Source organism: Typopeltis vanoorti, chromosome 12, assembly GCF_054136105.1.
Source record: "Typopeltis vanoorti isolate ZY-2024b chromosome 12, IOZ_Tvanoo_1.0, whole genome shotgun sequence".
Taxonomy (NCBI): Eukaryota; Metazoa; Arthropoda; class Arachnida; order Uropygi; family Thelyphonidae; genus Typopeltis; species Typopeltis vanoorti.
The window spans coordinates 59,518,978-59,743,337 of NC_143560.1; the positions used below are offsets into that span (position 1 = coordinate 59,518,978).

The 224,360-nt window shown below is 35.8% G+C and overlaps 2 protein-coding genes across 3 annotated transcripts; one reads left to right on the plus strand and one right to left on the minus strand.

Moving 5' to 3' along the window:
- Positions 1 to 28,882: 28,882 nt before the first annotated feature.
- On the minus strand, positions 28,883 to 67,883 carry MED11 (mediator complex subunit 11). Of its 2 annotated transcripts, XM_090401201.1 has the most exons (4): positions 67,715 to 67,883; positions 44,176 to 44,316; positions 36,359 to 36,425; positions 29,193 to 29,329 (listed from the first exon to the last, which is right to left on the minus strand). In XM_090401201.1, the coding sequence occupies exons 1-3, from the start codon at positions 67,788 to 67,790 to the stop codon at positions 36,373 to 36,375; spliced, it is 270 nt and encodes an 89-aa protein (XP_090257327.1). In that variant the 5' UTR covers positions 67,791 to 67,883; the 3' UTR covers positions 29,193 to 29,329; positions 36,359 to 36,372. The 2 variants fall into 2 exon arrangements, with proteins under 2 accessions (XP_090257326.1, XP_090257327.1); XM_090401200.1 differs by lacking the exon at positions 36,359 to 36,425 and having other exon boundaries at positions 28,883 to 29,329.
- Positions 67,884 to 67,940: 57 nt separating this feature from the next.
- On the plus strand, positions 67,941 to 211,395 carry CSN6 (COP9 signalosome subunit 6). Its single transcript, XM_090401653.1, has 9 exons — positions 67,941 to 68,254; positions 79,122 to 79,253; positions 91,756 to 91,844; positions 111,496 to 111,558; positions 135,332 to 135,379; positions 150,061 to 150,175; positions 170,461 to 170,654; positions 191,407 to 191,475; positions 211,130 to 211,395. Exons 1-9 carry the CDS (start codon positions 68,095 to 68,097, stop codon positions 211,199 to 211,201), a joined length of 942 nt encoding a protein of 313 aa, XP_090257779.1. The 5' UTR covers positions 67,941 to 68,094; the 3' UTR covers positions 211,202 to 211,395.
- The last annotated feature ends 12,965 nt before the right edge of the window (positions 211,396 to 224,360 follow it).

Here is a 224,360-nt window from a genome sequence, read left to right on the forward strand (position 1 = left end):
TTAATGGAATAATTTACAGAACAAAGAGAAATAATTAAACAATAGGTTTAATCGATTTCAATATTTCATCTGAGTCACAGAGACACCAGAATACAATGTGAAAATTGTAGTAATACACACAACATACAATCATAACTGGAAAAAGTCCCATGCGGGGGTACCCTCTATGGGTGTTGTTTGCTAGCCTTAGATGTCGAAATCGATAAACTTGTTTAATTTCTCTTTGTGCTTTAAATTATCCATTAAAATGCAGGATGAATGTAAACCAGCATCTAAGCCTAAATACTCGTTTACTGATATCATTAGTGTTACCAGATGATCCACATAGCCTTGTTTAGTACTTTAGTACTACAGATGGACTAAGATAATCTAGAAACACTGTTCTAGAGATGGAACTTTTTCAAGCTATTTCAGGTCTGCAACAAACATAAGAGGTATTATCGCCTCAAATAATGAAATTTGCCTATCACCTGCTGTATTATAGTAGCACATGATTTCACAACCACTTTTTTAGAAAGTGAAGATATAATTCCACTTATTCAATGAAGCCAGCATCCCCCCCCCCCTTTAGAATACAGTAGATATTCCTTAACAACAATTAAATTAACTGATCAGGATATTTGAGAAGATTTAGAGTTTATCAGCAACATTAGTACTATTAAATTATTTAAAGAATTCACAATGTATACTAGAATATTAATTAAAAGAAACTTTAATAAATACTTCCTATATTTCGGCAACGTCACATTGGCATCTTCATGGGAACATACAAATATGACATGTGCACACAGGCACTACAGAAAGCAAATGAGGCAGAAGATAAGAAACTATTGTTGTTGCTGAAGTCCTAATGGTGCCCCCTAGCAGACTATATTGGGTTGTCCTGGCCATTGGGCTGATGTTCTCATGAAGTAAGTCTCCCAAATTTGGGGCAGTGTCATGCACCCAAATTTGTTGAGGCTTGGAAAGTTTTTTTAGAGCTGAGGCAGATTCTATGAATAATCTTTCGTATTTAAACTTCCTGCGGTGTATTACTTTGGCTTTCTTCCAACGTATTCTGTGGCGGGTATCCAGAGCATGGTCTGCAAGACCAGAGTGGTTGTACTGGTGAAACTGGATGTAGTCTTTGTGTTTTGAAATCCTGATATTCGCTGTCCTGCCTGTTTGACCAAAGTAGGACAATTTACAGCTGCAAGGGACCTGGTATACTCCAGGTAGGTCTAGGGGAAGTGGTTAGTCTTTGGTAGAGCAGATAAGGGATGCCAATTTTTTATATGGTTTGTAACAAGAAGTCAAGTCATATTTTTTAAGGATTTTGGTTATTTTTTCAGAGGTGCCCTGGATGTAGGGAATGGTGATAGATTTAGTGTAATCTTTATTGTGAAGGCAAGGAGGGGAGTTGTGGTTTACTGATTTTAATATTTTTGGGGGGTTGTAGCCATTACCTAAGAAAGTTTTAAGGATGTGGTTTAGTTCCGTGGTTAGGGCATTGTCATCTGAACAGATTAATTTTGCCTTGTTACATAGTGTTTTAATAACACCATATTGTTGTGAGGGGTGGGGGAATTGCTGGTGAATGTATCTGCCTGTATGGGTGGGTTTTCTATAAACAGAGAAAACCAAGGATCCATCAGGCTGGTGCGTGATTAGAGTGTCTAGGAAAGGGAGGCAGTTGTTTTCCTCTTTTTCCAAGGTGAACAGGATTCTGGGGTGTTGATTGTTTAAGTGTGTTAAGAAGGAGTGGAGTGTATCTGGGCCATGTGGCCAAATAGTGAACACATCATCCACGTAGCAAAGCCAAACTGGGGGTTTTTGTGGGGCAGAGTTTAAGGCTTTCTCTTCAAAAGTCTCCATAAAGAAGTTGACCAAGGGTGGTGAGAGGGGTGAACCCATGGCTGTCCCCTCTATCTGTTTGTAGAATTTTCCTTGCCAAACGAAATAGCCTGAGTTCATTGTGAACTGAAATAGGGCTGAGATATTGGGAGGAAAACATCATTATTTCAGTGCCAGCACCATATATTGAGTTGTAGAATTTTAATAATACATTTAATATTACTTATGAGGAGCAGTGTACTTAAACACAGTAGTGCAACTAAGCTGATTGTCAACCAATACCTTTTCTTTTAATGATTACTAAAACCTTTGCATGTATTTATTAAATATTTTGTGTTGTGAAGATTATTGTATGTGAAAGCATATTTAAGATCCAGAGTTAGTTTGCAGTACTGAATCAAAAATATATATACATATATTAAAATAATAAGTAATTAAAAGTCAAAATAGGCCAAACACTAATTTGAAAATGATGATAGTTAAAAGCAATTTGCAGCACTGAAAATCATATTGTTATACATAAGATAATCCAAGCATACTGTGTGTGTATGTATGTATGTGTGTATATATATTTTTTTTTAAATTTATTACTGAAATATATATATATATATTTCAGTAATAAGTAATAGATTCGCTTATTGTATGTTGTAATCTTCAGGATTTTCCTAGAAATAATGCTGAATGTATATACACTATCTACCAATAATTGTCCGGACATCCCTGTTATTTGAAGCTATGGAACATTCTAGGTTTGTTAATAACATAAAAACGGGTGTACAGATAGTAGGGAGCAGTATTTCATTGTAGCAGTTGAATACAGGTGGTATAGTAATGAGACATGAACTCTGTGAATTCAAATGAGGTGTCATCATGGGCTGTCACATTTGTGGCATGTATCCAAAATCAACGTTTGGTGATGTGATCAACAAATGGAGACGTTCTGGCATTCCTAGTGTAGGAAAACACCCAGGGCGGCCATTGAAAATGACTGACAGGGACAGGAGGGTGGCATGCAAAAACCAGCTAAAATTGGTACAGATCATCCGTAATGATTTCCAGAATGCCAGTAACACCATGGTAGCACTAGTATTGTACGAAAAGAACTTCATTTACTGGATTTCAATGGAAGAGCAGCAGCACACAAGCCGGACATCACAACAACGAACAAGGTAGCTCATCTGGTGCAAAGAACGTGTCAACTGGACAATTGACTAGTGGAAAATGGTACTTTGGAGTAATGAATCAAGGTTCCTCTGTTTCCAATCTGATGACAGGATGTTGGTGTGGAGGATGCTTGTTATCACAGTAAAGTTTGGTGGTGGTGTAGTAATGATGTGGGATGCATTCAGCTGGTTTGGAGTAGGACCACTGGTCATTGTTCGTGGTTCCATGAAGGCAGCTCAGTACCTTGATATTCTGGATCATCAGGTGCTGCCCACACCATAGAGTTTTTATGGAATTGGCTGGTGTTACTATTGACGAGATTGCCTCATACCACAAAGCTGCAGCTATTATGGAATGGTATGAAATGACTGTCCTGGCCCATGCAGAGTCTTGACCTCAACCCCATCGAATACCTGTGGAATGAATTGGAGTGGCAATGAGGTCCAGAGCAGCACATCCTCAATCATTCATTGAACTCAGTGCTGCTTTGGTGGAGGAATGGAGACAAATTCCACCTGATGTCTGTCGCACATCGGTTTGAAAGCCTCTCTCAAAGGGTGCAGGAGGTTATCAAAGCCAGAGATGGACATACCTGATATTAGGTTTCGCTTTCTGGTAATAATTGTAAATTGCTAAAGTGTCCGGACAATTATTGGTAGATAATGTATGTTTGCTTATAATAGTGTTCTTATGCCATGCACTGTTACAATATGCAAGTGCTGTAGTAATGGCAGCCATGTTGTCACTAGAGTTTTGCTTTGAATCTCATTAATGGACATGCTTGTTAGTTGTGAGTTTTTAAAACAGCTGTAATTAAGCAATGAAATGTTAGCAGGTAAGAAAGGATAGTTAAAAAGGAAGAAAAGTAACTACTAAGTTAAGTTCCATGATCTCATCTCAGGAAAAGTTTTATATGCATCTTTAACTACTCTGCAAGGAGGAATTATGAAGTCAGTAATTGAAGGACAGTATAATGTATCAAGCCTTTGTATATTAGTGAGAATGTTGTGTGCATGAAAAGCAACTTGATAAATGTTCCAAGGTGCAAGATGGAATCTGCACTAAAGTTCTTTTTATTGGAAGTGCCTTTGGAACTGCTCAGTAAAATGTATTCTTATTGCCAGAGCAATTATATTCATGCCTACTATAGCAAAACGAACAGAAGATGTTTAAGGAAACTTGATTACTAGAAGGAAACATATCAAGTATATTAGTTAAGTGAGATCTTTATCTTCTTTTTTTTATTGTGATAGCAGGAATTTCACAGGTAAGACAGACTGTATGACTGCAAGAAAAAAAAAATTAAGAGGACAGGAAGTTCCTGTATAGTCAAACTACAGATCTTAGCTGAATGCTATGCTCTTGTTTCTGTGTTTTGATGTTATCTCCAAGAACTGAATTTAACTATGGTTTGGGAATGAACGATTTTCTTTGGGCTCATATTATGTAATTCTAGAATGGCCATATAGTTGTTCTCTGTATTTAATTAGAATTTAAGAGGTATATAGAATATTAGAATTTACTAATTGTAATTCTATAGATAATATTAATGTTAATCTCCTTAGAGAAACAGAGAATTACTTAATACACAGAATTGAATCTGTTGTATATATTTATGTTCACAGTAAATATTTTAATTTTTTATAAACTTGAGATTCCTTCTTTAGAAATTGCAATATTTTGAAGTCAATATACCATCTCAGGTACAAATCTAAAGCATTCTAACCAACAAAAAAAAAAAAAAAAAAAAAAAAAAAAAATTATATAAAAAGTGTTATCTTACTCGCCACAACTGACTATAACTAAAAGGTTGGATATAGACCAAGGTGCCATAAATGGCAGTCAATTTACAGGATTAGTTTTGACTTCAATATCTATATGTTATATTGAGATTTATAGTTGTCCTTTCTGATAAACAGGTAATGGATTTTGAAAATAAGAATGAAGCTGTTGATTTAAATGTAATCGAGGATAGGGAATTCTTTAAAGCAGTTAATCCTAATCTTGTTGTTCCTGCATATGCTGGAGATAAATGAAAATATTGAATCATATTTTAAATATGCAAAAAAAACTTAAAGAAATAGGAAAGTGGTTAGAATTTCATTTGTTAATAATTATTAGAAATAAGGTCTAAACTAATTAAAAAGGAGAGAAAGGTTGAAAAAAATTAAGGATTCCAATCCAACCATGGATGAAAAGGTTAGAAAACAGTTCTCATGGATTCCCATAACATTTTTATTAAAGAGGAAATAGACAACAGAAACCTATATTAAAAGTCAAGAAAAGTTACTTAAATTTTTGCTTCTCTGATCTTAAGATAGTTAATATGATAACTAATATTTAAGGAATTGACAGCGTATACTAGAAATATAAATTAAATAAACTTTAATATAATATACTTTCCGATATTTCAGCAAACGTCACGTTGCCATCTTCTTGGGAACTTAATACAAAGACACGTGCACACAAGTACTAATAACAGCAAATGAGACTGAAGCTAGGAAGCTAACGTTTTCCTAAAGTCCTGATGGTGCCCCCTGCCGGGCTATATTGGTTGTTCTTGGCCTTTGGGCTGAAGTTCTTCTGATAAAAGTTTCCCAAATTTGGGACAGTCTCATGCATCCAAATTTGTTGAGGTTTGGCATGTTCCTAAGGGCCGAGGCTGATTCCATGAATAGTCTTTCATACTTGAACTTGCTGCGGTGTATTACTGTGGCTTTCTTCCATCTTATTCTGTGGCGAGTATCCAGAGCGTGGTCTGCAAGCCCAGAGTGGCTGTACTGGTGAAATCGGATGTAATCCTCGTGTTCTGAGATTCTGATATTTGCTGTCCTGCCTGTTTGGCCAAAGTAGGACAATTTACAGGTGCAAGGGACCTGGTATACACCAGGTAGGTCTAGGGGAAGTGGTTGGTCTTTAGTGGAGCCGATAAGGGATGCCAATTTTCTATGTGGTCTGTAACAAGTGGTCGTCATGTTTTTTAAGATTTTATTGATTTTTTCCGAGGTGCCTCGGATGTAGGGAATGGTGATGGATTTAGAGTAATCTTTTTTGTGAAGGGGAGGGGTGGTGGGTTGTGGATAACTGGGTTAAGTATTTTTTGGAGGGGGGTAACCATTGGCTGAGAAAGTGTCACGAATGTGATTTAGTTCAGTGGTTAGGGCTTGATCATTTGAACAGATTATTTTTGCCCTGTTGAATAATGTCTTAATAACTCCATATTGTTGTGAGGGGGGGTGATGGGATTGTTGGTGAATGTATCTGCCTGTATGGGTGGATTTTCTATAAACTGAGAAAACCAAGGTTCCATCAGGTTGGCGGGTGACTAGTATGTCAAGGAAGGGGAGGTTATTGTTTTCCTCTTTTTCCAGGGTGAACTTGATTCTAGGGTGTTGGTTGTTTAAGTGTGTTAGGAAGGAGAGGAGTGAATCCGGGCCATGTGGCCAAATAGCAAAAACATCATCAACGTAGTGAAGCCACATGGTAGGTTTTTGTGGGGCTGAGTTTAAGGCTTTCTCTTCAAACGTCTCCATGAAGAAGTTGGCCAAGGGTGGGGAAAGTGGTGAACCCATGGCTGTCCACTTTATCTGTATGTAGAATTTTTCCTGCCAAATGAAATAGCCTGAGTTCATTGTAAACTGAAATAGGGCTGAGATATCGGGAGGAAATTTAGCTTGGATTATCTCTAAGGTTTCTTTGAGGTGGACATTCGTGAATAGGGAGGAGACATCAAAACTGACCATTATGTCATTATGTTGGTCTCATTTGCTGTTATTAGTATTTGTGTGCACGTGTCTTTGTATTAAGTTCCCAAGAAGATGGTAACGTGACGTTTGCCGAAATATCGGAAAGTATATATTAAAGTTTATTTAATTTATATTTCTAGTATACGCTGTCAATTCCTTAAATATTAGTTATCATGTTTAACTAATATTTAACGTATGAGCCTCTCAACAAGAATAAGATAGTTAATAATTCTTCTAGTAAATCAGACTTTCATATATGTTCTAATAATACTGACTCTGATTCTAATGTTAATGTATTGCAAGAAAGGTTTGACAACAAAAAACTAGGTGTTATTACTGTAATTAGTTAGGGCATTTATCTAAAAACTGTTTTAGTAGAACTCTGTTTAACCATAGAAGGAATAAATCTAAGGGTAAGATAAATTCAAATACTAATGAAATATAATTCATATATAGTATTAGTAAAAATAAACTTACCTACAGACATTTCATCCCAAAGTAATGCTAAGTTAGTTTATAGTTCATGTGAACAAATTGACATTGCCACAATGCTTTATACTAGTGATGGTCAATCTTTGACAGTATTACAGGGTTTTATTGAAAACATACCTTGTGAAATTTTATTGATACAGGAATACAATATCTCTATTATTTCTTGGATACTATTTAATAAAATTAAAGAACAGATTCCTGATGATATAATTGAGATATCCAGTTTAGTTAACAGGTATCTTTAAAACTGAAATTTCTACTTCTAGAAAGACTAATGTATTTCTTTTCATTTCCTGTTTTCCACTGAAAATTTCTCATGAGTTGGTCTTCCAGAGCCTCCTAATCTTAAAACACAGGTTATTCTTGGTATTGATTTTCTGAAGAGATATTAGTTTGTATGTAATTTCATGAATGGCACTATTTCCTCTTTGTTGACCAGAATGCAGTCTAAATAAGCAGTCTGTTCATAAGATGCAAAATTAGATGTTATACCTTAAAGTTTCTGATGCCAAACAAGAACAAATGATTGAAATTGAAGTGATAAATGCAGATGAGAGAGAGGATTTAGAGAAAATAAGAGAAAGCCTTGTAGAAAATGCAATAAACTAGCAACTATAGTCAAAGATAAGAAGATAATTAACACATTCTTTGAGTCTTCTTTTAAATTATTCCCTAATGTTTTCACTGAAGACATTGTGTCTGTCTTGTACTAATGCAGTTGAGCATTCTATACACCTTACTACTCAGACACCTATCTAAGTAAAACAGTATCAAACTCCATTGAAATACATGGAATGTTTTCAGTTGTTGCTGCAAGAGTATGAAGGATCAGGAATTATATAGAAGTCTAACTCAAAATGAAATAGTCCTTTTATTCTTATAGAAAACCTAATGGAAATTTGACTTGTTTTAGATCTAAGAAAAATTAATAAAGTCATAAAACCCATTGATTTTCCTCTATGTAACACTGAAGAGTTATTAATTGGTTTAGAAGGAATAGAATACTTCACTAAGCTAGATCTCAACTCTGGATATTTCCAAATTCCATTAAGAAAGGATGATAGAAAGCATTTTGCCTTCACAAGAGCAGAAACACCAATTATGTCATCTTCCTCAAGGAACTAGAAAGTCTGCTATGTCTTTTCAGTCACTAATGAACTCTGTCTTGGCAGATAAAATCAGTTATTTGTTCCCAAGATTTGCTTATATATTCAAGGAAACTATCATAGAAATATCTCATTGAAAGTTCTTTTTAGAATAGATGAAGCTATTTATCACTGAAGTGTTCAAAATGTCAGTTCATTTTAAAGGAGGCTGAATATTCAGACCATAAATTCCTACTCAAACTAATATAAATGCTATACAAAAACAGTAAGACAAGTATGCAGATATTGGCATAATCAATTTTTATTGGAAGTTCATACCCAACTTCTCTGAAATACTAAGACTTTTGGTTAACTTAACAAAGAAGGGAATTAAACTTAGATGGAAAGAAGCTGAGCGAAAGGTATATGATTTTTTAAATTTGGTGGACAAAAGTTCCAGTTTTAATTTATCCAAAATTTGGAGAGATTTTTTTCTTTCTACATATACTCCTATTGATTGCATAGCTTCTGTACTAGAACCAAAGAAATATTTTAAAACCATTGCTTTTATGAATTATTCTATCCTGGAGGAAGAGGCACTAGCAGATCCTTGTGTTAATAATTGGTAGATTTTTATATAGATAAGGATATTCATAGATATTATCATAATATTATTAATCCTGCCATAGAGATGATCTCTGTTTCTAACAATTATTTTTTTTTATTCCGAGTGTACCTATATTATATGCACAAGGGTTCACTCCAATTGGTGCAATGATCGTAACTCTTTCTTTCAGAATCCAAATAATCACTGACTCAAGACCAAAATACAAAATAAACACATTTAATATAACAAAAACAATATATATACACTTCAAACAACTTTACATAACTAACTACAAATTAATTGGATCCAAGGCCTTTTAAAAATAAACTTACACTTAAGACTAGACTAAACACCTTGTTTGCACAATCACAAAAATTGTTCATATCCTGTTTCTTTCTCTGTCAAGGCCCTTTTCAATAGATATATGACTCTATTCTTCATTTTTACAGGATCCTTTCTCATCACTAATGTAACACACATTAATTCTTCCTGACTTAATTCTGTCTCTTTTTTTCAGTAGAAATAATAGTCAGATGAAACTTCCTAATCAGAGTTTTCTCGAACATTCCTTTAGAACGTAAATAGCAAATTCTTCTTTTATTCACTAAATGCTTATTGACAATCTTAACTCTTCCAATAAAAAAAAAACTTAGTTCTACGATTCCCTTTTCGGAATCTACTATAAATCTTTCAATTAGTGTTTCCTCCAATATTCCTTTTAAAACGATTTATAGTAATATTTCCCTTTTATTTATCCACATACTTATTCCACATTAAAACTTAATAGTTCCACGATTCCTTTTTCGGAATATACTATTAATTTTCCTCCGACTGTCACTTAAAAAACTTAAGTTCCTTCGAACCTCAATATCTGCCGGCCTGTGTTCTAAAATCCTTCCGAACGCTCTCTTGTTTTCAGCCGTTACCCAGATACCGAACGCTTTCTTGTCAGCTGTCAATCACTCATCAAACTTCTCCGCGAGCATGCGCACTCCACTAAAGTGACAAGCGAGAAAGTTAGGTATAAATAATGGCTGACACGCTGTCTCCGTTAGCGACAAGAGAATGTCCTCATAAAACACCACTTTTGATAATTTTAAATTACAATAAATTTCTTGTAAGTAATGCAAATATCAAATCTAGTAAGTACATCAATTTTTTAACTTCTTTACATATCACTTTGGACAAAACAATTCCATAACGGGCACATCGCAAGTGCCGACAATGCGTGCTATGAAAACAAAACTAATAAACAATACGTAAAAATATTCAGAATTTTAATTATGATTGTTTTTACACTTGGATCTGATCACCAGCTATTTTAATTTTTTATCAATGAAAGATAAAAACCAGCATATAATTAGATGGGTTCTAGAACCACAACAATAAGACATTGAGATTAATTATATCCCTGGTGAGAAAAATGTGGTGGCAGATTATCTGTCTAGACCTCCAGAGTCAAATACTAAAGAAGTTTTTTCAGTGTAATTTCAAGAATGAGGATTTTCAAATTAATAAGATAGCTGAACTGAATAAGATTAAGGGTAAATCACCCACCTATCAAAATTGGGAAAAATCTCTTATGATCGAATTGCATAAGGAAGATCTCATTTTGAAAAATGCATATTAAAAAAAACCAAAGGGGTGAATCTGTTCTTGAGGATTTTTCTTTTCTCTCTGAAATGTCCTATTTATTCAGATGAATAAATAGGACATTTCATTGAAGATGATTTGTTATTATCAAGACAGATGGATGAAGGAAAAATTAAAGTAAGACTTTTAGCTCCATTTATAATGAAACCTTTAATATTCTCTATACTTGTCATGATTCTGTTCTAGCCGGTCATCAAGGACTTGAGAGAACTTGTTATAGAATCAAGGACAGGTACTTTTGGAGAAATATGAGAAATGATATCAATTTGTATGTAAAATCCTGCTACACTGAACTACATCTACCTTTAGAGGCAAGACACCTTTACTCACACATGGCATTTGTTTGCTAAAATATAGGCTCTTCTGCCTTTCATGTGTAGAAAAAAAAAAACTTTTCCCATACCAGTTAAACCAAGCTATAGATATGGGATCCTTACCCACAACAAAGCGAGGAAATAAATGCATCCCTGTAGATATTGGTATGCTATCAAGCTTTCTTGAATCAGTGAAACATCAAACTGCTAAAATTGTAGCTAATAAGTTGCTAATAGCTGATAATTTCAAGGTATGGTACACCTCTTAACACTTATCTGATCAAGATACAAATTTTACATTAGAATGTAAGCTGTTAAATATCAAGAAGCTTTTTATTACACCATCGTCATCATCAAAATAATGGAATATACGAAAGGTTAAATAAGACTGCAAATTCTTATTTGCTACCAGCTTTATATGCTTGCAGGACAGCAGTTCATTCTGCTATTAAAGAAAAAACTGCTTTTATGATTTATGATTTCCAAATGAGTTCAGATATATCTGCACATATTAATTTGGGTTTCTCAGATCTCAGATATTGATGAATATTTCGAGGATGTAATAGAAAGAAACTCAGTTGTTCATGAACTTGTAGCAGAAACTGGCAAACAGTTCTTAGAGAACAAGAGCATTTATAAATAGATTTAGAAAATATAAGAATCTTAATCGTGATGATTTAGTACTTTAAGATAATAAGATTAATCTAAAAAAGGATGGTAAATTAGGTAAAAAGGCTTCAGGTCCATATAGGATATGAGAAAAATTGTCTCATAAATTTTAAAATACACCATATAAAGAATCCAACTAAAATATTATATGTGCACTCTGATAGGTTAAGATTATACCTATTAAAAATGGCAGCTTAATATGTTTAGGAAATCATTTACATTAGACTTACCATAAAATTTTTTTATCAAACCGGGACATTTTTGAGAGTTTGCTCAAAACAGAAAGCAAATCAGATAGCATTTTAAACAGAAATTCCTGACCTTGTACTATTGGCCTGACAAGGTCAGGCCAATAGTATTATCCTGACCTTGTACGAACTGAAAACATTTCTTCACTCAGAAATGTTTTCAGTTCCTCTAATTTTCCCAAATCATGTAATTTTACCTTGGAATCAGATTCTGGAACATTTTCTGTTAGATTTACAGAAATTTCCTTAGACTGTTTCTTAGCACCTCTTAATTTTTGAAAATTTCCTTTTCTCACTTTATCTGTAGCCACAATGCTAGGAGAATGAGTTTCATTATACTGAAAAGAGTTCACCTGTTTATTGTTTGAGGAGTGAAATATATCTCTAAGTCTCTCTTCCCTTTCCTTAACAAGTTCAAAACACTGGTCAAGATTTTTAACCTTTTTCTTGTATGCTGTTTCTTTCAAATTATCTCTAAGACCAAGCCTAAATTGATTAAACAGCAACCATTCCAAAGAGGATTTCTCTTCAGATGAAATAAGCCATTCTACCTCTTTCTTCAGACCATATGTTATTCATTATTGAGAATATCCTTTCAACAGGTGAAGATGTGCCTGGCAGGCTGAAAATGTATTCTATAATTTGGACAAGATTGGCAATGAAATGTTCTTTTCTTTGAAATGACTGAATAGTTGTATCCATTTTTCTTTGCAACTTGTATTTTTCAAAATGTTATAGTTTGCCAACCAAAAAGCTTTTGCAATCACCACTTCATCAAACAGTTCATCCATGTTTATTGCATTATTTGTAAGAGTTTCATTAATTTTTTCACCTGAAGCTTCAATTTCCGCCCAAGTTAATTCGTTGTTGTTTATCCAAGTAAAAGATTCTGCTCCACCAAAACTGTTTTCCCAAAGCTCAATGTAAGAAAGACATCGGTCATAAAATTTTGTAAACTCTTGTAGTATTGTATTAATATTAATACTTCCATTATTTTCCAGTATTTCAAAAAGCTTTTTTGCTTCTTGAGGTATAAATTTATTATCATGCTTTTCCTCAAGATTTGTTTTTAATTTTCTAAGTTCAATGACAATATCTGTTGCACTCGCTTTTGTACTTTCCATAATCAAGATAGATTTGTTAAATAATTTGAGTTGCCCGTGCACAAACCACAAATACATTTCACCACAATAATTACCAAAGAACTGTTTTATCATCACCGGATAGTGTTCTTGTGAAATAAAATATGATTTCAGTCCTTCCTAGATTTCAAGTATTCTGTCAATAACTGGAAGTAGCGAAAGAAAACTGGTGTTGCCATGTTGAAGAACCTTTTTATACTCTACAAATTCACAGAACGCTTTTAGTCGAGTGACTTGAACCGTATAAATGTGGAAATATTTATAAATTTTCACTACTAAATCTTCTATTTCAATAGGTAGAACATCAACTGCAGTTTGAAGACAGTTGTGAACGATGATCACCCCAACCAATGCCCACAATATTTCTTTCTAGTTCTTTCTTCAATCGACTGTAAATATTGTTTTCTCCTCTTTTATTTTTATTCCAAATTATAGAATACATTTTCAGCCTGCCAGGCACATCTTCACCTGTTGAAAGGATATTCTCAATAACGAATAACATGTGGTCCGAAGAAAGAGGTATAATGGCTGAATCAAATTGGTATTGCAGTTATCTCCACAAAATCCAATAATTTTTTTTTGTTATTAGTTTTCATAACTGACACTAAATGGTTTGTCAGTATTTCTGCAGTTTCACTGGGAACTGATTGAAAGTCTAAAAGTTTAACTTTTACTCCACAATCTGGTGCAAAATACCGCACAACACATGGCACAGTTTTAATTTCTTTCCTGTTGGAAAAATCAATTGATATCGTCACAAAATTTGTTTTGTTTAAATCTTCACAAAGTTGCTGAAATAACAGTGGCTCAATCACATTAACAATGGCTTCACATTTTGTTCTACCCAGTCTAAACTTTGTTTCAAAAAGCTTTGATATCAATTTAGATGAACAGTCGGCAGACTTAAAGCTGAGATTGTGAACAGCAACATGAAATGCAAAAGTTGCTTCTTTAGCAGCTATTAAAAATTCTTTGTCACTCGAATCGGCACCTCTAAAATATGACAATATCTTTGAGGAAGTTCCTACCGCTGCTAGACTAGCCTTATGTTTCGCACATTTCAAGTGATTTTTTATGTCCGAGCACCCACCATGAGCCACAGAAAATTCTGAAGAGCACTGTTCACATTTCACTTTGTCAATATGACCACAAACTTTTTTCAAAAATGGATAATCCTTTTTTAATTCCTCCGTAAACACACAGTTTCTCTTTGGCATTTTGGGGTTAAATTAATTTAATGAAGTAAAAAAAAATCACAAACAACACACCGACTCGCAATCTAAACTCAACTAAGATTGCACATGCTCAACAATGACTTGCAACGCAGCGTACAGGCCAGAGTCAAAGTGGGGTATTCGTGTTGCCTAATCGCCATTTTCCGAGGCTGCACTTTTAAATTTTTACCCATTAACCGGGACAAAATGACAAACTGGCTAGGACCATACCTTCAAATTGGGACTTATGGTAAGCCTAATTTAGATACAGTATTAAAGATACCAAGCTATTTTATATGTTTTAACGTAATTACTTTAAAACTACTTTAACGTATATTATATCCAAGGTAAAAAAAACTTTCTACATCTATCTCTCATCCTGAGATTTTTATTTAATAAGGTCAAAGCACCTTATGGTAACTTGTTTTGGTAAAATATTTATAAGCTCTGTATTACTTAAACCTTGGTATTTCTAAGCCTGGCTCCCACTGATGAGACCTCAATAAAGGTCGAAACTGGTCTGGGTAGTGGCTCCTTGCCTTTAATGCATCATACATCTCCTCAGGGAGATGTGCTTTGCATTAAGGGTAAATACTAAGAATATAATCAGCTTATTCCACCTTTACCGCTAGTTGCCTAAGACTTACGGAGTCGCCCAGACTTGCAGGCGCAAACTTGACTTACTTGTCTGTTTGCTTACTTGGGAAATGGATTAAAATCAAGTTTATATTTATATAGGGTTTGGTACTATTTATATAGGTCGGGGACTACTGTATATCTGTTTGCATTATTAATGCAATTGTACACATTGTACACTTAGTATTCTTACCAGAACTTCCTTGTGGGTTAAATTTGCTTAATGTTGTAATCTTTAGAGATTTACGTGGAAATAACTCCACATGTATATTATTGCATGTTTGTTTATAGTATTCTTATGTCATTTTACTAGAGTTTTGCTTTGAATCTCAGTAACAGAAATACATGTGACTTGTGTTTTTAAGAACAGCTGTCACTGGGTATTGAAAATGCTAGTAGGCAAGCAAGGAAGAAGAGCTAAAAAAAAAGGGAAGAAAAAACTATCAAGTTAAGGTCTGTGATCTTTGAAAATTTATATGTATCTTTAACTACTCTCCAAGGAGGAACTGCAAAGTCAATAATATATCAAGCCTTTGCATATTAGTGCGAATATTATGTGTTAATGAAAAGCAAGTGATATGTGTTTCATGGAGCAAGAAAGTTCTTTTTATTTGAAGTGCCTTTGGAACTGCTCTGTTAAATATACAGTAATACCGTGCATGGTGCAGTTTTACACTGTTTAAAACATAATGTGTTAAAGTGTAATGTATTCCAAACAGAAAATTAGTGTTGGTGAAAAAAATAATTATGTATCATTTATTTACTGGATGCTCACCAGAAATACCATTAATATGCACAGAAAAATTATAAAGGATTAAAATAAATTGAAAAAAATAGTATTTGCAATGTAGATTGTACAGGGTTTTCTTCATTTTCCTCTGCATGCACATCGTTGTAATAATGAATAGAATTTTGGAATGCTTGCTGAAATTTAATACAGGAATACCTTATATAGCGCGGTTTTGAACAACGCGGGTTTTATTATTACACTAACATTGTCAACACCGACCGGCGACTCCCGGGCGATGCAAGTGACAGTCGAGAGCCACGTTTATGCAGTAGTTATTCGATTGGCTCTGACGTAGACACGTTCTTTCCCAGCGGCATTTTATTATTTACGTTAATATTAGTATTTAATATGGTTTATTATTTAAGTATGAGTGAAAAGAGACAAAACAAACAAGACACTGTTGGGGTAACAAAAAAACGCAAGTGGCTGACATTAGAGAAGAAACTTGAAATTATAAAATGTCACGAGAATGGCGCTTCGTTTGCTAAAATAGCACGTGAGAATTCAATGAATGAGTCATCTGTACGAACAATTATTCAGAGCAAAGAAAGATTAAACAACATGGAATGACAACGCTTCTTATATGCTAAAAGTGATCACGAGAAATCGATCTTCTACAATGAAAAATATGGAACGCCTTCTAATGATCTGGACTGAAGATTGTAATCAGAAAAATATTCCTTTGAGTCAAATGATAATCCAGGCAAAAGCAACAAGTCTATATGACAAAATAAAAGAAAATGAAGGAGGTACAACCAGTGAAACTTCTATAGCAAGTCGCGGGTGGTTCTACAATTTCAAAAAGCGTATGGGACTCCATAACGTAAGAATCCAAGGTGAAAGCGAAAGTGCTGACACTAAAACTGCAGAATTATTTCCCAATGAATTGAAGAAGCCTATTGAGAAGGAAGGCTATACAGATGATCAAATTTTTAACGCTGACGAGACTGGCTTGTTCTGAAAAAGAATGCCATCGGGCACATTTCTAGCAGAGAAGGTAAAAACACAAGCTGGATATAAAGTGTCAAAAGACCGATTGACACTTTTACTAGAAGATAATGCATAAGGTGATTTAACACGTTCATTGCCAATCACGCGATGCGATTCTCACCAATCGGCCGATCACGCGTTATCGCCGTTAACTAAATGAAAAAATAAAAAAAAGTTGGCCACCACACGAAATTCCAATTTTCAGCTTGGCAATGAACGATATCGCGCAATGCGAGTTCTCACCAAACGGCCGATCACGCGTGGACGTCGCTAACTAAATAAAAAATTTGGCCACCACACGAAATTCTAATTTTCAGCTTGGCAATGAAAGTGTTAAAATTGAAGCCACTGTTAGTGTACAGAGCGGAAAACCCAAGAGCTCTTAAGGACTTTACAAAGAACAATTTACCTGTTCATTGGCATTCGAATAAAAAAGCGTGGGTGACTCGTTCAATTTTCGAAGACTGGTTTAAAACATGTTCTTGCCCTTAAGTTAAAAGCAATTGTTAAAAAAATGATATTCCTTTCAAAATTTTACTTTTATTAGACAATGCGCCAGGCCATCCAACTCTATTGACTGACTTAGAAGAAAATGTCAAGATTAATTTTTTCCCTCCAAACACATCAATTCTGCAGCCGATGGATCAAGGCGTTATCACCACTTCAAGGCTTACTATTTAAGACGAACTTTTGCTCAAACTATTAAAGCTGCAGCAGAAGATTCTTGGACTTCGAGTGAATTTTGGAAGAAATTTAACATAAAAGATGCCATTCAAAATATTTATGAATCTTGGCAAGAGGTGACTCAAAGCAACATGAGAGCCGTATGGCATAATATCTTGCCGCATTGTTCAAAGGAATTTGTTGCCTTTGCGACACAGAAAGAGGAAATCTCAACAGAAATTGTGCAGATGGGCAAAGATCCTGGTTTTACAAGTTTAGATTGTAACAATGTGAACGAATGTACTGATTCTCATTCAAATGATCTGGATGATGAAACCCTTTTGGATTTGAAACAACAACGAGCCTATGAAGCAGATGAAGACGAAGATGACCCCACTTATGTCATGGTTGAAGAATTTTCCTTTTCTGACCTTTCAACTTTTGTGAGAAAAATCGACGAAGCTTCCGACTTTCTCATAAATGCCGACCCGAATTTGGAAAGAAGCATCAAAGTGAGACAAAGTCTCAATAATGCCATCAAATGCTACAGAGATCTAGTACTTGAAGAGACAAGGATGGTTCAACGAACACTAAAAGACTACTTTAGCAAAAAGTAAAATTACTGTATGCTATAATTGAAGCAATATTTGTTTTGTTTTCTACAACTTTTATATCAATTTAAAAGGATTTTATTTGTTATTTTATTGATTAATAAAAAAAATTTTTTTTCCATTTTTAAACATTTTTATTATCCTAATAAACAAATTAAATTGAAAACCTTTATAAATAGACCTCGAACAACGCGGTTTTGCATAGCGCGGACTCTTCTTGGAACCAATTAACCGCACTATACAAGGTATTCCTGTACTTCATTCATTGTTATGCTTGGTGTCCATAAGAAAATCAGAAGCATTGTCCATTTTTCTGATAAGTTGAAAGCTCGTTTAATGAGAATTTTTTGTAGGTGCTTTTAATTGCACATAAAAGGGTAATTGCATGTAATAAAAATTTTTATAGAGCAACCACAACTTTGCTGCACCAAATCTGAAATAATACTAAAGCATGCATTGATAGAGCTGTTACTGCAGTACGCTAAATGACTAGGATACTGTTTTAGTAGTAAACATGTTAAGAATGTAATACAGTACCATACTACTGTTAATTATTTTTTTTAATTATTAAAATTATACACTGTGCTATAGCAAAGCTCACGTCATTCAAAACTGCACTATGCAAGAGCGATTATCTTCTTGTCTATATTAGAATTTATTAATTGTAATTCTATAGAGAACATGAATGTCACTTCTTAGAGAGACTGAGAATTACTTAGTGTACAGAATTGAACCTATTGTATATATTTATGTTTACAGTAAATTAAATTTTTTATAAACTTGAGCTTCTTTATTTGTATAAACACAACATACTAATTTTGAAGTCAGTGCACTATCACAGGTAAGAATCTAAAACATTCCAACTGACCACTAAAAAAAAAAATAATTTATATATAAATATTATCTTACTCAGCATGACTGACTATAACTGAAAGGTAGTAATAACATAGATGATGCAGTTGCTTGACAGAAATAACATTACTAGTGCAGTTGACATTTTAACAGTATGAAGTTTATTACTGTTTGTTTGCTGTAGCGAGATAGGGTGATCCCTATGAGTTCGCTATTATGAACTCATAGGGATCACAGAATAGTTTGTTATAATGGGTAACTTGCTACAGTTAATTCCTCTTAGAATAGCATTGTGCCTATGGGGATTTTGCTTCTTTTTAGTTTGTTATAATAGTATTTGTTGTAGTGAGTCAACTGTTATTTTGTTGTTTCACAGTTGTGTTGATCAATTTTAGTGATAAGTAATGGCAACAACTCATCCATAATTGTTTCTCCAATCTGATTGTACAAAATATCCTGGCTTCAAGGGAAAGAAGCTTCCTCATACAGTGGTGCGCTCGCAATTCGACAGTTGAATTTCACAGGCTGGCGCATGCACGTGCATGAAATTGTGCAATGTCATTTGTTATTTGTCATTTCTTGTTGGGATGCGTTGGTGTTTGCTCGTGTTTGTGCTAAAAGTTTTGTGCATCTGCAGTTATTTTTTTGAGTGAAATTTAAGAATGGTCCAAAAAGAAGTGAACAGAAGAATAATTCAGGAAAGAAGCACACTTGGTTGAACATAGAGAAGAAGAAAGAAATTGTAGATAAAGTGCAGAAAGGTAGAACAATTACAGATGTAGCTCAAGAGTATGGTGTTCCTAGGTCAACTGTGGCAACAGAGATATAAGATTATGGGTGCTACGGTGTCTGCTGGTGCAATGAAGATTTCTGACACGAATAGATCTTCAGTCAATGAAGGGATGGAAAAGCTGCTTATCACCTGGATTAGAGAAAGACAGATGAAGGGAGATCCAGTAACTCAGGCAATGATCTGTGAGAAGGCTAGGTTAATTTTTGAAGAACTGCAGAAGAAAACTCTAGGATGTGCCTCAGATCAAACTGAAGAATTCAAAGCAAGTCGAGTCTGGTTTCACAGATTCCAAGGTAGAACTGGCATCCATAGTGTTCTCAGACAGGGGAAAGCTGCTAGTGCAGATAAAGAGGCTGCAGAAAAGTTTGTGAAAAAATTTGAAGATTTAATCAGGAAGGAAGGCTACCTGCTACAGCAAATTTTTAACGGGGATGGAACTGGCCAAATCAAACTTAGATCACGCAAGAAGTGAAGCTCCCAGGACATAAGCCTATGAAAGATAGGCTTACCTTGTTATTGGCAGCAAATGCAAGTGGAGACTTTAAACTAAAGCCATTCCTCTGTGCTTTGGGAAGAAAATCATTAAGTCCAAACTGCCAGTGATGTGGAAATCCAATGCAGTAGACCAGCAAGTTTTCAAAGATTGGATTTTTGAGGTGTTTGCCCCGAGCGTGAAGAAGTTCCTCACTGACAACAATTTGCCTTTGAAAGCACTGCTGATCCCTGACAAGACACTGAAGGACTTCTGGAAGACCGAGTTCAACATTCTCCATGCCATTTCCTTTATTAAAACTGCCTGTGATGGAGTGACACAGAGAACCCTTCGTGCATCATGGAAGAAACTTGTTCCTAATTTTTCTCAGGATGACAACAGTGCAGCCATGTGAGAGATCATTTTGACGGCAGAGAATCTCCACATAGAAGAGGTTAATGAGACTGATGCAGAAGAGCTTGTGGAGGATCACGATGATGAACTGACTGTGGAAGAACTCAGCGAACAGCAAACAAAGAAGAGAGAAAGAGGAATTTCACCTGAAGATGATGATGGCAGGGAAAAAGGGACAATGCCAACAGCTGCCATTAAAGAAGTTTTATTCCATTGGGAGAAGGTGCAGCCTGTTTGTTTGGAATGGCATCCCAACACTGCTGATGCGAGCAGAATGACAGACTTGTTCAACAACACCATCTTGAAAAAGAGGGAGAGACAGTCCACCCTTGATCAGCTTCTCATCCCTATTCAAGCAAAGAAGAGAAGAGGTAGAACAGGATAAAGAAGACTCCCTTCCAACATCTAAGGCTCAATAGAGTGTATATTGTGTATATAATAGTGTATTTTGTAATTTAGTGCATTATACAATAGTAAAATATGTAAAGTAAATAATATGCCATATTTCTCTCCATAGACTTGAACTGCAGGACAATATGGGAAATACTGTCTCCACAAGCTCTCACTCAAACACATCTCTGTAATCATTTTGAGACATGCAACGGTCCTCATCTAATAGGTGGCAAACAGATTCAACAATTTCACCTGTATATGCTATCAAAATGCAGCTGCTTCTAGCATCACCTTTCAGTCTTGCACCCTTACAGAAGTGACCATATCATTAGCACCACTCAATGCGGTATGCATTTTGTATCATTTGAAGTGTTTCTACAGCACTTTTACCAGCCTTTCCACAGAACTTCGTCGCTACTTTCCGCTCCTCCATTGTGTCAGTTATAACACTCAAACATCTTCACTCACAAAATGTGCATTAACTCAACTGCCAAGCACAGTCTTACTTATACTTGGTCATGTGATAGTCAAAGATTCAACACAAATATTTCAAGTGTCAAGATGGTGCGAGTGAAGTGCTCTTGTGGTAATCTGGTCTCAAAACTTGAGCTATACCTTATATCCACATGTAACCTCTGAATGAGGCAGATATCTGATTCAGAGGTTACAACTTTTTTGCTAACTCATTCCACACTTCCTCCTGCTTATGTGTATTTCACCTACCTAAAAGTAGGTGAAATACACATACCTATCTTATATATAAATATATATATATAAGATACCCAAAAGCATACCTTCAGGATGATTTCTTTCATGTACTGTCAAATCTTATTATAGCTAACTGTTTCTTTATTCCTTAAAGCTTTGTTACAGCCAGAGCTCAATGTCATAGTAGTACATAAACAGTTCTTTTCTTCAGTTTAGACTCAGGGAAAATTGCCATGATCATAGCAGTTACCTGTTCACATCATCCTCATAATTGTAACTGTTAATAATTTATTTTCAGTTTTCTACCAAAAGATTTAAGACTAACTAGGATGGTAATAACGTGCATTGATTTTTTTACTTAATATGTGTAGCATCTGTAAAATATGTTCAAGGTCGGGGGAGGGGGGATATCTGAGCATCTTGGAGGAGGAAAAAAAAGCGGAAACTGACAAAGATATGTACTTCAGTTTTGCTGTAGATCTGGAAAAGGCATATGGCTGTGATTATATGGAAGAAATGGAACATTATACAGCGCAATACACGGTCTATATTCAAGTTGTAAATCAGCAGTTAGAATTGAAGGAAACATAGGAAGATGGTTTGATGTAAAATTAGGGATAAGACAAGGGTGCACATTATTTCCACTCTTATTTATCATTTATAGTATATGGATCACATTATGAAAGAAAGTGGCATCAGGTCTGACATTAGAATTGGGGATGTCAAACTTAGCTCTTTGCTTTATGCAGAGGATAATGTACTCGTAAACACATCTAGTGCAAGTCTCCAGGATTCGCTAAATTGAATAACAGCTATGTTATTCAATTTAGCGAAATTCGTGGCATTAAATTCAACAATAAAAAGACCAAAACTATGAAAATAGGCAGACATATTGCACACATCAATTGCATTTTGAATGGAAAGCCAATAGAACAAGTAAAATATTTCGGCTATTTAGGCACAGTTTTTTTAGTGAAGATGGCTAGTTAAATCTGGAAATAGACAACAAAGAATAAGCAAAGCTGGTATGGTGGGTAGCCAGCAGAATAAATTAATATATAAGGGGGACCGGAAAGTAATCAATTATTTTTAATAGTTCATTTTTAGCCAATTGTATTTTTTTAAATAACACATAAATTATTAATTTTGATTTTTATTTAAATATTAGAATTACTTTTTTTTTTTAATATGGCAGACTTTAAAGTTGAAGAGCAGCATTTACGTCATTGTACGGTGTTTTTGTTTCACCAAGGAAAGAATGCTACCGAGGCTACCAAAATCATTTGCTAAACTTATGGAGACATATTGAAGGTTAACAAATGTCAGCGATGGTTTAGGAGATTTGCAGAAAAAAAATTTTGATCTCTCTGATCGTCCTCGATCTGGAAGACCTCTTAGTCTAGATGACGATGCTCTTAAGACTCTTGTTGAATCAGATCCAAAACAAACCATACAAGAATTAGCAGAGAAACTTAATTCATCATGGTCAACTGTCCAAGAGCACTTACATAAGAGTGGCAAGGTTCTTAAACAGGGTGTATGGGTACCGCATGAACTGTCAGACAACAATAAAGCACAGAGACAGACAATTTGCAATTCATTGTTGACCAGATAACAAAATGATCCCTTTTTGGAATGAGTCGTAACTGGTGATGAAAAATGGGTGCTGTATAAGAATATTAAATGCAAAAAACAGTGGCTTTCTCCAAATCAAACTCCAATTCCAACACCTAAAGATGGACTTCATCCACAAAAGGTTCTGTTGTGCGTTTGGTGGGATATTCATGGAATTATTCATTACGAACTCATGGAACAAGGTAAGACTATCACAGCAGCCATCTACTGTGAACAATTAGAGCGACTACATCAAGCATTGTTAATCAAACGTCCTGCGCTTGTCAATCGAAAAGGGGTAATTTTGCAGCAAGATAATGCAAAATCACATTCTACAAGAATGACTCAAGAAAAAATTAGGCAGTTAGGATGGGAACTTCTACCACATCCTCCATATTTGCCAGATATTGCCCTAATGACTATCACTTATTCAAGTCCTTAGAACACAGCATAAGAAATAAAATCTTCCATTCGCAAGATGATGTACAAAGGAGTTTGATATCATTTTTGCCTCCAAAGAAAAAACTTTTTTCAAAAAAGAATTCTAAACTTAGTAGATCGTTGGAATAAGGTTATAATTAACGATGCCTATTATAGAATTGAATAATGTTAATTTTTTCTTTAATAAAATTTATATTAAAAATGTAGTTCAAAAAATTGCTTACTTTCCAGTCCCCCTTATAGAATAAGAGAGAAATTAGCCAAAACACAAAACTAGCAGTATAGTATACAAGGCAGTTTTAAGTTATGGATCTGATTACGTGAACAGCTGGCAGAATCATATTAAAAATGAAGATATTACAAAGAAACTTGATTGATATTGTTAGCATTCAAGAATGTGTAAGCAGAGCTAATCTAAGGTGGTGTGTTATTAGAAAAGGAAAGGTTAGCAAAAACAAGTCTTTGATGGCAGGAGAAAGAGATCCAGAGGAAAATCAAGGTCTAGGATTGATTCAGTCAGAAGTGTCTTAGAAGCACAAAATGTTAGTTATGACAATATTAGCATGCTGACAAGTAATAGACTTATTAGGAGATTAACAATAATGTAAAGTTAATCATGTGCTTTCATAGTAGCTTGAATAGCCCTTGAAGGTACATATCAGAAAATTGATTGTGATAAATCTATCAATGAAAGTGCAGTATTCATTTTCTTCCTAATGCTTCTAGTATTATTAACTTCTTGAAAAAATTCAGTATTTATATGAAAGCAGAAATGAAAGTTTCATTTTTGCTTTCTTATTCTATTCATTTAAGTTTATTTAAGCAATTACATGAACAATTTTCTGCTCTAAGTAGATTCACATCATCAGCAAATAGAATTTCCCTTTTCATATTCAGGTGCAAAGATGTTAGATTGTAGAAAGTGAAAGAAATTGTTTTTTTTGTAAATGTGAATGGAAGGTGATATGTGGTATGCAAAAAGATATGAGGGAGCTGCTGGAATGTGAAAATGAAGAGAGAGTAAAGATTATGAGTCTGCTGCAGTGGCTTGATAGAGGGGCAGCTGAGAAGAAACACCTGATTGCAAGTGAGTCACAATGCATTGACTATGTAAGAGGAACAGTGTGCATTTTGTGGATGGGTGAAAGGACTTATATATGTTGAAGGATTGCATTTGAATGAATTTGGAGTTAATCTGGAGAAATTCTTGTTCAGTGAGAGTTTGGAAGTTCCACAATCAGTGAGAGTTTTGTTTGCTTTAAGAACATGGCAGATATTTACTCACATCACCCCCTTGAAAGCTCAAAGACAATCAGAGAAGTTAGAGTGATATGGGCACATGTGTATTGTGTTACTGAAGCTGACGAGTGGGAAAATGATCAAAACATCCTGAAACTGAGTGCAAAAGATGGTGCAAGGGCAGTCATGTGCACCAAGGGATATTAATGGCAGAAATATCAGGAATAGAGATTTTGGCACTGATTATTTTAACTTCATAAGTCATTGCATCAGTAAGATATGAGTGGAGGAGGACAATGCAGGATAGCATGAAATAAAATATACAAATATATATTGCCAAAAGGGAATGAGCATAACTGCTTTAGCCCTAACCAATTTTTTTGAAGACAAGATGAGAGACAAGCAGTCTATCCTTCAAGCCTTCACTGATAGTGAATCAAAGCTTTTCAGGAGAGAAGGTGTATCTGCCATCATCTTATAGTCCTGAATCTCTTAGTGAATTAATTTTATTTGAGCTGAAGTTAAAAGCAAGCTTCCATCAGGAGAACAATCCTACTTGCCTATGAAAAAGATTAACCCAAGAACTGACTGACTCAAAAAAAAAAAAAAAGCCATAAAAATTTCTAGTTGGTGAGTAGAATCAAACCTATAATACTCTATCTTCAGGTGTGCTAGCAGTATTGATGTAAAAACCATTTTCATAGGTTACAGCGACACTTAGGGATAGAATATAAAAGATATTTCCAGATAGGACAGAATTTTTATTATTTTTTTTGGTACTGTTCATGGAAGACTTTTTTTTCTCTCCCCTAAACTATACTGCCAGTGTCATTTTTGGGTGTTTTTCATGGCTGGTGGTGTTGCAAACTTAGAGGCAGACAAATTTGCCTATTCTCCTATTCATGCATATCTTGACAAGGTTCCACATATACTGCTATACTTGGAATTCTTAGGAACTGGCTTATTTTTAATAACCTACTTCCCTAAAAGGATCACATCTTTCTTTTTGAGCTGACATTCACCTTCTAGATTTTTGACAAATTATATCCATGACGTCCTTTGTCTCAAAAAACATTATTTTCTGATCAATTGTTACTTATCACCTACTCCAGATTAACTCAAGAACTGACTAAAAAAAAAAAAAAAAGCCATAAAAAATTCTAGTTGGTTTACCAACTATCAGCTCTCTACCAAGTCCCAAATCCACCCAACTCTAGAAGACTGGATGTTTAGAATATACCAAAAATACGTCTAAAAATTCTTCATACTATTCAGAACAGAGCAATTTAGCTCAGTGATATTTTTCTCACAGGATTGCAGACTGTTTGTTTCTACTTTCTGTTCTACAGGTATATCTATAAGTATAGATAGTTCCACGACCTAGCATCAACCTGTCCAACTGCTAACTCACCAACTTCTTTTATTCCAGCTGTTTACTATTCTCTGGAACATACTTCCTCAGTCTTTTCCAGGGATAATTTAGCTATTCAAAAATAATACTCCTTCTCTGTTAATTCTTGTACATATCAAACATACTATACATAGTGTAAATAATTCTCCTGGGTGGGCATGAAAAAAAGAAACACACACACACACACACACACAACCCAAAAGAATTCTATCATTAAGCTGCAAGTAAAAGAAAGAATGAATGTGAAAGAATAACTCTCCTGAATGCAAATGGTATTTTGTTGACTGATGCAGAAGTGATTTTTCAACTAATGAGGAGCTGCTTTGCTAAAAGCTATCAACCTGGTTATATGCAATACTGAACTCACCGCTACCTCTTCACTGTATGAGGAGGAAGTACTAGAGCTGTTGCACAAACTGAATAAGAATTCTGTAATAGGAACTGATGGAATATCAGCACGGATGCTAAGAGTGTTCAGGTAAACTGACTATTCCTTTGACCAGGCTATATAATTTGATTTGCAGAACAGGGAAGATTCCACAGGAGTGGAAAGAATGTATGGTAATCCAACTGCACAAGGATGGTGCAAAGACCAATGTATTAACTATTAACCAATCAGTATCAGGAGTGGTGGTGAAGATTTTGGAAAAGTTAGTTGGGGTTTGCATTCAGAAATGGGTTGACAGAGAATCTCTATTTTACAACGAACAGCATAGGTTTAATGAGGGAAGGTAACGTTTTAGTAACTTGCACACATTCTATAACAATGTTACCATTGAGCTAGACAAAGAGAATGGATACATCGCGATGCTTTTGGATTTTGACAGAATATAGCATAAAAGACTTACATAAATTGGAGAATATGGGATTGGATTATGTACTATTGGCATGGATAAGAAGATGGCTGACATATCAAAAAGTGGTATATAGGGGGCTGTGAATCTGCGAGATTCAAGGTAACCAGTGGTGTGTCTCAAGGATCAGTTCTTCATCCATTGTTGTTCAATCTTTACATTAATGACATTGGGAAGGATTTGACATGTGACATAGAGGGATCTTGAAGTTTTAGTAGACAGCAAGTTGAAGTTCAAGGGTCATATAACAAAATTTGTAAATATAACTCAGAGAATAATTGCAATTCTGAAATGAACCTTGACATGTAAAGATAAGTCATATTGTCTCTTTACAAGGCCTTGATAAGACCTCACGCGGACTATTGTGCACAAGTCTAGCATCCTAGTGATTCTGATACAGTGGAGAGAGAGAGTGCAAAGAAGAGTGCCAAAAATAATATCAGGATTGTGGAATACTAATTATGAATTCAGACAGATTGAGAATTTATAGGCTGCAGACACCAGCAAACAGGAGAAAGAGGGGGTGATATGATTGAGAGTTACAAACTTCTGAAAGGGTTATACAGAATTTAAATAAATGAAATTTTTCATTTTATGGAGGATGGAAAAAGGATGTGAGGACATCCTTGGAAGTTGAGAATGAATGCTGTCAAGAAGGGGGGGATAAGGGCTAGATTTTTCTCTCAGAGTGGTGCGTGATTGGAATAACTGCCACTGGATGTTGTGTATGTGTGCAAGCAGTGTGAATGAATTCAAGAACAGGTATGACGGTGCAAATAGTTCCTTAATGAGTTCCTGACTCCCTGGAGGACTTTCTTAATAATAATGAATTAAGCAAGAGATAAAGTAGGCAAGCTAATTCAGAAGGATTTTTTTTTTAAAAATGTTCTTCACAACAAGATATGCAAAGTCATCATACATATTTAGTAATTATTATATTATATTAGTAATTCAAAAATTAAACTGAATAGCTTGAAAACCAAGATTTTTTACATAAAAAAATTACTTTCAAATCTTACTAGCAGGTCTTTTCTTCATAAAACCTGTTATCAAGATTTAAAATTACAGCAGGAGTGTTTACAGTAATATGAAATTTGTCCTGTTCCAAAGCATCAATTATAGCTGCATTCAAATATGGCATTTCCACAAAGGAATGCTGGTATTTTAAAACCAAATCATTGATATTATCTAACCCAGTGTTTCCCAACCTTTTTGAAGTCGCGGACCCCCTGTAGCGAATGTTAATTCACCGCGGCCCCTATAAAATCCAAAATGCAAACTTGTGTTATTTATGACAATGCAATACTGTTATAAATGGAGATATTCAGAAGAATATGAACATATCAATTAGTCCAGGTGTGAACAACAGGTGTTGTGAGCAACATGATAAGATAAAGTTTAATGAAAACAAACTATCCCACGGACCCCCTTTGAATTACTCGTGGACCCCCAGGGGTCCGCAGACCACAGGTTGGGAAACACTGATCTAACCTAAGAAAGTTTATAGCTATTCAGTAAATGGCAAGATGGTGACAGAATGACAGCAACAAAAAAAAAAGTTTCCTTTGTGACATGGTATGCAATAAGTGTTCAAATGACTATCACGTGCATGAGCCTGATAATCATTTAAAGATACTGAAATCCACCCGATTTCAGTATCTCTGTCAGAGTTTTGTTAGCTTCAAGTAACACTCTGACAAAGGTAATGAAAAATATTAATCATGTCACTTGTTGTATCATAAAAATGATACAACAATATAATTTTTATGATACTGTTCTGATCCAGGATTATGTTCTGCAAGATTAAGCAATCTTTGAATTGAATTTTCAGAAGAAAAAAAAAAATCTCTCATTTATGTACATCTTATGCACATTTTTAATACCAGAAGTCATTTGATATGTATTTCCACTGCTTATGATCTTTACCTTAAATACCATAAAACTGGAATTAATTTAGATTATATTATATCATTACATTTCTTTTCAATAAGTTTAAAACAGCCTGAGTTTTTACAAAAGGGCCAAGAGGTAGTACATTACTGAAAGCCATGTTTGTTTAACAGAAAACTTCACTATTAAGAAAAAAAAAAAGAAACAGTCTATGATGGAGTAGATAATGGCTGTTGTTGATGCCTTAGAGCTTGGTTTCTTGATACTTGCTGTAAATGCTGATTTTTCAAGCGCTCCAACTCAGTAAGCCTCGATCTTGAATGTTCTAACCTGTGCCATGCCATATGCATTACTTTTTGAGCAGCATAGCTGGATCCTTCATGAGCTTGACCTGAATTTTAAAAATAATATCACAGCAATAGTTATATCAGTGAACGTATTAATAGCTATCATATACACAAGGAAGTAAATGTCTGCACACAATCATAATAAGGAGCAATTACTACAATTAAACCAGAGCTGTTTTTGACATGTACAAAACAGTGTTTGCTCTTCTGAAATAATTTTACGAAGGTGGAAAACACAATTACTCCAGCTATTTAGTGGTGAAAGAGTAAAAGATTGTTAGATTTGATTATAGTGGCAGAGAGCATGCAGTACTCGCTCGGGAAGTGACTAAGCTTATGAATGTTCCATTCAGAAAAAGTTACATGCTGAACTACAAAGCAGAAATTATGACCAACTGAGGAGTATACTGAGTTCAGTGGAATGGGATCAGTTGCTGGATGGGAAGAATATCGACAGTGCATGGGAAGCATTTAAACAATACAGTGGTATCTCGCTAATCCGAACTAATAAAAACCTTCCTCATTTGGATTAGCGAATTCCCCCACCAAGAGAAATAACTAGTGTTTAAGTCAAAAATAATCAGATTCTAATGGTGCATCAATTTAATTTTGTAAATAAATGAAGTAACTGATAGAAAAAAAGCTACTGTACTGTAATGTAAAACAAAAAATAATACAGTACACAAGTTTATTTTAGTAAAAAATTTAGTTAGTATGTATCTGTATTGTTAAGGATTCTGATTTAATAAAATTGCAGTACCTAATTTAATTTGCACAAAAAATATCACTTTCTTGTATACAACGCAAAAAAAAAAGTTTCATAAAATAACACACACAAAAAAGTTTTTTTTTTTATTTCTTTGTAAAATTAATGATTTTCTTTTGCTTCTTGGAAGCTAAAGTTTTTTCGAATGCTTCTTCTCGGAGCTGCATTAGCAATAAAATATTGTGGAATGGCGTATCATTCTGCTTAGTCCATTCCATACACATATTAAAACTGTGAACTGCCTCTTCACATTTTACTTTTTTTCTTCTTCGAGTTCTTTATTGTCATCATCGTCTTCTTATTCATTCTTTAGCGTCATATTTATAATTTCAGCATCCGATTCGATTTCGCTTTCGGTTCTACCTGTAATCCATTCCGTAACATCTGTTAAATTTGTAAAATTTCAACATCTGGTTTTATATTTTTAGTCAAATTACGCACGTTTTGAATTTCCTATTTTTATGTATCACCGTATCTTAGTAAATTCTATAAGGCCATGATGTTTTTTAAATTCTATAAGGCCAGTTTTTTCCATGATGCTCGAATTGCTTCAGGTTCTACGACTTCCCAAGCAAATGTGAACACACAATAAATCAAAATAGGCCTACAGTATAATCATACAATCGACAGTATGAAAAAAAATACTGTACTGTAATAATAATAAAATAAATAATAATAGTTAAAATAATAATTATCAAATAAAAATAATAGTATGCAAAATAATACGTAATAAATAAAACTTTTTTTTCTTTCAAACCGCAGTTCAGATTACTGGAGGGTTGGGACTAAAGAGGTAGAGTAGGAGTCAAATGGATGTAATCTTATTAAGCAAGAGATTCATAAGAAACAGATGTGGAAGGAATACTGTGTGCATAAGGATGATGTCCGTTATGAAAATTATAAACAGCAGGCTAGAATAGTCACAACTGTTGTATGGAAAGCAAAGTCTGAGTATGAAAAGAAACTGGCTCTGTGTGCTAAAAACAACCCACAAGAATTCTATCGATATGCTGCAAGTAAAAGAAAGAAAGAAGAGTTATTCTTTCATATTCAAACTGCAGATGGCATGAGGGTAACAGATGCAGAAGAGGTTGTTCAACTAATGAGTGCCCATTTTGTTAAAAGTTATCAACCTGGTGTATGTGACATTAACTTACTGCTACCTCTTTACTGGATGAAGAAACTCAGCTGTATAAGGACGAGGTATTAGCTGTTGCACAAACTGAATAAGAATTCAGCAATAGAGACTGATGGGATATCAGCACGTGTGCTAAAAGAGTGTTCAGCTGACCTGTTCAGAGGCCATGTAGCAAAGATTACAAATACAACTCAGAGATAAGTAATTGCAATGCTGAAATGAACATTGACGTAAAAATAAGGATGTCATTTTGCCTCTTTACAAGGCCTTGATACACCTCACTTGGACTATTGTGTGCAGGTCTGGTCTCTGTTGTGATTCTGATATATTGGAGAGAATGCAAAGGAGAGTGTTAAAAATGATATTAGGTTTGTGAAATACTGATTATGAAGACAGATTGAGAATCTGTAGACTGCAGACACTAGAAAACAGGAGAAAGAGGGGTGATGTGATTGAGACTTACAAACTTCTGAAAAGGTCATACAGGATTTCAACTGATAGAATTTTTCAATTTACGAGGGTGGAGAAAGGACAAGAGGGCATCCTTGGAAGCTGAGAATGAATGCTGCTAAGAAGGGGTGAAGGCTAGATTTTTCTCTCATAGGGTGGTGCGTGACTGGAATGGATTGCCACTGGATGTTGTGAGTGCATGTATGAATGAATTCAAGAATATGTATGATATCTGGTGCATGTAGTATGTGGCCACCCTCCCTGGAGGGCTCTCTTAATAATAATAATAATAATAAACCATTATTATAACAAACTAAGAAGTTATCAACAAAGCTCAACTAAATTACAAGTCTGTATCTACTGTTTTGAATTTTTCATAGTAAGATAACAATGAAACCAGCTGTTATTTTTTAATTACTTCATTATTTGCACACATTTTTTTTAATCTCCTGTTCTATATTTCTGTTTAGAAAGAGTCACAAAGTTCATTTAATGAGACTCATTAAAATAATCTCGATTGAGTGCACTCCTTCAAAGCACATGAGTGAACTGAAGAAAGAAAAGTGGAGGACTATTAATAATAATGAAGGGAGCAATCATTGATTAAACCAAGTACAACTGGGCCTAACTAAGAGGTGTGTGTGTGGGGGAGGGGAGGGGGTTGAAACATTCTTCTCAAGATGGCCAAGATAGATTGCAGGTCTAATGCTTATGATAACAGCAACCTCTTCTCGCACCACATTTGGTGGAGCTGTTAATGGCTCTGGAGATATCATCCAGAGGCCTAACTAAGAGAGGTGTGTGTGTGTGGGGGGGGTTGAAACATTCTTCTCAAGATGGCCAAGATAGATTGCAGGTCTAATGCTTATGATAACAGCAACCTCTTCTCACTACACATTTGGTGGAGCTGTTAATGGCTCTGGAGATATCATCCAGTCATTGGGTATTAAACCAACAGGATGGAAGTCACTATCTAGGAATGAACTAATGTTAGGCAAATGTTGAAGTATGGTGTCCACAACCCTCTTCTTTTTTATATAAATTAAAAAAAAGAGAGCAAACTAGAACAAAATTAAAAAAAAAAAAGAGTAAACTAGAGCAAATAAATGCTGTCTTCTAGGGGTTGTTCAAAAATATTCTATTGATATTCTTTTTGGAATACTTCATGGAGAAATACTTCATGTAGGTTTAGAAGAAATGGAAGTGGGAGGAGGATGAATAGCATCCATGGAAGCGAGACAATGGACACTATCTGAGACAGTAACAGAAGAGAGTTTGTAAGAAAGAGAGAAAGAGGGATCATCAATCAACTGAAATGTTCTAGTTTGAACAACATCAATAATGAGATTTGTACAGAGTAAGTAGTTAGACAAATGAAAAAAAAAAAAGTCAACTTTTTTTGAAGTTTACAGAACTGTTGTAATTGTTATGATTATGCTAGGAAAGGCTAGGTGTAAGAGTCAGTTCCAGAAGGTATCTGGTCTTGACTACCTTTGTTCTTCTCACCCTACCTTCAGTAGCATTCAGGGTGAGAAGAACAAAGGTCATTTTTTTCCTTTCTTTACATGGTGATCAGTATGAATTATGAATAATTACAGACAAACTACTGTGTTAGAGAACTTCCTTTAATTAGATTAAAATAATATTTGACCTTTATAACAAGGTCATCCTTGTTGAATACATAAGTATATATACAGGATTACAAGCTAACAACTACAACTTGTTTCCCTTTTTCAACATTACTGACCAATTAGGGGTGTATATTCAGGGTGTATTGAATATTGTTCACACACCCAGAACAGCAATATCACCGAGAGTATATTTTTGCATTTATTCCTGTTAAAGACTCCCCTAATTGTTTCCTAGTTTCGCGTGATTACTAAAATTAAACAAAATATACTAATGTTTTATTAAGAGGACATTTTTCGACACATAAACATTGCATTGCATTTGCATTAATAGCTCATGTGTCTGGTCACAAATATGGATACATTTCAGCCCACTGAACAGGCATACAGATGGCACAGCAGTTCAAATTCTTAGCATTCCAGTGATGTTAAACCACCCAGAAGGCAAGACAGGGTGTGTGCTGAGACAATAGCACCCAGAAATCAGTGGCTTTGATTGGTCATTGTGTCAAGGGTCCAATTAAACATTATCATTTGTCACGAGTTACTGTTTTTGTTTTCTGAATTTCATCTGTTTTGCATGTATGAAGTGATGTGTTTAGTATACTGATATAGACAAGTAATTTTCTATTAATAATTTATAACTTTTTTACCCATATTTACAATGGGAAACAGTGTTGACGATCTACTGAGTGTCCTGTTTTCTGCCTAAACTTTCGTGGACAGTACAATTACAGTCAGAGGATAAAACTTGTGTATAAATAAGTAAAACAAGTTATTTCAGCTTTTCTTTGGTTCAATCCAGAAAAATAATAATTTCCCAAGGAATTACTTTTTCCAATTTCTGTGCATATCGTATTTAAAAATCGCATCAAAATTCAAATTATCTGTGTCTCACTCTAGTATTGCCAATGATAATCAATCTCACCACTAAGCGTAAACCCTTTATGCTTCTCACATAAACAGTGCACATGAAGCATAGCTATTGTTCATTTGACTTTATGCTTTCCATATTTAAAATTATATTAATTAATAAATTAAAGTATTTTAAGTCATCCTACAAGTAATTGCATTAAGATGAGTGCTGATGTGCTATGAACTCTTAAAACTTTCATACTGTACATCAATAAAAATGCAATCATACTCAAATTAACATAAATTTTGTAATGTGGGTTGCATAAGTCACATGACAGCATACTTAACCTAAATGGGCATGTGACACCACTACTGACCAAGCCGAACAAAATGCTTAAGTTTTATAAGCAATGACCTAATACAATTGTACATCCAGTAACCCGAATTCCTAATAATCCTCTCCACTCTCAGAATACTGTTGATCTTGTATTAACCAATTCTCCTTTCAGATATACCACAGAGGTCACCTCTCATCTCAGTAACTCAGATCATAATCTTGTTTAAAGTCTCCTCTCACACAAAATGCTTTCCTTCCAGCCACTCAAAACTTTATGTCCTTTGGCACTACAAAGGCACTGTGTATTTCTTGAATATTTATTCAAGCAAAGTATACATTACTTCAATTATTTAAAAAATAAAAATGAATAAATATACATACTGTCTGCCCACAGTTGAGAGAACTCTAGCTGGCAGAGGATCAAGAAGAGTCAATTCATGTTGAAGGGGAGAAACGAATACGAGATGTATGTCACCAACATGCAAATCACACACTTTCTTGTCTGTCGCAATAAAAGCAAAACAGTTACCACTTTAAAAACTAGAATGTTCATAAAAGAAGAAAAAATTTTCCAACGTGCAATAATAAACAAATCCATCCCACAAGATGGATTGATTACCCTATTATCGAAGGTTCTCTCATCTATGGTCGAACAGTATATGCAGTAAATTTGGAATGTATATTGTGTTGTGACACACTGATAATATGAAAGTAGCCAAGAATTAATGTAAATTATTTAGAGCATATGTGACTGATGCTATTGCTTACCATTGCTGGCATTAAGCAGAGCAATTCTGAAACCAAAACTAATTTCTTTAGTGCTTGGAGGATTTTTAGATGCATGGCACAAGAAAGTACTGAAGAAAAGCAAAGTGTAAATAATATGTTTTGGTGAAGTCATTTACCTGTAGACACAGGGACATGATGACAAAGATTTCGACAAGCACTACAAAGAACAGAACAGTTCTTTGAACAAGGCATGTACCATATGCAGATGATATATGCCTTGTTGGAGAAATGCTGACGGCATTAGAACAACATTTAGAAAACTCAAAACTGCTGCTGAAAAACTAGGATTACAAATAACCAAGATAAAAGTGATTACTTAATTTACCATTGATAACCTGAAATTTAAAAGTGCTACCTCCTTCAAATATCTTGGAACATTGATTACTCGAGATAATAAAATTAGTACAGAAATAAAAACTAGAATACATGCTGCCAACAGATCTTATCATTCACTACATCATTTATTATCTTCCAAAATTCTATCAAGCAAAGTTAAAACAAATATATATACAAGAAAATCATTAGACCTATTGTTTTATATGGAGCAGAAACTTGGAGCATAATAGACCAAGATGCAAAAGCGTTGCAGATCTTTGAAAACAAATTCCTCAGAAAAGTCTATGGACTGGTAAGAGATATCACAACAGCTGAATGGAGAAGAGATAATCAAGAACTATATGAACTCTATAGATTCCTTCTAGTTGAGGAGATTCAAGCAAACATATTGAGATGGCTTGGACATGTGGAAATAATGGGCGAGGAGAGAATGGCTAAACAATCATTCAAGATGAAGCTTGATGGAAAGTAAAAAAAGGTTAAGTGGTTCTTAACCTTTTTTTTTGACTGGCATCCCCTGCTCATTTTTGTACTAGGTTGATGACTCAATAAGATAATTATAATATATTATTAGGCAAACCTAAATTACCATCAACATATTTGAACTGATAGTTAATTAAAAATTAGTGACTTTGATACAAATTAATTTTTACTCAAAAAAGATGTACACTTATTATTTATAATAAGCCAATTATTAATGGCTACCCTGAGCCTGATGAGATCCTGATGAGATCAAGTTTATTTTTATTATATTAGTACTATTATAACGCTTACCGCCCCCTCAGCATTCACAGCGTCCCCAAGGGGGTGCTACTGCCAATGTTAAGAACCACTGAGCTAGCTGAAGAAGAAAGAAAAAAAAATGAGTTCTATAAAATTACTGTAAATAATATTTTATTAAATTATTTATTTAGATATACTTGGAGTGATTTCTGACTCAGCTAGAATAATTACAGATGAGATACGTAATAGCATTCCTTAAGGACAAACCTGGTTAGCATTTTGGCATTCAAAATAAATGAATAAATCCAAAATAGGAAAATTAACAATTCATAATTACAATGTCAGATTTACAGAACTTCTATTATTCCTTTTCATGGTTAGAATATTGCTTCTCTATTTTAACTCAAATATCTTCTCTGAGCAAGTCACAGAAATTATCCTCCCCAGCATGAAGGCCTTTATTTTCCATTCTATCTAAAATTTCCACTTTCCAAATCACGATTCAATGAAAAAGTGTACCAAACCAGCTAAAAAAATTTGGCTTACTGCAGACAGCCTGCAATAAATGCAAAACATCAGCAAATCCAAATCAGGCTTCATAAAATCCAAGGGCAATAAACTTGTTTCCTGTCCAAATTTCAGCCGTACTCTCTGGTCCCTTGCACTTCCACCTCTCCCATCCGGATGGCACTACTGTTATAGCATATTGAGTTCACTTCCTGGCATTATTCTGCTCTTTCAGTTCCTGCATAGATGCCTTCTAATACAAGTGAGCAACATATGCGTCCGGTGATGTTTCAGCAAGAAGAATACTAAACAACTTAGATACTAAAAAGTCATCCGGTCCCAATAGTATCTCCTCAACTGCATACTCAAATGTTGTGCTCCAGAACAAACACCTATCCTGTGTCATCTGTACTCAGCTGGCACTCATCTCAACAAGCATGTATCCAACCTATTTCAAAAAAGGGACAAAAAAGCCTGCCATCTCAATTCTCTAAAAAATAGAGAAAGTTATCAATCACTTTCTCCACTATATAAAGGCATACTAATTAATCACTAATCACCAGTATGGATGCTACAAATCTAAAGCCACGGCTTACCTCTTATTCTGCATCACCACTGGACATGTGCCAATGGAAAGGTTCAGAGAAACATGCTGTTGCTCTTGATTATGTCTGGCATAAAGCCTGCTCCATATATTGCCATTCTTCAGTCTACCTGCCACCCTCTGTAACTGAGTGGTCAGCTTTTCTCTGGTCATTCACTGCATGTCATGGTGGATGGCTCTATCTTTTTGAGCTTCACCATTTGCAATGCAGAATTCCCCCAGGGCACTTTTCTATCTCTTATTCTCTATCTCCTATACATAAAATACCTACTCTCAATCATCATTAATCCTATATGCTATATGCAACTCTGCTGCTGACGACAGTATACTCTAACTTACTCATTCAATGAACTATGTAGTGTTCAGACATCCCAAGTTTCAAGATCATCTGCAATTAGTGCCTTTGTTAGATTGTGATAGAGTGGATAATTAAGTATTCCTATCTTATCACAGTCTAACATGCTTTTCCAAACAAAAGAATGAGATAAATACAATAAGTTGCCTCTAAGTGTAGAATAAGTATTATGTATATATAAATCAAATGTGTTCTGTTAAGAAAAGGTTAATTAAGTATGTATTTTGTGCCATTCGTGAACGTGTTTAATTTAGTATTGAAAATGCAAAGCATTACCAGAGCTTTAGAAATTAACCCTGTGTAAAAGAATTATAAAATGTAAGCACAAATCCAACAGTTGGGGGGGGTGTCAAGTCCAAAGGTTACGGAGTCATAACAAGGGACATAACAACGCAAGGGAGGGTTCGCCCCAAGTAAACAATGACGTCATAGTATGTGCAACAAGCAGGGCAGACGATGGACGCCATGACGTAAGAGTTCGCCAAATATCGAAAGGGGCGAGAAACGCTGAGAAAAAGGAGGGAAATATAAGGGTCATGCGACCCTGAGACAAGGCCTTTTCTCCCTGGATTTCCTGGTATTCAGTTCCCGTGTGGTAGCATGGGGCGCGTGTGTCCTCGATGTCGGAGGACGGATCCGACAGGCAGCTACGGTCTTGGCGGCCGTATTCTCCGTGGAAGGAACGAAGTCTGGCAAGTCCACAGAAGGCCAGTTTCCTGTGAACCCCTAAAGAATCAAAGGCGAAGATAAGCAAACTTTATTTGTGTTTAACAGAATATGTGCCAACTTAACTTGTTATGGAAAAGGAACATTAATGATATTGGATAAGATTATATTGCTAGGACTTAAGAAGGACATTGAAATTATGTTTATTATCTGTCGTTGTGTTAATGTTCGCCTTTATATTGAATGAAATTAAGGATATGTTTAGAGTAAAGAATTGGAATAATATTAAGAGATTGTGAAAGATATGAATGTTATCTTGTGTAGTCTGACAGAGCCACGGAACCTTAGATTGATTGTGAAAATAGTAGATGAATAACGCATTAGCGAAGGTTAATATAATTCATACTTTAGGAAGCTACTGTATATTAATTTATATGTGTAACAGTAGTGTTTGAATTTTATATACCTTGTCTGAAACTCCCTTAAGATGGGATTTATTTTAGTGTTCTTATGTGTATCAACCTTTGAGTATAATAAACCTTGCTTTTGATTCTAACAAAGACTTTCTGTGATTTCTGGAATCCGATGCACCGCTTATAAAAATATTAATGCGAACTTATGTGGGATATTAAAAGCGATAGTTGAAAAGAGTAAATTTTGGTCACGTCTGCAGAGTTAATTGGTATCACTAAGTACTGTCCTGAGATTACCTCTTGATTGTTAATATTAATTAATCTAATAGCGCTAAGTGGCGCAGCGAAACAAATAAATTTCTTGGCGTTTTAAGAGAGGTTAATCCCAGGCACTCTGATATTGCCTTGATCTCAAGGAAATTCCATTGTCCCTCAGAGGTACCACATGTTACCGGATAGAGTGTATCAAGGAGATATAGTAAAAGGTTAAAGTAGTTGTATTTGAGAAGAAAGGTTACAACATAAACCGTGCACAGACAGGATAGAAAATAGACAATAAATAATAAAGAAACGTTCTCTTATTCTCTATCTCCTATACATAAAATACCTACTCTCAATCATCATTAATCCTATATGCTATATGCAACTCTGCTGCTGACGATAGTATACTCTAACTTATTCATTCAATGAACCATGTAGTGTTCAGACATTCCAAGTTTCAAGATCATCTGCAATTAGTGCCTTAAACAATGATCTCCATTCCTGGGGAAGGGATAACTTGTCACCTTCAATATCACCAAAATGCAGTCTTGACTTTTCTCTCACAAAGGGATCTCAGCTTACCTACCCATATCCTCAGTAATACACCAGACAAGATCAGATCTTTCTCTCTTTGGACTGACATTTACCTCTGACAGCAAGGACAGACTGAAGAAATTAAAATAACCAAAGGGAATAGACAAGGTGACTCATTAAGTCCCACCTTATTTAACTTAGTGATGAATGAAATAATAAAAAGTAAACAAAATGGAAAAGTGTAGAATAGAAATGAAAAATGAAGAATAACTGGATATGCTAATGATATAACCTTATTAGCAAAAAAATGAAGATGATTTACAAAGATTACTAAATGCATTCAGTACTGCAGCAGAAAAGAAATCATGAAGATATCAACAGGAAAAAACTGAAACTGTGACAGCTGCTAGAAAATCCATTACATGTAAATTAAATGTCTATGAAAAAATAATTGAACATGTTAGTAAGATAAAATATTTAAGAAGAGAACTAACAACTATGCCACCACACAAGAAACAAACAATAAAAGCTAGTAGAATATCTTAGATACCTCAATAGCCTCATTTGGAGAAGAATTATTAAAAACAGGAATAAGAATATACAAAGGAGAAGTCAGATCAGTACTAACATATGTGGTATAAAAACATTCTGCAATTTACAAAAATTAGGCAAATTAATGAAACCGCTGCAATGAAAACATTAAGAATCACAAAGAACTGAATGCCAAAGAAGAAGCAGAGGAAGACCAAGGCAGAATGGTCATGAAAATAATAGCACTAGAATCAACTAACTATAAAGCTATAGAACCACCACTATATTTTTAATTTACACTTTGAATTTATAGTAAAAATGCTGGGTGTGACATACAAAAATTCGATATAAACACTTTCCTCCATACCTTCAGGTAGTGTAATGAAGAAAAAAAAGAAGTTCAGTGTTACTGACTCACCAAAGCAGACCTGATGATGCTCTGCAACACTGGTTTCTTTCTCTTAAATTGCCTAAATTTCTGCTATCTAATACGAGGGCTGTTCAATAAGTAATAAGACTAATTTTACTGTCGCGAAACCACTCATCACAATATTAATTTCTGTGGAATAAAGAAATGTTGCTGTCTGTATTAACAAAAGAGGTGATAGATGGCGTATACGGGCTGATGTGCCAGAGTGTCACGTGACTAAACGCAAGCTTGTTTCGGCACGCCTACGAGCCGCGACCAGTCGTCGAAATGGAAGCGTCCTTGGAACAGCATTATGCGATTAAATTTTGTGTGCGTTTGCAAAAATCGGTATCGGACACTATTAACATGATACGTGAAGCTTTCCACGATGAAGCAATGTCGAGGGGAAGTGTTTTTCGCTGGCATAAAACTTTTAAGGAAGGAAGACAAAATGTGGAAGATCTTGAACGTGAGGGAAGACCTTCAACGTCCATCACAGAGACAATGATCAACACAGCAGCGATTATTATCAAGGAGGATCGCAGAATTACAGTATGCCAGCTGCATGTTGTCCTGAATATTTCTGTGGGAAGTGTTCACTCAATCATGGCTGAACATTTGGGACTGAAACGTGTTTGTGCCCGATGGATTCCCAAGCTCTTGACACCTGAGCAAATGCAGCATCGAGTGGATGCATGCACACAATGGAAAGAAAGACTGGAACAAGAAGGCGACAACTTCTTAAAACGCATCATTACAGCAGATGAAGCTTGGTTGTATCACTATGACCCTACAATGAAATAACAAAGCAGTGAATGGAAGCATCCGTCTTCGCCTACCCCCAAGAAAGCAAAAACTGTAAAATTGGCTGATAAAGTTATGACCATAATGTTTTTTTGACTACGAAGGCATTGTTTACCAACACGCTGTAGAACCCGGGGAATACTATAAACGGCTCATACTATGCGGATGTTTTACGGACAATGGTACAGCACATCAAAAGGAAGCGTCCATTGCTGAAGAATGGCTTCTTATTGCACCATGATAATGCAAGGCCACATATTGCTGGTGGTGTAGTGGACGTTTTGCAGAAGAACAACATAGATATCCTACCACACCCTACATACAGTCCTGATCTCGCACCGTGCGATTTCTGGCTGTTTCCTCAGCTCAAGAAACCACTAAGAGGCCACCATTTCGAAAGCAACAAAGCATGTGTAAAAGCTGTGGAGGCGGTTTTGAAAGAACTCAAAAAAATGGACTTTCACATGTGTTTAAGAAGTGGATGCAACGTTGGGACAAATGCATTGCGTCTCATGGTAGTTACTTCGAAAAAGACCATGTATATGATGACGATTAAAGGTAATCTGTTTTCTGTATAAATATAGTCTTATAACTTATTGAACAGCCTCCGTAGATGTGTAATTGACATCAAAAGACATATCTAATCCAGATACAATTTTTGAATGGACTTCATATATGTTTTTTTTTTTTTAACCTGTTTTGCTGGGCAGTTTCTTCACTGTATGGATATATTTATTGTAATATACTGTATGTTCAAAACTAAGTGCTTCTAATGGCTAACTCATTAGACTCATTTCATATAATATACACTAAGTGCATTCATCTAAATTCTTAACTCTCAAGGAATGCACAGGATACTATGGTATTCCAACACAATTATGATTTCATTAATAGTAGATTGCCTATTAAAATTTAAATTGGCCTCTAATTGCTACACCTTAAAATTTGATCGGCACTTATGTTGTGCCTTTACAGTGATTCTTAGCAATCTTTTACATTTCATTTCTTGGTCATGTTCACTGCAGCTAATACTGCTATAGTGAAACTCTATACCAAATTAACCAAAAAAATTCCATATTTATCAGTCATAATAAAATGAAACCCATCACAGTAAATCATCTATTTTAACAAACTATTCATTGTGTTTCTGGTCCTTACGAGTTTGTTCTATTGAGAGTTAACTACATCTTCTTTCATCTGTGGTTCTGTTTTATTAATAACGTTTATTCTTGAATCATAATAATGTCAAATTATTGTCTGCTACTTCCAGTTTTAACACAGTTCTACCACACCATGTTCATTTCCCTAATTTTCTCAGAACTTTCATATCTGCAGTCTCCAGTCACTGATCATCTTATTTATTTTAATTCTAATTTGATCCTTAAACATTAAAACCCCTTTTTTTTTCTGTATACTGCATTTGTCCTTTGCTGATATTTGTTCAGAATAAATTTATTCATCTGTCTTCCAATCACATTAGCCTTCTTATTCTATTCTATCTATTTTCATATTTAATTCTCCCTATTCACTAAAACTGACCAGCCAGAGCAGCTAAAATATAAAACAATCATTCAGCAAGTAAAATGTGTTATCTTGTAGTCAATAATGATTTTTCATTGTTTTATTGATACTTTTCACAGATCTGTAACATCTGCTCAAATTCTTGAAGACTTGAAATGGATTTATTTTAAAATGATATCTGCAAATAGTGAAGAATACCAATTATCTGTTACAGTTTTCAGTTTTAGTGTTATCTATTTTACATCAGCAGTTTATTCCCTATAAAGGAAATTAAAAATTATTTTTATTATAAGTACCTTATAATTCCCATTCTTTAGCTCACCTGACAAGAAGAAATAGATTACATTTATGCTACGTTACTATTATATAAACACAACGTCCAATTAATCACAATGAAATGCTCTCCTAAACATACAGGTTGCTAAGTTTAAAAAAGTAAACATCAGATAAATCTGTTTGCTGCTCCTACTTCTTCCCAATGATTCTCTTGATCTCTCTTTCTCAAGAGCAGCAACACAACATTTGTAAATAAACAATTTTTATTATGTAAATATTTTCAAAATAATTTCAAAACAAATTTAGAGTGATAATGATCCAAGCTAGAGGTAAAAAAACCAGCTTGAGTCCACTGAATTTTGATAACAGAAACAGAATCAATACCTTAGTATCTCAGTTGTTTATCAATGATATCTGGTTTGAAGGACCCAGATTCCAATCCTACTAACACATAGAACCTTTCCAAGGATTTCTTAACTAAAGATGAGTTAGTTTCATATGGATGTGGCAGGATTTTTCTCTCCCAGATTTTTACTCAAGCAAAACATGTCTGTACACTATCAACTGCTTAGGTTTATATGATGTCAAGTTACTTAGCTGTGACAGACTCTAGAAGCATAGCACATTAAGGGAAAGGTAATGAGAAAATTTTTTTAAACACACACACACACACACACACACACACACACACACACACACACACACACACACACACACACACACACAGTATATGTAAGAAATTCAGTGATATACATATGCATCATAGGTGAACTTTGAAAAGTTTATTAAGTTTTAGTTTTATGGTGATGATGTATGATCCTTGTTATAGTGGTTCATCTTTATAATAGGTGTCCTCCCACAATGAGTCTTCGGACTCCTTGGAGGTGTCACGAATAATAATAATAATAATTATAATAATGAATATATTAATTTTTTTACTTTGACACTCTTCAGCTACTATTTAGCTTATAAAATTAAGTAACTTACCAGTTGAAACCTGTGTAAGGTGAGCAATTTGCCTTGTCAGAACACTCTCAACATTTTCTAATGTTTTCAAAAAAGCTGCTGTATGTGTTTCCACCTGCTTATTGCTTGGTTTTTCTTTGCTCAATTCTGAAACAGCATAACCTTTAAAAAGAAATGTATGTCAAATATGCTGCCAAAATATGCACAGTGTTAACAATCTCAAAACCAAAGCACATTCTCATAAATATCAGTATTATTCATTATTACTGAGCCATAAAATCATGTCAGTTAGTGTGATTTGTGGAAGTGGCATACAGCTATTTTACATTCCTGTTATACTTTCTCTTAAATTCATTCAATATCATTGCATTTGCTAATATAAATGCAATGACAAATAACAAGTCTCTATATACACTATCTACCAATAATTGTCTGGATACCTCTGTTATTTGAAGTTATGGAACATTCTAAGTTTGTTAATATAAAAACCAGTGTACAGATAGTAGAAAGCAGTATTTCATCATAGCAGTTGAATACAGGTGGTATGGCAACACGACGTTAACTCAGTAACTTCAAGAGAGGTGTCATGTCCATATGTGCCATTGCCACTCAACTGAAGCATCCAAAATCAACGATTGGCAATGTGATCAATAAATGAAGATGTTCTGACATCACTAGTGCAGGAAAACACCCAGGGTGGCCACAGAAAATGACTGACAGGGATGGGAGGGTGTTAAAACGGATGGCACACAAAAACTGGCTACAATCAGCACAGACAATCTGTGATGAGTTCCAGAGTGCCAGTTACACCATGGTGAACACTAATACTGTACGAAAAGAATTTCGTTTACAGGGTTTCTACAGTAGAGTAGCGGCACACAAGCCAAACATCACAACAACGAACAAGGCAGCTTCTGTTCTGGTGCAAAGAGGATGTGAACTGGACAACCGATCAGTGGAAAATGGTACTCTGGAGAGATGAATCAAGGTCTACCTGTTTCCAGTCTGATGGTAGGGTGTGGGTGTGAAGGCAGCCTGGTGAATGCTTGTTACAACAGTGTTGTACCCATAGTCAAGTTTGGTGGTAGAGGAGTAATGGTGTGGGGTGCATTCAGCTGGTTTGGAGTGGGATCACTGGCTGTCCATGGTTCCATGAAGCACCTTGATATTCTGGATAATCAGGTGCTGCCTACACTGTGGAGCTTTTATGGAGTGGACCTGTGTTACTATCAAGACAATGCCCATGTCATAAAGCTGCAGCTATTATGGAATATGAAGAGATGGGTATTAAATGACTGCCCTGGCCTGCACAGAGTCCTGACCTCAACCCCCATTGAACACCTGTGGGATGAATTGGAATGGCAATGGGGTCCAGGGCAGCATGTCCTCAATCTGTTGCTGATCTCAGTGCTGCTTTGATGGAAGAATGGAGAAAAATTCTACCCTATGTCTGCTGCACATTGGTGGAAAGCCTCTCTCAAAGGGTGCAGGAGGTGATCAAAGCCAAAGGTGGACATACCCAAGTGATACTGGCAAGTGAACCATGTTAGGGTTCACTTGCCAGTATCAATTGTAAAGTGCTAAAGTGTCCAGACAATTATTGGTGCAAAGAGGTGTAAAAACTGTAGACAATGCCAGAAATTATCCTCAAGTCCCAGACTAAATTCTTTTAGTTTTGATGTCTGCTCTTTTTAAATACTATCAATGACATTGTGTTTAAGGGTCAGGAAGGCTTCAAAATCAAATTCAGCTATACCATTGATTTTCTGGCAATGGATAGTGTGGCACTCCTTTAGTCTGGAAAAAATTATGAGAGCACAGTTGAAATTCCTATGACCACCTGACCAGTTCAATGGGCCACCACAGTTGGTGTGCATATTTGCTTAATTATTTACATCTACTACATCTACAGTTAGTAGTCATTCCTTGATTTTGAGTGATTCTTAGCTTATTTTTTTTTTTAACCCTAGCTCGGACTTCTAAGTAAGGTCTGGTTCAGAGTGGTGGTGTCAAGCATAAGCACAAGTTCATAACAATACAGTATAAGATAGAACTGTTAAAACAAATTCACTTTGGTATTTCAGTGCAGAAGTTATGTGATATACATAATATTGGATTGTCAACTGTTTGATATAAAAAACCAAGAAACAAAATAGTGAAATTATAAAAAAATAAGTGTGTTAATGGGATGGTTTGAACCATTCGATCAACATTCAATCAAACTCAGAGTAACAGTGATGAAGTGGACTTGTTGGGTAGCATGTTAATAGAACAGGCTAAATTATTCCATAAAGAACTTAAATTAGAACATGAGTGTGACTATAATGATGAATGGCTTCAAAGATGCGAGTAGTATCATGGAATTTCTATTTATAAAGTATGCAAGGAAAAATGGTCCTCACACCACAAAGGATTTACTGAGCATGTGGACGAATTTACTACACTTGTAGCTGATGAGCTCCTCAATCCTGAGAAAGTGATAATGATGAAGAACATTATCAGAGGACAAAGAACAGCCCACATGATTCAGGTGATCTAAGGATAGAGTTAGTCTTAAGGTGCTCAAACATAGCAGGCACACATAAATGTAAGCCACTGCTGGTAAAAAAATTAAATGTCCTGGGCTCTGAAAGGCATTAATATTTACTTTATAATATATCATGGAGATAAAAATGATTAGATTACCACCAAAATTATGTTAGAATAGTTTGAAATGTTTTTTTAGCAATGAGCATACACATCTGTAGGCCTATTGGAAGATTGCAAAATTCCTCTCATTCTGAACAACTGTTCAGCTCACTCTAAAGCTGAACACCTATGTAAGAAAATGTTTATACAATTCATTTACCATCAAATTATATATCTGCTATCTGGCCCTAAGATGATGGAATATTATGTTCTGTGAAAGCTATGTACTGCTTACTGTTTTTGTGAAATGTTTGTTAGATATCATAAATGCTGGCAAGCCTGTATCTCTCTCCCAAATGCTGGAGAGAGCATCAACACCAAAGAAATGATTGCAAATGTGGCCTGTCATCATGTTTGATTCTCATGTTTTGTGTTTCGCATTTATCAAACACGAAGCATTATTAAACGTTTCATAATTCTTCATGTTTGATAAATTTGATAATTTGAAAATGTTGTCAATGGTTTTACAGGATTTAATGTATTAGAAGTTGTTTATGAGTTGCTTGAGTATGCATAAAAGTGTTACTGGACCTGTGCCGGGGATATAGCAGGTAGGCTTAATGAAGAAAGTCTGGCAGGGTAGATGAACATTGATGAAAAAATGTCTGCTGTCCATCACTGTACTGATTCCAAAATAATAGAGATAGTTCTGAATCCTGATAAAACAATGAAAGTAATGAAGATGACAATGATGAAAGTGAAACAGATGTCAATAAAAATTACTATTACAAGTTAATTGAGTTGATGGGTGAATTAATCAAAATGCAAGCATCTTAACAACAAAACAAGATCTAACTGAATTTCCATTTGATGTATGAATCATTAAAAGGAGAAAGATCAAAGTGATCAAAGCACATTAAAGCAACTTTGTTTCAAGTTGTTCCAAATGAAATTTGAAACAGATTGAAACACCTTGAACTTCAAAGATGATGAATCAGTTACTATGAAATAACAGTAATCAAAGCAGCTCTCATCTTCCAGACCTTTATGATTAGCTCTATAATCCCAGTGCAACAGCAAAGTTGCCAAGTAACAAAATTTTCCCATGAAATGGGAAAATTACTAATATATTTCATTTAACTTAATTCACTTCTAATATTGAAGTTTCTAGCAGTTCATGGCAGTAGTGTGTTGGTAAATTTTTAACAACCGGCTCGCTTTATGTGACCCAGGGCCGGTGCGAACTGTGGGGAGGTAGAGGGCCCCACACTAGCAAAGCAAGTACCCTAAACTAATTATTTTTTTATCTTTGAGGGACATCGCTATTCTATTTTGCACAGGGCCCCACAAAGTATAGAAAACCGGGGCTGATGTGATTAAGGAAAAAGTGTGGGAAAAAATTCTTCGAGAATATCTATCATTAGAGCCAGATCTTTAAAAAAAATTTATATTTGTTAATCTTTTTGCCATACCGGTATAAACTACAGACTGAGCAAAATGCTGATACAAAGCAGGATATGCTCGCCATACTGCTTTAGCAGATCGCTAAAGCAGAAATTGTGACTTCTCCTTTATGCATTTATTTTTGATGATAATAATAATATATGTAAGTGTTTATTATACAATTTCAAAATATTTACAAGAAAAAGTATATACTATCATTCATCCTTTTATAAAGAATTTGAATAACTGGCTCGCCCGACTTAAAAACATTAACAACCAGCTCACTAAATTTGAAAAATTTTAACAACAGGCTCGCGTGAGCTGGTCCCAACACACCAATGGTTCATGGTACTTTAGAGACATGGGAGTGATATAATTGGGAAGTTAGGGGTGTACTAATGAATTATTACTAACTGACCTCCATTAGGCTGGCAAAATAGCTCTGGAACCACGAGTGCCAGAAAATGGTGTATGTGACACCTCATTGTGGGAGGGCATTCTACTCCACTCCACTGCACACATCTAACAAACAATATTTTAGAGCACTTTATTAATGGGATATTTCCCATTGTGTTCTGGCTAAAATCCAATCAGAATTTGATGGAAAGCTTTATACCCATTTTTGAAAAATTATTTGTGTTCATGTGATAAATTAAGTTATGTTCTTATTAAAAGAATTTTCAAATATATATATATATATATTTTACAAACATAAGTACAGTACCAGTAAAAATTGAACTCTCAATACAAGTTTTTTTTGAAAATCTATTTCTTCAAAATAAGAATTGGAAAATAACTTAATTCCACTTTTGTATGGCTTTGCATGCTTCACAAAGTTTACATTTAAGCTGAAAGTTCATGTGCAATAGTGGAATTAGTAGAGGATATCTGATGGACTGAAATTCATTTGGAACCCTGAACATTCTCGCTAACAAACAATGGGACTCTGATAAAGCTGAGATACCCCCCCACCACCACCACCAGTAAGCCAGCAATGGATTTGTTTATGCTAAAAAGGCAGAGGAATCCAAACAGAATGGATATAAACTGTAAACAATCATAACTAAAAAGGAAACTGAATACAAACATTGAACATACTGACATTTACAGGTAAAGATAAGCAGTGCATGAATGTTATGATGCAGAAGAAATCAGATGTTTTGGCTGTGAGAGAGGTAAAATGTAAAAAACAGAAATCAGAATTTAAGATTATGTTTTGTTTTGGAAAGAAGCAAATGACAATCAAAAAATAGTACTTGTTTTGTCATCAGTAACGAAATATATGACAGACAACGGATGATCAAAATCAGTAATAAGATAATGAGACTTTTATTTCAATATAATGGGAAATAAGTCTCACCGATGTATACAAACACCACAAGATTTAAATATGGAGGAAAACAGATTATTTGAGGAACAGTTGGATGGTATTATTCAAAACTAAGGTATAATCATCTTAAGAGATCTTAAATACACAGGCTGAAAAAGATGGAACAGAAGTAGAAAAATTTTAAGGCATCAAATTTTTTATTTTTTTCTGATTTTTGCATCAAAAATAATCTCAATATTGGAAACCACTGTTTTGAGAAAAGGCAAAGTCACAGAAACACAATGTATAGCTGGAAGAGTTAGCAAAAACTAATAATAAATTATTTCACTTTTGATAAAGACTGGAGCAGGAAGGAGTTGGAGAGCTTTACCTTAGATGGAGATTACAGGTTTCTCATAACCATGTCTTAAGTGTGTATAGAAAATAAATGTGGAAAAAAAAAAACAGAGGCTGTGGATATTGAAACAGACTAAGGAATAGCAAGAATTTGGGCTCTGATCTTCAAGGTCCATGAGTTAATTACGGATAACATAAATGGGAATAAATAACAAAAATGGGAAAAAAGAGATTCATCTACGCCTGCAAAAATGGGAAAATTTTCAAGGTATAATAGTAGGAACAGCAAAAGAGGTGTGTGTGTGTGTGCGAAAGTAAAGTGGAAGTAGAAAATGAAAAGAAATGAAGCAATTAACATTATAATAGAATTTATAATGTTTATAATGAGATAAAGAACCAGGTAAGAAAAAAATGAAAAATAAAATAATAAAATTAATTCATAATAATTAAAGAGAAAAGGATAAAAATCTGGGTTGGATTTTCCAAAAAGTAGAATAATATATTAATGAAAACAAGAAACTGTTTGGATTAATGAAGGGCAGAAAAAGAAACAATGGAGATGGAAATCTTGTGACTAAACAGAAATATCAGGATGATGTGGCAACATTATTTTAGACATCTGTTAAACAAAGATGAAAGCCATAGTAAAATAAACTGGAATGAATATAGATATGATAGCAATAATAGAGAAATAGTTCTATCAGAAGCTGAAGAAGCATTAAGAAAGATGAAGAAGAGATGATTTGCCATTAAAAGTACCTGTGGCATGATCATAAATAATAAATTACACAATAACTACAGTATATAAATTTAATGAAAGTACAGATATTTCGTACTGAAAATAACAGTACATCATCAGTGTGTAGAAACAAGCAATCCAAAGAACCGGATTACAAAGTACATACAGCAGTCAGTGGTTTACCAATTAAAAACTATTGCTGCACGCTAGAAATTAGTATTAATAAATAATATTATTAAAAACATTATTAAAGAACTATTTACGATGGTTATATAAGATAAGAATCTCCCAGACTTTTGGGAGAGAGACAATCATTCCGATTCAGATTTGGCCGATATAAAAGGGCTTAGCAACTTTCTTTGAGAAAGTATTCATATTTAAACCTGCATCTATGAAGAAGATGAGATTTATCTCCCTGGATATTGTGTTTGGTGTCAATACTATATTGTGCCAGACCAGACTTCTGAGGTTTCATGTATTCGATATAATATTGATATTCATTAATTTTTTTTTTCAGCTGGAAAAACAAGATCTATAGACATTTCTAGTACTGCCATGGGTAGCCCTCTGTCTCCACCTTTGGCAACTATTTTTTGAACCATCTAGAACAGTGTTTCCCAACCTTTTTGATGTCGTGGACCCCCTGTAGCAAATGTTAATTCACTGCAGCCCTCATAAAATCTAAAATAGAAATTTTTTATATTTTACATATCATAAAAGTGAAGTAATAAATTACAATTTTACAATACTAAATGTGTCATTTATGACAATGCAATACTGTTATAAATGGAGATATTCAGAAGAATATGAACAAATCAATTAGGTCAGGTGTGGGCAACATGATAAGATAAAGTTTAATGAAAATAAACTATCCTGTGGACCCCGAGGGGTCCGTGGACCACAGTTTGGGAAACACTGATCTAGAAGATATGTTGTTTTCAGCCATTCATCCCCAACCCTCTCACTGTTTTGTTATGTTGATGATGTCTTTGCTATTTGGCTTCATTCTTAAAATGAACTTACCACTTTCTTATAACAGATCAATAGCCTTCACCCATGCATTCAGTTCATCATTGAAAAAGAAAAGGCTGGTAATTTACCATTCTTGGACATCCGCCTTACATGCACAGTCTCCGGTAATTTATCAACCAGTGGTTATCGAAAACCTACCTTTAGGTAGATATATCCATCAAAAGTCTGCTCATCACACCTCTCAAAAAAATTGGTGTTATCAAGTCCTTAATTAATAGAGCACATAAGATGTGCTCCTCTCTCTCAAGTTTACAACAAGAACTTCTCACTATCAAAATGTTAATAGAATATAATGGTTACAACCCTAATCAAATCCAGCAGATAACTGACTCCTATGTTCCAACACCTCAGGATTCTTCAACAGACCACAGGGTTCCAATCCCTTATATTTCTAGGAATCTCAGAACCGATTGGTAGAATTTTGAAGAAGTATCATCTCATTCCCACATATTTTCCGATCAACAAAATTTCTCATCTGTTGCCATCTACAAAAGACAAAGTAGCACCTCTATCATTAGCTGGCATTTACCAGATACAGTGTGAATGTAATCTAACATACTTTGGACAAACAGGCCGTACTGTATAAAAAATAATTAATGAACATCAATATTATATCGAATACATAAAACCTCAAAAGTCTGGTCTGGCACAACATGGTATTAACACTAAACATAATATCCAGTGGGATAAAGCTCATCTCCATAGATGCAAGTTTAAATATGAATCGTCTTTTCAAAGAGAGTTGCGAAGCCTTTTTACATTGGTCAAATCTGAATCGGAACGATTGTCTTTCTCTCTCAAAAGTCTGGGAGATTCTTATCTTATATAATCATCAAAAAATAGTTTTTTAATAATGTTTTTAATAATATTATTTATTAATACTAATTTCTAGCACACAGCAATAGTTTTTAACTGGTAATCCACCAACTACTGTATGTACTTTGCGATCCGGTTCCTTTGACTGCTTGTTTCTACACACTGATCATGTACTGTTATTTTCAATGTGAAATATCTGTACTTTCATTTCATTAAAGTTATTTACTGTGGTTATCATGTAATTTATTATTTATTGCCATTAAATTGTTGATTTAATGCAAATGGCTGATGATTGGACCAAGGAGATTGTGATTACTGTTCTAATATACAAAGGATACTCAAGACAGGAGTGTAGTAACTATAGAGGAATAACATTTTGTCACTGTTCAAAGATTTATGAAAGCATAATGGAAGAATCCTTTCTTCCATAATGTATAATGGAAGAACAACTGATAAAATAGAGAAAAGGAAATGCATATTTAGGCTTACTTGCTGGTTTATTATATTTAATAGCATCAACAGAGCACAGTGAAATAATTAAAAAACAGTAAAGAAATGCTTAGGTATTGTTCATTATTCATAATAATGCTTAACAGTATAGCCAACACCAAGAAGAAATAAATACACTTATTAAATTCACTAATATTTCATGGGTTTTCTACCCAGCATCATCAGAGCACAATGATAACTGTGACAGGGTCACACAGAACTAAACTAAGCAAATGCTCAACGGACATTCGCAACACCTTTTTAGCTTATGGCTACAGCCCATATAACATAGATAAAATATTGCATGCACATCCATCCCTCCAACACGCAACACACAGGATCACAGCAAAACCATTCCCATCCCATATGTCAAGGGTACATCAGAAAAAATAGATCCGTGTTCTCTGCAAATCTGATCTCCATACCTCCTTCAAATGTTTCGTTCAGCTAGCTATTTTCATACGTTCTAAAGATTGATTACATCTTCTTGAACATCCTGGAGTGAATAAAGTTCCTTGTGCCAGCAATTTAGCCTACTTTGGACAGACTGGTAGATCAGTTAACATCTGCCTTGAGGAACACAAAAACTTACATTCAAGATCATCAAGATCATCTGTATGGCAAGTTGGGATTAGCAAACAATACTCTGGATACTCCTATCTATATTACATATAGATGTTTTAGGGTATAGCATGGAATGAGGAGTAAGCTGGAAAAGAGATCAATGTAGCTTGGGGGATTTTCAAAAACTATCTAGTAGATGCAATGTCTAAATGTATTCCAAGGGTGAGAAGGTTAAATAAGGTAGGTGTGAGATGGATGAATAAAGAGATTAAGCATGCGATACAGAAAAAAAGGGCATTGTGGAGGCAGCATAAGAGAAGTAGAAATAACCAATTCCATGAGGTCTACAAAAGACCAGGCAAGATGGGTGACTTGGTTGGTGAGGGTAGCTAAAGAGAGGTATGAACAGCAGTTAGCTAATGAAGCCTAAAAGAATCCTAAGGAGTTTTTTCGATATGTAGCAAGCAAAAGAAAGAATGATTATGCAAGGATGACATTGATTGGACAAAATGGTATAAAGACAGCTGTTGCAGAATGTGTGGTGGATACTTAATGAGCAGTTCATAAAGGTCTTTCAATCTTGTGAATGTGACTTCATGGAGAGATTGAGAGCAGCTGATGATGGGGAGGAGAGACTGACTGTAAGTGAGCAAAAGGTGGTATGGGGAGTTCAGTAAACTAGATGTTAATAAGGCTGTGGGACTTGATAATATATCACCAAGTATTCTGAAGGAATGTGCCAGGGAGTTGACACCTGCCTTGATATATTTTTTTAATACGAGTCTTGCACTCAGTCAAGTTCCTAAGGAGTAGAAGGAGGGCAAGATTGTGCCACTTCATAAAGGAGGTGATCGAATTCAAGCATCAAACTATAGGCCTATCTGTGTGTCAGGTGTTGTGGTTAATTGTTGGAGAAGCTTGTGAGAACTAGGATCCAGATTTGGGTTGACAACAATGGTATTATCTTTGATGGGTAGCATGGATTTGCTAAAGGGAGGTCATGTTTTAGTACTGGCCAGCCTGGTTGGCAGAGTGGTTAGCATATCCGCTCCCCAGCCAAAAGGCTGCAGGTTCGAATCCCACCATGGGCATGGATGTTTGTGATTGTCTGTGGAAATACTGGTGGTGGTTTGTGATAGATGGCGTTGGTGTAGTTGTGGTCAGTTGATGGATTGCGAGTGGTGGAGACAGAGCTGTAGAGCAGATGCCCTCCCTCGATGAGTCTTTTGACTCCCTGGAGGTGACTAATAATAATAATAAAGTGACTGCTTCCTTGGACAGAGGAGAAAGATACACAGTAATATACTTGCATTTCGCAAAGCCTTTTGATAGCGTACCCGATGATAAGTTGACAGTCAAACTAGAGCAGATGGGGTTTGATATTAGACTAGTGCATTGGATTGGAGACTGGCTATCTGATAGGTATCAACAAGTTGTGTATGGGGGTGCGATATCCAGTAAAAGGAAAGTCACTAGTGGAGTGCCTCAAGGGTCTGTTTTAAGCCCATTACTGTTTAACTTGTATATTAATGATATTGGTGAAGATTTGGATGGAGATATTCAGTTGTTTGCAGAAGATGCAAAGTTGGGACAAACCATGAAGAGTAGTGAAGATGTTGTGGCCTTACAAGAAAATTTGAATAAATTGAGTGATTGGGCATGGAAATGGGGATGTGAGTTCAATTTTGCAAAATGTAAGGTTTTAAAATTTGGAAAACAAAGATGGGATGCAGAATCCATGCTTGGTGAAGATATATTGTTGGAGGTGGAGGAAATAAGAGATTTGGGGGTGATAGGGGATAAGGATCTGAAATTTAGGGAACACATAGCCCAAATTGTGAAAACAACACAAAGCCTTCTGGGAATGAGGAGGAGGACACTGACGTGTAGAAGTAGGGAGATTCTTGTTCCATTGTATAAGGCTTTGATTAAGCCACACATGGACTATTGTGCTGAGATTTGGTCACCTGGTTTTCAGAAGGATGAAGAGATGTTGGAAAAGGTTCAAAGGCAACTGACTAAGGTAGTTTCTGACCTCTGGAATGTCGAGTATGAGGAAAGATTGAGAAGATGTAATTTGCAGAGTCTGGTGGACAGGAGGCGTTCATGATGGAGAAGTTCTACATAAAATAGTGAGAGAACCAGAGGTCATCCCTGGAAACTGTATAAAGAGGGTGTGGTGTGAGAGGCAGGTTTTTTTTCGTGCAGAGTTGTGAATCATTGGAATGCCTTGCCTGAGAGTGTGGTGTCTGCAAGGAGTTTGAGTGTGTTTAAGACATGGTATGATGAGCTGTGTGTGATAAAAGGACCTCCCAGATGAGTCTTTGACTCCATGAGGTCTTGGGGTAATAATAATAATAATTATGTAAAAGTGTACATGTCTGATTGGCTATTCTTAGAATCAGCATCAACCATGAAACACTCACCCAACCTCATTAATTTACCAAAGATCTGGGAGACTATCATTTTAAGACCTAATAGCCAGATTTTTCTAAATTAACTTTGCATCCAATCCACAGAGTGCACCATGTAAGGACATCATGTGTCAGTCACAATTTAAATTGTTTCTACAATTACTAAGTATAGTGCTGTGTGCCTGTCACAGTCATCATTATACTCTGATGATGCTGGGTAATAAACCAGCAAAATATTAGTGAGCTTAATAAATGTATTTTTTCCCTAGTAGTGTTGGTTATAGTGTTACGCATTATTATGAATTAAAAAAAAAACAGGTTTTAATTGTTACAATGTTTTGTCTCTGTCACAGAGACATCTTCAGGAATACAATACTAAAATTGTAATAACACACACACACATAAGTGGAAGCCATTAGACTATTCTAACCCTCAAGTCCTATGAGGGATTAGAACTAAGAATTAGTTTCCCAACTTCTGGGGTAGTTTAACACAGCTCTGTTCATTTAAATTACACTTTTTTTTTTTTTTCTGCTGCTGATTGTAAAAATAGTCTTTGAAGTTTGTATTTGCTGTGATGAAGCATAGTTGTTTTCCCACCTGATCCTTCCCCAGAGTATTCAAGGTATGGTCAGCTAGACCTGACTAACCATAGTGTGGCAGCAGATTATTTTTGTGTCACCAAGGCAAATGTTGGCAGATCTTCCAGTTTAACCATAATATGATAAGTTGCAAGAACAAAGAACCTTCTAAACCCCTGAAACAGAGAGGGGAGAAAGTGGATCCTTAGAAAAATGGAGAAGGGAAGCTAGCTTCAGATGAGGTTTGAAAGCAGTGCAGAGATTATATTTCTTTAAAGTTCTGGCTATTTTTTCTGAGGTGCCCCAGATATAGAGAATAGTGATAGTATTAATGCAGTCTGTATGTGAAAGGGATGTCAGGAGATGGGAGGAACAGTTAATCTGTTGATCATTTGCAGTTGCAACCATTGGACAGGAAGTTCTGGGGAATAAAGAAGAATTCAGATGTAAGGAAGCCTGGGTAGAACAGAGATTGGAGACACTGCTGGAAAAAAAAAAAAAATGATAATATCTCTTTCCTCCAACACTAATGTTCTCTATTTACCAATATCTTCCTTTGCTGACACTTTAGCTTTACTGAAAAATGTTTGCCCCCCCCTCCCCTTCATCTTTTCAATTTTGATAAATACTGGCTACTTCACTTGGATGGATACTTTCATTCAAAAAACTTTCCCGTCCAATAATGGTTATAATGCCAAAAATATCAATAATTAGCTATTCCTCATATATCCTGACATCCCTCGCAAAACTAATTACAGCAGTGGTTCTCAAGCTGTGGTCCACAAGAGGTTCATTTTTGAGAACAAATATTTATGTTATGAACAGCCAGCCTTAATCTACTACTATAGGCTGTACAAACCAACAGTGCACTGTGGCACCTTGATGTACATTCAACATGTATGCTACACATTGATGTCTATTTACCGTTTACTGTTCAAATGCATTTTCTATCTTTTTTGTTGTACAAATGGAAGCATAACACGCATTGTGTGTGGTGCCACGATGTGCTGGTTTAAAATAAAACACTTGATCAACGACTGTAAACCACACATATAATAGTTCTAAGAAAGATTACTAGAATGAATGGATGGCATTAATGGGAGTATCATATTAAGAAGAAAATTAAAGAACTCGGTATTGTTTGTATTTGGGAACATGTTAGCAGAACTAATCTCAGTGGTATGGTCACTTAAACAGAATGGGAGGGGAAAGCTTAGCAAAACAAGTGCCCGTTAAGAGATGGCAGTGGCAGGAAAAAGAACCAGAGGAATACTGGGTGGATTGATATAGTAACAAGTGCCTCCAAAAACAAAACATAGGATCCCACAGTATTGAAGTCATCATCATACGTATCAAGGATTTAGGCCTAGCATGGCCTGTTCCGGCCTTAGAAGTCATCGTTGAATTGTTTAAGAGGACGTCCTGGTTTTCTTTTTCCTAATGGCTTGTACTTTAAGGCTTGTTTTGGTAATCTTTCTGTTTTCATTCTTTGAACATGTTCCATCCATTTATGTTTATATTTTTTAATTTTTTCTATTACTGGTTCTTGGTTTAATTCTTTCATAATATCTTCGTTTCTTTTGTGATCAAATAGGGTATACTTTGCAGTTTTTCTCATAAATTTCATTTCTGCTGTTGTTAATCTTTGTTTGTCTTTTTGTTTTATTGTCCAGATTTCGCTTCCATACATTAAGACCGGTAAGGCTAATGTATTGTATACTTTTAGCCTGGTTTGTTTTTGAACTAGGTTTGGTTTAAATATAGAGTTAATTACACCTGTTATTTTTAAATATTTTGCAATTTTTACGTTTATATCTTTTTCATTTTCATATGTGATCATACATCCTAGGTAGTTAAATGAATTCACCTGTTCTAAGATCTTGTTATCTATTACTATTTTTGTTCTTGCCGGATCTTGTTCTTTAAAGGCCATAGTTTTTGATTTTTCTGTTGATATTATCATACCACAATCTTTGGATATCTCATTTAGATTTAAAATAGCTTTCTGTAAGTTATCTTCAGAATTTGTAATTATTATATGGTCGTCTGCAAAGAGGAGAGTGTTTAAGTTAACTGTAGGTGAAAGTTTAATTCCTTGGTGTAAATTTTTACTCCATTTTATTATTATTTCATTTAAGTAGATATTAAAAAGTTGCTAAGAGGGGACATCCCTGTCGGACCCCTTGGTTTATCTCTCTTGTATATGATAGCTCGTGATTTAATCTTATTTGTATTTGATTATTTTCATATATACTTGTGATAGCTTTTAGGATATTATTTGATATTTGTCTTTCTTTTAATATGTTAAATAATATGTTTCTTTTAACTTTGTCAAATGCTTTTTCAAAGTCAATAAATGCAATATGTGTTTCCAAATTATATTCTCTTCTTTTCTCTACTATTAATTTTAGGCAAAAGGCTGGGTCTATACATGATCGTCCTTTTCTAAATCCATTCTGTACCTCTAGAATAAAGTTTTTGGAATATTTCATTAGTTTGTTATTTAAGATTCTGCTATATATTTTGTAACAGGAATTTAGTATACTGTCATCTCTATTACCTTTCTTAAAGATAGGAATCACAATTGCTTTTTTCCATTCTATTGGGGGGATACCAGTTGAGTAAATTTTATTTAAAAATAATAAGTCTTTTTTTGAATCTTGTTCCTGCGTATTTATATAGTTCTGAACCTAGCTTATCTTCTTCAGTTATTTCCTTTTCATTTTCATTAATTGTTTGCCAGTTGTCTTTTTTAAAATATTTGTCTGTCCACAGTTCTGTGTAGTAATTTAGAAATTCTTCTAATTTTAATTCAGTGTTTAATTTTATGTTTTCTTTGGTATCTGCATTTAGGTGTTTCAAAATCTTATATACATTGGGTCTTATTTTATATAAATCATGTTCTAAATTAGAAACAAATTTATTCCATGATTCTCTGTCTTTTTCTGACTTCTCTTTTAGCTATGGCTCTTATTCTTTTATATTCTATTTCATCTTCTAATCTTTTACTGCTTAACCATTTGTGATAGGCTTCTTTTTTCTTTTTAATTATTTCTTTGATTGTATCATCCCAGATCTTCAGTTTTTTTCTTTTATTGAATTTTTTGGTCTTTCCTAAGCTTTCATTTGCTGCTGCATTTAGTATCGTTTTTATATTAAGCCATTCTATTTCTATTTCTTCATTTTGTTTTATTTTATCTAGATATTGGTTAATTCTTTGTTCATATAGCCATTGTACATTTGTGTCATTCAATAGTCTAGTTTTATAAACAAATGTTTCAATTTTTCTTTCTGTTCTTGTTACTTGTAGCCATTTAGGTGGTAATCTTAATTTTATTTTAACAAGGAAGTGGTCACTGCTTATTTCATATCCTCTGTGAACTCTAACATCTAGTGAAAATTTTGATGTCTTTTCATTTAATATGAAGTAATCTAATATTGATTTCCATCCTCTTGCTGCCCAAGTATATTTATGTATGTCTTTATGTTTATAGAAGGAATTCATTATTTTTAGGTTATTATAAACTACAAAGTCAATCAATTTTTTACCATTTCTGTTTAGAGTGTGTTCTCAGTATTGAAGTCCTGACAGATAACAGATAAATTTAAAGGAAAGTTGTCAATAGGAAGTTAGTAATGTAAGCTTTACGTGTAGTATTATTATAATATCCTGTATATTCCTTGACGTACAAATCAAAAATTTGATGAAGAAGGGAGCGAAAGGAGTATGAATGAGGAAACAGAAGTAATGTAAAACTCGATGTAGCTTAAAAATACCAAAGCGCTTTACATCGATTTTTACAGAGATCAAGTCTCATGAGAACTGTTACAAAAATAACCTTGTTTGTATCTATGTATTTTATTAATGTAAATAACCCTATGGGAATTGATTGTATTTACAGTTTTAATAAAGTTTCTAGAATGTCAAAAACAAAGGCAATGCTTTGCCATCGGAACTTTGTATAATGTGTAACAGCTATGTATAAGAGCACAAGAAAATTGTTTAAGTTTAAGTGTGTGAGAAAGTTGTTTGTAAGCTCTGCACATGAATACCTTCAAAGCAAATGTCATCAAAGAGGTCCGCTAGTTTCACAGAAGTTTCTGCTGCCCGACAAGACAAGGAAAAAAAAGCGCACAGAGAAGAAGAAAGAACGGGCCAGCCTTAACAAAAGGATCAAGGAGGACTGCTGATTTCTTCGGGGTTTACAACTCTTGGTGCAAGGTCCTGAGAAGGCGAAAATAAAAGAGGACTGAGCCGAATATCGGTAGGCAGTCTCCGGCAGAGAACTAGGGCAGTTTTTGGCAGAAAACCAGAGGCAGTCGGCGGAGAACCAGGAGCATACTGACCCAGAGAAACAGCCTTTAAGGCTAACCCACAGCAGAGGAAAAAATTGGGAAGTCAACCAAAGCCAAAAGCAGCGGAACGATCTTCAAGCCTGTATGCTGAAACTTCTTGCCTGAGCTTTTGAGTACCAGGAAAATTGAGGTCCAAGAACCGCTAATACACCGATGAAACGCCCCCTGAAGCAAGGCCTGAGATGAAGGAAAATCCATAGAGACTTTGATGCAGGACTTTTGGAAGGTGTCATGACAAAGAGCCTCCGTAAGTGTGTCCAACCTTTAATGTACATTCTTTTTGTAATCTAGAAGATATGTCATAGATGGACTGATAAGAAATAATAAATAATAAATATCTATAAGAGAGTCTTGCCATAGGTAGCTAATCTCTTTATGAGTAAATTAGTCTCGACAATTTGGTTTTTTAAACAGAGAAGTAACAGAGTAAATATATTGTTTAGTCATTTAATATTGAAAAAGTTTGTTTCTTAATACCAAAAGGATAGGTAAAGAGAGAGGAGTAAACTCCCTATTGCTTATTTAATTGAATTATATGTCAATAGAGTGTCACCTGATTGTTTATTTTACAATGCACTGTTCCTAAAAAAATATCGGACTTGTGAGCAGGAAACCAAGTGAGATAGCCGAAGCAAATAGTTAAGTGCAAATGGACCATGACTGTTTGTGTAAAGTTTTACTGAAGGAATTTGTGTTAGAGAGAGAGAAATCAACCAGCCGTATTACTGAATTTTATGCCAATTTAAAGATATTAGTGGTGCAGTCTCAAAAAAAAATTTTTTTTTTTTCTAGTATCCATAGGCATAAGACTCGTAGTGCGAAAGGTAGATAAACACAGTACGCAATAGAATAAGCAAGAAAGGTTACGAGAGTGAAAGTGCGCACTGCTAATTAGAATAACGGTATTTCAAAGGCGCAGTAACCAAGCAGGTTTTATAAATAGCAAGAAATAATAGCATGCACAGCTTACAGTAAGGTGTGGCAGAGCGAGAGGTAGCGAGACTACAGGAGTGACAGAGAATAAAATTGTTGGAATGCAAGATTTGATGAAACAGGTATTGAAATTGAAAAATGAAACGAGAAATATGCAGTGATATTAGATTTTTGGTGGAAACTAATGAAAGTGTGCAAAATAATAGAACGAAAGAAAACAGGGTAAAAGAGGTGACAAGTGATTTGAGGATAGCAGTGTATGGAGATTCCATAGTTAGAGGATTAGTTAATGAGGGAGTAGGATAATTCAGGCATTGGACATGAGGAAGAAACGAGCAAGAGAGTTAGTGGTGATTGTGGGGACAAATGATCTCAGTGGACATAAGGAGCATGTGAGGGCAAATAACAGAAGGTTACTGAGAAGAGTGAAAGATAACAGTGTAGTGAGAAAGGTTGTCAGTGTGCTGCTAGTATGCTAGTAGCTGTGAGGAGATGAGAGTACAGTTTGTAGATGTATGTAATGTGTTTGAGGGAAGAATGGAATTATACAGGCTTGATGGGTTACATTTGAATGGCTTTGGGGTGAGTGCACTGGAGAAAGAGTTGCTAGATGGAACTGCAGTGTGTGATGCAAGCATGAGATCAGAAGTAAGAGATGAAGTGAAAGAACAGGAGTGGGATTGAAGAGGCAGAGGTGCTTGGCAGTGGAAACAGTAGTAGTGTGAGAAATGAAGAGAGAACAGAAATGCAAGATGAACAGGGAAACAGTAGTAGTGTGAGAAATGAAGAGAGAACAGGAATGCAAGATGAACAGGGAAACAGTGAAAATGGGAAAGTTGAGACTGAAAAGATATATGTGGTAAGCTGTGACAAGGGCAGGTGTGGTGAGGAAATCATAACCAACAAGTGGCTTGGATAGGACTGGAAACAGACCTAAAAATGAAATTTCATTTGTTGTGTTTGTTTACAAATGCCAGGAGTATCAGAAATAAGGGAGTTTCACTGATTGAGTTTATTTGTCTGAAAATCACTGGAATAAGTGAAACATGGTTGAATGAAGATGATATCCTAACGGGAATGGAAATAGAAGGATACAACATTTTTCATGAGGATAGAAAAAAACAAGACGGGAGGAGGAGAAGTGTTGCTGATAATAGCAGAATTATGTCCACATAAGGTTGACATGAAAGAGGGAAATAATGGCAATGGTTATGAGGCAGTGTGGTGTGGGTGGAGTTTTTTTGGATATAGGAAGACATATTTAGTTGGATATTGCTATAGGCCTAGGAATGTGGAGGGAGGTGATGAAGAAATGTATATACAACTTGGATTAGTGATCAAAGGAAGGGTAATTATTATGGGGGTATAGACTGGAATGAAGAGATAGCATCTGAGAATAAAGAAAATGAATTTCTTGATTCTTGAGAGATAACTATCTCAGACAGCATGTAAAGGAGGGCATGTGAGGATCAAGAGCTTTAGATCTGATCATAGCATCAGAGGATGTAATTGTGAGGAGTTTCACACTTTCCTCCAGTTGGCGAGAGTGATCATGAAGTGATCACCTGGGTTTTGGCTAGTCATATGCAGACTTCTGTGAGGAAAGGATATATGTGGAAGTACAAGATAGGTAATTATGACAAACTTAGGAGAGAGATTGGAGCTATAGCATGGAATGAAGTGTTGAGTAGTAAGGAAAAAGATGCTGCTTGGGAACTGACAAACAAATACATAACAGTATCAATGCATGAATGTATTCCAAAGGCCCAAAGATTGAATAAGGTAGGTGTAAAATGGATGAATGAGGGGCTTAAGCATGAAATCTAGAAGAAGATACTTTGGAGGCTGTACAAGATGAATAATGGTAATAATCGGTTACATATATAAAGAATAAGCCAGGAGAAAGACTCAGTTCATAAGGAAAATGGAAGTAGAGTATATGTAACTGATTATTACCATTATTCATCTTGATCAGCCTCCAAAGTATATTCTTCTTCTTCTTCCAGATTTCATGCTTAAGCTCCTCATTCATCCATTTTATACCTACCTTATTCAACCTTTTGGCCTCCAGAATACATTCACGCATTGATTGGCAAATCAGGCAAAGAAAAACCCTACAGAGTTGTTCAGATATGTGGCAAGTGGAAGGATGAATCATTATGGTAAGATGATGTTAATGGATGAAAATGGTAGAATGGCAACTGCTGCAGATGATGTTGAAGTATTCAGTGATCAATTTATAAGTGTGTTTCATTCTCATCAGGGTGGAATCATGAGCAACTTAAGTGCAGAGGAGATAGGAGAGGATGGCTTATTTGTGAGTGAGCAGGAGGTATTTGAGGAAATAAATAACTTTGATGTCAATAAGGTAATAGGATTTGATGACATATGACCACTTCTTATGGGAATATTCCAGGGAATTGGCGGTAGCACTGGCATGCCAGCTTAATAGGTTCCGAGTGGAAAGAAGGTAAAATTGTTCTACTGCATAAAGGTGGTGATAAAGCTGGAGCAACAAATTATAGGCCAATTTGTATATCTGAAGCTGTGCTGAAGGTACTAGAGAGAGAGAGAGATTGGTGAGAAATAGGATACAGAAATGGATTGATAACAGCAATATTCCCTGTGGTTTTCAGTGTGGGTTTGTTAAAGGGAGATCAAGTTTTACTAACTTTCTTATGTACTATAACAAGGTGACAAATCCCTTGGACAGAGGAAATGCATATACAGCGGCGTATTTGGATTTTGTAAAGGCTTTTGACAGACTGCCACATGACAAACTGTTAAATAAATTGAAACAGATGAGACTGGATAACAGACTTCTGAGTTGGATCAGTGACTGGCTGTCAGATAGGTATCAGAAAGTTGTATATGGTTGTGCAGTATCCCAAAAGAGGAAGGTCACTAGTGGTGTACCACAGGGATTCAATTTGTATATTAATGATATGGGGATGGGTTTAACTAGTGATATCAGTTTGCAGATGATGCAACATTGGGAAGAGCAATGCAGAGTCAAGCAGATATTGTGGCCTTACAGGAGGACTTGTTGAATAGTTCACATGAATGGGTGGGTAAGTGGAACTCTCAGTTCAATATTGCAAAGTATAGGTTTTGAAATTTGGTAAGCAGTGATGGGATGCAAAGTATACACTTGGTGGGGAAACTTTAAAGGAGATAGAGGAGATAAGAAATCTAGAAGTGGTGGTGGTGGAAGACAGGGACCTGAAATCCATGGGCCACATTGCACAAGTTGTGAAGATGTCACATCAGATAATGGAAATAATGCAGTGGACCCTGACATTCAGAAACAAAGAGGTTATGATGCCATTGTATAGGGCCTTGATCAGGCTTCATATAAATTATTGTGCACAGGTTTGATCTTTAAAAAAGTTTTATAAAGACCAAAACCTTTGCAAATTTGACCAGAGAAAACTCCTCAAGTGCTCTCTGGTCAAATATATTTGCCTTTTATTAGTACATTTGATAAAGGTTTCACTGTCCTGACAGCTCTTTTGAATTGGTTGGTTCTCGTCAGAAACCAGGCAGAAACTTTAAGAAAAAAAGAACTTTTATTCAACACTAAAGAAATCCAATGTCAGAGAATTCTATTTTTCATAAATGAACTCTTGCTCAGTGTGCAATAGTAATTATCAAAAGAAAGAGCCAAAAGACTTCATTTCAGCAATGTAAATCATGTAAAATTATTACATATTATCTATATTAAAAATTATATAGAAATAATGTTGAATATCAATATCCACTATTTCTATCTAATTTACATTGCCAAAATGAAACCATATGGCTCTTTCTTTTGATAAATACATGAAATGGGAACTTAATCCTTGAAAACACAAAAGAATTTTGGGCAAAAAGATTAAAAAAATGCAGTATACTAGACTAAATAAAAAAAATATTACAGAAAACAGGGAGACCTAATAATAACCGATTTACTACTGAAATAAGAGCCTTGTGGCATCAAAAGAAAAAGATAAAAGCAGTTTTTTAGAACACCTGAATTATTAGAAAACACACAAAAATTAAAAAAAAAAAAAATTTCATCTAAATGTAGAGAGGCAATCAAAAAGCAGATATATCAGAATGAAGTCATCAAACAAAATTAGCATATATATCTAGCATAATTATTATTGTTAATGGGTATCTCAATTGAGTCCAAAGACTCATCACAGGAGGCCCAGAAACATCGTGCATCATATACCTGTCATACCCACCATACTGTCACCAAATTCACCAAGGGAGTAAGAAATTAACCATTATTAACACAGTGCCTATCATACCTCTCCTTAAACTGATTCACTGACAAAGAATTGACAACTACCTCAAGCAACTTGTAGAAAAATAATCTAGATCTCACATTCTTGCTGACATTTTACTCAACTTCCAATGATGACTTATTGTCCTGTCACCACCAGCAATATACTGAAAAAGTTCCCCTACCTCCATTCTATAAAATACTTTTGGCAGCTTGAATGTTTCTATCGTATCACCTCTCTTCTTTCTATCTGCCAATTTCTGTAATCCGTAAATCTTTAATCTCTCCTCATACGTAACATTTCATAGGCCTGCAACCATCTTGGTTACTCACCTATGAATCTTCTCAACCACCTTCACATCTCCAAGAAATGCAAGGGACTAAATCGGAACACAATAATCCAGATGTGGACATATAACAGTCTTATAAAAAGGAATAATTAATTTTCTGTCCCTACTAATCAGCGTATTTCTGAGCATCTAAGTGATCTTCTAAACTGTTTCACAAATTTTTGCAATATAACTTCTGAACTTCAGTTTCCTATCAGCCATAACTTCCAGATCCCTAGCCTAATCAATTTCCAGCAATGAAACCCCATCAATAGAATACAGAGATTAAAATCTTTACATTTTTCCACATTAATAAAAGAAAAAAAATCATTATCCTTTGACCACAATGACAGCAGACTGAAATCACGCTATAGGATCACTACATTGTCTGTATGTATGCACTATAGCTCTTTCCAACTTAACAGGATCAGAAAACTAAATATCACTCTGTAAATAGTCTCCAATATCATTAATATATAAACAACAAAAGACCAAGAACAGAGCCTTGTGGAATACCACTGGTCACTTTTTTTTGATTTTGTTCCTCATACACTGCTCTCTGATGCCTGTCAGACAACCACCCTGCTTATCCATCTGTATCCATTCCCATTTGTTTTAGTTTACTCGACAGATTCGCATGCGGTATTCTATGAAATATTTTTGCGAAATCCAACAATATAACAGTACAGGCATTACCTTTATCCAACTCTATCGTTACTTTATTACAGAACTTGCAAAAACATATAAAGCTATATTACCACTAAAAATGAAAGATAAAACAGATACCCTGACTGGTAAATTAATATATATATATATATATATATATATATATATATATATATATATATATATATATATATATATATATATATATATATATTATGAAATTCGTATGGAACATTTTAAACAAACTTTCGCAAAAGTTAACATTGAAAATTATGAAATAAAAGTTGTTTCGTAAAATTTAGGAAATACCAAAAATATCGGAGGTGTCGTCGTTCAAGTTTTACCTAATGCTGAATTGTTATAAGAAGGAAAATGGACTAGTATTTAAAAAAATAAGGCTCTAACCCGATGAACGATCGCTACTGGCTATGCTCCTGTTAGGTTATCGTACTTATTGAATAACATTTTTTTGCAATGCCAATTTAATTCTTTTAATAACAAACCTCTCTTCCTGTGCATTTATAACAGTAAAGCATCAGTTAAAAAAAATAATAATAACACTTTTCCGGGTAACAGTTTATGTTGCCTAAACGGAAAGCACTCATATTGTTATAAGCTTCACAAAATACTTTACCTGCACTTTGGAGAGCATTTGCAACGTCTTTCTCAATTGACTCTAGTTGTTTCAGTCTTTCCGTTATTCCTGTCATATTTGGTGTACAAAATGAATAATTCAAAATAATTATAAAAGGCCCCACTTTGAATAAACTATCAAACTAAACACGTTTCTCAAATTCATAAAATTCGTTATTAGACGCAAGAGGGCGTATTTACAATCGAATCTGTTAACGTGAGTTAGGAGTCCAGGGAGGGATAAATGAAAAGTATTCGTCTGTGTTGTTAACGAATTAAAGAGCAAAATGTGTTATTGACCAATATAGATTGTCTCCGGAACTCAGACTATTAGGAATTTTTTTTAGCTAACTATTTATTGTACATAAATTTGCAAAATTTATGATAAATATGGCCATGGAAGTAGACGAAGTGATAAAAAATGTTATGGCAGCATCTGGAACTACCGGTAGTGTTTCAGTATCTCTGCATCCTCTTGTAATAATGAATATATCAGAGCATTGGACTAGAATTAAAGCTCAAGAAGGAAGTCCTCAACAAGGTTTGAAAACGTTTTCTTTTGTTGACATAGATTAAATCTTAAACCACATGCCAGTTTGTTTCGTAGTTGTTTTTCGAACATGTTTCTTAAATAAAATTAGTGAATTTATGATTCATTTTTTGTATTGCTTTTCCTTGAAAAGTAAATACAACTTTCACGCACGGTTTGATTGTGAACATCTGATGTAAATTTTGTGGAAGGAATATCACTAAACACTCTTCTTTGATCAATTGAGCAATGAACTGTTTTAGTGTGTATGTGGATGAGTATGGCATCATCTGTTTAGAGAGGCTGTTAATTGGTGAATGAAAGTGGATGAGAAGTCAGAGAAATAAGTTGTTTGGGTAAAAGCTAATGAGGGAGGCATTGTGTAATTAGTTGTCGCGATTGATTATTATTTACGCGATGTGTTACTATTATGTATGTTAGCCACAAAATGCTTTTCTGTCAGCAGGAATCAGACTCGGCCAGTGGGTGAGAACTAAACATGCAAGTTAGACAATGTTTGAATACAGAGATGTAGAGAGAAGTGACAATAGAAGTCAGAATGAATCCTTGGAGGGGGGGGGGACTTCTGGTACATTTGTTATCTTTTTTTTTTATCTCCTAACACTTACATGAAAAATAATAATTTTTGTTGTTGTTGTTTGTTCTGATTCACGTGACTGTTCAACATTCATTTGGCACTGGAGAGTCAGTGTATCAAACTTTATCCCTAAAAATGAATATCAGAATTCAGTTAGGAGTACTGTTTCATGTAGCAGATGCTTCCTCACCTGGCTAAGTTGTGCAGAAAAATATTATAGTTGTAAGTAAAAAATCAGAGTATTAAAAAAAAATAAAAGACACAAAAATTATGAATCATTTGTAGAATTTAAATATGAGTGCTAAAAATTATAATTTAGGATGTTGGCAGTGATTCTGGTTACTGGACAGGAGTAATCAGATTATTCATTTAACAGTGCTAATTGCAGTGGCTAGTGAAAGACACTGCCATTCATATAAAATAAATGGACTGAAAATAATCAACACTTAGATCTCATATGATAGTGTCCACCAAAACATGATTGAATACATCCTAATTATTAGTAAATGGGCAAGTTTTGTGCAGAACCCCAGGACATTGAGGTGCAGAGGGAGGATCTGACCACTACCTTGTTAACACACCATTTGAAGCTTGGAAATGCACTCCAGGGACTTATTATTATTAAGAGCCTCTGTAGCTCAGTCAGTACAGACAAAGCCCTTTGGTCAGAAAGACCCAAGTTCGATTCCCATCCAAGACATGAGGAACTTTTATCTGGACTTTTTCGACTAAAGCTGTGTTAGCTGGTCTCATACAGAGGTAGAGGGTTTTTCATTCCTCAGAACAGTGAAATTGGCCGATGAACACACATCGATCTACATTCGTAAAATACATACTTAATCCCCTCACTAGGAGGGCTCAACCATCCTAAGGGACTGGAGGAACGGGGGTGGGGACCCCATATTCTTATTATTATTAAACCAAATCATTGACCAGTGCTGATATTGCAAGAATTTACTAGGAAGAGTTACTCAGATGTTATGAAAGAGCTAGCCTACAAGATCATTATTAGAAAGTGCATGGGATGGCTTCAAGAAGTCCATGCATGAAACTAGTCAGTCTGTTTTAAGGATTAGAGAGAAGCAAAAATTCATTGCCTGACTGTGTAAATAATTTTGAGCACTGAGACAATGCAGGTAATTGCTGAAAGAAGAAGAGAATTCAGGAAAAAGCCTAGTTTTCCATATAATGAGAACAAACTGAGATATAGAGAAATTAAATAAGTTAATCAAAAGAAAAATTACTTTTGATTTAACAGCATAGCAAAGAATGAAGCTATAGAGAGAATAATCACAAAGAACTATATGAAATTTAATAGGTTATGTAGAAAGAGAGAGAGAGAGAATGAAGTGAATTGATTAAAAGATAAAATTAAAAAAGACACTTGATTGTTAGTTTGTTAGTGGTTCTGAATTTACAGCTGAAATGAACAACTCAGGCTGTGATTCCAGTGTGTTATGTCTATTAATTTCATGTTCTTATGGCCAGTGTTTATTTTGCAAAAATTAAAGGGCAAGATGCCATAATGGCAAGGTAGTTAGAGCATTTTGATAATCTTTTAAACAATATTCATTCTTGCGACTGTTGATCTTAGTGAACTAACACACACACAAATCCCCAGGATATGATGCGATTACTGCAGAATTGCTAAAAGGAGGTGGGAACAATACAGGACAAGACAGCTACAAAATATTAAGGAAATTAAATAGCGAAGAATGAGATGCAGCACAAATCGACATAATACAAGATAAACAATGGATAGAAACAATCAGGGTGTCAGAACATTATAAGAATGTGTGGTATGATCAAATTTAATAACAGAAATTAATGAAGAAATCGGTACTGAGATGGAACCAGTAAAATTGGAAGAACTAAAAGAAGTAATAAAGGTATCAAAAAATAGAAAATCAACTGGATTAGATTGCATAAATACAGATTCTTAAAATTAAAAACTGGAGGAAATGTGAGGTTCCATCAGATCGGTTAAAAGCTAAGGTTATATCTATATTTAAGAAGATGGATAGAGATAATTGTGGAAATTACAGAAGAATAAGTTTATTAAATATAAGTTACAAAATTTACAGTAAAATCCTGAATAAAAGAATTAGAAATATCGCAAACAATCTACTCTCAGAAGAACAGGCTTCAGACATGGAAGCTCATGTATAGACAATATTTGTGTTAAAACAAATTATTGAACAAAGATGAAAATTTAATTTAGAGACTCATATGGCCTTTATAGATAATGAGTAAGCTTTTGATAAAATACACAGAGATAAACTATGAGATAAATGAAAAAAAAAACAAGGATATCCATTACATTCAGTACAAGCTATATAAAGTTTATATAAAGATACAAAAATAGAGTTAGTTACAGTTAGGTAATAAATTGACAGACGAGATTGAAATAAATCAGGGTATCAGACAGGGATGTAACTTGTCTCCAACTCTATTCAATATATATATATATATATATATATATATATAGAGAGAGAGAGAGAGAGAGAGAGAGAGAGAGATCAGATTATTAAAATATGGAAAACAACAAGGTATCCAGTTAACCAGAAGAACTGTTATCAATACAATGCTGTATGCAGATGATCAGATTGTATTACAAGACAATGAAGATGACCTTCAAAAATCAGTATACAAATTAAACAAAATAAGCCAACAGTACAATTTAACAATTTAAAAATTTCACAGAAGAAAATAAAAGTCATGGCATTTAAAGGACAAGATCATGTTAGATCAAAAATAGTTATAGGAAATAAAATAACAGAACAGATGACAGAGCTTAATTATTTAGGCTGCATAATAACGTACCTAGAAGATAAAGATATAGATGAAAAAATAAAGAAATTTTAGAAAATCTGTGGAACAATTAAAAAACATTGAATTAAAAAAAAAAGACAAGAAACTCAACTAAAATTTTATAAAGTAATGGCACTCCCACTTTACTATATGGTTCATAAACATGGACCATTAAAAAGAAAGATGAATGTAAAATAAAAGCTGCAGAGATGAGATTTTTAAGAACAGTTAATGTTATTATATAACACTTCCAGGGAGTCCAAAGACTCATTGAGGGAGAGCACCTGCTCTACAACTCTCCATTTCCACCATTCCACTAACCGCAACTACCTTCATCATCTACACCAGTACCATCTACTGCCGACCACCAGCACCACTATTTTCACAGACAATCACAAACATGCATGCCCACAGCAGGATTCGAACCTGCAGCCTTATGGCTGGAGAGCAAAAAATTGGACCATATAAGAAATGAAGACATCAGAAAAGAACTATATTCTTTTTCAGGTTATCTTGAAAGTAAAGACATATACTACAGGCCATACCACTTCCGAAGGTATTGGGATATTAGTTCGCTGTTACTATGGCAATGGTCGTTGGAGACCACGTGATAGATAATTGCATTTTCCAAAAATTTCCCTGTAACAATTTAATGGCATGAAACATAATTCTAGCATCAGCAAGTAAGGAAGTAGTAAAATAATTATATACAAAGTACCACGATGTGATAACATAAAAAATTTAAGGAACTATTTTATGCAGCATAAGCCTATAGTATGAATGGTAAGAAAAGCCGGAAATGTAGCTTATTCCACTACTTCCAAGATAACCTGAAACACAATATAGATATTTATAACATAAATGAGAAGATCAAGGAACATAGAGAGAAATAGAACATGTATTTAGGATTGAAAGATATTGGCTACCAAAAGAATAAGAGGATGGGAACGATATAGTGACTTGTTTGACTGAGATCCTGAATGTTTCTATCAAAGTGTAAGGCTCCCAGAGACTTCACAAAAATATATTAATAATATTATTATTATGTAACACTTCCAGGGAGTCCAAAGACTTATTTTGAGAGGGATCCTACTCTACAACTCTCCGTCTCCACCAACTACACTGAACCATCAATACCATTTACTGCCTACCACCAGTATTTTTTGTCTGTATGCAGGATGAAAAATGTGAGCTTGGCACAAGATCTGAATTGCATTTGAAGTAAATTATACTTTATTTCTAGTTAAGTGGCTTTAAACATGAATAGAGAATCAGATTGTATTTGTTTTCAAAATTTTTAATTCCAGTTATACAAACATGTGTTTTACATTGCCTGATAGGAAAAACAAGAGAGTTTACTTTTCCTTACACTCTAGTTACAGGCTTTGCTACTAGAGTCTGCTGTAAGTGCTTGAAACAAAAAGATCCTTCAGGTGCTTGCTCAAAGAGTTAACAAAAATGGCATGTCCACCAAAGAAAGTGTTTTGTGTTATCATATTTGCAAAGTGTAATTCCATAATTACAGCTCAACATAAATTTTGCACTAAATTTAAGAAACAACATCTTCATCATAAGCAGATTTGCAAGTGTATGGATACTTGAAATGTACAAGGAACAAACTGGATATGGTACAAAATGAAAAGACTAAACATCGATATACTAGGAATCATGGAAACACATTGGAAAAACATGGGACACTTTGCATCACAGCTGGACAGTACTGTTTATTTTGCTAGACATAATTCTATAAGTAGAAACGGAGTAGCAATAATTGTCAAACAGTGTATGTGCAAATCAATGATGGGATAATTTCCTTCAGGATTGACTATAATTTAATACCGATTGCACTCTTACAAATTTATGCTTCTACAAGTGATGCAGGGAAGAAGAGAGGAGACCATCAACCTCTTCTATAGAGATCTGAATTTAGCTATAGATGCAATACCGAAAAGAGACATTTTAATCATGAAGGGTGATTCAACCCAAAGACTTATTTAGCAAAATAAGGCTGTTGAACAGAAATTCTAGCATTCAATGAAGTTCATGAACAATTTGCTGACAGAAAATACTTGAGCATCTTTTTTTTAGCTTAGAACTTAGCTCTTTTTTTTTTAGAACAGTTTGAGTTATAAACATTGAAGTTCTCAAGAAAGACTACTCACTATTTGAGTATTTTGGTTGTAAAAAAAAAATCTTGTTTCAGAGACAGTGAAAATGTTAGTGGTTATCAGAATTTAGAGTATTAGAGACAGTAAGGTACTACAACTGTATGGAACAAGGGGGGGGGGCTGGAATTCAAGATTTAACATTCTCTGACATGTCAGATCTAACAAATGCACAGATTTGGCTGTTATAACAGGAGAGATCAATCAGAATGTAGGTTGGAAACTTGAGCTGGTTGGTCATTGTTGAGACCACCGTGAGTGTTGGTTGAAGTAGATGTGGATGTTTTTTAAAAATAAGTTTTTGTTGTTTTTCTTTAATATTTTTTTTCGTATAATTTTCTGAAGATTATTTTTCTTATTTGCATGTTACACTGAAATTATTTATGATGACATACATGGTTGAGTGTTGGAAAGAAGAGTAGGGGTCATAGTGTTGGATGTGAAAGATTTGGTAATGCCTCCCATGCATAGAGGGAGTAAGTACCCAGCTCCTTGTCCATTCCACAGTCCTGACAGTGGCCCTTCTCTTCATACCGTTTATACTCAAGACTCCCTACATGCACAGTTTGGAAGAGTAAATGGTAGTTGAATTATTTGTTCGTTGGTTAGGAGGTCTTCTGATGCATTAACATCATGATCAGTTGTGTACTATCTAGTAGCAAGTCTGTGGAATCACTTTTGCTGCATTACCTATGAATAGGAGAGGTTGAAGATTCCTTGAGTGTGTAGGGATCCTCCTTGATATCTGCATTTCATAGAGCAGTAACCTCAAAACCTACTCTGCAGACCAAACAGCCACCACTGGCCTACAGTATGGATGGATTGTTATTATTATTATTACAGGTATTTCCATGGAGTCAGTAGACTCATCGCGGGAGACCCAAACTATCAAAACATATCTCTTCTTGAATTCATTTACAGATGAAGCACTCACAACTGAGTTAGGCAGTGCATTGCACTCATTCACCACCCTCCAGGTGGAAAACCTCGTTCTCACACTCTTGTTAATCACACTTTTCCTTAATTTCCAGGGATGACCTCTTGTTCTTCCATCACTATCACACAGCTGAAACATTTCCCCTGCATCAATCTTATAAAAACCTTTTAGTAATTTAAATGTTTATATCATACCCCCTCCCCCTCTTCTCTGCCTATCAACCCACCTCTGCAATCCACAAGCTCTCAATCTATCAATTTAGGGAGCATTTTTTACATCACTCACCAACTTAGTCACTTTCCTCTGAACCCTCTCCACAACCTCCTCATCTCCAAGGAATCCAGGTGACCAGACCTGAGCACAGTAATCCAAATGTGGAAGTATCAACACTTCATAAAGGGGAACAATAACCTCTTTATCTCTGGATGTTAGTGTGTTTCTCAATAACCAAGTTATCCTATGTATAATCTTGGACACTTTAGCAATGTGTCCCCTGAACTTCATCTCCCTATCCAACATCCCTAAGTCCCTAGTCTCATCAATCTCTTGGAGTACCGTTCCATCAATGTAGTACTCAGCTGGTAATCTTTTAATCCAAAAATGCATAACTTGACACTTTTCCACATTTAACTGACATTCATTACGTTTTGCCCATTTTGCCATCTTATTTAAATCATCCTGCAAACTCTCAACATCAGCTTGATTTTTTATTGTGCTACCCAACTTTGCATCATCAGCAAACAACTAAATATCTTCCTTTAAGCCATTTCCTATATCATTTATGTACAAATTAAACAACAATGGCCTAAGCACAGAGCCCTGAGTCACACCACTGGTCACCTGCCTCATCCTGGACTCTGCTCCTCCATATACACCACCTTCTGGTATCTCTCCCTGAGCCATTCTCCTATCTATATCACCAGTTTAGTATCTATCCCCATCTGCTCCAATTTGCACAACAGTATTCCATGGGGTATCCTGTTGTCAAAAGCCTTAGCAAAATCCAGAAGTACCACTGTATAGCCATTTCTTTTGTCCAACTCAGATGTCATTCTATTATAAAAAGTCAATAAATTGCTAAGGCAGGATTGACCTTTAAGAAAACCATGTTGGCCCCTATAGAGTATCATATCCTGATCCACCCATTCTTGAATTTTGTCTTTAACCAACTTTTTCAATACTTTTATCACTACTCCCGAGACGGTGATTGGTCTGTAATTAACTACCGCAGTTTTAGGGCCACCTTTATGCAAAGGAACTACATTGCCTTCCTTCCACTCCCCAGGGACCATACCAGAGTTCAAACTTTAGTTAAATAACCAAGTAAGAAGGCGTTGACAATTCCTTTGCATTCACACAACACCCGAGGTGATATTCCATCTAAACCCAGCAGTGTTTGCATTTAAATTTTGAATATACTAAGTACCTCTGATTTCTTAACTTCAATTCTCACATTACTTATTGCTACAGGTACAGATATATCCTCACTTAGGTGATAGACTTTTGAAAAGTGATCATTCAGTAACTCTTCTATTACATCTGAATTTGTCACCTCAATACCATCAGTACCCACTAAAGTTATCCTTCCAAAGTCATTCTTCCTTTTACTTGCCACATAGCAGAAGAACTCTTTGGGAAAATTGTTTGGTAGTGTTTCACTGAATGATGAAAGTCATTTACTACCTGGGGATCTAATTGGCATTTCCTTCAACTAGGAAAGATATACATGCAACCAGTACTTACTAGCATTGCCAAAGTCCTATTTGTGGAACAGTTACATTAAAAAATTGAAGAGGATAGTGGAGAAAGAGGTGTCATGTATGGCAACTTTTTTTTAAGGCAATAAAAAATACAGATTTGATGCTAAACTGTGTGTGCGCGCGTGCATGCATGTGTAGCATCGCTTATCCACCATTTCAATATTGAATGAAATGGTATATGAAAATGAATGTCAGGCTTACTAACTTTGATACCTTGAACATACATGATATAAGAGTTTGTGTATTATATACATTGTTTGTTAAATCACTTTGTTTACAGACTTTACTAAATAATTCTGATGTTCTCTAACAGATTATTCATATTACAGATAATCCATTTAGTGTTAATTTTATGCAACTGTATGTTTGTGAGTATACTATATATTTATTGTCTTAATTTATCCTGATGAAGCTGGCCATAATTCCAATGAAACTAATCAACCTAAGATCTAATGAAAGTATTGTTCTATCTGGAATATACTGTGAAGCTATATATCTATATAGACACACACACACACACATGTGTGCATGTGTGTGTTTGACTAAAGTTTATATGGCAGAATACCAGAATGAGTCGGTAACACTTATTTTAATTGACAACACAATGTTTCCTCCTAATTGCACAGGATTTCTTCAAGTGTAAATATACAAACTAATAAACTAGTTGACAAAACAGTAAAGACTAACAAAGGTGCTGATGTTATTTTTAAAATGTTTCTAATTGTGTATAGTCAAACACATTCATGTGAATGCTTAAACACGCACAATCTTCTGAACAATCAGAAAAATTTTAAAAATAACATCAATATTTTCTTTAACTGCATAACACTTGTCACCTTTGTTACAAATGAATTACAATATTCACATTTTTTGAATCTCCTGTTCCCTGCTTCTCATCATTGCACAAATGGAAGGCAGAAATCATTACAAGTAAACTCATTGCGAGTTTACTTGTAATGATTTCTACTACACTGAATAATAATAATATAAGTATGTAGACTTTGCCGGTTCAAACACTTGACTGAAGTTTATAAGGTAGAATACCAGAATAAGTATTTAACATTTATTCAAATTGACAACTAACTGCACAGGATTTCTTCAGGTATAAATATACAAACTAGTAAACAAAATAGTAAGGACTTTGTTAGTCCCTGTGCAGTCATAGGAGGCAGGGAACAGGAGATTCAAAAAATGTGAATATTGTAATTCAGTTTAATATATTATGCCTATCTATTTATATGTGTATGCTCAGTAATATGTAGGTAGGTAGATTAGTACAGTATATCTGTTTCATAATCATTTATTAGCAGCAATGCATTTTGTCATTTTGTTAATACAGTATGGCGGGGGGGGGAATCACCAGTACTGAATAACTACAACGATATATGAGGTGTGACAATTCAATTTAATTCCTGGAATGACCGTGTGGTGATTTGGTTGGAGTCACATTAGTAATCGTGTTTGTACATGTTTTAACTAATGCATGCATAAACCTCAAGCCAATAGAGCCATATAGTTAGTTGACTGTTGCAAAAAACAGAGATCTGCATGTAAACTTTGGCATAAAATGTGTGATCAAAATTTGGAGCAGCGTGTTAACATCAAATTTTATGTGAAAATCATCAAAACTGCTACTGAAATGTTGGAACTGCTACTGAACTGTTGAAAGTGGCATATGGTGTTGATGCTCTGAAAAAGTCAAATGTCTTTGAGTGGCATAAGAGATTCAAAGGTGGGCAAGAAGATATGAACAACGATCCCAGAAGTGGACAGCCAAATACAAAAATGACAGATGCAAATGTGAACAGAGTGTGAGATTTGGTATGGTCTGATAGACGATTAAATGTGTCATTAATGGCTGATGAATTGAAAATGAATCGAGAAACAGTCGAGGTAATTTTAACTGAAGAATTGGGTATGCAAAAGATTTCAAAAGAAATCGCGACGATGCTTGGTGCACTCATCGTGAGAGAGTTTCTGGCCAAAAAATTGAATATTGAATTAGGTCATCCTGCTTATTCACCTAACATAGTTCCCTGTGATTTCTAGCTGTTTCCAAAATTAAAGAGTGCTCTAAAAGGATGAAGATTTTCTGACATCGCTGATATCAAGCATAATGTGATAAAGGAACTCAAGAGTATTCCGAAAAAAGAGTTCCAAGCCTGTTTCCAAAAATGGGAACACCGTCTAAACCAGTGTATAAATGCACAAGGGGACTACTTCGAAGGTGAGACAGTAGCCACTAATGTATAGTTCCAAATGTTAGTTTTTATAGATGCATTCCGGGAATTAAATTGTCACACCTCATATATTATCAAGTAAATGGGTGTAAAAGTTCAGTACTGTACTCTTACACCATACTGTACAATTAATATACTTACTTGTTAAATGATATATAGAATTAGCCACCATATTCTCAAATCACACGTATTTAAAATAAAATAAAAAATTCCCTACATGAACTCAGATAATAAGCTGTTTTCAGGGTAGTCCATTGTCAGATATCACCAAGATTTATTGTAAATTTTATCATATAAACGCTTATTTAGAAAAGATTTGAATTGGCTGAGATATAACATTATATATTTAATATTTTCTATTATAACAGTTGTCGGTGCTTTAATAGGAAAGCAAAAAGGTCGCAACCTTGAAATAATGAATTCTTTTGAGTTGGTATTTGATCGTATAGAAGGTGATATTGTTATTGACAAAGATTATTACACAACTAAAGAACAACAATGTAAGTAATTTTTTTAAAAAATTTGTTAATATGTAAACAATAATGTTCTTTTCACAAGATTTCAAAATTTCAGATTTCCCTTGTGCATTTACTACAAAATAAGTAAATTGTTAAAATACAGGTAGTCCTCAACTTTTGAATTGGTTGCATTTTGAAGGCCATTCGTAAATTATTATTATTAGCATCTGACCTCCATGAAGTCAGAAACTCATCATGGGAGGTATACACACTATTGCACACAATTCTCATCCAACAGTGCCTTAAAATGATTCAATGCGTCTACATTCGCAGCACACTCAGGCAATGCATTCCACTTCCAACCACTCTCTATGCAAAGAAACTGCTCCTCACTCCTCTTCTCACACACTCTTTATACAGTTTCCAGTGATGGCCTCTTGTTCTACCTCCTCTGCCATTTTATGAAAAATCTCTTCCATGTCAATCTGATAACAATCCCTGACTAGCTTATATGTCTCAATCATATCCCTTGCCCCTCTTCCTCCTATTCACAAGGCTTTGCAATTTACATTCTCTCAATCTGTCCTCATACTCCACATTACAAAAACCACTGACAACCTTTGTCACTCTTCTCTGTATCCTTTTCAACATATTCTCATCACCATGAAAACCTAGTGACCAGATCAATGCATAATAATAATCCATATGAGGCCTGATCAAGGTCTTTGCAGCCTTCTTCAAGTTTTCCAGTAATTCTTTCCCACATGAAATCATCTAGATGTTGTCTTTGAGACATTATAAGACATCCAAGTTTGAAACTTTATTCTTTCACGAAAAGAGCATCCTTCAAAGACAATTCATTTAGTGAAGCCTTTTGCCATTTTTCATGATTTGAAGATTTGATTGTATACTTGCTTTCTACTCAAAAGCATGAGTTATACAAATTGCCACAATCTGCTTTTTCTGAATTCGCAGCTGTACTCTTCAAGTTTCTTTTTGCCCATCCATGGTACTAGTGTACTATGGGTTGCTAATCTGTTGTGGATGAGTTTCCCTATTTAAAAAAAAAAAATGTGGTGAGTATTTTTGGCATGAAAAGTGGCTGGGCAGGTCCAAGCTTTATGGAAAAAATGATGTGTAGAATTACAGAGCAGGGACTATAATAAATTAAGGAGACAGATCAGTGACTTGCATTGCTTGATCAGTTGAAGAGGAGAGAAATCAACAATACCCTGGATTTGTCTGACGTCAGTTACTTATGGCACTGTCAGATTGTATTCCTAAGGTTAGGAGGATAAATAAAGTAGGAATGAAATTAGTGATTCATAGAATTATGCGGGAGCTTCTAAGATAGACGATGCTAAGTAGGAGATATATAGAACCCGGTACTTCTCTGCTGACAAGTACTGAGTTTTACTTGGCTGAAGCAGCAAAGTAAAGCCCTACAGAATTCTACAGTTTATCTTTCTAGTAGAAAAAAGGATGAATATAGAGAACTGATTTTAGTTGTTGAAGATGAAATATGGGTCATGTGTAGAAGATGTGTATTTTTGGCATGAAAAGTGGCTGGGCAGGTCCAAGCTTTATGGAAAAAATGATGTGTAGAATTACAGAGCAGGGACTATAATAAATTAAGGAGACAGATCAGTGACTTGCATTGCTTGATCAGTTGAAGAGGAGAGAAATCAACAATACCCTGGATTTGTCTGACGTCAGTTACTTATGGCACTGTCAGATTGTATTCCTAAGGTTAGGAGGATAAATAAAGTAGGAATGAAATTAGTGATTCATAGAATTATGCGGGAGCTTCTAAGATAGACGATGCTAAGTAGGAGATATATAGAACCCGGTACTTCTCTGCTGACAAGTACTGAGTTTTACTTGGCTGAAGCAGCAAAGTAAAGCCCTACAGAATTCTACAGTTTATCTTTCTAGTAGAAAAAAGGATGAATATAGAGAACTGATTTTAGTTGTTGAAGATGAAATATGGGTCATGTGTAGAAGATGTGATGGAAATATTCAATAAATATTTCATGTAGAAGTAGTGTTGAATAACAGCAGGAAGAACAGAGGACTGACAGGTTAATAATGGAAAGTATTAGAATTTTATTAAGGCTGTGGGAGACTGGATGGGATATAACTGTGTATATTAAGGTAATGCACAAAAGAGTTGGCAGTGCCCTTGACGTGATTGTTCAGTAGAAGTTTGGCAGTAAGAACAGTCCCAGAATAGTGGAAAGAAGATAAAATAATATCACTGCACAATGAAGAATCCAAGTCACCAGTTTCCTTATGTAGGCCAATGTGTATATCATGTGTAGTGGTGAAGGTGTTGGAGGGGAGTTAGAATGGAAATCTTAATCGGAGGTCTAGCAACTTCAGCAACTTTCTTACATTTTATAATAGGTGACTAGCTTATTTGACAGAGGAGGTGTGTAGTGATTTTTCTGAATTTTGCTGAAGCATTTGATATTATGAACAGCTGAAAGAACCATTAAAGTTGGTCAGATGAGTGTTGATGCACTGACTATAAATAAAAACAAAACATGATTGAATCTGATGCAATATGGAAATGCAAAGGAAAGTACAACAAGCCAGCCCAGATCTCATTTATGACTTATTTTAACGATATTACAATACCAAAACCAACTAATTATAAAAATGATATTTATTAACTGGCTCATATTTTTCTGGACTTCAAACCAGTATCTTCAGAGCACATATGTTACAATTAACATGTAATAATGAGCAAGTGAAACAATTCAAATTGTAATGGACATAAGATCTAAAGTCCTAATTTAGCACCCTCTTATTGTTGTAAAAAAGAAGTATTGCAGCTATGTAGGAGTTGATCTAAAAATAACAGTCTCCCAGATTTTTGTCAAATTAATGCAACCATATTGATTGCGCAAGATACTGGAGGAACATATGACCATATTTCTACGATAAAAGCCAAGAGGCTATTTTTTTCCGGTGGCGTAAATTAAGTTAAGGGGATAAATCCCTCATTATTTTAAAACCGGATACGAAACTCGGAGATCGAAATCTAAGAGTTTCATGCCGAAGAACTATTGGCGAGTCCAAGCGTAAGTCAACATCTGGTAGTACAACACTAGGGCAACTCGGAGCAAAGGTGGAGCAAGCTCCATCACTATTCTTAATATTTTCTCATAATGTAAAACGCAGCTGGTAGGAGATGTATTACTGTTTTACATTACAAGGAGAGGTCACTACCCAGACCGGTTTCGACCTTTATTGAGGTCTCATCAGTGAGTAGGTAGACCTGGATAATACCAAGGTTTAAGTGAACCGAACTTACATACCTTTACTATACGAATTGCCAGAAAGTGAAATTTCGATCTTCGAGTTTCGTATCCGGTTTTAAAATAATGAGGGATTTATTATCCCCTTAACTTAATATGACCATATTTATTATATATAACTTATGTATAGTTTCTTTCTTCATATTATAGTTATTATTCCCTGTATAATTCACCTATCAAATTTAAGCTGTTCTTATTTATAATGCATCCTAACTTGTTGTAAATAATGTTGTACCACTTACTCACTACTGTACCACTTGTGTTTGGATACGGAATAAATAAACCATATTGTTCATGTTAGGAGAATGCTTCATAGCCATGGCTGACTCTAAAAATAATCTTTCTGACTTGTAATGAATTCTGTAAAGCACATTTGTTTTTCTTCCATCTACATTCACTACCATTCTCATGGCAGTCCAGACTTGCCATAAGAATGGTAGCGAATATATTTTTTTATGTTCTCCAAGGCAGATGTTAACAGATCTTCCTGTCTGTCCATAGCAGGTTAAGTCACAGTCATGTGGAACTTCATACATTCCAGGATATGCCAGGGGATGAAGTTTATCTTTAGGAGATCAGATTAGAGTTGCTAATTTAACATATGGTGCAAAGGTTATATTTTATTAGTACTTTGGCTATCTGTTTAGATGTACCTTGGACATAGGGAATATGAATAGTGGTGTTTTGTTCTTGTGTATTTGAGGAGGGGAGAGAAAGAGGTCCATGTAGTATTTTATCTATGTTATAGGAGCTGTGGCCATTAGCCTGGAAAGTATGGCAAAGATATTTAAGTTGCATCATTAGAACAAATCACTCAGACTGTGTGTAAGTGTTTTAAGAATGCCATACTGTTGGCTGGATGATGTGATTGCTTATGTAGATATCTTTTGTGTGTTGGTTTTCTATAAATGGAAAAAAATAGTGAACCATCTGAATGCTGGGTGATTAATGTGTCAGGAAAAGGCAAACAGTTATTAGATTCTTTTTTGTACAGTGAAGTGAATTTTGGGGTGTTAACTGTTCAGGTAGGTAGGTTACAAAAGAATCCAAGATTTCTTGTTCATGGGACCAAATTGCAAACACATCAACAAAGCATAACCATGCCAAGGACCTGTTTGTAGCCGTTATGGTAAGTATTTTGCTTTCAGAGTGTTTCATGTAAAAGTAGTTAGCTTGGGGGGGGGGCGCATAGCAGTACCATTAGGCTGTTTGTAGATTTTTCGTTGCCATGTGAAGTAAACTGCATGCATAGTAAATTTGAATGATTTGAAGATATCAGGGGAGAAATTAGACTTTATTAATTCTAGTGTCTGTTAATGGTACATTAGTAAATAATGACATTGCATTGAAATTAACCATCATGTCTGTACTTTTAAGGTTGTGATTTTTAACTAGTGATTCAAAATGGACAGAATTTTATTTTTTATAAAAGTAGAGGAGTTCTTTATCTCAAATGTGCTCTATAGAAGTCATTACAGGTCAGAAAGATTATTTTTAGAGTCAGCTATGGCTATGAAGCATTCTTCTAACATGAAACAAGTGTGGTTGCATTAATTTGCCAAAAATTTGTGAGACTGTTATGTTAAGATCAACTCCTACACAGCTGTAATACTTATTTTTTTACAACAATTAGAAGGCACCAAATTAGAACTTTAGATCTGTTACAGTTTGAATTGCTTCACTTACTCATTGTTGTGTGTTAGTATAATGTATGCTCTGAATATGTTGGTTTGAAATCCAGCAAAACATAAACCAGTTAATAAAGATCTTTTTTATAATTTAGTTGGTTTGGTGTTGTAATACCATTAAGTTATGAATAATATTCATCACCTAAGATTGTCTATTAGATTGATGATCTGACACGAAGACACTTTGTTTATCCAGGTGGTCTAGCTTGAAGACTACCTGGATAAACAAGGTCCACATACCCAACTGATTGGGATTGGATCAACAAGTTGGCTGCCAAAAGAAGTATCGTAAAATTAAAATCAGCAAGAAACATGTCAATAGGAATGCAGATATTTGTACTTTGTTTTCCTGGGAAGCTAGACTTCCTTTGAAAGAAGATGGAGCGATACTGTTGTGACATTCTTGGTCATTATGCTGGAAATATTGCCACCAAGCACAGAGAGAGAAACAGATATACTGCGGAATGAGGTTGTAAAGGCAGTAAAACATTTGAAAGCCATGAAAGTCCAGGAATGATGAGATTGTTGGAGAGATGGTGAGGTGATCATAGATGAATGGCATGGGATGAAACCAAACCACAATAAAGGACGAGCAATTCTAATACAAACATTGTTCTTTAATTTATATATCAGTGATATAGAATTTGAGAAGAGATATTCAGTTGTTTGCTGATAATTCTAAATTAGGAAGAGCAATGTTAGGAAGTTCTGATGCGATATTGTTATAAAAGGATTTGAATAGGTTGATGCTTTGGACTCAAGAATGGAAATGTCACTTCATTGTTGCTAAGTGTAAAGTTATATACCTTGTCCAGAGAAGATGGAATGAGGTTTATCATACTGGAGGAAATGAGTGATCTTGTTGGATGGCGAACTGAAGTTCAGAGGGGACACATGTTGGAAAAGTTATAAAGTTACACAGAAAATTTTATAATGTGAAGAACCTTGATAAGTAGGGACAAGGAGGCGATATACAGTAGAACTAAGGCCACAGTAGAACTCTGTTCAGGCCACATTTGAATTTCTTTGTACAGATCTGATCAACTTGTTATATGAGCAGAGTGTAGAGACAAATAATTAAGACTATATGAGGGTAGTCTGAAAAGTTCTCGGCCTAACAATGAAAAAACGAATTTATAATTTCCCAATTATTTTTATTTTTCAACATAATCTCCCTTAAGACTAATACATTTATTCCGGCAATGTTCCAGCACCATTATCCCATCCTTGCAGTGGTTCTCAGTAAGATCTGCAAAGAAGTATCATAAATTCCCCTCCACAGCTGCAGTCACCTCTTGATTCAAAGAAAAATGCTGACCAGCGAGGAAGAGTTTTAGTTTTGGGAAGAGATAGAAGTCAGAGGGAGCCATATCTGGGGAAAAGGGGTGGATGTTCCAACAATTCATAGTGTAGATCCCTTAATTTCCCATTGCCAAAACACCTTTGTGGGCAGATGCATTGTCCTGATGAAAGATGATTTTTTTCTTCTGCAAACCTGGTCTTTTCTCACAAATTTTTTAATCTAGTCTGGTTAAAAGATCGGAATAAAATTCACCAGTTATTGTTTTGCCCTTTTCAAGATAATTAATAAACAAAATGCCTTTAGCATCCCCAAAACACCAATGCCATGACCTTTCCTTCTGATGAAACTGACTTTGTCTTCTTTGGCACTGAACAACTTGCTTCTGTCCACTGTTTTGACTGCTGTTTGGATTCTGGTGTGTAATGGTGAATCCAAGTCTCATCCATAGTAATAAATCGACGCACAAAATCAGTTTCATTCTTGTTAAAATGCTCCAAGCACTGTTCAGAGATGTTAATGTGAGTGTGTTTTTGATCTGCTGTGAGCAAGCTTGGCACCCATCTTGTGCAAAGCTTTTTCATTTGCAATTCTTCATGCAAAATATTATTATTATTATTCAGGCCTGCATAGAGTCAAAAGACTCATCGTGGGAGGTTCTTCATAAGAACATAGTCTGTCAAGACTCATGAGAGTCTTGACAGAGACTTATAGGAGTCGCTTCCTCACTTCCTTCACTTATAAGAGTCTGTCAAGACTCTTATAAGCAATTCCATATATCCTACACATTCTTTTGAAATGCCTATGGTCTTAGCAATTTCATGCACTTTGACTCGCTGGTCATCCAATACCATATTGTGCACTTGATCAGTGATTTTTGGTGTTGTACGGCCACGTTTAAACTCAGCAGCCCATTTCTTAATTGTCGAAAATGAAAGAGAAGAGTGTCCATATACCTTTATGAACTTAGAATGAATTTCTTTTGGCGTTAAACTTTCTTTTACAAAGAATTTTATAACCGCACGATACTCAATTTTATCCATTTCAAGGGATACAGATTACACTTGCTTCAGAACAGCTGTATAAAACAAACTGCTTGATAGAATGACTTGCAGTTTCACTTGGATGCTTATGACAGATATACCAACTTAGAAAAAAAAATCTTGCCGATAGTGTTGCCATCTATGGTCAAGGCCGAGAACTTTTCAGACCACCCTCATATAAAGACTCTGAAATGAATATGAGGACAGATTAAGGGAATATGATCTGCAGTTCCTGGTAAATAGGATGACGAGGAGGAGAAGTAATATGATTAAGATATACAAGTAAACATATAAAACTGGGTTTAATCTGTTAGAGATATGTACAAGAGATATAGCACCAATTTTACTGTTGGCTTCGTTTGGGCACACAAAAAGCAACAAAAACAGCTTAAAAACAGAAACAAGCTAAAGTATTAGGTTAAAACATAACTGAATGCTAAATATTATCAAAATTCAAATGAAACATTACATCAGATGCATGGAGCATGTATGTTAGCAGTCATTGTTATACAGATGTGGTGGGTGATCTTATGAGTGTTTTCCAGATGTCACCAAGGACCATTCCCTGTTTCTGTTAAGACTGCCTCTTGAACGGATCACTACTGCAGCTTCTTTGACGTTACGGGTATGAAAGTCTTCTTCTAAGTACGGCATAGTACTTTTATCGCATTCAATGTTGTGATTGGTATTAGAAAAATGGAGAGCTAAACTGGAATTGTCTTCTCTGTTGTTGTTGACATCCCCAATGTGTTTTTTTCTTATCTCTGAACTTCTAGATGTTTGTTCTATGTAATTTAAACCGCAAGAGCAGGGGATGTTGTATACTCCAGGATGTTTATAGAAAGCAATCTTGTCCTTAGGTGACCGTAACAAGTTTGCGAACTGTCTTTATTGGTTTGAGGTCACTCAGATCTCGTGAGGTCTTAGCAGGTTTGCAATTTTCTGTGAAACTGTGCCAGCAAAAGGAATTGAAATGGAAGACCTGTAGTTAGTTTCTTGGGTTTGCTGTAGTGAGGGGTTGGAGAAAAGAATCTTATTTATCAATTTTTTCAGATAACTATTGTTTATTAAAGTTTTGATGATGAGATCTAATTCGTCTATTAAAACTTTGTCATCTCTTATGATACAAACTGCCCTGTTTTTTAGTATATGAATAGTACTCAACTTTTGTGAAATATGACGTGATGAAGAAAAAGTAGGTAGTGGCCAGTGTGGGTCGGCTTGTGGTAAATCTTTAAATGAATATTGCCATCTTTAAATGAAATGGTAATTTTCTTTCCCTTTCAAGTTCTAAGGTAAACTTGATTTTTTGATGAAACAAGTTTATTGTAGTTAGGAAATCAAATAGATCTGTTTCACTATGTTTCCATGTGATGAAAATGTCATCGACGTATCTCCACCATACTGATGGTTTTGGATCCATATGTGAAAAGATGTCTTTTTCAAATCTTTCCATAAATAAGTCCACACACATAGGAGATAGAGGACTACCCATCGCATGACCTGATAGTTGTTTATAAATTTTTACATTCCATTTGAAGTAATTTGAATTGAGGCAATGTCTATAAAGTTGAGCAATGTCTTGAGGAAATAGATTGTCTATGATAGTTATGACTTCATTTACTGGGACATTGGTAAACAAAGACACTACATCTAGGCTAGCAAGAATGTCTGAGAAGTGATATGATTAAGATATAATTTGGTGCAAGGAGCAGTCAGATATACAGGAAAATTATTGTACAGAGTAATAATAATAATGAGAAAGAGAGGTTGTCCCTGGAAACTCTGGGAAGATCATATGAGTAAGGAAGTGAAAAGCAACTCTTTTGCATAGTGAGTGGTGAATGAGTGGAATATATTGCTGGGTGTGTAGGGAATGCTCTAATGCCGAATGTTTTCAAGGTAAGGCACAATAGCTGTTGAGGCCTGTGAATGTTTGACTGCTCGCGATGAGTCTTTGGATTCTATGGAGTCTTGGAAGTAATATTTAAAAAATGATCTAATTACAACCTGGAAAAAAAGATATATATTATTATTATTACATGACACCTCCAAGGACTTATCACATGAGGGTACTCTACTTCATTAAATTCACTATCAGTGCTATCTACTGCCCATCATCACCAACAACAGTATTTTTTGTGTGTAAATTGTGTGTTCTGAAGGCCGATTTTCTGTACGTGGGATGAAAAACCTGAGTTTCCAGGAGTAAAAAACCCTGCTATCCCTTTATGAGATCAGCTGACTCGCCTTCAGTTGAAAAAGTCCATATATTTCCTGATATGTACCCCCAAGGGGTTTTCCTTATACAGATATACATACTGTGTGTGTATATATAATAATTTCAGATCATTTTGCACATAAAAAATCAGATTAGTAATGATATAATCAATTATAGATCTTGTTCTTGATCTCTGAAAAATTAATTTGAATAAGAAAAACATAAAAAATAACAACAAGAAAACAGTCCCTAGAATTCTTCACAAAAATGCAATAAAAAAAAATAAACTAATGCCCTAACCTTCCCCTTTATATGAGAATTATCTGAAAGAATAGACAATACACTACTAAATATAACATTAAGGCCACATTTAAACCACCAATGAAAATACAAAGTATATACTAACTCTTGTAAAGATCCTTTTTCTTCCCTTGTCCACTCAGGTGTATTCCATATCTGTTGCACCTGTAATATACCCTACATAGTCAAAACAGGCTGTACTATCCCAAAAATAGAAGAACACAAATGACACATTGAATACTTTCATCACAGAAAAGCAGGTTTTTCTGATCATGTACTTGAAGCATGCCACCAGATTGACCAGAAAGGCACGTAGACCTTAAAACATGGAAGCCTGTGAAATGTTTATCAACCAACTAAATCTCAACAAAAACAATGACATGAAAGCCCCAAGGATTTGGATGACTCACCTACAACCCATATGACACCTGGAAAAAGAAGAATATCCCTAATTGTGAATACCATAGGAAAAGAAATTTAATTGGATAACAACACAGCAATTCTCAAGTAGCAAACAGAAATTTAAAGTAACAGGACTTTAAGAAACAAATAACTGCTGATTGATGTAGTTTTACTAAGAAATTGTTTTATTGTATTTTATTATGTTTTTTTTTTCCATCAGAGGTCATGATGTGGTCAGTGGTTGACCAAGCAACTATTCTCAGCCCACTGTAGTATGTACCAAGTATCAAAATAACTTCTAATCTGTTGCATCTATATGTATTCCTGACTATCTTGATAAAAAGGTTGAGACATCAAATTTTATTTTAATTAAAGTAAGTTCTTCAACACAGTCAAGTGTCTTCATAATTATTCATAATAATTCCTTAACAATCTATTAGTTTTAAATAGATTGTTAAGGAATTATTATGAACAAAACATTTACTTTCATTGTTTTAAAATATATGAATAGTTTCCTATAATTTCCATATGTTTATTGTATAATATTTTCTCATATTTCCCTTAATCATTATCATTAATAAATTCCTGATATGTACCCTCAGGGAAAGGTACAGGATATAATGTAATAACACTACATGAAAACATTACTTCATGGGTAAATGCCTACTGACAATCTTCTTCCAAATTAATCTGTTATTTGTCAACTCCAGTATTATCAGATATTATCAGATCTTATATTTCAGTCTTCTAAGGCATTTCTTACTGTATCAGTCCATCTAGATCTTTGTCATCCTATGGATCTTTTCCCTCCTAATATCCTCGTTTTTAATTTGATGCTGCGTTTGATGCCATCTCTTCACTCCTCTAATCTTTCTCAGAATTCATATCTGTGCTTCTGGTCTTTGAGCCTCCATAGCTCAGTCAGTATAGACGAAGTTTGGAAAGACCTGGGTTTGATTCCCATCCATGACATGAGGAACCTTTATCTGGTCTCTTTTGATTAAGGGTGAGTTAGCTGGTCTCATACGGAGGTAGAGGTTTTTTCCATCCAGAAATTCGGGTTTTTAATCCCCCAGAACAGGCAAACCGACCTTGTGAACACATGCATTTACAGACATAGGACACACCGGGAGGCATAGGGCTAACCACCTTATCCTTGAGTTACAGATGAGGTTGTGAAGTCCAAGAATACTTGGAAAGGTTGTGGGCACTTAAGTGCTTGTTAGGACCACTGATAGGATAGAATAGGTCTCTGGTCTTTGAGCAGTATTTTATTTCTAATCCAGCTCTCTGATTCATAAGTTTAAACTGGTTTGAATACTGTCTTGTATTTTCCTTTAAATATAAATGATGATATAATCACTACTAGAGGTATCACCAGAAATGGTGCTATTGAATCATGTTTTTTCATTATCTAGGGAACATCTTTTCATATGTATGTGCATATGGAGGAGTGAAATTTTAGTTAATACTGCTTTCTAGATGAAATGTTGATAATTACCACTGTTAATTAAGCTAATATATATTGTCCAGGGGCGAATGCTGGTCTTGAAATTCACACTTGCTCTTGTTATCATTCAGGAAGTGAGAGGTGTGATTGAAGTCTGATTAGTGGAATAATGAATTACTGACTTTAAAACTATATATTTAGAAATTTATGTACATTTAATCATACAAATACAACATTTATTTTACAAATGATATTCTATCTTTTTCAATTTAGCTACTTGAATAAAAATTCTACCCTACGGTTCTTCTTTATGAACTGGTCAATAACATCGTCATAAAAAGTTGGTTGTAACTTAATTTTCCCAAGCAACACACACACACTTGTAAAGGCTGGCTGAAGCTCACTGGCTAGAGGTACTTTGACTGTGTATAGCCTGTGTTTAAGATGACGTGAAGGGAGCGGAAATGGCTATTTGCGCGCATGAAATCACAGTGCTGCAGTGAGGACCTGGAAGCTCACACAACCTAGCAAGCCAATGTAGCTTTGACTAGACGAGCAAGCATCAGCCTTCGATACACAACACAAAGCTCAATTATTGCCACGCAAGCTTAAGACGTCTTCTGTCTACAAAAATAAAAGCCTAAATGGAATGCTTATAAATGCATGTATTTATTAACAAATAAATATTATTTCTTTCTCAAGTAATGAGCTTGCACAGCAAGCATAGCAAGCCTGGAGAATTGGCTCCTGATATTGTCTTCTTCATTATTTATTTTCAGACCATACTGTTATTCTGGTATCATTGTTTTCTTTGCAGTTAAACAGGTTTTCAGTGAATTGGACTTCTTGGGTTGGTACACAACAGGAGATGTTCCTAGTGAATCTGATATTAAAGTTCACAAACAGGTAATACTATTTTTTTATTATTGATCACAATTTAAAAGTTTTTTTTTGCAGGATATTAACACAGAATGCACTAAAGAAGAAGGAAAATATTTACTAATAAATGATTAGCAGAAATTCAATTTATTTATTTGTTGATTAAATTCAAATTTTGCAAGTTTGTGTATGGGTCATTCCATGTGAAATCATTAAATTGAAGTTGCATAATTTTGTTGATTTTATTTGATTACACTATCCTTTGGGCGAAAGAAAATTTTTACATTTTTGCTGCATTCTCTTAATTGTGGCACCCATTCTTTATTTGTCCCCCTACCTCCATGTGAGGCATCTGTTTGTGGTGGAGGAGACCTCCCAAGATGGTACTGACACTTTTCATTCTTCCTCTTTTTCTTTGCTTTTCTTCACGTATTCTTCCTACTTCTCCTGAATCTTTTTTATTATCCTATCTTTCAGACTACCATCACTGGAATCCAACACTCTTGTTGCCATGTTTTCCATGCAGTGCGACCCGTGAACATCCAGAAAGGGGGGGGGGGATCCTGGTAGTCTTGTACTTGGGCCTCTGCTTCGGCATAATGGGGGTATCCTGGATGGCCAGGCCTGATCATTCGACTAGTGGGCTTGCCTGCAAGGGTCAAGAGCATTGCAGTAAGTCTCCTTCCCCATGGTTTGGACAGGGTCCAAGGCTTGCTGTGGTACTTGTTTGTCATCTGGGATAGCCCACTCATTTCACTCCTGAGCACAGCCATTGCTTGGGAACTCTGGTGCTGAAGCATGAATCCTTCATCCTCAATTGTTTAAGGAGCCCTAACAAAGCTCCAACCAAGTATTGATACCATTCGAAATAAAAGACATGATACCAGTATAAATGCACCAGTTTTTCTAATCATCTATGCTACAGGTGAAAAGCCGATGTCACCCATCTTCATTCAAAAGGGCTTGCAGGTTCTCCCATAATGGTGAAGAAAGTACATTATGCCGATGTCCTTGTGGAAACATCATGTCAACAACATTCTGAAAATTTACTTAGAGCAACATCAGTGGTTGGAATACCAATAAAACACTCAATTCCTGTAGAGGAGTGATTTCAGTGGGATTTCCTAGCTGTCTCTGATGAGGAGATATGTTCAGAGCTGTAAGATCAGGGGCAACAGGTATGAGGCCATCATGATCTGTAGGGATGGTCGCCTGATTCCAACCAGAAACATCATTCTTACATTTGATGCGCCTAAGTCTCTGATATCTGTTAAAGCATGATATCCCAGTTGTCCTGTTTGATTGCACATCCCTAATCTGTTAAGATGCTTCAAATGCCAGAAATATGGACATGCCCATACTGCCTATCGTCATTCTGCCACCTGTGCCCGATGTGGTAGTAAAGAGCATGATAACTACGGTGACCATATGTCCTTTATTTAAGAAGACAGTCTTTTATTTCACTACTCTGTCCTTTAGATTTTTGTTTTTTTTCTAAAATGGCCATTTTGTCCTTTTTTTTGTGAATTGAAATAGTACTGTATTTTTCGATAGATAACGTGCACGTTATCTATACAAAAAAGTCTAAATTCGTTAAAAATTAACATGCGCGATATACATTTGAAAGGTATGAGAGGTAAATCAAATGTAATAACAAAACTAAGGTAGAAGTATTACTTAATATTTATTGAACATTGCACTGTTCAGATCCAAAAAATTCTTCATCAGACTCAATATTGAAAGAATCAATTGCATTAAAAATTTCATTTGGTATTTCTTCAGCTTCATAAAAATTGTTACTGTACACCACTGCATTCCCTTGGGCTTTAATGAAACCATTTCTAACACAATTTTCACTTACAGCAACCCAACTTTCTACAATCCATGTAACTATATCTTTATATGACGTTCTTTTCATCTGCCCTGTTTTGTTATATTCATGGATGCCATTCATCATCCAGTCTTCCTACTTAGCCTGCAAATTGTCTTTGAATGGTTTATTTACTGCAAGATCAAGAGGTTGGAGTTTTTTTGTTAAAACACGTGGAATGACGGCCAATTTGGAATACTTACAATTGTTTTAACTTCTGCTGTCTTGTGTGCCCTACAGAAATCCAACGCTAACAAAGATTTTGAGTTGAAAAATGCCATTTTTCTCTTTCGCCACACATTCTCCAACCAAAATTTCATAACCTTGGAATTTATCCAACCTTTATCATTAGCAGTAACAATAATATCTTTGGAATCACAACCTTTTGGAAGTCTTTCTTTTGAAAATCACCATCGGTGGCGGTTTGGAACCATCTGCAGTTACGCAGAGAACAGTAAAGTTAGACCTTTTGTGCCCTTTTGCTACATAATAAACGTAGCAACTGAAACCTCTTTTGCTCCCTTCAGATTCACAGTCCTAGAACTAAGCATGTCAAAACTTACGGGAACCTCATCCATATTCCCAAAGTGACAGCATCAACCCCACATAAGTTTTCTTTCAGAAACAAACAAAATTTAGCTACTTTCGCTTCCCAGTCGCACTGCAGATTTTGTCCAACACTAGTGGAGGAGCGCACACTTAAATTGTTTCTCTTCATAAATCCAAAAACCAAAATGGGTAGGCCTTGAAATCCTTTATATTATTGTTTTGCGCAATTCTTTTTGATTCCTGCAACACATGGACAGTAGATATTCTCATACCTTTAGCTCTTTCACTAACAACCCAATCAAACAGTTTTTTTTCTGTGATTGGCCACAAGCCAATCATAGCCAATCTAAACCTCATAGCACATTTCCTCGTACGTAAACATTTCAGGACTGTTTCAGCCTTTCACCATTCACTAACACTACTTTCTCCAACACTGAACAATCTTCCAGCTTCACGATTCTCTTTTTCCTTTGCTACTTCTACCGCTTCAAGCTTGAACTGCACTCTGTACGATTTTCTCCGAGAAGTACTTCTGTCTTCCATGGGTAATTCAGATCTAATAACAAAATATAAACAAATAATGATTTACTTTATGAAATATTTTAAAACAGGATGTACGGAATAATCTACCACTGCTACTAGAAACACGTGCTTTTAAAGAATTCCTCTGTCCTCTGTCTGTACTTCCTAACTCTACAGCTAGTTAGCGCATGCGCTTTATCTATACATCAAAAGGAGTGATGAAAATGTTGGGGATACACTTTATACATTAGGTGCGGGTTATCTATTGAAAAATATGGTAATTTGAATATTGGCACACAGCCGATAGAAACATGAAACTGTTTTCACCGGCCTTGCTAGCGGCACGGCATATATGGTTGCGTTGTTGATGTGCGTGTGTACATATTGTACTTGACTGTATGTGTGTAGTGTAGAAGCATATTTAATGTGTGAAATTATGTGAAACAAATAAACGCAACCTGCTTTTTTTTTTATTATGAAACAATTTCTGATTTGTTCTTTATTTTCTCTAAAAACAAATATGGTCACCATAATGATAACCAATCTTGCTCTGCCAAGAAAGCTAAATGTGTAAACTGTCAGGGAGATCCACCAGTGTACTCCTATGCATGTCAGAACTGGAAAGATGAGAAAGAAATACAAAAAATAAAAACAGAACATATATCAGGAGGCAAGAAGAAAGTTAGCCACCACCACACCTGTTCTGAGATCCTCTTATTCTAAGAAGGTGATAGTAAAGAAAATGTCAACAGCAACTCACTCACGTCTATTCCATTCACCATATCTGAACTTTGATTGTGAATGTTTCTCTGTTGAGCGTATCAATCACACAATGTACAGCCCCTCTCTGAAAATGGTACCATTTGATGAGAATGCACGTGTGAAAAAGTTATGGCAAGATTATTACTTGAAGAGAAACCACCAGACCCTTCCACAGAAAAAAATGGATACTTCAGTATCCATTGAAAGCAATTTGAACTTACATCTTGATTTTGATGCATCTGATGATGCATCGGATATTTTTCCAAAGGAAGAGATGTACACTGGTTGTCCATACTTCCCAAAATCTTATGAGAAATATAAACCCGATAAGGGCAAATCCTCAACTTCCTGGAAATCAGAAAATCTGCAAAGTGTAAACAATAGGAAATTGTTTAAGCCTCATAGATTTTAGGTAAATTTTTACAATTTTAGAAATTTTCCCAAATTTTTATAAAAATTTAGGAAAATTTTTACCATGGAACTGCCATGGGTTTTACCAGAATATTGATGATATCAAGCACTTGTTGCGCCAACACAAGCCTTTTTGTTTCTGTCTACAGGAAACTCATTTAAAATCCAGTGAGGATCTTACCATTAGGAATATCACTTATGTATGCAAGGACAGAACTGGAGATGGCTCTGCACATGGTAGAGTAGCTATCTCATGGGCAGTCAGATTCCATTTCATCATGTTCAACTTAATACTGGTCTGGAAGTGGTGGTGATTTGCTTATCTGTGGGGTATCTAATCACAGTATGCTCAATATATTTACCACCAGCTTCTGAACTAAATGAAACAGAACTCGATAATCTCATAATGCAGCTGCTTCATCCCATATTCATAATGAGTGACTTTAATGGATATACTACCTGTGGGATAGTACCACAAATAGATGAAGTTGTATCATTCAGTGAATGCTTGACAACCATGGCCTTCCCTTATTAATAATGGAGCAAATACCTTTTCCACAGCCTACCTGCTTTTATTTTCAGTTGATCTTATAATATGCTCCCCTGCCTTTTTTCAACTGCTCACAAGGGATGTTGATGAAAACATATATGCAGGCGATCATTTTTCTCTTATCAGTACTATGTCTTCACAGGAACCATGTCCTCCAATCTTGGATGCCCATGTGGAAAATTGACCAGGCCGACTGGAATATATTTCCCATCTTGTGAAATTTAATACTGAAACTGTCAAAGCAGTGAAGCATGTAACAGATTGTATTGTCCACAACTGTAACAATTCCAAAAACATTATCAAGATTTTCACTCTATCCAAAGCTTTGGTGGAACCAAGAATGTCAGGCAGCCAACAAAGATAAAGACAGAGCATGGGATATATTTCATAGATACTTTAGCACAACAAAATTAATAGCATTTAAACATACTCATGCCAAAGCATGTTATGTGAGATGCCAGAATCAAAAACAATCCTGGATCCAATTTACATCATCGATTAATCAAACAACCAGTGCAGAAACTGTCTGGGATAAAATCTGGAAGATAGATATGGAACACACCAGCTGTCTACTTTGAAACATAATGGATGTATGATTGCTAATCCCAAAGCCATTGCAGACACTTTGGGCAAAACTTTGCCATCATCTGAGCAACAGTCTCATATCCTCCTGAATTTTTAATATCGAAAGAGCATCAAAAAAAACAATGAAGCTTCTATACCAAGGACATAGAGCCATACAATTAGCCATTTCTTAAAGAGGAACTCAAAAGAGCCCTTTTGCTATCCCACCCTCCCGTAGTTGGCCCTGATGACATCCATTATGAGATGATAAAACACTTATCTTCTATGGATCTTCTTCGCTTACTATACAACAGAATATTTACAGAGGAAGAGTTTCCGGACTTTTGGCATAAGTCAGTTGTCATTGCTATCCCAAAACCAGGCAAGGATCCAACCCAGGCCAACAACTATTGTTCCATTGTTCTGACTAGCTGTTTTTGTAAAGCTTGAAAAAAAATGGTAAATGCAGAGCTTCTCATGTCATTGATTTCACAATTTACTGTCACTCCTCCTCCTTTCCAACAAACAGTCTGGCTTTTGTAGACACTGGTCAACCTTGCACCATTTAGTCCATTTAGAAACATGTATAAGAGATGCTTTCTTGAAATGAGAACATGGAGAAATGTAGGACCTATTTAATCCTTGGACTGAGGGGGGGGGTACTTTCCTGTTTTTTTTTTTTTTTTAGAACTTTCTCTCCAGCCCCAGGTGGTGGCACGTTATCTCGACCCATATAATCAAGAAGAAGGGGTTCCTCAAGGCTCTGTCTTAAGTGTGAGCCTCTTTGCTGTTAAAGTGAACTCATTTACTTGAACAGCTTCCTCCCACAGTAGGCTATGGCTTATCTTTATGTCGAAGATTTCACAATTTACTGTCACTCCTGCAATATTTTTGAGTCATGGAAAAACAACTTTAAGAAACAGTCTGTCATGTCTCTTCTTGGGGTCTTTGTCATGGTTCAGTTTATCTGCTGAAAAAAAACCCATGTTGGATGTTTATTTTCCACTTTATTAGACTATAATAAATTTAGTTTAATCCTTTATCCAAGTGTAAGCAAACAAAGTTTGTGCCTGAAGTATCTTCAGGACTGAGGCAACTCGTAGTAAAGGTGGACCAAGCTCTCATCATTCCTTGTCTCAGTATCTCCCATAATGCAAAGCACATCTCTTTGCGGACACGTATAATGATATGCATTAAGGGAAGGGCCACTACCCAGACTGGTTTCGACCTTTATTGAGATCTCATCAGTGGGAGCCAGACCCAGAGGTGGTGATACTAAGGCAGAAGCAATGGAGAGGTCATATTTACCTATACGAGTTGCCAAAAGGTGTACCACCTTATTATTAAATTACCCTGGATTTAGAGAAAGATGTTGGAAGTTTATTTTCCACTTGGTTAGACTATAATAAATTTAGTTTAATCCTTTATCCAAGTGTAAGGAAACAAAGTTTTTGTGTCTGAAGTATCTTCGGGACTGAGGCAACTCGTAGTAAAGGCGGACCAAGCTCTCATCACTCCTTGTCTTGGTATCTCTCATCTGCCTCAGTTTATTGAGGTCTTGTCAGTGGGAGCCAGATCCAGAAGTGGTGATACTAAGTGACAATTGACATTAATGTCTTTAGGGGTGAAGCAAGATGCTTTTCATATTTCCCACTATCTATTGCGGCTACAGTGAGGGTAGCATTTATGAGCAGTTTGCTCGTCCCGGATGGGCATGGAGATTATGCATCACTACAGGAAGTTAAAATGGCTTTTGGTCTTTTATATTTGAATATATCTGTTGCCTCGTATGCTACAGCTTGCTGAACTAGATCATTGGGGTATATGGACGTCTTTAGGAAGAACTTAGTTGCTAAAGATTGTAGAAAAGAGAACATGTAAGGAATATTTGTATCTTGATGAAGTTGATTGTTTCTAACATACCATGGGGCATTCAGAATCATTCTGAAGCACTTTTTTTGATATTGAATGTTGGTATTAGAGGTGTGACTCCAGGCTGGAGAGGCATAGATGATTATAGGACGAATCGTCATCTGATATAACTGCAATTTGATTCTGTTGCTTAGCTTGCTCTTGAAAGTTTATTTTTCACTAGGTTAGACAATGATTAATTTAGTTTAATCCTTTATCCCAGTGAGAGCAAACAAAGTTTGCACCTGAAAATATCTTCAGGACTGAATATAGTATTGTACTATCTTACCTGGGTAAGTAGTACAACACCAGGCAACTCGTAGCAAGGTGGAGCAAGCTACCAACACTCCTATCCCAGTATCGCCCATAATGCAAAACACATCTCCTTGTGGATATATATACTGTTATGCATTAAGGGATTGGCCACTACCCGGACTAGTTTTGATATTTATTGAGGTCTCTTCAGTGGGAGCCAGGCCCACAGTTGGAGATACCAGGCAGAAGCAGTAGCAAGGTCATCTTTACTAATAGGAGTTGCCAAAAGGTTTGCCACCTTTTTTTTTTATTAAATTACTCTGGATTTAGAGAAAGATGTTGAAAGTTTCTTTTTCACTAGGTTAGACTATGATAAATTTAGTTTAATCCTTTATCCCAGTGAGAGCAAACAAAGTTTGCACCTGAAAATATCTTCAGGACTGAATATAGTGTTGTACTATCTTACTTAGGTAAGTAGTACAACATTTGCTACGAGTTGCCTGGTGTTGTACTGCTTACCCAGGTAAGATAGTACAACACTATATTCAGTCCTGAAGATATTTTCAGGCACAAACTTTGTGTGCTCTCACTGGGATAAAGGATTAAGCTAAATTTATCATAGTCTAACCTAGTGAAAAATAAACTTTCAACATCTTTCTCTAAATCCAGAGTAATTTAATAAAAAAAAAGGTGGCAAACCTTTAGGACTCCTATAGGTAAAGATGACCTTGCTACTGCTTCTGCCTGGTATCTCTAACTCTGGGCCTGGCTCCCACTGAAGAGACCTCAATAAAGGTCGAAACTAGTCCAGGTAGTAGCCAATCCCTTAATGCATAACAGTATACATATCCACAAGGAGATGTGTTTTGCATTATGGGAGATACTGGGATAGGAGTGTTGGTAGCTTGCTCCACCTTGCTACGAGTTGCCTGGTATTGTACTACTTACCCAGGTAAGATAGTACAACACTATATTCAGTCCTGAAGATATTTTCAGGCACAAACTTTGTTTGCTCTCAGTGGGATAAAGGATTAAACTAAACTTATCATTGCTTAGCTTGCTGTTTCTATTAATTAGCGGATAGATCCGAGGGATGGCTTTAGATGCCTTTGTGCACATAGACTTGATGTGGTGGTTAAAAGTTTGTTTTTTGTCGAGCATCACACCCAGTTATTTTGTTTCTGTCTGCCAGGGAATTTTAGCATTGAATAGTAATAAGTCTCCTGCAAGAGATATTGGCCTTTTCTTGAAGAGAATGGCTGAACATTTTTGGGGATTTACTTCCAAACTCCATTTGGAGAACCATCCCTCCAACTTTAGAAGGTTTTCTTGAAGCTTTCTGGTAGTGAAGTGTGGTAGGAGAGATCTGGTTAATATTGCTGTATTATCTGCATATAGGGCCATGATGGATAACATTGGATTGTGCAGGATATCTGACATGTATATAGAAAATAGCAATGGAGCCAGTAGAGATCCCTGTGGCACTCCAGCCAAGATATGGCGCTGAGATAAGGTAGAACCATTGATCTTGACTTGGATGGATCTGTTTTGTAGATATGATCTGACTAGATGTACCATTTTTAGTGAGATACCGGCTGAGATAAGTTTGTGTAGCAGTCCGAAGTGCTGTAGTTTGTAAAATGCTTTTGATAGATCTAGAAAAACAGCTCCTGTGCATTGCTGCCAGTTATAGCTGGTGGTAATGTATTCCACAATTCTGTGAATTTATAGGGTAGTGCTTTAGTGGTGCCAAAAGCCAAACTGCTCTTTGGGAAGGATGTTTAGTTCATTTACTGATGCTTGAAGTCGTAAGAGGATGACGAATTTACCCAAGTTGAAGATGAGGCTAATTGGACGATAATTGTGGGGGAGGTGTGGGTCCTTAGCTGGTTTATGAATTAGGATTACATCAGCCTGTTTCCTAGATAGAAGGAAAATAGTGAAACCTTAAGATGGCATTAGTGATTATAGTCAGGTGCACTATAGCTCTATGGGGCAGCAATTTGATCACCTTATTTGAGAAACCGTCTGGCCCAGGAGCTTTTTTGTTCTTTAATTTTTTAATAATATCATATATTTCAGCAGGTGATGTGAGTGCAATATGGTCAGCACTGGTATCAGGGAGTTTTAATGAGTGTCTGACTTGTCTGTGGATTTTATATAAGTGATTGAAATCAAAGTTGTCATATAAAGGTTTGCACTGCTTCTCCAGATTCTTTATGGCTTCTGCCTTGTCTACATCTGTATGAACAAGGCTCTGGTCAGAAAATATAGGGGAGAGAGAGAGATCTGTTTTTATTTCTGTTGTTTCTCAGTAGTCCCCAGATAGAGTGATCTTTAGGTGAGATAAAGGCTAACTTTTCATCCCAAACTTGGTCTCTATGAGTTTTGATGCATCTCTCATTGCCCCATTCAATGTATTAAGAACTATTTTGTCCTGAGGTGTGTGAGTGTTGCGAAATCTCTTCCTAGCTCTGTTTTTTTCTCTGATTAGGTCCATAATATCTTCAGGGAAACGACCAGGCTTCAGAACAGATTTGTAGGAGGTGGCTACTGTTATAGCAAACTTAATTTGTTGGGTGAGGCTTGTAACTGCAGATTCCACATCTTCTGTACATATGTGAGGAACAGGTCCAATGTGATCCATAAGTACTTTTGACAATCTATCCCATGATATGCATGAGTGAGAGGGAGGAGACAGGTATTCTTGTTCTCCCAGTTGTAGTAGAATTGGGTTGTGATCCGATGACAGCTCGTTTAGTGATTTTAGGCGTTACTGAAGTTTAATATCTTGTAGGATAGCTATATTCAGGATGTCAGCAGTGCCGTACTGAGATGAGTTGGTTTGGTAGGACCTGCCACAACAGCATAGTTTGATCCTATGTAATTGGAAAGGATGCAGTCATTCTTGTTGGTGGTTCTACAATTCCAGGCAGGGGATTTAAACTCCAAACAGGTGTTTGGAGTTTAAATCCCCAGCAATAATGATGGATTCTCTGACTCCTAAAATGGCATTTAGATCAGAGTGCAGTAGAGTTTTTAAGGGTGGGTTGTAAGCTGAGTAGATTTTCAATCTGCCAGTGGAGCTAGTGAATACTTCCACGCCTGTGATCTCAAGGTTAGTGGTTGGTGGGTTGTTTACAGAATGGTGTTTGATATAATTTTTAATGAAGATGGCAGTGCCACCGCCTCTGTAGTTTAATCTATCATTTCTGCATAAGAGAAAACCCCATATTTTAGAGTTCTCTTGAGGGACTTAGATGTGTCTCACTAATTAGTATAATATCTGGTTGATATCTGTAGGTGAAATCTTGGAGCTCCAGAATTTTGTTTCTTAGGCCATTTTCATTCCATGCAATGATCTGAAGAGATGCTGGAATAAGTTTGTTTTTATTTATTTATGTTTGCTGTGAGGATGGCCTGTGTTTCTCGTAGGAATCTTTTAGTGGAGGTTGCTGAAGGGTTAGACAGGCTGAAGTCTTGTAGCATGTTTTCTAGAGAGGCCATAATAACAGCTGTCAGATTTGTAGGGGCTGTTGGCTGATTTTGTTATGATGTTGATTTATTTGTGCAGGCCACATCAGCATAACTTATCGTTTGCCTTTGGCTTCCACTGTCTTTGAAGGTCACTGACTGTTGCCGCCGAGTCTCCGGCTGTGGAGCGGGGACCTCTGGTGTTCTTTTACTAGAGGAAGAGGATGGTTTAGCTGTCTCCATCCGTCTGTTCTTTGGATGCTGAATACATCCCTTGTAGTTAGCAGGATGAGGGCCACTGCAGTTGGCACATTTAGCCAAGGTGGTTTTCGGCTTTGTGTAGGTGTTAGCGGGGTGGTTCTTAGCACATTTCAGGCATTTATACTCTGCCTTGCAGAGTCTTTGAGCATGGCCAAATTTTTGGCACCTATGGCATTGACCAAAAGATGCCCTTTTTCGGAGTGGCTCTAAGGTGATCCGGAGTCCACAGACTGATGTTAAGTCATAAATATTTTTATAGGCTTTATGGATCTCCACTAAAACCAGAGGCATAGGGGGTTTTGTCTGCTCTAGTCATTAATAGGTGGAAGGTCCTGGTGGTGGAGGTTGGCCTCTATTTCATCTGTAGTTATATCCTCTGTGATACCCCGGAGGACCACCTTCAGATTCTTTTCTGAGCCAAGAGAGAAGGTGTGGTATTGAATATTACTTGAGTCTAGCTCTTTTGTCAATTTCCTATAGTCTGTTACAGTAGCCGGCTGGATTTTGATACCATCATCCATGTTCTTGGCCGAGAGATACTGTATCTATGAGTTTGTCATGGTGGACCTTAAGTGTGTCCATCTTTTCTTAAGAGGGTGCCACCGATTGCCCGGAGGACGATCGGTGGCACCCTCTCTTTCGGGGAGACCGAGGGATCGGAACTGGGAGTATCTTCTTCCATACCGAAATCTATGGGAGGTTCTGCATCAGCGGTTTTGTGCTTCTTGCACGCACGGACCTCTTCAAAGTCTGGGGGAGACTGCAACTGAGTAATGAGCTCCTCACTTATATCGTCCATGTTATCTTCTGTGACTGCAGAGGGTGGGAATGTGTCAAAAAGCTTAACTTTTCCCGGCCAGTTATCACTCAACAGTTTTCCCAGTCTGAGGAATTCATTATAAACCTCCTCGAAAATGGTCTCATTCAGAGGTTTTGCCATGGTAAAGATTTGTTCTAGCAAATTACAATAATTCTATGGATTTTAGGGAATCCACTTCAAATCCTGTAGACACACACACACTGGTATCTACCAGCAGAACGATAAGATATAATTTAGTATGCCCTGTAAATAGGCTTAGAGGATGGTTTCTGATGGAACTAAAGATTTTGAAAATAAAGTATTTACTCACCTAAAACTTACAAAAACTTTGCGTAGTCAAAATGCTTTATCAACACATGCTAACATAATTCTCATCACTAAAGCATAAATCGCTAAAAACATTATCAATCAAATTCGCAATTCACCATCAATAACACACAAAACTAACACGCGAGCTGCCATCTTGAATCTTCATGATACTAAGGCAGAAGCAATGGAGAGGTCATATTTACCTATATGAGTTGCCAAAAGGTGTACCACCTTATTATTAAATTACTCTGGATTTAGAGAAAGATGTTGGAAGTTTATTTTCCACTTGGTTAGCTATAATAAATTTAGTTTAATCCTTTATCCAAGTGTAAGCGAACAAAGTTTGTGCCTGAAGTATCTTCAGGACTGAGGCAACTCATAGTAAAGGTGGACCAAGCTCTCATCACTCCTTATCTCAGTATCTCCCATCTTCCTCAGTCCTGAAGTAAAACACTTGACCAAAGACTAGAGACCACAGATATGAGAGTTCTGAGAAAGATTAGAGGCGTGAACAGATGGCATCAATGGCAGTATCATATTAAAAACAAGGATATTAGGAATGAACTTGATTGTCAGCATCCAGGAATGCATTAGCAGAGCTAATCTCAGGTGGTATGGTCACTTAAACAGAATGGGCGAGGAAAGATTAGCAAAACAAGTGTTCTCTGCCAGGTTGGCAGGAAAACGACCCAGAGAAAGACCAAGATATAGGTGGATTGATACGGTACAAAGTCCTTAGACAATAGAAATATAAGATCTGATAATGTTGAAATCTTGTTGGAAGTAACAGACTGATTTGGAGGAAAATTGTAGATAGGAAGTTAGTAATGATATAAATTTTTCATGTAGTACTATCATATTCTGTACATGCTTTGAGGGTACATGTCAGGAATTTGATGATGATGATAAGCACTAGCAGTCTAGTCAGTGTAGGGACAGAAGAGAGGAAGTTGCTCTTGCTAGGCTCTGCATAGGCCACAGTCATCTCACACATTCCTATTTACTGAGGGTTGATGATCCACCTATGTGTGGAAAATGCAGTACTCATCTTAACATTAGTCATATTCTGGTGGAGTGCGAGTGCTTCACATAAGAGAGAAATTACATTTTTACTTATCTGGCTTGGCCAGATAAGTAAAAATCACTCAGCTAGATGTTATCAGGCTTAGACAGATTGCATGACATTTTTAGAATTTTAAAAAACATTAATTTATTCAAAGACATTTGATTATGGATTTGTATATATGTAGATGCTGCATTGTAAATACTAAACTTTGTACATATATTTTACACTATTCGCTATTTTATCTTCTTGTAATGATTTATTTATTTACTTGCCAACATCCTCTCTACTGCTATAACTCTCTGTCCTCCTGCTGCAGTATGACCTTTGCTGTCCTTGCGCCATAAAATCCCAAATCAATCAATCAATCTTTTTATTTGGCAGAATCATGTCTTATTTCCAGATTATCCACTTTTTAATTTTTACTGCCATTTTAATGCTCACAGTGTGTACTTTTTGATTTCTTAATTTGCATTTGCAGACAAACAAATTTTTTTTCATGATGGTGGCTATCTGTTTTTGTGGTCCCAGTGCTCTTTTACTGTGCAGACTCTAGGCTGAATCCACAAATATGATTTATCATTCATTTATCTATCTAGCAGAATATGTATGTTCAAAATCATATTCAAGTGATTTCAGGCATACATCAGAAAAATTTAAAACAGTTGACTTAAAAAAGTTATGTGACAGTTGATTTAAAAAATCAACTGTCACATAACTATAAAACATAATTATGTGGCTATAAAACAAAATTGGTCCCCTTCTGTTATTTTTGTCCCTTTGACCTAGACAGCTTTTTTTTTTCCTTTTTTTTTCTCCCGAAAATGAAGCAAAGTGCAATTTTTTTTTTTTACTGCATCATTCAGTGTATTTAGTACATTCACCTATCAAGAAGACAACTTTTTTTAGGACCATGAGTGGTGTGCCATGTTGACAATAGCAAAAAAAAAAAAAAAAAAAGCTTAAAAATGAAAAAAATTAACATTTATGTACAGATACCTAAAACATCAAACAGTTAATCAGATATAAGAACTCTCATTTCATATTTCATTATTTATAATTCAATTTTTTTTTCTCACAATTCATTCTTTCATTTTCAATAGAGAATAGCATTGTGATAACTAAAGTGATTAAAATAATATGTCATTGAAGGTTATATAGGCTTGTGTGGTTTTACAATTAGATATGGTAATTTTATCAAGGAAAAGTAAGATATAAACAGAAATTATACAAAACATTAACACTAACTAAGAATTGGGGAGGTTACAAAACTTATGGTAGTACAGACAAGTTTGAATATTCAAACAAAGTTTGCACCTGAAGTACTTTCAGGACTGGGGAAACTCATGGTAAAGGTGGTATAAGTTCTCATCACTCCTTAGTATCTCCCATAATGCAAAGCACATCTTGCAGACATGTATAATGCTATGCATTAAGGGAAGGGCCACTACCCAGATTGCTTTAGACTTTTATTGAGGTCTCATCAGTGAGAGCCAGACCCAGAGGTAGTGATACTAAGGTGGAAGTAATGGAGACGTCATATTTACCTCTACGAGTTGCCAAAGGGTGTCACACCCTATTATTAAAATTCTCTGGATTAGAGATAAGTTTATGGAAGTTTTTTCACTTGGCTATGCTACTAATTATATATCGGCACTTGATGTGCTCTGCATTATGGGACATACTAAGGCAAGTGATGAGAACTTATACTACCTTTACCATGAGTTGTCCCAGTCCTGAAAGTACTTCAGACGCAAACTTTGTTTGCTGACACTTGGATAAAGGATAAAACCCAATATATAATTAGTAGCATAGCCAAGTGAAAGAACTTCCATAAACTTATCTCTAATCCAGAGAATTTTAATAATAGGGTGTGACACCATTTGTCAACTTGTATAGGTAAATATGACTTCTCCATTACTTCCACCTTAGTATCACCACCTCTGGATCTGGTTCCCACTGATGAGACTTCAATAAAGGTCGAAACCGGTCTGGGTAGTGGCCTTTCCCTTTAACACATAGCATTATACATGTCTGCAAGGAGATGTGCTTTGCATTATGGGAGATACTAAGGCAAGTGATTTCCCCAGTCCTGAAAGTACTTAAAGTGCAAACTTTGTTTGCTAACACTTGGATAAAGGATAAAGCCCAATATATAATTAGTAGCATAACCAAGTGAAAAAACTTCCATAAAGTTTGAACACGAGCATCTGTGACTCATTGAACAGCATGCCAATGGAGGGTGACTGAGGATTCAAGATGTTATTTGCCATTTTATTTACTTCGCTCCTCACCTCAGTTTCTTCAGTCTCATGTGTAGCTGTCTTGGTATGAAGCTGTGTTTATACTCAAGTTGACTAAATGTGAAAATGAAGTCTTGTGTTGGTTTTTTGTTACAGAAGCATATCATAAACTTGTTTATTCTAGATTATCTAAATCACAAAGGACTATTGAAAATCTTATTCAATACATTGTTTTTAATGTGGTTTTTTTAACATGTTCAAGCCAGAGAACTCAACCAAGAAACTGACATGATAACTCTTGCTGATGCTAACGCACTAGCAAAAGCTAAACTAATTCCACTGAAATCAGTGATACAACATCAAATTCCTGAAATCAATGCTGACAGAAAGACCTCCACCACGATAGCAAGACTACGAACAGGACATTATAGAGGAATGAAGATCAATACAGATGATACGAGAACATATAGAAACTGCAACAAATGCCCTAATACTGAACTGACACACACTCACATATTTACCTGTCCAGCAATTACAGCAGCCTTGCAAGCAGTAGACCCAAATCCTGAACAACAGCTCTATACAAACAAAATTATCGACATAGCCAAAGCAGTTCAAGGAGCACATGGAAACATCTAAGACTCTTCAAAGGACAAGACAACAAAAACATGTTCAGTTTCTCTTCTAGCAACAGTGCTGGTATAAAATTAGTTTTTGTATCCAGTGAAGACATTAAAATGAAGACGAGCTGCTTAAAGAAATATTTAAAAAAGAAAGCAATGTTGACAACAGCTATGTCCCTGTTGAGAGAAAAATGTTGCTCACTGCCATTATTTTGCTTCATAGAGCATTGCAGTTGTAGTTCGCTTTAGCTTCAAAAGTTATTTCACCCCAACTGAGTGATTATATCTGCTGTATTTATGATGGCACCTATTAAAATTGACTTGCTCTGGAAATAATTTTGAAATTGACAAGATTTTCCCTTTGGAAAAATAAATTCCATTTAAGTGCTAACTTGAGTGTACCTGTTGTGTGCAAATTTTAGTAGTATGAAATTTCATTGCCTTGCATAGCAAAGTTACTGTTATATAAGTAAAAAAAAAAAAGTGGTGTTTTTTAATGTTTCATTCTACTTTTGCATTAATGCTGGTGACATGTAAAACCTCTTAACAAATATACTTCATACACTTAGGGAGTGCTAAAATATGTCTTGATAGGTGGATGCACTTAATTATACATGGAAAAATTAAAGATGCCAAGAAATTTTAATGATGTAATTTTTTCATGTAGTACTGTCATATCCTGTACACCCCTTGAGGGTACATGGCAGGAATTTGATGATGATGAGAAATTTTATTCTTGGTGTAATCCTTTATCCAAATGTAAGCAAATAAAAATTGAGTGTGAAGTAACATCACAACTGGGCTACTTGCATACAGAAGCTAATGACTTCACATTAATTGTCTTAGTATCCTATAATGCAGTGCATGTATCCTTATGGAACCAAGAATACAATTTCTTGGCATCTTTAATTTACAGTATAACCAAGTGAAAAAACTTTCAAACATCTTTCTCTAATCCAGAGTATTTCATTAATAAGGTGTGACAACTTTCTACTACTTGTATATGGAAATATGACTTCTGCCTTACTTCAGCCTTGGTATCACTTGTGAGTTTGGCTCCAACTGAGGAGACCTCAATAAAGGTTGAAAGCAGTCTGTGTAGTGGCCCTTCTCATAATGCCTACCATTATCCACACCCAAAAGGATGTGTGCTTTTGCATTATAGGATACTAAGATAGTTAATGTGAAGTCATTAGCCTCTATATACAAGTAGCCCAATCGTGAAATTACTTCACTCGCAAATTTTTATTTGCTTACTTGGATTAAACCAAGAATTTAATTTCTTGGCATCTTTAATTTATATTATAACCAAGTGAAAAAAAACTTTCAAACTTAATACACTGAAAGATACAGTAAAAATGCAGTTTCTTCATTTTCAAAAAGCTGTCTAGACTAAAGGGATAAATATTACAGAATAGGACCAATTTTGATTTTTTTAGCCACCTATCTAGAATATGTCTCATAAAAGTTTCAAAATTTTGTTTGGTCTCCACAACTTTTTTTTTTTTTAGACTTTAAAAGTCAGTCATTTTTTAATGAATTTGAGGCAATTTTTTTTTTCATAGAAAAAGCACTCAGAACATATAAAGCAGATAACTCCATTTTGAAAAAAAATTAGTTTGTCTTAGCTAACAAATAACAGAAGTTCAAACCTTGAGCATTAAGATGACAGTAAAAAAAAAAAAAAAAAAAATCAGAAATTGAAACAATTTGGAAATAATCTGTGATTAATTTCAAAACCTTCCAAAATTATGAAAATTCTGTGCACTCACCAAATAAAAATGGCATAATTAATAGGATTCCAGGAAAAATCTAAAAAAAAAAAAAATCTTCTGTTTAAAAGATAGGATGACAAAATAGCTTGCTTTCATTTGAGGAGGGAGAAGACACCTGACAGGACAGGACATCAAAACAAAAAATTACTCAGCCCAGCTCTGATGATTTCATTTGGAATGTCCTGTATAGAGCATACATAGTTATAGTGAAATACTATAACTACTGCTAGCCTAGTGAAATAGTTTAAACTGTTTCTGAAAGGGGAGGAGAAGCTTGTAGAGAATTTACCTACTTAGTGTTCCAAGAGATTTATGCTTTCAGCCACCAGATAATAGCTGATAGCTGGGGCATCCATTCACATCAGCAGATGTTGAGATCACTGAAACATCCACACACTTATCAACTGAAGCTGATTATTGACGAAGTTAGAAATTAACTCAAATAAAGGTCAGTTCAGAAGTGCTTTAAAGGGACTTCATTTTGTCATTAATTAAGAAGCTTGAATGTATTCACTACTGAAAATCTTTCCTGCAGAAATATTAATTTCTGTCAGAATGTATCTGCAGTGTATTTTAATAAATATCACAGATACTTTCTGACTTAAATATTACTATATATTTTCCATCCTTTGTCAAAATCAGTTTAGTTAAAAGGATTTTATAGTATACAGTCATATAGACAGTAACATCATCATCAGTTTCCTGATATGTACCATCAGGCAGTGCTCAGGCTACATGATTAGTTTATAATCTCCTATCAGTAATTTTCCTCCAAATTAGTCTGTTACTTATCAGTATTCCAATATTGTTGTATCTAGCATTTTGTTCTTCTAAGGCACTTCTGACTCAATCAATCTGTCTAGTTCTTGGTCTTCCTCTGGATCTTTTTCCTGCCATGTTTTTATCAAACCTGTTTTGCTAACTTTTCCTTTCCCATTTAAGTGACCATATCACCTTAGATTGGCCCTTTTCACACATTCTTGGATGCTAACAATGCCAAGTCAATTCCATATTAAAAATGAAGACATTTCAAAATGTCTTCATTTTTAATATGATTCTGCCATTTGTGCAATCTGTTCTTGCCCTTAAATTTTCTTGGAACTGTCATATCCATGGTCTCTAATCTTTAATCAAGTGCTTTATATTTGCTGGGTTATATGAGAGCTGGGTTATATTTAACCTAGCTCTCAAATCCATAACTTAAAATTGGTTTTGCATACTGTCTTGTATACTAGACAATAACACCATACCTAAAATCAGCCAAAAAATTAATAATAGCCATTAAATAAATGAATTTGAACCTATAAAAGCTATTACTCACATTTTAAAGTTCTATTATTTCTTGCAAACAGTGATAATTATGAGAACAAATTTTATTTTAGAAAAGATGATTTATGATAACTGAAAGTTTAGATCATTGATGATGTGTAAGTGTTGTGTAGTGATGATTTTCTGTTGATCTGAATGAAAGGAATATACAAGTGTTTCTCTTCTTAGAATTAAAATCAGAAATTTTTTGTTGTTAATACATAGTCTGTGAGAAGACAATTATGTTGATTTGATATGAATTTCAAAGTTTTTGAAGCTTACAATTTTATCTTTTCATAGTTAGCTGATTAACTTAAATTTCAAATCCATTTAACAAACTTTCAGTTAATTATATAAATGATTTAAATTTTTATATAAAACTTTGTAATGTTTTTATTTTTCTACAAGATCTGTGAAATTAATGAGAGTCCAGTGTTCCTGAAACTGAATCCTCTTGGAAGGCATACTGAGGTAATTTGCACTTCATGATGCTTGAAAAAATTGCAGTAATTTTTTTCCTTATGCTCTGGACTATGATGATTAGCTAAAGGTCTTGGTCTAGATCAAGTAAAGTCTTGGTATAGATTTTGCATACCCCTGGGGGGTATGCAAGAGGTCATTGGGAGAGCGCATGTACTGACGAGGTTGTCAGAACTTTTTTTTTTCCACCACACTGTATGACATACATTCAAATATCACTATTGCACACTCATAGGCACCATGAGAATAGTTTTTTCATTTCATTAAAGTTAATTACTGTGGTTATCGTGTAATTTATTCTTTACGAGATTAGTCATAGCAAACGATGTGCAATAGTAAAATTCTTTTAACACAGCATTGTACCTTTGATTGGAATTTTTCAGTACTTTGTTATAATAGATGAGCTTATTATAGTGGTGTTTGCTATAGTGAGAGTCATTTGTACAGGTAAAAATGGGATGAAGTGTTAGCCATTTAGTGACTTAAAGATAAAGAAGTGATTCACAAAAAACATGCAGATAATATTGACAGAATTAATTTTGATGTTAATTCTAGGGATTATCATCAACAGTCCTGGATATGTACCACAATAGTACTACATAATTATTATTACTCCTATAAATAATTTTCTTCCAAAATTATCTGCCATTTGTTAGACCTTAAATTTTAGACTTTTAAGGCAGTGTTTCTTAAATAGTGTTCCATGGATTTCTAAGGTTCTGCAACAACTTGTAGGGGGTTCCCCAGATCATATAGATATTCATAACTTGTACTAATTGTATTAGATATAACTTTTGAGAAAGAGAAAAAAAAAAAACTTCAGTTAATGGAAAAATTATTAATTTTTATTAAATTGACTTATTTCTAGAATAGTTATGTTATTTTATTATTTGTAATATCATGTATCCTAAGTTTCCTTGAATAAATGTTTTATAGGTATTCGTTCATTGTCAGAATTCATTTCCAATAATTTTTTATGAAAAATTTGCACAGGGTTCCACAAAAAAAGAAATATTTTCATGTAGATCTACAATCTCAAAAAGTTTAAGAAATGCTGTTTTGAGGCACTGTTAACTCTGTTAATCCATTTAGATCTTGGTTCTCCAGGGGTTTTTCCTGGCATCACAGCTGTCTTGCAAACTTTCTTCTTCCATTCTGTCTAAGTCACCATATTACTTTCAATTAACTATACTTACACATTCCTGAATGATGATGGTGTCTTTTCTCATATCATTTTTAACACGAATCTGCCATTAATGCCATCTGTTCACTCCTCTGATTTTTCTCAAACCTCTCATATCTGTACTCTCAATTGTTTTATTTCCAACCCAACTATCTTCTTCCAAGCATTTGTCCTGCTTTGAGGCAAGGTATGCTTGTGCACACTGCTTCCTCTATCTTGACATTTGCTATGTGCATGTTTTTAGCTAGGCGATCAAGCCAACATGTCTTTGGTTGGTCTCTTGGTTGTTGGCCGTCAACATTCAACTTCATGGCTGATTTTGCCACAGAGTTTTCATTGTTACATAGCACGTGACCATACCATTTTAGGCATGCCCCTTGCATCTTCTCTGTTATTATTGCGATTACGAGGATCTTGTGTATATCAGCGTTTGGTATTCGGTCAAGCATGGTGATGCCAAGTATCCATCTCAGCATTCTCGTTTCCATGGTATGGAGGATTTGCTCATGTTTCTTTGTTGTTGGTCGGCATTCTGCTCCGTACATGGCTACTGGTCTAATGACTGTTCTATAGATCTTTGATTTTAAGTATAGTGGGATCTTCTTATCAAAGAGAACTCTAGTTACCTGTTGCCACTTCATCAAGCCAGTGTTGGCTGGCTTTGACATCTATTATATTGCCATTTGAGCTAATGCTGGATCCTAAGCATTTGAACTGGTGCATGTGTTCAGCTCCACACCATCTGTTGTGCGTGTGCCATCGGTTTGTTCACCTCCTTGCATACGAGGTGTGACAATTTAATTCCCAGAATGCACCTGTAAAAAACCTACATTCAGAACTATATGTAGTGGCTACTGTTGCCTTTGAATTAGTCACCTTGTGCATTTATACACTGGTTTAGATAGTGTTCCCATTTTTGGAAATGGGCCTGGAACTCTTTTTCTGGAATACCCTTGATTTCCTCCGTCACATTATGCTGGATATCAGCAATGTCTGAAAAAGTTTTAAAAGAGGTATACCGTGAGTAGACATATCGATACAAAATAAATAATGGAAAAAACTCACGTAGAAAGATTATTTAATAGTATAATATTCGCCTGTGTGTCACAGGCATCTTCAATACATTAAGCTCAAAATTAAACACTAACTGACAATTCCAAAAAGCGGCACGTAAGTACCTGGTGTAAGATAACTAAAAAGGTCAATAACTTTCCTAAAAAAAAAATAAAAAAAAAAAAAATTAATACAATAAAAAGTTAGGAAAGATTAGCTGATTTGTAAAGTACTATCTCCCATAAAGGGGATAGCCGTAAGCCATCGGATCTGTTTAAGTTAGGAGTTTAATCTGTTTAATTTTTTTTTTTTTTTTTTTTTTTAGGAAAGTTATTGACCTTTTTAGTTATCTTACACCAGCTACTTAGGTGGCGCTTTTTGGAATTGTCAGTTAGTGTTTAATTTTGAGCTTAATGTACTGAAGATGCCTGTGACACACACAGGCGAAAATTATACTATTAAATAATCTTTCTACGTGAGTTTTTTCCGTTATTTATTTTGTATCGAAATGTCTGAAAAGTTCTTCCTTTTAGCACAGGTTTTAATTTTTGAAACAACCAGAAATCACAGGGAGCTAAGTTGGGTGAATAAGCAGGATGACCTAATTCAATAATCGATTTTTTGGCCAGAAACTCTCTCACGATGAGCGCATGTCGGCTTGGTACATTGTCATGGTGGATAATTCAGGCCACAATTCGGATCTTTTTCTGTTTTTCAATTCATTTGCAATTCATCTGCCATTAATCGCACTCCTAATCATTTGTCAGACAGTACCAAATCTCTCATTGTTCACATTTGCATCCGTCATTTTTGTTTTTGGCTGCCCACTTATGGGGTCATCATTTACATCTTCTCACCCATCTTTGAATCTCTTATGCTACTCAAAGACACTTGACTTTTTCAGACCATCCACACCATATGCCACTTTCAACAGCTCCAGTTTTGCTGATTTTCACACAAAATTTGATATATTTCATTTCATATTTCATAAGCTTTCATTTCATTTCATCATTATTTCATAAGCATTTTTTTTTTAGTTGATTGAAAATAAGAGTCGACATTTCCATAATAACTCATTTTAATAAAATAAAAATGACACAAAAAATCGTATACATATATTTGCATTTAAAAAAAGTATAAAAATAAATCAGTTCTTAAAAAAATTAATAATTAAAGTTTTTTTTTCTGGCTTTGGTTTTAGCAAATATATCTATAATGTCATCATAATTAATCTAGTCCATTACATCTGATTCATGAAAGTTTATTTTTCACTTGGTCAGACTATAATAAATTTAGTTTAATCCTTTATCCAAGTGTGTGCAAACAAAGTTTGCGCCTGAAAGTATCTTCAGGACTGGGGCAAAGTGGTACAACACCGGGCGACTCCTTGCAAAGGTGGAGCAAGCTACAAACCCTCCTATCTCAGTATCTCCCACAATGCAAAACACGTCTCCTTGTGGATATGTATAATGTTATGCATTAAGGGAAGGGCCACTACCCAGACTAGTTTCGACCTTTATTGAGGTCTCTTCAGTGGGAGCCAGGCGTAAGTGGAGATACCAAGGCAGAAGCATTAGCAAGGTCATCTCCTCCTATACTTTGCCCCAGTCCAGAAGATACTTTCAGGTGCAAACTTTGTTTGCATACACTTAGATAAAGGATTAAACTAAATTTATTATAGTCTGACCGAGTGAAAAATAAACTTTCAACATCTTTCTCTAAATCCAGAGTAATTTAATAAAAAGGTGGCACACCGTTTGGCAACTCCTATAGGAGGAGATGACCTTGCTAATGCTTCTGCCTTGGTATCTCCACTTAGGCCTGGCTCCCATTGAAGAGACCTCAATAAAGGTCGAAACTAGTCTGAGTGGTGGCCCTTCTCTTAATGCATAACATTATACATATCCGCAAGGAGATGTGTTTTGCATTGTGGGAGATACTGAGATAGGAGTGTTGTAGCTTGCTCCACCTTTGCAAGGAGTCGCCTGGTGTTGTACCACTTTGCCCCAGTCCTGAAGATACTTTCAGGTGCAAACTTTGTTTGCACACACTTGGATAAAGGATTAAACTTAATTTATTATATATCTGATTCAGTGCATAATAATGATGGGTCATTTGTTTTATTTTGGTTCAAGTTGCTTCTTAAATAATTTTTTATTCGTTTAACACTGAAAATGAGCGTTCAGCACTTGCATTTGAAATAGGCATCATCAAAAATATTTTTAAAATGGTTTCTACATTTGGAAATGTAGGCCTTAACCCATCATTTATAAATTTATACATATTTTTAATTGGAAACTTTTCTTCCTTTATCATTACTAAAAATTGCTTAACTTCATCATTAAATTTTTCTGAGTCAATATCAGTCCCATAAGTTTGTAAAATTTTGTTAATACTAGTCTTGTACTTGTCTTGATCCATATTTTTCTTCAAAAATATGTCAAAAATATCTAATATGTCTAGCTTTTTGCTCTTTCAGTAATTTCCAAAATTAGCTTATTACAAATGACATTAAAAGTATTAGCAATGAAATTTTCTTTTCCATGTAATATAATCTCATTGTTAGATTGTGAAACTTCATCACACATTTTTTTTCTTTTTTTCACTCTTCTCATCTTTAAATTTTGTCTCATCTGTTAATAAATTCACTTCTTCATTTAAAGCAACAAAACTATTTCTCATATCATTTTTCAGCTTATATCTAAAATAAAACCAACTAAAGACTAACAAATTATTAGCTAACAATAAATCCATATCGGATCTTGTAGAGATTTACTAGAAGCCTTTATTCGTTGTAAAATTTTGTCCCACGCAACTGTTAAAATTGCTGTTTCTGAACTGTCAAAATGTTCAGCCAATAATGAACTCTCTAATTTAGAAATAGGTTTTTCGTGAGAAGAAATGGATAGTTCAAGTAATGCCTCTTTCATTTGTTTATATCCATGTTTCAAAGGCAATATTGTGTCAGCTATGATAACACTGCTAATATGAAAGGTGCCTATACAGGTTTACAAGCTAGGCTGAAAAAACATAGTCCTTCTGCACATTATATACACAATAGTGTCAGCTATTGTGGATCACCTTGTTCCACTTAGTCTTTTAACTGTTAAAGATATTTTTTCTAAATGTTTAAGGTGTTAAAGATATTTTTTCTAAATGTTTAAGGAGTATACCCCATCTTCTTGTTGAAGATGAAAAGTAATTATATGCATTTTGAATAAGACAAAAATATTGCACTGCTTCCAGACAAGATTATGAGGCATGGTTACCAATTAAATTTAAGGAATGACAAGAGCATGGTATATAATGTGCAGAAGGACTGTTTTTTCAGCCTGGCTTGTAAAACCTGTATAGGCACCTTTCATATTAGCAGCATTATCATAGCTTTGCCCTCTGCACATAATTCTTCTAATTTTTTTTAATACTACCTCTTCTAAATATAAGGAATTATATTATGTAATACTGATGAACCCGATAAATGTTCCTCTAATGTCAGAATTTGCGGTAACGTACCTAAATATAATAATTATTTGGTCATTACGGGCAATGTCTGGCATTGAATTGAGTATTATTGCAAAATAAGCAGCTACCTTAATTTTTGATATTAATATTTCTCTTGTTTTATTAGCTTTTAACGCTATGAATTCATCACAAGTGTGGTAAGAAGGATAATTTGATCTGCCAGAACCACAGTTGACGTAAATTTTCATGTGATGTTTTAAAAAATCAAATTTAAATAATGCAAACACAATAAATAATTTCCACAAGAATAAGAAAAAAAATATCATTTGTATTGTCTCTAAATGCTAGCCCTAGTTTATTCAGCAACCTAATGGTAGTTATTATTCTTTTAAAAGCTCTCTCCAATAATTTTCTTCAAGATTGTATTTGTTTCATCAATTCAGAATCAATTTGACTATTTACAGAACTTGATTTTCTTTTGCGATATGTGCACATCGCATATATATGCTCAGTAGAATGCTCGTGATGACATAAGGTTTGTGTTATATTTCTCCAGTCATTAAAACCCTTCATTAAGCTATTTTTTCAGAAACCAGCAAAGCAATAAATTGCTTTGCTGGTTTCTGAAAAAATTAGCCACTCTCCTTTGTTCCATTCACCTTTTTACAATAAAAATGTGATCCGTTTACATTTCTGACATTTTATTGCGTTCTGCGTATTATTTTTTTTTAATTTTCAATTTTATCAACATTCTGAGGCATATTTATTAAAATATTATTATTATCAACATTTGACCTCCATGGAGTCAGAGACTCATCATGAGAGGTATACTCACTATTGCATACAATGCTCATCCAACTGTGTCTTAAACTGATTCAATGTGTCGACATCCACAACAATGAGGCAATGCATTCCACTCACCAACCACCTTCCATGCAAAGAACCTGCTTCTCACTCCTTTGCTCACATCCTCCTTATACAGTTTCCAGCAATGGCCTCTTGTTCTACTCCCCTCTCCCATTCTATGAAAAATCTCTTCCATGTCTACCTGATAACAACCCCTGACCAGCTTGTGTCTCAATCATATCTCCCCCCCCTCTTCCTCCTATTCACGAGGCTCTACAACTTACATTCTCTCAATCTGTCCTCCTACTCCACATTCCAAAGACCACTGACTACCTTTGTGAATCTTCCTATACCCTTTCCAACATATCCTCGTCACCATGAAAACCTGGTGACCAAATATGTGAACAATAATCCATATATGGCCTGATCAAGGCCTTATACAATGGAATCATAACCTATCTATTTCTGGATGTCAGGGTTCTCTGCATCATTGCCATTATTCGATGTGATGTCTTCACAACTTGTGCCATGTGGTCACTGAATTTCAGGTCCTTGTCCACCATCACTCCTAGATCTATCATCTTCTCTACTTCTGTTAAAGTTTCCCCACCAAGTGTATACTTTGCATCCCATTGTTGCTTACCAAATCTCAAAACCTTACACTTGGCAACATTGAACTGACAGTTCTACTTACCTGCCCATTCATGCAATCTATTCAAGTTCTCTTGTAAGGCATTAACATCAGCCTGACTGTGCATTGCTCTCCCCAGTTTCACATTATCCGCAAACAGCTGCATATCACTAGTTAAACCCGACCCAATATCATTAACATACAAATTGAACAACAATGGCCCCAAAACCGATCCCTCTGGCACACCCTGGTGACCTTTCTCTTTCGAGATACTGCACCCCATATACAGCTTTCTGATACCTATCTGACAGCCAGTCACTGATTCAACACAGAAGTCTGTTATCCAATCCCATCTGTTTCAATTTATTTAAGAACTTGTCATGTGACAGTTTATCAAATGCCTTTGCAAAATCCAAGTACACCACTGTATATGCATCTCCTCTGTCCAAGGTATTTGTCACCTTGTTATAGTACATAAGTAAGTTAGTGAAACATGATCTCCCCTTAACAAACCCATGCTGATAACCACAGAGAATACTGCTGTTATCAACTCATTTCCATATCCTACTTCTAACCAATCTCTCCAGGTTCTTCACCACAACTCCAGATATATATACGCTGGCCTATAATTTGAAGCTACAGCCTTATCACCGCCTTTATGCAGTGGAACAATTTTACCCTCCTTCCACTCCCTTGGAACTTTTATTAAACAGGCATGCCAATGCTACTGCCAGTTCCCTGGAACATTCCCTTAAGATGTGTGGTGATATAGCATCAAATCCTATCGCCTTATTAACATCATCAAAGTTATTTATTTCCTCAAATACCTCCTGCTCACTCACAATTAAGCTATCTTCTCCTAAGTCCTCTACACTTAAGTTCCTCATGATTCCACCCTGATCAGGATTTGTTTGGATTTGTCTGTAGTTTGCATTTGTTTGGCTCTGTCTGTAGAGAAAATTAGTACTGTTTCATCTGCAAAAGTATTTATTTTACTGTTTAGTTTAAGATTGCAGAAGTCATTGATATAAATATTAAATAAAATTGGTCATAAGACAGATCCTTGTAGTACACTGCAGTCTACTGTTTTGGAGCTGCTGAAGCTGTTGTTTATTTTTACAATTTGTGATCTGGCATTTTAGTAATTTTTAAACCAGTTTAGGGCAGTACCTCGTATTCCTTTGACTTCTATTTTAATTAAAATTTCATGTGATACAGTGTCATTGGTTTTGTGTATATCTAGAAATACTGCTAATGTTAATTTATGTTCATCAAGGGAGTTATAAACTGCATTTGTGAAGTTCAGTAAAACATGTTCTGTGCTAAACTTTTGCTTGAACCCAAATTGAGTCTTTGAAAAGAAGTTGTTTTTGTCCAAAAATTTCATGAGTCTAATTTTTACCAATTTCTCTAATATTTTCGAAAAGACCAGTAGATGGGAGATCAGTCTGTAATTTTTCAACTTATTTTTGCTTCCCTTTTTGTAAATAGATACAACTACAGCCTTTTTAAAATCCAAAGGAAACATACCTGTCATCAGTGATAAGTTAAAAATGTACATTAGAGGTTCCATAATTTACATTTGGCATTCTTTCACAATGCTAGTGTTAATACCAACATATCCTGAGGTTTTGGTTGTTTTTAGGCTAGCTATAACACTTTTGATTTCGTTTTCACAAGTGGGGAAAAGATATATGGAGTTATTACCGTAGGCAGGCTTATACGTTGGTTATGCATTATTAAAACACTTAAGGAATTGAATAACGTAGTTAAGGATATAAATTAAATTATACTTTAATAAATATTTTCCGATATTTCGGCAACGTCACGTTGCCATCTTCTAAAGGAACTTACAAAAAAAAGGCACGTGCACGTAGGCACTACAAACACAGTAACTGGGAATGAAGAGATGAAGCTATTGTTCTTCTAAAAGTCCTGATGGTGCCCTCTAGCGGGCTAAGTAGGTGTTCTTGGCCGTTGGGCTGAAGGTCTGTTGATGTAAGCCTCCCAAATTTGGGGCAGTCGCATACAACCAAATTTGTTGAGGTTTGGAGAATTTCTTAGGGCCGAAGCTGATTCCATAAATAGTCTTTCGAATTTATATTTGCTACAGTGTATTACTGTAGCTTTCTTCCACCGTATTCTGTGGCATGTATCCAGAGCATGGTCTGCAAGACCAGAATGGCTGTACTTGTGAAACCGGATGTAGTCCTTGTGTTCAGAAATTCTGATATTCGCTGTTCTGCCTGTTTGGCCAAAGTAAGACAGTTTACAACTGCAAGGGACCTGGTATACACCAGGTAGGTCTAGGGGAAGGTGGTTGGTCTTTAGTGGAGCAGATAAGGGATGCCCCTCTTTATTCACAAATGTCCCACTCAAGGAAACTTTAGAGCTGATCCAAGCTAAATTTTCTCCCGATATCTCAGCCCTATTTCAGTTCACAATGAACTCAGGCTATTTCGTTTGGCAGGGAAAATTCTACAAACAAATAGGGGGGACAGTCATGGGTTCACCACTCTCCCCACCCTTGGCCAATTTCTTTATGGAGACCTTTGAAGAAAAAGCCTTAGCCTCTGCCCCACAAAAACCAACCATATGGCTTCGCTATGTTGATGATGTGTTCGCTATTTGGCCACATAGCTCTGAAACACTTCTCTCCTTCTTAACACACTTAAACAACCAACACCCCAGAATCAAATTCACCCTGGAAAAAGAGGAAAAAAACAACCTCCCTTTCCTAGACACACTAGTCACCTGCCAGCCTAATGGAACCTTGGTTTTCCCAGTTTACAGAAAACCCACCCATACAGACAGATACATTCACCAACACCCCCCCCCCCCCTCACAACAATATGGAGTAGTGAAAACACTATACAACAGGGCTAAACTAATCTGTTCAAACGACTTGGTCCTAAACACTGAACTAAATCACATCCTCAACACTTTCTCAGCCAATGGCTACCCCCTCCCCAAAAAAGTCCAAAAAATATTAGAACCTACAAACCACAGATCCCCTCCCCCCTCCACAACAAGGATTACTCCAAATCCATCACCATTCCCTACATCCGAGGAACCTCGGAAAAGATTACCAAAATCTTAAAAAAGCATGACCTGACCTCCTGTTACAAACCTTACAGAAAATTGGCATCCCTTATCCGCTCCACTAAAGACCAACCACTTCCCCTAGACCTACCTGGTGTATACCAGGTCCCTTGCAGTTGTAAACTGTCTTACTTTGGCCAAACAGGCAGGACAGCGAATATCAAAATTTCTGAACACAAGGACTACATCCGGTTTCACAAGTACAGCCATTCTGGTCTTGCAGACCATGACGGTGGAAGAAAGCTACAGTAATACACTGTAGCAAATATAAATTCGAAAGACTATTTATGGAATCAGCCTCGGCCCTAAGAAATTCTCCAAACCTCAACAAATTTGGTTGTATGCGACTGCCCCAAATTTGGGAGGCCTACATCAGTAGACCTTCAGCCCAACGGCCAAGAACACCTACTTAGCCCGCTAGAGGGCACCATCAGGACTTTTAGAAGAACAATAGCTTCATCTCTTCATTCCCAGTTACTGTGTTTGTAGTGCCTACGTGCACGTGCCTTTTTTTTGTAAGTTCCTTTAGAAGATGGCAACGTGACGTTGCCGGAATATCGGAAAATATATATTAAAGTATAATTTAATTTATATCCTTAACTATGTTGCTCAATTCCTTAAGTGTTTTAATATGGAGTTATTAATTCTCTTGGGAGTTCAATTCTGAGGGGAGGTTTTAGCATTTTTCAGAATGCTTTCACTGACCATGGCAAAGTGATTATTGAATTCTTCAGCTAATGCTCTGTCTCCATTTTCTCTATTCCTATCGATATCTTTAAGTATGGGGAGGGTTTGTTTGTGTATATCTTTGCCGATTAATTTATTCACAAACTTCCATTGTTTTCTGGGGCTTCCTTGGCATTTTAGAAATTCATTTCTGTAGTATCATGTTTTTTTTTTTTTTTTACTTTCTTTTAATTTATGGTGTATTAGATTTCTATAGTACTTGAAACTGTGTTCATAATATTGATTGTGCGGGTATTTTTTAAACTTTTTATACACTTTATCTCTAATTTTTATGTAGTGTCTGATTTCCTGTGCAATCCAGGGCTTTGTTTCTTTCATTTTGTCTATTATTTTAACTTTGAGTCTTGTATTTTATTGTTTAATATTGCAATAAATTTATGATATGAGGTATCAAAATTTGTTTCCGTTGTTATCTCTTCCCAAGAGACAATGCTCAAGTTATGCTTCAATACTCTGGAGTCAGTTGTTGTGTAGAGAATGTTTTCAGTAAATAAATAAATTCAGTGTGATGATACAGCATTCCCCCTTTATACGGGAGTTCACGGTGCCATCTAGTCTCCCCAAATTTTATCCGGGCTCTGGAACCAGCATAGACTGACAAATCAGACCTATGGCTGAGTCAGTATTCCTGACTGTAGTCCGTATGTGTCCTTGGACCAGTTTGCCTGCTTGCAGGATGAAAAACACCAGATAAACTGGCGGAAAAAACCCTGCTGGCCATGCCCAAGACTGGCTAACTTGGCTATAGTTGAGGAAGATCCTTGAGCTCCTCACATTGTTGACGGGAATCAAACCTAGGACACTCCTTCCCCAGGCATATGGTTGCAAAGCGCAAAGCCACTAGGCTAACCTTGCAGACATTTTGTCAGTTGTACTATATCTGTGCTGTACTTGCAAATACACTATAATACTGATTGGAAAGTGATCTGCGAGAGGTTGGCATTGGCGCAGAACTGCTGCTTGAATTTTGTTTCCACTTTCTCCCCACTTTCTCTGGTGGTAGAACATGAGCTAGGCATGTTCTACCACCATTGAATTCTCTCGTCGTGGACATATATTGTTCGAGTCCATGCATGGGAAGTAATCTAGATAATCTTGAGAGGAACCGCTATTCCTGAGCAAGTCAATATTCGTATCCCCAATTATGGGAACATTGTCACTTGATCTCATCTAGACTACACTCGAGTTCTTGTATAAAGTTGGACTCTGCGTAGCAATAGGACCTATATACAGCCATTATATATATATTATGATATTCTAAATATAAGTTGACATTTTGAGCTGTTTTCATTTTTATGTTAGTAATGTTATTAACAGATGGAATTTCAAATAAAGATAATTACACCTCCAGATTTGTTGTAATTTCTACATTGATAATAATTTTTAATCCGCTTAAATGGTACAAATCAATTTTTTTGTCTTTAAACCAGATTTCTGTTAATATCAGAACATCTAGCTGATAGTTTAAATTGTCTAGTAGTAATTCAATGTGTTCTAATTTATCTTGAATACTTCTTACATTTATATGCAAAATATTCAAGGTATACAGTGTCTGAAGATAAAAAGTTTTTCATAATTCTACTGAATCATGACAAATTACACATTTATGAAAAGTGACATCACAGTTATTATTCTCATCTGCCATTGTTGTTTGTAATTAGTTATTACTCTCACTGTTTTCTTGGAGTTTAGACAAGTCTTCTTTGCATCTGATTCGCCATATTTTAGATGTATCTTCTATTCTCATGAAAAGTTTGTCCTGTTTGACCCAGAGATATTTGTAGTGGACTTCTTTACATTTCTTGGCAATAAACAGTAGGTGTTTTAGGTTTCCAGTCAAGTGCTCATTTAAATATATTTTATTATCCTTAAAATTGTCACATATATCAGTTGTATTTAGTCTATATTTGATACTTTTGTTTCCGTCCAGCCATTTGTCTCTGATGCTTTACTTTTAAATTTTATAATGATAGGCATTGCTGTTTCTGCCCTTTAGGAACATGATGTATAGCCTCAATATCATCTTCATTATAGTTGATCTTGATTTTTGCATGCACTTTTCTTCCTATTTCATGCACATTTTCACATGACCATGAGGAACACCAACAATTTCCGGGTTTGAGCTAATTGCCTGTTGATTCAAGTCATCCACTGTTTCATGAATTTTCTAGTTCAAAGTTCTTTGTTTTAAGTTCCTTAACTTCTTGTGTTAGGCCAGGATTGATAGTCAGAAAGTCATCTATTTTGTTCGAGATATATTCAGTCGAACTTCTTAAGTCGTTGACTTCTTTTTTTAATTCTTTTATTAATTCCATTAAATCTGTTATACATATATTGTCTGTGTTACTAATCTCTGGAATGCATGAGTCATCACCCCTGGGAGAAGTTGCTGGCAGGCATTGGCTAGCACTAGAATGCTGTCCGTCATCGAACAAAGAGTTGCAACACCGAGCAGATCTTTGTTGTTTGCCGAATTTGCACGAAGCACATTTTCAGTTTTGTTTCCTGTCTTTGGAGAGCTTTTTAAATTGGCTTTCACTGAGACCAGCACAATAATAAAAATTATAACTATGTTTGCATTTATCTACACACTTCATGACAGATGTAACGTCAATACATGTCTCTTCACAAACTTTGCAGTGGGCTCCTATTATGTTAGATAGAGTTTAGTGCTAAAAGTTAATCCTATTCTTTGTTTTAGGTACCTTGTATACAAGCCCAATGACGACCGTTGAATAGGCAATTTTTTTAAAACTGCTTTCAGAGATTAACTTTCATAGAGCTGAGCATTACAGTACCTGGTAGAGTGAGTTACAGGCTACACTTCAGGAATTACAATAACACATTTTTTAAATAGAATACCAATTAAAACGTTGTTTACTGCTGAGCTTTTTTCAGTATAATATTCAATTTTTTATCCTGCTCGAAAGTAAATGGTCCATCACTTTCTATTTTAATTTCCCCAGTGTATACTTATAATGTTGTACCATTATTTTGCTTTGTGCAAAGCCAATAAGAATTCAGTTTGGTCAGCTAAATCCTAAATATCCAGCCCTTCCTCATTTGTTCAGTATCCTGATATCTACTGTGGGATGTATCATGAGAAATTGTGAAGATTGGATCATTGGACATTAATAGTCAGAAGCCCTGGATATGCTCCATTATTCCTTAAAAAGCTATATGGAGGTCTTCTCCCAGTTATATAGGTTTGATCCTCCAAGCTCCAACACACACACATGCAAGCACCAAGATGCATGCATGTGTATGTGTGTGTGGAAATCTTTAAGCAAATTAGAAGAAAAGGATGATCATTATGGTTGATTTTAATTATGATAATACATATGAGCAGAGAGGGCAGGAATAAGGAGTAGGATTTTTGCATGGAGAGTGGTGACTGATTGGAATGAACTGACTGAGAGTGATGAGTAATGAATGAATGAATGCAGAGGTAATGAATGTGTTTAAGGCAAATATGATGCATTTGTGTATGCTAGTGAAATTTTCTGATGATAATATACATTAAATCTTCCTAGTTATGTAAAACTGAGCATAGAAGTTTCTTTATTAATTTTTCATTGAGCATTCATTTGCTTTCATTATTTGGCAATTCAGAACACATGCAATTCCATGTAGAATTCTCAGAAAAATGTAACCTCTTAAATTATGCATTTCCTTATTACTCATCAAACAAAACTGAAATTGTATACTATCACATACCACTGGTATACAGTCTTCAATAAAGGCTATTTTTTTTTTGGAGACCTTTAATTTCATAAATGCACAATATACTGAAAAAATAATCACCTTGCTTGCTGTTTTTAATTTTTCTGCAGTTAAGTTTAGGAGGGGAAAGGGGGGGGAGAGAGAGAAACAAGTCTTGTTTCAAGATTCCAATGTTATTATGCATACATATAGCTATAGTATATTTCTATTGTCATGTTCTGCTTAGTTTTAAATTCAAGAAGTGTGTGTGTGTAGAAAGGCTTATGTGTTCATCATACATGTTGTTTAATTTTGATAGTATATATCAGAACACAGAATTATAAGTAAATAATTATTTATTGACTTATTGCTGATATTTCGCTGGTGTTATAACCAGCATCTTCAGAGCACAAAAACACAGTTTGTCACAGTGTGCGAGAATATAACAACATGGTGTAACAAAGGGACTAGTTTAACAAAATTGTAGCAACAGCACAAAGACTAAAGTCCTAAAAAAAAAAAAAAAACAGACAGAGAAAGCAGGTACTAGTTATGTCTTAAGATGACTGTCTCCCAAATCTTAGGCAAATTTATACAGCCATATTTGTTGCGATTCGGAGTATCTTAAAGTTTCTGTTGCTTCTAAGAACAATCTCTCTGACTTGTAAAAGCTTCTGTGCAGTACTTTTGTTTTATTCCAGTTGATCCTGTGTGCAGGGGTATCCAAAGCATGGTCTGCTAGTCCTGACTTGCCATAGTGATAGTGCTGGATGTATCTTTTATGTTCACTGATGCAGATGTTCACAGTTGTTCCTGTTTGACCGTAGTAGGCTTGATCACATGAGCAGGGTACTTCGTAGACTCCTGGATGTGTTAAAGGAGGGATGTTGTCCTTGGGTGAATGGATGAGAGTTGCTAATTTGACACATGGTCTGAATACAGTGCGTAGTTGATGTTTATTGAGAATTCTAGGTATCTTTTCCTGAATTCTAGATATCTTAGCCTTTGATGTGTGGGATGGTGACTGTTTTGTTGTTAAAGCACTAATGGCTTCTTTGGTTAAGATGAGCGAAGATAAATTCACAACAATGCAATCTTGTTATAATTGCGGTCGTTGTGTAGCACTGCGTTGTTGGAGATTTTCAAACTTATTTTTGAGCCGGTTTTTGACTATGATGAATTCTTTTCTAGCCGTGGTGGATAGTGGGAGGAGTTTCTTAGGATCATTTACCATTGGCCAAGAAGTGGGACTGTTTATACCATCTACAATAGGGCGTAAGGGTGTACCTTGTTTGTGAATTTTTGGTGCTCTATGTATCCTGGGTGTTTTAACGTGGAAGGGCTTGAGTTTGTTTACTGCAAACTTTTTTCTTTATTCTTTATTCTTTTGTGTGTTGGAGGGATTGCGATCTATAATTTTGTAAGTTGACTGGTCTTGTAAAAATGTGTGTATTTTGTGTCCATCACCATGGTTGAGTTCCCTTTGTCTAATTTTGTTATGATAATCTGGATATTATGTAATTCTTTTAGAGCAATGATTTCCTTATGAGGGATATTATTTCTGGGAGGCTTAGACTTGAATAGTATGTTGGCCACATCTAAATGTATGTTATTGGTTATTGCTGGAGGCAGGTCTTATATTCCCCATTTGACGGATGCCATTATTTCAGCTTTTGGAACTTGTTTGGGAGTAATGGCAAAATTGTGCCCCCGACTTAAAGCACTAATGGCTTCTTTGGTTAAGATGAGCGAAGATAAATTCACAACAATGCAATCTTGTTATAATTGCGGTCGTTGTGTAGCACTGCGTTGTTGGAGATTTTCAAACTTATTTTTGAGCCGGTTTTTGACTATGATGAATTCTTTTCTAGCCGTTGCGTCGGTGATGTTGTCTAGGATCCCCCATAGATTGTTCTTAGAAGCAACAGAAGCCTTAAAACATACTCCAAATCTCAACAAATATGGCTGTTGTTAGATCCTGAATGAAGAACTTTTATAAAGAAACTGTTCATTCAGGATTTAACAAGTTTAATATAACAGCTGAAAGAGAAACTTGTACTCCAGCAGAGGATAAAGAAATTATTTACTGTATGTAAGAATAAATGTATCTCTTTATGTAGATTTATAAAATTCAATGTTGTCTATCCAAAAATCATGTAGAGGATTTGTGTGTTAATTATAGTTATATTAAGGCATTCTGTATACAGTGAATGGCTAAGTAAGGTTGTAAACAATAGTCCAAAGGTTGCGTGCAAGCCATCCTGCTTGAATGTAAGGCTTGAAACAAGGGCTTACGCGGAAGGCGACTCTAGCTCGCTTTCCTGGAATAGAGCACTCGAAGAGGAGAAGGAGCATAATGGATCAGCCAAGGGGCAATGAGGACAAGTGCCATGTGAAAAAGGACAGTGGAAAAAAGGCTGCAAGGAAGAGAGAATAAAAGGGTATTCGCGCCGTTTCTCGAGGTTTTTTTTTTGTCTCCTTTGAACCTGCTGGTTCCTGATTGATTCAAGGTGGTATGACGATGTTGGACGGTGAGCCCTTTCCTTTGGATGCTTGATAGATTCCGAACAGTGCCAAACATGAGATGTCGGCATCTATAGTTTGGAGCTTTCGCTAAGTGTCCCATTGGAAGGAAGCAGTGGAGTGTTTCCTTGCAACTGGCAGAACAGACAAGAATGATCGGCAGCAGATCCAGATAGACGGAGACACGATGTCGGGTGCAGAGTAAAGCATAATCAGATGACTACCGTGACCCTCCACGTGGACATGATCTGATGGAAGTACAGAGCCGAGTTCAACAAAGGTGAACGGATCTAATGGACCAGGTATCCTAACGAAGAAATGGTAAAGTACAGAACTTTGTTATCTACTTCCCAATTATGTTAGAGGAAAGAAAATCGTTATGTATTGGTCTAATTGGACTGATTATTAGAGAACTTTAAGTCATCATCTAAATCTTATATAGGCAGATTTCCATTAAAAAAGTTGTCTGGAAATGTTTATAGATGAATGTCACAAATTTCAATGTGTGAGACTAACATTGTAGACAGAATTGATTAGAAATTCAGAGTATTTATATTATGTGTATTTATGTTTAACTTAAAGGAAAGTGTTATTACTCATATGCCATAGGGTTTACTTGTTTCTCCTAGTTTGATTTAGTATGATATTGAATTAATTGAGTGTGTGATATTTTATATTTGTAAATGTTTAAGGTCCCAATAAACATGTTTTGTTTCTTATACCTGAGCCTTGCCTGAATATAAAACCAAACTACCACTCATAAACTCGAACCTAAGCAGGAGGGAATAGAAAGTATATTGTGTTAGATTAGAGGTCAAGACTGTAAGCTGAGATTTACATAGCCGTAGTTGAGTGTGTTTAATGAGTATGAGCATAAAGTTCTGGGAAGGTCTCTCTGTATAAGAATCCCTTCTATCCTAGGATATTGGCTTGCGCAGCTTTAAAAAATAAATTCGTCAATATCTGAAAAGGAGGCTGCCCCAGAAATTTCAAAGGATACGTTCTTAATTAAGGAATAACCTTTAGTAGTTAGAATGAAAATGTGACAAAGTTTTAGAAATCGACTTGTGACACAGATTACCTTTCCCTATGAGTGTGTGCACAAGAAGTGAGTTGAGGAGGGGCTAGCTCTTGTTGAAAAGAAAAATTTATATTAAGGATAACAACTAAAATATATAGGAAAAAATGACATAACACTGTATAAATTTGCCTAAGATTTGGGAGACTCATCTTAAGACATAACTAGTACCTGCTTTTTCTCTGTATTTTTTAGGACTTAAGTCTTTGTGTTGTTACTACAATATATATATATATTTGTAGATAGAGGGGCACCTAATTAGGACTTTAGTCTTTGTGTTGTTGCTACAATTTTGTTAAACTAGTTCCTTTGTTACACCATGTTGTTATAGTCTCGCATACTGTGACAAACTGTGTTTTTGTGCTCTGAAGATGCTGGTTATAACACCAGTGAAATATCAGCAATAAGTCAATAAATAATTATTTACTTATAATTCTGTGTTCTGATATGCTTACTAAATAGCTTAAGGAAATTACAACATACAATAGAATATACATTAAAATAAATTTTAATACACTTCCAATATTTCGGCAATGTCACGTTGCCATTTTCACAGGAACTTATAAACAAGACACATGCACACAAGCACAATAAATGAGGATGAAGCAGGAAGCTATTCTTTCTCCTAAAAGTCCTGATAGTACCCCCAATGTAGGTATTCTTGGCCGTTTGGGCTGAAGGTCTTCTGATGGAGGTTTCCCAAATTTGGGGCAGTCTCATGCAACCAAATTTGTTGAGGTTTGGATTGTTTCTTAGGGCCGAGGCTGATTCCATGAATAGCCTTTGGTATTTGAATTTACTACGGTGTATTATCATGGCTTTCTTCCACCGTATTCTATGGCAGGTATCCAGAGCATGGTCTGCAAGACCAGAGCGGCTATATTGGTGAAACCGGATGTAGTCCTTGTGTTCTGAAATTCTGATATTACCTGTCCTGCCTGTTTGGCCAAAGTAGGACAGCTTACAGCTGCAAGGGACCTGGTATACACCAGGTAGGTCTAGGGGAGGAGGTTGGTCATTAGTGGAGCAGATAACAGATGCCAATTTTCTATATGTCTGTAACAAGAAGTCATGTTTTTTTAGGATTTTTGTAATTTTTTCTGAGGTGCCTCGAATATAGGGAATGGTGATGGATTTAGAGTAATCCTTGTTGTGAAGGGGGGGGGAGGAGGGTTGTGGTTTATTGGTTTCAATATTTTTTGGATTTTTGGGGGGGGGGTAGCCATTGGCTGAGAAAGTGTTGAGAATGTGGTTTAGTTCTGTGGTTAGGGCATTGTCATTTGAACAGATAAGTTTAGCCCTGTTGTGTAGTGTCTTAATGACACTACACAACAGGGCTAAACATCTGTGGGATTGTTGGTGGATGTATCTGCCTGTGTGGGTGGGTTTTCTATAAACTGAGAAAATCAAGGTTCCATCAGGCTGGCGGGTGATAGTGTGTCTAAGAAGGGAAGGCAATTGTTTTTATTCTTCTTCCAGGGTGAACTTGATTCTGGGGTGTTGGTTGTTTAATTGTGTTAGGAAGGAGAGGAGTGCATCAGAGCCATGTGGCCAAATAGCGAACACATCATCAACATAGCAAAAGTTGGCCATGGGTGGGAAGAGTGGTGAACCCATGGCTGTCTCCTCTGTTTGTATGTAGAATTTTCCTTGCTAAACAAAATAGCCTGAGTTCATTGTGAACTGAAATAGGGCTGCGATATCGGGAGGAAATTTAGCTTGGATTAGCTCTAAGGATTCTTTGAGTGGGACATTTGTGAATAAGGAGACATCAAAACTGACCATTAAGTCAGTGAGTTGGAGTGTAAGGTTTTCTATGCTGGCTTTGAAGTGAGCTGAGTTTTTTATGTGTGAAGGTGTGTTGCCAGTATAGTGTGTGAGAGTTTTGGCCAAATATTTAGCTAGTTTGTATCTGGGGGAATCAATGCCATCCACTATGGGATGTAATGGCACATTTTCTTTGTGTATTTTTAGGAGTCCATATATACGGGGGTGGGGGGGGTATGGAGTTAAACAGTTTTAATTTGTTAGTGACTTCTACAGGCCAAGAAGTGACCTTAAGGAGCCTGTGGAGTTTTCTAATTTGTGAGTTGGTGGGATTGTACTCAATAGGGAGGTAAGTAGCCCGATCTAACAATAGAGCATTAAGCTTACCTGTGTAATCTGTTTGGTTAAGCAATACTGTGGTGTCCCCTTTATCTGCTTTGGTGATTATTATTTCCTTGTTTTTCTTTAATTCTTGCAGAGCTTTGAATTCCTTATTGGGCATGTTGGTTTTTGGTGGTTTTGCTTTAATTAAAGAAAAACAAGGAAATAATAATAACCAAAGTGGATAAAGGGAACACCACAGTATTGTTTAACCAAATGGATTACAAAGATAAGCTTAATGCTCTATTGTTAGATCGGGGCTACTTACCTCCCTATCAAGTACAATCCCACCAACTCACAAATTAGAAAACTGCACAGGCTCCTTAAGAAGGTCACTTCTTGGCCTGTAGAAGTCACTAACAAATTAAAACCATTTAACTCCATACCCCCCCCCCCCCATATATACGGACTCCCAAAAATACATAAAAAAAAATGTGCCATTACGTACCATAATGGATGGCATTGATTCCCCCACATACAAACTCCGGTTTCACCAATATAGCCACTCTGGTCTTGCAGACCATGCTATGGATACCCGCCATAGAATATGGTGGAAGAAAGCCACGATAATACACCATAGTAAATTCAAATACCAAAGGCTATTCATGGAATCAGCCTCAGCCCTAAGAAACAATCCAAACCTCAACAAATTTGGTTGCATGAGACTGCCCCAAATTTGGGAAACCTACATCAGAAGATCTTCAGCCCAAACAGCCAAGAATACCTACATTGCCAACTAGGGGGCACCATCAGGACTTTTAGGAGAAAGAATAGCTTCCTGCTTCGTCCTCATTTACTGTGTATTGTGCTTGCGTGCACGTGTCTTGTTTATAAGTTCCTGTGAAAATGGCAACGTGACGTTGCCGAAATATTGGAAGTGTATTAAAATTTATTTTAATGTATATTCTATTGTACGTTGTAATTTCCTTAAGCTATTTAGTAAGCATGTATAACCGTGTTCTGATATATACCGTCAAAATTAAACAACATGAATTCAAGAAGTTTATAGCCTAGTTGAGATGATAAAATGGAAGGTGACAAAAAGCTTATTTTAATTTGCTACCTTCTTTTCAGGGTTCAGCTGCTTCAAATTAAGCATTCACATGGTAATATAAATCAAGATAAGCAACGTTCTAATTGTGTGAGACTTCTGGCATAGATGTTTTCTATATCCCTGCCTATCTTCATAGTTTTTGTCCTTTTTATTACTGATTTTCATGTCAAATTTATTACAGCTGCTATTCAGTTAAGTTAGAGAATCCTGCAGACTTGCACTGGATGTATTTAGGAGTTCAACATCTGCATAAAGCAATGAGCTAAATTTGATGTTTACAATTCTAATATTAGATTTAATACCACTTTCTTTTTCAATAATGCGATCCATATAGATAACAAATAAGATTAGAGATAATGTGCATCCTTGTCTTATACCTGATTTTACATCAATCCATTTTCCTGTATTTACATCAATTTTAACTGCTGACTTACAACTTAAATATGAACTATATGTTGCTCTGTATAATGTTCCATTTACCCCATATAATTATAATGTTCTGAAAATATATTCTCTGGGCACCTTGTCTTATGCATTTTCCAGATCTACAAAACTTGAATACCTGTCCTTACTAAATTAACGTGATTTCTCGACTATGTTTCTTGAAGTCAAAATCTGATCTTGACAACCTCTGGCCTGAAACCCATCTTGTTCTTCTTCAAGTTTCTGTTCTACTATTTTTCTTAGCCTCTTTTCAAGTATGCTTGCATCTTATCTGGAACACTTGATGTATAATATTCATCATTAAGTGTTGGTGGCGCACTTGATAATCATGATGATATTCAGCCTGTATCTTACCCACTTCAGGGCTTCGCATTGTAGGAGGTTTTGGACTGCTTCTCCCATGGTGAATCACTGCATATTGAGAGAGAGAGAGAGTGTGTATATATATTTGTATGAATGAATGTATGTAGGCGAAAGACGATCTCAAACATCCATGCCCTAGTATCTACCATATTTACCACTGTTTTTTGGATTTCTTCCTCTAATAAGCATAACCTTTAAGAAGTATGCTTACTAGAGGAAGAAAAAACAGATGCCAAAACAGTTTGCTGTAGTCCTGTTATATATCTTTCAATGACTGAAAAAAAAAAATCTCTTATAGGAGTAAGTGAAGCCATTTTAGCCCTATTTAACTTTTGGAGACTGGGAGCATTTTAAATACCAGTAGCCAATCAAAGATTGCCTGGCTCAAGACTATCACTAATTCTGTGGCAACCAATGAAGAGACTGACAAACAAGTGCTGTCATCTCTTGGTACCTAACTCTAAGAGGATATGTTATTGTCTGAAATAGTGTGGGTTATATTGTCGATTTTCTTGAGTTTGGGATGAAAAATCCCAGAGTCCAGGAGAAAAATCCACTTGCCCATGCCAGAGATTGACTAACTTGGGAACCAGTTGAAAAAAAATAAAGACATAGAAAAAGTTCCTCAAGTCAGCAACTAGACTTGAACTTAAGTCTATCTTTGGGGGGGCTTAGCACAGAAGATGCAAATGCCCCTTTCACTGAGCTACATAAGCCTATATATATATAAACACACACACATGTATATTTTTTAAAAATTTATTTTTTATTGTAGCATACAGATAGAATAAAATCATATATTTAAAATTATTCACTCTCAGAACTATGTCCACTATTTTAGCTTCAGTAGCATTGTGGTAATAAAATGAATTAATTTCAAATGCAAATTATAGCTCTTCCAGTGATATAAAATGTATACTTTAAATATCTTTTTCCAGAAGTAAAAAAAGCTCTCATTAAAAGAAGTGGTAAAACAGTTGAACATTAAACAATTATTAAACAATATTGTATTGTTGAAAAATTGGCAAAGGCTTGATGAAAATATACTGCCAGAAGTTTATTGAGCCAAATTATTTTTATTGTTAACATTTTTTGACAATCCCACTACAAAAAAATTTGTTAAACCATCTCACGTTATTATTATGGTCACGCTATGTATTAGATAATCCAGAAATTCTGCTTTGAGGTCATATGTATAACCTTACTTTTTTCCAGGTCTCAATTAATGGTGTGGTTTTACACTGGATCTATCACCTAGAGATGTTTGGAAGCACTCATGGTGAAAAGTCTGTATAGTGTTCAGCTGCTATTTATTGTTTTTTTTTTGTATACATGTTATAATTTAACAGTATATCTCTAGTATATTATTCATCCTCATTTTATATTTTAATATATCATGTGTATTTATAATCATGTTATTAATTCTAGCTACCAGTAAGCATGTATGAATCTGTTATTGATCTTGTGAGTGGCGAGGTAAGTTTACATACATATATATCTATATCTATATATATATATATATTTGATGCAACAGATTTACTCGGCTGTATAACATGATTAAATAAATTTAATGACTAGAAGCCGGGCAGAGTGCTTGTTTTGTAGGGTGGGAAAGAGATGAAAGAGGGGGCTGAAAATAGAAACTGTTTTTTTGAGGAAGGGAAAGGGTTTATGGGAAAAGGAGGCCGGGGAGAGGGTTAACAGGGTGTGAGCCATTTCAACCGTGTATGTTGTCATCTGAACTCATGGAGGAGGTGGATGCTATGACATGTCAGCTTGGTGTTTCTGCCTTTGAAGTACTTGTGTTCTCGCCTATCGGTCGGAGTTGTGACCTCATTTTTATGTTATAGAGCTTCCAACACTTGGAGATTATGTAGGGTCGGTGGACCTTGAGTTCTCGTCACATTTTATGGCTATCGTTTCCAATATTCTAAGCATTGTTTCGTTGTTTTGTCTCTCTATTATGATGGCCTTGTAGATTTGAAGGGTATGTTTCTGTTTTAAGGGAATGAACTGCTATTTCTGTTTTCCCTGTACTTTGTGTTCTATTTTTCTTTTTGATGTTGCGTTTTTTAGTGTTTAAATGTTCTGGAATAGGGATGTTACAGTCACGGAAGTGTTCTTGTAGTCTTGCCCATAAAGACCAAATTTCCTTTTGACAAGGAAATTTGTAGACTACGTTGTGGTGGTCTAATATTTCTTTGTATGTGTGAGATTTAGTGGGTTTTAGAAGTGTTGCCAATTTTTGGTTTGCTATTAAGTTTGATGTGGTAGGGTATCTACAAAATACACCCCACACTGTGTGTGTTGATCTTTTTGGCTGCCTGGCATTCTGAGTTTGTCCAAGGCTTTGGATAGAGTGGAAATCGAGATGATGTTTTCAGAATTGAATCTATTGCTGCCTGGACAATGTAGTCTGTTATATAGATATGTATTATATATTTAATGCTAATGCAGTCTGTATTAGCATTAAATTTTGCAAGACGAGAAAAAGTATTCCAGTCAGCTGATCCATTTTCCATATGGTCATCTGTGTAGCTGAACATGGTTCATGTGAAGACATTGTGCAAATAACAGAAAAATGGTCACTTTTGTGGATGTTGTCTTCGACATCTTACTTGAACAGCAAAAAATGGCAGGAGAGCAGATTACAAGATCAATTACAGAATATGAGCAGGTAGGTATATGGAAGAAAGTATTATATCTATTATGTAAAAGAGAGAGTTCGTTATTGTCAAGGATTTGTTCATTGGTGTTCCCATTAAAGTCACCTAGAAGAAGAAGTATGGGTTTGGGCAGTTGCAAAATAAGGTTATCAAGATGATTTCATTTAACTTGGTACTCGGTGATAAACAAATTAAACATACTGTAATAAGAAGTATCATGGATAAGCATATTACTGCTGCTTCCAAAGCAGTGTTAAGCTGGACATGATGGAAAGGAATATGAGTGGCCATTAGGATAGCTACTCCTCCATGAGTAGGACCATCTCCAGTTCTATCTTTGAGTACAATAGTGAAATTCCTTAAGCTAGGGTCCTGATTGTATCTTAAATATGTTTCCTGCAGATGGAAAGAGAAAAGGTTTGTGTTTCTGCAGTAAAATCTTGATGTCATTGATATTCTGGCAAAACTCATGACAGTTCTATTGTAAAAATTATCCTATTGTTTTGCCTTTGTGGACTTGTCCAGTTTTCGGGAAGTTGAAGACTCACCTTTCTCAGGTTTATATTTATTTATCAGCTGATGTTGAGAAATATGGACAGTCAGTGTCCATCTCTTCTTCTTCTGGTAAAATACAGGTAGCTCCTGCTTTTACGAATTAATTGTTCCTAGGGACCATTCGTGAAGCAGTAGTTTATTTGCCTTAGAAATAATGTTATAAGCAAGAGTTGCATTCGTAAGAAGGAATTTATAAAATATAAAACTAATATTGAATGATAAGAAAAGATTTTACTGGCCGAACATTTACATATTTAAAAAATAACATAAGAAAAATTTTTAATTAAAAAAAATTCTTTGAAAAAAAAAAAAAAAAGCTCATTTTTCTATATCGCCGGGTGAATTGGCAGCCGTCGATGTAGTAGGAAATGTATTAGCAAGCTTTGGTGCATCTGTTTTTTTTTTTCAAAGAAGACCTTAAGTGTCATCTGCTTTGTTGACTTTCACTTCTTTTCATTCATTTAAAATAGCACGATAGTAAGCAGAAGCATTATTCATTTTGTGGGAAAATTTACTAAATCGTTCTAAGTCTGAATCCTGTGATTCAAAGATTGCTTGCGCTTTTTTTGAGAAGTTTAAATGCTTCTTCTAGGCCTTTTAAAGTGAAAAACCGAGTTAGAGCTTCATGTTCGTTATCTTCTTTGTCTGTTTTTTCTTCGTTTCTTTCTTGTTCCTCTAATTCAAGGAGATCATTGGGTGAGAGTTCCATAGTGTGAGATTGAAGCAGCTCATTAACATCACCTTCCAAAACTTCCATTTTCAACTGGTTAGGCATACCTAAGATCCCTTGAGTTTCAGAATTCACAATCTTTTTTGGGTCTTCAAAGCCTTCAAAATTATCACTAAACTAGGACAAAGTTTATGCCATACTCCTTTCGTAGTTTTTTTTTTTTTTTTACTTCTTTTAAATATTTTTCTTTATCTTTTAAAATAGTGCAACTGTAGAAGATGCGAGAGAAAATTTCTCAGAAAGAGCTTTAACAGTGCTACCTGCTTGATCGCTGGTAATAATTTCATATTTTTTCTCTAACGTAATTGCTTTTCTTTATTTCTTTTGCTCATTTTCTGGTTTTGCACTGTTGCTTCTTTTTGACATTGTTGGAAAATTGAGTGGGTTATAGGGAAAAAGAAAACAAAATAAAAAAATCAGGTGTAATTGAAGAAAACTACGAATACACTTGCATTGTGAAGATTGGTGAGGGACTTAGGCTCATTCTAACTGATCATTATGTCATTATATACGTGTAATCTCCTTCACCATGCACAATTTAAAATAAAAATTCCAACCGAAAAATTCATAAAGCGGGAATTCGTAAAGTGAAAACTACCTGTATTCAGTAGATCTGATGTGTCAGAGTCAGTTGGCAAGTTTAATTTACTTTCAGTGGATACCAAAGTATCCATTTTTTTCTGTGGGAGTGTCTTGTGGTTTATCTTTAGTTGATATCCTTGATATAATTTTTTTGACAAGTAAGTTCTCTTTTGAATGGAACCATTTTTGGAGTTGCTTCTGGAGTTGGACTGTAGGTCATGAGATTGATGCACTCAGCAGAGAAGCACTCACGATCATAAAGTTGGTATGGTGGAATAGACATACATATTTGTGATGCTGTTGAATTTTTCTTTGCCTGCCACCTTCTCAGCATAAGAGGATCTGAGAACAGGTGTGGTGGCAGCTAACTTCCTTTTTGCATCCTGATATATTTTGTTCTGTTTTAATTTTTTATATTTCTTTTTCATTTTTCACTTCTGACATGCATGTGAGTAAGCTGAGTGATCTCCCTAACAGCTAACACGTTTGACTTTCTTTACTATCACAACACGCACAGGTGATAGAGCCACAACAAGCAGTTTGGGCATGTCCACATTTCTAACATTGAAATCATCTTAGTGGATTAGAGATGTACAATCTCATTGGACAGTTGAGATACTGTGCTTTTATAGCTGTTGGAGGCTTAGATGTATCAAAAGTAGGGATGATGTTCTTGGTTGGAAACAGGTGATCATCCCTATGTATCAGGTTTCACCTCACACCTGCCACTCTCTGATCTTTAAGCTCTTAACATATCCCGAGTGCAGTCATTGCTTGCCAGTCAGTGGGCATTGGAAAGGAGATTTACTGCAATACCCTTAACCCTTGCAGGCAAGCCTAATAGCTGATTGATACCAGCCAGACAATCCAGGACTGCCTATCTTGCTGAAGTAGAGGCCAAAGTAGTGCAAGATTCCCAGGCCGCCCCTCTTTCTGGATCTCCGTGGATCGCATAGCAAATACGGTGGCAAGGTGTTGGATCCCAGTGATGGTAGTCTGGAAGAAAGAATAGAAAAAAAAAAAAAAACTCAGATTAGTAGAACGAAGAATACAGGAAGAAAAAGAAGGAGAATAAAAGGACCAGTATCATCACTGGGAAGTCCCCTCCACCACAAAGAGGTGTCTCACAGAGAGGGGAATAAGTAGGAGAATCAACAGTCACTGATTGATCTAAGACGAGTCCTCTTCTTTCTGGGTTTTTTGGCAGACCATAGAAACAAGGGGTTCTACCAAAATGAATATTCAATTATTCAATAGAATGTTGTCTTAGCTGACAACTTCATCCTGTAAACAATTTAGTCTGTTGATCTGGCTATTAGTGGGATTGTGATCAATCTCTTGGAAGGTGGTTTGATTGCATAAAAGAAGGGATATTTATGTGCTGTAAGCAAATGTATCCATAACTACAACAACTGCTCATTTGCTGGCTTATGTAACAGTTAAATGGCTGTCTAAAGGGAGTTTAGCCTTGAGCAATACCGAAAAAAAAAAAATTAAGATGTAGATTGTTGGCATCATTTGTTGAGTAGACAAGTTATGCTTAATATTGTGGAGGAAATTTAGCTAAGGTTGCCAGCTTGGTTATCCAAGTGGTTAGTGTATCTTCTCTCTGACCATAGTCCGACTGCAGGTTCAAATCCCACTGTGGGCATTGATGTTCATGAATCTTTTAGGTGAGTGATAAATTTCATTGCCTGGTACGAGACTATGTTTGATGTTTTGGCTAATATTATCTCTTATTTAATATAAATTTATTCAGCTAGCTACCCACCATACCAGTTTTACTTATTCTCTCGTCTATTTCCAGATTTAACCTGCCATCTTCATTAAAACTGTGCCTAATAGCTGATATATTTTGCTTGTTCTGTAGGATCTCCATTTAGAATGCAGCTGAAGTTTTTCTATTCTCCTGCCTATTTTCATAGGTTTGGTCTTTTTATACTGATTTTCATGCCAAATTTGTTACAGCTGTTATTCAATTTAGTTAGTGAATCCTGGAGACTTGGACTAGTTGTGTTTAGGAGTACAACATCATCTGCATAAAGCAAAGAGTAAGTTTGACATCTCCAATTCTAATATCAGGATTGATGCTACTTTTTTTCATAATGCAGTTTCATAATCCTTCAATTCAAACTGTTGACTGACAACTTACATATAGATCATGTATTGCTCTGTATAATATTCGTTTCAACCTATATAATTATAGTGTTTTGAAAAGCTTTTCCCAAGACACCTTGTTGTATGCCTTTTCCAGATCTACAAAACTTAAGTACAGATCTATAATAGATTTAGTTTAATCCTTTATCCCAGTGAGAGCAAACAAAGTTTGCGCCTGAAAATATCTTCAGGACTAAATATAGTGTTGTACTATCTTATCCAGTAAGTAGTTCAACACCAAGGCAACTCGTGGCAAAGGTGGAGCAAGCTACCAGGCACTTCCAACCCAGTATCTCCCATAATGCAAAACACATTTCCTATGTGGATATGTATACTGTTATGCATTAAAGGGATTGGCCATCTACCCAGACTAGTTTCGACCTTTATTGAGGTCTCTTCAGTGGGAGCCAGGCCCAGAGCTGGAGATACCAGGCAGAAGCAGTAGCAAGTCATCTGTGCCTATGGGAGTTGCCAAAAGGTTTATCACCTTTTTTAAAAATTACTCTGGATTTAGAGAAAGATGTTGAAAATTTGTTTATCACTAGGTTAGACTATAATAATAGATTTAGTTTAATCCTTTATCCCAGTGCGAGCAAACAAAGTTTGCGCCTGAAAATATCTTCAGGACTAAATATATAGTGTTGTACTATCTTATCCAGTAAGTAGTTCAACACCAAGGCAACTCGTGGCAAAGGTGGAGCAAGCTACCAGGCACTTCTAACCCAGTATCTCCCATAATGCAAAACACATTTCCTATGTGGATATGTATACTGTTATGCATTAAAGGGATTGGCCATCTACCCAGACTAGTTTCGACCTTTATTGAGGTCTCCCCCCCCCCCCCCACCCCCCCCCCCCCCCACCCCCCCCCCCCCCCACCCCCCCCCCCCCCCACCCCCCCCCCCCCCCACCCCCCCCCCCCCCCACCCCCCCCCCCCCCCACCCCCCCCCCCCCCCACCCCCCCCCCCCCCCACCCCCCCCCCCCCCCACCCCCCCCCCCCCCCACCCCCCCCCCCCCCCACCCCCCCCCCCCCCCACCCCCCCCCCCCCCCACCCCCCCCCCCCCCCACCCCCCCCCCCCCCCACCCCCCCCCCCCCCCACCCCCCCCCCCCCCCACCCCCCCCCCCCCCCACCCCCCCCCCCCCCCACCCCCCCCCCCCCCCACCCCCCCCCCCCCCCACCCCCCCCCCCCCCCACCCCCCCCCCCCCCCACCCCCCCCCCCCCCCACCCCCCCCCCCCCCCACCCCCCCCCCCCCCCACCCCCCCCCCCCCCCACCCCCCCCCCCCCCCACCCCCCCCCCCCCCCACCCCCCCCCCCCCCCACCCCAAATTATATTAGTCTTGCCATCCAGATGCAAAAAGAACTGTCTTGGTTGGCACTAATGATCTGAGAGGTATTCTATGAGGGAGAACATGCAAGAGTTGTTGGATGAAATAAAAATGAAGAGCAAGAAGGTAAAAATGTAAGTCTTTTGCTATGCTATGATAAAAGCAAACAAATTGAGGGGGGGGGGGCTTTGATAGCAAATGAATCAATACATAGGTTGTGCAGAAAGAATGATGTACAGTTTGTGGACCTATGGTCTGTGTTTTACAGAAAGCTGATGAACTGCATCTAAATGGTTTTGGTGTTAAGGTGTCTAGATAGAGTTTTGTTTACTGAGCATGGTGAAGTGAAAATTCACGAAAACTTAAGCAATTAGGGTGGATGCAGATGACTGTGTGTGTGAAGACTTAGGTGAGTGATTATGAGAATGAACAACAAGTGCAAGATCTAGTCTCTCAAGCCCAAATATTGAATAGGATGGGCAATTCAGGAAGTGAGACTTGGCTTAAAGCAGATGATGTAATTACAGGGATAGAATCTGAAGGATTTAGTATTTTCCGTGGAGATAGAGAAGATAGGATGGGGGGGGGGGATACTGCTGATGATAGCGGATGAATTGCAGCCAAAGAGAATAAAAGATAGGTGGAAGGATGGCTGTTCATTTGAAGCAGTCTGGTGTGAGATCAAGGCCAGTAAGATAAAATATACGATTGGTTGTAGTTATAGGTCGGGGGTGGGGGGGGGTTCAAGGAATGATTTGGAAGACATGCATTGGCAAATTAGTACAGTGAGTGCAGGATGAGTGATTATTATGGAGACTGCAACTGTAGTGATATAGATTGGAAGGAAGAGAGATCAATGTCAGGAACAAATGGAATTTATATACTTACCGAGAGATAATTACTTGTGGCAACATGTGATGGAGGGTACTTGAAGTGCAAGAGCATTGGATTTGGTCATAGGATTAGAAGAGCTATCTGTAATTAAGGTGGCCACAATGCCTTTGATTGAGCAAAGTGACTATGCAGTCTTGACTTGAGAGATTATAAAAAATAAAAATTTTCTGTCGAGAAGCAGTAGGGAATTACAAGGTAGGTGATTTTGACAAGCTTAGGAGGAGGAAGCTTGGAGCTGTACCTTGGCATAAAACATTCAAGGAGATGTTAGTAGTGCATGGGAGAGAGTTAAGGGATATCTAGAGGATGCTATATTAAATTGTATACCTATGATAGGGAAGGTTAATCAGGTAGGAGTTAGATGGATGAGTAATATCATTAAGCATGAACTTCAGAAAAAGAAAATGCTGTGGATAGTATATAAGGAAAAGTGTCCAGCAAACTCATGAACAGTACAAAGGTCAAGCAAAAAGGGTGACCAGTACGGTAAGGAAGGCACAATCAGATTACAAGAAGAAACTAGCCAAGTAGGCCAAGGGAAATCCCAAAAATTTCTTTCGTTATGTGGCAAGTAAGAGGAAGAATGATTATGGAAGAATAACCATAATGAGTGCTGATGTTCACAAAGTGAGAGAAGCAGATAAAATAGTTAAGTTATTGAGTGACCACTTTGCAAGGATATATCATCAAGTGAAACTAATGCTGTGACGTGTGGCAGAATCTTCTTGTGTGGTAACAGTATGAAATCGAGGTTTTTAAGATATTACAGAATCTCATTGTGAATACAGCTTGGAATTAGATGGGATATCAGCTCACATTTTATAGGAATGTGCAAGGGAACTGACAATACCTTTGATTAGGTTCTTTAATTTAAATCTCGGCTCTGATAGAATTCCAAGGCAGTGGAAAGAGGGCAAAATAATTCCCTAGAATAAGGGAGGTGCTAAGACTGCAGTAGCAAATTATAGACCAATCAATATCTCAGGAGTGGTGGTAAAGGTACTGGAAAAATGTGTCAAAAGGAGAATTCAGAAATGGGTAGATAAGAATATGATACTCTATGAGAGACAACATGGCTTTGGGAAGGGTTGTTCATGCCTTGATAATTTATTTTATATAACGGAGTGACAGCTGAGTTGGATAAAGTAGTGGCATGCTGCAAGGTTTGGTGTTAGGACCATTACTGTTTAATTTTTACATAAACGATACAGGAATTAACCTGAAAGGAAATATTCAGTATGAGCAAAAGAGAGCCTCTGTAACTCAGTCGGTATAGACGAAGCTTTTTGGTCGGAAAGACTTGGGTTCGATTCCCATCCAAGACATGAGGAAGTTTCATCTGTTGTCTATTGACTAAAGGTCAGTTAGCCAGTCCCATATGGAGGTAGGGGTTTTTTCACTCGGAAATTCGTTTTTCTTCCCCCTAACAGGCAAACCGGTCCTGTGAACACACACACGGATTAGTCAGAAGCACTGCCCTTAGAGGATGCAGCAAGGAGCGATGACCTGGCTGTACAAATCAGCTGTAAACCTCCTCGGTAGAGGGGGGGTGCTCAACCTGTCCTAGGATGGATGAGGAGAGATGATGATGGGCAAAAGATAATGGGTGTTGGTTTAATGTGGAGAAATGTAAAGTTATACATTTTGGGATAGATAGATTGCAAGCTGTACTACATTGATGACACTGTACTCCAGGAAATAGATGAAGCTAGGGATTTAGGAGTGGTCGTAGACTAGGAGTTGAAGTTTGGTGGACATATTGCTAAGTTTGTTAAGGTAGCTCATAAGATTACTTGGCTCTTGAAGAACACACTAACAAGTAGAACTAAGAAAGTTATTCTTCTTTATGACCTTGATACATCCGCATCTCTATTACTGTGCTCAGGTTGAGTAGGATTTGACATTGATTGTCTGGTCTCCTGGGTTTCTTGGGGATGGGAAATGTTAAAGAGGATTCTGTGGCAAGCAACCAAGATGGTGAGTGGTCTGTGAAATGTTCTACTACATACATATGATTTACTAATTTAACTCTGACTGCTGTAGTGCAGTATGACCTTTGCTGTCTTTGCGCCAATAAACCATCAACCAACCAATCCTGCTTATTGCTTTGCAAAATCTTAGCTCTTAAACTCTCTCATTGGCTGTTCTTGCTCTTTTGTTAAAAAAAAAAACTTCAAGTTCTTCACCACAATAAAAAATTTATCTTTATAGCTGACTGACATCCCCTGTCAGTTTTGACACTCATTGCTTGTTTATGAATGTACCTATTGCTGAAACTCTTAAGTTATTACAGGCATTTCCTCCAGACATAGTTAATTTGTTTAATTTTGTCATTCATATTGGTGAGTTTATCTACACAAATAAACTTTATAAGCAGATCAAAGGTACTGCCATGAGTATAGCTCTCTCTCTCTCTCTCTCTCTCTCTCTCTCTCTCTCTCTCTCTCTCCCACCTTAGCTGATTTCTACGAGCATCTAGAAAATGGCTTATTCTTCTCCATACAATCTCGGCAATCATTTTGGTTATTATTAGAAGTTTCACCTGAATATGCTCTATCTTCATTCCTAACTAAAATCAGCTGGCCTACTCGCCTATATTCAACTATATTCAACTATACACTCCTATATTCAACTTCACTGTGAAGATAGAAAATTTCCCTTCTCAGAAATCCTTGTGTTTTATGCTCGTGTACAGCAAGTTTTTGGCACATCATTTGTCTCAAAAAAAAAAAAAAATGATGCTGAAGGAGCTTATTTCATTTGCTTCAACCCTTATGATCTCTGACTAGAACATTCAATGTATTTCAGTAGAATGGCTTCTTCCCATGCAATATTCACTACATCTTTGACTATTACAAGTCTATTCCTAAGAACTCTGAACTACGTTTGAAGTTCCTGAAGTGGTATAATTTAATGCTCACTTTTTTTTCTGTTTTTCAACAAGCTTTCTTTTTTATCTCCTTCCACCCAGGATAAAACAGTCTTCTCTGTCCCTCCTAGTTGTTTATCAAGTTCCTTGTGATCACCATCTCAATCGCTTTCTCTTACTTTGACCAACCAGGACATTCTCGTTGAGAAAACACTACAGGGATATTAATTTTTGTATCATCTATAAAAAAAAGTCTGAGGAGACTGGTCTAGCCAATATATAGTTGATACCATCACAAAATCTTTTGGTCCAGCCTTGTATACAGCACTGTTGCCATTTTAAATTTGATATTTTTATTCTACCTTGTTGAAGTTGTCTGTTTATCAATGATGATTTGTTATGTTCAGATTGAAGTATTTGACTAATAAAGTGTTGTTAAACCTCTTGTTTCCACATTTCATTGCTTACTATGTCAGCAGTGCTTTTAAAAACTCGTTAACAGCATCCCTTGCATTCTATCCCTGGACACAGTCTTTCTGTGAACCAAGTCTTGCTAATCCTTATAATTTTTAGCCAGCTTAGGCTAACTGGTGCATCAAACTTCATCCTTGTTCCTGATACTTCTGGATTAGTATACATGCATTGCAATGTCCTCTTGGGTCCATAAGTAACCTTGAATTTTTAAAATCAGTTTTTCATTCATATTTCAGATCAGAGAAACTGCAATTACTATTTTATGATGTTTCTAATTATCACATACATACACTTTAAATGAGTATACACATATACCTGCATCTCTCTAGTATTCTTAGTTTCCTGATTCTGCATGTTCATTCTCTTACTGAAAAATCCTTTTCCAACACCTAACTTCAAATTCATTTAATTGGAGTGCTTCAGGCATGTACATGTCCTTTCCTTTTGACCATAAAATTCATTTCTCCAATCTACAAAGTTTACTTCATTCCTCCAACACATTGACTCATTTGCAATCATGGTTCTTCTTTTCATTTCATTAATTTCATACTTTGGCAAGATACTTAACATCTTTACTTACTATCTTCTTTTTTACTTCTTCCAGCTCTTTCATAATCTTTAACCTTTTAAGTTATTGTTCTAGTCAAATTTGTCGACTCTTTTATTACTTTCCCTTGCTGAAATTGACAGCATCATTACATTTTTAATCTTCACATATGAAAGCACAATTTCATCAGGCACACTCCTAATCATGGAATCTCAATATAATATCTCTTTACTTTACTTTCATCATTCTGTAAATACTGCATATCAGCAGCACTCTTGATTACCTTACCTATCTTTGTGTCATTGGCAAACAGCTGTATGTCACCTGTCAAATCCTTCCCAATGTCATTAATGTATCGATTGAATAACAATGGACCAAGGACTGAACCTTGAGACACACCACTAGGTACCTCGAATCATGCAGATTCACATCCCCCTTATACCACTTTTTGATATCTGTCAGTCAGCCATCCTCTTATCCACATGGTAATATATAATCCAAACCCATATTCCCCAATTTCGGGAACAGTCTTCCATGCTGTATTCGGTTAGAATCTTTAGCAAATTCCAAAAGTATCATGGTGTGTCCATTTCCCTTGTCTAGCTCTATGGTAACATTATTATAGAATGTGAGCAAGTTGCTAAAACATGATCTTCCCTATCAAATTCTGTTGACATCATTAACATTTTTAATCTTCACATATGAAAGCACAATTTCATCAGGCACACTCCTAATCATGGTAAATGATTAGGAGTGCCTGAATAAATCCATGCTATTCAATGCAAAGTAGAGATTCTCTGGCAATCCATTTCTGAATGCGAGCGCTAACCAACTTTTCCAAAATCTTTACCGCCACTCCAGAGATACTGATTGGTCAATAGCTGGATATGTCAGTCTTTGGACTGATGTATCCAACCCTTCCTTGTGCAATGGGATTAGCATACATTCTTTCCACTCCTGTAGAATCTTCCCTGTTCTGAGACTCAAATTATATAGCCAGTTCAGCTGAACAAACTTTTAGCATCCATGCCGATATCCCATTAGTTTGCTGAATTCTTATTCGTTTGTGCAATGGCTCTAATACTTCCTCCTCATATGCACGTGAGTTTCCTCTTACAGTGAAGAGGTAGTGGCAAGTTCAATGTTGCATGTGCCAGGTTGATAGCTTTTAGCAAAATGGCTACTCATTAATTGAACAATCACTTCTGCGTCAGTCGCCGCATACCATCTTCATTCAGTGTCCACGCGGTTAGCCTAGTGGCTGTGCGCTTCGCAACCCTATGACTGGGGAAGGAGTGTCCCAGGTTCGATTCCCGTCGAAGATGTGAAGAATTTGAGGATCTTCCTCAGCCATAGCCAAGTTAGCCAGTCAAATTGTCAAATTGGGCACGGTCAGTAGCGTTTTTTCTGCCCGCAAGCAGGCAAACCGGCCCCATGAACACACATGGATCTACAGCCATAAATACTTACCCCCCCCCATGAGGGAGCTCAACTTGCCCAAAAGGGATGGGGGAGAAAAATGAGGAAACTCCATATGAATAAATAAATCTTCATTCAGTAGAGAATTCTTTTGGGTTGTCTTTAACTTGCAGAGGCAGTTTCTTTTCATACTCAGACTTAACTTTCTGTACAACACTTGTGATTGTTCTGGCCTGCTGCTTTCTTATATAGTGAAACCTATGGAGTATTTATAACTAAAAAATCACATGTATGTCACAGTAATTAACTTTTTAATATATAAATATTTCATCTTAAGTGTCATAAGACATCATCAGTACAGTTATTAACACTTTCATTGCCAAGCTGAAAATTGGAATTTCATGTGGTGGCCAAATTTTTTTAATTTTTTTATTTAGTTAACGACGTCCACGTGATCGACCGTTTGGTGAGAACTCGCATCGCGCGATAGGCAATGAACGTGTTAAATGACAATAGGAATTACATTAAAAAAACATTAGTGTGCATGCACAATATACTTATTATTAATTACATATTGTTTATTTGAGTTAAGCTGATTTCTGAAGATTCAAAAACAGTCTTTCTCTTTGAAACTTGCTTTTGTAGAGTATGGTGTTGTTCTTTTTTTCAAATGAGTCTATGAGTAGCATCAGTTGACCAGAGTCATGATTGCAGATGTAATTTTGTGTTCTTCTATGCAGATAGTGACTGTCTCTGTCAGTCCATAGTAGGCCAACCTCCAGGAGGGGAACTCTATATACACCAGGAACTGAGAAAGGAGGGAGTTGGTCATTAGTGGAATGGATAAGGGTCGTTAGTTTCAAGTGGGGCTTGAAAACTATGTAGATGTTGTATTTCTTTAGAATTCTGACTCTTTTTTCCTGAGTGCCTCAAATATAGAGGATGGTGATAGCATTAGTGAAATCTTTCTGAAAAGGTCATGGATGGGGAAGAAGAATTCATTTTTTGATTCTGTGGGAATTTTCATTATATAGGAAGATATGGTGTATGTGGTTGAGCTTTTCTGCAAGAGAAGCCTCATTGGAACAAAGAATGTAGGCTCTATTGGAATTAATGGCTATTGATGATTTGTACAGTTATGAGTGATAGAGTATTGTCGACAACTGCTTCCATTTTTTTTTTTGTGTGTGTGTGTGTGCATTCTGTTACTTCTTAGTTTGTATTACTGTTTGAAATACTGTCATTTCTATGGTCAGTGTTTCTTAGTTTTGAGTAAAAAAATCTGACTTGCCAAGATTAAAAGTCCTACTTACTTGTGCCAAAGAGCAATTGACTTGCGAAAGTACTGAAGGGGAAAAAAAAGAAGTAGAAAAAGTTCCTCTAGTCAGTAACTAGAACCAAACCTACGGTGTTCTTTTTTCTGCTGGTTTAGCATCAGCAGCATTATCTGTTAATAAGTAACATAAATATTTGTTATTGCAGGGCTGAACAAGCAACTTTTTATATAGGCAGTGATATTAAATTATGGTATATTTATTTATGTGTATTATAATGGAATCCTCTCAATAAAATAAGTTGTAATCATCATAATGGCTTTTAATATTGATGTTTTAATAAATGGCTGCTAGCAGGTCATCCATTTTAACAGGTTTGATCATAAGAACTTCAACAGTGATCACTCATTTCATGTATAATTGGATGAATACGGATAAAAATTCGTATTCGTCCAATTAGTATATCATTAAATAAAAGAATTATTTAATGGTTAATATAAATTCAGTATAGTTTGATCAAAAGAAGCAGAAAGAGTAACCACTCATTTCATTCATGATTGGCTGAATAAGAATAAAAATAAAAGAATTATTTAATGATTTGCTAATAGATTGAGTTAGTATATAATTTGAAATAGTTCATAATAATGTTGTTTTCTAGGCTACAATGTTATTTGTGGAGCTGTCATATACCCTTGCAACAGAAGAAGCAGAGAGGATAGGTTTAGATCACATGGCACGCATGTCAGGAAATGAAGCTGGAGAGAGTTCTTTAGGTTAGTATATTAAAAAAATATCTCTTTTTCATATTATTAAAGATAATTGCAGAACATTGTTTAGGTATCATTTATAAAATTTAGACTATAAGGACACAGACATAAAAAAAAGTTTACTAATATAACCAATATAATAACTAATATAACAATAACCAAATATTTTAATCTGAAACTAACAGATCACTTTCAGCGTTAATTGACAATTCAAAAAACTAGAATAATAGCAACAAACTTCATAAATGAGGAATGCATTCAGTGCTAGCATTATTAGTAAATATGAACTCAATACATCATTCCACACAATTACAACAGTAATGATAACCTTTCTAAATTTTGATGGGAAAATAGTCACTCATTGAATAAGAGCTTGGATTTGAAATTACATCTATGCAAGAGATGCATCCATTGTTGATAATTTTACTCTCTTTTTTTTTTTTTGATTATTAATTACTGTGACAGTTCAAAAAAAGGTAGAATTCAGAAAATGATTTGCAAGTTTCAGATCTAAATATTTTCTTTAAATTGGTAATAATCCATCACATATGTTTGTTTTCTTAATGCCGATAAGTATGCCTCAAGTTCCACTTAAAACTTGTAAAAATCATTAAAAAACATTCATAAAATGTCATGTTTTTATAACTATATTCATATTCATAATATATGCTTCCCCCATCCCCAGTATAACCAACATACACTGAGCATTTTCTTGTTTTCACCATATAAAGTTTAATTTTTTTTCATTATCTATAATGTTTGCTCAGTTTAATGGCCTGCTACAGTTTGTAATGTTCCTGCATATTGAAAGCTTTGAAAATCTCTTACTAAAATCATTAGAGCCTTCATAGCTCAGTCAGTATAGACGAGGCCCTTTGGTTGGAAACACCTGGGTTTAATTCCCATCCAACACATGAGGAACTTTATCTGGTCTCTTTCGACTAAAGGTGAGCCAGTCTCATATGGAGGTAGAGGGTTTTTCACCGGGAAACTCGGGTTTTTCATCCCTCAGAACAGGCAAACTGGCCCCATGAACACAGACACACAGATCTACAGGGTGTTCGGGATAAATTTGACATATTTATAATTAATTATATTTTTCCGTAAGTTACATGTATTAACACACACTTCTCTTCATTTAAAAGTTTGGACCCTTCTTCATTCATATACAAGATGTCAGAAAGGATGGATAGCTGGAACCCACCTGAATCATGGAAGAGAATAACTTGTATCATGATGATTCGTGCCCGCCATCAAAATAAGGATATTACGACTGCTGCCCAGTGCTCCCTGAATGCAGTAAAAACAATCAGGAATGAACTAGAGACTTGCAATGGTGACTACGAGGATGTAGCAAGAAGAAAGATCCCTAGCAGACGATCTGATTGCGTTCGTACAGCAGAATTCCTCGCAAATCTGCAGGAACAGGTGTTGAAGAACCCTGGCATTGGAATTCGGGCTTTGTTCGTGGAGTTGCTAACTGTAGTCAAGCCCTGGATAACAAGGGTAGCCAATGGTAGGCCGTATGTATGGCAGCAGGATTCGGCCCCTTGCCACACCTCTGGGAAAAGTCAAAAATGGTTGTCTGAAAATTTCTACGACTTCACCAGTCCAAATGTTTGGCCTCCAAACTCCCCAGACCTTAACCCCATGGATTATTTTGTATGGGGCGCAGTTGAAAAAGACACCAATCGCACTTCCAGTAATACAAAAGCCCAGTTAATGGATAAAATTAAAACAGTTTTTGCGGCCCTTCCCAGGGAGACTGTAGCATCAGCTTGTTCGAGGTTCCGAAGCAGAATTGAAGCTGTGATCGATGCTAATGGTGGTTATTTTGAGTAAATCTTGTTGATAGTATTGTAATTAACTCTGCCTGTAATGTTTTTTTGTCAATTCATTAAATTTAATAGATACAAAGAAGATTTTCTTTTTCCTTACGAAGCTGTCAAATTTATCCCGAACACCCTGTACTTCATACTTAATCCCTCATTAGGAGGGCTCAGCCAGTCCTAAAGGACGGTTGAGGAAAGGGGGAACCCCACACGAAATAAATAAACTAAAATCATTTGAATGTCTAAACATAATATGGAAATGGAATTAACTGGATCATCTTGCTTCTTATTACCAGTGTACCAGTAGCCTTTTAAAAATATAGAATTATATTAACACTAAAAACTACAGGTAAAAACAGAATGACAGCCATATCCCCCCTTTGGAGGGTATTGCTATATTCCCATTTCTTTTCCGAATTTGTAAGGAAAAAGGTTGAACAGTTATACATTTTTCTTACGACACATATCTAATATTAAGGTTTAGGATACTAGACTTCTAAGAATCTATAAAGGCATGAAACTCTTTGATTCCGATCTTTGAGTTTCTTATTCGGCTTTGAAATAATGTGGGATTTAATATCCCCTTAATTTAAATAATAGTATAAAGGGAATATTTTAAGTTTCCTTTTATTATTTCTCTTTATCTAAATTGATACATACATTTTCACATTAATAAACTAATACACTGGTTTTCAAAAGCTAAGGAAGAACTACGTTTCTACCTGTATGTGAAAAGGTTTTCATGACTACAGCCAAATATGACATAAATTTATTGCCAGCATACTAATAAATTATTTTACACAAAACCTGTGTTATAAATTTCGTACAAATTAAATTGTAGTATGTTTCTGGAAAAAGTTACAAATTTCCTAAGGATGTACATTAAAGAATTAATGTACAGTCTTTACAGAAAATTGTGTGGAGAGATATTTCAGTATGGAATATGTCTACCCAGAACTGCGATACAGCTCTCACAACATTGTAACATGCTTAACACCAAGTGATTCTGGAGTTCTTAAGGCAAACTGGTCCACTTCTCCATCAGAGCAAGGATAAGACTTGTATGTTTTCTAGAGGGGAATTTTGAGCAGCAGTGTGTCTCCCTATTGCATCCCAAACATTGGGCCGGGGTGCTTAAGGGTCAAAGCTGTATAACTGAGAGGAGACCTCCACATAGCCTTTAAAGGAATGCGGAGAACCGATCAGGGCTTCTGACCTAATGTCCAATCCTCACCTTCTCGTGGTGCACCCTGTTGGGTATCTACTTGGATACTGAACGAACGAGGATGGGCTGGCAATTTGGGATTTAGCCAAACCAAAATAAAAAATGATAGTACAACATGACAAAATTTCATGCCGGCTGGGGTGTCGCCCAGTTAAACAAGGCCCCCATTGTTTTCGCCAGGGAACCAGGGCGAACAGCGAAAAGTCAGCTACTGGAACGAATCTGAAATCACACCCCAACTCAACATCACCAGAGTTAAAGATTGATACTATCAACATAAGAAGCCTGAATGGCAAAGAAATGGAGCTAGCTGAGGAATTAGATAAGTACCAGATCAACATAATAGGGGGTGACTGAAACAAAAAAAGACAAAAACTGGTGAGATCTTTCTGAGCAATAAATACAAAATGTTATATTCAGGCAATGAAAATCAAGGAAAAGAAGGATTAATAGTATTCAACACTAAATACGAGGCTAATCTTCTTGAATGGCAGGCAGTCTCAGGTAGAGTGATGTGGCGAAATATCAGAATGGGAAACTGGACAATGAGACTTATTTGTGCCTCTGGTCCCACAGAAGGCTCTACTAAAGTAGAAGTGGAGGAATTTTTTGAGGCTCTAGAGAAAGCTACTGACACAATGAAAAAGGAAAAGTTGGTCCTTGTTGGGGATCTAAATAGCAGAATAGGAAGTGATTGTCACAGACACAAAAATATTTTGGGAAAATTTGGAGAAAAGAGCAAAGCTAATAATAATGGCAAATACCTGTTGGATTTCTGCTCAGGACATGGACTGGTTATTACTAACACCATGTTCAAACATAAAAATGTGCACAAATTCATGTGGAGAGAAGAGGCAAGGAATAAGAAAAGTCTCAATGACTATGTTATTGTTGACAGTGATGTTTTCTCCCTGGTGCAGGACACCAGAGCGTACAGAGAATTTGATCATTATTTAGTCTTGAGCAGGATAAAATTGAATTTCATATTGAAAAGAATGACATGTAAGAAAGTTTTAAAGCGAATAAAAGTTGAGCAGCTCTCAGATGTATAATAAGATGTAAACTGTAGACTAAAATACACAAAGATTATTCAAGAAAAAATGAAAGAGTTTGAGAACAGGAATCAAGCCTTGAAGAAAGCCCTGATTAATTCGACTAGAGAGATGGTGAAGTTGTCTGCAAGGATAGAAAAATTAGAACTCCATGGTGGACACTGGAAGTTAAAGAGGCAGTGAAGGAAAAGAAGAAAGCATATCAAAAGTTCCTGGCAAATAAGTCAGCTTGTGCTCTTAGAGAATACAGAGACAAATGCAAGAATGCTAAACACTGTGTAAAACTAGCTAAACAAAAGTCATGGCGAGGACTTTGGCAAGAATATAGAAAATAAATATCAAGGAGGTGGCAAAATATTCTGGAGGTTGTTGAAGAAGCTTAGAAATGGAGGAAAGAGTGCTGTAAAAGGAGTTAGAGATGATAAAGGTGACATGAAAATGGAAGAAAAAGATATCCTTGAAGTATGGATTAATTACTTTGAAAAACTGCTAAATGAAACAAGCAATGATGACAGCACAGTGGTAAAAAGCACTGACCAGGCATGCAGTCAGGAATACATATCCATACTTGAAGTATAAAAAGCCATCAAAGGCTTGAAATGTGGAAAGGCAGCAGGAGTAGATGATATTCGACCAGAAATGCTGAAGTATGTGCTATAAGAGTCTTACAGTGGCTGCACTGCATAGTTCAGAAAGCCTAGATAGAGGGACAAATTCCCGATGATTGGAGTAGAGCTCTCATAGTACCCATATATAAAAAGGGAAATAAAACTGAATGTGAGAATTACAGAGGTATTTCCCTACTGAGTATGATAAATTTAGTTTAATCCTTTATCACAGTGAAAGCAAACAAAGTTTGCGCCTGAAAATATCTTCAGGACTGAATATAGTGTTGTACTATCTTACCTGGGTAAGTAGTACAACACCAGGCAACTCGTAGCAAAGGTGGAGCAAGCTACCAACTCTCCTATCCCAGTATCTCCCATAATGCAAAACACATCTCCTTGCAGATATGTATAATGTTATGCATTGAGGGATTGGCCACTACCCAGACTAGATCCGCAAGGAGATGTGTTTTGCATTATGGGAGATACTGGGAAAGGAATGTTGGTAGCTTGCTCCACCTTTGCTACAATTTGCCTGGTGTTGTACTACTTACCCAGGTAAGATAGTACAACACTATATTCAGTCCTGAAGATATATTCAGGTGCAAACTTTGTTTGCTTTCACTGGGATAAAGGATTAAACTAAATTTATCATAGTCTAACCTAGTGAAAAATAAAGGTTCAACATTCCCTACTGAGTGTTCCTGGCATGATCTATGCAAGTATACTTGAGAAATGGTTGAGAAGAATTGTGGAAGAAAAGCTTGGTGAAGAACAAGCTGGATTCAGCCCAAATAGACACTGTCAGGATCAGATATATTCACTTTAAGACAATTAGTTGAGAAAGCATGGGAATATAACAAAGATCTGTATTTAAGTTTTGTCGATTTGGAAAAGGCATATGGCATGGTGCCAAGAGAGAAGCTATTCAATATGCTACAGTTATATGGTGTCAATGGGGCATTATATCAAGAATACTTAGTCTTTATTTGAGTTGTAACTCAGCAGTTAGAATTGAAGGAAGTACAGGAAGATGGTTTAATGTTAAATCTGGTGTGAGAAAAGGATGTACATTATCCCATCTGTTATTCGTTATCTATTTGGATCACATTATGAAGGAAAGTGGTATTAAACATGATATCAAAATTGGAGATGTTAATGTCAGCTCTTTGCTTTTTGCAGATGATGTTATACTTCTAAATAAATCTGCTACAAGTCTGCAAGATTCTCTGACTAAATTAAATAACTGTTGTAATAGATATGGTGTGAAGATCAGCAATAAAAAGACAAAGACAATGAAAATAGGCAAAATCATTGAAAATATCAACTGTGTTGTGAATGGAGAACCTGTGGAACAAGTAAAACATTTCAGCTACTTAGGCACGATTTTTATTGGTGGTAAATTAAATATTGAAATAGACCACAGAATCAGCAAAGCTAGTATGGTGGGAAGTCAACTGAATAAATTCATATGGAATAAGAGAGAAATTAGTCGGAACACTAAATTAGCTGTATACAAGACAGTGTTCAAACCAATTTTAACTTGAATCTGAGAGCTGGGTCAGAAGTAAAACACTTGACCAAAGACTAGAAACCGCAGATATGAGAGTCCTGAGAAAGATTATAGGTGTGAACAGATGGCATCAATGGCAATATCATATTAAAAATGAGGATATTAGGAGTGAACTTGACATTGTCAGCATCCAGGAATGTGTTAGCAGAGCTAATCTCAGGTGGTATGGTCACTTAAACAGAATGGGCGAAGAAAGATTAGCAAAACAAGTGTTCTCTGCCAGGTTGTCAGGAAAACAACCCAGAGGAAGACCAAGATATAGGTGGATTGATACGGTACAAAGTGCCTTAGACGATAGAAATATAAGATCTGATAATGTTGGAGTCTTGACAAGTAACAGACTGATTTGAAGGAAAATTGCAGATAGGAAGTTAGTGATGATGTAATTTTTTTCGTGTAGTACTATCATATCCTGTACACCCCTTGAGGGTACATGGCAGGAATTTGATGATGATGATGATGACATGTTCTGTGGGGTTGAGATCTGGGTAATGTGCCGGCCACTTGATTCGATTAATATCCTTAGTCTCCAGAAGTATCTTCACTGCATCTGTATGATGTGGTGTGGCATTTTCACCATAAAAATGAATTCTACACTTACAGCACCATGGGACAATCAAACATGATGTTGGAGAACTTCATTGCAATATTGTTCACCAGTTATAGTCCCTTTTTCTAGCACTTGTAACTTAGTGCATCCATTAACCTCCCAACTGGCTGATGTGGATGAAATGCTCAGAGCATCTTAGGATTTTCATGGATCCAAACCTCATTGGCATTCTCCCTTTTATCATGTATCTTTTATCGTAAATCCCGTAATGGCAATTGTATTGCCCTTAGTGGATTAACTGTCATGGAGTGACCATGCCTCACTCGAGTTAACGCTGTGTTACTTGAAATTTTCTTCTTTTTTTCAAAATTTCAAATTTTTGTTGCACAATTGATGTATTGTTTCTTCTCATAGATAAAAACCAATTTGACATGTTTAAAAATAAACAATCGATCCTGTAATGACAACAGATTCTTTTTTGCAGTGAAATTATTTAATGCTAGTATTAAATTTGCTGTCTTTTATTCTTCAGATCAGTTCAGTGGAACAAAAGCTTTGTTCTTTCATTTACTTTTCATTTTAAATTTCATTTGCATTTACTGTAGATATTATTTTTGCATAATTTTCAAATTTTTGCTTTGAAAATCATTATGTTAAAGATTTGTATTTTTTAAAGTCACATTTATTAAAATAAATATGAGCTTTTGTTTTCTTTCCTTGGAAAATACCATTATCATCACACTTCAGTTTTAGAAACGAGTGATTCTGCTTTTATGAACAATAAAAGACGTTACGATTGTGAGGCCTTGCTTTTATATAAAAAAATGTATATCCAGTGATAATTTTCAGCAGTAACTTATTCGTCTTCTTGAAATTGCAATAAATGATTTTTTCTTTACTTTTTTGTATGATGCATATAGTTATAATATCAATTACTTAACCTCCATAGATATGGTGAAAATATATGAAAGATATTCTGCACAGACTGATTCAGAATTTGTGCTAATTTGGAAGATTTCCAAATGCCCCCCCCCTCCTCTCTGCTCCTGGAACTTAATATAAATATCTACTCTAATTTTCTACTGATTTGAAAGTTTTCAGAGACAGTATTCAATATCTGTTACTTCATTTTATCGTTTTGACAAAAAAAGTAAGCCAATATATTGTTGTATCTGCCAAAACAGGTACTTCTAATTCCAGATTATTTCTTTGCAATCTAGAATCATTTACTTGGCTGTCTGTTAACATTATTCTAAGTATTATAAATTCTGTTCTATATTTTCACCATATAAAAACCGTAAAAAGAAAGTTCAGTAGTGTTAGTTTTTTTTCTTAAAAAAATTCCAGTTATGGTGACTTTTACTGCTGCTGAAAATAACTTTGTCTTAGAAGTACTAGAACAATAATCTCAGCTGGGAGGGTAAAGGCTATAGTTCGCCCACACTTTGTAGAGCTGTGCTTGGCTTGGTGCCAAGAATAGGCGATTAATGCTGAACGGGAGAAAGAAATGAAGGACGTACGAATTGGTCGCCAACACGCGAACTCTCTGTGCTTTATAGATAAAATTTTCCCAACTGTTATACAAGCAAAATAGTTACCACTTTAAAAACTACAATGATCATAAAAAAAAAGTTAATTTTCCGATAAATAATAATTGTAATAATAAACAACTTATCCCAGAAGACGGATTGATTACCCTATTATTGGAATGGATTCTCCTTTTTGTTTTCATTGATATCCTAAATAGAAATACCGATATTTCTTTTACAGCCTGATACAATATTTACGTCAAAATAATTTCTTAATTTATGATAATCACAATTTCACTTTTATTATCAAAAACTTATAAATTATTTGATGCAGTTATTTAAGAAAGAAAGAAATATTTAAATTAAAAAATAGGTGCATATGTGTTGCATAAGCATTCAGCTTTTTTGGGGGGGGGGAGAACTCGCCTATTCACTCTGCTGATTCAAACATACATCACTTGGCGAGCATACTTATACATTTTAGTGTAAAATTGTAGTGAAAGTATAGCTACTTCAGAAATGCCACCTATCTAAACTAGCGGTAAATGTCTTTTCCAAATATTTGGTGATTTCTTCTTTGTACTAAAAGGAATACCAGATAATGATAATAATAATAAGAAGAAAATATGTAGTATTTTCTTTTCGTTGAGTAGAGATTTCAGAATGTGATTTATAATGTATTTTCTTTGTGTTTTTTGAAAAGAAAGTGCATGTGATTATTTTCTTGCTATTTTTGTCAACTGAACATCAGAAATAATGTGACTGACTAACTGTAGCGGAGTTGTAACGTTTATAACCCCTTGACTTAGAAGTGTGAACCTGTGTTACCTGGAATTTTCTCCATTAGGAAATTGCAAGTCAACATATGGGTTGTTTCTAAGATATATACTATATATATATTCATTTTGGTAGATGTGTTACTGAAAATATCGTGGAAATTATTTTTATGTTAATTTCTGCGGTTGTGTTAAACAATTGTTTTAAAATATTCTTTAAAAAAATGCTATCAATTAAAATTCATTGAAGGTTTGAACATTACTTTTTATTCTACCTTTCACTACTCCGATATATGGAAATATGCTTGTCGTGTTGGTATGTTTACAGATTTAGATATACTGCTGCTGTTTGAGAACAACCCTTTCTGCTTTTAATTGCATTGCATTCTTATTTTAAGGCTAATTTTAAAATATTGCAAAATTATATTCAGTAGTATTTCAATTGAACTCACGGTCGAAAAACAAAACAAATTATTATTTGATTATTTTGTAGAGTGCTCATTTCAATAATAGTAATAATGCTGTTTTTTTACCATTGTAAAATAACCTTTTGTGGGTGGAAGCAACATAAATAAATATATGTGATGAATTATCTGAGACATATCCTATACAGAATTGATTAAAATTTTGTTTATTTTGAAGTATTCCAACCCTCCCCCCTTCCCTTCTGCTGCCATGATGGCTCATAGTAACTGAATTATAAATATCTACCTTCTTCTAATTTTGTATTTCATACTTTCCATAGTATGTACTTCACATTTGATATGATTTAAGATTTTCATATTATTATCTATAAAGCAATTATTTTTAATAATTTGCAAATATAATATAGCAAACTATATTATTGTCAAAGCACATTCTTCAGACAGTCTGTGACGTATTCTACAAAATACGATTTTGAACAAAAATAAAAATAACATAATCTGGAATATCAGCAGCCTGTTATTTACTTTTCTTTTCTTTTATTTTTTCACAATATTTCAAATAATTATCTTGAATTAAGTTCTTGGAAAACTAAGAAAATGTATTGTTGACTAAGCGATTAGACAAAATTAGCCAAAAAAAAATTTAAAAAATGGCAATGGTTTTCCAAGGTAATACAATGTTTAAGTGAAGAAAGTATGCAAAGATCTCTTATTTTGTCCTGGCATTAAAATTTTTACAATAAAAGGAGAAAACAAAAATAAAAATAATTTCTATATTTTTAGTCTATCTAATATAAAACTAAGAGTCCAGTTACCCAACATACAACAAGGAACTGCATTTATATGCTACTGAGACACAGTTATGAACGCAAGATAATCTGGCCAAGTGTTCTCTTTAGCATGAAGGATTATCGCACCTTCTAATAGACATGATGGCCCAATTGCACTTCTTATCCATGTTTTTTCAACAGATAGCATGCATCGTATCCAGATATATATATGTCTTGACCAGTTGGGAGGCTAAGTATAATGCCTCCCCACACCATGACCCCATCACTGCCATATCTATCCCTTTCAAGAACATTCTTGCAATGGTAAGCAGTACCATTTTCATGCCAGATGAAGTGTTGTCTAGAATTGGAGGAAAGATTAAAACTGGACAGAATTGGACAAGACACCAATGGGGTGTCTTGTCTAATTTTTATGGATACAACACACCACTGAAAATGTGCTCTACAATGAGCTGTGGATAAAGAGATTCAAACTTACAGGCCTTTATGCATATAGGTCTACTTGTCACAGATGTCTTGCCACAATTTGTCAAGATATCCATGTACCTATGCTTGAATGGAGCCGACTTGCAAACTGGCCTAATGTGGTGCGTTAATTATGTTTTGCTGTTATAACCAAAAATTTGTCTTTATGCTCCATGGCAGAGCAAATGTGACCTCTTAGCAAACATCTGGAACACATTCCATTGGTTTGGAATGCTGCCCAGAGCCTGTATACAGCACTATGTGAGATTCCAAACTCTGCAATATCAATAATTGTACAGCCTTCTTCAAGCTTTCCAATAATTCTTCTCCATGTGAAATCATATTGATGATGTCTTTGAGACATTACAAGATATCCAACTTTGTAACTTTCTTCCTTCATAAAATGAACTTCTTTCAAACGCAATTTGCTTAACGCAGCCTTTTGCCTTTTATCCCGTTGAGTGCTATCATGTGTTCTTTACACTCAATTTGAAAATCTGAATGTGTACCAACTTTCTACTCAATATCGTCAGTTATACAAATTGCCACAATCTTCGTCTGAATTTGCGGTTGTAATCCTCAGAAATAGTGTCATCCTTAGGATTTGGACATCATTGTACATTATGTAATTTTTTTTTTAGTATGTAATGGAAGATGAGATATATCTGTTCCATTAATTTTAATGATGTGATATCACATTGTCTTTGAACTTGGAATGCTTGACCCCAACTAGCAGTTATTTCTTGTATAATTCAAATCATCTGCCCTGATTACCAGCAGAAGTCACTCATTCCAAAATATTGCTGCTTTTGTATAATTACTAGTAAACCAGGCTGTCTTTTATATTGTGAAAATGTGTTAATTTAGATTGTCAGAATCACAGAAATTGTTAAAGCTGTACTTACCTTTGTATATACTGGAAGATTTGATGAGGCCTTTCAATCTTTTGAATATTATTTTTTCTTCCCTATTAGTTTCATCATAGAGTGAAAATGAAACTTTTTCTGAAGTTCCTTCGGAACCTTCTTCAGACCCAAATGCTCATCTCCCCCCCCCCATACATATTCCTTTCTTGTCTATCCACACCTTTACTTCTTTCAGCATCGACCTTTCTCATGCTGTATTCCCCTGTCCCCTCTGACTTCTCTGTCTGTCTGTCGTATACCCCTTTTCTATTCATAAGCACTCCTTCAGTTCATTCTTCATTACTCTTCTGCTCTTTCATATATCTTCATGCTTGCTATTCTATGCACTCATAAGTTCTGTTCCAGCAGCATCCCTCTCCAGATGGTTCACACCAAAACCATTAAAATGCAGTCCATCACTCTTATAGTTGAATTCATCCCTCAAAAACATTTCCACACATTCATAAACCACACTCCTTCACACATTTCTGCTAATATACTGTTCATGATCTTTGCTCTCTGCCTCAACTCATCGCTGTCATACCAGGGCAACACACTACTGATTACTTTTCCTACCACATCATTATCTTTAATTTTCATCAGAAACCTCCTAATATCCATTCCTACATCCTTCTTGTTTCCACCTAAGTAATTTGTTTGTACTACTACCACCAGCAAATCTTTTTCTTGCTTACTTCTGCTATCCATCGCCTCAATCAGTACTAATTTTACCTCCCAGAAAACAAACTTTGTTCATCCTCTTGTTCACCATGCCTCTAATAATTGAGTCCCCATGCAACGGCACTTGCGATTCATTTGTTACCTCTTTTGTATGGCCATTATTCATTCGTCTTCTTCACTTTCCATACCTATCTATAAATCCCTTCATTTCACTCTGTATAAGCTTTATCTCTTGCCTCATCTTCAATTTTATGCTTATGCATAGATACACTTCACTGTGCAGGTATTCAAAATCAAACCTGACGTAATAGGTTGATTAATCCTTATTCCCCATGTGTCATGTGTTTATATATTGTGTGTGTTCTTCTGGCCAGCTTACCTGTTTTGAGGGATGAAAAACCAGAGTTTCTGGGATGAAAAAAACATGTCCATATGAGACTGGCTAACTCACCATTTGATTGCTAAAGGTTCCTCACATCATTGATGGGATTCAAACCCAGGTCTTTCCAGTCAAAGGGCTTGTCTAAACTAACTGCACTATGAAGGCTCTAAAGAATAATAGTGTATTATATTCAAAACCTAACAAATAATAAAATGATTTGGGAAAAAAAATTATTGATGAAAAAGACTAATAATTAAGCTTTATGACTGTAATTTATTTTTTTTTAAATTATAATAATTTACAACTACACAATGTACTGACTGATTTCACATCTTTATCTCTAGTGGCTTCTTCCATGTAGTATCTTTTGAAAGAACAAAAAAGAAATTAAAACAGAAAATTCTTAGAAACAATCAAAATGAGGCAGCAATCATGCTTGGTTAACATCATTTGCCTTCTTAGATATTTGTAGATGATTTTTGAAGTTTGTTAAGATATCTGATTAGAGATTGCTAGATCTCATTTAAGATGAGACTGTGGAAGGAAATTGTGCTAAAGATAGGGCAGCATGTAGTCTGTATCCCAGTTGGTGTGATTTGTTCTAGATGCAAGGTGTGCAAGCACAAACTTTTCATTTGTTTGGTATTCTACAACACAGAAGTGTTCCCTTCCTTATTTCAAAACTCGTGCTTATCTATTGTACAATTATGTGATTCCCAACCCATATTCAACCAATATATTAAAGTCGGTTGTAGAGTAAGATAACAATATACTACATAGAATTTTATTTTAGTTGGTTGGATTGTTTTTGATTCGTACCTATGCTGTGCATTGACTTCAAAGATTAGCATGTTTGTGTATATTCAAAGAATGAAGCTCAGTTGTAAAAGTAATTCAATATTTAAGGTAAATCTATAAATATATACAACTGATACAAATTCTAAATACTAAGTAATTCTATTTACAATTAGTAAATGAATTTCTGCTATTCTATATATCTAACTTTTTAATACATAAAAATAATTAAATGATCATTCTAAGAACTGCACAGTATGAGCTCAACAAAATATATATCTTTCACTCTCTGACTCTTAATTAAATACATTTCTGAGAGATAACATCAAATACTTTACAAACTAAACTGTACAAGGCATTCAATTGAGAGTTCTGAGTTTCATATAGCCATTTGAGAACTTCCTTTGCAGCATTTATTTTATTGTTTTTGCGCATTCATTCATTCTGCTTTAACTCTCATTTTTTTTTTTAGAAGGCAATCAAAGTGAAAAGGCCTTAACTAATATACTTGCATATGTCTTCTTTCAGTAAGCAAGCTTCCTTAAACACATCTTTGATTTTTGCTGAAGTATAGCATTAAGAATAATCACTAAGACAACAGGAATACATTTAATTGAGCAGTTCCAAATGCATTCCAATAAAAGGAACTTTACTGCAGATTCCATATTGCTCCTTGGAACATATATCACTTGCTTCTCATATACAAAGTCTAGATGCACCACACTGTTCTTCAATTATTAACTTCAAAATTCCTCCTTGGAGAGTAGTTAAAGATGCATATAAAAACTTCTCTGACATCGTAGAACTTAACTCAGGAGTTTATTCCACCTTTGTGATTCTCTTTCCTTGGTTGTTTACTCTTTTCTGGCTAGTGTTCTTGTTACCCAGCAGCAACTAATGTACATAATAGCTTTAATGGAACATGCACACTAGACATATTAAAATAACTTTCACAACATACACACACACACACACACACATGCAACAAAAATTATATAGAATTTATTTAAAAACTCCGGTATATTTCATTCAACAATGTGGATTTCATCCACATAATGTTGGATGAACATCATCAGGGAGATAGACTGCTAACTACATTCAAAAGATTAATCGAAATAAAGAGTCATAAATCATGCTTTTTTAGCTCGTCTCTTATTCAGAGCTGAAGTATGCGATATTACATTATTAGACCAATTCAAAGGAAATTATAGTAAGTTATGTAGATAAAATTATTTAAAATAATTACTAACTTTTAATAAGATATTAATCTTATGATTATACTGGGTAGTATTCATGACATTAGTGGCATTACCTTTGTGACAAGTCTGACCTTGTTTCTCACACTGTTGACGCTAGACACAGAGTTCTTTGGAACTAGACAAAACTTTTTCATTCCAGCAAGTTCAAATTCAGTTATCTTTTCCTTGAAACGTGAAATGATACAAAATCATCTGAACCTGAACTGATCAGACTGTATGCCAGTATCTCCAAGTTTTGGTAAACAATCACCATTAATTGTTCATATAGGTTTTTTTAATAATTATTTTAAATAATTTTTATCTACACAACTTACAATTGTTCTTCCTTGAACTCAAATAGTATAATATCATATACTTCAACAGCAACCCAGACACAAGCTAATATATGCTTGATTTATGACTCATGTTTTGAGCATAGAATGGTCTTTCTCCTTGACAGTGTTCACGTAACATTGGATGAAATATATTGGATTTTTTGAACAAATTCGATATAATTTTTGTTACATGTTTAAGCTATGAAAATTATTTTAATTAACATGCATATCTCTTATCAAGATTCAAAAGGAAACTCTGGTGACAACATAACTGTCATTACTACAGCACTTGCACGTTGTAGTAATGCATGGCATTAAAACACAACTATAAACAAATACAGAAGAATATATATGCATCATTTCTGTATTATTCCCTATGGATTACAATGCATGGTAAGCAAGTTAATTATTTACGCACATTTAAGTTTCTTTTGCTTTGCCACTGCATAACCACATGGCTTGCAGTCACATTAATATTTTTAGATAATTTGAAAGTTAATATTTTTAGATAATCTTATCATATAACAAAAATTTATTTCTCATCAATGAAATTTTCACTAGTATATATAACACTGTAAAATACGAACATAATAAGCAAAATGATTGTGAGATTTTATTGAGATCATTTTTGGAAAGGATGGTGAAGAGACAATGCATGAAGATAGCATGCACTATGGATGAGCTTCCAGAAGTTTTCCAATCAAATGATACCTTCTGGTTTTTTTTTTTTTTTTTTTTTTTTTTTGAGATTAAAATGTCAAATAAAAAATTACCTGTGCTCGAGTTTGTTATGAATCAGATTCTTGGATATATCAAGTCGAGAGAATGAAGAAAATCTCTTAAAATGAATATATCATGTTTCCAAACTATAAAAACATTGCGAACATATCTCTACCAGATAACAGGTTTTGTGGTAGCTTGAAGAAGGAATTGTTTCTCAAAGCGTTCCATAAAAAGGTTGGCAGAAAGAGGGGGGGGGGGAGATGAGAGAATTCATATGAATTCATGTCTGAAAAGTTGCTTATATAAAGACATTTGTGCCTTTTAAAGAAAATATGAATATAAGCATATACAAAATACTAACAATGAAGGTTTATTTGTATTACATTGTATTCGTGTAGATATTCCATAAGTAAATTGCTTTGCCATGCAGTTTCAGATGCACGATTGAATTCTTTTGCCTAGGAAAGAGACCTAGAGAGCAAAATATCAGCTTTGTGTTTTCCACCAAATTTTCGAACTCAAGACAATATACTAATTATTATTATTTTTATTATTATTTGACACCTCCAGGGAGTCCAAAGACTCATCGAGGGAGGGCGCCTGCTCTACAACTCTATCTCAACCACTCAATCCACCAACTGACCGCAACTACAACAACGCCATCTATCAGCGACCACCACCACTATTTCCACAGATAAACACAAACATCCATGCCCACGGCGGGATTTGAACCTGGAGCCTTTTGACTGGAGAGCAGATATGCTTACCACTCGGCCAGCCAGGCTGGTCAATTATGCTTCCCTTCAGTTGAAGAATGACTCTGTCTTTAATTCTTATTTTGGGATTGTCTTCAAAAAAACAATATAATATCATCATCATCAATTTCATGATATGCAATCTCCTATCAACAACAAATTAGCTTATTACTTGTCAACACTCTAAAATTGTTGTATCTAACATAAGGCACATCTGATTGAATCAATTCACTTAGTTTGGTTTTCCTCTGGATCTTTTTCCTGCCATCTTGACATCAAATACCTGTTTTTGCTAACTTTTCCTCTCCCATTCTGTTTAAGTTGACCATACTACCTGAGATTAGATCTGCACACATTCTTGACTGCTAACAATGTCAGGTTCCTTCTGAATATCTTCATTGTTAATATGATTCTGCCATTGATGTCATCTGTTCACTCTCCTAATTTTCTTGGAACTTTCATAACAGTGGTCTCTAATTGGTTCCTCACCATACCACCTTTGTTTATTCTGTTGTCTGTTTCCAAATTTAATTTGTTGTCTTATAAAAATTGTGCCTAAATAGCTGAAATATTTTGCTTGTTCTATGCGTTCTCCATTGAGAATGTAGCTGAAGTTTTATGTGTTCCTGAATATTTTCATAGTCAGGAAAACAGAAAACTTCAGCTACATTCTGAATAACAGCTGTTACAAATTTGGCTTGATTTTCATTCCAAATTTGTTACAGTTGTTATTCAGTTTAGTTAAAGAATCCTGGAGACTTATACTAGATGTGTTGAGGGACACATCATCTGCATAAAGCAAAGAGTTAAGCAAAAACATGAAAAGCACTTTTCACATTTGCTTATCTTGTTAAGTTGAGAGCCAGTATGATTGAAAAACATATTTCTTTCAACCTCTATAATTTTTAAATAAAGTTTCTTGTTTTGTGTGACATTTGAATACCCCCCCATCCCCCAATCTACTGATATTTTCCTTTGGGGCAATGCATGTTCTCTTTATAGATAACTTTCAATATAGAAAAAAAAAAGTATAAAATATACATATTGTATTTTGCTAATGAAAATTGAGTCTGATTTTATGCAAACATCCTCGTGTTGTTGTTATGTTTGTGTGTGGGGGAGGTGTATGAGTACATTTATCTGCCATACTTATCCAAATGCTGAGAAGGTTAGTAAGTGATAAATTACTTTAGCATAGAGTATAAATTACAAGGGCATAGAGTTCCAGATAATGTAGAAAGGGATCAGGCCTTGCAGTTTCACTCTGCTAGCTGTATACCAGATTTAGTACATTTACTCTGGGACATAATTTTGTGTTCTTACATGAAATGATATTTTACATATTAAAAACGGACTTGTTTAAAACAAAATTCTATTGGCTTCATAAATTTTAACAAAGAAAAAAATTTGGGTATTTGCTATTGTACATAATTTATCATTTTTCATATGTTATTATTTCAGTGGGCATCACTATGGTGTTCAAAGACTCATCATGGGAGACCTGCACTAACCATTATTGACACAATGCCTACCATATTTCTTCTTAAAGTCATTTGCTGACAAAGTTCTCTTTGCACCTTTGCTAACCACACTTGTAAATAACTTATATGGATGACTTCTTGTTCTCTCCCATCCAGTCCTATATTTAAAATTTTCTTTAGCATCTACTTTACCAAATCCATTTAGTAACTTATATGTATCTATCATATCCCTTCTTTTCTGTGATTTAACCTTAATCCCCAAACCTTTCATTCTGTTCATGTAGGGAGCAATCCACAAGCCAATCATCATGTCACTTATTTCTAAATCCTCTCTGGCACTTCCACATCCCCAAGCAACCAAGGTAACCAAATCTGTGTACAGTAATAAAGATGTAGTTGTACTATAATAACTTCCTTACCCTAAGGCAAGACTTCCAGCCATTTTCACATGGCGGCAGAAGGATTTTTTCTCCCAGAAACTCAGATTTTTCATCTTTCAGAATAGGCAAACATTGGTCTCATGCCCTTAGAGGTTAGCCAGCTAACTCTCTACAGGTGCATTGTTTTGCTTCCTTGGGTAAAGGATTAAAGCCAAGACTGTGATTTTCTTGGCATCTTTAATGTATAGTAGAACCAAGGTAAAAAACTTTCAACATCTTTCTCTCATCCAGAGATTTTTATTAATAAGGTCTAGCACCTTTTGGCTACTTGTATATGAGAATACATGACTTCTACATTACTTCAACCTTGGTATCTCTTCCAGGTCTGGCTCTTACTGATGAGACCTCAATAAAAATCAAAACCAGTCTCTGGGTAGTTTCCCCTTCCCATTATGCATAGTATTATACATGTCTGAAAGGGTGGGTGTGCTTTGCCATTATGGGATACATACTAAGGCAATTGATACGAAGTCATTGGCCTCTATATACAAGTAGCTCAGACATGAATATATTTCATGTGCAAAACTTTCTTTTGCTTCCTTGGGTAAAGGATTAAAGCCAAAACTGTAATTTTCTTGGCATCTTTAATGTATAGTAAAACCAAAAAGAAATATATATATACAGGGTGTTCGGGATAAATTTGACATATTTATAATTAATTATATTTTTCCGTAAGTTACATGTATTAACACACACTTCTCTTCATTTAAAAGTTTGGACCCTTCTTCATTCATATACAAGATGTCAGAAAGGATGGATAGCTGGAACCCACCTGAATCATGGAAGAGAATAACTTGTATCATGATGATTCGTGCCCGCCATCAAAATAAGGATATTACGACTGCTGCCCAATGCTCCCTGAATACAGTAAAAACAATCAGGCATGAACTAGAGACTTGCAATGGTGACTACGAGGATGTAGCAAGAAGAAAGATCCCTAGCAGACGATCTGATTGCGTTCGTACAGCAGAATTCCTCGCAAATCTGCAGGAACAGGTGTTGAAGAACCCTGGCATTGGAATTCGGGCTTTGTTCGTGGAGTTGCTAACTGTAGTCAAGCCCTGGATAACAAGGGTAGCCAATGGTAGGCCGTATGTATGGCAGCAGGATTCGGCCCCTTGCCACACCTCTGGGAAAAGTCAAAAATGGTTGTCTGAAAATTTCTACGACTTCACCAGTCCAAATGTTTGGCCTCCAAACTCCCCAGACCTTAACCCCATGGATTATTTTGTATGGGGCGCAGTTGAAAAATACACCAATCGCACTTCCAGTAATACAAAAGCCCAGTTAATGGATAAAATTAAAACAGTTTTTGCGGCCCTTCCCAGGGAGACTGTAGCATCAGCTTGTTCGAGGTTCCGAAGCAGAATTGAAGCTGTGATCGATGCTAATGGTGGTTATTTTGAGTAAATCTTGTTGATAGTATTGTAATTAACTCTGCCTGTAATGTTTTTTTGTCAATTCATTAAATTTAATAGATACAAAGAAGATTTTCTTTTTCCTTACGAAACTGTCAAATTTATCCCGAACACCCTGTATATATATATATATTATTTTTTTTTTTTTTTTTTTTTTTTTTCTTCCCCTCCAGAAATATTTTGTTTTTAGGTTTAACAATTCTATATGCTTTAAATGTTTTTTTTTTTTTTTTTTTTTTTTTTTTTTTTTTTTTTTTCCTTCCAAATTATTTTCTCCTCTGATATTAACTGTCAGAAGCATGTTCATTTTTTCAGTTGCTGAACACCTTCAAGCTCAACATAGTGCTATAAAAATGCTTCATAGTAGGGTGCGCTTGATTCTTGATTATATTAGATCTGTTCAAAGTGGTAAAGTTCAGCGCAACCATGACATATTAAGAGAAGCATACAGTCTTTGTCATCGCTTACCAGTTCTCTCTTCTGGTACATTCAAAGCTGAGTTCTACAATGTAAGTAATAATATCCTCATCTATCATAATTCATAATATTCAGTAATATTCAGAGCATATTATATTGTTTAAATATATGAATTTATAAGTTAGTTAGTTAGTATAATGCAGTAATTAATAAACAGTATTTATAATCTCACCTACCATTTATGGGCTTGTCTTGAATGGCTTATTATGGCAAGTAACCTGACGTTGGGGGGGGGGGGTTAAATCTTGTTCTTGCTAAATTCTGAGTGGTTTAACTCTCAGAATTAAATTAAAGAAAGACTTGGATGTCTCAACCTCCCAAATCTTTTTTTTAATTTTTTTTATTGTTGCAGTTTTTTTTTATTTACAAGCAATAGCATGCTTCTCTTCCTCCCTTTTATATATATATATATATATATATATATATATGTGGCGATTAGTTTTTACTCGGTTGTTATACATTTCAAAAAATAGATTTAATGACTCCAAGACCGAGATAACATATAAAGATTTTAATGATAAATACTACTAGTTTCGGCATATAGCAGCCTTCTTCAGGTATTTATGAAGAAGGCTGCTATATGCCGAAACTAGTAGTATTTATCATTAAAATCTTTATATGTATAAATACCTGAAGAAGGCTGCTATATGCCGAAACTAGTAGTATTTATCATTAAAATCTTTATATGTTATCTCGGTCTTGGAGTCATTAAATCTATTTTTTGAAATATATATATATATATATATATATATATATATATATACTAGGGGGACTCCGTTCCCCAGGTGCCCAACCCCTCGAGTTCCGGGCTGGTAAGACAAAAAACGTGACATAAAAACGTTTTAAATTTCAGCTTATCTTTTTATATATATAGAAAAGATATATAATGGTATGTCATTCAATTATTTTATTTAATTGTTCTTCAAGGGATTAAAAATTAAAATTATTAGCTTCACCTTGTAATTATGCTAATGCACTTGATGATAGCATGTTAATTTCTGTGCCATTAAAAAAAAAAAAAGGAACGTGAAAAACTTCAACTATATTCTCAATGGAGTATCTATAAAACAAGTAAAATAATTCAGGTGTTTAGTCATGATTTTTAGTGAAGATGACAAATTATATATGGAATAAACAGTAGAATAATAATAAAAAAAGCTGGATTTCTTCTGGATTGGTTGATACAGCCTTAGAAGATATTGGAGTTATATCTGTCAATATCACAGATTAATTTGTAAGGAAATTGTTGATAGGAAGTTAATGATGTAAACTTTTCATGTAGTACTATTGTAATATCCTGTACATCTCCTGAGTTTGATGATGACATAAATATATCTACAGTTATCAAGAATATACCTGTGAAGGTGCATATACTTTGGACCTAATCATAACTCTCTCTGTTAATACTAGAAAAATAAGGCATTTGAATTGACTGCAAACAATCAAAGAAATCACTTACTCTATCAGACATGTTCTGTATTTCTCTGTTCTAAAACAGTTTTTCCTCTATGGATAACAAATTAGCAATTTGTTGCCAAGTCAGTTTGTTTATTCTAGTAGTACTTGCATTCTTTTAAATCCACCCAGGAAGAATTAAACAGGAACTGCACCTGTTTCTATAACAACATCATTTCCTAAGCTATTCTTGCATTTTTTGCAGAATAAGGAATGCGGTACATATTTCATCATTCATCATTAGCTGACTTTACTTTATATCAAAGAATCTCAACAAACTTCATTGAAGAAACAGCTAGAACTATATCAACAGTTTCAAAGCACTTTTCAGACAGAAGCTTTTCAATAACACTGACTCATTATACAGAATCTTAAATATAATAATAATAAAGTTTCTTTGGTTTTATCAAAATATTTCAACTTATTGAATCCTCTATAGACAGATAACTATAGCAAGTTTCTTTGCTGCACACAAATGAATTATACTAATGAATACCTGATACTTGCAACACCATTGTCATTCTTTTTGCTTGTACATGCACAGAAATAAAACAAAGCAATCTGCTTTAATACAGGAAGCATCACATGTAGCTATTACACATTTCAGTCTGTTTGAAACAGTGGCAGATTCTTTTCTCATTTCATATTTGTAATTATGCTGTGAAAAGAGCAGAAATTATAAGATTACTTCATTTCAGAGAGCTTAGACAAAGAGATAAGTTCAATTATTTCCATAATGTAAGCACAACAGTCAGTTTCATGTTTCTCATAAAAGGCATAATAGTAAGAGTTGCTGAAATAATATTTTATCATTATTGTACAGGCATCTTCAGATGCCTGTACAATATGAGTCTGAAGTACGCCATGGAGTCTGAAGACTTATTGCGAGAGATTCAAACTATTCACACAATATCTATCGTACCTCTCCTTGAACCCATTAACAGACAAAGCACTCACAACTGACTGGCAACCCATTCCATTCATTCACAACTCTCCAAACAAAAATTGTAGTCCTGACATCCCTACTAGCCACATTCTTACTCAACTTCCAGGGATGACCTCTTGTACTGTCCCCTCTAATCCTATAAACCCTTTAAGTAACTTCAATATTTCTATATCATATCTCCTCTTTTTTTAATAATTTCTCTTTTTTCTGCAGATCACACACCCTCAATCTATCCTCATAGGGAATGTTCCATAAACATGACTGTACCGCAATCTGTTTATAAATGGTATCTTTTCAAGTGAAGTAGCCAGAATGAATGTTCATATTAAAAAGATCACTGATATCAGAGATGGGGGAAAACATTTTTTACTAACTTTGGTGTCAGAAAGAGGAATATTGATTAAAAAAAGAAAAAAAAAAGAGGTGACAATACAGTATCATGATGTTATTCTTCTTCTTTTCAGCCATTTTCTGTCCACTGCTGGACAAAGGCCTCCTCCAGTTCTTTCCATCTTTCTCTGTCCTTGGCAATGATTGACCAATTTTTCCCAACAAATTTTGACAGTTCATCACTCCACCTTCTTTTAGGGCATCCTCGGCCTCATTTCCCTTCTTTTGGAATCCAGTTCGTTACTATAGTGGTCCATCGTGCATCTTCTCTTCTGGATAGATGTCCGGCCCATTTCCATTTTAGTCGCTTATGGTGAAGAATGATGTCAATGATGTTGAATCTGGCTTCTTATCCAGGTGTTTCACTTATCTTTTAATGTGATGCTTTCATCACATTAAAAGATAAGTGAAATTTGTTAGCGACCAAGTTTCACAACCATATGTGATGACTGGAAGTATACACTGGTTAAATATCTTCTTTTTTAAACAGAGTGGGACATCATTGTTTTGAAAAATGCTTTTCAGTTTTTTGAATGCACCCCAAGCAAGTTGAATTCTCCTATTTATTTCCTTTTGGAGTTCACAGTTTAGATCAATGAGATGACTTAAGTATATATATGAAGAGACTCTTTCCAATAAATTGTTTTCTATTATTATGTTTTTTGGTGTTACAAAATTATTAAACATGATTTTAGTTTTTTCTGTTTATTTTTAGACCGACTTTTCTGCTTTCATGATATAGGTCTTCTATCATTCTATTAAGGTCTTCTGGAGTGTTTGCAAAAAATTATGATATCATCTGCATATCTTAGGTGTGTTAAGTTTCTGTTATTAATTTTTATACCAAGGTTTGTCCAGTTTATATTATTAAATATTTCTTGAAGGACTGCTGTAAATATTTTGAGTGATACAGAGTCTCCTTGTCGGACACCTTTTTCAATTGATATTTTATTGCTACTTGTGTGAAGTTGGATTGTTGCTGTTGCAGTGTGGTATATTTCCTGAAGGAGGTCCATATGTTTGCCAGGAACTCCCTGATTCTGGAGTGCTTTGATTATTGCATTAGTTTTGATGGAATCAAATGCTTTTTCATAATCAATAAAGGCTAAACAGAGAGGCAATTGGTTTTCTTCTGCTTTTTCTATTATTTGTTTTACTGCATGAATATGATCAATTATGTTAAAGCCTTTATGGAATCCTGCTTGTTCTACTGGTTGATTTGAGCCTAGAAGAGGGGTTAACCTGTTTGTTATTACTTTTGTGAGAATTTTGTAGAGAATTGGAGAGAATACTAATTGGTCTATAGTTCTTTACTTTTTTGTCCCCTTTTTTAAATAACAGTATCAGAGTAGCATTTTTCTGGTATCTTCCCCTCTTCTAGGCATAGATTTAGTAAGTTTACGTTTGTGACATGGTGAATGATATTATTTCTTCCCCATTTAATTAATTCTGTGTGAATTAGATCTTCACCAGGACATTTTCCATTTTTCATTTGTTTTAATACTTGTTTTGTTTCATCTGAAGTGAATGGGGGGATGAATTGTATATGATGTTATTATCTAAAACTAAATTTTTGGAGTAAAGATTTGAAATGAGTTGAATTTTTAATATATGATGAAGAATGAACTGTAAGTGGGGTTAAGGATTTAGCTGTTTGGCTAAATTAAAAGAGGTGGAGTAAAATGTACTATGGGACATAGAGGGTAATTGGGTTTATGAATTTTTGGCAATTAGTATGTATGGGGAGGGGGAGAATTAAATGGTTTGAGTGTTTTAACTCTTTTAACTATTTCAGGAGGCCAAGATGTGACAGTTTTAAAAAGTCTGTCTCTCTCTGCAAATTATGCAAAGATAGTAATATAATAATCACTAGGCCAATAAGACTAACACTACTGTGGTCATACTAGTGAATAAATAAATATTTTACTCAGAGACAGCACTACTTATAAACCACTGGATTATGATCCCATCAGTTCTCAAAAGAAAACATTAAAAAGTCTTCTTTAAAATGTCATATCTTGGCCTCCTGAAATAGTTAAAAAAAACTCAAACTATTTAGTTTGAGTTTTTTAGTTTTCCCATGCCACAGGAGAGAACATTTAAAATGGACCAGGCTAAATGTCAGCTGGATCCAAGACCAGTAGTGGTTGGTATTGTTTACAGGCAAGTCCTGATTTTCTCTGTAACTGATATCAGATGTGCTCTGATATGGAGAGAACCAGAGAATTACACGATAGCCACAGTAATTAACTGTAATGAAATGAAAGGACAGATATTTTGTACTGAAAATAACAGTACATCATCAGTGCATAGAAACAAGAAAATCAAAGAAACGGGAATACAAGGTACATGCAATCGGTGGTTTACCAATTAAAAACTGTTGTGGAATGCTAGAAATTAATATTAATAAATATATTATTAAAAACTATTTTTGATGGTTACATAAAATGAGAATATCCCAAACTTTTGGGAGAGGGAGAAAGAGAGAGACAGTTGTTCTGATTCAGATTTGGCCAATGTAAAAGGGCTTCAAAACTTTCTTTGAAAAGGCGTTTGTATTTAAACACCTGCTTCTATGAAGAAGACGAGCTTCATTCCACTGGATACTGTGTTTAGTGTCAAGACTATGTTGTGCCAGATGAGACTTTTCAGGTTTCACGTATTCAATATAATATTGATGTTCATTAATTATTTTTTCCACAGAACAGTCTATCTGTCCAAAGTATGTTAGATTACATTCACAAGGTATCTGGTAAATGCCAGCTAACGATAGAGGTGACAGTTTGTCTTTTGTAGATGGCAACAGATGAGGAATTTTGTTGATAGGAAAATATGTGGGAATGAGATGATACTTCTTCAAAATCCTACCAATCAGTTCAGTGATGCCATAAATATAAGAGATTGGAACCTCCCAATCTGTTGAAGAATCCTGAGGTGTTGGAACATAGGAATCAATTATCTGCTGGATTTGATTAGGTTTGTAACCATTAAATTCCATCAACATTTTGATAGAAGTTCTCGTTATAAGCTTGAGAGAGAGGAGCACACATTATGTGCTCTATTAATTAAAGACTTGATAACACCAATTTTTTGAGAGGTGTGATTGGCAGACTTTTGATGAATGTATCTGCCAGTAAAGGTATGCTTTCGATAAACACTGGTTGATAAATTACCAGAGGCTGTGCGCGTAAGAAGGATGTCTAAAAATGGTAAACTACCAGCCTTTTCGTTTTCAATGATGAACTGAATGCATGGGTGAAGGCTGTTGATCTGTTATAAGAAAGTGATAAGTTCATTTTAAGAATGAGGCCAAATAGCAAAGACATTATCAACATAACGAAACCAATGAGAGAGTTGAAGATGGATGGATGAGAACAACATATCTTCCAGCTGGTTCAAAAAATAGATTACATGGTGATTTATGGTTTTTGCTGGTGCGAGAACAGCAAAGATCATACTGTACCATATCAGAAGTTATAGCAGTGCATAAGGTAGGACAGTCACAAACATCCATGCCTGCAGTGGGATTTGAATCCACAACCTGTTGGTTGGAGAGCAGGTATGCTAACCACTTAGCCAACCATGCCAGTGTTGGGTAGGCATCTCATTGGATGGATTCATTGACTTGCATGCGCTTCCTAGTGGAAACATGAGTACTGCAACTTAGAGAGACGAAGTCCTGGATCCCTATGTTTGTCCATATGTGGGTGCAATAGAGGAGACATTTATTTTACAAGATGATAATGTCCACCCTCATTTGAGTAAAGCTTGTGAACCAATATCTTCAAGAGAGGCCTTACACATATGGACGGGCCAGCCAGGTCTCCTGACCTTAATCCTATTGAGCATGTCTGGTATGCTCTAGGTAGACAATTGCTGCAATCAAACCCCCTCCTTCCCCTTAAAACTTGAGAGACTTAGGAGAGCTTTGCAGGAGCAGTTGTCAGGAGCTCAGTTGGCAATACTGAGCTCCTGAACACCATTATAAACAGTATGAAAAATCATTGTGAGTCTTGTATTGCTTTGAGTGATGACCACATTCTTTATTGAGGCACTTTAATCATCTCATCTCATTTTGCCCTCTTGTTTCTGACCATTGTCTTCATGTACCCATTTGTTACTGAATTTAACATTTTACAACTGTGGGTGTTTCTTTCACATCCCCACCCCACCACAGTTGAATGCGTGGGTGAAGGCTATTGATCTGTTGTAGGAAAGTGGTAAGTTCATTTTCAGAATGAGGCCAAACAGCAAAGACAACATCAACATAACGAAACCAGATTACATAAAAACTCATTATACAGTTTTTGAGTTATTGTGATTTTACTCTTTGATCCTTAATTTATGGAAACCAGTATAGTTGTTTCGATTCTTCCTAATGTACTGTTCAATGACTAATTTAAAAAAAAAAGTTTTATACTACTTATAAGGTTCTTTCTTATGAGAAATAAGACAAGATTGAGTTTTTGGCTGAATTAACACCATGACAGTCTGGGTTGTCTTCAGATGGGAGATGAATTTCGTTGCCCAGTGTAAAACCACTGCCCCACTTATTCAGAGGTTCTTGGAGTGGTTTGAAAAAAGTTCCATGTTTGGTCTCTAGAGCAGGATTTCTAGACTATGTAAAAAAAAGTTAATAAAAAAATAGGGGAAAAAAATCCATAACTCAACCAAAGTATGAATATACAGTGGATTTCAAAAACCTTTCATGGGCAGAAACCACATAAAAATTAACAAGTTTATCAGAACTCCATTGTAGAATAATTTGGAAGTCAGAATTTAGGGTTGTAGAAGCAGATGCTCTGAAACTTTTGTTGATTTGTATAACTAAAGGTTTGCCAAATGAGAAAGAATAGTGCAGTATATTATTATCATTAACAGTGTGGATTGGATCTGTAGTCCAGCAGAGAGGATCATTTATATAGACAGAAGGAGAATGCACTCAGCTGTAGGGTACCCCATCATGAGTTGAAGTCTATGGATCAAGATCGGTTTCTGGCAAGCAATTCTGAAAATCAAAAGGCATACTGTAAAGTTGGATCTTACTTAATTGATCTTTGTTCTACATTCTATCAGATACCTTAGAATTATTGGGAGCTTATTGAAAGTTGTTGAATTACTGAGATCAAACATGAGTTTCTCTCTAAACTTTTCCATTTACCAAGCTATTTACCAAGGATGGGTGATAAAAGCAAGAAGATTTGGAATACATATTAGGGATCATTTATTAGAATGATCATTTATAAGGGTGGTGATTTAATGATAGTGTTGCCCATCATCTGAATAGGATATATAAACTAATTTTCAGAGTGCAGGATAAATACCAGTGGAATAGGAGAGAAGTATAAAAACCATAATATAGGAGTGAATTATGAATTCTAAACCTTGAGAGTTTGGAGATGTGTCATTAGGACCAATAGCCTTTTTTGTATTTGGATTTAACAAGATTCTTAAATAAGGAATGCTTAGATAAGAAAGAAGAATTTAAACAATAAACAGGAATTGGGAAGAAATATTTTCATACCTATAAGAATGGTTTTCAGTGATGCATTCATTGCATTTGCTATCAGAAAATTGAATCAATTCTACTAAGGGAAATAAAGCAGCAAATAATACATGAAAACTAGAATGATAGTGTGAATGTAGTCTTCTTGGCTGTGTGTGTGTAGTGACAAGTGCTAGAGGCAGTATTCAGGGACTAGATGAGCATCGCTTTGTTTGCAGGGCAGATTAGATGTGTGTGTTCCAATGTACCTGAAACTTCACAGAAGAGACATAGATCTGATTCTCTAAGTTGAAATTTGTATAGCTTAGTAGCAGTTGGCAAGATGTTATTCCATGGTCTCCACTGTATCAGAATCTGGTTTGGCACACTTCGATTTATATGAAAGATCCCACTGAAAACCAGTTTTGTAGATGACGGGGATAAGGATGAATATACAAAGGGCAAAGTTGGAGGCACTGACATGAGGAAGTGGTATATTTTCTTGTAATTGGAAGTGGGGGTTTCAGATGATATAAGATGAACGGTGGAAGTTTTTTCACTTGGTTAGACTATAAATTATATATTTAGTTTAATCCTTTATCCAAGTGTAAGCAAACAAAGGATTAAACTAAATATATAATTTTTAGTCTAATCAAGTGAAAAAACTTCCAACAGCTTTCTATAACCAAGATTAATTTAATAATAAAGTGCGACACCTTTTGGCAACTTGCATAGGTAAATATGACTTCTCCATTACTTCCACCTTGGTATCACCACCACCACTGGATCTGGCTCCCACTGATGAGACCTCAATAAAGGTCGAAACCAGTCTGGGTAGTGGCTCTTCCCTTAATGCATAGCATTATACATGTCCACAAGGAGATGTGCTTTGCATTATGAGAGATACTAAGGCAAGTGATGAGAACTTATACCACCTTTACCACAAGTTGCCCCAGTTCTGAAGATACGTCAGGCACAAACTTTGTTTGCTTATGCTTAGATAAAGGATTAAACTAAATATATAATTTATGAAAGGTGGACTCCCGTAGTTTCTAGGAGGAATATGGATTCTCTGAGGTGTAGTGATATCTGGAAAGGCTCTTATAATAGCAGCTTGCATCTATTGATATTGCTTTTCAGTTTTTGGGTTTTTTTCAATGGTAGAGATATGAATGTTTTCCACTTTAGGGTCTGGGTCAGGAGGTCCCCTATGATTCTTATTCCTGCCTAGTTCCATGTAGGGAAAAGAAAGAGTTGGCCAGTTGCAAGACTTGTGTTTCTGTTTTGTAAGTACAACTGACTCTATTGATCCTGTCAGTGTGTGTTGAAGTTCTGTATTTTTCCCCTGTTGTAGAGCATCTCAGTAAAAATTAGGTAGTTTAGGAGGTGATGGCACAGAACTGACCATTGGGAGGATTGTGGAAAGTGTAAATCCTCTGGTGGATGATTTCATAATGTAATCAAAGGTTACACAAGTATGATTGGACTGAAGTGTCTACTAAATACAGAAGAGAACAGACACAGAATATGAAATTTCCTCTTCATCTGAGCTAAGGGTGTCATCTACAGATTCTGCCTTAAGCACACAAGAAATAACCAGCACCCATCCATTACCAAATTGGAACAAATCCTCATGTGTAGCATACATGGAAAACTACAAAGAAGACTTTCACTGCAATTTGATTATTACAAAGAAACAAGAGCTGTAGTAAAATTCATAGAGGAGTGGAATCCAACTGGTATCCTGTTCTGGATTGCCAATGACAATATTCTTCAACTGAAAGATAACTAAGAGTGATACTGAACTGTAATGTTGACTCCTGATGAAGAAGATACTATGGAGGCAACCCAAGATGAACCATGGTAATCAGTTGCAGGAAGAGTATAAAGAGCAGGTCAGGAAGGTGACTTGGTGAGGGAAGCCAAAGTGCATTATGAGCAGAAATTAGAAAATCAGGGCCAAAAAAATCCTAGAGAGTATTGTCAATATGTAGCAGTTAATTAAATACTGATCCCAACATCCTCGTATCGGGCGAAAAAAAATCAGACTTGCCTTACCATCCACAAGAAAGATTCTACTTCTCCTGCTTACTTTTGATAATGTTCCAAGGTTTCGGTTTCATATTGTGAGTGGTCGTGTAATTTAATGCTCGTGTGAAATTAGCGATTTTTATCTGTTTTATTCTGTTTTTTTCATCAGAAAATTTGACTATTATAGTGTATCAGTGTAGATTTTTGTGTTTTTAGAGTATTAGTATATTTCTAACATTTTTATTGTGATATTGTTGACATGGCGGCAAAGACCACGTTGTCCAGCAATTTGAATTTGCAGGATATTATTCAGTCTAGTGTATGCGAAATTTATGTGTCGAGAAAATTGAAGAATATGTGAAAGGAAATTGAAACTGGAGAGAGAGAGACAGTATGTATTAAATGTTTTAAAAGTGGGTGTCTGTTAGGTGACGAAAATGCAACAAATACTGACTATAAGATGGAAAATGATGTTAATAATGTTGAATGTGTGGCCATGGAAACAGAGGAGAACAAAATGGATATCAATAGGAGTAAGCGTGAAATTGAAAAACTGCAGAAGTGGAAAGAGTTAAGCGGGACTGAAAAAAGAAGAAGCAGATGATCTGAAAGAATAATAAAGACCAACTGAACAAACAAGAAAAACAAGTTAAAGAGAAAATTATGTATGGAGACTCAATAATCAGGGGAATACTTAACAAAAGAATGACAAAATCATGATTCCCGGGAGCAAAAATTCTTGATATTAGCCATGCCATCCGGATGCAAAAAGGTCAGTCGAAGGAAATGATTGGCTTGGTTGGTACCAGTGATTTGAGAGGTGAGAAGTATTCTATGAGGGAGGATGTAAATGGATGTAACAATAAGTTGTTAGAAGAGGCAGAACTGAAGAGCAAGAAGGTGAAGACTGTAAGTCTCCTACCACGCTATGATAGAGACGAACTGAAGAGGAGGAGGAGGAGGAGGAGGGCATTGATAGCCAATGAGCCTATATGTAGATTATGCAAAAGGAATACAGAATTTATGCTCACTGTTTGAAGGAAAGAAGAATTTGTACAATGCAGATGGACTTTATCTGAATGGTTTTGATGTTAGATGTCCGGAGAGAGCTTTGTTCACTGAGTATGCTGATGGCAAATTCAGGGAAATTTAAGCAATTAGGGTGGAAGCAAGTTAGTTTGTGTGAAGGCACCCATGAATGAGTGAGTGTGAGAATGACCAAGTGAAGAACCTAGTATCTCAAGAAAAAATCTTGAATGGGGTAGTCAATTCAGAAAGTAAAGGTGGGTGGAGGAATAAAGGGATGTTGCCGTTTCTATATACTAATGCCAGAAGTATCAGGGACAAGAGGGAGGAGTTTTTGACATTGGTTAGTGCAACCTCACCAAAAGTTATAGGCATTGGTGAGACTTGGCTAACAGCAGATGATGTAGTTACATGAATTGCAACCCAAAAGAATAGGAGACATGTGGGGGAGAGTGGCTGTTCATTTGAAACAGTCTGGTGTGAAATTAAGACCAATAAGACAAAATATACAGTTGGTTGTTGCTATAGGCCAGGGGGTTCTGCAGATGATCTGGAAGACATGCATTGTCAAATTAGTACAATGAGTACAGGTCAAGCGATTAGTATGGGGGACTTCAACTATGGAGATATAGACTGGAAGGAAGAAAAATCACATGGCAGAAATTAATTGGAATTTATACACCTGCTGAGGGATAATTACTTAAGGCAGCATGTGATGGAGGGACTAGGGTGGGAGAGTATTGGACCTGGTCATAGGATCAGAAGCGCTATCCATAAACAAGGTGACAACCTTGCCTCAAATTGGTGAAAGTGACCATACAGTCTTGACTTGGGAAATTGTAAAACATTAGGAATATTCTATCAAGAAGGGGTGTTTGTGGAACTATAAGGCAGGTGATTATGACATGCTTAGAAAAAAGCTTAAATCTGTACCATGGCATAAAACACTGCAGGGTAAGGATGTTAGTAGTGCATGGGATATAGTTAAGGATCATCTAGAGGAAGCAATATTAAATTGTATACCTAGGGTAAGGAGGGTTAATCAGGTAGGAGTTAGATGGATGAGTAATATCATTAAGCACAAGCTGCAGAAGAAGAAAATGCTGTGGAGGGTATATAAAGAGAAAGGTGACCAGCAAACTCATGAACAGTATAAGGCTCAGGCAAGAAAGGTAAAATCAGATTATGAGAAGAATTTAGCTGAGCAGGCCAAAGGAAATCCCAAAGAGGTCTTTTGTTATGTGGCAAGTAAGAGGAAGAATAACTATGGAAGATTAACCTTAATGAGTGATGATGGTCACAAGGAGACAGAAGCAGATAAAATAGTTGAGTTACTGAGTGACCACTTTGCAAGCATATATCTTCCTAGTGAGGTTACTTCTTTAACCTATGTGACAGACACTAATGTGGGAATAGAGGTGGGTGAATTGGAGGTTCTTAGGATATTGCAGAATCTCAATGTAAATACAACTGTGAGATTAGATGGGATATCAGCTTGGAGGTTTTGTGAGAATGTGCAAGGGAACTGGTAATGTCTTTGGCTAGCCTCTTTAAGTCTCAGCTCTGGTCAAGTTCCAAGGGATTAGAAAGAGGGCAAAATTATTCCTTTGCATAAGGGAGGTTCTAAGACTACAGTAGCAAATATAGACCATTCAGTATTTCAGGTGTAGTGGTAAAAATACTTGAAAAATTGGTAAACTTGATTAGTACTTAAAAAATATGATACTGTATGAGAGTCAACATGGCTTTGTGAAGAGCTAGTCATGCCTTAGTAATTTACTAACTTTTTATAATAGAGTAGCAGCTGAGTTTGATAAAGTAAATGGCTACGTTTACTTTATCGGTGATTTTGCAAAGGCATTTGACAGAATACCACATGGAACAGTGGATAAGAGGGTGGCTGCTGGACAGATATCCAAAAATGGGTATATGGAGCAGAATCGAAGCAAAAACAAGTGACTAGTGGTATGCCACAAGGTTTAGTGCTGGGATCATTGCTGTTTAATTTGTACATAAATGATATAGGAAATAACCTAATAACTTAAAAGAAATATTCAGTTGTTTCTTGATGATGCGAAATTAGGTAGCATAATAGTTAATCAAGGTGATGTGGAAACCTTGCAGGAAGATTGAAATAGGTTGTCAGTATGTGCAAAAGTTAATGGATGTCAGTTTAATGTTGAGAAATGTAAAGTTATGCATTTTGGGATAAATAGATTACAAGCATTTATCACATTGATAGCACTGTACTCCAGGAAATAGATGAAGCTAGAGATTTAGGAGTGGTGGTTGTAGACAGAGAATTAAAGTTTAGAGGACAACCGAGGTTGCTAAGGGAGCCAGTAAGATTACTTGGCTAGTGAGGAACACATTAACAAGTAGAGATAAGGAAGTTGCATTTCCTCTTTATAAGGCCTTGATAAGCCCACATTTGGATTACTGCGCTGAAGTCTGGTCCCCTGGGTTTCTTGGTGGATGAGGAAGCAGTGGAGAGGATTCAGAAGGGAGTGACCAAGATGGTGGGTGGCCTGGAGAATGTTCCCTATAAGGATAGATTGAAGGTGTGTGGATTGCAGAAGTTAGTTGATAGGAGAAAAAGAGGGGAATAGAAACATTTAAGTTGCTTATAGGATTTTATAGGATAGCTGCATGGGAAATGTTTCAGCACTTGGCTAGAGGGACCAGAATAAGGGGTTCATTCCTGGAAGTTGAATAAAGGTGTGGTCAGTAGGGGTGTGAGGGCTAGATTTTTTGCTTGGAGAGTGGTGAATGAGTGGAATGGGTTGCCAGAATCATTTGTGAGTGCTTTTTCTGTTAATGGTTCAAGGAGAGGTATGGTAGATTGTGCGGATAGATTGGGTCTCCCGTGATGAGTCTTCAGACTACATGGAGGTGCCGTATAATAATAATAATAATTATTATTTCCTTTCATGATCAGCTTTCTCTTCTTGGGCTAACTGTCACGTCCAGTTTATCATGGCACAAGCATTTTCAAACATAGCCTATAAAAAACTTTGTGTTCTTTTCTGTTCAAAACATTACTTCTCATCTGGTTAACTCCTAACACTTTTATAAATCTCATCCAACCGACCTTGGAACACTGTTTTCACATTTGGGTGGTGTACCCAAAACCTTCCTAAGAATTCTTGATAATATAAAGAAGAGGATGATTTACTTAATAGGTGACACTTCCCTTACAGACTCCCTTCACTCTCTCTTTTCCATACCTGCTCTGTTTTTACACTGTACCTTTTCTATAGGTACTTTCATGGGCATTGCTCCTCTGAATTGGCCATTACCATTCCTCCATTTTCTTTTAACCGTGTAAGAACTAGAGCAGCCACTGGCCAACACCCATATACTATTCAATTCCAAACATACTGAAGAAACTTCTCGTCATTCTCCTTCATTTCATTATTTCTATTCTTCGGAACAACCTTCCTTATATTGTTTTTCCAACTGAGTACAACCTTGAACTCTTTAGGAAACACATCAATAGATTACTTCTTTCTCCATAAATGCTTACTCACATATATCACTGCTGTGTTGTAGGTCCTGTGACCTTTCATGTGTGTGGTCATCAAGAAAAAATAAGTAGAAGGTAAAATGATTATGGTAAGATGATGTTAATGGATGAATATGATAGATTCAATTGCTGCAGAGGACATGGTTAACTATTCAGTGAACATTTAGAGAGTTTTGTCCTCATCAGTCTGAAATCATGAAAGGTTCAAAGTGTAGAGGAAATGAGAGAGAGAGAGAGAGGATGGCTTATTTGGACATCAAAAGCTGGATTCTGAATATTGCTGAATAAACTCTGGAAACTAAAGAAAAGCCATTGGTTTAATGAAGAATGTATTGAAGCAATAATAAAAAGAAATAAACCATACAAGGAATTTACTGGAAGACCAACTAAGATTAAAGAAGGAAAATATAAAGAACTGAGACAACAGGCAGACAAAATCTGTCAAAGGAAGAAAGCACTAGCTTTTACTACAATTATATGCAGAATAGAATGAGAAATGAAGAATAAGGGTGATCTTAGACAAGCATATAACATAATTTAAGCTTATTAAAGGCAGATATAAGTCTGGGCTAGATATATATGCAGAAATGGACAAGGAAACATGTTAACAAAGAAAGAAAAGAATAAAAAAAATGGAAAGAATATTTCCATGAATTACTAAATAGGAACATTACTTTTGCCATACCAACTACCACTGTAGGAGATGAATCTGTAGAGCATAAAAGCAATAATTTTGCAATATAGTACATTCATTCAGGAATAACAGATCTTCAGAAATAGATAAAATCCAAGAAGGGTTGCTGAAAGTAGGAGGAAAGAAACTAGACGACAAAATATACAAATCATCATATTCTTTCTTTTGAGGTTACACGGTGATCAGCACTCATATTTGTAAATTTAGGGACACAAAAACACACGTGTTGAACAGATTATTTTATTAATTACTAATAAAATAAAACTTGACGTTTCGACCCCTGTATCGAGGTCATCATCGGAAGAATACAAGTGTATACGGAACAAGCTACATGCTCATGCCCTTGTATACCGGTAAACTAAATCTACGTAGTTAGTTAATCCTTTTCCCCAGCCTGACCTCTAGTGATAAAAATAAATAAATAAAATAAAAATAAATTAATTAAAAAAATATAATAAAAAAATAATAATATATAAAAATAAATAAATTAAAAAAATATAATAAAAAAATAATAATATATAAAAATAAATAAATACAATTACAATAAACTGCTAAAGTCCTTGTATTAATATTCTTCTGGATAGTTCTGATTGTTATAGTATGATTTCTTTCAGTTGCTGTTGAATGTTACAAACCCTTCACCAGGTTGTCATTTCAAGAATCCTCCACATTCTTGAAATGGTTAGGCCATCATTTTGGCCTGTGGAGGATGTGGAGGACCTATCTACAACCTGTATAAAAACCTAAACTAGCCATAGAAAAATCCCACTACAAGAAGACAACCTGGTGAAGTGTTTGTAACATTCAGCAGCAACTGAAAGAAATCATACTATAACAATCAGAACTATCCAGAAGAATATTAATATATGAGGACTTTAGCAGTTTATTGTAGTTGTATTTATTTATTTATTTTTTTATATATAGTATTTTTTTTAAATTTAATTTATTTATTTTAAATTTTTATTTTTTTTTCACTAGAGGTCAGGCTAGGGAAAAGGATTAACTAACTACGTAGATTTAGTTTACCGGTATACAAGGGCACGAGCATGTAGCTTGTTCTGTATACACTTGTATTCTTCCGATGATGACCTCGATACAGGAGTCGAAACATCAAGTTTTATTTTATTAGTAATTAATAAAATAATCTGTTCAACACGTGTGTTTTTGTGTCCCTAAATTTACAAATATGGGATACAAATCATATGAAACAAAAAGAATGGAGAAAGAGTCTGATCTGCCCAATATATAAAAAGAATGACAAAACATTTTGTGGAAATTACAGAGGTATTTCTATGTTTACTTCTGTTTTGAAGAACGGATTAAACCCATTTATTGAGAAGATAATTGGTGTCTATCAAGGTTTCAAGAAAGGCAAATCTACTATTAATCAGATACATTATTAGAGAAATTTTAGGAATTTGATATAAATATTCATCAAGTATTTGATAATTTCCAACAAACATGTGACAGCATTAATAGAGAAAAATTATGAGATTATGATACACTTTGGAATACCAGATAAGCTAGTAAAACTTATAAAACTTACAACACTAACAATAGAAAACAATGGAAGCACAGGTTAAAATACTAAATAATTTAACAGATCCCTTTCCAGTAATTTAAGGATTAAAACAAGGCAATAATCTAGCTTTAATACTTTTTAACTTATTCTGGAATACATTATATGATCCTTGCCAGATATATTAAAGACATAATAAACAATCGGTGCAGATTGTAACATATGTAGATGACATTAACATCATCAATGGCTACAACTCTGATAAAATACTGCATGCAATCCCATCCCTCCTATAACCAATGCATAAGATCACAGCAAAATTATTCCCATCCCATATATTAAGAGTACATTAGAGAAAATAGCAAAAGGTCTCTGCAGATGTGATCTCTGTGCTACTCAAACCTCTCATTCAGCTAGCTGGCTTCATCCACTCACATCTGGATACTCCTTCACATAGGATGAGATGGAGGAAAACATCTATATTATATAGAAGTCATTATAGGTCTGAAGACTATTTTTAGAGTAAGCATCATCTATGAACCATACGTTCAACCTCAACAAGTATGGTTGCATTAATTTACAAAAGATCTGGGAGATTATAATTTTAAGACCTAATAGCCTGATTTCTCTAAATTAACTTTATGGTTACCCGTACAGGGTGTCATGTAAGAACATTAGTTCTTTTTCCGTTACAATTTGAATTGCTTTCCAATAATTATTATTTAGTTCAGTGATGTGTGCTTGTCACAGTTATAATTTGTGCTCTGAATCAGAATATACTGGGTAGAAAACCAATGAAATATTAGCATGTTCAATAAATTTAGTTTTCTCTCTTGGTGTTGTTTATACCGTGAAACATTATTATGAATAGGTATCAAGTTGCATGCGGGATGGTAACTCAAAAGAGATGTCACTAGTAATGTGCCGCAGGATCTGTTTTGAGAGACGTTGTTTTTCAACTTGTACATTAATGATATTAGGATAGGTTTAACTGGAGATATGAAACTGTTTACAAATGATGCAAAATTGGAGAAACAATGAGTCAGCAGATGTAGTCTTACTGGAGGACTTGAATGATTGTGTGCATCGACAAGTGTGAGGAACTGTCAGTTCAGTATTGCAAAGTGTAAGGTTCTGAAATTTGGTAGACAAGAATAGGATGCAAAGTATACACTTGGTGGGGAAATTTTGAAGGGAGTAGATTAGAGATCTAGGAGTGGTGGTAGTGTGGACAAGGATCTGAAATTCAGGAGTCACATTGTACGAGCTGTGAAGTTATCACATTGGATTATGTACAGGACCTTGACTTGTAGAAATAAAGAAGTAATGGTTCATTGTTAAGGCTTTGATCAGGTCTCATATGGATTGTTTTGCACAGATTTGGTCACATGGTTTTCATGCTAACAAGGATAGATTAGAAAGGGTATAGTGAAGATGGAGTAAGGTGGTAACTGGTCTTTGGAATGTGGGATATGAAGACAGATTAAGAAAATGCAATTTCCCAAGTCTCATGAATAGGAGGGGAAGGAGAGAGTACATGATTGAGACATATAAGTTGGTCAGTGGTTATTTACCAGGTTAATGTGAAAGAAATTTTTCATCAAATGAGAGGAGAGTAGAACATGAGTCCATCCCTGGAAAGTGTATAAGAAGGGTGTGAGGAGCAGGTTCTTTGCATGGAGAGTGGAATGCATTGCTTCATAGTGTGGTGAATGCAGACATTAAGGAAGCGGTCACTACCCAGACAGATTTTGACCTTTATTGAGGTCTTATCAATGGAAGTTAAAGCAAAAATGAGATCTCAATTAAGGTTGAAACTGGTCTGGGTGTTGACCTTACCCGATAATATTTTGCATTATGGGATGCCAAGGCAGCTGATGTGAAGTCAATTGCTTCTATATAAATATAAAAAATAGACTAGTCGTGATATTATTTCACACATATACTTACATTTGGGAGGTGTCTGAGGGGGAAGAAGGTACCGGAGAAATATGTCAGATTGGTGCAGGAGATGTACAGAAATGTGAAGACAAGAGTTCATACATGCATGGAAGAGACAGAAAGCTTTCAAGTGACAGTTGGTTTGCCTCAAGGGTCAGCCTTAAGTCCGTTCCTCTTTAATATTGTGATGGAGGTGGTGACGAAAGAGGTGAGAGAAGACGTGCCTTGGATAATGTTGTATTCGGATGGTATCATGCTGTGTGCAGAATCAAGAGAAGAAGTGGCAGGTAAATTGGAAAGATGGAGGAGAGTACTAGAAGAGAGAGAGGTATGAGGCTGAGCAAAAGTAAGACAGAGTACATGTGTTGCAAAGGGGATGGCAGCCAAGAGGCAGATCTGGAGCTGGAAGGAAATGTCATCAGTGACTTTAGATACTTAGGTTCAACAGTGAACGAGGATGGAGAGGCTGAGAAGGAAGTGGGATGCAGGATACAAGCTGGATGGAGGAACTGAAGAGAGATGGCTGGTCTGCTATGTGATAAGAGGGTGCCAGTCAATCTACAGGTCAGTGGTGATACCAGCTGTGAAAACTGTGGCCCTGAGGAAAAATAACATCAACAGGATGGAAATAGCAGAGATGAGAATACTTAGGTGGATGTGTGGTGTGACCAGAAAGGAACGTCTGAGAAATGACTATGTAAGGAGAAAGGTGAAAGTTATGAACTTAGGAGCGAAGATACAGGAGGCAAGGTTGAAATGGTTTGGTCATGTGACAAGCAGTGAGGACAAGTGTGTGGGAAGAAAGGTCATGCAGGTGGATGTGCAGGGGAGGAGGGAGAAGGACCTGAGGATGAAGAACTTAGATGTGGTTATAGTCCAAGATAGGAGGATGTGGAGGAGACTCATTAAAAACAGCGACCCTACTTAATTAGGATAAGCTGAAGAAGAATATACCTACATCTGGGGGTATAGGATTAAATAATATGATTTCCTGTCACCTATAAAGATTTGTATAAACAAATCTTCTTGAAGAGACAAAAGTTATGTAAGCATCACTTATTTTGTCCTATAAGTATATGTATTTAAAGGAAATGTCTTCTGCACATCTCAAAGGCAATGGGATACAATGTCATTAATGATCTGCTTTTGCATCCACAATTGGATTTTTACCCTCTTAATTTGTACATAATCATGATAAACAACATGGCAATTGATTCCATTTGGATTATCCTTGCATAGAACAATGGCACTCAAGCAAGTACACCCTAGATGGTTGTTGATTTTGCTGTTTCTTAACGAAACCACTGATGTCAGCTATAAACAATAGTTCAAGTAAGGTTTCTTAAATTGTCAGCAAATTTGTATATGTGTAAGCTGTATACTAATTGCAGTTCATATGAAATGCAATTAATATGTCAATATGCCATTTTAACTGGAAAAAATGGAATGATAGGGCAATTTTCAACTCACTTTTAAATTTAGCTTGTCAAAATTAATCAACCTGCTTCAAGGCAAAACAAAAATGTTCACACTCGTTCTTTCAATATTTAAAAATGCAATTATCATCATGATTGGCCCTGAACTTGATTGTGATCAGTGACTGAATGAAACAATTTCATCAGAAATTGTTTGATGTTTATATAGTATTTTGTAGACTCAAGCCATTGCTGACTTAAAAAGTGGATAAAAAATTTAGTTACTAATTAAGTACCTATTTTATACAGATTGAAATCCTTCAAAGAAAATTAATAGATTAATTTTATTTCTTTAGCAATGCAATGATGTTGGCCTTATGACTTATCTTGGCACACTGACTAAAGGGTGTAACACCATTAATCAGGTAGGTTTAAATATTAAATATTATGTGATGCTTCACAATAAGATATTTCGAGGTAAAAAAAAAATCATATCCTTTCTTTACAACAGAAAGCCTAGTTGGATTAACATTTAGTATTCTAATGGCAGTAGTTAATAATTAGATGACTGCTTTTAATTGTTCTTTAAGAGATACTTGTGCCATGAGAGGTTTCTTTTAATTTACACAAAAAAAAACAAACAATAAGTGATACTATGATTAAGACGAAAAGCAAACGGCTATTTTTTCTGGCAAAGTTAATTAAATTAAAGGGATAAAAATCCCTTATTATTTTACAGCCAGTATGTGAAACTCTAAGATCGAAAACTACGATCTAAGAGTTTCATGCTGAAGAACTATTGGCGAATCCAAGCATAAGTAACCACCTGGAAGTACAACACCAAGATAACTCGAAGCACAGGTGGAGTAAGCTCCGTCACTAACCTTGATATTTTCTCATAATGTTTGAGAAATCTAATAATTTCTGGCATTTGTATAGTGAAGGTATGTAAGTTCTTTTCACTTAAACTTTGATATCATCCAGGTCTACCTACTCACTGATGAGACCTCAAAAAAGGATGAAACCCATCTGGGTAGTGACCTCTCCTCATAATGTAAAGCAGTATTACATCTCCTAATAACTAATATTTAAGGAAATTGACAACGTATACTGGAAATATAGATTAAATAAACTTTAATATACACTTTCCGATATTTCTGCAAACGTTACGTTGCCATCTTCTTGGGAACTTACTAACAGGACACGTGCACACAAGTACTAATACAACAAATGAGACTGAGGCTAGGACGCTAGCGTTTTCCTAAAGTCCTGATGGTGCCCCCTGGCGGGCTATATTGGTAGTTCTTGGCCTTTGGGCTGAAGTTCTTTTGATAAAAGTTTCCCAAATTTGGGGCAGTTTCATGCATCCAAATTTGTTGAGGTTTGGCATGTTCCTAAGGGCCGAGGCTGATTCCATGAATAGTCTTTCATACTTGAACTTGCTGCGGTGTATTACTGTGGCTTTCTTCCATCTTATTCTGTGGCGAGTATCCAGAGCGTGGTCTGCAAGCCCAGAGTGGCTGTACTGGTGAAATCGGATGTAATCCTTGTGTTCTGAGATTCTGATATTTGCTGTCCTGCCTGTTTGGCCAAAGTAGGACAGTTTACAGCTGCAAGGGACCTGGTATACACCAGGTAGGTCTAGGGGAAGTGGTTGGTCTTTGGTGGAGCAGATAAGGGATGCCAGTTTTCTATGTGGTCTGTAACAAGTGGTCAAGTCATGTTTTTTTAAGATTTGATTGATTTTTTCTGAGGTGCCTCTGATGTAGGGAATAGTGATGGATTTAGAGTAATCTTTTTTGTGAAGGGGAGGGGGTGGTGGGTTGTGGATAACTGGGTTAAGTATTTTTTGGATTTTTTGGAGGGGGTAGCCGTTGGCTGAGAAAGTGTTACGGATGTGATTTAGTTCTGTAGTTAGGGCTTGATCATTAGAACAGATTATTTTTGCCCTGTTGAATAATGTTTTAATAACTCCATATTGTTGTGAGGGGGGGGGGATTGTTGGTGAATGTATCTGCCTGTATGGGTGGGTTTTCTATAAACTGAGAAAACCAAGGTTCCATCAGGTTGGCGGGTGACTAGTGTGTCTAGGAAGGGGAGGTTATTGTTTTCCTCTTTTTCCAGGGTGAATTTGATTCTAGGGTGTTGGTTGTTCAAGTGTGTTAGGAAGGAGAGGAGTGAATCCGGGCCATGTGGCCAGATAGCGAAAACATCATCAACATAGCGAAGCCATATGGTATGTTTTTGTGGGGCTGAGTTTAAGGCTTTATCTTCAAACATCTCCATGAAAAAGGTTTGCCAAGGGTGGGGAAAGTGGTGAACCCATGGCTGTCCCCTCTATCTGTTTGTAGAATTTTTCCTGCCAAACGAAATAGCCTGAGTTCATTGTAAACTGAAATAGGGCTGAGATATCGGGAGGAAATTTAGCTTGGATTAGCTCTAAGGTTTCTTTGAGAGGAACATTCGTGAATAGGGAGGAGACATCAAAACTGACCATTATGTCATTGTGTTGGAGTGTAAGGTTTTCTATACTGGCTTTGAAATGGGCTGAGTTTTTTATGTGTGATGGTGTATTGCCAGTATAGTGTGAGAGCGCTTTGGCTAAATGCTTGGCTAGTTTGTAAGTGGGGGAATCAATGCCATCCACTATGGGACGTAATGGCACATTTTCTTTGTGTATTTTTGGGAGCCCATATATGCGGGGGGGGTCTAGAGTTATAGGGTTTTAGTCTGTTGGTAATCTCCACAGGCCAAGAAGTGACCTTCTTAAGGAGCCTATGGAGTTTTCTAATTTGTGAGCTGGTGGGATTGTAATCAATGGGGAGGTAAGTGGAGCGATCTAATAATAAAGCCTTGAGCTTACCTGTGTAGTCTTTAAGATTGAGTACCACAGTGGCGTTCCCCTTATCCGCTTTGGTGATCACTAGTTTTTTGTTTCTCTTCAATTCTTGTAGTGCCTTGTATTCACTAATGGATATGTTGGATTTTGGAGGTTTTGCTTTATTGAGAACACAGGCTACATCCAATCTAATGTCGTTGGCGATGTGGGTTGGAAGTTGGCGAATCCCGCGTTCAATTTGAATCATTAATTCCTCGGCCGGTAATTTCCTAGGAGCAATGGCGAAGTTGTGACCACGTGACAGAGCGTGGATTGCTTCTGGCTTTAAGGTAGCTGACGATAGGTTAACAACAGTGTTGGTTTGTAGTTTGGACGCTGAGTTCTTTGTTTATTTATCAAACTTGTTGATATGTCGGCTTCGTACTCGTTCAAATTCTTTTTTAGCTGCCGTACACGAGACGTCATGTAGGACCGACCAAAGCTCGTGATTCAGCGTATGTGAAAGCTCGTTTTCCAGCGTCGTTAAAGCGCTGTTTATATCGGCTAGGGAACCGCGTGTAGCGGTAATTTGCTCCCGAAGTAATGCCTGGCTAGCGCGGTTGTAAATACGGAGAGCTTTCTGTGAGATGAAGCGGTGTTTGAATTTAACACAGTTCGGGATGACATGATTATCCCGGCAGCGTTTTAGGAATGCCAGACGGTTAAGTTGTCTGGATAATTTCAGCCTCAGTTTGCCGTAATGGCGGGCCTTGCGTGCGAAGAGATCTCCGTGGATGATCATTATTCTTGTTGAGAGGCTTATACGCTGGTTAGACATAATAACTAATATTTAAGGAAATTGACAGCGTACACTGGAAATATAGATTAAATAAACTTTAATATACACTTTCCGATATTTCGGCGAACGTTACGTTGCCATCTTCTTGGGAACTTACTAACAGGACACGTGCACACAAGTACTAATACAACAAATGAGACTGAGGCTAGGACGCTAGCGTTTTCCTAAAGTCCTGATGGTGCCCCCTGGCAGGCTATATTGGTAGTTCTTGGCCTTTGGGCTGAAGTTCTTTTGATAAAAGTTTCCCAAATTTGGGGCAGTTTCATGCATCCAAATTTGTTGAGGTTTGGCATGTTCCTAAGGGCCGAGGCTGATTCCATGAATAGTCTTTCATACTTGAACTTGCTGCGGTGTATTACTGTGGCTTTCTTCCATCTTATTCTGTGGCGAGTATCCAGAGCGTGGTCTGCAAGCCCAGAGTGGCTGTACTGGTGAAATCGGATGTAATCCTTGTGTTCTGAGATTCTGATATTTGCTGTCCTGCCTGTTTGGCCAAAGTAGGACAGTTTGTTGAGCTGTGTTTTTACATTATGAGAAAATATCAAGGATAGTGAGGGAGCTTGCTCCACCTGTGCTTCGAGTTGCCTTGGTGTTGTACTACCAGGTGGTCACTTAAGCTTGGATTCGCCGATAATTCTTTAGCATGAAACTCTTAGATCGTAGTTTTCGATCTTAGAGTTTCACATAGTGGCTGTAAAATAATAAGGGATTTTTATCCCCTTCATTTAATAAGTGATACTATTTATTTAATGCCATATATTTCGGCCTGAATATTATAGGCCATCATCAATAGTGATGATAGTTAATTACAAAGTAGAATACAAAAAAATGGATTGATTTGAAAAAGTAAGAGCCACATGATGGCATACATAAAACAACAGAATGGTATAACTTAGGGAATATTGCAATATTAATTATTCATTAGCTATTTAAAAAAAAAAATTAGTGATGTGTGTGATTAGAATAAGACTTTCCCATATCTTAAATAGAGAGAGAGTTATTCCAATTTAAGTTTGGATTGTCAAGTAAGGTCTCAGTGCTTTCTTTAAACAAATGTTCAAATTTATACCGACATTGATGAAGTAAGCATGTTTCAGACCATAGGATAATGTGGTCTGTATCTATTCTGTGCTGTGTCAAGCTAGATTTCTCAGATTTGCTGTTGCTAACATAAGATTGGGGGTTTGTATTATCTTTTCTACAGAGTGTTCAGTCTGTCCAAAGTAAGAATGATGACAGTTACAATGAACTTGGTAGACACCAGGGAGAGCTAGAGGAGACTGTTTATCTTTAGATGATAGAAAACATGCTGATAATTTGATAGGAAGAAAAGTAGCCACTAAATTATATTTCTTAGGAATTCTGGAAATGGGTTTTGAGATGCTAGAAATGTAAAGGATTGGAACTCAACCTGCTGTTTCCTTGTTATTTAAGCTAGAATTATATAGCTGGTCCTTTCTGAGAAGCCATTGAGTTTCATATATTGTTTGGTGTTTAAGCATTTCTGCTGTAATAGTTGAGGTGTAGAACAAATAGTATGAGTATGCCATGATAAAATTTTTATGATTTCAGACTTCTGTTAAAGATGGTGAACCAATTGCTGTTAAATGTAGCATTCCATGGACATTGGCTTTTGATAAATAGAAGTAATTACTTCACCTGATGGTGAGCGGAATAGAAGTATATCTAAAAAGGATAATTTGTCATGTTTTTCCATTGCCATAGTAAATTTAATTTCTGGATGTAGATTGTTTACATTAGATTTATAAAAAAAAAAGTAGGCAATATTTCTTCATTATGGGGCCAGATAGCAAAACATTGTCTATATAACTAACCCAAAATGAAGGCTTGGAGTATGTACGAGAAAAAGGATCTCTTCTAAATGTTCTAATTTAAAGTTAGTGAGTGTGTGGAGAGTGGACTTCCCATTGTGGTTCCTTCAATATGACTTTAAAACTTATTTTGACAAATAAAATATCTGGATTGCATTAAAAAAAGTCATAATTTCACTATATTCTGTGGAAATGCTTCTGAAAGTAGATGTAGTGTATCCTCAAGAGGAATATTAATGGTGAGAGATTCTATAATCAAAGCTAACCATTATATCGGTGGGCTGTAGAGAAATATTTTTCACTTCATCTAGAAAACTGGAAACATTTTTTATGAACGAGTGAGAGTTACCAGTCTGAGCTTTCAGTAGGTGTGCTAAAAATTTGACTGTTCTATATGTAAGTAGGTGAATCTATGCAGTCAACAATTGGACGAAGAGGAATATCTTTCTTATGTGTCTTAAGTAAATCATAGACCTAGGGGTTCTAGCAAAAATAAGTTTCAAGTTTTTCTGTGGTGTCTCCATTGATCGATCCTGTAATAAGAGCAATTTTTCTTTTATAAGCCAGCAAAGGTTGGTCGATTGGTAGAGTGTCTGCTACTAATCGCTCACACAAAAAGTTAAGCAAGTTTGAACGCGGTTAGTAGTTGGAAGGGGATAAATCGTTTGATGCTGTTGGCACACTCTCCCTCGATGAGTCTTTGGACTCCCTGGAGGTGTCACATAATAATTGGCAGAATCCATAACTTTAGTTTTCCCCTTATCAGACTTAGTAATAATGAAGTGACCATTGCATCTTAAAAGCTTTTATTTCAGGTAAAGAGATGTTTGTAGGTTGAAGCTTGGATTTCAGTAGGACAGATGAAACTTTCAAATGAAGTTTATTAGCATCCTCACTAGATAGCGTGAATAAGTTCTGTTCAATGTTAAAAAGGAAATCTTAGTAAGGTATCCTTTTAGTAACTATGGATAAATCATGTCATTTTTGAAAGCATAAGGATTTCATCAGTTAAAGGGCATCCTAAGATGTTTGCTACCTAGTTTTTCTGGAACAGTATGAGGTGCACTTTGCTTGGTGACAAGGGCACTGAATTTATGTTCTAAATGTCAGTTGTCTGTTAAATTAATGGGCAGAGAACATTTAGCCACAGTAAGAACTATATTGGAAAGTTGAGGGTCTTCAGTTGAGGTAATATAATTCCAGAGATCTGAAATAAGATGTATATTAATAGCTAGTTCGCATTTAGCTGGTCGAAGTTGATTGTGGACGAGTGATAGGCTTGCATTGAAATAGTTATGAGCACCAGTAGACTTGATAGTTAAGAATAATCTTGAGATCATGGCATTTTTTGAAAGGAAATCCTTGCTTGCAGCTTACCTTACAACTCTAATAATTTTCCAAGTTTACCAATCTTCTTCGTTATTTCTCTTCACTGTGAATGATTATTAATTGTATCTCAGTGCTTTAAAGAAATATTTCAATTTTTTTTTATAGGTAATGAATGCATACAGACCACAATATCCTATGGTCTGAAACACTTACTTCATCGATGTCAGTATAAATTTGAACATTTGTTTAAAGAAAGCGCTGAGGCCTGGTTTCATCATCCGAACTTTAATCGGAATGATTGCCTCTCTCTATCTAAGATATGGGAAAGTCTTATTTTAATCACACATCAGCAATTTTTTTTTTAAATAGCTAATGATAATTATTATTGCAACATTCTCTCAGTTATATACATTGCATTGCTTTATGCATACCATTGTGTGGCTCTTACTTTTCAAATCAATCCATTGTGTTCTATCTTGTGATTAACTACTGCAACTCTAATGCCCTGTAATTCTGGCTGGAATATACAGCCTTAAATAAATAGTATTACTTATTCCTTATTAAAATTAATTAATAATTTTAATTTAAAATTATTAATTAATTTTAATAATAAAGCAGTCATTTCTTTTAAAATTAATTAAAAGAAATGACTGCTTTTGTTATTTTGGAAATAATTGATATATAGTGGGTGTCTGATACTATGATTTTTCATTTGAAATGTATTAGAAAAAGTCCATGTCAAATCTCCTTCATATTTTCCGAGCATGAGAATTTTTTTTCCATGTGTTCAAAATGAGTGAAATTTGATGCCAGTAGTAATAAGCATTGTGCTTGACAGTGAAGTGTTGAATCCACATGATGCCATGCAATACATTTAAAATAGAATGTGCACTCAGTTTATTTTTTCAAACCCACGGAATTTTTATCTTTTTTTTTTCTTTTGCATATTTATATATTAATTAGTATTAAATTAAAAAGAAAAAGTTATTTTGGTAGTAGAGTCCCTTTTATCACAACTAGGCTAAAAGAGATATAATTAAATTAGATTTATTTGATTAAGGAAGGATTATTAATTTGACCTATACTTACGTGCATTTTTTGAAGGTAAAGATGGTGTATAATTAGAAATGCTAAGCATAAAGAACCGAGAACTAAGCATAGAAATGCATATCAGCTAAAAAAAAAAAAAAGTGAATAAAACCAGTAACGAAAAAATGATATTTTAAATTAAGGGGATATAAATCCACATTGTTTCAAAACCGAATAAGAAACTCAAAGATTGGGTAGTGACCTCCCTCCATAATGCAATAACAGCATACATTTCCTAGGAAATGTGTTTTTACATTATGGAAAATACCTAAGAATAGCAATCTGAACTTTCCCCACCTTTGCAACGAGTTGTCCGGTATTGTACTACGTACTAGGGTCACTTGCATTAGCTCACGTTAGTGATCGCCGATACTTTATAGTTTACTATATTCGTCATGAAACTCTCTGATTCTAATCTTTGAGTTTCTTATTCGGTTTTGAAACAATGTGGATTTTATATCCCCTTAATTTAAAATATTGTTTATATCGCCGAGATGAAGCTTATTAGCTCTTTATATTTAAGTAACGAAAAAATGAGTTATGTAAACTATTTGGGTTAATTGGATTCTATCATCTGTTCAATTTCCATGTGATCTTCCTAACATACATCCTTTAACAAACCAGTTTGATTGTAGTGTAGCTTGTTTCCTGTGTATAGTTTTATGCTCCAGAAGATGACCTTGACATAAAGGTCGAATGTAGATTTTAGTTATATTAAACTAAAGTTTTTATTCAAACACGGTAATTATCTCCATAATTTTCAAAAATGCATTTTATTTAGTTCTTTTTACACAACTTCATTTTTTTTTTTCAAAGTGCATCTGCTGACTTACTATAAACTTTTGAAATGATTTCTTCTTTTCTCTGGCAGCCTCTAACTCAACATGGATTGCTTTTTCTATCTTTGCAGATAACTTCACCACATGATTTTCTATCTGAATCAATCAATGTTTTCTTAGTTTGCCATGAGACTAAAAGGCTTGATTCTTGAATAGCATTTGTAGTTGGGTCTATATTCATCTTAAAACACAGCTCCAGATTAATTCTTTATTAAACAATATTCATTTTTATCCCACTTAAAAAGCAGGATAAAAATAGATATTCATTTTTCCTGGATATTCAAGAAGAGAGTAAAGCACATATGGGCAACCCGCGGGCCAGATCCGGCCCTCTATTTCTTTTGATCCAGCCCTAATCTATTTCAGCGAAGTTTGTCTGATTCATGGTGCGAGAAAACATGGTGTGTTCTACTAACTCACATTAAGCTGATGTCATATGACTTGCGCAAAACATGCTATGTTTTCTCCAACCAAGGTCTCTTTCTCACTTTGACTAGCGGCGTGTGTGTGTGAACATGTTAAAACGTGTCAGTTTGGTACTTGCTTTGGTGTAGAAGACAGTTTTGTTTGACAGTTCTGAATATCGCTTATAAATTTGGAGTTATTGCAAAAAAAAAGAAAAGTAGATGCAGAGAATCGTCAATTTCAAGACAACTGGATGGAGGATTATTATTTTATTCTGAATAAAAGTTTGCCTGTATGTTTGCTGTGCAACAAATCCATCAACAAGGAATACAACTTGAAGAGACACGTTACTTGAACACATGCGGATCACCCAAAAATTGATGGACAACTACAAAAAGATGAAATACAGAAGTTGAAGAAGAACTTGGATACCCAGCAGCAAATGTTCAACAAGCAAAGAACGCAGCACCACAGCATTGTCAAAGCCACCTTTGTAATAAGCAAAAAAATCGCTAAACATTCTAAATCATTTGGTGAAGGAGAATTTATCAAAGAATGTCTGTTGAATGTTGCAAGTATAATATGTCCTGAAAAGAAAAAAGACTTTGAGAATATTCGCTTGTTGAGACGTACTGTTGTCCGACGGATAAAAATTATGGCTGGTGATATCAAAAAAAGTTTAAAAGAGAAGATTGCTAGATTGGAAGCATTTTCAATTGCTTTGGGTGACAGCACCGATGCCTCCGATACAGCACAACTATCAATATTTATTCGAGGAGTTGATGCGGATTTCAACATCACAAAAGAATTATTGATGCTTCGGCCGTTAAAAGGAACAACTACTGGTGAAGATATATTTGAAACAGTCAACACAGTCTTCGAGAGATTTGGGCTTAAATGGAGTTCACTATCTGGCATATGCACTGATGGAGCCCCCTGCAATGGTTGGTGCACAGAAGGGATTTATTGGAATAGTTCATGAAAGAGCAATAGAACTACAGATCCATCCAGAAAATTTAAAAAATTTTCACTGCATTATCCACCAATAAAATCTGTGTGGAATATTATAGAAGTTGCAAGTTCCTTTCCTTAACATAGCTTACAAACTAACTTAAAACTAGTAACTAAATTCCCCTTATCCCTATCTAGGAACTGATATATTTCCTTATTCAATCAAAATATCACCATCTTCATTTTATATATTCATTCAGAGTCTTTCATAATTTAATGTGTCTACTCAGCGAGTTCCACAATCCAATGAGAAACCCAATGCCACTGAGGTTGGGATAAAAGACAGATTCCCTATGTTATATGCTCATAGGGGAGCAGCGAGAGTCTTTAGGGCATGCTCACCTCTTCCCAACTCAAGATAATGGAAGTCAGATAGCCGAATTCCCTACGAAAAAGCTCGTGTGCGTAGGTTCACGGGTGGGATGGCAATTCCCCATGTTAAGAGCAGCACTTAGGGCACACTCCTTCAGGGCCTCTCTGTGAGGCCAGCCGGACACGATATGGCGTGAGCGTCACCAGGAATTATCAAGTGTGCTATTTACACTCACCAGGCTTCCCCTGGTGATTTTCAGCAGCTATCAATGGACTCACCCCAATGACTTGTGCTACTGAAAAAAGAAAAAATTAAGTTGATGCCTTTTCAGGACATCTGGAGGCCACTTCTCCACATCATGTGCTGCTCGAAGAGCAAACACCTTCGGGACCTCTCTGTGAAGCCAGCCGGACCGGTGTGGCATGAGCTGTCTCCAGGAATTTTCATTTGTGCTTTATGCACTCTCCAGTCTCCCTCTGAGAATAATCAATTGAAATTGGAAGGACATGGTGCTGCACCCTCTCACTGAGGAAGCTACATGAAGATGATCCCACTTAAAACTGAATGCTGATTATTTCCAGTTTCAATTTCTCTCTATATATTCTTGTATCCTGAACCCACATTGAAAATATTACTATCAGTGGTAACATAGTCAATGAGTCTTTTTTTTTCCTTGTAACTTCTCTGTCTACTTGTGAATTGTGCACACCTTCATACAGAAACATAGAGTTAGTAATCCATTTCCTCAACAGAAATCCAGCAGGCACTTACCATTATTATTAGCTTTGTCCTTTTCTCCAAATTTTCCTAATATGCCTCGTTCATTTCCTATCCTGCTGTTTAGATCTCCAACAGAGGACTAACTTTTGTTTTCTTTATATCAACTGCCTTTTCTAATGACCCAAAAAGTTACTCTACTTCTTCCTTAGGTAATGTGGGATTTCATTGTCCAATTCCCCCACATTGATGCCCTGATAAATCTACTTGAAATTGGTTGAATCTCATGTACACTAGCTATGTTTCTAGATTGCAATTATTCTCTGGCTTTATATTCCTCTGACTCTTCTGCCGGCCCAACTTCTTTTCCACTGAATGGTGTCTATGTTGTTTTTGCTGACAATGTTGTTTCAGTAGCTGTCTTTTCACTGTTTATCATGGTTGTCTGATAAAAACATCGGGGGGGGGCCTTGTTTAACCAGTTAATGTCCTAGCTGGCATGAAATTTCATCATGATGTACCACCATGTTTGTTTCTGGTTTATGCCAATACAGAATAGAGAGTTCTGAAAAAAATTAAGAGGCCTGAACAGATGGCATCACTGGCAGAATCATATTAAAAATGGAGACATTGGAAGGAACTTGACATTGTTTGCATTCAGGGATGTGTGAGCAGGCCTAATCTAAGGTGGTATGATCACTTAAAAAAACAGAATGGAAGAGAAAAGCTTAGTAGAAGCTCTTTGATGCCAAGATGGCAGGTATAAGACCCAGAGTGAGACAAAGGTCTTGGTGCCGAAGAACAAAATGTTAGGGTGTGTGTGGGAAGGGGGGGGGGGGGTGTTGCTGTGAATGGACATCACCAGCTTTGGTTGGCTTAGTGTGTTTTAGGTATCCACCTTCCAACAAACAAGGTACAGTTTTGAAAATCCCACTGTGGGCATATGTGTTTGTGATTGTTTTAGGCGGTAGATGAAGTTCATCATCCCACTTATTGGAGGCGTGAAGTGGTTTTAAAAAGTTTGCTTTGGTTTTTAAAGCAGTTTCTAGACTAGGTGTATGTGTGTGTGTGTACATATATATATGTATATGTCAGCATGCAGTACTAATGTGCTTTTCTTCAACTTTTCATAGCTATGAGTTACATTTGAAAAAAAAAAAGGAAAAACCTCTTTAAAGGTCAGAATTAAGACAGGGAATCTTGATGTAAAGGGGATTCCGGATCTTTTAACCTCTGGCACAGGATATTAGTCCATGCATAATATGGAAAGTTGAGCTGAGCTGTAATTTCAGAGGATGGTGAATAACAGAATAAAATATTTCGGTCCGTGTCATCAATGTTTGTATTGAGCTTCTGTAGGTTGGTCAAGTTGATGTGAAGTATTGTTACATGGATTTTTCAGTTTTTTTTAATTTTTTTAAAACCATGGTGATACAATATTTTGTTATGCTGGCTTTCATAGTAGTGGAGCATTAGGAAAAATTCTAGTGCAGGAGTGAAGGACTTATGGACAAGTCACCCACAAAGAAAGTGCATAAACTTTAATCCGAGCATGGACACAACAGTGTCTCCTGCAATGTAAGCTACTATACTCTGACTCCCTCTAAGCACAACCTGGCAGAGTAAGCAGTAAGAGCAGGATTATTTGTCATCTGATCAGAAAGCCTCACAAAGTATTAACAGCAGGTTTGGTCCTGTGTACTCTAGTGGCCATCCTGTAGAAACCGTTTTATGAGAAAGCGCTGGCTCCCTATTTAATTACCAGTCTTGTTTATGGAAATAGTCGAAAGTATTAAGGCATTAATTGTGATGCCTTAATTTTTAAGGACACTTCTGTGTCATAGAGTTTTGGGATGAATAGATTTTAAAAAAATCTGTTTTTTTAAAAAAAAAAAAATTGGGAATTTGTGGGGCTCCTAATGTGAGTGTGAAAAGAGGCCATAATATGGGAATTTGGGGGTTGACTTGCCTGGGAGATGCTATATATATATTGTGCATTACCAGCCCATTAATGGCCCAAATTTTGAATGAAGGTGCCATACCATGTAATTATAATAATTGTACATACAATAGTGAGACGTAGTTTTGCTTGTATATATATATATATATATATATATCAATAGATAGCAGTATGGTGGCTGCTCTTCTAAGCTCAACACCCCTACAATTTGGTCAGCTGTGAATGGTGTGGCATAGTAAACAGTGACCACACAGTTTAAGCAGCTGATTTGATGCTTCCATTCTAGTGGCATCATTACTGGAGTGATTGCGTCACATGAGCATGAATGTATCATTGCAGTAGCCAGATGGGATTCTGACTTAGAGACGTTCAGTCATAGTCCCACGTTAAGAACCTAAAGGTGTTCGGTTCTCAATGCACGCGAAGCATGACATAGCCATACATCTAGCCAACTATGGCCTCTTATAAAACTTAAGCTATATGTGTGCAGCGATTGAGTCTGGCACTTCGCAAATGTCAGGTCAGGGCTACTGCAGATTCAGCCAGTCAAACATGCCTCTTTCTGATAATTATTTTGCCAAGCACATGATAATTGATCCCTTCTTAACCTTCCTTGTACTAACTTACTTTCTACCTTATTTTTAATGCTATGAACCCTGCCGATCCTTATTCAGAATCAAAACTCATTGGATTGAGTTCACCAGCACAATCCAATGAGTACACTATCATTAGAGAGTCAGAAAGTAAATCTCTATGAATGCATATGTAGAGGCACAGTAAGAGCCTTCATGAGCGCTCCCACATTATTTTCCATCTATAATGATGTCATCAGCAGTGGTTTTAGTTCCCTGTGATGGGCATACAGATGTACACCCTCTGTCCAAAAAGAAACCAAACTTTTCGAAAATCGAAGAAACTAGTGGTGCCACCTGTTGTATCTTTTGTTGTCGAAAGCAGCAACCTTCATTAGTGTTGTCTCAACTGTTTGACATTTGTTTCATTAGAAGCCGAGTTATAGTGCCAAGAGTGACAACAGTGTGTTTTGACAAACTGTCAGAAAATGAGTTTCAAGCAGAGAACTGCGACTGGCTTTTGTGTTAAACTTGGTAAAAGTTTTACCGAAACACATCAAATGCTTCAAAAAGCATACGGTGATGAATCCTTATCCCGTGCTCAAGTTTATGAGAGGTTTAAGTAATTTCAAAGTGGTCGTGAGATGCTTGAGGATGATGAAAAGCCAGGCCATCCAAAAACTGGACTGAGCAAAGTTAACATCCAAAAAGTGCATTTTCATCAAAGAAAACCTGAAATTGTCTGTGAGGTTGATTGAAGATGAATTGGGGATTCTAAAATCAACAGTGCACAACATTTTGACCAAGAGTTTGGGCCTTCGTAAATTGAATTTGCGATTTGTTCCCCACAAGTTGACGATGACCAAAAAATGTATCGAACTGCAAGGACCTCATTAAAACTGCTCCTAAGGACTCAAACTTCTTTGAAACGATCATTACGGGTGAAGAAATGTGGTATGAGCCTGAAACAAAGCGCCAGAGTGCTGAGTGGAGACCACTAGAAAAGGGGCAACCAAAAAAAAGTCGCTTGGAGAAGTCAAAAGTAGACAGTGCTGATTTTTATGATTCCAAGGGCATTATCCACAAAGAATTCATTCCGCCTGGCCAAACGGTCAACGGTAAGTTTTATCTCAGAGTTTTGAAGCGACTGATAGTGAGAATTTGTCGCATAGCACATGAATATCGTAATGCAGGCAGCTGGTCACTTTTGCATGATAATGCACCATCTCATTGTTCGAACATTATGAGAGAGTTTTTGAGCAAAAATCAAGTTTGTGTGTTGGATCACTCACCGTATTCACCTGATTTAGCACCCTGTGACTTCTTTCTCTTCCCTCGACTTCATTTGCCAATGAAAGGAAAGCAATACAACGCTATTGAAAACATTCACATGGCAGTAACTACGACTCCCAATAGTATCCCAAAAAACCGATATAAAAAACTCATTTAACGAATTAATTGACTGTGCCAAATGCTGTATCGAAGCTGAGGGAGAGTAATGTCGATTGAAATAAATGATTATAATTGGCTCTTGTGTTTTATTTTCTATCAAAAGTTCGGTTTCGTTTTGAACAGAGGGTGTATGTCAGGATGGACGATCAACTTTACATTTAAAGAGGAACCACTCAAGCATTCCCTAGAGGATCCTCTATAAAGAGAGGTATGCCAGATCTTGATCGATATTCTTTCACTTAAACATTCATAAAAATGGGCAGGGATCATGTGGCAGTAACATCTCCCAATGGCCATTACAGTGTTTTGTTTTAATTAGACAGATTCTCCTAGTCCATGCTAGTTAGTCAGCTGTTAGTTGCTAGTCTAAATGGTCATGAAAGATGGGCCAGCTGGCATGCCATGCAGAGGCATTCTGTGAGGCTGCTCAGATGTTGTTCCATTACTGGACAATTTCGCTCTGTCCTGGTGTAGTGCCATACCCACTTTGGACCCCCAGCCTGACCGGCTCAGTCCTTGGAGCATTGCCCCGAGGTTATGGATCCTTTTTTCCCCCAACTTCACTTACCTTTACTCTATCGACTAGAGGCTGTTCACCTTGGAGACCTGCTGCGTGCACACACACACACACACGTGAAGGTTGAAACATGGAAGTAGTCATGTTAATTTTATCACACTGGATCAGAAACATAGCACTAGTGAGCTAATGCAATTGATAGCATTCATTTCATCTGAACTCTTAGCATTTAACCATCCAAAATTCTAAGAGCTCAGCTGAAATGAATACTGTCAATTGCATTATTGCACAAAAATAAAAAAAAAAAAAAGAAATTCTCAAGTCTAATCATTATAAGTATTACTAAACTAAAAAATTATGTTTAAATTTGTTTTTTCAAAATTCTTAATTTGATGTATATTATTTCTGGGAAAACTCCCATGTTACTCCTCTTTATAAACTATTATAATTATAGCTATTTGGCCTGCTTCAGTTTTGTCATTGGCTATTTACTCATGGATTCTTAGGGCATTATGAGTGTAGATGTACTAAAAAGTATATGTAGCCTAAGGAATAGAAAATTGCACATACCTTTTTCTGGGTGTTGTGGCTTTTCCTCTGTCTGCGATGTCGAAAACTGCAGAGTGTGTGTGTGGGGGGGATAGGCAGTTTGGTAGAATAAGTTAGAAAAACCCGGGTTTTTTCGTAATATATAGAAACATATACTTTTATATAGGGTGGGGAAAAAGTGAAAGGGTTAATTTTTTAAAATAGGGAGGGGAAAGGTGGTCGACGAGGTGTGGACCGTTTCGACTATTCGTGGTCGTCATCTGAACACATTGGGAAAGGAGAAGCTATGTCAGGTCGGGTGGGTGCTTCTGCTTTAGAGGTGTTTGTGTTGTCTCCTATTGGTCGGGGTTGTGACCTCAATTTTATGTTGTGAAGCTTCCAAACCTCGGAGATTATGTAGGGCCTGTGTACGTTGATAGAGTTCGCGTCACACTTTATAGCTATTGTTTCCGATATTCTGAGCATTGTTTCATTGTCTTGTCTGTCTATTATGATGGCCTTGTCTATCTGCGGGGTGTGTTTTTGTTCAAGGGCGTGAACAGCTATTTCCGTTTTTCCTGTGCTTTGTATACGATTTTTCTTTTTGATGTTGCGTTTTTTAGTGTTTAAATGTTATGGAATAGGGATGTTACAGTCACGGAAGTGTTCTTGTAGTCTTGCCCATAAAGACCTGATGGTGGAACCTGTGTAGGTGATGTCACAGTCTTTTTGGCAGGGAAATTTATAGACTACATTGTGCTGTTCAAATATTTCTTTTTGTGTGTGAGGTTTGGTGGATTTTAGGAGGTTTGCCAGTTTTTGGCTTGTGGTGAATACCAGTTTGTAGTCAGTATACCCTACACATCCTAAAAAATGAAAATAAAATTGACAAAACCACACTGAAAAACACAATCCCCTGCACCACACGCACCCCTTGTATGTTCGGACAAATAAAAACCCACAAAGACGGGTACCTGATGAGACCAATAGTCTCCTACAAAAATACCACCACAGCCCCTTTATCAAAATTCGTAGCGAAACTCCTCAAACCATTAACCGCAACGTCTAACTTCATGATAAAAAACACGGACGACCTTTTCAAAAAAATAAAAAAACCTAACCCTATCCCAGGAAGACATCCTCACTTCTTTGGATGCGGCCTCTTTATACACTAACGTGGACATCCTCAGAACTTTAGACATCGTACACACTACCCACAGAAGACCACACCCTACACGCTCATACTAAACTAACGCCCATTGACATTATTAACTTAATAAAACTAGTAATCTCGGCAAACTTCTTCAAGTTCAACAACAACATGTACATACAAATCTTCGGACTCCCCATGGGCCAAAACATCAGTGGACAACTAGCGAAAATTCCTGGCACATATAGAATCACTTCTACTCCCCCCGGCATCACCTTTTATGGCAGATACGTAGACGATATTCTGTGCATTGGTAATCCCACACACATTACCACCTTAAAAACATCCCTAAACAGCTACAGCAACAGATTAAAATTCATCACAGAAACCGAACAGAACAAATCCATCAACTTCTTAAACTTGACATTAACCAGAACACACAACAAAATAGCCACGAAAATATACCACAAACCCTCACACATCGGAAACTACCTCCATTTTCACTCATACCATCCGTATTCTGTTAAAAAATCTGTCATTTTATCACAATTCATAAATGCTTACAAATTTTCAACCAATCAAAATAGTCTAAACGCTGAAATAAAAAAAACTAACACAGATCTTCTTAAATCGCAACTATCCTACACAACTGATTAACTACGCAAACAAGACGGCAAAAAACCGCCAAAACAACCCAAGTACCAAAACGAACTTCCCTACACAAAAAAATTATCAAACTACCATACACCCAAAACACATACAAAGCCTATAAATACATCTTCAAACATACTGACTACAAACTGGTATTCACCACAAGCCAAAAACTGGCAAACCTCCTAAAATCCACCAAACCTCACACACAAAAAGAAATATTTGAACAGCACAATGTAGTCTATAAATTTCCCTGCCAAAAAGACTGTGACATCACCTACACAGGTTCCACCATCAGGTCTTTATGGGCAAGACTACAAGAACACTTCCGTGACTGTAACATCCCTATTCCATAACATTTAAACACTAAAAAACGCAACATCAAAAAGAAAAATCGTATACAAAGCACAGGAAAAACGGAAATAGCTGTTCACGCCCTTGAACAAAAACACACCCCGCAGATAGACAAGGCCATCATAATAGACAGACAAGACAATGAAACAATGCTCAGAATATCGGAAACAATAGCTATAAAGTGTGACGCGAACTCTATCAACGTACACAGGCCCTACATAATCTCAGAGGTTTGGAAGCTTCACAACATAAAATTGAGGTCACAACCCCGACCAATAGGAGACAACACAAACACCTCTAAAGCAGAAGCACCCACCCGACCTGACATAGCTTCTCCTTTCCCAATGTGTTCAGATGACGACCACAAATAGTCGAAACGGTCCACACCCCGTCGACCACCTTTCCCCTCCCTATTTTAAAAAATTAACCCTTTCACTTTTTCCCCACCCTATATAAAAGTATATATATGTTTCTATATATTACGAAAAAAACCCGGGTTTTTCTAACTTATTCTACCAAACTGCCTACCCCCCCACACACACACTCTGCAGTTTTCAACATCGCAGACAGAGGAAAAGCCACAACACCCAGAAAAAGGTATGTGCAATTTTCTATTCCTTAGGCTACATATACTTTTTAGTACATCTACACTCATAATGCCCTAAGAATCCATGAGTAAATAGCCAATGACATTTACACAGGGGTACTCCTAAACTGAAGCAGGCAAAATAGCTATAATTATAATAATTCTTAATTTGATATTCTTGTTTTAAAGGGTGTTTTTTTTCACATTTTTGACCCATGTTCAGCATGCACAATACTTAGCATGACTGCCTTTGATGTGGTAAGTGGTTCGTTTGTGAAGAACATATGGGGAAACATTTTTCTTTTGGAGTTTTAAGTTTACATCTGAAAAGATTTGGTTTCTTGGTGAGGTTTTCAATTCAAAACCTGCAATAGTAAGTTGATCTATGCAAAATGTTTATGACAAACATTTATCAAAATTACTACCGATAAGCTTATATATATATATATATATATATATTTTTTTTTTTTAAGAATAAATTTCTCTATTATCATCAAATATTGTGTACACACGATCTCATACACAAGTAGCATGATTTTCCCCCTCACATAGAACAGACAAATAATATATATGTAAATAAATGTAGTTTGGTGTATTATTTGTGTTTCACACAAATTCACCTTCTGGTCACATAAGATAATAATCCCTGTCAGTCATCAAGATAGTAAAATAATGTATTTACTAACCTGCAAAGCACTAAATGTTAAAGAAATGTTAAGGGTGATAGTCCACTTTGTAAGATAAAAGGAGAAAATTTATGACATTCCATAAGTTTGCAAAGTATTGAACAATGACTTCTTACAGTAACTAGACACCAACACCATTTTAAAGTACTAGAAAGTTTAAACTAATCAGAGTATGTATCATTAGCAATAAACTTTGCATTTATCTGTTTAAAACTTAATGTTGAAAATTTTACAGTAAGTATTTTAAAACATGAACTGTGCCTGACATATATAAATCAAGAATTGTAACTTAAAAATATAACAGTTGCTTCTAACTTGAGTTTTAATCTTTTTTTTCTTCTTATACCTTACATTTCATGAAATTAGAGGATATTGTGCAGTCGATACTAAAATATTTCCTTATTATTTCAGTTTGTGAATAAGTTTAATGTACTTTATGATAGACAAGGAATGGGAAGAAGAATGAGGGGACTGTTCTTCTGAAAAATAAACTAGCAATCCTCTGAAGAGCCATCAAATCCATATATATCTTTCCTTGTACAGAGACCACTGTAATTAATTGTTTCATTCATCTTTATGTAAACTGTATAATTGTATATCTCTTTAGAAGTCATATATAATTGTTCTCTTATTGGCTTCCATATATTAAGGAATTAAAGTATTAAATATGAACAGTCTGTATGGTGAAGTAAAATTTTGATTGATTGGCATTGAAAACATGTTCAGCTGCAAAAATAATTATCATTTTGTTCAAAACATAGGAAACATGTTAGCATTATGAATATATTTACAGATTTCTTTTGTAATCACTAAGGGACTAAATATTTTATAGAGTTATTGGTGTTACATATTTTGAAACTTTAAGCAAAATTTATGCTATTAAGAAGACTTACTCTCAAGCTTACCAACACATCCATAAGTATCATATTAGTGCAGTGGTAACCCAGCTGCACTTAGATTTTGTAGGTGTATGAGTCTCCTCAAAAGCATCTCTACACTTTTTGAGTTTAATGTGGAACCAACATGTAGACCACCTTCTGATAATTCTATTTTTTCAACCACCGACTTTGATTCAATAATAAAATTAGACTGGGATATATTGGCCGAAGATTTTAATAACAAATTAAGCCCACTAGTTTTGCCAATGTGACTGTTGGCTTCATCTGGGCATACATAAGGTGATATATAAAACAGGTCAAGAAAGAAATATAAAATGAGTACTAAACGTTATAAATGTATAACGTTTAGTTATATTTATAGCCAATATATCCCAGTCTAATTTTATTATTGAATCATTTAGACCTTCTGCTTAGTCATGGTATAAACATTTATTCATAGACTGCAACATCTTCCAAGTTACTATATACCAAGGGAATAACAGCTATCTAAATACTTGTAACTAAGAAAGATTTATTCTTTTTAATGGTGTAGTTTTACTTGTCAGCCTTTTGGTTTTGTGCAAGTCTAATAAATTCAAAGTTTAGGGATTATTTATAATAATAATCCTACAAATACGTGTAATATATATTTAATAGGCCAATTCCATAAAACTAAAATACAGTTGTCAGTTAACAGAATGTTGATTCATATATAGATGCAAGGCATAATAGCATTATGTATACATACTTTAGCATGGGTTGCTTCAGAGTCAAAGCCAAATAACTGGGAGGAGACCTCCAACATCGCTTTAAGGAATGCAGAGAACTGACTGGAGCTTCTGAAATAATGTCCAATCCTCACTTTCATGTGGTGCACCCTGTTAGTAGGTATCCAATGGGTACTGAAAGAACAAAGATAGGCTGGCAATTTGGGACTTAGCCAATCAAATTGTACTCTCTGTTGGCTTAAACCACAAATACATGTGATGGTGCAACTTGATGAGATTTCATGCTGGTTTGGAATTGCCCAGTTAAACAAGGCCCCCTGTTTTCACCAGGATACAAGTGAAATGTCATCCTCAAACTCAACATCTATTAGAAGAATAAACCCACAGTCAGAAGAACTAAAGACAGGAACCCTCAATATAAGGAGTATTAATGGAAAGGAAATAAAACTTGCAGAAGATCTGGAAAAGTATCACACGGACATAATTGGAAAAGAAGATAAAAACAGGTGGGATCTTACTAAGTATAGGATGTTATATTCAGGCAATTATGATCAAGGAAAAGATGGAGTAGCGATAGCATTCATCACCAAACATGAAGATACACATCTTGATTGGAAGGTAGAGTGGAGGAATTTTTCGGGTCATTACAGCAGGTAGTTGAAATAAAGAAAATGGAAAAAGTGGTCCTTGATAGAGATCTAAACAGCAGAGTAGGAAATGAATCCCACCAGGCATATAGAAATGCTTAAGGAAAAATTGGAGAAAAGAGCAAAACTCAGTGATGAAAACTATCTGCTGGATTTCTGCTCAGGATATGGATTAGTCATTACTAACACCACTTTCCAACATAAAAATATGAACAAGTTCACGTGGAGAAAATATAAAAGAAATAAGAAAAGCCTCATTGACTATGTCATTGTTGACAGTGATATGTTCGTGCTGGTTCAGGATATATGAGTGTATAAAGGATTTGAAAGTGACCACCACTTAGTTCTAATTAGGATAAAAATGTTTATCACATTTATTCTTTTATAGAGAATTAAAGTTGAGCAGCTTTTACAGGTAAACTGTAAGCTCAACTATACAAATTCTGAAGAAAACATCGATTAATTCAGCTAGGGAGATATGTAGTTGAAACTATCTGCAAGGGTAGAAAAATAACACATGGCAGATACAAGATGTTAAAGAAGTAGTCTTAACGTTTCGATAATAAGCCGAAAGGCTATTTTACAGGCAAATTTGTTAATTAAGAGGAAGATGTTAAATCCCGTTTTATTTTATAGCCAGGTACGAAACTAGGGTCGAAATCCATCGACATCCATAGTTTCAATGCCGAAAAACTATCGGCAGAACCAAGTGTAAATGATCACTTGGATAGTACAACACCAGGGCAACTCCATGCAAAGGTGGAGCAAGCTCCCTCACTAACTTTAATATTCCTTCATAATGTAAAACCAAGCTCCTAAGAGGTATGTAAGTTTCTGCTCACTTAAAACCTTGATATTCCAGGTCTACCTACTCACTGATGAGACCTCAAAAAAGGTTGAAACCGGTCTAGGTAGTGACCTCTTCTCATAATGTAAAACAATATATATACATCTCTTAGGAGCTGGGTTTTACATTATGAAAGGATATTAAAGTTAGTGAGGGAGCTTGCTCCACCTTTACATGGAGTTGCCCTGGTGTTGTACTATTCAAGTGATCGTTTACACTTGGTTCTGCCGATAGTTTTTTCGCATTGAAACTCTATGGATGTCAATGGATTTCGACCCTAGTTTCGTATCTGGCTATAAAATAAAACGGGATTTAACATCTCCCTCTTAATTAGTCTTAACGTTTCTTTTGAATAATACTAAGTTTTGTTATGTGCACTATCTGATCAAAATACCCGGCCATCCCTTTTCCTTAGTGGATATGGCTATATACATCACGACCATGACTCATGCAGGTAGATAAGGAAACTAACATTAAATACAACCCAGTCAATGACAGAATTATAACAGTAACATTAAACACCAACTCAACACTGCTGATACAATTTTATGCACCTACATCAAATGCAGAAGATGACATGAGAAATTCTACAAAGACCTAATTAAAACTCTGGATGCAATACCAAGAAAGGATTTTCAAATAGTTCTAGGAGACTTAAATGCCAAGGTGGGATTCAATGCACATGATGATCACTTAAATAGAATCATTGGTAAATATGAACTGGGAACTAGAAACGAACGAGGAGAAAAACAATTGGAGTTCTGCATTGAAATGGAATTAGCAACCATTAACACAATGTACAAACAGCACAACAGGAGATTATACACATGGGTAGCACCTGGAAATCAATGTAGGAATCAAATTGACTACATTCTAATCGACAGAAGATGGAGGACACTAATCAATAACACCAAAACACTGCCAGGTGCAGACTATGGATCAGACCACCAACTATTAATTTCTAATCTAAAGATCCATCTGAAAGCAATCAAGAATAACAGCAACAAAATATATGACATTTTCACAAATGGACAACAAATTTACAATGGACATTGAATCAGAGCTCAAGAAACAAAAAAACACACCTCAGGAACAAAGCACTGAATTATACTGGCTACACCTAAAACAAAACACTGTAAAATCTGCAGCCCAAAACATCACAATAAAAAAGAATAGTACTCCATGGATTACAAAAACCCTAGAACTAATTGAAAAAAAAAAAACAAATTAAAACAAGATTGGCAAAACCCAAATTACCTGAACCTGAATAAAGCTATTAAGAAGTCTTGTCAAAAAGATAAAAACAGCTATATCCAAAACATCTGTAAAGAAATGAAAAGACACTCCAACTCTAACGAAATGACATTTATTCAAGAAGGTTAAGGATAACACCAAAACTTATTATTATTTCGGGCGACTCCAGGAGTCCTTAGACTCATCGAGGGAGGCCCTAAACATCATGTACACACAACTATGCGATTACATTCTCACAGTATCTATCATACCTTGCCTTGAACTCGTTCACCGTCATAGCACCCACAACAGACTCTGGCAGCTTATTCCACTCATTCACCACTCTAAAAGTAAAGAACCCAGCTCTAACACCCCTGCTAACCACACTCTTGCCCAGCTTCCATAGGTGTCCCCTAGTTCTCCCACCACCAGTCCTGATCTCAAAAATATCCTCTGAATTAATCCTATAGAATCCCTTTAGCAATTTGAATGTCTCAATCATATCTCCCCTCCTCCGCCTATCAACTAGTTTCTGCAACCCACAAATCTTCAACCTGTTCTCATATGGTTCATTCCATAGACCTGCTATCATCTTAGTCACTCGCCTCTGGATCCTCTCCACCTCCTCCCAATCAAAAAGGAACCGAGGTGACCAAATCTGGGCACAGTAGTCGAGATGAGGTCTTATCAAGGCTCGGTACAGAGGTACAATAACTTGCTTGTCTCTGCTAGTCAAGGTATTTTTCAACAACCAAGTGAGTTGATGAGCTGATTTAGCTACTTTTGCAATGTGCCCCCTAAACTTCATCTCCCTATCCACCAACACTCCCAAGTCCCTGGCCTCATCAATCTCTTGGAGTACAGTTCCACCAATGTGGTATACTGCTGCTAATCTTTTCACCCCAAAATGCATAACCTTACACTTTGTCACATTAAATTGACATCCATTCTCCTTAGCCCAGAACTCCAATCTATCTAAGTCATCCTGCAAGACTTTGACATCTTCTGCATTCACTATTGCCCTACCCAACTTTGCATCATCAGCGAACAAATGAATTGTTCCACTTAGATCCTTCCCTATATCGTTAATGAACAGATTAAACAGCAGTGGTCCAAGAACAGAACCCTGCGGCACACCACTAGTCACAGGCCGTCTTTTGGACTCTACTCCTGAATAAACTACTCTTTGATATCTCTCCATCAACCAACCACCTATCCATCTCACCAACCCTATATCCATTCCCATATGTTGTAGTTTACGGATTAGTATTCCATGTGGTATCCTGTCAAACGCCTTTGCCAGGTCCAGCAGTATCACTGTAAACCCATTTTCCTTATCCAGTTCAGCCGTCACCTTGTTATAAAACTTGAGCAAGTTACTGAAGCATGATCTACCCTTCACAAAGCCATGCTGTCCCCTGTACAGTATCTCATTTTCATCAATCCATTCCTGTATTTTTCCCATGATTTCCAAACTTAATATAATTGCAGAGGAAAATGGCAAAATCTTAAATGACACAGCCAAAAGATGGAAAGAGTATTGCACCGAGCTTTACAAGGACCTAGCTATTCAACAAGATGAATGAGCCATAGAAAACATGGAAACTGAATTGGAGATCCTCAAAAATAAAACAGTACAAGCAATCAAAAAAATAAGGAATAAAACTCTAGGTCTGATTCAATATTAGCTGAAATGCTGAAAAACCTTGGAGAGAATGCAGTCAACTGGATACATGAATTATGCAACAAAATCTGGAAGATGGCCAAATGATCAGACTAGCTCCACAATTATCCCAATCTACAAAAAAAAAAAAAAAAAAAAAAAAAAGCAATTACAACGAATGTGAAAACTACCACAACACTGCCCTTATCTCACATACTAGCAAGATTTTACTACACATTATCAAGGAAAGATTACAAAGTTTCATAGACCACCAAATCTCAGAAGATCTCTAGAGAAGTGGAATGGAGGCATTAAAATAAGAGGCCGAACAATCACTAACCTACAATACGCAGATGACACAGTGATAGCCACAAACAAACAAGAATTAAAATCCATCCTAAATCAATTAGAATGGGAAAGCTTAAGCCATGATTTACAAATAAAGGTAAAACCAAAATAATGATTTTAAAAACAATGCAGAAGAGACATAGAAGGAATTGAAATTGTCGACAATTTCAACTACCTTGGAGTGATAATAACACAAGAAAGTGGATGCAAAAAAGAGATGTTGTTGTCGAGTCAATTGAAGAGCTTCTCGATACCACTGTGGATCTATAAAACTGTTTTGGCAATCTGTTGAACTTTGGTGGAGTAGAATTTTTCTCTAGGGTTATTGTCAATTTTCTGTATATCAGCAATTGCTGGACAAGAATAAATATAATTAAAAGAAACACACGTATTAACCACAGTGAAAATTATTTGTAAATATCTTAGGTAAATATCCTAAGTATCTTAGGACATCACCAGTACAGTAGTTTAAAACAATAATAGGAATAACATACAGTTAGAGCGCATGATTACAATAGAATCTCATTAAACGTGCATAACATGTTACAGAAGTAAAAAAAAAAAAAAAAAAAAAAATTATTTAACACAATTTTGTATGACAATTTTCCATACTTGGGAATAGTAAGAACGTCGTTGCGGTTTAAGTTGGGTCTGTGTAGTAGGGCTTCAGAACTTTCTTTGTATAAACGTTCATGTTTATATAAAGATCTATGTAAAAGTTTATCCTTTTCCCAATGGATCCTCTGGTTTGGATTGTCAATTCCGTGTTGAGAGAGGCCAGATTTCTGCGGTTTAAAAAGACGAATGTGGTCTTGATGTTCCGAGATGCATGTCTGAACAGACCTACCTGTCTGTCCAAAGTAAGACAATTTGCATGAGCATGGAATCTCATAAACGCCAGGCAACATCAAAGGTGAGAGTTTGTCCTTAGGAGAAGGTAACAAGTTGTAAATTTGGTTGATAGGTTTGTAAGTAGTGGCAAAATTGTATTTCTTCATAATTTTAGAAAGACGTTCGGAGATGCCTTTGACGTAAGGTATGGGAATCCTATGGACTTCTTCCTCTCTGGTTTGATGTGTGGAGAAGTGACTGATGATTTTTTGAGTTGTTTTAGGATTATATCCATTTAGGATGACTGTATTTTTGATTACTTCTAATTCCTGGTTTAAAGATTCTTCAGAGGAGCAGAATTTGTGTGCCTGGAAACTAGTGATTTAATAATGCGAGATTTCTGAGATCGATGATGAGCGGAAGAATTGTGAATGTAGCGCTGAGAATGTTGGCTTGTGAAAGACAGACGTGGCGATGGAACTATCTTCTTTTCTTTGGATGTGTAAATCCAATAAGGAGATACCCTGTGGAGATTCTTTTTCTAACGTAAAGTTGATGCGATGATGAAGGAGATTAATTTTATCTAGAAACAATTGTAATTCATGTTCGGGATGATCCCAGACTGCAAATACGTCGTCGACATATCTTAACCAAATTTTTGGTTTGGGTTCAAAAGTGAATATTTTTTCCTCAAGGTGTTCTAGAAACAAGTTTGCTAGGTTTGGTGATAAAGGAGATCCCATTGCTGTTCCTTCTTCTTTCTTGTAAATTTGACCTTTCCAGGTGAAGTAACCTGATGCAATAACAAACTTGAACAATTCAACTATATCAGACGGAAATTTTTGAGTTAGTAATTCTATTGGTTCTTTATGGGGAATGTTTGTGAAGAGATTTGGCATTATTAAATCACTAGTTTCCAGAGCACACAAATTCTGCTCCTCTGAAGAATCCTTAAACCAGGAATTAGAAGTAATCAAAAATACAGCCATCCTAAATGGATATAATCCTAAAACAACTCAAAAAATCATCAGTCACTTCTCCACACATCAAACCAGATCAGAAGAAGTCCATAGGATTCCCATACCTTACATTAAAGGCATCTCCGAACGTCTTTCTAAAATTATGAAGAAATACAATTTTGCCACTACTTACAAACCTATCAACCAACTTTACAACTTGTTACCTTCTCCTAAGGACAAACTCCACCTTTGATGTTGCCTGGCATTTATGAGATTCCATGCTCATGCAAATTGTCTTACTTTGGACAGACAGGTAGGTCTGTTCAGAAATGCATCTCGGGACATCAAGACCACATTCGTCTTTTTAAATCACAGAAATCTGGCCTCTCTCAACATGGAATTGAAAATCCAGACCATAGGATCCATTGGGAAAAGTCTAAACTTTTACATCGATCTTTATATAAACATGAACGTTTATACAAAGAAAGTTCTGAAGTCCTGCTACACCGACCAAACTTAAACTGCAACGATGTTCTTACTATTCCTAAAGTATGGGAAATTGTCATACAAAATTGTGTTAAATAATTTTTTTTTTTTTTTTTTACTGTTAAACGTGTGTAACACGTTACGCACGTTTAATGAGATTCTATTGTAATCATGCGCCCTAACTGTATGTTATTCCTATTATTGTTTTAAACTACTGTACTGATGATGTCCTAAGATACTTAGGATGAAATATTTACAATTAAATAATTTTCACTGTGGTTAATACGTGTGTTTCTTTTAATCATGATCGCACCACAGGTTTCGTTATTTAAAAAAGAATAAATATAGACAGGTGTTAGTTCAACTCCTGGACAGTTATTGCATGTTTCATAGCTCCTACTACAGTCTGGCTGAATTTTCATGCCTTTAAAATGTTCCGTCCTTAGTCTAGTGATGAATGTTGTTATTTCTCTATTTTCATTGTTCTTCTTGATAAATTGTTTTACCAATATTATTTTGGCAGCAGTTAGAGATAGTGGGTATAATTTTTGAGATAAGTATCTTGCTTCTTTGGCTAGTCTGTCTGTTCTTTCATTGCCTTCAATATTTACATGAGCTGTTATCCATTGCAGTGTGCAGTTCTTATTTTTCAAATTTAAGGTTGTTAGTAGTTCATGAATTTGCATTTCCTCACCTCCCTGAACCTGCTTGGTTGAGTGCTTCATCAGATGATCCATCAGTGTAGGCATTGACATGCTTTGGATTATTTAAGTGATGTATAGTGTCAAGTCCTTTTCTTTTATTTTCTTGCTGTGAATCTTTTTTGAACAAGGTTTGAGGATATTTAAGTTTATCGTGTTTTTTGGTAGAATAGTGGAAAAAAATGGCTCTTGGCTTATTTCAATGGGTAGGTGCTCTAAGGCAATCTGTTTTCTAATTTCTTGATCATACTGTAACGTAGATGATCTCTTTAGTCTATATTTTCTTTTCCAGGCATCGAAAGTCCTGAGTGACGTTATCCTATTGGTGGCTCCTGATTCTGTTAGTGAATTTAACTGTGGAGAGTTTTCTTCTGTCTTCTAGTATGTGAAGCTCACACTCTTGTTGAGCTTTTAAATTATTTGTGGATGAGACTGCACCTATGATAATTTTTGCTGCTCTTGATTGTACTCTGTCAAGTGTTTTTTTCTTTTGAGCTAGTAGAAGCTGGAGCCCAGATTGATGAGGCATATTCTATAGCGGGTCATATGAGTGCTGTATATGTAGTTTTGCACTCCACTTTGTTCCACAAAGCTTTTTGATGATATTAAGCTTTTTAAGAGCTTTATTAGATATCTATATTTGTAATATGAGTTGTAAATCTGAGTTCAGTGTCTAGGGTTAGGCCTAAGTATTTTGGTATTATGTATTTTGATTTGAGGGTTGTAATTGTGTCTATTTTTTTTCTAGCAGTGGAGAAGATGCTCAGTTTTGTTTCTGGTTTTATCTGTAGTTTGAAGTTCCTTTGGCCATCTTTATAAGCCTTTTATTGAATTGTTGAGGATTACTGCTTGTGTGCCAGATTGCTATATCATCTGTGTAGCATGCTATTTTTGTGTCATTTATTATGTCAGGATGGATCTTGTTCATATAGATGAGAAATAGGAGCGGGCTTAAAACAGAACCTTGTGGGACTCCAGCCCAAGTTCGATGCATGTTGGAATAAATTCCGTTAACTTTTACTTTCATTTTTATTCCTTTCATTAAATCTGAAATTCAAATGAATGCATTCCCCCTTATTCCAGTATCGTATGCAATTTTTGTTAACTTTTGTCTCCAGATGCGATTGTAGGGAGAGCTGTAAGATCCAAGAATATTGCTGTTGTCTTCTTTGGTGATATTTCTTGAAAGCCATCTATGACTGATTGGTAAAGATAAAATAATTGATCTTCTGTACTGTGTTGAGACCTATATGCAGTTTGGTAGAAGTTGATCTTGTTATTTTCTAAGAGCCAATTGATAAGCCTGGTATGTATTATTCTTTCGTTTAGTTTACATAGAGTGCTTGTCAAAGCTGTTTGTTTGTAGCTTTTACAGTCACTAGGGTTTTTGTTTGGTTTTAGTATGGGTATAATGACTGATGTTTTCCAGATTTTTGGTATTTACCTGCATTCCAAGAGATTTTAAATATCTTCAGAAGGCAGTTTTTGGCTATTTTTCCCATGTTTTTAATCATATGTCCAAAGATAAGATCAATTCCGAGTGATTTGTCAGGGTCAATTTGATAATTGCTATTTCTAATTCTGTCATTGAGGTCCTGAGTAAAGATGTCTTAAGAGGGATAAGTTCTGGATTGTATTAGCAACTGTTTTGCAATTTACTTGCACTTTTTGTCTTCTTTGTTGTATGCAGTATATGCAGTACAATGTTAAGATATGCATTTTTAATGTTAAATATCACCAGTTAAGGGGATAAAAATTGTTCATGATGCAGTGTAATACACATAAAATATCCGTTTGCATTACAGAGATAAAGTCTGTGTTTTTTATTTCTAAAAAAATGAATTTTTCTTTAAAATAGGATTTAAATGGTGCTTTATTTTTTTGACTACTTTTAATGTAAAATATGACAATGCCTGCAGCAGGGTGATGAACACTCAACTGCAATCTTTAAATTATTTGTTTTGCAGTTCACACTTTAGTTATATTTTTTTTTTATGTTGGGCCCATATACGAGAGGTTGGCTGGCCAACCTATAGTACTTTAGTACCATATATGGGTAGTGGGTTGGGAAAGGAGGAACTTGTTAACATTCAATTTGAAAGCCTGTATATTCTATTCCTCAGGGGGAATACAATATACAGTAGCAGGGATGAAGGAGGAGGAAAAGAAACTTGTTCTGTGGGTTTCAAGGTGTACTGTGAAGGGATGTTGTGAGGTGGCTGTACGTGTTCTAATGGATTTAGTACAGAGTGGGGGAATTATTGATCTTGTATCAGATGAGCATTTTCCATGAAAATATTTGTAGAATATACAAATTGCATAGACTAAACATCTATGTGAAAGTGGGGGGAGTGAGTCGGTAAAAGATAGATCATTTATCAGTCTAATTGCTCTTCTCTGTATTGAGTCAAGCATTTTGAGGGAACTTTTAGGAGCCCTCCAAATGTGAGAACAGTATTCGATAGCTGGGCGGATTTGCAATTTGTATAAGATTAACAGCTGTGTTGAAGTGAAGTAACGTCTTGAGCGAAAGCCTAGTTTTTTGGAAGCTGAGGATGCAATGATTGTGATGTGTTTATGCCAGGAGAGGCCTGATGTCATGGTAATTCCGAGAAGAGAAATTTCATCTTGTCTGGGGACTTGAGTGTTATCAAAATAATACTGAGGGAAAATGGTTCTTTTTTTGTGGGAAATAAGACAGAACTGGGTTTTACTAGCATTGAAGTTGACGAGGTTATTTGAGCCCCATCGGAGGATGTTTTGAAGGTCTGCGTTAAGGGAAGTTATGGTTGATGTTCTGTGGGTTGAAGTGAGTTGTGTAGGGTAAGGTTTTTCAAATGAAAGGGAGGAGCGTAATGTGCTGTCATCTGCGAAACTGTGTATTGGGTTGGAGGTCAACTGAAGTAAGTCATTGATGTATAGAAGGAAGAGGGTCGGTGAGAGAACTGAACCTTGTGGGACCCACCCCAGCATTAGTTGGATAGTAGGAGGATAGGAAGCCATCCACCATTACACATAGTATGCATCCAGACAGGAAGCTGGTAATCCATCTGCAGAAGTCCTGAGATAGTCCAAATGATGGACATTTGCTTAGTAAGTCTTTGTGCCAGACCCGGTCAAAGGCTTTAGAGATATCGAGTGCAACTATTTGGGATTCGCCAAATTTTTCCATGGCATATGTTCAGAGATGGGTGATATATGAGAGCAGGTCACCTGTTGATCGGCATTGATGGAATCCGTACTGGTGGTCGCTTAATAGCTGGGTACCTTCAAGGTAGAGTAGGGGGCAGTAGTTAGATGGCTGCGATTTGTCTCCCTTTTTTGGGAATGGGCTGAATATAGGCCAATTTCCAGGCTTTGGGATATATACCAGTGGAGTAAGATAGTGTGTACAGACGGCATAGGATAGGAGTCAGTTCTGCTGCACAGACCTTCAGGACAATTGGAGGAATGCCATTAGGGCCAGGGGCTTTTTTTTTTTGTGTCTAATTTTGACAACAGGTTTATCATCTCTTTCTGGCAAAAGGATACAGGGGGCATTGTATGTTGGGCAGTTGGAATGGGTGGAAGTAGTGTAGGGCAAAAGTTGCGACCAATTGCTTTGGCAAGAGACTAGGACAGGCTGCAAGTTTCCTGCTTCGTTGCCTGTTCAAATTCTGTTTTGGACTCATTGATGATTTTTTTGCATCTGTTTCAGGCTTCATTATAGGCACTGAAGGAGGATGGAGTTCTTAATTTGAGCCAGTTGTGGTATGCCTCGTTTTTCATTAGTACAGCCTTGGCACATCTTTTGGAGAACCAGGGTTTGGATAGGGGACAGCAGTTCAGAGTGGCGTGGGGAATGTATGTTATCATGCCAGTGAGGATTACTTTGGTGATGTGTTCGGTGCACGTTTGGATTGGAAGACTGCAAACAATATTCCAACCATGGGAATGAAGCATAGTAGTCTTGGAGGCTATCCCATTTGGCACTGTTATAGTGCCAGACTACTCTTGTGCAGGTGTGACTGTGTAAGCATTGTTGCATGGGGCAGAAGATGAGCAGCACTAAATTGTGGTCAGAATTACCCAGGGGGCTCACTACGTTCACTGTATATTTGGAAGGATCATTGGTAAGGAAGAGATCCAGGGTATTTGGGTTATCTGGTATTCTGGTCCACTTGTGAACTATTTGTGTAAGGTTGTTGGTGATGGCAAATATTTCAGCATCACTACCTGCAGGATCTGTACAACTGGAAGAGGAAAGCCAGTTGGTGTTATGGACATTAAAATCACCTAGGAGGATGATTTCACTATTAGGATAGTGGGACTGGAGGAAATT

Excerpts from the sequence above, each read along its gene's own strand:
- MED11 (XM_090401200.1), bottom strand. The coding sequence starts at position 67,790 with ATGACAGGAATAACGGAAAGACTGAAACAACTAGAGTCAATTGAGAAA. Across the intron at positions 44,317-67,714 it reads AAATGCTCTCCAAAGTGCAG|GTTATGCTGTTTCAGAATTG; the intron begins GTAAAGTATTTT and ends TTCTTTTTAAAG. Across the intron at positions 29,330-44,175 it reads CCTTACACAGGTTTCAACTG|GTCAAGCTCATGAAGGATCC; the intron begins GTAAGTTACTTA and ends TTTAAAATTCAG.
- CSN6 (XM_090401653.1), top strand. The coding sequence starts at position 68,095 with ATGATAAATATGGCCATGGAAGTAGACGAAGTGATAAAAAATGTTATG. Across the intron at positions 91,845-111,495 it reads ATATTAAAGTTCACAAACAG|ATCTGTGAAATTAATGAGAG; the intron begins GTAATACTATTT and ends TTTTTCTACAAG. Across the intron at positions 170,655-191,406 it reads TCAAAGCTGAGTTCTACAAT|CAATGCAATGATGTTGGCCT; the intron begins GTAAGTAATAAT and ends TTATTTCTTTAG.